This window comes from Vanessa tameamea, chromosome 22, assembly GCF_037043105.1.
Source record: "Vanessa tameamea isolate UH-Manoa-2023 chromosome 22, ilVanTame1 primary haplotype, whole genome shotgun sequence".
In the NCBI taxonomy this organism is placed as follows: domain Eukaryota; kingdom Metazoa; phylum Arthropoda; class Insecta; order Lepidoptera; family Nymphalidae; genus Vanessa; species Vanessa tameamea.
The window spans coordinates 4,917,607-5,159,223 of record NC_087330.1 but is presented as its reverse complement, the minus strand read 5'-3'; the positions used below and the strand labels follow the sequence as shown (position 1 = coordinate 5,159,223).

General features: G+C 33.2%; 8 protein-coding genes, 1 long non-coding RNA gene and 1 other non-coding gene across 22 annotated transcripts; 5 read left to right on the top strand and 5 right to left on the bottom strand.

Moving 5' to 3' along the window:
* The first annotated feature begins 713 nt into the window (after positions 1-713).
* LOC113398137 (uncharacterized) lies at positions 714-21,336 on the top strand. The gene is made up of 8 exons (XM_064218513.1): positions 714-815; positions 1,720-1,807; positions 8,281-8,420; positions 13,282-13,447; positions 14,208-14,338; positions 17,705-17,842; positions 20,612-20,789; positions 20,990-21,336. The coding sequence occupies exons 2-8, from the start codon at positions 1,739-1,741 to the stop codon at positions 21,143-21,145; spliced, it is 978 nt and encodes a 325-aa protein (XP_064074583.1). The 5' UTR covers positions 714-815; positions 1,720-1,738; the 3' UTR covers positions 21,146-21,336.
* A 28-nt stretch (positions 21,337-21,364) lies between these two features.
* On the top strand, positions 21,365-22,573 carry LOC135193936 (uncharacterized). Its single transcript, XR_010309521.1, has 2 exons — positions 21,365-21,401; positions 21,498-22,573. It is a non-coding gene; the product is annotated as an uncharacterized LOC135193936 (long non-coding RNA).
* A 1,218-nt stretch (positions 22,574-23,791) lies between these two features.
* Positions 23,792-29,984, bottom strand: LOC113398131 (uncharacterized protein). Its single transcript, XM_026636728.2, has 11 exons — positions 29,521-29,984; positions 29,273-29,389; positions 28,682-28,948; positions 28,084-28,251; positions 27,372-27,561; positions 26,637-26,814; positions 26,057-26,219; positions 25,582-25,687; positions 25,137-25,298; positions 24,768-24,867; positions 23,792-24,334 (listed from the first exon to the last, which is right to left on the bottom strand). The coding sequence occupies exons 1-11, from the start codon at positions 29,789-29,791 to the stop codon at positions 23,831-23,833; spliced, it is 2,226 nt and encodes a 741-aa protein (XP_026492513.2). The 5' UTR covers positions 29,792-29,984; the 3' UTR covers positions 23,792-23,830.
* Positions 29,985-31,261: 1,277 nt separating this feature from the next.
* LOC113398133 (protein arginine methyltransferase NDUFAF7 homolog, mitochondrial) lies at positions 31,262-36,189 on the top strand. The gene is made up of 6 exons (XM_026636732.2): positions 31,262-31,794; positions 32,344-32,484; positions 32,986-33,105; positions 33,649-33,909; positions 34,687-34,878; positions 35,924-36,189. Exons 1-6 carry the CDS (start codon positions 31,375-31,377, stop codon positions 36,098-36,100), a joined length of 1,311 nt encoding a protein of 436 aa, XP_026492517.2. The 5' UTR covers positions 31,262-31,374; the 3' UTR covers positions 36,101-36,189.
* A 3,620-nt stretch (positions 36,190-39,809) lies between these two features.
* LOC113398132 (E3 ubiquitin-protein ligase UBR1) lies at positions 39,810-75,034 on the top strand. Its single transcript, XM_026636730.2, has 29 exons — positions 39,810-40,115; positions 49,849-49,953; positions 58,711-58,859; positions 59,681-59,845; positions 61,806-61,960; positions 62,416-62,558; positions 62,929-63,025; positions 63,279-63,421; positions 64,035-64,127; positions 64,337-64,587; positions 64,965-65,143; positions 65,404-65,601; positions 65,824-66,010; positions 66,299-66,484; positions 66,605-66,753; positions 66,946-67,111; positions 67,474-67,588; positions 67,973-68,184; positions 68,458-68,624; positions 68,817-68,992; positions 69,069-69,160; positions 69,230-69,357; positions 69,686-69,802; positions 70,220-70,449; positions 70,694-70,886; positions 71,297-71,536; positions 71,627-72,631; positions 72,697-72,876; positions 72,946-75,034. The coding sequence occupies exons 2-29, from the start codon at positions 49,865-49,867 to the stop codon at positions 73,090-73,092; spliced, it is 5,352 nt and encodes a 1,783-aa protein (XP_026492515.2). The 5' UTR covers positions 39,810-40,115; positions 49,849-49,864; the 3' UTR covers positions 73,093-75,034.
* A 578-nt stretch (positions 75,035-75,612) lies between these two features.
* Trnaw-cca (transfer RNA tryptophan (anticodon CCA)) lies at positions 75,613-75,684 on the bottom strand. Its single transcript has one exon. It is a non-coding gene; the product is annotated as a tRNA-Trp (tRNA).
* Positions 75,685-80,868: 5,184 nt separating this feature from the next.
* Positions 80,869-84,071, bottom strand: LOC113398134 (putative Ras-related protein Rab-33). The gene is made up of 5 exons (XM_026636733.2): positions 83,760-84,071; positions 83,456-83,575; positions 82,196-82,345; positions 81,779-81,892; positions 80,869-81,064 (listed from the first exon to the last, which is right to left on the bottom strand). Exons 1-5 carry the CDS (start codon positions 83,955-83,957, stop codon positions 80,984-80,986), a joined length of 663 nt encoding a protein of 220 aa, XP_026492518.1. The 5' UTR covers positions 83,958-84,071; the 3' UTR covers positions 80,869-80,983.
* A 459-nt stretch (positions 84,072-84,530) lies between these two features.
* On the top strand, positions 84,531-143,109 carry LOC113398145 (myotubularin-related protein 13). 2 transcript variants are annotated; one of them, XM_064218510.1, is made up of 40 exons: positions 84,531-84,656; positions 84,801-85,001; positions 93,996-94,081; positions 94,234-94,389; positions 123,990-124,106; positions 124,539-124,758; positions 125,089-125,330; positions 125,713-125,963; positions 126,189-126,380; positions 126,462-126,570; positions 126,715-126,866; positions 126,996-127,107; positions 127,410-127,594; positions 129,879-130,014; positions 130,170-130,291; positions 130,417-130,514; positions 130,702-130,867; positions 131,159-131,264; positions 131,437-131,571; positions 131,658-131,835; positions 131,910-132,049; positions 132,153-132,310; positions 132,439-132,593; positions 132,903-133,074; positions 133,354-133,485; positions 133,721-133,829; positions 133,993-134,144; positions 134,391-134,545; positions 134,629-134,839; positions 134,913-135,048; positions 135,127-135,309; positions 135,518-135,685; positions 135,781-135,927; positions 136,315-136,338; positions 138,627-138,772; positions 138,922-139,069; positions 139,158-139,591; positions 139,687-139,766; positions 139,875-139,957; positions 140,195-143,109. In XM_064218510.1, the coding sequence occupies exons 2-40, from the start codon at positions 84,947-84,949 to the stop codon at positions 140,285-140,287; spliced, it is 5,844 nt and encodes a 1,947-aa protein (XP_064074580.1). In that variant the 5' UTR covers positions 84,531-84,656; positions 84,801-84,946; the 3' UTR covers positions 140,288-143,109. The 2 variants fall into 2 exon arrangements, with proteins under 2 accessions (XP_064074580.1, XP_064074581.1); XM_064218511.1 differs by lacking the exon at positions 136,315-136,338 and having other exon boundaries at positions 84,531-85,001.
* On the bottom strand, positions 127,621-129,044 carry LOC113398135 (uncharacterized). The gene is made up of 4 exons (XM_026636734.2): positions 128,924-129,044; positions 128,472-128,630; positions 128,034-128,195; positions 127,621-127,846 (listed from the first exon to the last, which is right to left on the bottom strand). Exons 1-4 carry the CDS (start codon positions 128,990-128,992, stop codon positions 127,673-127,675), a joined length of 564 nt encoding a protein of 187 aa, XP_026492519.1. The 5' UTR covers positions 128,993-129,044; the 3' UTR covers positions 127,621-127,672.
* A 643-nt stretch (positions 143,110-143,752) lies between the features above and the next one.
* LOC113398140 (protein kinase C and casein kinase substrate in neurons protein 1) lies at positions 143,753-237,095 on the bottom strand. Of its 12 annotated transcripts, none has more exons than XM_064218525.1 (13): positions 236,801-237,095; positions 221,461-221,541; positions 194,477-194,721; positions 187,583-187,731; positions 172,023-172,211; positions 152,967-152,978; positions 151,450-151,676; positions 150,462-150,582; positions 149,234-149,479; positions 147,740-147,841; positions 146,800-146,945; positions 145,970-146,205; positions 143,753-145,891 (listed from the first exon to the last, which is right to left on the bottom strand). In XM_064218525.1, exons 3-13 carry the CDS (start codon positions 194,691-194,693, stop codon positions 145,779-145,781), a joined length of 1,758 nt encoding a protein of 585 aa, XP_064074595.1. In that variant the 5' UTR covers positions 194,694-194,721; positions 221,461-221,541; positions 236,801-237,095; the 3' UTR covers positions 143,753-145,778. The 12 variants fall into 12 exon arrangements, with proteins under 12 accessions (XP_064074595.1, XP_064074596.1, XP_064074594.1 ...); XM_064218526.1 differs by lacking the exon at positions 236,801-237,095 and adding an exon at positions 224,901-225,039; XM_064218524.1 differs by lacking the exons at positions 221,461-221,541; positions 236,801-237,095 and adding an exon at positions 197,980-198,109 and having other exon boundaries at positions 145,970-146,169.
* Positions 237,096-241,617: the final 4,522 nt, after the last annotated feature.

The window sequence follows — 241,617 nt, the reverse complement described above, 5'->3', positions numbered from 1 at the left end:
TCACATTATAAATAAGATGGAAAAAAAGGAGAAGAATATACCCAGCTATGTATTAAAGAACCAATAACAAAAGGTCAATTAGTGACAACTTCTAAATAATGTAAGCAAATGCATGACTATTGTTGGGCCTATATATCATTACGAAGTAAAATTTAGTTAAGCGAACTTTTGGTAACATATATACAGAGGTCGAGATAATAGGCACGTCAGACGTATCACATAATATCTATTTGGAAGTAGGACTTGCGAAAATAAAAATAAAACGCAAACCCATTAAAAAAGAGATTAAATGCAAATAGATACCAAATCGTTATAAATTCCGCTTGTTAAAATATTAAACAGGCTCGTGTAAACACTCCCTTATCGTACATACATATTTTTGTAAGGTTTCCAGAACTGTTTCAGTAGCAGTTGAATAATGAATTGACCTGAAAATTGAAATTTGTTGATTAGTTTTTTTTTGTCATCCGCGTGCGTCGTTCCTCCGGTTTTGCGGCACTAATGCGAAGAGTGATTATACTTTTAGAAAAATTTGAAATTCGTGTAATAAAATAATTACGTTTAAAATAAAGTTGTGTTATGATTATACGTCTTTTGAATGATTGTGGTTTTAAATTACAATAAATTTAATGATTCATTTTGTCATAAAGTTAAATAAAAATCTAAATTTTTTCAAAATACTAATTTTTTTCAAAATACTAAATCTTTTCAAAATACTAATCTAAATCAAAATAGGCCGTTTTAATCAATCTATTACGGAGTAAACGCGTAAAAGGGAATTTAATATCTTACAAGAACTTTATCATTACAAGCGGGTAAGTTGATACTCGAATAAAGCTTAAACTATCTCAGTATGTTTATGTGATTGAATATTTTCATATAATATATAGTTTCGTAATACGTTAAGATAGATCATTAAATATATTTAAGAGATAGAAACAAGGCCAATTACATTTTCCATGGCTATTTGTAGTTTGGCATCAATGAGAAAATTACTGTTGCTTAGCACCGATCTATGCCTACAATAGCCACGATGCATAATGTAGTGCAACAGCACAACAATAAAATAGCACACATTATATGAATATTACATTTTGTTGTATTAAAAACATTAACATATATAATAAAGTTTACGATATTATACAAAATAGATAATATTTTTATGATATTTTAAAGTGATGATTTATGATTATTATCTACATTTATATTATAACAAATTTAAAATAATTCTTAATTGCGAAACTGCATAAATTAATATATACAGCATATTTGATAAATGTAATCACAGTTTCCATTCATATTACTGTTTTATATTATACTTAATATTATGTTATTTAAATGATAATCCTCAATTACATAACAATACTTGTTCCCTATACAAATAAAGAAAAATATTGTATTATTATTCAGCTGATTTTTATGAATACATAAAGTTATATTGGTAGAATTCAGAGTAACCAATTCTCTTAAGTGCTTATCAATTCAATTGCAAAATAGTTATATTACATATTCTTGTGGTCCACTACCAAGAGTGAATGCTTTAATATAGACTCGCAAGGGTAATAATTGTATGAATCGAATGGTTGACAATGTATCAAAGATGTTCATAAAGCAAAGCTAGCTAGCAGCTAGCTTTGCAGTATACTAACAACTCAAATTACTAACCAAATTTGAGTGAATAAAAAAAAGTGAAAATATTTGTTATGTTATTTGTTATAGATTTTAAAAAGGATTCAAGATGAGTCTGTTCAAGACGATGGCAGCTGTCACAATATCTTGTGGAAAGATGGGCATAAGGAATGGAAGTGTAAGTTTTATAACAGTATTTTTTATAAGTCTACTAGTTGTGTAACTGATGCGATTACCCATTGTTACAAACATTATCCAGAAACACAATTAATTTTCTAAAATATTTCAGTTTTTTGGCAATCTGCGTTTTACTATGCAGTATTAAAAATGAGGAATTTGTAAACAAACCTTCGTCACATATATAAAACACATAGAAGAATATTTAAAAAAATAATTCAACCCATATTTTTCAGAAATTCCCTAGCAGAATTTAATCCTTTTCCACCCAGCTGTTTAGGCTGTGTAAACAGTGTGACAATCATTTTAAAAATTATATAAAATAAATCAACTTTATAATGCATGTATCTCATTTTATATTATTAAAATAAATAAACAAAAAAAAAAACATTTTTCAATCTCGAATCTGATTTATTCCTGCTTAGAAGTCTTACATTTTGTTGTTAAATCTTTTATATGTATTCTTTAGATAATAAATATATTAACATGCTAAATAAGGCAAACGTCATGGATCTCATATCCAGGTCTAACAAAGGATACCATTATTGTTGACAATTTAATTTAGGTATGCTCATATTTCATTACTCATATTGCTCTAATCAATGATATACTGTTTTACTTCATATTCAATCACAAACAAATAATTATTATATCAATAAAAAAGTCTGAGTAAGTAATTCTATCTCACTGACCCACTGTGAGGTGTGACTAAATAAAACAAGAGAAAAAAGAAATTAAAGGAATCCTATCCACTGAGTTGGTGTGTTGAGTTCTTGTATGTTCTTACATTAATAGTACAATTTTCATTGTAGTATATTAACGCAGTATAAAAAAAGATAATGTTACGTTTTACAAAACAGTTTTAGGTAATAATTAGTAATTGCTTCTATTCCTGGGTTTTAATATTGCTTATTTTCTGATGTAATATTAACAGCCCATAAATATCCCATTGCTCGGCAAAGAATTCCTCTCGTCTTCAGGAGAGGGTTTTCAGTTTGTTCCACCTCACTAATCCAGACATTGATGGAATTTTCTGCTGACCGAAGTTGTCAACAAGTACCTATGTATATATAGGGATGCATTTTACTTAAAATAGGTTTTGTGCGTCGACAGAAAGTTAAGTAAAATTTTCGTTGAAGTCTAAATTTATGTTGATGTGACTTGGTTTATTCAAAAGCATAAGTAGTATTGCATCGCTGCTGCGTTCATTTTATTATGACGTTATTTACGGGTATCGATAAAATTTTTGCACCTAATACTTCCGAATAAACCAAATATTCGGTCGAATAAATATCCTTATGCCAACACGCTATTTACAACTAAATTCATAGTTGGCTCGTAGCTCACTTGCAACAATTATATACATTGTCTGCTTTTGTTGGCAATGGTATGAATCAGTAACGTCAGTCGCATTGCCAATATCAATATCATCAATAGTAAACATTGCTTCAGTTAGTACTCTCTCCGTCTTTTCAGCGGGCGCCACAGGATCGCTTTCGCATTCTACCGTGAAGTGGTCGATAAGCCCAATTTTATGACATAAAACAATATTTTTTAGTACTGTATTTATCTTAAGACCTTTTGAGTTTTCACGTAGTCAACAGAGATGATAAACGTCGCTACGGAATGGAACGGAGAGGAACGAAAAAGTGTGATGATTATGATTTATGATGTTTAAAATAACAAGTGAGGTAGAATAAACTTTGAATCCTTTTCCATAACACGTCTTATAGAGTCTTTGTTAAAGTCTTTGTCCAGCAGGAATAAGTTAAAGTTATTATTATTAGCGATAAATAATTTGGAAAAACAATTCGTAAATTGCGATACATGAATCTAATCTGGAGTTAATGGTGTCTGCCACCGGCCACCGTTTACATTCAATCTACTTACACGGCATTGAGTAGGTAGTATGTATACACTGGTTTCGCTTAAACAAAAGTATTGTGAAGAGTACACATTATGGTAGCAAAAAGAGCAGTAAATGGACTAAAGGTAAACATTGCACAATAAATTCTTCATTGAATGAACAGTTATGGACCGAGCGAATGAATGGGCAGACATGCTGATATTGTGTGTCCAAAAGAAAATATAATCGTTATATTTTGGCAATATTTCTAATACTTATTACAATCAAAAATTTAGAAAAACTGTCCTACAAGTCTTTAAACTTTAATCACCATCTTCTATGTTTTAAAACCGGATCAAAATCGTTCAAGATATTACTTAACGGAACAACATAATCGTACCTCTTATAAAATAACCGGTATAATTTTTATAGTAGATAAAAAAATGCGCGTTACTAAAGTGTTGTTAGGTTTCACAATTATTAAAGTAGGTTAAATCGACGAGTTGCAGAGATAACTGTAAACTTATACGGTCACAAGCAATACATTTTATGGTTTATATCTATGTAAATAAAACCGTAAATCGTAAGTACGTATCTGTGAACAGTGAAAAACCATCTAATAATTGAACGCAGTATGTTATATTTTAGTGAATGATTTTGCTGGTCTCCTCCAGAGGTAAATTATTTTAAGCAAGATGTATCTAATTATAATGACGTTTGGAATCTTATTTATTTACATATCGAATGTAAATTTCAAATATCCGACTTGAATAAAAATTTAGCATCGATATTAAGATCTTGAAAGTAATATGAAACTACCCTTTAAGTATCTCCTTTCCAATATATTATTTAATTTCGGAAAATATGTTAATAAATATAATTGATATAAAGATAAGAATTTATTAAATAATTATTATATAAGATAAGATTATAATTATTAAATAAAGATTTGAATAAATAATTGTCGATTGTAACGATTTAATTATGCCCGTCTAATTATATTAATTGTTTCCCCGAAATTATATTCACCGTATTCACAGTTACCCTTGTACAAAAACAAGGTTACGAATGCGTAGTGCGTAGTAGTGCTGCGTTGTTACAATTTTATGTTACAACGAGTTCAGATACTCCTGCATATTAGTCAACTGGAAGGATTGCCGAACTAAAAGAGCAAGTAAAAATGAGATTGAGAAAGAGTTTGCAATATATTCCTGTCAAATGTTTAATTAAAAGGCAGAGAAATGAGAGAGGGTGCACGAAATAGAAAATGTAGTATATTTTTTACAATTTTATAAGTCTTCAGTTACTTGTTTTTATCGAGTACTCGTTAATAGGAAGAGAAGTTGGAACGCATTACAGCGTCGTACGTTCATTGTAAGATCCACGTGACATTTCCTACATTTACTGGACTACATCCTTTAAGCCTGTAATTACACAATAACCCTTACGTGTAAGATGGCAATTGTTGGATTGCTGTTTGCCGTCAGAGTATAGAGATTCATACACGAAGGCGTCATTCATAAAAGAGACTCGTCTCATTATATGAGTTTATAATTTATATTGGTATCGCGAAATCAAACGAAGTGACGCATTTTAATTTGCCGTAGATGATGGATTATTATGTCGTGGTATAGAAGTTCTAGTGTGCGATGCTTTTTTATCGGTTATTCATAAAAATTCGAAACGAGTTAGTAACAGCTAGAGATATATGTATCGTATTCAAATAATTATATATTTATATTTAATAGTTAATAAAAAACACCCTGGTTCGAATTATCTTTTAATTACCTCTCTTTTCAAATTCTCATTATGCATTGTGCAGATAATATTATATGATTTGGGAACAACAGGCGCAGAACTAAGGATTACATGTTTTTTTATATATTGTTCCGACCCGGAAGTCGAATCTGGGACACCGGGAACTGCGGTCACAAGGCACTTTAAGCTCTTGATGATTATACAAAATATTTAAAAAGTAAACAATGTAAAAGTTGCAATGAAACATAAATACTTAGTAATTCTACTTAAAATTATTTTTAATAATATGAACTGCGTAGTACCGGTATTGCATAATGTGTGTGTATGTTGTTTTATTATACAATTGGCAACAGTATGTCGCGATGCACGTGAGCGGCGCATGCGCACGTGTTTTGCACTTGAACTTGAAACAGACCGGTAATTATAAATGTTTCATAGCTGTTTTATAGCATATACAGTATGTCGTATTGACTATGTTCTTTGTATACTGTAGAAAGATGAATCGATTTGATATACCGTGTAGGACATTTCGAAAGTGATTAATATGAAGTAGAATTCAACGATTTCTTTGTTCGAAAAATCATTAAGGCTACTCGATATTATATTGATTAAAAAAAATGTACCCGTCTGCCATTTTCGCCAGATTTAAAACTTTAGATCAATCCTGCTGTTTTAAATCATCATTAAAAAAAATTCAAGAAGTTTTAATTAAAAATATTATTGTTATTATTATATGAATACTAGATACCCGACCTACTTTACATTGGTACAATAATTATATATACAACTTTAAGATAAAAAAAAAGACAATTATAAAAACAAGACATGTTCTTTTTCCGGCTACGAAAATTTGAAGATTTTGGATTTTCTGTTCTGTACTGTACGTGTATTACAAATATAAACCTTAATCTTGAATAAATCTGTTTATTGATGAAAACTGAAATCCGTTGCATAGTTAAAAAATCTAAGCGTTCAGACGGTGGGAAGTACTATGTAGAGATACACGTATATCTATCTGTAAGTGTATAATATACGGGCCACCTATATACGAGCCACGTGCTGTTTGCCGTCACGGTGTACGGTCCCGTCGGTAGTCGGTCTTAACCCTGAGTTGCGTCAAAAGGAAATCCTCTTGAAAACAATATATTATTTAATATTTTAAAGGCCATAACGTACTAGTCATAACAAACACATAAATCAAAGCGTAAAGATAAATGCCAAGATATCGTGTTACAATGTATTGAACGTTGTACTGTTGCATCTATAATAAAAAGATAGTTTAATAAAAAATGACCTTGATGATGATGATGATGGCGGTGGTGACCACTTAACATCACCTAGCCTAACTATTACCTACATAAAACAAAAAGTAATCGCGGAGGGCCAAACATGTAAAAATATATACCGAACCGTTACTATCTATTGTAACAGCGTGTATATTTTGAGGGGAAGTTTTCCAGCTTCTTCCAAATAAAATTATTCAGGTTGGTTTATATAAATGTGGCAGATTTACATGCGAAGTATGCAGGTGTCCAGATGTTTTTTCTTCCCCGCTGAGCACGTTATGAATTACAAAAATAAATTACTTGTAAATGCAGTGGGCCTGGAACTCGCAATAATCAGTTAAGATATCAGATTCATATTTAAAGTGAAAGCATGTACAAACTTTAATTTTTCATTTTGCTCATTTTTGTTGTAGAAGCAAATAATGGTATTTAATCAATAGTTTAATTAGCATGTAGTGTTTGCTTTTAAATTATTGTACATGATCTATGGATGTATTGTAATTGTATATGAATTTAAGAATGACCAATGTAAAAATGTAGCAAACCTAATAAATACATAAATAGAGATTCAACCGCTGGACCATTTCGGTTCTACTTGACCGAATAAATATCTTATAGACCTTTTTTGGAATACTATCTGATTACAATACAAAAAAAAAATAGAACGGCCCTTAAAGAAACATAAAGTGTGCCTTGAATTTTGGTATGAATGACCTTTTACTCATTATTCATAGATAATATTTCCGTGAAATAGTTTCGAAGGTGTTTGAACTTTATTCGAGGCCACTCGTTGCTTTAGTTGCTTTTTGTTAAAGTTTTTGTAGGGACTGTTTGTTTAAGGATCTAATTATAGCTTGTAGAATCATGAGAATATTCTTAATATATGCTTTTTTAAATTATTGGACTTCTTTTGAAATTCCAATGATTTTTTATGTCATCGTTTTAATATGAAATGTGACTGTATAAGTACGTTTGGATCAAAGGCCATCGCGACAAAAAGTTCGTACGAATCCAGCTAAGACCCATAGTCGAGTACTTCATTTAATATAGAAGTATGCTATTAAATGATCTAATAAAATAAAAAAAATAGAGTCTTTTAATATCCTACTCCTTTTTCCTTTTTAATAGGAATGTTTTGGATCCTTGAATTGAATGGATGAAGAATTGAATGGATTTGGATCAATTCAGTACCAAAGCAAATTTTCACCCGGCACATTAAAGTTTTCCTTTTCCTTTATTATCGAGAGAAGCACGTGAGGACTCAGCGGTGCTACAATATTTTTAGTTTGATTAATGCAAAAGAACAATATTTATTTATCTAATAATATTAAAATATAAATCATAGAAACCAGAGAATGATTCAATTGATATTAAATGTCTTCTACTCAAAATCAATGTTGATTTAAAATGAATCATTCCTGACAATATCAGAAAATGCTTAATATATGTAACTGACATATATGAATTGAATTACACACTCGTTTAAGTATATAATATATATTATTTGATTATTTGTGTTACTGAAATAATAAAATACATAAATGATTTTATGTAAAATATTTAATTCGATTATTTTTCTGACAGTTGCCCATACGACCTCTACTGACTTGCGCCCCCGTGGCACTGACATGGGACCGTGGTGCGCACACGCAGGACATCACGAAGAATATACAATATATCACCAATGAGAAGATCAAGCTAACGACGGATCCAAAAACTATGAAGTGAGTTAAATTTTAAACGAAATTAAACACGTATTAAAAATAATTGTAAAATCTTAAATTGTGAGATGTAGGTATAAATATATATTGAGATAATTATATACCGTTACATGAAATTACCCGTATAAACCGGGGCCGAGAGGTAATGTACAAAATGGTACGCAAAAACCGCAAGAGACATGTTTCGCTAATAAACATCAGTATTTTATGTCATTTAATAGTCATCCAATCTTATTTGAAACTTGTTTTTTTTTAAATGAAAATTTGTGTTGCGTTTTGAGATCCTCGGTGCTGTTGCTTTTAGGGGCGATAGGGCGCCAGGGTCAAAGGTGAGCGCAAGTACGGCGCGTGACTCACGAATGATACGATTAAAAATTAACAGTGACCTTTTAAGTTGGCACTTCAAAATGCGAACAATTTAAAGAATGAGATACTTAGTATACTGTATTCCAATGGGAATAGGAGAAAAGATAAATAAACAACTTTGACCTTGAATTGACATGACATTTTAGTTACACTAGTGAGGAGAAAATTATTGAGTGAATGGGTAAAGAATGCTAAGGAACGATATATTTTATTGGTTTTACGTAATTTTTTAAATAAATTTTATATCAATTGCAAGAAAGGTACATATTCAAATTTTTAGATAGAAGCATTTTTAGGCTTAAATAAAAATTAGGTCGTTAGTTTTGATTTGGATCGTGGTATTTCGCTAATAGCCTCATTAACTTATAAAGAGGTAGTTATTTTCAGTGATAAGTCATAGAAACACACTCACAGTTTCATTTATATGAATAGATTTTTATTCCATCATTAATAAAAAGAAACATTGAATGTTTCAATAATGAAGTGGCATTTTCAAGACATATGATGTATTGTTTAATACTAAGGTTTTGAATAAAAAAAATTTTATATATCTTTCAAAGAAACTCTTACTTCATCTTATATCTAAAACGACTTTGACCTTGAAATAGGCATTAAATTAAAAAAAAAAAACAAAATGTAATTAAAAATAACATCTTATCTTAATCTTCAAACCGAAAAACTAATGTTCAATCAGCGTAGGCCGTGTTGATGGCAAATCAAAAGTCAGTAGGCAAAAGCAAAAGGTCGTAAATATTAAATCGGTTACAATTACAGTTCGCTTAAACAAAGCCAGGTCGTAAGAAAAAAACTTTTGATAATTCCGAATAAATATATTACTTTTGTATTATTTTCAAAACTATAAATTAAGTGTTGCTTTGCATAAAACTAATCTATATTTTAAGATTTTTTATTTCAGTTTAATGAATTAATTCTTTAAAATTTTTTGTCTATACCTTACTATATAAAATAATAACATTTTTATCGAACAATATGTAACTTTCTATATTATATTATAATCCATATTATAACCAATTAAATAAATATATATTAAAAAAAAAATCTAAATTGTATGTTAAAACTAAAATAATATATTTTTTATCTGTATAAATTTATTCATTCTCCATTCGGTTAGGGAACATCCTTAATGAGGCCTCCATTTTAATTGTTCGTTCATCGAAAAATGGCGTTTTGAATGTCGGCAAAACTGTTTTCGTTACTTTGAAAGTCAAATTTAAGTGGATGTACGTAGTTAAGTGAAATATTGTTATATTAAAAGTGAATATATAGTAATCAAGAACTGTTTGTAGTAAATCATAAAGAGGACTTATCAACAAAACACTCGTGATATTGAAAAGTACGGTTTGTTTTGGTTCTTTCCTGTTCCCATTGGAATAGAGTATAGTTTAAATCCTTTATTGCTTTGCAACTGTGATATTTATGTATAGAATTAAAATATGTAACTTAGATAAATTCGTTGAAACGCCTTAATCAGTCGTCACACTTAGAACGTATAGCCTATTCCAATAAAGAGAAAAGATAAAAGCACCGACTATCATATGCCATGCATTTTTTTTGATATATGTAGCCGAACGCACAAAGGCCACCTTAGTGTACACAGTTTCTCACGTTGGCAATACGCTACCAACCTTGGAAACGAAGATGATATCTATTTTGTACCTGTAGTTACACTGGCTCATTTAAACTTCAAACCGGAACAAAACAATACTAAGTATTGCTGTTTGGTAGAAGAATATCTGATGAGTGGGTGGTAACTACCCAGTCGGACTTGCACAAAGCCACCGCGTAATCATATAGTAGCATAATAAATTAATAGATAGCTCTTTTATATTATGCACTACGAAGAGGTCTTGATTATGATATATTTATATATTATTCAACACTATCCCACTGAACTACTAAAATCCATTTCACTTCCAGTATTTAACTACGTCGATGTTCAAACGCATTTTTGTTCAAGGTTCCATATTTAATAAGTACCATATATTGTTTTAAATTTCGACCAATGACATATCAATTCGAAGTTAAAACGTTATATATAGCCTGTTACTGGCAAATTTATAATGTATGTCAATTTTTTGATCGCTCTAAATGTTAGTTGTGATAGTTTGTTAAATAAGTTTTGAATTAGTACGCCGTTTTGTATATTGTTAGTAAGGTGACCTGTTTCAAAATGTGCCCGCTAAGTGGCTGAACATAATGCCCGGAGCCATATTAATATGTAAAGAGATTCGTTCCAATTACAATACAACTATTGTTGTTCTCATTTCAAATATTTACAATACATAAGTATTTGGTTTATGTATTTACGTCCTTTTGTAATTGAATAAAGACTTTCACTTTACAATTTAAAAAAAAATGTTGACCACTTTATACTGATGTATACGATGCGTGGCCTACCTGTGTGAAACATTATCTATATGTCACTGAACACGACTCCACTTGGTGTAGAGAAGTTATCAGGCCGCAGATCGCAAGGTCCTGAGTCCAGGTCGGCCCAATAAAAAAAATTACGGTTGCCGTGCCTGAACTTCCTGTCGTGTCGGAGTTGCCCGATTGTGGTATTAAAAAGTCCACTATAATATATCATGCACAGTTGCCTCTACTCTCGAGCATAGCCTCAATAACCGAAATGGTTCAATCAAAGCAAAGTCAAAAATCTTTAATCAATATAAAAGTGTTTACACTTGCTTATTGATAGTCAAAAATCTACCACCGGTTCGGAATTTAACACCTCGGACCTGAGAAGAATAAGACATACATTGTCATTATTCCAACAAACCTCAACCCGCAACTACGTCTGCTAAGTTTCTTCTCTCGGCCTAAAATATTTGTTTTATAAGAATATGGTGTTTTCGTAAATGTCAAGTTTTTCTCGGTTCAAACAAAGCGATGTTAATAAAGGTCGTGATGGAAACATCGATTAAGAACTTTACTATTTCCGTCGCCATCTGAATCTACTTGTAATTTTCGTTGAAATATTTCGTTAATATTTACTGATCTATAACTGTTTTGTGGAAATTAATGTCTTAGTCATAAACAGAAGTAAGATTTTCAAGGTCGTGTTTATTCTTAGGCCTTGTTGTGTATATGTACTTGTGATAGTGCATGTGTGCGTGCCGCCGCTTGCATTATTCACGAGCCAATGAGTTGATTAAACATTTATTAAACTTTGCCCGTTCAATTGAGACTATACCCTGTAACTGTAACTACTATTTTATTAAATATATTAATAACTCATTTGTTAAGTTAAACCAATACGAGTAAGATATTATTATTTAAATATATTCAACTTTATTAACATACATTTTCAGACTTTTCTGGTGTTACTTTTAGAATAAATAAACAAGTCATTTTTAATGAAAATAAAGTCCTATTTAATATATGAAATAAATCAAGCACTTTCGTCTAGGTCACAATAAGTAATCTTAATTTTAATGATGATAATAATTGTGTGAAAATTCATATTTGACGATAGCGTTTTTTCGCGTACATCATCCAAGGAAATTTAAAAATATATGTGTCATTAAAATTAAAATAAAAAAATGTACTAAGAGTTTCGTGATGTTAACATAATATGTTTTTTTTTGTTTTTGATTTGATGTAACCGAAGATTGACGGTGTAATAGCCTGGTTTTAGTCAAAATTCGCTTAATCATTTTAAGAGGTTCTTTAGATAACGAAATAAAGATCTCGTAATTTAAAATATATGTTTTACATATTAGACTGTGTTTTGATAGTTACTCAGTCGGGAAGTCAGTGTTTTCAAACACTTATAAGCTTTTATATCGTCCCTTTACAAGATTCATTTCAATTTCAATTTAGTGTTAATATAATATTATTCAATCATTATTTTATAAGCATACATAGTTATGTAAACTTGTTAACATCTTATAAGAATTATTTTTTACTTAGAGGATTCAATGTTCAATCAAAATAAAAAATAGCTACTATAGAAATCATAACCGTGTGTTGGCAATAATTCTGGCATAATTTGCCCGTTCAACCGCAATATGGATTACCTGGACGAAAAACGAAATAGCCCTCCTGTTATGATTAAGACGTTTATACAAATTCGATATTAAATTACATTATTACTCCAACGTCTAAATGTTTCAACTGCAAAAATATACAGAGATATATTTTAGAATTAGAGTTGATAATTTGCGCCGTTTGTTCGTTTCAGTATTTTGTCATGAGACGACCGACATAGGATTTCTTTATGATCGTGATGGTATAACTTTTATCAACGATTCTTAATCCCATTAGTACCTTATTCGAATGGAAGTGATCTTCCTTATTTAAAAGCATGAACATTTGAGGTGTATTTTTAATTTGATACAACAACCGATTAGCGCGATATAATTAATTAACCGTGTTTATCTAGGATGTAAAAATAATATAAATAATATGCTTAGCAATTGGCACTTGTAGTTGCCTCGATCGTAATTCGATCATAATATTTACCTTCTGTCCGTAGATTGGACAAACAACTGAACCGTCCAACATGCGTAATGATCAACTGGCTTCTGGCACGACAGAAACACGTGATGAAATACGCAAATCTATACCTCGAGCAGGGCTTCGACGTCATCTCCGTGTCCTGCACGCCTTGGCAGCTGATTTGGCCGCTCAAGGGTTCTCAGGTTAGTTGCTTAAAATAGACTATATCTCGATCGAATATAATTACAGTATATAGATGAAATTTTATATTTAGTATATGGATAGTTTATTCATAATTGAAAAGCTGACTGGAAGATGAGCCAACTTGACGACGATTGGTCAAAATGTTCGCCCATTGAAATTAGTGTTTTATTAAGCATAAGCAATTTATTGCACCATCTTATGCAGCCAAGTAGGTGTATATATGTCCCTGGTTTCTGTAATGATTTTCGCGCTCGATTTCTGTTTTAAAAGCCATGATTGTTCAGAGGTTAGGACACGAAATACTTAGCTGAAGTTTGCGGCTTCAAATCCGGGCAACCACCGCAGAATTATCACGTGGTTATTTTCTCTCTCCTACCTCAATTGGAGAAGGTGAAATAAACTCTAGCCTTTTCTAGGAAAGCAAACCTTAGTCCAGTATTGGGCTAATTACAAGCTGTTACTTTGCTTACTTAACTCACTCTTTTGACAGCAACAGCAATACAAAGAAGTGATGTTTGGCACGAGAATAACTATTTATCGGATAGTATAAGACATTAGATATTAAGACAAGCCAAATATGCGATATTGTTTATGTAGACATGTCAATAGATAAAATAAATTAATAGTAAAAAACATTTAAAAAATATATTTACAAAATTCTTGTTTAACCTGATAAGAGTTCCATCGTCGGGAGCGAGTCAGGTCATGTTTATCATAACAAAGCAATGTCAGCGGGACTAATTTCTAAATTGTCCTCAGCTGGTAGCGGCTGATCTTATAAAGTTCATGGCGGCCAATGAAAATGACCAACCGACCGTCCTCCACGGGTTCTCGGTGGGCGGTTACATCTGGGGCGAGGTGTGCGTGCATATCATGAATAATAAGGAACAGTGAGTATTATTATATGTATACTATACTTTATGTACTTTTAGATTTTACATAATATAATATAATGATCGATTACTCGGCAGGACCTTTCTTAACCTCTCCTCTCACCTTTAAACCGTGTGTCACGGCTATATTATGCGCAAGCGATCCCCCAAACTAACTGCTGGTATCTACCCAGACGGGTTTCCACAAAGCCCTACCACCAAGTTCAATATCAACACATTCTATCACCAACCAAGCAGCCAGTCTTATACAGGCATAAGGGACATTGCAATACCCAAGGTTGGTAGCGCATTGGCTATAGTAAGGAATGGTTATAAAATTGACAGCGCCAGTGTCTATGGGCGGTGATGACCACTTACCATCAGATGATCCATAACCTATACTATAAAAAAGTTACCTTTAAAGTGTAAATGAAACTCGTATCCTAAATGCATATAAATCGTATAATAAATTATCTACAATATCATACGAGTAATCAACTAATGTTTGTATTCCTATAAAATTACTGTCAAACAAGGTCGGTTTTGAACTGTTAAATTGTTTAAATCAAAATCTCATCTATATTATATAAAGATTAAAATATACTATACGTAAACATAATTTGTTCAGTTTATTCAGTATCCTTGTAATTATAAAATTTAAAGGTCATGATAAATAAGCCATATTATTCGTTACGATCGGACATCATATTAAATATAAAAAAGCGTGGATGTAATATTTATTGATTTTATTGCCCTTTACCGATATACTCTGTAATTTAAATGGTGCAAAAGAGTAACTACTGAGTTTGTTGGCGGTGCTTTATCAACTGTAAAATGAAGATTTAAAGTTCCTTAAAGAACGTACTTGAATAAAGAATATTTTGATTTTTGATTGAATTGATCACAACATAAAATTCATCTCGTGCTCGGCTACGAAGGAAAACATCTTGAGGAAACCTGCATGTGTCTATTTTTAACGAAATTCTACCACATGTGTATTCCGCCAACCCGCATTGGAGCAGCGTGGTGGAATATGCTCCAAACCTTCTCCTCAAAGGGAGAGGAGGCCTTTAGCCCAGCAGTGGGAAATTTACAGGCTGCTAATGCAATATCAACAAGATAACACACCAGGTTCAGGAGTTTATATAGTCTTCAGACCGGGAAATTAGTTCCTAGAATATATGCACGCAATAGTGGACAATGTATAGTTGTAATTATCAATGCAATAGTCGCCGTCAAAGACTTTGATGATACCATTATTGTCAACAATAATCTAAAAATATATATTATAACGAGCTTGCTAGTAAAAACATGCAAGCACAATAAAAAACTCGAAAATTAAAAATAAAGGCACTGACACACAGACGCTTACCTGGAAAAAATATATTGTCATAATAAATTGCTGTTTATAAGTACTTATAGCATTTCATAACATTTCCTTCGTTGAATCGATGCTAGTAGTAGAAACTTAGCAATTGTAGCCATTATATCAATTACACTGTCAGATCATTTAGATAAGATAAGCTCATAAACTCTTGATCACATGCTTCATATTTAAGTCAGAGTCCAGCAAATTTTCATTAATGGCATAAAGTCTTCTGGATCTACGTTAAAAATGGGTTTTCCACAAGGATCAATTTTGGGTCCCTTTCTATTTCTAGTATATATAAATGATCTTCCTCTTTATGTTAAAGGTATTTGTGATATAGTGTTGTTTGCTGACGATACTTCACTGATTTTTAAGGTAGACAGGAAAAAAACTGACTATGACGATGTGAACGGTGCATTATCACAGATACACGATTGGTTTACAGTAAATAATTTAGTTTTGAATACTCAAAAAACAAAAATGTGTAGTTTTTACTCTACCCAATGTTAGAAAGCAAAATTATAATATATCTTTAAATGGTGGCCGTCTTGATGTATCCGATACTATGATTTTTTTGGGAATAGCATTGGATTCCAAACTTCAGTGGAGTCCTCATTTATCATCCCCGACAGGAAGACTCAGCTCCGCAGCATACGCGGTTAGAAAAGTTAGACAACTAACTGATATTGATACCGCTCGTCTAGTATATTTTGGTTATTTTCACAGTATTATGTCATATGGCATATTACTTTGGGGTAATGCGGCAGATATTGAATCTGTCTTTAATTTACAAAAGAGAGCAATCCGGTCTATTTATAATCTTGGAGCTAGAGACTCTCTACGGGATGTTTTTAACAAAGTAGGAATACTCACTGTTGCGTCACAGTATATCTACAACAATATTATGTATATTCACAGTAGCATTGATCACTTTGTTAAAATCAGTGATAATCACTGTATTGTGCACAAGAAGTAAGGATAAGCTTAGAACGCCAAGTTTCCGACTCCGCAAAGTCAATAAATCATTCTTGGGGCAAGGTATCCGCTTCTATAATAAAATTCCGCAGACATTTTTAACTTCATATATTCATAGATTCAAGTCAATTGTAAAAAATACATTGGTAAAGAAGGCATATTATTCGATACAAGAGTATATTGATGATAAAAAAGCGTGGAGTTAATGCTTGTTGACTTCCAGGCAGGAGACATAACATACATATACAATTGTTTTTAACTAACATGACTGTATTTTTAGATATTGAAAAAGAGTAACTACTGAGTTTCTTGCCGGTTCTTCTCGGTAGAATCTACATTCCGAACCGGTGGTAGCTTTATTTTAAATAGTTTGTTAAATGATGATTCAAAAGTGCTTGTAAGAGCCTACTTGAATAAAGTATATTTCGATTTTGATTTTGAAGAAAAAATGTTAACAGTATAATTTAAAAAAACGAGAGGATACGTGTTTCTATTCTATTTTTATAATTCAGAAGGTTTTATTTACCAAAAAAACAATATTTATTAACAAAATAAAAGTAACTATTATAATACATATAACTACGCGTCCCGGCTTCGCACGGGTAGAACAAGGGTCTATATAAATTGTATATATGATAATACGTTGTATGGGTTTATGCAGCGCAACCCATTAATGTTGACGTGATTTTTTCCGATATCTTCGTATTTCAATAAATGAACACAAAACTTAACTAATTATACACCTAAATCTTTCACATAAATCACTTTGTCGATTATTGAAAACCGTATGTAAAGCCATTCGGAAGCTTTTGAGTCTATCACGTTCAGACAGACAGACAGACAGACAGACAGTGACGCGCTGGATTCCGCGAAAAAAGTCATAACTTTAGCTCCAAATATAAAGCCATCATAACATGCATGGAGTCAAACATGTGTCCTTGTGAGAATCTTCATGTTTTGACAACATTGGAGGTAAAAAGCATGACATAAACTACATGAATGAAATTATTAATTATTATAAAAAAATATTCAACTTTCAGATACCAACCAGTAATAGACCGCATAGCGGCTCAAGTGTGGGACTCAGCCGCTGATATCACCGAGATCACCATCGGCGTGCCGGCCGCGGTCTTCCCGAAGAACAAAATCATGCAGAAAACACTAAAGGCGTATATGGAGTGAGTAACTTTAGTATAAATGTTCTATATGGCAGTGATTAATGGTACCAAAACAAACAAGCTAGCAAAATTTCGCCAAAATCTTCTCAGGTATCTGTCTGTTTTCAATACTAGATTTCGGCAATCGAAACACGAAGAAATAGGTATTTCATTAATTGTACTAAAATACGAGACTAACTCTCGACAGACTGAACTTCGTAAATGCCTTATATATGTGTTTTTTTTTAATAATGGTAGTCGTTTTTTTTAGTAGTCCACTAAAAAAAATAATACCTATATATTTATAATGATCGTCTCAGAGTAAATTTGTATTTAGAGTAGATGAGATTGATGACTGTCGCAACAACCCAGACGGCTAAAGATATGGGCCTATATATAACGATAAGATGATAAATATTTGACACAAACGGATATAGGACACGGTATCCCTGATTTCTGAAGCGTGTTACGTCACGTGGCTCATAACGATATGAATATGATGCAATGTAGAAAGTAATTAAAGTAAAATTCCACTCGATATTGATCTTCAAGTGATAAAAACGATCGATTGACTTATCTACTAATAAATGTTTTAAAGTGAAACATTGTACGTTTGTTGTAACGTTGTTGTAACAATTCAACGATATGTGCTTTATAATTCACTAGCGACCCGCCCCGGCTTCGCAAGGGGTGCAATGCTGATACTAAATATACTACAGGAATGTCTTACAACGTTCAGTTTTTTGTTATAGCATCTTGTTTAAAATAAGAGCGTGTATATATAGTGATAAAATAGTGGCAATTTTTTTAATTGAATAGTCTCTATTTGATATGAAATACTAAATATTTTAATTTGATACTTAGTACTAATAGTCTATAATATAAATTAATTCTTTTTTGAAGAGATAAGTAGCCGGATCGGCAAATGGGCCACGTGATGTTAAGTGGTCAACATCGCCCATGGACTTTGGCGCTTTAAGAAATATTAACCATTCCTTACATTGCCAAAGCGCCACCAACCATGGGAATTTAGATGTTATGTCCCTTGTGCCTGTAGTGACACTGGCTCACTCACCTTTCAAACCGGAACATTGCTTACTGCTGTTTGGCGGTATAATACAACACATACTACAAACTAACTAAATAGTCAGAAAACGAAGGTGTTATCTAATGTATTTAAATCGATCAATTAGTTCAAAATTGTTTTTTAAGTGTCTTTAAATAGGCTCGTAAGAGAAGTCTAGCAAAAAGATTCATTTGTTCAGCGAATACCTTTGATTAATTATTATTTAAGATAAAGATAATATCACGTCAATTCAATGTTAAAGTTGTTTATTTTCTTTACTTGGTGATTGGAATAGGTTGGATGTATTATTTCAACAATATTGATACTTTAAGGTAAATAAATGTTCGTGTAAAATATAGCGGATATAATAGATGATTCTTTATCTGATAAGGGCTTATGTATGACCGTGACATTAATTTCCATGTTAAAAATACAATCGTAAAACTAACTTATTGTTTATCTACATGATTTATTTATTAAATACATTTTGTTGTATTACTTTGCTGTTGACGTTAGTTTAAAGTTTTCTGATAAAGTACCAACAACGCTACAACAACGTGAAAAAAGACGTGGCAGTCAGTCTTTTCGATGCATGTCACTTTATAGTAAAAATAACGTAGATGTAATTTGTGCCAACAAATGCTCCTGTTCATAGGCTCCGAGATGTCTGATTAATTTTAAAACAGCGACCAACGATGATATCGATGACTTCCTGAACGGTTTCGACTACGGCAACCTTACTCAGTAGACACTATCTGACTAGCAATTGACTGGACATATTATAGTCGCCATGAGTGTACGGAACATCTGATGGCATGGCAAAGAGCTTAGCGGCAAGACCAACGGGTTTACAGCACGTAAATGTTTCCGGGGCATCAGAGTGTATACACTACCAAACCCTAGGCTGGTATGAATTTCTCGATATTTGATTGGTTTACCCCTGGACCTCTAGCCTTATAAACTAGTCACGTGACCATTTCAGAGGTGATGGCATATAGCATGGTGGGCACACTAATACAGGCTTTTAAATTATTTAATACGTCTTAGGTAAATCGATCAACGCAAAGTTCTTTAAGGCACTTGAATGACATCATTCGAGTCGCATTATTGTATAATGCAATATACATAATATATTATAAATTATTATTATCAGTAAGTCAAATTGAGGGATCAATTTAGACGTGATCGATATTATTACAGGTATTACAATTGTTATCTAAATACCAATCATGTTCTTTTTTTCATATAATTGTGAACACAATAATTATATCTATAATTCTAAATAAGAATAGTGCTCCTGATATTGTAAGTAATAAAAAAATATGCGTGTAGACTAAAATCATTTTAAATTCAAATATGTCACAGTTAGTCTGATAAAATACGCATACATACAAAAAACTATTTATTTTATGTCAATTCTTTATTAATTTATTAAAGATCGTCAATATTTCAAATTAAGTCTTTAAGCCTAATTTATAAGAACTTATAAAATTATTTGTTTCGGAATTTTGAAAATGTTATCTGTAATAATATGATATTCATTGCATTCTCTTGTTAAATATTTTTAAAGTATAAGAAGGTTTCTGCAATCGACCTACCTAAAAAAAGGTGACTGAAGTAAACTCTATTTTTGCGCTTAAAATACGTCCCATTCAAATGCTCCATAAACAGTCTTCGGACTTTTTATAGACAATACCGTTATCGATTACAAATTCGTCCACCAGATACCACCTGAAGACGTTCCACGACGCCGCCACCGTGCACTACATCCGCTCGTCGCAGCTGTTCCACACCAACCTGTGCCGCGCGCCCGCGCTGTTCCTGCTGTCCGCCAGCGACCCCGTGGGCGCCGAGCGCAGCAACCGCAGCGTCTACGACAGCTGGTGCAAGATGGGCATCAAGGTACACCGAAAAACTATAGTTATTCTAATGTTCTCCTGACTGAAATTTAGTCATGTCGTAGGATATGTGCAGGAGATGTTGCGGTGCAGACATGTGTATTGCCCAGGTTCCATCCTAGATTTGGATGCAATCCGAAGAAACTGCCATATCAGTGCTTATTGCCCAAAAATCTAAAACGATAACGTGTAACTTATCCCCAGTGCACGTGGCAATGCTGGGACCGCTCTCCGCACGTGCAGCACTTCAACAAGCACCGCGACGAGTACGTGTCGCTGCTGCGCGCGCACCTGCAGCAGCACGTCGGCGCGCAACACGCGCACGCGCCCGCGGAGCTGTCGCGCGCGCACGCCCGCTGACCCGCTGCGGCCTGCCTCGGACCGTTGGCTATTATTCGTATTTTTTCGTAGTTATTACTTAAGATGAGAGAGAGGAAAAGAATAAACGAAATGTTTGTTCTACCCTATTTATAAATATTAAGGATTTTACACGTGTTACTTCATCTTTTTATATTAGATCACTATAATCCCTGAAATGATGAATCATTGTTTCTTTTAAAAATTATAAAATATAATTATTTATAATTCAAAAGTTGATTGAACCGTTAGCACTTTAGTAAATATTACATTTATATTAAAAAAAAATGTATAACAGTTTTAGGAATTCTAAAAAGTCTAACCTAAATGTGCTTAAGAAATCTAAAAGGAACAGCATATTTTGTCACAAAAATAAGTCAAAACAAACAGTTCAACAAACAAATAAACAGTTCAAAATGACACCAAATGTGTATAAAACTGATTTCCTAATATTTTTTAACTTTTTAGTGTATATTATAGTTTAAACGAATTTATTTATTTTAGAAATTCCCTAAAGTATATAACATTAGGGAATTTCTTTAAATTATTTTATACAAGATTGAAAGTATACATATTCCTCGATACAAGCAATAATGTAAACGTCACCATCATGTACTAAGTATATAATGATAAAGCCTCTCATTTGACATGTGAGTTTCTATATTCCTATATCTATATAGCAAAATGTCTCGACTTGTTTGACTTTAAAAATAAGATTAAATTAATGTTGATACAGAATGTTAACTAACGAAAGGTGTTTCCTCCCAATATACCATAACACTAAATATAGTGTGAGCAAGGTTGTCATCCTAAGAAAATCAATTGCCCAGTTTATTTTATGATTTTTACGTTGTATACATATACTGAAGCTGATGAACTAATTTAACAGTACAAAGGTCTGTTAAATGGGCGGGGGTTAACAATGGCCCAAAATGTGCAATAAGGGCATGTCAAATTCGCGTAATAAATTTAAAAAAAAGTTGTTGATATGAAGTAATCATTCGTTTCAATTTGGACTACATCATTGCTATTATTTATGAATTTACAATATATCGATAATAGCCAATAATAATATCGGTTAGTGTGAACATATTGCGTTAGTTAATATTATATTATATAATCGTAGTTTATTATCAGTTAAATATAGTTACAATATTTTTTTGTGTGACGTCATGTCTCAGGGGTATTTAGTATTATATAAAGTAAACTATATTAACACATGATCGTGCCTTGTGTAGATTTATACGACTATTTAAAAGATGGCTAACTTTTTTTAAATCGTTAAGAATAAGTCTGTAATTGGAGTGTTTAAAATTTTCGAACATTATCACGTATCGATTGAACTGAATTTTTAGTATAAGTTTTTATGTAAAATCCTTGTGAAAACTGTTTTTTCATAACGTCTTTTATATAATAAAAATATTTAAGTAATCATGAGTTTCTTTATATGTATTGTAATAACTTTTAGAATTATTAGTTTATCATTGTTAATGTTTTTTAAAAGTTCTCAAGAGAATCCTTTGTCTAGATTGTACAACTATTTCTTTAAAGTCTGTCAGGGGTGAAGCACTAACTGTCAGCTAATTCAAATTTGGGAGTGAATGCGCGACGTACGACACAACGTGGGCCCGTCAGACAAGAACACATGATACGACGCGCTCACAACCTCTGGTTGGACAGGATCTCTGACCTCTACTTCCATCAATGTTGAAGTTGATTACCTCGAGTTGAATTTAAACCTATAACTAACCTAACTAAAATTTAAGTTACAAACATATTATATTCGATACCTAAAGTGGATCAAAACTGCCGAAACAAAATATCAATATTTATATTTGTTCAGTTCTTTAAAATGAGAATATTAATAGTAAATATTTTTATTTTATATGTTATAAGTAGGTCAACTGGCCAACGGACCACCCGAAGGTAAATAGTCACAACTGCCAAGACATTGATACTGCAAGAAATATTAACCATTCCTCACTAAGATGTTATGACCCTTGTGACACTGGCCACTTACCCTTCTAACCGGAACACAACACTACTAAGTATTGTTTGACGGTAGAATATATTATGAATGGGTAACATAGGCCCACACGGGCTTACACTGAGCGCTGATGATACCTACCTATCAGTAAAAAATATTAATAACACTTATTTTGACTTTTATTTGTTATAAGTAGAAATAACTTCTTAAATGATATTGATATTTGAAATATGCATCTATATACATATAAATAAATATATATTGGATAGTGTATGTGGCAGTGCTAGGCAAATTACTGGTACCCACAATTCGTACGGCGTGTTAGTGGCGACCGTACGCGCAACAGCATCCCAGCACCACGTACAGTGAGCCACCGACAATGAAAAATAACCGGGCGACCGAATACAGTGAAGATAGTTATTTAAATAAATGTTTATAGCGCTGAACAATTATTATTTTGCTAGTATAAGCAGATATGTGAGCTAAATATACATACTCTCTATCTCTTTTTCCTCTCATAATTTCTTTAATCATTTATATAATCACGATATTAAGATATAGGTTTCAAGAGAAATATTTTATATAAAGTATTGACAGCTTGTGTATCGTATATGAGAATACGAGTTTGTATATACCATTTAATTTGAAATAAAACGCAAACGAAATGGTATTAAATATATTTTCCTAACAAAAATAAACATTTAAATGAAACTACGGTCAGAGTTTCTCTTCTTATTTCTTTTTCCTGTTTTATTTTTGTTAACCTTTTGTTTTGGTTGTTTTATCCGTTCGCGAGCCATTTTCTTCAGCCTCATCGCCCGCTGGCTCTTCTTCTTCTCTACCTTGACGTTCTGTCTATGTAAGTCCGCTTGTGTTCTGAGTTTATGATTACTCCGCATTTTGTGCTGACTTCCTTCTTTGGCTGTCAATCCTGAATAATCTTCCGTATTATCTTGTCCGTGTCTTTGCACGAATCTCCCGGCTTCTTGTCTCTGACCATTATTTTGCTCGAATTTTCTCTTCTTCATGTAGCTCTCGTCTGGTGTGTTTTGTTTTCGCTTCTTCCCCCTACGTCTGTCCTTGCTTTGATCGTTATCTTGATTGTCTTTCTTTGCTACGGGATTATTCGCTATGGATTTTTCTAATCTCTTTTTTCTTGCGTTTAAAGCTGTACGGTCCTCTATTGAAAATGATACTATTGGCCTCTGAAATGAGAAGAACGTTTATATTAAAACTGTACTATACACTAGCCAGTTTTAAAACTAATATCGATCTAATGTCAAAAACCTGTTTATTTTCTCTTGCTTTTTATTACATTTCCAAATAACTACATACTCAAAAAATGTTTACGCACTAAACTTATACAGAAATATAAGTAACTTGTAAGTATACAGCAGTTGTTTGTTTCACGATGGCAACATACTAAATAAAACTGCATTTTTATGTATAACAGTATGACTATCAAAAAAGGAATATTATAACATATTACACGTCTATTGCAAATAATCTACATTAGTAACGGACATAAATTTATTTTGTTAGGTATAGATAAATGGTCATATAAATGATATGCGTGCTCTCAGTCATACCAGGATAACCTACTTCTTTCCTATTGACATTTCTAAACAATGTACTTACATTATTCTTGTCGAAAATATCAGGATTGTTGTTGAGTTTCCGCAGACACGCTAATGCGTCCTCATGTCGCATGAACATCACGAAGCCATATCCTTTAGATCTGTAAATATTTTTTTTTTTGTGAACTGTAAGTTAGTCTAAGAAACTGTAATAGTTCAATTTATAGCATGGTTACTCTTGTTTTTTGTGATGTTTTCTTTAATAAAACTAATGAATACTAAAAAATGTTACAGCGATATATAATTATGAAAGAGGTTATACGAGTACAGAGTCAGGTTTCGGTCGAAGTATCGTAACCGTCATACGTTAGTAAGACTGCCCCCCTGTTGGATGTTCAAACGAGTGATGTGCGCGTGCGCGTGTACTCACGGATGGAGGCCGTCCCGCTGCAGCGGCGCGCGCAGGTCGCGCATGACGCGCGCCTCGGTGATGGCGGCGCGCGGCGCGGCGCGGGCGCACGTGCGGCGCAGGCGCGCGTCGTCGCACGAGCTCGGCAGGTTCGACACCACCAGCCGGTAGCGCGACACGAATCTGAGCCCAACCGATTGCGTGAGTCGCTTGAGATACAGAGCGAACGTATGTGCACGGCCTTTTGTTTGAAGACGTCCAGGCGTTTATCTTTACCGCGAGCACACTTTGAGGTATTTCATGAGTTATTATAATATTATCCGTTGATGTGGTGACTGATGAGTATGAAATAGTATGACTAGGTGTAGCAATTATTAGTTTTCAACTTTAACTCATTTTTATCCAGTCAATTTGTCAAAGAGACGCGAGCGATTACTTTTAAATGTCCAATACGATATTATATTACCTGTTCAAATTCTTTAACATCTGCGTCTTACTGCGCTCGAGGGCGAGTCGCTTCGCCATGTCCGACGCGGACACGCCCGCGGCCGCCTTCGTGCCCGCCACGACCACTACGACACAAACAAACGACGTGCAAGCGTCACACGCAATATCGGTAACCTTTGTTTTTTTTTAAACTGACATTCTAGATATATATTATGTTTTACTTTATGTACCATTTTTAGAAGTCTATCGTATTTACAAATTTTCATATGTATCAAGACTATTTGAACTAACCTAACCTAATCCCGTTCGCCATTAATATACAATTACGAAATGAAATTTAGACGAGACAAAATCAAAAACAAACTAGGTTGACAGAACTACTTTCGCATTTATAAAATATATGTGAGTTTATTTCTTAATAAAATAAGTCACTTTTAAGAATATCTTTGCTGGTCTCGTTTCCAATTACCAAAAAGGTTTATATTTCCACCAACCTCCTTCCTTAACCAAGTACAAGTTACGGTTATCCTTGGGTTGCTTCTTGTTCCCCGTGCTGAGGTTGTCTCGTTTCAGCGCAGGCCTTACTTGCATCGCCTGTCCCTCCAGCCGTAGCTCGGCAGCACCTAGAGATAGGAAGCGTTCTGCGTCCTCTTTGTTCTGGAAACAGATTAAATTTGTTTAAATGTTTTTTGCTAAGTTTTGAACTACAAGCTGATACAAAGGACTATCGTCCAGGACTAGATACTTTATTGTTTTCATTGTCTGTGCAGTTATACACAAGTTTTTAGATAAGACACTGTACACACACTTCCATATTGTTAAAAAAGTTTTTTTTTTAATTTTCAATTTTTTCCAGTCAAGATACTAGATGACATAATTTTGATAGTAGTACAATAAGAAGCACTGTATCTTATTTTATAACCGGAATAATCTTATGGAATGACTTTGTAAGGAACTTAAATTAAAAAAATCAGTAAGTGTCGAACCATCCATGCATGATCAACTAAAGGCTTCAGAAAAATCACAAAACTAAATTTCTACAAAAAAATCTAAACACACATCAATAAAACTTACCATAAATTTAACAAATCCAGAACCTTTAGAATGTTCAGTCATCTTATCGACGCAGATAAGAGCGTATTTCACTGGACCAGTCTTCTCGGCAAAGGTTCGTAGCTCATCATTGTCCACGCTAAATGGTATGTTCGTGAGAAACACCGTACAGCCGTCCTCGGCATCATTTAGTTTTATCCTATAAAATACGTCACATTATAAATAAACCGACAAAATGAAAACAACGAGTTATCAACTCTTACCGGTCAAATAAGTCGTAGGTGTTTTTTCATACCGTACTATCTAAAGTATTCAAAATACTTTCCGAAAATATTAAATATTGTTCACAACTTTGTCACTATGTAATTCTATAGAAAAGACGACTTAAAGTCGACTTAATTTTTACATATTTCAAGTCTATAAAACTTTGCGATCTCCAAGGGTTATCTTTCTCCAGCTTAGGAAACGATATCCAATTAATTTGAAATTGTTCCCTTTTATTGAAATCAATAATATATACAAATAATAGTTTACACAAACATGTAAGGGAAGGGGTGCAGGAAGTAGGGTAACTATTCTGACACAAACAAAAAACTAAATAAAGTCTCTGTGCCAAATTTCATCCAGATTCATTCAGCCATCCTGGCTTGATTGAGTAACAACCATCCATCCATCCAGCTAAGCAGTAATTAAAGTTATTAATATCAATGCTAGCTTACATACTTTTTTTTGTATATTATATAGAATATGCATTACCTTTGAAATTCAGGCTGAGTACTCGTTACACTTTTATTATCATCTTCACCATCATCATCTACCTCTTTCTCGGCATCTTCATCGTCCTCTGACTCATCATCTTCATCTTCATTTTCATCATCTTCGTCATCTTCTTCATCTTCAGACTTTACTTCATTTTCTGAATCAGATTCATCATCGTCCGATTCATCTGTAATTATAATAAGAGAATATATAGGAAAGGAAAGGGATGAGGATCTTATAATAATTTTTTTAAGTGGTAATTGAGAACTAAGTATAAATACGACGTTTGATTCTTCTAAGCAGTATATCAAGCTGTTAATAAGATAAAAAAACCATCAAGGAAAATGAGATCAGGTAATCTACCCAATGATGTGTAACTATTTCAAGACAATGCATTGATTTACAAGAATAGTGATGTTTGTTTTATACAAGTACGCATTTGAACCACCTTTCTTTTATATTTATTCTTGAGTTGAAAAATGTTTATTTTTTAAATGACAATTAAATACAAGAGGGCATTTCTGCAAAGTGTATTCATGTTAAGGATTAAAAGATTTTATTTGGTTTAATTTACAAACCCGAATGAATCTCTGAATGAATTTTTATAATGTGACCTGCATTATGGGCATATATAATAATCTAATACTTTATACTATTTAAACTTTCCCAATCTTAAATCTTTTGAAAACTTCTATTTGTATTTACTTACCTTTAATTTCCTGTTTTACATCTTCAGTGGAAACATTCATTTTATTGTCATCATCATCACTATCTGAATCTTCTTTCTTCACATTGTCTTGCATTTCCACCTGCTTGTTGACAACATGCTGCATATATTTATCTTTTGCTATCGCCCAATCTACTGATATTGGTCTACCTAAAAATATATCATTATTATTAAACTATACTTTTGTTTAGGATATAATAGTACAATTTTTGGGAAATATTCTATAAAGGATTTGTTTTAAGGTAATTATTATGTTTGGGATATAAATAAATATAATTTTTTTAATTACAATTATTTCTTAAAATCAAATTATTTCTTGAATATTAATAAGATTATTAGATTTTTTAATATATAAGACCATAAAATCTGTAATTATAAATTTGGTAAATTTTATTATTATTTATTACATTATTTTATAATTATGCTTGTTTATAAGAAAGAAAATTTATAAGTAGGAAATAGAACAACTGTACTTTTGTATCATTCACACAAACAACCCTAGAAGGCATAATATATGAGAAAAAAATCAATGAGAGCAAAATAAACTAACAATTATTTTTTTGCTTAAGTGTTTACTTACCCAAGAATGGTTTCATATTTGTTTGTGATATTGCTTCTGTAGCCATTGGAACATTTTTAAAATGTACAAATGCACACCCGACAAGTTTTCCATCAGGTTTCTTCAATAATTTTACTTCTTGCACCACACCATATGGATCAAAATGCTCTTTTAGCGACTCCTCTGTTGCTTTAAAAGATATATTACGAACTATAAGGCGAGCTCTACGATTAAATCTTGTCTTGTCCTTTTCTTCTTTTGACATTGGTTTATCATCTGTGTTTTCATCTTAAATAAAGGAAAAAAAAATTACTTGAACTGATGTGAATGAATGGATCGAATAAGATCTATCTAGACAGTCATTACTGACTTAAACAGATGCTAACTTGTACTTATTATCAACATCACTATTGTTGTACAAAAACCTGATAAAGAGCAGCATAATTAAATGAACTTCAAACCTTATTCTAAACAAAAGAGGATGTAGTATGCACTTGATATAATTCATAATACACATTAAAACTGCTTAACTGTAGTTTTCATGTTAATTTTGTCACTGACTTAATAATTTTTTTTGAATTTTCTATAAGTATTTATTAACCAATCATATACCTTTAATATCTGGTTTAGAGTTATCTGTTACATTGTTAAATTTCTTTGGACCATTACTCTGAATTTCTTCATTATATTTACGTTGTGGCACCGCCCAAGAAACATATATTGGCCGACCTGAAAATTTAATTTAGTTCAGTAGTTAGTTTAAATACCCAAATACACTTCTTTGAACATATTTATATATTTAAAATGAATAAATGAGGTTCTATTAATTGTTAAATTAAATAAAATATTAAAATGGGTACCAAGAAATGCTTTCTTATTTGTTGCAGCTAAAGCTTTATTGGCCATAGGAACATGAGTGTAGTGCACAAAAGCACACCCAACGAGCCTTCCATCGGGCTTTTTTAATAATTTAACCTCTTCTACGGTGCCGTATTGTGAAAAATATTCTCTGACATTCTCGTCAGTAGCTTTAAACGATATATTTCTCACTATTAAACGAGCATTTTGGTTAACTCCATCTTTATATTTTGTGTTACTTTCAGGGTCCACATTATTATCATCTTCAGTCATTTTTGCAAAGTTAAGTTAACGTACACTTTTATCAATGTTTTAAGGTTTTCATAAAACTTATGCTCATTAAATAAAAGAATACATGTATTTTTAAAATAATTATGCTATTACAGCTATTATTTCATAGAATAATTTTGTTTTCCTTGAAATATAATTTGCGCACGCGATACGCACATTGTTTTCAATATTTGACATTGGCTATAAAACAAAATTGACATTGACAGTTAATGTTAATATTGTACAGAATAAAAAACGCTATAATAATTAGTAAAAAGAAAATTGATTTATGTAACGAACGCCTAAAAACTCCACAAATTAATATTTTTTTATTAAATATATTTGATTATCTATTGTAAGATAAAGTTATAACAACGTATTAGTCTAGTATATACAGCTGTAAACGAAGGCTAACTATTGTCATTTCAAATTAAAATAAATATACATAATGTAAACTACCCAATCATAGCTTCAACCAGGTATCCCATCATGGTACTCGTGGTAGAAATGTAGGTATCATTCAAGTTATCCCATTAGCGGCTAAGTTATTCAAATCTCTTCTCCGTATTTTTACAAAATTAACTAAATAAATTAGACGTGAACGCATTACTCGCATCAAATATGAGTCTTTTTGGATTTCCAAATACTTTTAATATCTTGCTAGGCTCATTGATAACACATTTACTTTCAATACTCTTTAAAGGCGAAATAAAAACGAATTTAGTAAAAGAATCCACTATCAATTATACAAGGTTATTGGTAATTCGACGTATTCCCGTTAGGAGGTGATAGGGGTGATTATTTGCGATAATTTTAACCCCCATATGCATTTAGTCTTTATTTACTAACTTATCATTTGATATTAAGCCAGTGGCGGTAAAATCCTAGATTATATAGCGTGCCCAAGACCTTGTTGCTGGAGGAGGAGTACAACAAAAAACGTTTAATTAGTAAACTAGTCTAAATGACAATTTACACTGTCAAATTCATATCCTTTATCAAATGTAGAAAATATAATATCCATAGTTCCAAATGGATTTAAAAACTTTAATTACTAAAGTCATAATGTACTGCATACTAGTACCCCGCAAACAAACAACTTTTTATCAGCTTTCGGTTATACTAGATAACCCATAACATAATGTACAATCATCTTATGAACATTTGTAAACCTGAAAAAATTAACTGGGGTTTGTAAATTATGCGAATGTAATGAATATTCTTTAGCATAATCAGAAACAGTTAGGGAATAATCGCTACCCGTATTAATAAATGCACGACATTCAAAATTATTTTTAATTTTAATGTTTTTATTTGTTTAGATTCGAACTCAACTTTTTAATCTTTTTCCGGTTTCGTTTTTAAGCTGCATGCATGCCATGCATGCATGCAGCTTAAAAACTTTAAATTTTAAAATTTAATTTTTTTATAGTGTTGCCGACTTCAAATATCATAGTAACAACACTGTACTCAATTTAAGACAAATCTAACTCCCAGCTGATTGTCAAAGTTGACAAAATAAAATATTATTTAGTTAATTAGGTTATAAATTCTACTAAATAATAAATACTCAGAGTCTAAATAAAATGAATACACGTTATATATTTCGCTCTCTGAGCAGACCTGTGATTTTAAATATGTGTAGAAGGCATAAAGGATACAAGATTATAAAGCGTCCGGACCCCAATACTTTAAAAATGCCTAATCTCAGTGACGCACCGAGTATTATGGATATAATTAAAGAAAAAGTTCGATTAAATGGACCGTTAACTGTTGCCGAATATATGAACATTGTTATAACTAATCCTACAGAAGGTTATTATATGAAAAAGGATGTGATTGGTGAGACAGGAGACTTTATAACTTCACCGGAAATTAGTCAACTGTTTGGTGAGATTTTAGCGATCTGGTTCTATGCAGAAACTCAGAAAATGTGTCTTGGCAAGCCACTCCAAATTGTCGAACTAGGACCAGGAAAAGCTACATTGTTGATAGATTTGTTAAGGGTAATTGTATCTTCAATCTCACATTTTTTAAATAAAAATATTCAAGCACTAACACTACCATTCACATCTATCTCTCTTGAGCTTGTTGCTGTATCAGTATATTAGTAGCTAAGATCAAAATGAGTTTAAACTATGATTCACTTTAACCTTACTGGCCACAGTAAATAAAAAAAAATCTGAATTCTCTTTAGAGATATTAATAAAATAATAACAAATTTAATTTATTTTTCTTATTATATAAATTACCAAATAAAATGAAATTAGTATTAGTTTTTTACTATTAATATATTATTTTGTTTAAATTGGTTATCAGTTTAGTTTTATGACTTTTTTTGTAATTATAAATAAAAGTATTCTTCATACTTCAATATATTTAGATATGCATATATCTTCATTTAAAACATCTTAAATTTTGTGATATTCAATTGATAAAATTAGCTCAAAGAAAGTTTAAGAAATAAATACAGTCTAAAGCCAATGCTTTACTGCTTACTATCTTTAGAATAAGTTAATTAATAAATATTCTAATATATTATTAACATTTTTCAGGTATTAAATCGTTATGGATACAAAGCTAATGATCTTAGTCTTCACCTCGTAGAAATATCATCAACAATGCAGCTGTTTCAAGCGAACAGATTGTGTGCTACTCACAGAGAGACTGATTTATTCCTACCATACAATTATGAGGTAAAGTGTACCAGTCTACTTCTAACTATATGTGAATTGAAATTCACATCTATACATCATATTGAATAAAGTAGTTTTAACATAAATAAGAAGAATTAAGATAAAAAATGACTTTACAGAGTTAAAGATTTTTTTAATAATATTTTGTAAGTTCTTAATATTAACTTTGTATGTGTTATGTCTATTAATGTATAACCTAGTATGAATATTACATTTAGTAAAGAAAGTAATAGCCCATAAATATCCCAATGGGGGATAAAGTCTCCTCCCCCTTAAAAGAAAAGGTTACATTTAACACAACACTAAATAAGAATGTTGCAATACTAACTATTAATGTTAAAATTATTATAAATGAATATAAACTATTACAAATTTAAGTGAGCAGTATTTGAAAAATTATAAGAACTCAATTTTTTTTTTAAGTATTCAAGTTTTTATTTTTAAGTATATTTATCCTGAACAAAACAGCCAATAGTATCAATAATGATGTTTACATTTTAGGGGGAAACAGTGAGCGGTATTAAAGTCTATTGGTACAATGATTTAAAAAAAGTACCTAACAATTTTTCATGGTACATTGCCCATGAATTTTTTGATGTCTTACCCATACATAAATTTGAAGTAAGTAAAATGTATTGTATTATACACTACTCTACAATCTACGAAACAAGCATCAAAAGCCGAAAATACCGGCTTGCCGGGTTTGCTTGAAGAAGGAGCTTTTAAAGGTCTCTCGATCTTTTTCTCACCTTAACCTCGTACTTATTACACTACGACTCACTAGAGTAATGTTAATCTTACTTAAATTATAAAAGTGAAAGTTTGTAAGGATGGAAGAGTGGATCTTTGTTACTCTTTAACCCATAAACTACTAAACATATTTGGCTGAAATTTGTGGAATAGGCATACCCTGACTTTACACATACGCATGTCTAACACATACTCCCTCCCCTCTTACGCGGACTAAAGCTACAACAAAAATTACAAAAAATTTTGGTATCGCTATAATAAAACCCAAAAAGCCTTTAGAAGCGAAGTTATTATCATTTGGATTAAGTACTTAAAAATTTCATACAATTATGTAATTATATTTCAAATTAGCAAATGACGTAAATGAAACTGAATTATTATGAAAATGTACATTTAGTAATACTAATTTTATAGAAAACAGAAAATGGATGGCGGGAAATCCTCATAGAACTTGATGAGAATGAAAAATTGCAATACAGAATAGCAGCCAATGAGACACAGCCTGTTAGAACTTTAGTCAGGCCGCCTTTAGATGCTGGAGACAGGATGGAACTCGAAATCAGTCCTAGAGCTTTAGGTATCGCGAGACAACTCGCTACTAGAGTAGACCAGTACGGGGGACTTGCATTAATAGCTGACTATGGACACAACGGAGAGAAAGGAGACACTTTTAGGGTATTTTTTTTTTAAACGCCTTCTTTATTTATGGTTTGCACCATTTAATTACCAAGACAGAAAAGAAATACCATTTAATATTTTGTCGTACTAATTTAATCCTTGTCTTTGATATTATTTACTGAATTCAAACATTAGCGCAGAACTTTTTATAAAATATATACGCGGAAGGGCCATACGGACCATCTGATGGTAAGTGGTCACCATCGCCCATTGATATTGGCAAATCCAATGCGCCGTTGACTTTGGGAACTAAGATGTTAAGTCCATTGTGCTGTAGTTACAACGGTGAGTAATCACCCTTCAAACCGAAACACAAAAAATACGATGAGGTGAGGTTTTTACCTACACAGACTGGCTTGCACAAAGTATAGCTTTGAAAACTATACCTAAGCTTTTACTTTTACTAAGCTTTAGGTTGTAAGCTTAGAAAAAAATCATGTCATTTTTCGTATTCCATTCTTATAAGCATAATCGCTTGTGTGGTAGTTAGGCAATACTCATGAGTTATTATTTATGATTTAATTTATTCAAAAAACTTTTTTTAATAGTTAACGAAGAAGTTCTTAATTTGAAAATATTCTCTTTATACATTATTTTTCAATAAAACAGGTCCTACCAATACTGTTTATATATTCAGAATACCAAAGGGCAATAGTCCAAGGTATCGAGATCAAATCTACAGCTTCCATATCACCTTCTGTACATATCTTTAAAGTTAAGCGACTTTAGGTTTAAATGTTATATAAAATATATTATAATGTCAATTTTTTTAAGGCATTTCACAAACACAAAATTGTAGACCCGCTAGAGAATCCTGGTAATTCAGACCTAACAGCTGATGTGGATTTTAGTCAATTGAGGATATCTGCGTCAATGTCACCAGGAGCGGAAAATTATGCCGTCGTTCTAGGACCGGTCAAACAGATGGAGTTCTTAGAACGAATGCAAGCTAGAGTTCGATTACAGGTAACATAATTAATGTGAAAGATATTGTACCTAGTCTTTATACAACTTGTATACAGGCAAATTTATTGTCTTAAGTTTTTTACCAAATTTTTTAATACTAAATTGGTACCCTACAAAGACTTTAGCCTATCTTTAGAGACTGAATACCAGTGTTTTTTATTGATAATTTTGTATATGTCACCATATTATTATAAATACCGTTAAATTATAATCTATCTCGTAATATTTTAATCTTTCGAGAGATTGTGAACCTAAACTTACTGCTTACAATTTAACGCATTATTTTTAAATAGATTATATTCCACCGAAGCTACTTAAAGTTAAATTATAAAAACTCTAACCTAACCAAAAGATTATTAACTATCGGACTTTCATGCGTTTTATTGTAAGTGATATCACCGTTTACAATCTATCGACGGTTAAAAAAACTCGCGAGATAGATTATAATCTAAAGGTATTTACAATTTTACTGTAATATATACACTAACAGATATTTTTGGTGGTAGGCCATGTAAATTCTCGTCTGAGTCAAGTCAAGCAATAATACTTAGTATCGTTTCGGTTGGAAGGGTGAGTGAGGCACAGAGGACATAACAACTTAGTTCCCAAGGTTGGTAGCGCATTGGCGATGTAAGAATTGACTCAAAATTTTTACCGAGCCAATATCTTTGACCAAGTTTCCCATTTAGTCGTCCACCTACCAATGTAATAAAAAAACTTGTACTAACGGTGAAGTAACAAAATCCGAGATTGTTTTGTATTAATAGAAAACTCGAATATCTCTAGAGATTCTACGTAATAGGCTTTGTATGTATGTACTAAATCTATGTATGCATAAGTAATATAGATTGCAGTAGGAGCAGCTTGATGGATGGAGATTTTAAAATCAATCAAATGTTTTCATTTTGTATATATACGACCACCATTACCACGGTTTTGCGACAATGAAACAAATATTTTGATATTATATAGGTACATACTAATATAACCAAAGTGTGTGTTCTTGTATATTCAAAAGATAAAAAATGTTATTGTTTTGTTTTAGGTATTAATTGATAGTGCTAAAACCGACGAAGATAAAGAGAAAATCAAGGCATCATATGAAATGCTGGTCGATCCAACAAAAATGGGGGAAAGATTTAAATTCATGGCATTTTATCCTTCTGCAATGGCCAGTATATTAGAAAAGATACCCCCTTTGGGATTCTCAACCCCAAAATAGTAATTAAAAATGACATCAATACCAAAATATTCGATCTAAGCCTTTAAGTTTGTATTTATTAGGAAAAACAATTATAATGCTAAATAATTCATTCGTTTTTTTTTTTATTCATCTTTAATCGGTTCATTTTGCCGAAATATTATTTTTGTAGCTTTTTATTAGGAAAAATCAATATTTTGAAGTACTTTTTCAAACATAGTAGAATACCCTATTCTTACCAAACCGTCAGCATGAAATGCCATTCTAGCAATAAAATCAATAGGTACCATGGGTAATACATCAAGTAAATTCAAAAAAAGTAATTCAACAAGTTTAATTTTGATGTAGAAAAATAGCTGAAAAAAACAAATGAATACGAATCCAAATAGTATTGTATCAGTACGCCGTTAGCAACAAGCGCATGCCACAATATTCATCATTTCAAACTATAAATAGTTCTGACAAAAACTATTTAATATGAAACAAGAAGCAGGATGTGGTTTCGTTTGAAACATGAATAAGCTTTGAAAAGAACTGTTTATCTTCAAAGAAAACTATCTTGAATTCTTCACAACGTGTACTACACACACTTCACAATAGCGCGAGAGCGAGACAATCTATTTCACGCGTCTATCAATGGGGCTTACTTTTAATGTAGACGTTTTAATTTGATGTCCGGTACGCATCGAAACCTGGGTGTCGCATTATACGCCATTTGCGAGGTCTAAAGCACAATCTTTACTGCCAGTCCAGGTAGCGTGCACTCCCTCAATTTAGATAGGTTTACTGACGTCAACATACCATCCGATCAAACCGGAACCTTATAACTACAAGTTGAAGAAACTCCCGATGGACCAGGGATACGGAAAAGGCGACGGATCACGCCATGACAATCCACGAATTCCAGGGACTCGGAGACGGGAGATTTCATCAGGGATTCCAGAGCGCGAGGCTCCGAATATACAAAAGTGTTCCTCACGCCATTGTAACGATCATCAACACCAACACCTAATACAACCGAGCAGTCATTAGTCTCAATATATCCATTCACCAACGCGACATCATGGTCGCACAGGTACGCTTTCTATGATCCAGTTTGGAGCAGGGTCCACTTGCCACTACCAAAAATAAATAAAAAGCCAAACTCAATCTAGAAAACATTTAGTAAAGCTTTTAAAAATCCATATAAACATTTATTATATTTCAACTCAAAACTAAAACAATTCACAAATATTTGAAATTTTATGATGGCTATTTATATAATAATGAAGGAATATAGGATAACTAGTACTGGCCCGCGGCTCACTTGCGTCCTAAGGGTTGTTCATAAAAATTAGCCTTGCCCTTCTTTTGAGTTCAAGCTTACTTCATTACATTCGGGTTAAGGGGCTTGACAGTGAAAGTGCGATGGATAGCCTGACAGAGTTATTTAGAACTTACTTTACTACAAATAGTAAAATTCTTATGATATTTATTTCTATTTCATATACTTAATAGTGTAATATTTGAGATCATTTATTATTTTAGTATGATTACTATAATACTTTGGCTTCTTCAATCTACATCATTATCATCATCTAGTACATTAAATTTCACTGTATTTAATCAATAATTATAACATATGCTTCTTCAGGACTGTCTTCATAGTCACTTGCATCCATATTGGTTTCATTAGAATCTTCAGTCACCAGAATATTTGCCACATTTTTCTTAGGAAAAGTATAAATTTCCCTTTTCTTATTTTTCACACCTTTTAAGCATCGGTTTACAGTAGCATTGTGACATTGCAATCTATCTAAAACTTTGTTCTTATTAATGGGATTTATCCCACATTTTTCAAGTCCTTTCGAAATTTTATCAGTTAAATTGTTCTCTTATTGGCGAAAAAGCTTCTTCAGCATTGATGGAAAGAATATTTTAGGTATGGTGGCATGTGTTTTGTCATCTGTTTTTTCCATTGACAAAGTATATTCCTCCATTTGCTTTTCAAGTGACCAAAAACAGCAACATCCAGTGGATGTGTAACATAAAAAAACAAATTAAATATTATATTTCTTACATTCTCTTATTAAATCTATTAATTTTGTTGCCCATTTTATCCTCAGATGTAATGTGGCAATATAATTGACCTTACCCAGTCCTCGAAAGTTACAAACAACAGCCCTTAGGTCCATTTTCCATCCAGGTATCAGAAATATATTGTGCTTTATACAGTACATATGAAGGCAATAAAGTGCCATCTGCTGCAGCAGCAACCATGAGAGAGGTTGATCCCTTTATGTGGTTCATGGTCCTTTCTGGATATTTTACATTTCTCCTTATTAATAACTCTTTTCTAAATGGATCATCCATTAAGTTAGTTTAGTCGCAGATTTCTATATTTGTAAGTGGGACTCCCAGTAATGCTCTGGCTAACACATTAAAACAGTCTTCAATAATTTCTGATGAAGCAATTACTCCGGATCTTGTTACATTTTGACTTAGTCCTATAGATATTCTATTGCTGTCTTTTAACAAAAGATTTTACATAATCAGGACCTGGTACATTGTCATTAAATTTATTTATGTGGCGTCCTAAGCTGTCTAAGTATCCCTTTATTATAAGCCTCAAATCAATAGTTTCTAAGGGATACCCCCATTCAGAACACACATTAATATATTTAATTATATAATCTTCCTCTTCTGGCTTTAATGCTGGTTGTCCTCCTTGTTTTTTTCTTTAAAAATGTCTTATGTTGATATAAAACTGACTTTGTGATTTTGTATTTTTCTGCTATTTCATTCCTTAGAGGAACTTTATAATTCTATGATAATATCAATAGGTATAATTTATAATATAATTTACGTATTAAAAAAAAATAGAAAATATTTTTAAACATTTCACAAATTCGATCCTTTTTCTATGTCTGTTTACTGTTTAGGCAATGAATATATAAAAATTACCACACTTTTAGTAATCGAAGCTTGACAGTCGTCGTTCCTATTCAATAGGAATTCATTCCTATTTTCCCCAAAGTGTACCCCTAAAAATAAACTATTATTGTACCTCGTTTCAATATGTTACTCTTAACGCCATTTCATCAATTAATTAAACTCTTAAATTTATACTCACTCAGTAATCACAAATTAAATCATTAGTATCAGCTGTTTCTGGCGAAAATATATTTTAAAATATTTAAAGATATGTAAAGCATATGGTCTCTAACCAATGCTGTCAGCTCATATAATCCTATTTTCCCACACAAAGAACACAATATATATAATACAATATTTATATATTGTAAATATTCCTTAAGAACAAATAATCAATTTATATAGCATACCGTAATTATTTACGGAATAACAAATAAGTAAATAACTGTCACATTGGAAAATAAATATTTTGAATGTAAACAAATTAAATACTTTTAATTTTTAAAAATGTTTGCCTGTTAAGTTTATTAATTTTTGCAAAACAATACGGTCGGTTATTAAATTCCTCATCATTTTTTTTATACCTAAAACAATCAATAAATATAGTTTTTCCCTACCAACACATGAAAGATGCACTTTGTTCCACTGATAAATCATGAATTTCCGTGTGTCGTGACAGATTACTAAATATTATGTATGATAGTCACAGAGTATAAGAAGTATAATCGCAAATAATCGAACCTGCTGAAAAATTATGTCGTACATAGTAAATGTTCATTCTTAATATAATTTTCAGTCCTTTTCGTTTAGAGTACGGATTAAATAAAGTCTATTTAGGAAATTAAAATATTAAAGAAAAATAAATATACTTAAAGAACAGATAACTTCCGCACGATATATTTAGTAATTTCACGCTGTGATGAAATGTCACAATTTCAGTGGATTTGTGCCAATGATAGAGAAATCTAGCAATGTGAAAAATTGTGATGTTCATGCAATCCGTAATTTGTGATAATAAAAACGTTTTGTGTTTAAACGAATATATTTATAAAACTGTCTGGGGCAGAAAAGTTTGGGCGGAACAAAGAAATCGAGTTGGATGATTTAACAATTTTGATCTGAGGTAAGAGAAAGATTTTCTTTTGTTGCGTTTTGTTTTATTCCGTCGCAGTTTTGCTGATGCGATATAACGCCAGTTTTAATGCTTCTGGGTGCATAAGGATATATTTATTTATATCATTCAAATGGAAAGTTCACCACAGAATAATACTATTATATACATAATGATCTGATTGTATTTGTAACCACCAATTGGAAACTAATTTTCAGATAAATACGAGAATAGATCTCAAATTTCAAATATTGATGATATAATATTCGTATATATATATAAATAAAATAACATATGTGAACTGTCATTAATCACTATAATTATACTAATATTGTACTTGTATTGAAAAAAATATTCAAAACGAAAACTACCAAAATTCTTTTAATTTTGAACAATAATAGATTGCATAAAAAATGAGAATATCAGGGTTATAATTGATATCACCATATGTTATATTAAAATTGTTTAAATGTTTTTACTACTGGTCTTTTTAATTATTTACAAAGTAAAGTGTACTCACAGCTTTTCAAATAATAGATTTTAAAACAATGATTCAAAAGATATAAAATGTTTACCACATTATATAGCATAATTTGTCTAGTATGTTGTCCAGATATTAAATAAAATATCATAATAATTTGAAGTCTAGTACTTTAGAGAACTTTTTATCTATATATATATATAAGGAAATGAGTCAAATGGGCTATGTAGTGAAGAGTGTTCAACTCCATCCAATGAATATGCTGTCTGATTTAATTTTCCAAAGGAATACATAAATACTAATTATAATTTTTTTTGGTGGTAGAATTGGCACTTGTAAAGTGGTAATTTATACCCAGACACAAAGTCTAAATGTTATACTGTTAATCATCTATGAGTGTTAATCAACTGAGGTTGAGAAAGAGTAAATTTCCACACATCGCAACCTCGCAGCTTCAATAGAAAAGCATAATATTGCATTTTATATTAATGAAATTTTATACTTTATTGTAAGTAAAATCTTAATGTTACTAGGGTTAATTACTTACCTTAGTAGAAATTATTATGGTACTAATATTTTGTTATCCTAATACTTGTTATTACTGAATGTTGTTATCTATTTATATATAAGTAGATAACTACACTCAGTAATACACCTTTTTCACCTCTGTCTGTGTATCTTTTTTTTTTGATTGATGAATGTTTAGGGTTATCATTATAAAAGATTATGGTCGAAATTCAAAGATTGGGTGAATTCATTAGTAAATATATAGAGTTTTAGGGGTTGGTTACCAGGTATTAGGCATAAAAAAGTAGCCTAGTATGCCTTTTTTTGAGGTCCAAGTTCAGGTTTAGCCGTGAAAGAGCAACGGATAGACAGACAGATAGTTACTTTTCCATTGTATAATCTTAGTATAGATTAAAAATTTTGTACACAAGCATGTGCAGAGGAGGATACATTTGGCATAAAGACAATGTCAAAATTAAAAAATCTTTATTTAATATGGAAGTGTTACAATTACCTATTGATAGTCAAAAATCTACCACCAGTTTGGAAATTAATACCTCGGATCTGAGGAGAACCGGCGAAAGAAACTCAGTGGGTTTCTTATATAAATAAGTTTCAACACAGTAGATGTGCAAGTTAAATTTATACACATGTGTTAGAAATATATTATATTGAATGAACTATTCCTTGTTTATGTTCATACAGCCAATGTCAACAAACTTAAACTTTTATTAATATATTTTCCGCCATTTCCCATTGGATGAATGGATTGACATGATAAGGCTTTGCCCAGTTTAGCATAATTTTCTTATCATTTGTATCATTATAATAATTCGAAAATTATCAGATAAATAAAATAATTTAAAGCTTTGTACCAAATTAGAATAATAATTTAGTACCTTACTGAATATGAAATGTAATCCATTGGAATTGTAAACAATGTATCTTATACATCTATGATTACAAGTCTCATTTTTCTCTCCAATGAATTATGGCTAAATTTCAAACAGTGACCATTAGTTTTTATTATTCTATGAAGTTAAGAAGTGTATTATGCAATCTGTAAATTCTTAACTTGATTTCTAATAATTTTTTAAAGTCTATTTCTTTCTTTTTTTGCATAACGTTTGTTTTAAAATGATTATATCATAACTTAATTATTTCACTATATAAATAAAAATGCTGATATTTTTTATTATAAAAGTTTTTCAAGCAATAAGATTGTTTTTCATTCTAAAAATTAGTTTTTTTTTTTAAGACGTTTCACGATGCAGAATTTTCGACATAAAAGGTAGCTATTGGTGCCTTAACGTAAATTTTGTCTATCCAGCAGCATAAGGCCGCAACATTCGATAGGAACGAATGAACACAAAATTAAAGTCAAAGCACTCAGAACCTGTGAAATTTATCAATTGATGGCTTAATTCGTCCTGACAACAAACTATAAAAGACTGTCTGAAGCTTGGAACTTCAAGCTCCACAACATGATGCCGCAAAATTGAACATTGCTTTGTGATAATACCAACTTTATATTCAAACCATAATGAATGAAATCATAGCCATATATGGTATCTAGTACTTTGATTAAAAAGTAGTAAGGTCTATTTAAACACATATAAATAATAATTGATAATTAAACGAGAAGATATCCGCCTGATAAAGAAACAGCTATCTGCATTAGTTGGTGTATCAGTGGCCAAAATTGTATGAGGATCCTACACGATAGTCCTATATGACAAAATGTATAACGAAAATGATCATCTGGTCAGATTCAACAGCGATTTATGATTGACGCGTTTAAGCACTTTGAAGCTGTGATGAGGATCTTTACATCGATTTTAAGGTCGATTGTGACTGGTAATGAGAAAGGGGTTAAGTTAGGTTAGAAGACCATCAAATGGCACAAAAAGGACCAAGACCATCCCAAGAAGTATAAGGTATCAAAATCTATGGCAATCGTCTTTAGGACTCTGAAACGATTCTAGTCATTGAATTTAATGAAAATATTACTGCGCTTCCATATAAGCTAGACTGAGACAAGTCACGAAGAAAAATATACCAGAATAATTATGCAAGAGTGTGAAGCTTGTGCAGGCAGACAATGCACCGGTTCACACGAGTAAAGTTGTGATGGTTGCTTTCCATATAAACGCTTTCGTACCGGTTCTTCACCCATCCTTTATTGCGATTATGGCCTATTGTTTGTTTTAATTTTAAAAAAGAGGTGATTTTATACTTTTGCGGTCACTTGTTTTTTTTAGCTACCGTAACCGAAAAAGCAATGGATCTTTATGATTTTTTTAAAAAGTTCATTTACGTTCATCACGACGGATTTTTTTAGTGTTTAAAAATTAACTTAATTCAATATTTCGAATAGGTCCAGATTTTTAAAACCTCGAGTATTGAGTAATCTATTTATGAATAAACCTCTACTTGAAAAAAATTTTGTAACCTCGTAAGAGAAAAATACAATAAAATGCCTAAATGAATAAAGGATGGAATATACAAAAACTTTTATGACATCCACGAAGTAAGGAGCCATTTATTGCGATCAATTAAGAAAGTAAAGAAAATGATCAAGTTTTTGAAATAATCAAATACCTAAATAATAATAATGAGTTAATAAACAAGTTACACTCTACTTATTTACCTATTATATAAACTTGCATAAAAACTTGTTCTTAATTTTATAAGACATTGCATCAATAGCAATACTTACAACAAGCGTAATTAATTAAATCAGCCTAATGAATATGTATCAAATATTAACTTTTTTTTTTTTAAATTAATCCTCCTAGAAATCTGTTACCAGCATCTTTGACGACGTTTGACGAGGTGCTTAATTTTCCTTGCTTTTGCTTTTGAAGAACTTATTATATAAAAGTAGGATGTATTGTTTTTTTTAATTATTAGTATTTTTCCGGATAAAGCTACTCGTAAAATAATGACGTCATATGGTTAAATGTATTTTATAATTTTCTAAGCAGATGTTGCATGCAGAAGTAATAGCTCGATAACACATTTTTTTTTAAATATAATTAATAATCGAATTATCACGATACATTGTAGGTTTGTGTATCGTCATAATTCGTTTACGATTACGAAAAATGGACATTGGTATTCGTGTTAATTTAAGTATTTCTCTATTAAGGCTGGTTAGGATTTTCGGATAGGCGATTAAGATTAACCAACTGCGCAGGTCACGAGAGATATGCATCATCAGATCACGAGTGTGTGTGGAGACACAGGTGCACTTTCTTTTCTCTCACGCTCATAATCTGAACGGCCGGCAATCCGCCACTATCGGAGAGGGATCATGTGTTTTACGTCCTTACTAAAACGCGACAGAGTGTACAGCCAACCTATCTCTCGTCTACTAAAAATAATTTCTACAATAACCCAAGACCTTCGGATTTGTCACGTTTGAATGCGCAAGCGATCCCGTGGCGCCTCAGAAGAGACGGAGAGGGATACGGTACCCTCTTCTTCAGTGGGTTTTCCGCTGCACTCGGCGAAGGTGAGTCGCGTATCCATCTCCGATTCATGCGGGGGCAACGCTTAATGTGCGTTTCCAGCTAAAAAAGGACTACTGGTTTTGTAGCCTTATTAGGTATTAATATAGCATTCTAAACAACGATTTTGTAAATGCTGTATGGCAAGAGAGTACACTGTTTAAATGCGTATAAAAAAAGAGAAAATTATGCTTGACGATAAGAAGTTTACGTATAATGTAACTATACAAAATATTTTTATAAAATAAATATTAATATAAAATGATCTATGTTTATACTTGTATGTATTTTTCTTAAGACTTTGACTATAATGTAGATGTAGATGAAGAAAAATGTATATTTATATCCTTAGGTCACTAATTATGTAACTAAATATTTTCATTATTTTGATAATATCTACCTGATCTATTCGACCAACTTAGAGTTATCTGGGGTCCCGTTTTAGGCCAACATATTTTGGCCCAATATTGATCTCTTCCGTATATCCAGATTCTATTAGGCTTTTACAGTATATGACACTGAGTGAAAAGCAGTTCACGAAGAGTATGGAGAATGAGTAATGCCATTAAAAATATATTCATTATTACAAAAAGTACCTTTTGTAATGTATTAAATAATCGCTTTTAGTATAAAATGTCTTGCTTTAATTATTTCTGAAATCGTCTATCGAAGTCGAGCCCTACTATTAGTTAAATTATTTATTAATAATGATATACAGGTACATTACATTGAATAAATTATTTTATTACAATTCTTTCACATATATTTTTACTTTTTCACTGGAATTCCTTAACTTTGAATTTTTTATTTTGTACGATAACGAGACAACGTCACTTGACCTACTCCCGGGTTCACTAATTAAAAACGTAATAATACTGTATATGTATACTATTTTTTATGGAGTTTGTTAATTTTCTTGCAGTTCACATTATAGTTATAAATTTAAAAAAAAATATCTCATTGATCGGATCATCATACGGCCGCATATTCTGAGCTTCTGGGTTCAAAACTTCGGGTCAAATAAAATTAAAAATTGTAGGGGTTTGCTATCGAGAAATTCTAAGAAGACCAGAGTATGGAAATAGGCAGTGTTTACACTACCGTGCTTCTGGAAGCACGTAAAGCTGTTGGCTACGCGCCTGAACTCTCCGGTCGTGTCGAATTGTCGGTTGCTGTCCATCTAATTATAAGAGTGAGTCAATAGAGAGTTTACTTATGGTGACGCGCACACCTTTGCACTACAATAAGTTCCGCGCAGTCGCTATCTCGTTTCAGATTGACCACTGTAGCCGAAATCGGTCAGAATTAAATATTCATTATATGTATATATACATTAGTGCAATAAGATGTGCGATTAGTTTATGTATTTATACAATTCAATTTCATCGTAACTTTATACGAAACACAACGACAAGTTCCGGGCCGTCCTTAACCACCTAGGGCAACACCTAGGGCTGTAATGTGCATTCGTCGCCCCTTTTATATTCGAGTAGGGTCGCACTGGGCTGCAACCTTTCCGGGGCCTTGGTAGAAATTTTAGGCGATTTTTTTTTTCGTGCGAAGCAAGCTTATTTGCAGCGTGATCGAGTACTGATCCTAACGATATGCACAGCGTTCATTGTATGCTGTACGGGAGGTAGGATACTAAAGAGCTCGGCGCCCCCCCCCCCCAAACTTTACGCCCTGGGGCATCGATCCATCGCATCCAAAAGTAAGGATGTAAAGGGCAAGGAAATTTGCTTTTGCGCAATCAACGATTAGTAGCAAGTGCTTTAAGCGTGATTAAATAAAATATATATCGATATAATGTATTCAACCGAATAATGTGATCATAAAAATACAATAATGACCTTACTGTATCTCGCTCGACATCAATGGATGTTTTTAAATGATGAATATAAATTGTAATAATCTTAACTTAAATAAAATATACAAAATATTATATTTTTAGATAATCCTTAATAATAATAACTAACACTGATGTGCGGAGTTTTATTATCAGTATTTTTTTATATTTCAGATATTAATACGTTTTTAAATCGTATTTTTTTACGTTGCTGTTCCAAGGCCTCTCCTCTAGTCGATAAGGTTTTGGTGCTTATTCCACCACACTACCGATGCGGCATGTAGATACACAAGTGGCAAATTTTCATCCCACACAAGTAGGCCTCCTTACGGTGTTTTTCTTCCCCGCTTAGCATGAGCCCAATTATAAACACATTAAAAGAATATTCGGTTAAGATATACCCGTTCAAACCACCATTTCGCTCAAGTTCAAGTTTTTTTAAGTAAAAATATTGTCTATTTTAAAATTATAATCATAAAGTAAGTATAGTCATAAATAAAACATAAATGTAAAAAAAATACTAAAATATGCAAAGTGTGGATAACATTTCTGCCACGTGCGCACCATCAGCAGGTGTTACAAGCCACGGGGTTAATGGCCTTTGATAAGGAAGCGAAACGATAGTTCGGTATGATCACGAGTTCGATATATATAATCCGTCATAACTCATCCCTGGCCTAGGACAGGCTTAATATATTAAAGTAAGATCTCGAATACTGGCAGATCAACACTTGGATCCACTTTGGCCTATTCATCGTCAAGTCGTAATGATACAAGTACCACATCGTCTTATGTATTTAATTACACAAGTACGAACAGCTTTTACAGGACGGAAATACAGCAAGTATACAGATGGGGCGCAGTTGTACAACTAGCGAAACGTTTTCGTTTTCAGATTATCACGTTTTTTTTGTCAAATATCGTAGAATAGCCGGGCCCAGCATACCGATCGCCACGTGCCTACTGCTTTGCCGCGTGACCGCTTCTTATTTTAAAAGGTCGTCACTTTTACATTAATGCAGATGTTGAGTTGAAGTTTTCTTTGTTTACAATCCCATGTGTCAGAATCTGAGAATAAGGATATAGAGACGCAGCTGTTTGTTTATTTACACATACACATTTATGTGCTGTTATAGTTCCTTCGCTGTCTGTTATTCCTTGATATATTTTGTTCTGGAGGATATCTTCATTGGAATTTGAAACGGTGAATTACTTGGGAAAAATAATGACATATGTACGTATTGACCTAGGAAATTACTTGCTGAGCGTTGTTCAAGTTCAATTAACCATAAATTTAAAATTTTAAAAATTAATACGAACACATTTTTGTCTAGTTCAGACAAAATTGTTATTCACTCACTATACTGAGTTTAAATTTTAATCAACTTAGGAAAATACTTTGTGTTACGATTGTACAGTTGCGCAAAGCTGGCGGTCAAAGTAGCATGCGAAAGCGATCCTGTGTATCCCCGCTGAAAAGACGGAGAGGGTAACGCTGGTTTTTAGTGGGTATTCCGGTGTACTTAGCGCAGTCCTGGGCACCGGCGTGTCGCACATACCGCCCCCCCCCACTTTACTGGCGAAAACGCGTAATGTTTTTCCAGCAAGAAACAAAAAAGTTGCGCAAAGCTTTTGTCTTCATCTATCCGCCTGAAATTGTTATACAAAACATTTAACAGTAACTATTAAACTTATTGTAAAGTAAATAGCATTATGAAATATATATTTAATAGTTATAAATAATCTACCAGCACCTGCAGAAGGCAGTGATGTTCGATACTGGCAAGTTTATTAAAACGTTTCTAAGTATAAGATGGACATCTCCTAATATTAGCATCTCTCATTCAACCTTCTTCTTCTTCAAACCCCGTTTTACCTATTTTCGAAAGGGCTAGCAAATAATTCTCAAGGCAAGTTATAATCGCTGAGGAAAATTAGTATAAATATATAATAATAATAATACGCCTTTATCATTAATAGTAATCCTAATCATATATTTATTGGACTTTTTATGAATTATGAAATCCACGATTATAATTTTATAGTAAATGTTTCATGTTAACACGCCTTTATTCCTATTGTACGTATGTATATAGATGTACAAATAAACGTGTTCATTATTATACTTGAATCACTATATTGAACGTGTATGAAGGCCGAGTGATGAATTTCCTCATTTTCCGACATTAACAGCTATCGGAACGAATAAGATTAGGTTTTGAATGCATTTCCTGAAATAACTACTTTATCTTGAAATACGATATGATATTATATCATGTGTATATAAATACAATTTACTATACTAAAAAAAAAAATCATTTGCATTTATACAAAATTTTTTGGTTTCGCATGGAGTATTGACTGGAGTATAAGATGTCTAATTTTTACGGTCGGCCGTGCGCTGGATGTTAGCCTTCTTTGGGAATGTAAACTTGAAACTCGCTAGTCCTTCTCTATAGAAACTACTTCCTGGAGCGGTGGTAAAAGGACCAAACAAAAGTACACCCAAGTGACTAGTTGAATAAAGTATATCTTTAGTATATAATGCCTGTACAATCGGATATAATCAGAGTGATAGAATACAGAGTGCATCTCTATTTTAATTTAGAGTAGCGTATACACCAACTAACATTGATGAAATAATCTGTGCCCTATTGGCACGAGTGAAAGCCGTTTAAACAGATAATTAAAAATGGATTAGAATGGCCATCCTGTATAAAATATGCCAGGAGGACGTAATAATTGTTATTGTTAATTTATTGTGTGTTATTTATTAATCAACTTCATTATCAAATGGATGGTACAGTGCTACTTACTTTTTATTTTATATATTGAAGTTAGTAGTTTCTTGAATGTTTTTAAAATGCCATTGCATTGGCAAGTTCATAGACTCTCTTTATGTTTTGTGTTTTTAATGTATAAAGGACGACGACAAGGGTGATTCAACTTAGTGTTATTGACGTTTTTGTTTTTCAAAATATATTAATATATGCAATTATATTATATATAAATATATATAGTAAGATATTATATATTTCTCATACTTTTCGTCTTTTTAATCAATACAAGTTAAATAATGGTTTATTACTTTGAATGAAAATACTTGAATGTACTGTAATATAATTTCTTATATATATAAGCTTTCCTTTGTAGTAAAATATTTTATTCAACTATTTTTAAGAACACGATTGAAACATAATTAATAAAATAAATTTACATGCCGATTCGAAGAATCGAAATTAATGAAAATGTCATGTGCCACGATTAATCATATTATCGAGTGTTAAGGATCTTAATTAATAAAATAAATGTAATGCATATTTTATCTAAGTCCGTTGTAATATTATTCACGTTGTAAGTTAAAGATTAGCAATGATTTATTCCCTTGTGTTGTTGCAGTCGGAGATAATTGGAGATGAGCACACCACCGCCGATGCAGTTGGAGGTGGAAGTCGGCGACGAGTCTATGGAAGAAGACGCTGCAGACATGATACCGGCTGATCGGTAACTTTTTTTTTTTTTATATAAAGTTAGTCTAGCAATATATTTCTGAAGATAAGTGAAATCCTGCTTTTACCCTCGCTTTTACTTTTAGCATAACGTTTGAGGGTAAAATTGGTGCTAAGAATGGGGCCGACAACCTACAGTTCAGCGTTTTAACAAGATCGGATTTGTACGATTAGACGTTGAATATGTGGATATGGATTTTATGTAATAAGATAGTCAAATTGACCCGAGACTTAAGTCACGAACTCTGCATACTTTTTTGTTGTTCAAACATCACTGATATTTATTCCATGAAATTGATTAAATTTGATAATTAAGGATAGCCGTTTAAATTTTTTTCTGATCGATTCAATGGTATAGACGTAATAACCACACAGATAGAATTACTTTCGTATCTAAAATATAAGGCTCATGTCAAAATAGTTAACTATAAATATTTAAATATGTTGTACTGGTTGTCGTTCGCTCGGATGTTTCAGGGATTGGTTTGGGTGTTTGGCATAAAAGTAGACTATGTCTGTCTGTAGATTATTCTTGGAGTTCAAGTTTGCTTCGTACAAAATTTCATCAAAGTCGATTCAGTCGTTGGCCTGCAACAGAGCTACAGCCAGACAGACAGAGTTACTTTTGCAGTTATAATATTTTTATTTTCTTTTATGATATCGGTAGGCGGACAAGCAAATGGGCCACCTGATGGTAAGTGGTCACCACCGCCCATAGGCAATGGCGCTGTAAGAAATATTTACCATTCCTTACATCACTAATGCGCCACCAACCTTGGGAACTAAGATGTTACGTCCCTTGTGCCTGCTAGTATGGATTATGAAATTGATTACGTATAATTATTTTGCAACACAAGAGATATTTTTTTTTTTGTATTTCTTGCTCCTGTTCGATTAACATAGGGATTATGTATCAAAGGCACACCAAGTCTAGTCCAGTCTAATCTACACGTTATATCGACTTGTTTTTTCTTCACTCTCACACAATCTTATCAGTATCATTTCCATATTGCGATCGATAATAATATTTATTTTGAATTATTAGTGTTGCAAATCGCTTTTAAAGATCGAGTGCTTTTTATTGATTGTTGTTTAAATAAATAAAGTGTGTTGTTATACGGTATAGGCAATTGTTATTAAAAATATAATCGTTGATTGTTGTACACGCACGTATGTACGTAACGGTGTCGGGCTAACAACATTGAGTTGCAATTTTTTTTTAAATTATTTATATTAAAATCGTAATTTTTTTTTTTGTGTCCGATAATTTAATTCGTGTTTCAATCAATGAATCGCATAGTGGTATGATGTTATTAAAAATATTGCAAAATTTGTGTTGCAAAAGTGATGTTGAGTTGCTAAATGACGTATGTGAGTGTGATTCGAATGATATAAAATATAGGTATGTGAAATATTAAATATTGACATTAATATATATCCTTCAATATTTCTCATTTCCGTATGACTAAATTTTTTTTTACGATACTATAAAATAGCTAAGGATTTTTTTTTTGTATTTCTATAATCAATTTAGTTAATTAGTCAAAGATATGTATTTTATGGATGCTCAAATTTTAAGAATACTTCCCCTATAACCGCCCTTAGCACGAATCAAATTATTGATTTTAGTTTGTATTTCAAATGTCAAGGATGAATTTGCGATTTATATGGTTCAGTCATTGTTAAAGCGGGTAAATGTTTTATTTAGTAATCGATACAGCTTTAATTGTCATAATAATATAAATGATTTTCTAAGTTACAAATTATTTATTTATTTTTGTTGCAAATAAAGTAAATACTTCACGTAAAATGAAAAATAATCATTCATATAAAAATAAATAATGATTCTTTAAATTACACGCAAAGGCGGACTTGTCCCAAGAAGGTATGTAGTTGAACTTGAGTAATCTCTTACGATCCTTAACAATGGTGTAAAACATTTCATAAAACGAATGTAGTGTTGTATATGATTATATCAAAGACCATGGATAAGGAAATATAACAAAGATATATTATTATAACTCTGTCTTCTATATTTAATGACACACACACACATATATATATATATATATATTTAATGGTTTTCAAAATATGTATTAAATAAATAATGTTCCAAAAGTTCAAATAATCTTGAAAATATTACAGTGGTATTCATAACTTATGTTAATTAATTTAATGAAAGAAATATTTTATTTCGAGGAAATACGTTTACCTTCTATCCTTTATATTGTTAAAAAACTTTGTTTCATTTTTTATGATTATATTTTTGATTGCTATCAAAAAATAATGTTGGCAAAAAATTGTTTATAAGTCAACATTCTACACGGCAAATTTAAATTGTATGAAAGTATATTAGTTACCGGTAAGTAAAATCGTACCATTTTACTGAAGTGCTTAAAAAGAAATAATAAATCGCTAGTCCTGCTTTCCAAATAAACCGACAGTAATAATAGTTGTAAGTCGTATATAATACGATTATGACTCATATATTTTCAAACGAGAACATGTCTAAGAGGTTTCGTTTTTATCAATTGCGTATCTAGAAAATAGTGTCGTACGTAGTTACTTTACTACGGCAATAAAATGTCACGCTTTGCCGATAAATATTATTCCTGCAAACATTTTTATTGTTTTAAATAAAACTAGCAGAACATTAGCACGCTTAGCTCAGAGCGTGTTTAAATGTTATTCTAATAAACCTATTATAAAAGGTAGTCGATTTTATTTGAAATCCTATTCGTTTCGAATTGACCTATTCGATTCGAATATTAAGTTATATAAGTTTTATAATAAATATTTACTAATATATTGTAGGTATTTATTATGCAATCGATTTTATGGATTGAATGTAATGATTGATAGGGTTATACTAATTATCACTAATCTTGTCGGAAGGTCGCAGTTGTTGAACTTATCAGTCTAACATCATAAATGCGAAAGTAACTCTGTCTCGCTGAATTATGCTAAAACTGATCGTTTTTATTAGATATAATATATTATAAATATAGTGGTGTTGGTGGCGTATACAAATTTTGTACGGAAGATATATTTATCTATTCCGATCGAAGTAGGAGTACCAACTTTTGAGTCATATATTTCATGCGATTTGCTAATAGCTCTGCTATGTTATGTACTTCAAACAGCTCTTCATTAATATAAAATGATTTATATACCACAATTTTCTCTTTAACCAATCAATTTACTTTAATTTTACTTCTAAAGTTCTGTTATCAATTTTTTTAATGAGTATCAGATTGTTCAATGTCTCGATCATTAATTCGTTGTCAAATGACGTATATTTGATTATATGTTAGTTATGGTATATACGGTATTTACCAAGTCGCACGAGGCGGTTGAAATACATACTAAAAAAAAATTTCTTTTTGGCAGACTCGCCTGCAAGACCGTCTGGGTTGGTACCACCCAATCATCATATATTCTGTATTGCTGTGTTCCGATTTGAAGGATAAATAAGTCAGTGTGTGTATAGTGTATAGGCACAGGGGACACGTCATGTCAATTGTTATGGGCGGTGGTGACCACTTACCATCAGATGGCCCATTTGCACTGACCAAATGTCACCGATTTCATAAAGACAATCACGAGTTCCTGGGCCGATTAAAAGTAATTGGGTTTTTTTATCGAAAAATTCTCAGTGACAGTCAGGACTCTGGAAGTTGGAAGTGTGCACACTGCTGTGCACTGGAAGGCGCGTAAAGCTTTCCGGTCGTGTTGGATTTGCCATTCACTCTTGAATGGAATCTAATTTAAATCGATTTTATCGTTGAATAGGCCATCGATAGAAGCAGGCAGGTAACAGTCCACAGCAGTTTTTATATTATGTAACACATTTGTTGGTTTGGGGCTGTTTGCGTTTCAAATTATTGTTATTTGTCAAATTGTATGCCGTATATTCAACGGTTTATACATAATTTATATATAGACTTGTTCATATTAATAAACACGTCTAGACCTTGATATTTATTGATTTATTCAGTTACTAAGAAATCATCATCTGTTAAGAGCTATAAAATTATAATTCATTCATGTTATTTGCAACTTTAAACAAAAATACAACTTAAATTTAGATATTTAAATTTTTGCATTTTTCTGTATTACAAACAAATATTTTTGTAATATGTTAGGGTGACCAACTTTCCGGTATTTGCCCGGACAATGAGGTACAGAAAAATTAAGAAACAAAACAACACCACGAAGCATCCGGTAATTTCTAAACCATAACAAAATAGCATCTATAGCATAGACAACATTAATTAATATTTTCGTTTCAAATTATTCAAGATTTAATTCTTGAAGGTGAATTTGAACGCTTATTATTATTATAATTAATTAATCGTCCTGTGTCCTATATCGTCACGTCTGGTAGCCCTGTTACAATATAAGCTATCTATCGTTAGTACCTACATAACATCGTGAATGATTTAAACGTGACCAGTACTGGTGCTCGTCTATATACTATGTTATGTATAGATAAACTCCAGTCGGTAACTTAGCTATAGGTAGGTGCTTTATTCTTAGCTATCCGGTCGCAATTGCTTTGTTTGTTCCAACATACAATGATAATTATCTAGGGGGAGTGCATATTCTTTCGACCCGAGATGTTGAAGAAAATAATAATTTTAAATTCCCATTTTAAAATTCGAAAGTGATCGTAACCGATTTATACTAGATCTTTTAATAGCCACTGAACAGAACGACTAAAATATTTATATAATATGAACAGATTTTACAATGCACCGGAGTTTTGAACTCTCCGTTCATCGACACTATAGGATGAGCTTATATAATATTCAGAACTTATCTATTTTTGTTTGAATATTACATTAAGTTTTAGAATATCTGCAACGGACAATGTTTTATTTAGTAGAAAAATATAATCGTATGCCGTATTTTTGCGCTTTGTGGAGAAACATATTCATTATATATGCCGTTTTCTTAAAAGTTTGACAAAATTTTAAAGTATAAAAAATATCTACGGATGTACTTTTTTTTTATTTTTTATTATGAGTTCAAAGGTTTTAGGATTTTATTCGTCTTATAGCAGATATTAATACTTCATATCACTTTTGTCACACACACAACACAAAACGAAGGTATTCGATAGACGAGTGAGCCAGCATCTTAGATCCCTTGGTTAATGTAGTATTGACAGTGACTGGAACAAGGGCCGTTTAGCAGTTCTATTATAGTGCATATAAAACACAATATTACTAATTTTACGAGTTTTCGTTTGCAGATAGTTGTATCTTTATACGTTTATTTTTTATGAGTTCTAGTTTCGGATTTATTAAAATACATTTCACAGTAATACTACAGAAGCGAAAGCGTGGGCGAGCAATAAGATGACTGTATTAATGGGCTTAAGGCTGGCTGGTTACGAGCGGAGAAATTGGCGCGTTACTGATTGTGTTATATTCGTCTATACCTTTCAGTAGGTAAAGAATCCTATGTTATGCTCACAGCGGTCATAGAGTATGCCTTTGGGCAAATTGATCTTGCGGATTATTTACAAGACAAAAATAATACTAATACTAGATATTAGGGCTCGCTTGACCCTTAAAGTCAAAGGGTAATCCTAACAATAAATGCCCAAATTTTTAAGTATCCTATCGTGAGTCTGATTCAAAAACTACGAACACATGTTTTAATTTGTTACTCGAATGAAACACCGAGAAATAACTTGCTTATTAAAAATTCAAGTTGCGTTTGTACGCATCGTTTCGATAGGGTAGTAATAATAAAATGCTATTCTTAAAACAAAAGAACGTCGCTTCGCAAAAATATTTCTCTCCGAGTTTACTTTTTCTCTTTGTAAACGAGGTCGCATTAATGGTTCAGTGTCATCCACAAGGTCTTAGGGAAACAGGTACGCTCCACACTGGGACAGTGCCAGTTTCCTACAATACATACGAACAAAAATAAATTTTATTAATTTGCAATAAGGCTCATACCATAATTATAGTGTCTCAAATGAGAAATGCACATTTAAAGGAAATTTTGCTTTATTGTTTCGTATTAAGGTCGAATTTATATTAAATATATAAGAGCGATTTGACTTTTCTGTCGATCGCTTTTGAAAGGTCATTGATTACTCTACTAGCAAGTCTCAATTATTGCGATTATTGACATTTCAAAATTGAGGAATTTGTTTCAATTTTAAGCAAAAACTTGGCATTGCTTTCATATAATATTAGAATAAGGTCTTAAGGTTCGTAAAAGTCGCGATATATCGGCGATTTTAAAGCTGGTTTTGTTCGATTGGCCAAATTGCTTTAAAAAGTTAACGGCCTTTAATTACATGTTTAAATTTCTTCACAGGTGATTAAAAAACAACTAAATACTTGTAATTCAAATATACCGCTGATTAGTTCAGATTCAGACGAATAATGCATTTTATTTATAAACAAAGGTAGACACGGGAATGACGTTATGCTTTGTGGTAGCGACTGCCAATAAACTCTGGCCATTTTTTATATTGCCAACACAAGTCAAATTCCATTTCCTAGTAGTATTTCATTCATTATATTCCATCTTATCTTATCTTTTCTTAAACCGAAAAACTTTGACAAAAAATGTAAATATAAATACAATTTTTATATACATAGATCTGCTTAATAAAAACCGCCAAATTTGTGTCACCGGTTCTTCTCACGTATGAGGTATTTCCTTCCGAACCTGTGGAAGATATTATACAATAACTACTACTCTAAAGCCTTGAAAATTAATTCTAAATTACTAATGCGCAACTGATAAACTTTTTATTTATAACGGTTCGAAATTCAATTTGTCCTATCTTTCATTTAAAATACAAACAATATAAAACTTATACATTTTAAACCTTATCTCCTTGATATAAGATTTAGTTTTTTTTTTTTTGTTATCTGGTTCGTCTTCACCCGTGTCACTGACCGTACGATGAAAATAGAAATAATTTCATCGTTTCAAGTTTTGTATTTTAAACTTTATTGCAATATCGATAAGATTTATAATGGTATCGTGCAAACGTAATTTATGAGGCTTTATTCCTGAATTTAGGCTGTTGAAATATTATTGAACAAATGGCCTATTCCAAAAAAAAAAAAACATATTTTTATCGTGTTCCATGTCTTCGTAATAAAGGGGTAATGTCTTTGAACTTTCAAAATTACATTTTTTACGACAAGAGATGAATACATTTTTTATACAATGACCTCTTAAATATATTTTTTTCTGTCGGATTGTGTAGAAAGATTACAGAAGTGGGTTTAAATATGTCATGTAGAATAAATATATTTGGGAGTAGAAACATGTTTAACAAATAGAGTTCGATTTTTAAAAATCTAAATTTTGACATAAATAACCCTTACAGGTCCCCAGTGACCCTTCGACATTATTATAGTATAACATGATTGTATTACGCGTGAGTGAATAAAATCGTACCTAGATAATTATTGATTTAATTTAATGGTTAGTATTCTGCTAATAGTATTTTACAAAAGAGATTAGTAACAATAATAAATAATGACTGAGGATTTTTAATTTTAAATCTATCAGCTCCACAATCTTGCGAACCTCTAGAAAGTAATTTAAGCGCATGTATGAGATACTCCTTTACGTCGTCCATGTCTTGGGAAGGGTATTTCTAGCTGAGGACAATGCTTGAAGAAACACAGTTATAATATTAAATATATATATATTTATTGTAACAGTTTGTTTATTTTTTTTTTGTACGAAGTTCTTATACGCGGTATACAGTAAAAACGTCAGAACTTTTACTCTCATTTTTTATTTTGTCTTTTCTTTTTAAACTCACTTTTTGTTATTGTTTTGATTCACTGGGAAATTTAATTAAAGAAAATAAAATCTTCTCACAAACTTTGTTAATTAATTTCATTGTATCTGTTATTTATTACATAATATGTATATATATACCACCATTATACCACCACCACCACCACCGTTCATCGTTTCGGGTGACCCACGACTCCTCGTTTGCGTTTGAAATGTAGATTTTTTTAAGTCTACCTGCTTTATTAAAGCTATTTTATCATAGTGTGGCAATAGAAATAAAGCAAAGGCCGTAGCAGCTAATTGAATAATATCAATTCATTATAATATCGACGCCTGTCTCTCATCACTATATAAATTACAACCACGTTGAACCTAAATAACGTATGTATGTCAGACAAATGTCCAATAAAAAACATCATCAATAATATAATGTCCAATAAAAAACGTCATCAATAATACTCGAATATATTATTAACTCGTGTATAATGTACATTTTTTTTTATATAATTAGAATATAGATCTCTTAGAGTGGCCTCATGCCAAGTTGGGGAGCAGTTTATTGTTTACCGCGCTCCGGAATTATCGTGTTTGCTTATTTTACATGAGATTTTATACGCTCAACGTTTCGTTCGTGTCTAAGTTGGTTTATTGTGTCAATGATCTTGAAAAATAATCAATGTGTTCCCGTGACATAAAATATATGTATATATGAACGTTCCTCTTTTATTATTTTCAGCTACGATAAAGCTGAACTTTTAAATAATTGACGTTTGTTATTTTTGATGATCAATTTAAAAAAAAATGACGATCATCTTAATTTAAGTCTTTGTTTAATGACTCTATGTGGACTGCTGTCAATGAAACATTAGTCTTTAAAAATAATTCCAATATGATCTAATAATCCAAATGATAATCAAACTTAAAGTCCAGTTGGAACTATACCAATGAGTGATATCGACAGATTTACGTTACCCGCACGCGCTGACGCTGTTGTGGAGCTATGGAGGACGAAGATGGCAGAGGGCGTCCTCTCACCGGCGCACTTTCAGGACCACTGGCGTGTGACTGTGCCCAGGATCTATTCGCCACAGCCGAACAGGACATGCTTGGGTAAGTTTAAATTCGACCAAAAGTATAATTAATTAAGGCTATGTGAGGATATGATTTTGATTATAATTTCAGAAATAAAAACAATTTTAACATAAATAGCTTTTTTAATATTATTATAATCATATTACACAAGCGTCTTTTCAGGTTATTAAATAAATTTAAATTCAAACCAAAAAAATATATTATTAAAGTCAGGTTTAATTTCATATATAATTATACATTAGCTTAAAAAGACTCGTAAACAAGTCCGCGACGATCTTTATGTATAGTTCACAAATTGTTAATAGATGACTAACAGATATATGTAATTCAAATTAATTTTATATTATACAGTAAGGTCACGTTTGCCGGTTTATGGTTAAACTAAAACCAATTTTATGATTCAATAAAATAATTACAAATGTATCATTTGTAACAATTAAAACGTTTCACTTGTTATGTTTGTTTTTTAATCTGTTGATTTTCTTCAAAAGAATATTTTTTTCTTCGTTAACTAACTAAAAGGAGGTTATGTCTAAATATAAAAATAGTCAGTTATTTATCTACGTTGCCGTTGAAATAGCGCGTTGATAAAAAATCTGTTACACCAGCGGACGTATTCGTAGCAAAGATGCCTAAACACATTATTTACACTGCTCCTAATACATTGTTTGTCGGTGCAGATGTATGTATGACGCATTTCCAGCAGTCACAACCTACCCGCAAATAAGTTTGTCTAAATAAAAAGGTTAATTAGTAATCAAGTCCAAGTATGTTGATAAGTGATATCCGAAGTATATAAAATTTTATATATTATAACGAGAGTTATGTTTATATCCCAGATTGGTCCTTCGACGAAGAATTAGCAGCCAAGTTACTGATACAACCCCTGGAACAGTTCGTGTGGGGTTCCGCAGAGAGTTCTGAACCACCGCCGCCTCGACGGTCCACGTTATGTGGCCGTGTATTCAAACAGGGAGAGCCGGCATATAGTTGCAGGGAGTGCGGTAAGTGCCCAGTGCCTGGTTTATATATTCTATTTGTAGTCCATTCCAATGGCATGAACATTAAAAATCAACCAACTTTTACTATTATTTATTCACAAATTAACAATGAATCCTGCACATTAATTGTATATATCTGGACAAATGGTCTGTTTTATATATATATAAAGAACCAATACATTTAAATGTTCGATTTTTTTATTATTATTTATCATGTAAATTATTATACATGTAAAATAATATAAATTAAACAAACATCTGACGAAAATGATGGTTATTATCATATATTGTTGTGAAAAAATGTAGCATATAAAGTTCAAAGCTATCTCTAAACTCAATATACAGTAGAACCTCTATAAGTCGAACATCAAGGGAGACGCCAAAAATTCGAGTTATAGAGTTTTCGATTTATAGAGAATTTCGCCTTAGGCAGATTTTGATTCGACATAAAGAGGTTGAGATTCATTCTTATAAATTTCGAGTTAGAGAGGTAAAATAAATAAAAATTAAAGTTGCAGAGGTGACACATATTATTATTTATTATTTGTATATAATCAACAATATATCAAAACATCCTTAAAATACAAAAATATGGCATTAATAAAAGTCGGTAATTTTTTTTTTTTTTGCTTTATATAATTCATTCATTCAAACGAATTCTGACAATATTCACTGCAAATGACTTGTGCTTCGCTAAAATTCAAATGAAATCAAAACTAATAAAATGCAACACCTGACACCAAGCAAGCAAACACGTGTTAACGTTAGTCATAAATTCATGGTTATTCTGTTCATTGTATACTCCTCTAAATTGGTTTCTAAAAACAATTGTGTACTTACACTGTCGGCGAATTCTTAAAGTCGGTAACTTATTTTTTTTTTTCAAACTAAAGAGGTAATAAATCAAATAAGGGTGTTGTAAAGGTTGTAAAATAAAACATTGCTATATTCTAGATATAGAGGTAAAATTTAATTTTTCGAGTTATGGAGGGAAAATATGTACCAAAATGGTTTGGAGGGACTTACTGATTATTTCGACTAATAGAGGGTTGAGATTTCGAGTAAGGTTTTGGTGTTTGGAGGGAAGGGAACAGAACATTTTTTCGAGATTTGCAGGTTTTCAACTTATCGAGGTTTGACTTAACGAGGTTCTACTGTATTAAGTAATTTATTGGATGACATAACAAAAAAATATGATAGAAGTCAGAAGGCTGCTCAACGAGGCGATTGCAGAGATTGATAATCGCATGTGGTCTATTTTCATAGAGCACGTAATAAAACAAGAAAAAAAATTAAACAACTCGACAGTATACTGGATTTATCAAGATCTGACCTTTAAAAAAAAGATAATAAACGTATTAGACAACTCTGAACCAGAATCAAACGAAGGCTATTTATAGAAAACGTGCATAATTGTAATCTTCACCTTAAATCCAAATAAATAAAACTTTTAAAACGAATATATAATTTGTAATAAAAAACAATAACATCAAACATTCAGCGCTCAATCTTTTCATGCTACAATTCGAATATCAAGAGACATGTTAATTCGAGATCAAAGTTTTATTTATCATTACTCCACTTGCCATTGGAATGGACTCGAACTATATTTGTATTGCTTATTATTTTCTTGTTAAGTGTGTGCATTAAAATTAGATGTTAACAATATTCAAAGGCTCACGGAAGAAAAATCTTTGTAAACTGTATGTACAGAGATTGGTGTTATAAGAAATATTAACCATTTCATATATCCCTTGTGCTACTAAAACCAAATTAATACAGAAACTACAGGTGTAGCTACTGTATTAGTTTGGTTTTCATTCCAAAGTCCGTTGAACAGAGTTTGACCATCATGATAATAAAAAAAAATAGACTTAGAACTTAAAGAGTAGGAGAGAGTTAAATGTGAGATTAGAGCATGATGCATCAATAGATATTGTTATGATATTTTTTCATTTTACAGGCATGGACAATACATGCGTTCTCTGTGTGGAGTGTTTCAAGGTGTCTGCGCACAGACATCACAAGTACAAGATGGGTCAGTCCGGGGGCGGCGGGTGCTGCGACTGTGGCGATACCGAGGCCTGGAAGAGGGATCCTTTCTGTGATCTTCACGCGGTAAGGCGTTATTTCCTCCTACATAAGTAAAGTTTAAAGAGAAAAAAAAAAATAGGTTTAAGGACCGGAAGTTGATAATATGCAAAGTAATTTTAACATACTTTGTCGATAAAATGTTTTTTTTTGTAAAATTCCATCTATATATAAATATATGCTCAAATATTTAATGTATTATATTTACTAATTAACATTTAATTTTAAAGAGTATGCAATAAATAATTAATAAAAAACTAAATATAATAATAGTCTAATGAAATGATCTATCCATTATAATAACATGCTGTCCCATAGTTTGTACTATGGCATATGTATGGTATACATCCTATGGCATATATAGATTTACAATGGTACAAGGCCATATGTAATTAAATTTAACATGTTATATTTTTTGATATATTTAATAACAGAAATTTAATAGTATAAATATAATAAATAATATATTATTTCTTACTCAGGCTCCTGATAGCGAAGAGCAGGCCCAAGCCAACATTGGCCCCGAAGTGCTTGAACGAATGAAGATCGTTGCGTCAGTGTGTCTGTCGTATTGCTTTAGACTGCTCACGCTCGACCATGCGCCCGGACTGCCTAATGATTTAATGTAGGTATATTTTTTCATATAATCTAATTTAAGTATTTTTAGTTGAATGCCTACCGGGACCTCTGTATTAGCAAGCTTATAAGGCAGCAGAATCTGAGGTCCTCCGTTCAAATCCTTTTTTAATGTCACACTCTGAGGCTCGGAAAGCTTTAAAAGATATCCCGACCTTAAATTAGAACCGGGTAATGTAAACTAAAATAAAAAGCTAGACTAAAACTATATATATTTATATAACTATATATTATTATATTTTATATAAGATTTCATCTTTGGGTAGACCAACTATACTACGAATAACTTATTATATTAAATAGGTAGAAAGTCAATTGACACCTGTAGACTGTGACTAATTGAAGTTTTTTCTTTACAGATTAAAGGATGCTGAAAAGGATCTGCTACAGATATTAGATCAACCTGATTGCTATTGTACTGTGTTATACAATGATGAAACTCATACTTTTGAACAGGTAACATTTTTTAAAGGTTTTGTCAAACTTATGGATGATGAAAAATATATGCTGCACTGCACTATAACTAAGTTAATACTATGTGTTTTACTGGATTTTAATAGCCAACCATCCTTGGGAATGGTTTTGATAATGGATTGATAACAGATTATGATCAAAATTCACTTAGTTGGCTGTTAAGACATTTACAGCTGGCTCTATTCCACTATGCTTAGGCGTAACAAGTTAAAGTTATTCAGCGACTCGTCCGCAGGTGATAACGACCCTGAACCGCGTGATGAAGTGCAGCCACCGCGACTCGGTGGAGCTCGTGAGCCTCATCGACCGCGAGGGTCGCGCGCTCGTCAAGTGCAACTCCTTCCAGCTCTGCGACAAGCTCAAGACCGACATCGAGATGTGAGCCTCCGTCGTATACTTAGCTCGCTGGACACCCACCTGGCGTGTGGTGGTGAGTGGTCACCTCAGCTGCCGACCGAGGGCCTTAGATTGTTATGTCTCTTGTGCCTTTCATCGTCTCACTCATCTCTCACATAAATATATGACGGATGAGTGATTTCTACAAAAGACTCCACCACCAGTAGGACAGGGATAAATTTGAATTCCAAATGCGTACTTTTCATTTTTAGGCAAGTGAATTCTCCACTAAAATTCGGCACAACTTTTTTAAGTTTCTTATTCTTAAAAACAAGTGCCTTGTGGGTGGAATATGTTTATTTAAGGCAAGCATGTTGCCGATATTCATATTAGCATCAGCATATGCAATTATGAATTGTTATTTTCGACTCTTAATTAAAAAAATATATAATTAGGTACCTCAGAGTTCTCTAACACAACTTAACAACAGCACCTGCAGCGCAGATGTCAACTTTAAAATGACCCACTGTCAAAGACCATGCATTCGCAACACCCCTGATTAAAAGTCGTTAAGATATGAGAACATCCCGACTCGCGTGCGAGTCGCGTGGTGTGTGAGTCCGTTTGCACTCAGCCGGCGTGCGATATTCGAAAGGTTCACGTCGCGGCACGGGCCGGCGCTCAAGGTGCTGGTGATGCACGCGCACGTCGTCGCGCACCAGATCTTCGCCATGAAGCTGCTCACGTGGTGAGTTATATGATTTTTTATACACCTCGTTTATGTATTTTTGAAGACACAATTCCGCGGTTAGATCCGATCGAATTAACTAGATCGATAATGCCGCAAATATATCGAATATTTCGACACAAAGTTAAGTATAAAAGGACATATCCCTAAAAGTTTTCGTAGCACATATTACAAGCCTAAATAACGAGGCCGGCTCTCGCCGTCGGCAGGCTGCAAAACTTCGTGAGCCAGGAGCAGAGCCTGCGGCTGGCGGTGAGCCAGGTGGCGCTGGCGGACGAGTCGGCGCCGGCGGGCTGGGCGCCGGCGGGCGGCGGCGCGGGCGTGGCGGCCGGCGTCATGCAGAACGACTGCCGCATGTGGAAGGCGGCGCGCACGGCCTGGCACCGCCTGCTCATCGCCACCACGCTCATGGACTACTCCACCAAGCGCGCCATGGCCATCCTCTTCACTAAGAACTACGGTCGGTTTGAGATATCTGTACTCATATTATAAGTGCGAAAGTCACTCCGTCTGTCCGTTGCACTTTTCTCATCACATTTTGTCAAACTACTGAACCGAATGTGATGAGATTTGGTATGAAGCAAGCTTGAACTCTAAGGCCTCTCGTCTGGCCAATCCTAATTAAGCGCTGTATCGACCTAGAATGAATGGGATGTGGGCATGAATGATATGCAAATTATGACAATCTTATATTTTCTTTGTGTTACGCATTTGAAGTAATTCTAAGAAATATTTATTAAAAAAAAATCGTCAATATGAGTTCTCATCTTATCGAATTAACTGTATTTAAATGTCAGTCAAGTATCTCAATGGGATTAACCGATCGGTTGTGCACAGGGTCGATCCTGAAGGACTTCATCCGCGACGACCACGACCACTCGTTCTCGATCTCGTCGCTGTCGGTGCAGCTGTACACCACCCCCACGCTGGCGCACCACCTCATCGCCAAGCACGACGCGCTCTTCGTCGTCATGAATACCTTCGTCAGCGAGTGCACGAGACGCTGCAATGCAGAGGTGAGCCACCTCGTGATCTGACTTTACCCCACCTAAATCTGTCTAAACTTTAAACCGCTAGAAAGACGACCACATCATCATACATTTAAATTGAACCGTGTGGACGCGATGTGTTTCACACAAGCAAATGTGCGTACTTTTACAATGATAGCAAGGAAAATTCAGTTGTTATGTTCACCTGTACCATATACCAAAATAGCAAAGCTAAATGGATCAAAGTTGTATCATAGAATTATATTTTGATCGTAATAATTTTTCAGGGTCGCCTGGAATTCGACAGGAACCATATATCTACTGGATTCAAGCGCGCTCAGTTCATACTCTACGACGTAAAGTACCTGTTGGGTTCCGTTCCCACCGTGTTCGATGAAGATTTAAGGAAAGGTTTCCTGCATGGATTGTCGCTGATGCTTAACTTACTCGTGATGATGCAGGGAATGGATTCTGTAGTGAGACAAGTGAGTGCGATATTATTTCCAAAGTTTAGCTGTATGTAAGAAAGCCATCTCGTTGATACATATTTTTTTCCGATGAGACCTTTCATATTAGAGATTTACAAATATTTCGAACATTCATTACATGTGCTAGTTGACTGTCGAAAATCTACCACCGATTCGGAAAGAGAAACCTATGAATTGAGAAGTAGCGATAGATTGTACTAGGGAGGTTTTTGTCGGCAGGTCGGCCAGCACATGGAGTACGAGCCGGAGTGGGAGTCCGCCTTCAACCTGCACGTGAAGCTGGCGCACAGCATCACTTTAGCGCTGGAGTGGTGCAGCGCAGAGCGGACGCTCGCCGCGACCGCCTACCGCATGGCGTTGCGCAGACACGCCGACACCTGCGCCGCGCACGCGCACGAGCTGCGCGGTCAGTACGCACGTGCTCGCTCGACACTCGGACCTTACCGCCGACATATATACATGCGCTCTGAAAGCGATACGGGTGTCCGTATACAAATAAATATTAAGTAAAATTTTTGACATAAAAGTAACACATTACATACAAATGTATCTATTTAACAAAAAATGTTTTACTATTTCAATTTTAATGTACTTTAAAAAGGGACAGATGCGAATATATCTCGATAATGCTTCAATTGTTTTGTTACTAAATGTCTAGTTAGCTGCATATCATAATATGTAAGGGGCGTTACAGAACTGAGCAACCAGAGCGCGTTCGTGATCCCGTACGACGTGTCGAAGGAGCCGGTGTCGGTGCACCGGCCGCTGTCCCGGTTCCTGGCCGGCCTGCATCTGCAACTGCACCGCCACGGGCTCGCCTACCACAGCCGCGAGTTCGATCGACCGGACTCGCCCAAACCGACGCCGGAGGAGCTCATCGGTTAGTTTCCTCTGCTTCGTTTATTTACTCGAATTATATTGACTGTTTTGAATCCCTTTAGGGTTGTCTATTGCGATATAAGTCTTTTGATATATTTAAAATTGGGTATTAATTCATCAGAGCCAGTTCTGCGCACGATGTCGATGATCGCGCAGGTTCACGCTGGTATGTGGCGACGGAACGGATTCGCCTTGCTGAACCAGCTCTACTTCTACCACAACGTCAAGTGCAGAGCGGAGATGTTCGATCGTGATGTCGTTATGTTGCAGGTGAGTGCGTGTTAATTTATGGACAAAACTTAAATGTTTTGATTGAAGAATAACATGATCTCGCGATTTTACTAATTCAAAGACATTTAAAAATATATTCACCAAAATAATTTGTTTACAAATTTTTAGTACAATCCTTATAAGATGTACATACTTATTAGAGTATGGTCTAAAGTATCTTTATTTTTTCAGATTGGTGCTTCCTTAATTGAAAGTAATGAATTTATAATTCACGTTTTAAACAAATTCAACCTGTTGGACTGGGCTGCACCGGATTTCGAACAAAAGTCGATAGAGGATGACACCTTAAGACATACCATCAGTATGGTTGAGGAGTTCCTAAGGCTGCTTATTACAGGTAAGCTATTAAGGATTAATACCACTCATCGTCGTAAGAAGCCAATAAGGATTTTGGTGCTAAAATCATCCATTAATCCACCACCTAAATTATTCCCCAGAAGAGTCGATGTCAACTTGGCATGCATTTATATATCTGCCAAATCGTTTTTTAATCTAATGTTATAAACATTGCGGTGATTTGAAGTGAAAATCTAACAAGAAAAATCGAATAATAATTATGATAAGATATACGATTCAATTATAAAATATTTGAAGGGTGATTTTGTAGCAAATTGTTAAAAAATCCTTTTATTTTTTTCATCTAAGTAATATTATTATTTGTTTATGTGGAACCATTTAATGAATTTTAACTTTTTACAGTGGTCGGTTCCCGCTATATGCCAGGTGTGGGCGAGGTGACCAATGAAGATCGCACCAAGAAAGAGATCATACAAATGCTCTGCGTCAAGCCTATGCCGCACTCAGAACTCAATCGGTATTTGTGTATTTTAATATTTAGGCTATATTCAAAGTCTTAGCACGTTTTGTTGTAAAAATAAAAGAATTGACCAAAAATTATCGACGAATTGCTCATGTTTATTAGTCAGTATCTATGTACGTCTACTCAATAACAATACAATTAATGTTAATTGCACAATATAAATCTGATCTATGTTTTCAACTGTTTCTATTTAATGTTACTGAGCAAATGAACCACTTGACGATACGTACCTTCTAACATAGACAGAAATTTTAACCATTTTTATACTGGCTTACTTACTATTCAAACTGGGACTTCTTATTGCGGTTATAAGATGTATTTTACTTAATGGTAGATAAAAAAGTTCCTATTTCTTGTTACACTTTGTGTTTTATCTAGATCACTTCCCGAGGATCAACTACACGAGACGGGCCTCGAAGCTGTTATACACGAAGTAGCAGACTTTGTGAAACCGACCGGCGGTAACAACCGCGGTGTTTACAAATTAAAACCGCATCTCTACGACGAGTATGATACGTTCTTCTATCACTACACGCGAGAAGAACTTTCTCGAAGCGAGGAAGAACAGAGGAATAGACGGAAAGCCGCAGGTAATAATAATATATGGATAAAAATTTATCAATTCAGTAGGATGATGATATCCGTCGGGATATTCAAATTTAGCCTAGTCACAGCTAAAAGAGAGTCGAATTGCATGCGCACAAGCATAAAAATAAGGAATGGTGATTACAATAAACACTAGTTAATTTTAAAAAATAAACAAAAAATTTTTTCAAGAACTTCAAAATATAATCACGTCATTTGAAAATATTAGTTCATTATTTCTGTATATGTTTAAAATATAATTATTTGTGAAATTCCAGGTCTACCGGAATGCTGCCCGCCTCCGTCGCTGCCCAAGCTGTCGGCGCCCTTCCGCCTGCTCGCCAACCTGCTGCAGAGCGACGCCGCGCTGCACGTTCTGCGCTGCGTGCTGGAGCGAGCCCTCGACCTGCGGGCCAGGTCCTTCTCCGAGCCGCAAGTGCACAAGGTGATCGACAAGTCGGCCATATATATATATATATATAGGCTACACACCCGTCGGACACGGCGAGTCCGATTGTATTTTTAATTAAAGAATAGAATATATTGAATAGTAATGTTTTCCTCGAGTTCCCATCGAGCAGTACGCGTCATGCATAGTCTACAAGATCGAAAGCGACTGACATCGGTACTATCGCAGGCGCTGCACCTGATCGGCTACGCGCTGCGCGACGAGGAGAGCGGCCACTACGAGTTCCTGGCCTTCGCGGAGAGCGCGGCGCGCAGCGGGCTGCTGTCGCTGCTGCAGCGCCTCGCCGGCAGCCCGCGCGTGGACGCGCACCGCGCGCTCGCCCGCTGGCTGCTGCACCGCATGCGGTCCGTGCCCGCCCCCCTGCGCCGCTTGTGCCGGCTGTAACCTTGTCTGACGGTCTCGTTGTGAATGTCGTTTCAGATCCTTACTGGGGCAGGGGGATGAGAACCTGAGAGACATCGAAAACATGGAAACCGACCAGGAGGAGAAGCCGCCGTCCGGTGAAACCGCGGGTACGGCTCGAGACTGATCGGTTCGTCGAAGCGATAGATTTATTTATTGTTATATATTTTTTGATTTAGATGCCGAGAAGGCCCGTCGTGCGAAGCTAGCCGCCGACAGACGCGTCAAGCTAATGGCGCAAATGAAGGCGCAGATGAATAAGTTCATATCTAACAACGCTACGCTTTTCCAGGAAACCACGACTGAGGTGATTCGATTACTATTAACGTGCCTAATGCATATTGTTGAAATTTTGGAGTTATATAGGAAAGACTTAAATATAAGATAGATAGGCCTATAGATAAATATTATGTATGGGCTGTAAATGTATTTACTCCAGTTTCCAGAGTGAATTTAAAATAATGTCTATAAAATACTGTTTCATAGTGTTATATTTTGCCTCTGAAGATTCAAATGAAGCCTTACTTGAAAAGGTATGTTTTCGGATATACAACAAATTCTCAAGTCTAATGCGTAATCAAAATATTATACTATGCGAGTATGTCTAAATATTCTAAATGCTTTTACTATTTAAGGTTACAGAAGAAGAGGAAAAGCAGGACTTGCTGCCGCTGTACCGCGGGGCGGCGCTCGGCGTGTGGGGGGGCGGCGTCAGCGAGCCGCCCCGCGTGTGCATCATGTGTCAGGAGCAGGTAAGCAAGCTTGAATTTTAACAAAAACCTACTTATATTGTTATTTTATATTAATTTCTAACCTATTCCGAATCTATGATATTCACTCATTGGAACCTTGAAATAGTGTTTCATTATAAATAAATATATATTAATCAATCTTTATTAGAGATATTACCAAAATGCATGGAATATGTAAGAGTAAGGTTTGTTGATCTTTACTCTACCTTCGATCGGAATAGGCTACAGATAAAAACTGCTTTTGAATCACAGTAAACGTGAATTAAATTTAATAATATTGCCCCTGATATTAAGTATACCTCGATTTCAACCAAAGCCATCTTTAGCTCCAAACGTCATTCATACAATCATACAGTCAAGCAAACAGGGTTAACGCGTCGGCCTCTCGGCTCCACACTATATTCGAGCGTTGCCCAGGCTCGCGTGGAGGCCATGTCGGAGCCGCTGGTGCTGGTGGCCTTCGCGCAGCACTCGAGCGTCCTCAACCGCAAGGGCGCGGGCGCGGGCGGCGCGGACGCGGCGTGGCGCAGCGCGTGGCCGCCCGCCGGCCTGGGCGCGCAGCCGCACGTGTCGTGCTGCGGCCACGCGCTGCACGCGCGCTGCTGGCGCAAGTACGTCGACGGCGTGCTCGACAAGGAGAAGCTGCGGTGAGTGCCTCCTGCTCCTGTCGGGGTGTGAGTTGCAGTCGAAACTTTCTATAAATTACCATGAAAAAATAATATTGAGGTGCCGTTATGTTCAAATACCAGCAAAAATTATCATGAAAAAATCCTAAGGGTATTCAAATGAGATGACGTCAAATTTTAATCGACGATTTCATTTGTACCATCGACAGTGGAAAATTTATTTATACATTGATTGTTACCTATTCTAAAGTGTTTTCCGCCGCAGACCGTACCGCATCCGACAGCCGGCCGCGTTCGACGTGGAGAAGAAGGAGTACCTGTGCCCGCTGTGCGAGCGGCTGTGCAACACGGCGCTGCCGCTGCTGCCGGCGCCGGCGCTCCCCGCGCGGCCGCCGCCGCCGCTCTGCGAGCACGTATTCAGCGACGCCTCCGAGCTCATCCTCAAACTTAAGCACCAGGTGGGGGCCGTACGACACCAAGTAATTACACATATTGACTTTATGAGTACTTCTAATTAATATAGTATTTGTTGACGTTTTTTGTAATTATATAAAGTTTAAACCAGAGATACCGGTACCTTTTCTTTCGAGTTACGCATAATTATCTTTTATATCGATAAATATCCAATATCCCATTAATAGTCTATTCCTACAACAGACTAACATTGAATATGTCAACATTGGATTATCTGCTTGTTTATGTACGTACAACAAACCTTAAATGGTTAAGGTCCTGTATTGTAGTAAGTTCTTAATCCAAATGTAAGTGGCCTTATAAGCTAGCGATTAGAATAACGGGGCGTCGAACATATATTACGTTAGTCTAACGTCTGTTCGCGTCGAGCTCGTGTAACGCAATGGGCCCGCAGGTGTGCTCCGAATCTGTGCATCTGTGCACGGAGTACTGCGAGGACATGCACTGCACGGCGCGCGCACGCAGCGTGGGCGCCGTGTCGTCCGACATGGAGGACGAGTCCGCCGACGAGACCGAGGTGTACGTGTCCACGCACGCGGAGAACCTGCTGCCCGCCGAGTTCCTCACGCACTTCGACTGCGACCTGCCCGAGTACAACGAAACCACCAAGATGCTCGTCGAGGACTTCGCTAAGGTGACATTCGCGTTCAACTCGTTTCTGCAAATCGACAACGATTTTCTTACAAAAAAAGCAATATGTTCGACTCAACATTTTCGTTTACAGATGCTTCCGGGAATTTGTGGTCTAACAGAATCGGGTGGCATGGTGTCCGTTGCTGCTCTGTACCGAGCCACATCTTATACCATCATGAGCACAGATGCGGTCCTCCAAGCAGAGAGTCGGCCCCTTCTCGGCGATCTGCCTTCGAGACATCGAGATGCTTTACAAGCACTCATACGTCTAGCTGCGGTTGTCCCGACGATTTGGTCTTCGCCTAAGCACATCTCCCACCATGCCTTGAGCACTTTGAGCACTCTAGAAAAAACATCCCCCCTTACACATCAAGTTTTCGGTACTCTAGTCGCCTTAGTCCTCACCGCTCCCTCATTATTCTGCAAAACATCAGGCCCCGCCCGTCCGACACACTTAGCGAGACAAATAACCCTAGAGGCGTTTAGAGCGACACTAACCAGAGCCCTGATAGCTACCGACGTCACTTCCTGCACCAGCGAAACCATGGACGGCACGGAACCGACCAGAAAACCAGACTTAGAAAATTTATTACCATTTATGAAGGAATTGCGGAGAGGGAAACTCGAAATTGAAAAATTAAGTCCGAACGAAGTCTGGGAATGTATAAAGAATCAGTGCCATAACTTCCTGAGATGCTGCTGTCTATTCTACCACTTTTTGAGCGACATCCAACCTCCCTCGGAACTGACCGTAGTGGGCGGAGATACCTGGGAGACAATGTGCGGATACTTAGACCTGCCCAGCACGTTCCGAGACCTAATCGATAATCTTTTAGCCAGAAAGAAGGCCCTCGCCTGGTCGGAGCTATCGACCGACTGGTTCAACGGCGATCTATCTCCAAAAATAGTACTCGAGCCCCAGGAACCTCCGCGACTGATCACGCTGCCCGACGACTTCTCGGAGCTGATGAACGTGGTCTCCGAGTTCTCGTGCCCGAATTCGGAGCGGGAGGACAGCAAGAATCCGACGATGTGCCTCGTCTGCGGCCAGATCCTGTGCTCGCAGAGCTACTGCTGCCAGGTCGAGATACGCAAGGTAACCCGCGGCCCCGCACAGTGCCCGCACTGCGCGAGCGGCCGCTGACGCCCCCGTGTCCACAGAGCGGGCGCGGCAACGGCACGGAGCTGGTGGGCGCGGTGGTGGCGCACGCGCTGTGGTGCGGCGCGGGTGCGGGCGCCTTCCTGCGCGTGCGCGAGTGCGAGCTGCTGCTGCTGGCGGCGCCCGCGCGGGGCGCCATGCTGCCGGCGCCCTACCTCGACACCTACGGCGAGACCGACCAGGTGCTGTGCCGTAGGCCGCTGTCGTGCCGGAGTTTTGGCACCGCTATAACGATCACTTTGATATTGCAGGGCCTCCGTCGCGGGAATCCGCTCCATCTCTGCCCCGAACGCTACGAGCATCTCCGCATGTTGTGGCTGAGTCACGGCATACACGAGAGGATCGCGCGAGGACTCGACACGAACATGCTGGTCACCACCACCTGGCAAAACATGTGAAAATGTGACGCCCACTCGGCATCATGTGCAGTCGCGACGGTAGGCGATAGCGGGTGCGAGCCCGTAGCGTCAAAGGCGTAACTTTAAGATTATGGAGAGAATTGATTTCGACAGATATATCTATTTGATATCTGGGAAAGGCCGGCACCTTGCTTCGAAAGGCGCATCGAATCGGTTTTTCTTCTCTTAATTTTGGACGTAGTTACGGAAATAATAACTAAACATTTTGGTCAAAATGACAAAATGGTTGCAGAATGTATGTAATGTATGTTACAGAATTACTCAAAAAAGTGTCGGTCGCTTTAGCTTTTGTAAGCATATTTGTATTGGCTTACAAATGATTCATTTTATTTTATGTTAGTAAAAAAAAAAATTAACAAGTTTTAATGTTTGGTTTCCGAAACTGCGTCCAGTTTTATCAGAAGTATTACTTTATTTTAACGTTTTTATAGAACATTTTCATTGTGTGGTTTAGTATGGAAATATTACCTTCCAATATAAAACCGCATGTATTGTCCCCAGTTAAAAAATAAACAATATAATATGTATCGTAAAAGATCTCTCATTATTACCAAATAGTTAAATATAAATTTCACGATTACGACTACGATTGAACTGTGATAAGCCGAGATTGGTTTTTAACATATGCACGCACGTGCGTACTCATATTGATAATTTTTCAAAGGGTTAGTTTGTAGATCTTTATAGTAATAATTTATTTTTAAGTCCGGATCTAAATTGTGTTATTAGAAATACGTAATACGACTTCTGGTCTCGTTTCATACTAGCTAAATGTAGAAACAGTGTTTTAAGAACACAGTATAGAATTACATCGGATGATGCTTGAAATTGATTAAAAACATTTCATTTTAAAACTATATATTTTGGTGTAAAACGTAAGATTTTAAAATTCATTCGTTGCCTACTTGTTTAAGATATCGTTGTTGCACAGAGAATAAATAATATTTAGGTATAAAATATTTAATATAGTTTCAAAAATGCTTATAATTCGATATTATACCTTGTCTCGATATGCGATAAGAATTATATCGAAATATGTACAAGGGTCGTTGATCCCTGAGGTCATTACTTAGACAAAAAGCTCTCGAAAAAAATTATGACAAATTAAAATTTTGAACTAACGTATTTATTAAATGTTTGTTAATTGTATAAAAATATTGGTGATGATTTCGATTGATTAATAATACAAAACCCTCTAACCCTTTCAAAATAAATTGTTTTCTTTTAAAGTAAATCTTGTTTGAAATAAATCATATAAAATTGTTGTGTGTCGAGCCCTAGCCCTAGCCGAGGGTTCCCATTCAATTTGTGTATTCGCACAAATTACTTTGTTGGTATAAAAGTCGTGTTTAAAAATGTAACATTGAATTTGTATGTTCGTGTTTGCAAATAAATTAATTGCTTCATTTATTTTTGAATTTGTTTTAAATATATCATGTTATTTCACATCTTGACATTGAATGTATATAAGTTATTTATAATTTCCGAAATTTCTAAATAAAACTAAAAATAATAATTATTTATTTACATTGTTTTATTAATATGAAAAAATATAACAAAATAGGTATCCTGTGAAATGATTATTCCAAAAATCTTTAAATATATTTTGAAAAACACTGGTTGTAAAAACATATGTAGTTTATTATTCGAAAAAAAATATATAAGACATTTCTTTGTCGATATACATATTTTTATAATTATCAAAAAATTTGGTCATTTAATGAAATCTTTTGTTATACTTGATTTTAATTGTATATACATATAATTTTTATTGTGTTCGTGCAATAAAGAACCTAACTTTATTTTTGTGTGATTTCTAATGTAGCTAGTTAAATAGAATAGTCCTTTAAATATAACGTTTATCATCGCTGAACGGTTGTACAAAGATAACACCAATTAAATCTTATTGTCTATTACATAAGTGTAATTTTCTTTTAACTTGCCGTTATTGCCTTGTAGTGAATTATTTGCACGTTAATTAAACTTTTGTATAAAGACTCGGTTACTAAAACTGTAGTCACATTCTGTAATATAATTTCATTATCAATTCACTTGAATTATTAGTTAATTTCCTTTAACAGTTAAATATTTAAAATTTTCAAACACGACAGGTGGCTTTTGCAGGCTAATAAAATTTCTTGTGTAATACATGAAATGAGGAAATATATCCTTTATCATGTAATTAATTTTGAAGACGTTGATTAGTCTTCACATTAAAGTTATTAAATACGTTATAAATAATTTATTTCTATTATCTTATAAAAAATAGGGTACCTAATGAGGTTGATCGTAATATAACTTATGAAGAGTTTGTATTAAAAGGTTAAAAGCCCAAAATGTTTAAATGTCAAACTTATAAAATAAAAATTTCTAAAATCTTACACCGAGTTTATTTTATAAAATCTCCTTTATACCTAAAATTACCAATTTTGTTTTATTTAAATTAAAAGGAAAAATTGGATTCATTTAAAATAATAATAGTGAGAAAAAAAATCGAAATGACCCCGACGTGATTTGAACACGCAACCTTCTGATCTGGAGTCAGACGCGCTACCGTTGCGCCACGGAGTCGATATCATCTGGTTTGAATTTAGTAAATTCATACATTTGAATTTGTGTTTCTTAAATCAAATTTTTAACGAATTTATGATAAACATATTAAATTCACAAAAATATATTTTGTAAATACTAAGACGATAACGAGGATAAATTGTTTGCTTTTTGCGGATTCAGTCTGTAATGTAATGTAATGTAATTTTTACGTAAAGCTGATAAGTACCTATTCTATTTAGCGTAGAACGACCTGTCTACCTACTTACTACATTGACTTTTTTTATAATATGTAGGCGTAGAAGCAAGCAAGTGTCCCATACACCTGATGGTATGTTGTTAACAGAGATAGGTATTGGCGCAAAATATTAACTACTCCTTACATCAAACCAATGCGCCTCCAACCTTGGAAGCTAAGATATCTTTATTATATCTCTTGTATCTTTATATCTCTTTTTTATTATATCTCTTGTGCCAGTTGTTAAGTAGTGCTGCCGGTAAATTACCGTATGGTCAGTAAATTTTGTCTTAGCTCTGTCCATACACATGTAAAAAAAACAGATTCGTCAGGATTGACCCCTTGAACTATTGTCTACCACACCCTACTCAGAAGAGGGGAACACTTACAATCCATTATCAATTTCCTGGATACAGGCATTTCTGATATTGGAATAATTATTCCCTTGAAAACGCTATTCTTACTATTGTCTTTCTTTTTTTAAAAACGCAAGTTTATGTGAAATAAAATACATGCCTATGAGTGTGTCTCGTTGGCGTCAAAAACAAGCCATGCACACAAGCAATCTCCAAGCGCATGAAGCGATTTCTCAATTGTTTTTTTTTACCTAGTGACTTAATGTAAATGTTTGTTAGCTATATCTGTTCAGTTGTTTCAAGATCATATCTTGATCAAAAATCTTTTCTTTGTCGGTGTATAGTGATTATAAATTAATTAATGTAGGAATAAAAGCTTTTGTTTTAATAATCTCAATAATAACATGAATCTTTCTTTTATCTATGGTTAAATTAATATGTTATGGTTGATAATTTTTTTTAAATAATTTATAATTGTAAGGTTGAAAGCTTAAATGTATTATTTTTATGTCCAATACTACTTTAAATTAATATTTCATTAAAGTAGTATCAATTAGCATTAAAAAGGTTTTATATTAAATAAAATTCTTAAATGAAACAAGGATTCGTAACAATTTATTCTTTCAAAATGTAATCTCATAACTTAATTATACTTAAAATAGGTAAGCTGCCTGACTTGAAACAATGGATTCGTTTTAAAAGTAATCACCCACATAGTAAAAGAAATAAACCGAGATCAATACACTAATAGGCATCTATTGAACATCAAAATCTGAGATCGATTTTTTTTTATTAAATAATTTGCTTAACACAAAAATATTTTTATTAGCTTCACACTTATAAAGACCACCTTACATTAAATATAAAATATAATTTAAAACATTATAATATGAAAACTTACTTAATAGTCTTAAATTAAATTAATTTATATTATTATGGAAAATCGTTTTAAAACAAATCAAGTTTATAGATAGAATAATATTTATACCATATGAAGTGAATATTTTCTTACAAAACCAACGTTAAATAATCATTCATTGATTCTAGTCACGTGAAGGATAGCCCATATTTTTAGGCATATCAAAACAAAATGCAATCTAAATCACTTGTTTTTTAATATACATCATAGTATTTATTGTTTTTTTCGTGACGTGACGTTTCGCGTGACGATTCGTTACATTTAGGAACCGGACACAAATTGGCCAGACAGAAATTATCTGGGAGTGTTTGCGCGGGAATTTCTTTGAAACTGAAGTGCGGTCGATAACTTAGGCTAGAGATGTGAAAATAAACAGTTATCAGAGTATAGTATTTTGTAAGCAGGATTTTAAACATCGTTACAATATCTAGAAATGTAAACAATAGTTATAATCGTAAATTTCGATCAAATTGAGTTTTAAAATTTCACCTTTTACAATTATTACCAATTTCGTTAACACAAATTGTCGTTTCATTATATTCTTAAATACTAAAAAATTGTTTACTACAAATGTATAAAATTGGCACATTATCTATAGCGGTACATTTATACGAATATAATAACACATTTAATTTGTTAAAAATTATAATATTGCATAGACGCATTGCATACAATATTTGTCAAAAGCGTCGACAACAAATATTCTGTGAAGAGAAAAAAAATTTAGAGGAGTGAAAACCTATTCAAATCAAAATACAGTTAAATGTAGGCGTATTTCAAACACAAATTTGAAAATAAATTAAAATATGAATGAAAATAGTTGTGATTTTAAAAAAAATATCTAAATATTTTAAATAAATATCTGGATAGTGAAAACGAACAGTGGAAGATTAAATTCCAAGTTCTCCTAAGTCTATCTTATTTTATTTGACACTTCAATATACGTCCTAGACTTTCCTTAATTGTTAATAATTCGTAAGACTTGTATTTCATTTCTTTGTCATGAATACACAAAAAATATCCGACTTTGAAGTAGCAGATACAAGATCAACGTTTATTAATAATAAACAACTGTTCTTTTACACTTCGATACTATATATTCGGATTTTAAGATATCTTAGTCCGACGATTTAAGTTGCAATTGTTTAATAGCCTCGACTGTCTGGATGGTTTAGTGGCTAACTTAGAAATCAGGGCTGTAGATCTCGAGGGATTTAAAATCCGAGTCAGGCCCATAAAATTATATCGGGTTTTTATTCCAAAAAAACAAACAGCAGCCCAAACAGTGGCTATTAGTAAAACCGCATTCATACCAGAACAGAATATATAAAATGGATAAAAATATAACTTCAAATATTTTAATTACTAATTATTATCAGCTATATTGAAAATAATTGAAACTTGAGTTGTGTCCATTAAATTAAATTGCACTGACTTATTTTTTTTAAAAAAAAATGATTAATATAAGGTGTTCAAGTCTTACGTAAGCAGATTTCGGGGGCAAGAAGGTTCATATTTTGCTTACTTGTCATTCACATTAGTAAGGAGGAAATATCTCTTGTAACATAGCATAATTATAAAATATATAACCGTTATAATCAAAGTATATATAAATAATATGACTGCTATCGTAATAAGGAATATCCTTCTTCATTTTTAATTAGGAAATCATGATCGGTCAACAAATTCGGAAATTATAATATTTGCACATTTTACGTTTTAACATTTTTTTAAACATAGACAGGAAGTATAAAATCACCGGTAATTGTGTATATAACATACATTCAGACATTTGAACCACCTATTTCTATTATTATAATAACTACAGTATGATAAAATCAACAAATAAATACTTTATCTAAATAAGGATCTTAAATACATGCTTAAAATAATTATACTAAGCTCCGAATATTAAAACAAATGACATGGGACAAGGCCAAACAAACAACATTTGTTTTTGAATTGACGCGGTATCATTGGTGGGGATCTTGTATGAGATTCATTATGAATTTTGCAAAAAAATGGTGCGAAACTGTTATCGCAAATTTGGAAGTAAAGTTGAAGTGGATCTAAGTTAAGTGATTATTAATCTAAATTTGTTTGTCTGATCTCGTATGCAATACTTTATCTAAGGTTTGTCTTTGCTCATCCCTTTTTTGATTGGAAAAGATTATAATTATAACTTAATAAGTGTTCCAATTGTTCATAAACAATGTTTTTAAGAAATTACAGAAACATACTAATCTGAAATCAGATTAATGTTATATTACGATTGGAACTTAATATCTAATAAAAATAGAGCAATAAATTCTATGACCCGGTGCTAGAAGGGTCAAAGTACATTTTTGAGTAAAATGTAAACTAAATTTTACTATTTGCCAAATAATTAAAAAATATATATCTACGTAAGGATTGACTCTTTCAGTACCGAGCCACAAAATTATAAGTGTAATCTCATGTGTTTAAATAAAGATGGGAATGTGAATTGTTTACAAGTAAATGACGTCAGCATTTGACCCAAGATGGCGTGAAACATTTTAAGATTTTGAAGAAGATAAAATGAATGAGTATATTTTAATATTTTCAGTGCATTTTTTGGATAAATTTGTTTTGGTTTCTTTAGTTTGTTTAATATATGTTTAATTGTGACTTACCCTTTCTTAGGGATTAAAATGATATATATATTTAATATTTACCAAACTATTTTATTCCTAGCAACCTACAGAACGTCACTTTGACGGACTCTCAAAATTTTTTATGCTATTAAAAGGTCTTCAAATCCACAGCCTTTTGTCCATGATACTTAATAATTAAGATGAAATATTGATTATTTAAATAAATTCAACGCTGGAATTTATATTTAAATTTTACAGTGGTTAGTTATAGTAGGTATTATTCAATTTAGGGTTTATTGAGGATGACTGTCGGGTGTCTAACTAGAGATAAATACTAATATATTTTACTCGTACTAAGATGTTTATATAACAAATTAAACCACAAATTCAAAAATAATACTACATAAAGAACCTATGCACGACTTTAAAATTTTTCATGCCTTGTACTTAAAGAAGTTCAATCACTATCAATAGAATATTCTAGTTCTACTGAGTGATACATTCGCATCTAATAATGAATACTGGCAGATATCGACACAGAAACGTTAAAACCAATAGAAGATTTTAATTCTGATGTGGGACACATTTGCATTAAAGAATATGTTGTAATGGACAAGATCTTTGACTAGTTTTATCAAATACTATTGAAACTAGTAAATGATCTTAAACACAACAGGCGCCGATGTGTGTTCTAGCTATATTCCCCTCCAAAAATGATTTATCAGGAACCTTCTGGAGCGCCTCATTGTTGGTCCAAGACCTAATCCAGCCACCCTGCACCCTGGATTAAGACAGGCTTGTAAATAACTCAACAGTCAGCGAGACTTAAACTTCTTAGTTTTATATATTTAGTGAGTTTACTTTTACCGTAAAGGTTCAAATGGAGAGTTCGAACATTTATAATACCTCATGTTTGTTAAACTCGGTATTATATACATGACATCACTGTACCGATCTTGAAAAAATACATTGTGAATGCATACAAGTAATACAAATGTCATCCTCAAACTTGATAAGAGAGAGAGAGAGATACAGTTCTTGTATTGAAAATTATCGTGACGTCTGTTACATCAGTTTCCTAAAATCCATGAATAAAATTTTTATCCCGATCGAAGACAGTAAATTTTAATTTATATGTTTCATATATATATTTAGTTTGCACATGCGCGATTGGCCCGCACTGTTCGTCCCTCTAGCTGCAGAGGCAACTATCATTACTCGAGTTGTTTCGCTTCTGCCTCGATAATGTCACAAGTCTGGGACCACGTTCACCCTGGAATATAATACAATCATATATGAATTCAGTTAAATATTATACTAGATGTCACCCGCGGCTTTGCTAGAGTTTTAGGGGTAGGTTGTCAGGTTAAGTATAAAAAAGTAGCCTATGTCCTTCCTTGGTGTTCAAGCTTCTTACCAAATCAACCGTGACAGAGTAACAGGCAGACAGGGGTACTATCGCATCTAAAATATTCGTATAGAAAAGATTTTATCATAATTTTATGTATATAAAGTTTATAAGATACACAAACACACACATATAGTCTATTCCAATGGAAGTAGGACAAAGATAAACAAACGTTAAATTTACGTATTTCATGCGATTTGTTAATAACTATATTGTGCACTGTGAAGAGTTTATGATAATATATCTTTGTTTATAATACAACACTAGTGGTAGTGTAGTGTAAGTACTTATTTCCAATTTAATTTTACTTCCAAAATTCCTAAAACAGTTTCGTCGACGTTCAAAAGGCCATTTTTTCGCAAATCCATAGTAAATATAGATTAATCAAGTTGTCGACCAATGGTATTTGCTGTCAAATGTTGTTTATTTGGCTTTTCCCTTCTTATGTTTGGAATAGAGTTTATATCTTATATGGTTTGTTTGTTTGCCAGAGTGGGATAGCGTTAGCACTAGCAGATTTTCTCGTCCTAAGAGATGACTGTGATCAAATATTTGGTTGGTTAATTTGGAAATATTTACCTCAACACTGAGGACGCGCAACGGCTGCTTTGAATACAGCTTGTGAGCCAATGTCATGAATATAGATTCCACATTATCACACTCGGAGTCCAAAAGAGCTGATGTTTCGAACAACTGGAAAATATAATAAATATTATAATATTTGTCATTGTCATAAAGTACCTATGTATAAGTATGGCCTATTGCCTCGCGACACCTGCAACTTGCAGCCTGGACGGATGGAGTTCGTTACCTCTCCTTAATATATATTATAATTAGAAAATATATCTTAATTCAAAGATATATTGCATTATACTCCAATTTTTGCTGTTTGCGAAAACAGCAAAAATTGGAGTGGTACATACACAACGTCTGGATCAACAAATAAATCGAATAAATGGATAATATACAAAAATAAAATTCAAGTTTAGTAGTTACCGGCATGCCATGCTTGTCAGCGAGACGTTGGGCGTAGGTGGTGGCCAGCCGCGACTCGGGCGTCCCGCAGTCGCACTTGTTGCCGACCAGTACGCGCGGCGCGCCCGTCAGCCCGTGCGACTCCACTTCCTGCATCCAGTTTGCTATGGACTACAAGATATTATGCTTTTAGATATAATTATAGTGAAATCAAAGATTTAAATTAAAAAATTAGCATTTGTCCAATTCAATATGTTGAATACTTATTTTTTTATTAAGTCAGTATGTGGTTACCATCACTCACAGACCCACACAGGCTTGCAAAACGCCCTACTACCAAATAAACACAATCATTTATACTTAAAAAAAATCTTATTTTGTAATTTCTCTATCTTATTTTCTAATACACTCTTATATATTGATATTAATAAAATAAATAATAAACATAATTTTTTTACATATACCAAGCAAGTTTAATATATGCTGATAAAACTATAGATAAGATATACATTTTAATTATGTTAATACTGAAGAGGGAAGTTTAGCAGTGACTACAGAGAGATAAGTGTTTGGCTTATCAATATCTTTATATGAGTATATCTGTCTGAGTAGGTACCAGCCACTCATTGTATTCTATTGCCAAATACTGCAGACAATCAGTATTGTTATGGTTTGAAGGGTGAGTGAATCAGAGTAATTACAAGCAAAAAAATCATAACATCTTTGTTTCCAAAAAAACATAATGCTGATGATGTATTTAGCTATAGTTAATGCTTTTTATATTTATTATTATTATTTTTATATTATGTCTATGTATGGAGGCAACTGCTTACCACATGGTTGTCCATTTGCTGTTTTGTTTACCAATTACATAAAAAATATGTATATATAGATGAGCATAAGCATTACAAAGATATTAAAGGCAAGGAAAAATATGTTGCGATCATGCAAATATATATTTTTCTCAAATGTGAAATAATGATTATAATATAATGATGTAGCATATGTAGTTGAACAGTATGAACTTTTGTTGATTGTATATAATTATATATCTGTATATAATTATATACAAAAAGCTTGTAAATCCTGAACTATACCCATGCAAGTTGTTAAACTTTTAAACAATTCATTTTAGTTTTAATATTTGAACGTAAAGTAATACTGTTTATTCTTACCTCCAATAAAAGTTATTCAATAATAAAATGCTTAAGATTTTATGTTTCCAATCCAATAATAAAAACATTTGATGTTATAAAAGAATAACAGTAAATATTAACTTACATGAAATGTTTCTGGTTTTGTGACATCATAAACTATTACAACAGCATGCACATTCCTGTAGTAGTGCTGCACCATGGACTTCCGGAACCTTTCTTGACCTGCGGTATCCCATAACTGCAACTACAACAGTAAATAACTCTTGTAAATATAATATAATAATATATATTTTTTTACAAATGACGTAAATACCAGTACTGTATGTAGTTTTTATTTTAAATCACTTGATTCTGTGTCCTTTTTTGTGGACAGTTTAAAAAATATTAAATCATACTAAAGTTGATAGTTTAATACAGCTTAATGTTACCTTTATATCTTCATTGCGTATGCGTACGGTTCTTTCTCTGAAATCGACCCCGATAGTAGCCTCAGATTTATCCAGAAACTGACCTTCACAAAAGCGATAAGTGAGGCATGTTTTACCCACTCCAGAATCTCCAAGAACAATAATTTTAAACACCTTTTTCTGTTTTAATCCAGGTACTGGTTCATTTGGTTCGGACATTGCATATAAATCTTTGTCTAAAAATATTTAAAAATACATATCAAGATTAGAATAAGAGGAAAATATCAATATTTTGTTCCCTGATATTGAATTGATAATAATTGACACTGACATATAAAACTGTCAAAAAGATACTGCGATATTATTACAAAAATATTATGATACCGTAGTAATGTTATTAATTGTCGTAGCCTGAAATGTGTTACCTATTCTTATTTTATATTATCCCAAATAATATAATATATTAATAAGAATAAATTACATAATTTTTACCCATAAATAAAGAATAAATTTAAATCTTCATAGTTAACTACTGAACTGATATGAATAAAGTATGTAGTATTTTAATAAATTCAGGCTTGATTGCCTGAAAATTGAAAAGAAGAACAAGACTAACAAAATATTAAATTTATTTAATCAATAACATAACATCTTCATGAACTATTATTATTATTATTATATTATGTGTAAAGTGTACCTTAACTTGAACGTACCTAGTAGTTTTATTTTAAGTGTACATGGCAACATTAAGTTTATATTAATATTATATTTTTCTATATGGTAGTAGTTTTTCGGAAATGTCGGATGACGAGAGAGGGTTTCTGATTAATTTGTGGCGTTAATTATTCTAAAATTTTGCAAACCTTTCAAACGTTGTTTCGTATCAAAAATATTCAGAAATTTTGGGCTTATAGCTATGTAGGTAGACATATATAGATTAAATAATCCTAAATTTAGCTGCTAAATAACCTCTCGATCTGGGCTATCGTAATTGCTCCTTGTAATTGTAGATAGAATAGTTGAGATCGAGATAAATGAAAGTGTTGTTTATATATTTTGAAGTTCATGGTGCGGTACGCGTCGCGAACTGTCTTGAATGGGGCAGTGGTGCTTGATAATGTGAAATCATCAAAAAATGTGTTTGGTTTTGTGTAATTTAATTACAAAGTGTTTTTGTGCTGTTGATCGGATGTTGCGGTAGGATTGCCATGTCCAGGCTAGTGGACTATTTTGTCATAGTGGGCTTCGACCACGAGAAAGAAAGTAAGTTACTATTACATTGCTACAATATTTTTGAGAATTTCTTTAATTTTTTGTTGCGGTTTGATATTTGAAATAAATATTTTTGACCAATATTCGAATTTTTCTTATAGAAAATAAATAACTTTCGTAATTTAAGTTCGTCATTTTGTTCATTGGTTTAAAATTAAAGAACATACATTTAATTATATCATTTTTAGATTTTTTTTATTAATATTACAAAGTATAAAAAATATTTAATTTGTGACTCAATTCATAAACTCTTATTTAAATTCATTGTTTGATGTATATAAAACTGTTTTGATAACATTTACTATGTTGACATGTTTGTTATCTGTGATATAATCTAAATTACATTTGCATTTTAAGCAACCAACATAAAAAAATATGTGCTGTGTCAACAAGAAATCATTAGGCAACAAATTGGATTGAACAAAGTATATATTGTTTTTATTTTTAATTATATTTGGCTAAGGAATAATACTAAAAAATAACAACTTAAAAAAATATGATTTTTTATACTTTTTTTAAATTATTTAAACTCATGTATTTTTGTTTATTACCCATGCATTTATAATTTACGTGACTCCTAGTTATTCTTAGAAACAATCCAAGTTTCTAAATTGAAGCCTAATTAATTTAGCCTTGAAGTGTAATGCATGTTAATAGCTCACCAGTTGTGAATATTCTAGTGTAAATAAATCAAATACATAATAACCTGCTATATGATCATAAAAAAATCCAATTTTTTTTTATAAATTAGAAAGATTCATGGAACCTTTAATGTCATACCAAATATAACATGATTATGTCTATTTTTACCATGTATTTCTTTGACAATATTTTTTTTTGGTTTTGTGACCATTGCTCTAAATATCAGATACGTAGTGATTTAATAAATAACCAAAAAAAAAGTAGACGTATTGTATAGTTATATGAAAATTCAGTTTTTAAATTTATTACAATTGAATTTTGGAGCATTTTTTTAGCACCTTTTTTTCTTAATGAATAACAAATACCAAACACCAAACAAAGTGGTGTTTCTCCTTGTAATATTCATTACAAACATATAATGGGTAAACATTGGATTAAAATAGGTTTTCCCATTGGTCGAAATTTACAATAAGTTATTTAATATTAATAATTAAAAATATAGAGAAACAAGTCAAGTAACTACAATAAAATAATCATATTGTTTAAATAAGTCTTTATTAGAGTCTAACTTTAACTTCACACTAACAAAAGCCTAATTAGTAATTTGAAAGTATTATTTATTTCTAATACTAAATGTCTGAACAGTTATTACTGTCTAATCGGCGGTTTATAGTTGACCAAACAAATTATTAATGAGTTAACTTTCAGAATTTCTGTTAAACCGTTATTTGTAATTCGACTCACTTTATAGAATAATTGTACATTCTAATTAGAATAATTTTATAAACAAAATTAATTAAATATTCTCTACTCTTAGTATATTATTTCACAGTATATTTATTTTAAATGGTTTTGTTTAACAATGAATATTATAACAGTCAATATGATCTACTGAAAAATGTGGTTCATTCAGATTTTAAGATTCAGTCATTTGTCTACTGCTGGAAAGTATCTCGTTAGATGATCCATTGCTCCCAAATCTTCAGTTTCTGTATCCAGCAGGATCCCATCATCTCATTTCCGGTTGTGGAGTAGTCCCATGTAATGATAACATAGATGTCCATGTTTCGGAACTGCATGTCATAGCAGGTTGGAAATTTACGTCTTCAAGCATGGCGATATAGGTATCGCGAAGACAGCAAAACTATTCGATTTAAATCAGCTTTTTTGATTTCGGTCTTCGGCCACGCTGGAAAGACATATATCTATGCAGTTTTTCAACAGATTGTGCTAGCAACTCCACAATGATGAATGATTATAGGTGATTCGAAAAAATATGATGTACTCGTCATTTACATTGATGCTGTACCCAGTCCAAACCGGTAGGTATTGACGCGTTGTTTAAGTCTGTGCAATATTTCTTACACTCCTGGATTTGGTTATTCCTTGTAGTCAATAGGTTTTACATAGTTTACAAAAGCCATATACAGATATTGATATTTCGGTCGTCGGGACTATCTATCGAACAGGATGCATATAACCTGAATGAAACTGCCTTGCTGGTTGCTATCAATTATAAATTTTATATAATGTACATACATAATTCATATACGTACATACATATTTCATATACGTAGTGTTTAATATATATAAAATAAATGATTTCATTGTTTACGTATTATTTTCGTATTGGCGGGAAATTATTGTTACTGAAAAGGTTTGTTTTTAAATGCCGGTGTTACTCGAATCAATATTATTCTCCTAAAGTGATTAAATTAAAATAAATTTAATTTAAGTACGTTATTATAAGCTCTTTAAATTATCATTTTACAAGATTGGATAATATTACTACTAGCGGTTCCGAATGAAGAAACAGTAAAGTACTCAGTGCTTAAACAATGTCGTGACTTGCAACGCAATAAAAAAAAAAACAACTAAAACCTCATTGAAATATTCTTTTATTCGGCTCATATTTTACATTGTTTTTATAAAGTCATTTGGGGGATCGGTAAGAATAATAAACATTCCTTATACGTCCTTATATGTGCCTGTTACATTCGCTCAGTTACCCTTTAAACTGGAACACAACAATACTAAGCATTGCTGTTTGGCGGTAGCAAGTCCCTACCCAGACCGGCTTGCTCAAAGCCCTACAATGTACAACGTAATACATATAATTTAAGTTTTTAGCCTCTATTTGTTACATTACATTAGCAGCCTGTAAATTGCCCACTGCTGGGATAAAGGCCTCCTCCCCCTTTGAGCAGAAGGTTTGAGCATATTCCATCACGGTGCTACGCGGCTTGGTGGAATACACATGTGGCAAAATTTCGTTGAAATTAGACACATGCAGGTTTCTTCACAATGTTTTCCTTAACCGCCGAGCACGAGATGAATTATAAACACGAAAGAAGCACATGAAAATTCAGTGGTGCTTGCCTGGGTTTGAACCCGAAATCATCGGTTAAGATGCACGCAACCACTGGGCCATCTAGGCTCTATTTGTTATTAATTTTTATTTACGTTTTTACATACATTTAATAAATCTATTTTTATAATTCTAGCTAACGTGAACGACAACATAAAATATAAAAAATAATAATTATACATTAAATCATGTGTCAACACTGGTTTCAAACATGTATGTTTCAGTTATATCTGATTGAAACGAAAATAATCTTTACAAACCATTTGACACATGAATGCATATTTATAAGCTGAATCACGCATTTGTCACGTTAACATTATGAAGCTGCATCTTCGCGAAAGGAGAATTGGCAACTTATGTGCCGTCAACACGCGTCGATGAGAGTATATGTAATCCCCTTTAGTCGTCGGCAGATAAATACACTGTTGTGTGTTTTGATACTGATAATTGTTGCCGGCTTTCTAAAGAACTGTAAACTATTTCAGTTCAAAGATAATATTAACAATAATTGAGTTGGTAATTTTAATTTTTATTAAGTTGTCACAACTACTTTTTGTCGTGGTATTAGGTCGGATTGCATATAAATTTATGTATTTTAAATAATGTTAATTAACATAAGTATTATACTAAACGCACTTGTATATGCTATACTTCGATTGTATTTATATAATATTATTTAATATGATATGTTCAATTAATAAACTATAAAAATATAGTAAATAAAAAAATTATATTTGTTGTCTGTTGTGTTATATATAACATTTTGAACTTTATAAATTAAAAATTCGAATATTATTGAAAAGTGAGTGTACGGACACTGACTGATCGTCTTACTAGATAGATTCGTGATTACAATTCCGGACATAGAATGAGATGTGTTACGTCACTTAGGATGATTGGTGGTTTTGCGGTAGGCGGTGGTTTCCTTGCTCTATTTATCAGATTACATTCATTTGAAAATCGTAACAAAAATGATTTAGAATCGACTTGTTCGCAACCGGTTTATGTTCGTTGGTAATATTTTTTTTTAATAAAAAACAAAAGAAGGAATGCTTTTAGCTGAGGATTATAGGGGTCCCTTACTTATCTGTTAAATTATTCTATTCTTGTTGGGTATGCTGGACAGTCTTTTTAAGAGATAAATATGCATTCTTAATTACTCAATTCTCTTTTGAAAATTTTATTTCTAGTACTTAAAGTTATAATTATATAGATAAATCGTTCGCGTGTCTCTAAATTTGCAAACAATCATTCTAAAAGACATACGCGCCATCGAATGGCTGTATGAAACCTTCACGGAAACTGTGCCAACAACAATTGTATATATTTTTGAGTCAATCGCACAATCGATGCAACATTGATACGCATTCATTGTAAAAACAAAGTTATGAAATAATAATGTCGAATTACTAATAGTCCCACTAATAGTTATTTCAATTAAAAATCGTAGAGTGGTAACTTATTTATTTACTTTACGTTAACAAACGGGAAATCCAATGCATCCATTTTTAATACTCAAAAGAGTATTAACACGGTAAAATAACAATTGATTTTTATTTGGTAAAAAGTCTAGCCCAGCGACTAAAGAGCACTGTCGTTAGTGTGTTTATTCGAAAGGCATATAATCCTACGATAACAATAAAATAATAATATTTGTAATAGGAAAACATTATAGAGCAACGTTATCAATGAATTTTAACAAACAGACCTATGTTTTACTTGGTATTTACATCGACGCAGAGCAACCTGTCGATTTGGCCTCTAAATTCTAACTAAATCTAGTCAGTTCACTTGACGACCTTCAAATTAAAGCTTTTGTAAACTAAGACTCTGTTTTGTGAGAATACTGTATTGTATTGTAAATTTATAATTTATATTCTCAATCATAATAGTACATACAAACAATAATGAATTTACCTTTGATTACTACTGTTTGGTTTATTGATTTGTAACATTATTAAATTCGTTTCTCACTCGTGAAATTATGAAATCCGACTTACGGAGATACGCTATTTCGACGCGTCTATCCTTCAAGTGTTGTAAACAATAATTATGAGTCGCATATCAATTTCCGATATTTCACGATCGTTTTCTACGATAAGTTTTTTTTTGTTACACAATAGCTGTAGATTTTAATTTATTTAATAGAGTTTGTTATTTGTGAAAATAAAATGTATGTATTGATAAAAAAATAAATAATGAAATACTTTCTAGAGACTGGTAGCGTGATTTCAGGCAGTCCAGTTAAAGACAGCTGAAGTAAAAAATACATAATTTAAAGTCATCAATCGTTTATTATATAATTAACTTTATTATATAATTATATACTACAATCGCTTAGTCTTATACCAAAACCCAGGATCTGTTTATGTTTGCATGCTAAACGCTTGTTATCCCAATCATGTCGTTTCAACTGTTTTCTAAACATTTTTTTTTTGTGAAAATTTTAACTTCATGCTACTTACTTTTGATATTTATTTTTGGTTGTTCATTATTTTATTGTATTTATAACAACAATTGTATGCAAAATCAGTATACCTACTTTAGATTATTTGCTCTGTGGTTTCTCTGTGGATCTCTAAGCTTAATATTTTCGCAATAAATATATAATGCCGACACTAAAATTGAAAAAAATCGAAGACCGTTCCCTTCTTTATTTAAAGAGTTATTAATGTTGTATAGGCATTTAAGAGTAGGTCTTCGTTCTTTTTGTGAATTATGAACGTAATTATCTTACTACACATCTTCACTATCGGGTTAACTGAATCAATTTATCGTTTTTTATAGTATTTGAAACAGTATTTTTGTAGCTATCTTCTAGTAAAGAAATAGAATTTCCGTGAACGAAGAAAGAACTGAAATAGAAATTCTTACAAGGTCAATATGAAAATAGATCCAATTTATTTGAAAAGCATAGTATATTGCTATATTTTCTTTTGGTTTTCTCCATAGACGTGTTTATTGTATATTTTTATTATTTATAGTTTTCTAGTTAGGTGTAGACACAGGATTCTTTTTTTTAGTTCTACACAGCATCACAAACAAAATTACAGGATAACATATTTTGTTTATCTTCATGTGTCAGTTGTTTTTAAGTGGGGTTGTGGTTTCCCGAGTTGGTCTGGATGGTATTCGCCCAGCCTGTCCAAGTTGATGTCATATGGATATGAATCGCTATTTTAAGGTTGTAGTCCTTGGTACCTATTCACCGTGTTCCCCATTCTCCGTCACGTCGTTTCTGTCGTTGGTGTATGTGCATAGTTACTTATATTTAGAAAATCAATTTTGTAAAACAATTGTTGCAACATAAGTTTTCTGTTTACAAGTTCTACTGTGTGTCAAAGCCTATTTTATTCTGGGTTGAAGTTCGTTGAAGACGTAAGATATCGTATTTGTGTTTACGACGGGATTATTAAATCACTCCGAAGGGCGAAAACGTAACATTTCTTAGTAATATATTTTTTTTGGCTAAGTCGGATGATTTTTTATCAATCTACGTGACTAGCAGCTATAAAATGGTTTCAACGAATTCTTTGCCTGTTCTGAATATTTGATATTCGTTAAGAAACTTGGTAAAGACATCGTTGAATGTTAACTTAATTTTTTATTTCTATCTCATGATAGATCATGTATTATGTCAAAGCGTTTTTGAAAACAGAAAACATAAATTTGAAACGTTAGTCATTTTTAATGTATGCATTAAATGATTGCAAAATTAGACTGAAGCAAAATTGTTAATTATCAAATCACGACGTATAGTAGATCTAAACTATGCCAGATATCGTACAGTCACAGCCAGTAAGTGCCAATGCCCGTGCCAAAGCCTTTTCTCTTAAGGAAAAGGTTTACGGCTTATTTTACGTCGCCACTGTACTGCGGTTTGGATTCTTTGCCAAGCTCGAAATTCATTATAAACATAAATTAAACCATGTTGTGCAAATAAACCAATATTATGTAATAAAAATAATGTTAGAATTGACTAAGATACCCAGAAAATTATGGTTATATATTAAATATACCTACACATTTAATTTAACGGGGTTACTGTCTATAAAAATAGTTTTCTCTTTTAAATAGTAATAACTTTTATTAGTGCTTTTGTGGGTTTTTGCATAACACTGTCCAATTAAGTATATGAAATAGGTTCTCACATGGATTTGAACCGTGATATTTGGTTTCAACCCACGTGTTTCATATGTTGCGTGTTCCATCTCCGTTCGAAAAAGTAGAGAAATTTAAATATTCGCCTAAACATATTGCAGAATGCCTTGTGTCACGGCCTCTTGCCTTAATATTGTACTGTTTATGTTTTCAATTAATTTATTAATTGGAAGTTTTATGAATTGCAATACAAGTAACGTAAGGTCACGTTTTTGTTTTTTATATATTATGGTGGCGGTTTTAATATCTAAATGATGTGAATGTTGCTTTTATATGTATGCGGTTTAAGGTTGTTTTAGGATTGGATGAATATATACATATTATATATTTGAAGGTTGCTTTTTGAAAGAACTTTATACATTTCTACAAATTTAACATGCTTATGCTGTTTTATGACTTAAAGTAGCTTACAAAGATTAACAACCTGTAAATTTCCCACTGCTGGGCAAAGGCCTCCTCTCCCTTTAAGGAGGATTTGGACCATATTTCACCACGCTGTTTCAATGCGGGTTGGTATATACACGTGTGGTTGAAATTAGACAAATGCAGGTTTCCTCATGATGTTTTCCTTCACCCCCGAGGACGATATTAATTATAAACACAAGTTAAGCACATGAAAATTTCTGTGGTAAGCACCTCTGCATGGGTTTGAACCCGCAATCATCGATTAAGATACACACGTTCTAACCACTGTGTCATCAGGGATCAGCTACCTAGAGGGGAAGCCAGTTGTTGTCAAGCTGGTTTAAATTGACAAATCATTCAGATGAAACTCGATAAGAGTTTACCTTTAAACTATATCAGAGTGTAGCTTACGCGATTTAGACGGATAAAAATTAGCAAACTAACCAATGATTTTAATTTAAAAAGGTGCAATAAATATATTACAATCAGTAGGTATCGAAACAAGCGATTTATTCACCTGAAAGTACTTACGTACGTACTGTAAAAAAAATGTTTCATTCTAATATTAAAACTGAAGGGTTCTACTTCACTAACTAGACGCATGGTAGTTTTGTGACATGTTTACAACATAAACACTGCTTAATAAGAAGCCCCTGTTAGATTTAAACTCTAATGATAAATTATTATTTGTTTTGGGGTCTATCTTCAGCATATTCTAATTCGAAGTATTGAACGTCACTGATCAGTGATAAGCGGCCATAAGTTCCAATTATATATGTATAGGTTCCTTATATGTTATTCTATAGTATTTATTATGCTTTCCGTCTAATTAATTATAGGCTCAATTTGAAATCTTTTGTAATTTGAAATGTTTAAGTCTGCAATTATTTGTTTTGTTAGTTTGCGTGTTGTTGAGTCGTCGTTTTGTACTCTGGGTCAAGGTCGACCGTGGCTATGCTAGGCCGTTAGGTCGTTAACTTTGTCACGAGCAAATGCCGACTGCCGAATGGCATCTGCATAATAAAAGGGGAAACTTGGACACAAATATACTTCTTAACAGGTGTATTTTTTTTTTGTTATAATACTTTGAAGTTTTAATTATGACATTAGGTTAAGAGAATGTTTAAAAAATAATTTTCGTGCAAAATCGATACAAAGTTCTTACGCAAACTAGATTTAGTCAAGATCTTTTTCATTTCAGTGGATGTTTGACGAATAAATAACAAAGCAAAACATTAATGATGATAAATTACTTTGTTTGGTAATTAAAAATAAAAAATATTTAATCGTAGACTTATTGAGTGTAAAATGAGGAGGATTTTTCGATCGAATCGAAATTAATTCATTGGGTGCGTCTTGGTAACAGAGAACCTCTGACAATCTATTATTTAATATATGTATTGTTACAGGAGGCGGCCTCAGTAACGGCATCATCCTTCAGCGATTTCCTGAGATTAACTGGAAGGACACACCCTTCCACGACGGCATAGAATGGGTACAGATCATTATTCTCTCGAATTATTTTTCATTCTAATTCATTTAATTTTTCTGTAATATGGAATGAAATAATCCGAAAAATCAAGTCAGAGCTGTTGCCTTGGTAGGCGGAAGATATCCTAAATATTACCTGTCGTTATTTCTGTACAGTTCTGCCAGCCGCAAGGATGGGCGCTCTCCACAGAGCGTTCAGAGCCCCGCTTCTATGTGTCGGTGCTGACGGACGTGGATGCGAACAGGCACTACTGCGCCTGTCTCTGCTTCAACGAAACTGTAGCCATCACACCCACCAAACCGGCAGACGAGGTAGGATATTCACTTACCGCTTTTGATAATATTAATTGTTTTTATGTGATCATAGTAACTGTCTTCATATAAACAACTAGTGAGGACTGTAAATACAGCCCTATATATATGTATGTGCAAATTATGTGTCTAAGAATCTTGTTCTAGTCTATGTAGATCGCTAACACCTACAAACATACAACGTTTAACTTTACAGAACTTGAAATGATTTGGTATCTTTAATAAAAAAGCAAATGAAGAAGGTTTCGGTATTTTGAACAAGAACAAATACTAATAGAAATTTATTAATATCAATCATATTTTTAATACAAGCGATCATGTAAAAATAAAATCTGGATATAATTGATAATAGTTTGTTATTGGATAGAGAACTTCATATATATATTGAATTGAATAAATGTTAACAATACGTTAAGATATAATAATAACGTAGTATGAACAACACCATGCCCAACTAATCTTAGCAGATAATGTAGCAATTACATAACGTTTCTGGACACGGCTGAATGCTGTCCACGTCGGCCTTTAATATAACCGTTCCACTCTAATAGATGTTTAAACAGCAAAGTTATGACCGATACTTTATAAATTCAAGGTCGTGTTAACAGTTTAGTAAACAATAGCGCCAACAGTTGTCAAGAGTTTGTTAAGAGGGTTTGTGTTTGTTAAGAGTAATATTGATAAATGGGAATCTAGGACTGTATTTAAATACCTATGTCTATTGATCTGAAATTACTGTCAAGCGACAGAGCACTGTTGTGTTATGAGTAATGCGCTGAGTCTTAATACTCTAGTTATTCACATTGGCAATAAGTAATTGTTTAACACATTGATTATTGACAGATTACATTCGAATACACATTTTAAACATATGTGTCGAAGTGACGTTTATTTTTAGGTGTCCATCCTTTGTCTCTTTTTTTGTAATATAGGTTATATGAGATAGCAGATTAAATGAGAATATTGATGATCAGTATAGGTTAATTAATTTTTCTACCTCTACTCAAGAATCATTTGATTGCTGTGTTCGGGATTTAAGGATGAATAACACAGTGTAATCCAGATACAAAATAGTTAACGTATTAGTATCCGTATTTAGTGGCGTGTTGATGATGTATAGAAAAATTAAAGTTTGCTAACGTCTGTGGGCTCTGGTGGTCACTTCCTAATGGCTAACCCATTTGCCTTTTATTATTGCCATTATCTTACTGCACAGCTAAAAACTTCCCTTCTCTGGAGGAAGTTTGCGAACCCGTTACAATCTCCACTGCCGTTTGGTGGATACACATGTGATATAATTTCATCCAATATATATACAAAACATCGTGAGGAAACCTGCATGTGTCTAATTTCAACGAAATTCTGCCACATGTGTATTCCACCAACATTGGAACAGCGTGGTGGAATATGCTCCATACCTTCTCCTCAACGGGAGAGGAGGCCTTAGCCCAGCAGTGGGAAATTTACAGGCTGATTATGTATATACAGATTTCTTTACAAAGTTTATTTTCACTCCCTTGTACAAGATGATTTGGGCGAGGTTATTCAAAATGGAGCCAGTTTTCAAATTAAGCTCATTATAATTCCGTGGTACCTGGGTTTGAAATCGTAATCTCTAGTTAAAATACACGTGAACGAACCACTGGGTAATAATCGGCCGTGCAACTTATATTATTTAATTTGATAAATATTGCAATATACTATTAATAATCTTTATCCAATTATAGTAGTGAGTCGTGCGCGAAATTATTTCATCACTACACAATAAATCTTTTTTATTATTATATTCCATCAGACACAAGTTCACTACAATCATGTGAAGTAGTCTAGTTAAAAACAATAGTTATGGTAGCTGCACTCTCTCACAATGCGGTGCGATATTACCAATGTCAAGAACGGGTTACGATATTTTGTTATTATTGTAATCGTAATCGGAGATCACGCTAACGAAGACCTAATTAAACGTCAAAGTTTAGTTTAGTTTAGTTTGAGTAACGAATAAAGTCGTTTCTGTATACTTGCGATACTCATAAATGTGTCTTCGTTTTTATAAGAACGCCTTTGAATTACGCCTCGTATAGATAATTCTGTCATCCGTAAAGGAAAAGAATCTTTTATCGAACACAGTAGCTTAATATTAATAGTTCCATTAATATTATAAAATATTATGTTTTGTGTATATTTCAAATTACATGAACATATAATCGTTCATCTAAACGAATATAAATGGGGGTCTCTCTGTTGCTCTCTTACGGCCAAATCACTGAACGCAGTTTGAGAAAATTTAATATGAAGCAAGACTGAACACCACGCAAGGACACAGGTTACTTTTTATACCTAATACGTGATTACCATTCCCTTATACGCGAGCGATACCAAAGGCGACAATTAGTTGATTATAAAATATGCCTTATGTACGTTTATTTCAAATTATATGAATATTTTATTGATGGTCATGTAAATGTAAAACAAACGATTTTTTTTATCGTCGTGTTAGTGGAATCAGAACAAAACAGTGACAGTGAATTGTCCCAGTAGCAAATGACACTGAAACGATGTCCGCCACTTCCGACGCGTCACAGGATGTAGCTATCTTTGTCAAGGTTGCTTCGTCCACTAGCTTGACTCCAGATATCACATCTGAGCGATTTGTGTTCGACAAATATCATATTCTTTCATATAAAGCTTTTCTACTAGGAACAGGTATATATTCACTAAGTTCATCCTTAGATTGACGTTGATTCTATAAGCAGAAATAAAGTTGGGATAAATTTATACATTAATGCATTACTATTTTTTTTTGAAATGATATAGTATGTATTTTTTATTAAGTCCATATCTATAGCTGACGTATAAAACGTGTCGGAATCATATCATTCCTAATTATAAAAAATAACAACATTTTCTTTGAAAATCGCTTGGTGCTTATAAAATAAAATCTGCAACAAATGATAACAGACATTTTAAACCATCCGTCTGACGCATACTAAATAGCACAATGGATACTTGATGATTTATTTCGTTCAAATTTGATCCAAAAAAAAATAATTATAACAATCTGTATACGTTACAATTAGTTTCGTACAATTTTCCAGATTGCTTGACGTTAATCGTTATTGCTCAGTTACTTTGAATTCTGAAGTTGTATAGTCTGTTCTTCAATAAACGGCTATCTAACGCTAACATTTATTGAGGCGTTCAACCATAAATATTCCGGCTGTATATAATACAGCCGCCGCCCTATACACGCAAGTTTACGTTTACGTTAAATTTGTACTTGTGTTCATGCACACATTTGTGGACCTGTTCTGTGTGTAATATCCTGTGCAGTTGGCTAGTCACTGAGAATGACCACTGTAATCTTTTTTGGCTTGGAGGAAAACATCGCCAGTTCAAATTCTCGGGCTCGATATAAATATACCCTGATGTTAACGCATTCAATCACACGAACTTCCGCTTTATAATATAAATACAGATTTTACTTGAGAATATACCTGATGATAGGGGTTTGTGCAGGCTCATTGAGTATGTACCACACACTTTTACCGCCAATCAGCAATATTTAGTATTGTTTTGTTCCGGTTCTAAGGGTGTGTGAGCCAGTGTAATTACAGGCACAAGGGACATAACGTCTTAGTTCTAAAAATTCTTAGAATTTAGGTTGGTAGCGCATTGACGATGTAAGGAATATGTTTTTTTTTTACGATGCAGTGGTGACCACTTACCATCATAAGGCCCATTTGCCCGTCCGCCTAGCTATGCCATCAAAAATGTATATATTGTGTACCTCACGACGTGTCGACATTAGTTTACTATTAATGGTAACCTTCACCAAGCACACAGTCATTCTACCGCCAAGCGACAATGAGGAATATATTATGTTGTTTTGTTCCGGTCTGAGGATTAAGTAAGTCAAGCGTAAGGGACAACTTAGGTAGCATGCTTGGTAGCACATTAGTATTAAGGGCTGATAGTTTTAATTTAGTGAGAAGCTTACAGGCCAGCAGTCACGGTTTTCCTATTAACGATTTCACCGTAGCAATCCGGAGTAAAACGTTGCCAATGGTATACATTGTTTCTTCACTAGCAAATACAGCCATTGCTCCTTTATCTGAACTCTTTCAGAACTCGATCGTCGTCTCATCGACTATCGTCATTAATCACCATGATCAAAATTTTCATGTTAGTGAAGGTTTTGATGGGATCAAATCATTTACGAAACAGTGTGCCCATTTTCTAAATAGATTTTATGTTGATAAATAAGTCATATATTGCAAACGGTTAGTGTAGGTAGTAGCTCATGCGACATTATTAGTAAATAGCATCGCATAGGATGTGAATCTCAAATAATCGTGAGTACTAAATCACGACCGAGGTCTATGCCCTGCGATGATCTGGCTAGATAAATATATAACGAAACCTTATCTTTGTCTATGGTATATTATTTGTGTAATCTATCGGTAATTTATATTTATGTTTAATTCAGGGATGACAAGGTTTATTATAGGAGCTTTTTTATTATAACATAGCTAGGCCACCAGGCAAATGCGCCACTTGACAGTACAGTGATCACCACTGCCCATAGACATTGGCGCCGTAAGCTATTTTAACCATTCCTTACATCCCCAGTACGCCACCAACCTTGGGAACTAAGATGTTATGTCCCTTGTGCCTGTATTTACATTGGCTCACTCACCTTCCAAACCGAAACATAACAATACTAAGTATTGCTGCTTGGTGGTAGAATATATGGTGAATGGGTGGTATCTATCCAGATAGGTTTGATCAAAAATGACCACCACGTAGTCTGTAAAGTAATTATTTTATTTAATTGATACCTACATGCTATGTGTTCTTATTTAAGTGAGCATTATTCTCAGATATCACAATCTACCAACAACTCGAATGTTAACATTTTATAAAGTACTTTAGTCAGATCGATCTTGATAAGCTTTCAATAGAAAATTGCGTTCTAAGATCAGAGTGAACGGAGAAGTGATACGATGCAAGTTAACTTGCCCTGAGTTAAATTTGTACTACTATTATAAATGCGAAAGTCATTCTGTCCGTCTTTTTTGCTTTCACGGCCAAATATTGAACCGAATTTGATGAAATATGTTTAATCAAACCAAGGAAAAAAATAAAATAAAAAATAAATGCGTTCTGTTTGCCTAAAGCGCTTCAAAAATTGTCTTTTTCGCTTGTTTAGATCTTTGTATGATTATATCATGTGTTTGTAATTCATCTCGTATTTGATGGTAATGGCAAACATCGTGAGGAAACCTGGATGTGTCGGATGAAAATCTGCCGCACACCCATAAACCTGCATTGTCGCAGCGTGGTGGAATAAGCTCTCTTTTATCCTTCTCAAAAGGTGAGGATACTTTTGCCCAATAATCGAACATTTACTGTATGTTTTACTTTTACTTTAACATTCGAATGCTATATTTAGTGTTGATTAGCTTGAATTTTTATGCAGGCGGTCGGGCAAATGGGCCGCCTGATGGCAAGTGGTCACAACCGCCTGAAGCTGTAAGAATTTTACTAATCCTTACATCGCCAATGCGCCACTGATCTTGGGAGCTAGGATTTTATGTTCCTTGTCTGTAATTACACTGGCTCACTCACGTTTCAAACCGAAACACGTGAAAACTAAGTATTGCTGTTTGGCGGCTGTATATCTGATAAATGGGTGCTACCTACCCAGGCGGGTTTGCGTGGTAGGATCATGAACTGAATAAGTGTCAAAATAACCACAATTGATCTTCAGTTTACATGCTTCATACCATTTTTCTCGTTCTATATTCTGGGCCTCTGGTATAATGGCTTCTCGTTACTATCGAACAAGACGATTCGAGTGCATGAACCCCGGCTTCAATGTGTGCTATGTTTATTTTAATGGCGTTCTTCCGGCGTCTGTGTGTATCGTAATTTATTATTAAATTAACCTTATCTATGTGGTTCTGTATGCTACTAGTGACGAAGTTTGTATTTTAGTTTTCTGTATTAATTGTTCGTTTTATAATTATTATTTAAAATTATATTATGCACTGTTTTCAGATATTGCGTTGAGTTACTACTATTGGTTGAAGTTATTTGTTGTTGAATATTTAATTACGGATTGTAGTTTTGGGATTAGCCTATAAAATCTTATAAAAAAGTGAAGATTATTATTACCTGCCAAATATCTATAATAGTAGACTTACATATAAAGTTTTGTCATACATATCATTCTTGTATCGGGAATTGTATGCAAATTACCATATAATATACATTGCGAGGGGTAGATGTACTCAGCAGTAATGACTCCCGTTTCCTATTCATGAGTCAGAGTCACGGTATGCGTTTATCGTTCCCGCTCCATATCTCTAAATTGCACGAATACTCTGTAAATGATGCGAATAATATTTATTGTTTATGTCACGAATCTCTGTGGGAACGTTTGAGACTATCAACTAGATTTACTTTGTTGGAAATTTTTGATTGTATATTTCTACTAACAAATCGATATCTTAATAGTAGTTTTCATAATAGAAAAGTAAAATTATCATTCGTTAAATGTCTCACTGCTGAATCCCATTTATCTTCCTAAGTAGGTTTCGGAGTTTATTCCATGTGGATACACGTGTGGCGGAATATCCATCCGACACATAGTGGTTTCCTCACGATGCTTTCCTTTACAACCGGGCACGAATTGTAAACACAAGTCAAAAACTGTTCTCATCTGTCAATTTTGCTATCGTAATAAAATGTGTGATAATGAGTAGCTATTTCTGTTTTAAAAGAAGAATATTATTGAGTTTAATTTCATTGAATATATCTCTAGTTTGAAGGAAACTCATTTTATTTTATCAATTATCAATTGCTCAGTTTGCCAAATTAAGTAAAACATGATCAGTTTTATTTTTCAGTACCCTTAGATGTCGCATGTCATGTGTATATATATATAAAATTCATACAAATTTACCCCTTGAAGATGTAATTTTCAAAAATCTTTTCTTAGTGAGTTACTCTACTTCGCGAAAGTCTCAAGTACTAAAGTAAAGTACTCCTAGAATAAATTTCAGAGTCAATCGTACCTATTATTTCTCATGAGATCTCGTGATGTATTTCGTTTATATAATATATATATTCTTGCAGACCAGAAATGAAAAGGACTAAAAATAATAAAGTAATAACTATCTGACTTTATAATAACAAAAACCAACTACAACGACATATTTTTAATGGCTCTTATGATTTCTATGAAATAGTATGTCCGAACTCCGAAGCACCCAAACTTCTCGCCAAAATGTACATATATCTAAGCCTCTGTGATTTGCGATCGCGAGCTCTTTTTAAAGTATCACGCTACAAGGTATTGATGTACTAGGCAGTTAGATTTTTTTTAATTAATATTAGTTCCTACAGAGTTTAATAATATCACTTACTCATAAGAATTAGACTAAACCTATAACTAATACGTAGTTTATATTTACTCTAAAAAACTTATTACGGAGGCACGTAACTTTGCACGTAACGCGACGCGACGCGACGCACTTTGTGCCTACAACAAAATAATGGCATATGTGTTTAGATTTCACAAAAACCCAGGCATAATTTTTTTTCACTCATAAGCCCCTTACTTCCTTCGTAGTTCTAGTCCATGCACCTGTTGATTTGATTGGGCCCTTCCGTCCCGAACTATCTCAACCGTAAACATACAACAACTCTTAAGTTGGCTTACAGTAAAAAATATGTAAGAATTACTTTGCCTTTAAAATAATCTAAGTTACATAGACTTATGTAACACATGTTTATGAATAGCCCCTGACTGGCCTTACAAATCGTGCTTTAAAACTGCGTTTTCTTAAATAAATAAAATAATTAATCTCAAATATCATAGAATTGGATCCGTAATTGCAAAACAATTTTTCTTCCTCCTTATAATACTGTTAAATATGAGTGTTTACTAAATTTATATTTCTTCTTAGTTACATTATGTTTTCTTATTTACAAATAACGGCTTTGATATTTTGTGTCTTTACTTTTAACAGGTCGTTTTTTGTTTCATATATTTTTAAAAAATATATTTTTGGTTAATGTATTTTCGGAAATTTATATTTTTTAGGTATCAACTTTTATTTCATTTCACTTGTTTGTATGGGCGGAGAAAATGATGTAACTACATAGTTAAAACCAGTTCAACCCAAACGATTGATTTGTGGCAAACATTTTTGGTGCTGGTGACAAATTGCCGATCCTATAATATGTTAAAAATACTACAATACTCGTACTCATTTGAACGGTTCCGTATCGATGGAAACAATATATCGATATTAATTTGTTATAACACTTATTTGTCTCAAATAAATTTTTTAAACGCCTTTTTTTTCATATAAATAAAAAATACTTTCGAATATTAGATGAGTTGCTATTAATTATAGATATGAATATTTTACGTCTGCGAACGTTGTGTGATAAATTTGTATGCACGTTGCAGACATCTTTCCGGTGCGAATGTATTGTATCCTCGTCATTCCCGTGCCATTGGAAATAGTCGTATGTTCCGTTGCTTTTGTTAATAAAACATGTCATTATCTTTATGCTTGTCGCGGTCGTCTAACATATATGGCTAAACTTTGACAATAACTGGCCGCACGACGGCATAAGTTAATTAAATAGAATATATTTGAATTTAGAATGATTTAAATGATCTAGAAAATCAAAGGCTACTGAAATCATACGACGACGACAGACGGGAAAACAGGCCAGCAATGCAGATAACCAGTACTTTATTCCCCTTTAACGATGCTATTATTTTCATTATTATCATAATTGTTACTAAACGAACTGAGTTAGTATAATAATATACTATTTCAGTTTCACTTATTAGGTACGATATTTATTGAGGAGTGCTCATTATGCTTCGCAAGAGCCGTATAGGTGTTCCCGTCAATGCCCGTCATCATGGAGCGACATCACGTCGCCGGCTGGTTATTATTTATGACATTCACATGAGATCTTCGTTTTTGCTAACAAATACCGTTTACCTATACAACAAAGTACCGAAATAAATAGCAAGACAAACTGTAAATAATTTTGTTTTATCCTTATTTTCATAATACTCTCTTATTAAACAACAGATTAATAAAAAGTACAAGAAATATACGTTTGTCAATTATATATAATTAAGCCATCTATATGTAGTTTTTCGGTTCGGAACGCGAGCGATGTTTAAATATTAAAACGACGATATATAAAACTGTACCCGAATGAGCAACTCGATACGTGCATAAAACAGCAGAAATTACCGGATATTTAAGAGTAATCGACGTCGATTAAAAATGATTACAGACAGCATTGTCTGATAGAGACATGACTTTATGTGCAAAAAGTAATGTTCCCACAAATGTGACGTGGCTCGAGATGAAAAAACGTAAACACTAATTAACATCGACGACGCGCTTGAAATAGATATATGATGTCATATCGTGTTGAGATGAGATGCAAGACAGCTTTTTTTATTTTTAAGTTTATATTGTATTCGTAAGCAGACTGCTGATGCAATGAATTTAAAAAAAAGATATGACAAGCATACCGCAAAGCAGGTTCGCAAGAAAACATTAATAATGCGTTTAAAATTGGTATCATGAGTAAAAAGGATACAAATAATCAAAATAACAACAAAATAACTAACTAATCAAAATCAAATCAATTATTATCCAATAGTAGTAGTGTACTACTGTGCTGGTAATAGGCACCTTCCGAGGAATGTGAAAGCTCTACCCGCTCTTTGCGTCCGTATTTAGTCGGGACCTGCCACCTTCTTTAGGTCATCGATTTACCTAGCTGGAGGGCGTTTTCTGAACAATATCCACTCTACCAATTGACTGCTCCAACGGCCAGTATTTATGTGACCAGTCAACCATCACTTGAGTGTTAATTTTGTGAGCTATGCCCGTGTATTCTCCGGATCAAAATATTAATAAAGCTATAATATATAAGCTGTAATATAAAGACGGGCATTTTATTTATCTATTCATAATTTATACAACCTATTTCTGTATTTTATTATTTAGCTTTTAATACTATAAATTTTCCTTTTGATTTACGCGCGGAAATAGGCGTCTTTTATTTTAGATCTAAATATGGCCGAATGGGACATAAAAAGCGCCGGAGTTTATCGTCTATGCTATTGATTAAATGGACGTCCTTTTTACATGAAAAATACGAGCATTTCTAAGATATATGTTGTGACATTAAAGACAATCGAGGAGTCTTTACTTTAAGAAAGTAAGCGTTTCCTGATTTAGTACGTTATTCAAATTTATAATATGAATTTCTTGTTTGTGTTAATTTGGTTTGATGTTCAGGTCGAAAGATGTAATACTTTTTATGTTTATTTAAAATAGATATTCAGATTGACAAATAGACCACTTTGTAAGTAGTCATCCCAGCCCATAGACTGTGGCACTGTAAGAAACATTAATCATTCCTTTAACGCCATTATCGCCAATGCGCCACCAACTTTGGGAACTAAGACGTGGTGCCTGTTGGCAACACACACCGAAACACAATAAAACTAAATATTATTGCTTGGCGTTAGAATATAATTAAATACAATTATGTTTAAGCCTTACCATGGTAAAACATCTACTTCATTTTTTTAATTATACTTTGCACAAATGCATCGAAATGTTACGTAAAGTATTAAACAAAATAACTTTTGAAACGAATGGTTTCTACTCTTCGTAGAGCCCTGTATTATTTATTTAGTAATAATATTTGTCCCTATCTCGTTCAACCGCAGACTGCTTGTAATCTGAAACTTCGGATAGTGTTGCGGTTTTTTTTTTTAAATTAATCGACATATAATACTTCGATAAATAATTGAAGTGAGGTGTTTAGTTATATAATAATTAAAATTTGAGAAATACTTAGTTCTGTTGAGTTACGGTTTGAAGGGCGAGAGGGACAGTATAACTACGCCTGAAGGGACAAGGACAAGGGACATAACATCTTAATTCCCAAGGTTTCTGGCGCATTGGAGTTGTAAAAAGAAATCTGGATTTGTCTTTCTTTGACGACATTTTTGTACACAACAGATATTATTATTATTATGTATTTTCAAAAAGGGCATCCAAAACTTTCAAATGAAATATTTATTTCAGAAATCCATTAAGGAAAATACCAATTTGATATGAGAATTATTTTGTAATAAGACGAATTCATATCTATTTAATCTGGATGGGATTCCACGATATAAATGAAAATAAAAACTTTATCGAGGACATTTGTTTTTAAAAAAAGATCGTCCCTTGATACGCGGATGGATGATAGCAGAATCTCCTCTGCAACAAACGATTTATTTGAAAGTTTTCTAGCAAAGTTTTCTGCAGAAGCTGCGCGTAGAACAATACTGGCAGAACGGTATTGTCCTACGAAACAAAGTGGTATCTTACGAAGTTTCAAAAGCCCTCAAAAAGTTGTCCCTTACAATTTGGTTACTTTTAGCTGTCATTAAATCAACCACCGATTGAAGTATATAGGATAAGAAAGTCACAGGTTACATCCTCTAGTTGTACTAACTCCTAACACGAGCGTTACGAGCGAGCGTTTATCTCTCGTCTAAGTAGGATTACGGAAAACTTTGTAGTATTGAAATAGGCTCCATCAACATCGATAACATGTTTAATATTTAAAAATATTCCCGGATATTTTAGGATTGGTGAAATATTTAGTTGTACTAACTCCTAACACGAGCGTTACGAGCGAGCGTTTATCTCTCGTCTAAGTAGGATTACTGAAAACTTTGTAGTATTGAAATAGGCTCCATCAACATCGATAACATGTTTAATATTTAAAAATATTCCCGGATATTTTAGGATTGGTGAAATATTTAGTTGTACTAACTCCTAACACGAGCGTTACGAGCGAGCGTTTATCTCTCGTCTAAGTAGGATTACTGAAAACTTTGTAGTATTGAAATAGGCTCCATCAACATCGATAAGATGTTTAATATTTAAAAATATTCCCGGATATTTTAGGATTGGTGAAATATTTTATGAACTCACAACCGAGTGGTCGTAGGATATAACGATGAGGGTAAAACATTTATTGGTAGATCTCTGACGCACATATTGCTATGATTGATCGACCATACTCGTTGAACATGTAGATCAATTGTTCGTAAATAAAAACATTTTATAGATTTAACCTAAATCTCCAAAATCATATATATTATATACTTGTTGAACCTGCGGTTTTACACGTGCGAAATTTATAAAACTTTAGGCATAGTGCAATTACTCCCTCGAATTAGTCTGTCCTTCCTCGGAACTCGAAACTATCTCAGTATCAAATTTCATCTAAATTCGTTCAGCGGTATAAGCGTTAAGCGGTAACAGACAGATTTACTTTCGCAATTATAATATAAATACAGATTGTTCTGGAGCATTTGTAGTAAATACATGAACCACGGACTTCCTACTTGACCCCTCGAGAACCGACTGTAGGACGGCTTTTGTCTTGACTCCTCTCGGGCGAGACAAAGTCCGATCTAGTCCTATTCAGCCTAGGATTTTTAGGGTCAAGCTTTGACTGAAAGATGTACTATGTACTTCCATAGATTTATATATTAAATATACAGCTAGATTGTCTACAGGTTGACTTAATTTTGTATGCGGAAGTTTACCTTTATAACAGTACTATTACAATAAATCTAAAAAAAAACATATTTTGTCTTATATGGATATTTTTAGATAAAAACTTTAGTAGTACAAAAAACTTTATCATTTTATGTATATGATGTAAGAGTATTAAGAGAATAACATCGTTTATTATTATTAATCTACATCTTACTATAAAAACATCGAACACTTGTTACTTCGGGCACGGGCCGATATTAAATATGAACAGGTCAATGGCCTTGTTCTTAAGCGGTATTGTTGTGAAATGCGAGTACAAAGAGTCATGATGCATTGGATGCGGTAATAAGCTATTATTATTGATGCGTTTGTTAATGTACAATGTACATCTATGAAAATATATTACGTATAGTAATATTATAATGTTGGAGAGTATGTTAGGATGCTTATCTCAGAAACAATCAGTTCCATTTTTAATTATCTCTGATGACGAATTTGTTAACAGTTTTAATGACAGGTGTGGTATTCACAACATAGTTCATTTGTTTTTCTATTATGATTTTGCAGCTGATTTGACATTCGGCTATAACATTTTTTGTTAAACTGTAATCCAACATAGATTAAACTAATCGAATGTTTCTTTGGTTGTGTAGTATACATTCCTAAATCATTCGTCCGTTTGAGTTGGATCTTTGTACATACGTATATTATTATGTCATAGTACTATGCGTCGTCCGATGTACATGATATCTGTTTACAAAAAAAGCAGGCAACATATATTGGGATTAACTATTAACAAAATATGAGGTTTAACAGTCTGAATTCAATATTAACATTGCCTTCTCCATTTTGTAGTACATTAGTGAGCATTCTTATATCAGAAGACATACATTTAATTGAAGTGATCTCAACGAGGCCTACTAATGGTGCCGATTAATGGTGTTTTTAAATCGTTTTTATCCTTTTTAAAGCAACTCTTTCCCTATAGCGGCGGGCAGCTCAACCTATTATACTGAAGATGAGCTGGCGTCATGCAGGCGGTCGCTCGTAAAAGTCTTCAAAATTAATTCCATGCGGTTTACACACTAGGTCGACCTCAAAAGAGGGAAGGGGTGTGAGGGGGTGAGGGCTAGCAAATGATGCTTGTAGAAAGGAATATATAGTAGTAAATTTGTGAGAAAAATTGTTAGTTTGTTTATGTATAACGAAAGTGTAGGTCCAATGCATATAATAAAAGAAAAAAATTCTCTAATATTATTATGTCGTATATATACATACATATAGCCTCGTGTGTTGAAATGGTCCAGTAGATAAACCAAGTGGGCCTTAACCGATGATTGCAGGTTCAAATATTTCAAAAACCACTGTATTTTTATGTGTATCCTGCATGTGTTCTATGAAATGTGTATCCATCAATTTTAGCAGCTGGTAGAGTAAGCTCTATGCTTACTCCTCAACAGAAAAAGCCTTGGATACTGGCTGTTACTTTAATTTTGTTTATTAAGCAGAGAATAGAAGACGCGGATTTAAATAGAGATTCCTTATTCAATTCATATAAGTACTACGGAGTTTGTTTATTTATTTTATTTTTATTTAAATGCTTTATTGACCACCATAAAGTTAATGGGACAAAAGTCGGACTTAATACCTGAAGGCATTCTCTGCCAGTCAACCTTTAGGTCAAACAGAAAACCATGAAGGCGGTAATTAAAAATGAATTACAATATATACCAATATATGCACATACTTATTTATCTATACTGTCTATCGTAAATATATATATATAATATAACAAAAGTTAATTTAATAATAATAGTGCATAACAGAAATCATAAGAGCTAGGGGCTTTCTGACGATATGTGCTCACGTAGATGAGTTTTAAAAGTAAATTTTGAGGTAGCTTTTCTAATATGTTCGGGTACTTTGTTCCATAATCGGACACCTTGAACGGAGTAGGATTTAGAGACGAAACCGGAAGTGTGAGTAGGGACAGAAAGAAGGTAAGAATCCTTAGAACCTAGTTGACGATTGTGGTTATCACAAATAAATTTGAATTTGCCTTTCAAATAATCGGGAGCGAGAGGATCAAAGAGAATAGAGAAAAGAGATGAAAGTAACCGGAAGTCTCTACGTTGTCGAATTGTAAACCATTCTAGTTTGTCACGATACTGAGAGATATGGTCGAACTTACGAAGACAGAAAATGAAGCGCAGAGTTATTCAAGAGACGATCAAGTTTATCCAGTTGATTTTCTTTGAGATCGTAATAACATACGTCTGCATAATCAATTATGGGAAAGACCAAAGCGTACACAAGTATAATCTTAGTCTTGATGGGAAGGAAATTTAGAAGTCGATTCAGACACCTTAACGTGGCTGTAACTGAGCGACTAATATCAGAGCTATGCACAGACCAACTGTATGTGGAATCAATATGAAAACCAAGGTCTTTTACATGATTGCGGTAAGGAATATTGATGTCATTGAACAAAACGGACGGTAAAGATGTTAAGCTCAGATTCGTGATAAGGCGAGAGCTCCCAATAACGTTCGCCTGACAATTTGATGGATTAACCTTTATACCGAATTTTTGAGACAAGGCCAGTATGAAGGTCAAACCAATCGGAGAACGATTGATCAAATCTAACTGCTTGCTGGCGGCCGCGAAGATATGATGAGAACCACTCCAAAACTAATGGCGAAAACTTGAGATGCTCGAGTATAGCAAGGACAATATCATGGTCAACCATGTTAAAAGCATTAGAGAAGTCGATTAAGACTAAAATTGTGACCATTCTATTCTCCATACCATTCCGAACATCCTCCGTGACCTTCAGAAGAGCCGTAGTAGTACTATGACCGAGCCGAAAACCCGACTGAAATGAACTAAGGATATTGTTACTATAAACGAAGGAGATCACTTGTTTGTAAACTGTATGTTCAAGAATTTTGGACATAAAGGGCAGGATCGAGATAGGTTTAAAATCAGTTAACTGGCTAGGGTTAGAGATATTAGGAAGAGGAATGACAAAAGCCTTGCGCCAATTTATAGGGAACATCCCGGATGACATCTGATGATGATCATCCCGGAAAAGTTAACAATGTGAATGATAGCAGGCAGTACTTTATTTACAATAGATGTAATCATGAGACGATTGATACCTTCAAAACCAGAAGCATTTGACTTAATTATAAATAAAATTTTACGAATTTCATCATCTGAATCACTTGAAGCAACGGACATGGACCTGATTTCAGAAATAGTCGTTAATTTAATAGCTGAGCATAAAGGCGTAATTGAGGAAAAATGTTGATTTAAAACATTAGGAGAAAGTGTTGAGACAACAATTTTTCCTTCATGCTTGTTTAAACCCATGGTCTGAAGGAACTTCCATACAGTGGACGTGGAAGCGTTTGAAATGTTACTGTGACAGTAGTGGCGCTTTGTTGTCCACTACTCAGCAATTGTACTTATCGGGCTTTTTATTAAATTAAATATTTTGGTATAAATATAATATACATGTTTTTGTTATTATTTCGTTGACGACGATATTATTTACGCTATGTTATTAAATCTTGATCAGACTTTGCCAATGATGTACATATATTTTTTTTTTACATATTTTACCATTATATAACAGAATTATGTAAATCTATAGTAATTCATGACGTTCAAATTTGTCATACTTCGCTGAAATATTACAAGGAATGACGGAACGGTTCCATTCTCTATTGTCTCCGAATATAACACGTGGTTCCTTTTAATATGTTGTATACATATTTTAAATCTCTAAAAAGCAAAGAAAAAAAGAGATGTCAAAATATGACAATATTTTGCGTACAGTGTGTATTCAACGGTATACGCGAGATATGTTTTCGAATAATATTTCGTTTTTATTATCAATCGCGTGAAACTATCGAACGTTTCCGTATGAGACTATGCTCAATCCACGTTGAATCATCCGTAGACTATTAATTTTTTGAATTCCGTTGAACTTTGCTTTTTTTTAGTTGCCAGTTACGCGGGTGATCAATAAAGAGATTAGTTTGCTTTAATTATCAATTGTAAGCAAAACTAACAGCATTTACAATGTCCCTGTTCAGGGGCAAAGGACTCCTTGAGGGAATTTTGTAGCTCGATCACATTGGAGCAGTGCGGTGGAATACCACAACGTTACTCAAATGTGGGTCGGATACAGGCGAGGCAGAACTCAAGCCGCAACAAAAACATGCAGGTTTTCTTGTTTTTTTTACTTCACCGCCTAACACGAATATAATTTGGAATAAAAATTAATCACTTGATAACTGTCTTGTTTTTGCTTGTCCAGCTACGACCTCAAAATTTTCAGATAATTTAAGGCAATCTTGATTCTCTCTTTAATATTGTAACCAACTGATTTCTTAAAATTACGACGGACTTTATTCCTAGTACTTGATTATATGTATCCGCTTGGTGGTAGAGGTTATGATCTATGTAATTTAAGGTCAGTGTCTTTTTTCGTTACATCTTATTTCATTATAGTTATTTCAGTCGAGTCATTTGCACGTTTGCTTTACCATATAAAATTTTAAAAAGTAAAATTTACTATATCACCGTTTAAATAGCTTACATTCGATCAGCCTGCGTCGAATCAATTCTGTTTATTTAACTGCGCCATTCAAGTAAATAAAGGATTCTAAAATTAAATTATACCGGTTTGTTTTGAACGATTTCCCCTTCCTATTATTCGTTTGTTAATCGATTTACTTGAAACCGTTTCATCAATGAAATATTATATCAGGACTTTTGTCGTGTACTTCATCAATAAGGAACAATATTTACATCTTTTTTTTATTCCAGATGATTTACTCGCGTTGTTTGTCCAACGCAACGTTCCATTCCTGTCACTTGTACAAAATTGTAAGCGAATTGTATTTTGTTTTTGAGCCGAGATGGCACAGGGGTTAGAACACGTGTTAACGGATGATTGCGGGCTGGTTAAAACCAGCCGCTGACAGACAAGCACCGATAAAATTTCACGTGTTTACAATTCATCTCCTTCTCGGTGATCAAATAAAATAACGTGAGGAAACCTGCATGTATTTAATTTCAATGAAATTCTGTCACATGTGTGTCCACCAATCTACATTGGACCAGTGTTGTGGAATACGCTCCAAACCTTATTCCGAAAGCTACAAGGGGCCTTAGCTCAGCAGACATTTACAGACTGTAACATTACATAATGTCTATACGCTATAAATTATAATTGATTATTATGAAGCTTGGAATGAATAATTTATTATGCATTTGTTAAGTCTTTAAATGAAGTATAATTTTAAGAAACGCTCCGTAAAACATGAACAACCTTAAGTACCCTCAGAGAGTACAGTCACATTGAAAATTTTATAATCGAGATTAGTCATTTAAAATGTTGCGCGTTTATTTTGTGGCTAAATATCATAGGCTTTTACGCCTGGGATTTCATACTTACATTAGCGATGACGAACTACTTATTAAAATTATTATTGAAATAACGTCTTTCTGACCAATTTTGGTTACGCTAACCATTTTCAATAAAGACTACTGTGTCGCTCTATTCTATTCCTTCGTTCTATTAACCGGACGGGACGGCTAATCCGACAGGACAGAATTTAGGTACATTAATAAATTATAAATACTTCGGGCTAACATTGAGAATTTTTCGACAGGATAACCCAACCTAAAAAAACATTTGAACCCAGGACCTCGCGATCTGCGGCTTTATAGCTAGCCATTAGATCAGTGAGGCAGTCAGTAGTTAAAAGTACAGTTATACACATGAAATCAGTTACGAAATTAGGATGGATTTTTTAAACGATGTGCTGTGTCCATGAAACGTACTTTAATGCTTACGGTCTTCTTAAATATCCATTTACGTGAAAGAACTCGTTCCGTTCGAAACTGACTTATCGAGATTCGATATCGAGAAAGCTCGTAAAGTGTATTAGGTAATGTAAAGAAATACGAATGAAGGGCGGTAACTCGATAAACTTGTACGGCGTCGAACTATTACGAGTAGTTTCATTTAAAAGTAATATCAACTGGTTCAAAGTATAAAATATTAATAGGTACCCGTCCCGGCTTCGCACGGGTTTATCGAGGGTATACAGATATAGCTCTATTGGTTTTCGGGGACACGCTAGTAGCTCCCAGTTGCAATGACATTTTCCGAGATTTTCAATTGCTTGAAAATTGTATGAAGATCCGTGCGATAGCTTTTGAGATTATCGCGTTCCGATAGTCAGACAGACACGGCAACAGGGACTTTTTATTATAATATGTAGTGATTTCATTTTTAAATATTAATAATTAAAAATGAAATCACTACATATTAATATAAAAATTCCGAATTTCTCTCCGAAAGAGTAAATAGTTGGTTTACTGTTACCTTTTAATTAAAATTCCTGATATCAACGAGCTCTAGCTATTTTTAATTATACGCTTCTTGTGAACTGGCAGTTTAAAATTATAACAGAGGTTCTATAAAGAGTTTATTATACAATTTTAAGTAATTTTGTGTACACGTGATAGTAATATTGTTATCAATTAAGATGTTTAAAAAAGATGTGTACACTTACTGTTAAACTTCGTCAATCTAAGATTAAGGTATATTTTTTTAAAGCGCTTCTTGTATTTCATGTCTTTGTCCATTGTGCTCGTCTGGGTAGGTTCCACCTACTCTAACAGATATTATATCGCAAGCATCATATTGTGTCTTGATGTGTCCGGTTTAAAGGGTGTGTGGTTAAAGAATCGGTGTAACTACAGGAAATATTATATTATATTAGATATCTTTATTGGTATCGCAATTTAAGAATTGGTTGATGTATTTATGATACTAATCTTATGTTAATGGATGGCAACGTTATTCGAGCTAAAAAAAAACATAGATTACGCTCTAATAGCTCAATAACGGTAAGAAAGTTTGACTATAGGCTGTATGTTTGGGCTATTGGTACTTTTCTTGTACAAGTTAACATTTAATTGGCTGTGTAATTAAAGTTACAATAGATATAACAATTTAGACCCCATTTGTAACAGTGTTTACTTCATGGCACTGTTTGGGCTGAGATTAAAAAAAATGCTTTAAATAATCTCTTCACATATTTTTGTATCTCTGGCATATAAGTTGGAAGAGAGCAGTGCAGAGAGATTGTAACAGGTTTCATATAATGCCCATACCTGTTGGCTACCTGGCACCGTTGGAGGTGTTCCCATAAACAAGTTTAAAATTTATCTTAACTGTACCTGATATATGTCTGTCATCCATTGAAGTATAGCGTAACAAGTAACAATTAGTCAAGTAAAATTATTGACTGCTAATTAAAGTTAATTAATTAATTACATTACTAAATATTTTGGTAATTGTTAATAAAACTTCATTATGAGGGTCAGCGGTTAGTATTCTAACTTCAACTACTACTTCGACTATCGTTTGCATATTTTTTTTCTGTAAGTTAAATTGTATTTTATCTTTTGTTGTTAAATCTATCTTCTGTGATCTATGAGATCAATGAATGCAATATTATATTCCATTAGCGGTTCATTAACATTGTCAGGGCGATCTATTGGATCTATCACCTAGATATGTAATCTTACAATCAGTCAGGATTTGCCCATTGGCTAAAAAACATGAAATTTATCGAAAATTAAAGGTTCAACCCCCAGACAAGTATCACTTTCAAGTTCTCATTTGCTTGTTTTATGTTTTAAAATTAATTGCGTGCTCGACGGTAACGGAAAATATTTTAAGGACTTGTTGGATGCGATTCTGCCACATATGCATTATTGAAGCAGGGTGGTGGAATATATTCCAACAGCTTGAATAATAACATTCTCCTCAAAGGAAAAGGAAGCTTACTTTATTTTTTTATAGATAGCATTTCATCATTTTAGTTCACTCTGACACGAGGGAATTTCATTTAGCCCTTCAATGTATGAAATATCAAAGCAAGCTGCAAATACTCTATTTACAAATACCAATGCCGAACTTGATTTTGATTGTAGACGTCCATACACGCTTTTATAACCCTTAGAACAACATAGTTAAAGATTACATTCCATTACATGTATTCTAAGATAAATGTCGTTCTATTTTGAAACGTATCTATATACGTATAGATTCGAAATTTCCGTATATGTTTGGGAAGCATGTTTAGGTAGTAGGAAATACGATACGAAATGGATTTCGAGATGAAATCCTAAAATTCAATTTACGTGTTGATTACCTTTCGCGTCGTGTGAGTTTTCGGTTTCGATATCTTTTTTTCTTCCAACTTTTCTATGTGTATATTGGGTAATTACAGCTCCTATAACCGACTATTTATAGCATACGACTTTGCTTGTAAAAAGGTTAAAAAATATATTAGTCAGTTTTCAGTATGACATAATGATCACATGATATTCATGCCATAAAACGGGTCAATATAATGAAATGAAACATTAAGGGATGCCCCCAATTTTAAGACGTGAACTTAAGGTTTAAGTAGATTTATGTCTATGCTCAATCAATCAATAATGACTGAATTGTAACCTTTATAGAATTGTGCTTTCTTCATTCGTATATAAATTCTCATTCTGGGAAATCGAAGAAAAAATATTCCTTATTTTATAAAAATGTTTTAGAATATACTTTTAATTTTACATGTATGTGCTGTCTATTAACAGTAAGCATAATTGGGTTGTATTTGTATATCGGACAGTCGATAAAAAAAAAAAACATATGTATTAGGTAAAGTTATTATTAAGCAGATACAGTGTAGGGCACTATCGAATATAATCAACTTTGTACAATGCTTAGGAGAACAGATTTTTTTTAAGTTGCACGATCTAGACAGAGAAAGTTGTTAATATATGTATGTATGTATCCTATATACATGTAATGAATTGAAAAAATTATATACAGTAACAGATACTGCAAATAAGGTTTAATATTTTTCTAAAAAGACGATTGCGTAAGAACTATGTTTATAACCTAACGTGACTGCTTTACTTTGATTTGTGAAATGAACGTTGTGTAATAATCAGGTGCACACCATACTTGGCAATACACGAGTAACTGATAACGTACGTTTGATATGCCAGTTGAATTTAAATATATTGAATGTAATAACTGTAACTATCAACTCTATACTCTATTCCAACCATAATAGGAAAAAAGCCAAATAAACAACATTTGATAGCGAATTGACGCGATATCATTGGTCGAGAGCTTGATTAATCTATGATATTCACTATGGATTTGCGATTTTGAAAGTAAAATTAAAGTGGAAATAAGTAGTTAAGGGCAATGGTGTTGTATTATAAATAAATATATATTAATCATAAACTCTTAGTAGTGCACAACATAGCTGAGTTATTAGTAAATCGCAAGAAATACGTAAATCTAAGGTTTGTTTATCCTTTTTCCTACTTCCATTGGAATAGACTATAACTATAATGTTCTTGTGCTGGATGATAAGGTTTTGTACATTTCGATCGAAACGATAGCATTTAATATATGGAGGATTTAAAATAAACAATATTTTACATCAAATTGATGCAATATCAGTTGTACGAGAGCTTGAATAAACTGTGATATTAATTATGCAAATACGAAACAATTGCGTTTTGAACGTCAACGAAGCTGTTATCGGAACTTTGGAAGGGACTATACGTAGTTAAGTGGTATAGTATTGTGTTAAAAAATATATTAATTAAGAACTGTTAGTAATACACACTATAGCTATAGCAAATTGCATGGAATACGTAAATCTAAGGTTTGTTTATCTTCATTGCTTCTTCGATTGGAATAGAATACTGGTGTTGTCGAACACCTGGATTTAAATAAAATCAATCATTGTTTGGAAAATACTGAATACTATGATTAAAAGTATAATCTTACCAATCCAATATTAATTTATTTATAAATATTAGTGATCGTGCACTCTACTATAGTAGCAATCCTAAAGTAATAATTTCTTCGGAATATTTATCATTTAAATGTATATCACAAATGCACGTATTGCTTGTAATTGCGGAATGGACTATTCAATTGCAACTTAATGTATGTAGCTCTTACAGGATGTTTACACGAGTGCTAATGAACCGTTAACAGATTACTACTAACTTATTGAAACACATTTCGAACTTCGTATGTATAAATATTTAAAGCCGGTAACCCACAGCAGAAGGGTTACGCCTGATTAGCTCGGCTTTGTATTTAGTACTATACGTATGTAAGCGGCGAGTACATACCACATGTGTGTGTAACTATGTGCCAGTGTGCGTTCCTAAGTAATAAGTATCTAGCCCATTGTTTAACTTCGCCTTGGATTTAAATATTCAGCTACAATTCGACCTATTGTTTTGTATCCAATATTAGTCTAGATAATAAATATTAAAACAAAATTCGTACAGAACACTTGCAATTTCCTGGAACAACAGTATATTATGAAGTTAAATTAAACACTAACTGTTTAACCTTTAGTTTGGTTACTATTTGACTTGTAAAACTAAACCAGCCAAATATGATAATGATGTGGTTTTAATATGGGCGTATATTAATCAAGTTAGAATTCTGATATGACGAATGCAATAACTGTCAAAGTATATTCGGCTTCTCGGTCAGACATTCGGCTTACTTACCAAACGTTGCAACTTCATATAAATAAATTAAATGCATTATCCTCTTTGATCTCGGCGTAGTCGGTTAATAAAATGCGTGAATTTGATACAAAACGTTGAGAGTCCTTGACGGTTCAAGCACTATTTTAAAACTCAGACGTATATTTCATATTAATAAATTCAAATGGGAGCCTCGTTTTAATTAACTTAAAACTCAGCTAGACATTCGCTTCATTGAATAAACAGTCTAGACAGATTTAGGCTCAGTTCAGACGAGATGAAATTGTTGATGTATTTTATGTTTAAATTCACAAGTATTTAGTATATTATTCTAATTTTTTAAATTATTTTTTGTACTTGTTCTCACTTAACAACAATGTGTAATCTATGTATAATTTCATTGTCTAATTAAAAAAAAAATCACTTAACCATATTTATTATATTACATAAGACTCGTACCAGCTGATATATTGGAAAAGACTTTAGAATATAATTTATGGCAGACATCGTCTGTCGACGGTTTTTCTTGTATATATAAAGCTAAAGAGATTGTGTGTTGTTGAGTTCGAACACGTTAATCACAGAATGTACGTTTGATTTATATATATATATATTTCTGTGTTTAAGAGCTCATTTATTGAGCAAGTACATGTAAAGTATACTGAAGTATATTTAACGTAGGGGGAGGGGGATAACGTGGTAACAATAAACGCTGAAATATAGTTGAGTAGAACACGAGTAGGAGTTAATGTCACATTCGGCGTAAATAAATGCTAACTTAATATAAATGGAAAAATTCGTTTGTTTGTTTGTTACGCTTTCACATCTTAACTACTCGATTTATTATTATTAATGTTATACAGACGTTGTCAGAAGTACAGAACAGGGTACCAAACACCTGACCACTTTCCACGCGTAGCCGAAGCCGCGGGCGGGGACTGGCGTTATATAATTATATCTCATCAACTCAATTGATGTATTGAAGAAAGTAACAAGCTATTACGACGAACCTAGTTCGTGTTACATTAAAATTAATAATTAAAGTACTATTTTGAATTCTATTCCCTTGCATTAAAGATTAATACGTAAGCAGACGTTATAATAAAATTTAATAGATTAAAGACTACAATGGGCGGGTGAACTTTAATTTTTTTTTTATTTGTTCCCAGTACAGTCGGTCCAAAGTCTTAAATGGAGTTGATGTTTTATTATAAATAATAACAATTTATTACAAATAAGAATTTTATCATATCTAAGTGAGAAGATAAATAAATGAAATTGTGATAAATTATTATCATATTTGACAACAGATATCTTTATATTTAAATAAACCATTTATTTTATAGGTACATAAAATAAAACAGTTTGGTTCAAATATTGGCGTTATGAGAATTTACTATCCCTTAAATGTTTGCCGAATCTCTCATCCTTATCCTTACTAATATTGCAAAGGCTCTTTCACGGAAAACCTACCGAATGGATTTTAATAAAACTTTGCAATAATACAGTTTATACATCAGAATAACACATAGAAAAAATATAGATTTTTTGAACAGATTGTGTGAATAATACTTGACAACCAACCTCTAAAACGCGAGCGAAGCCGCAGATGAAAACTAATATGCATATAATTTTACTATTGCACTCTATAGTGGAATGCAATATATTTATTTCGTATTTGCATATTATACAATATTGTGCTGATGGTTAAAAAGTATGGAGACGGATAACGTTGGTTTTTCATATACCATTCATATATTGAAGTATAATGAATTTGTGTATCAGATTATCGGTATTATGAGAAATAATGATTCAAAAGTGCTTGTGTAATTTATATATATGTTACTGTAAAAGCTCGAACTAAGGTAAATCTTAAGATTTTCCAGTAAAACCTAAGATAAATATTAGTATTTAATATAAATGGACGACTTTTTCGGACTTTTACCATTCCAACCTAACCTAACCTCAGTAAATCCTAAGATTTACCAAGTGAATGATGGTAAAAGTTCGAATCCCAAAGTTTTATGGACATTTACCATTCATAATCGGTAAATCTTAGTTTTTACTGGAAAATCTTAAGATTTACCGCAGTTCAAGCTTTTACAGTAACATATATATTTTAATTGTGAATAACTCAAGTGCAGTTGTACTCTGGTTGGTGTTTCATCAAAGACCTTCGCCTTTTTAACAATAAACTTATAGAAGCATTGAAGCATATCTCGATACAATATAAATAATAAATTTACTAGGAATATTGACAGTTATAATTGTATAAATACAATAACTTTTCGCAATTTTTAAATGAAAACCGCAAGCATGAGTCATCGCATCGATCTCGTGCGAGGTAATATATAATATATATTTACAATATTACATTTTGTCACATTGATATTAATTACAGTGTTTAAAATAATAATTTCTTGCAAGTTATAACAAAGGTGCTAAAAGTACAATAAAAATGTATTGGTATTAATTGTCTATAAGTGGTTTCATTCAAAAGGAATTTGAGACTAAAAAGCGTAACCTCTCTAAATATTTCGTTACTAGATAAGGAGTTTGGGGGAGGTATGATACTGGTTTCATTAGCCTATTTGGTTTCCACTGCGAGCATGGATGTATAACTGAATTTTACAATTAGTGACCCGATTACGTAATAAATAAAATTATAAACACATATTAACTATATTAGGAAAACTTGCTCGTATTTGGGCCGTGGATTCAATGTTGGTTATATCTATTATAAAAATATTTCTATGAATATATTCTATAAACAAATGAAGTTGTTTATTTTTATTAGCTAACACCAACATCTTGATATTGTAAGAGGTTTTGAGCATAAACTTTGCACATAATGAATAAACGAAGAGGATAATTTTACTTATTAAATTACTTTTTGTACGAGATTCGAATCGTTTTTATGTTTTTCATTCATAAAGCTTATGAAAAGATTTCATACGAGTATTCATCGCGTCGTAGCCGGCATCGCGCTGAATAAACATGAAACAGCTAACAACTCTTGGCTCTCGGATCTTTGAGAAGTAGGTCCCGTGGGAGACTTGCTCTAGCTCACTCCTTTAACCTTTCAACACGGTATCTGTCAATTTTGTGAATCAAATACCGTATATACAGAGCCTGGTCGATGAAATTATTTCTTATGTTTTAGTGGGCGTTGATAACTAATAAATTTACAGTTTCTAATATCAATAAATATATTATTTATTATAAAAATATGAGCGTTAAAAATATACTTACATTATTAAAGTATGCTTTTACAAGAACATTCGTCATTATACAGAATTGTATGAACATTTAACACAGTACAATTTTAATCATTTTTTTTTACATATGTATATATTGCCCAAAAATCAACAAACACTAATTCCAAGCTTTTTATAATCAATATAATGTTGTGTTGAATATGTTTTATTAATCAATGTTTTCTTAGAAAAGTATTTAAATATATTAATTGGCAATATTAAAAATGGAGCATTTTATGGTTACTATAAAACATTAGCTGCGCAGTCAAGCACGGCATGCGAAGATTGAATGTCCTCTGGTGCCGAAAACACCTCACTCACCATTCAAACCGGTTAACCTTAACCACAGTTACACGAAATATTGCTGTTTGCTAATATAGTAACTAGTTAGTGGATGATCTTGTGCAAATCCCAGCCACCGGTTGTATCGTTTATTTAATTAAATTTATTATAATTTCTAAACGCAATATTTAAATTTAAATATTATATAAAAATTTCGACCATCAAGGTGATCCGCTAAGCGTTCGAAACTTGAAATTCTTCTCGAGATCTTTTCGTATTCGTATAGTAAGACTATAGGACTATATTATGACATACTTTTAAAAATATATGTTTTTAAATAAATATATTGGTTCAATATATTATTATATTTATGGCATGTAGGCAAATGAGATGCCTGATGGGACGTAGTCACCACTGCCCATAGTAACTGATACTTTGAGATATATTAATCATCCCTCAAATGACCAATACGCCACCAACCTTGGAAACTAATATGTTACTTGTGCCTGTAGTTACACTGGCTTACTTACACTTCAAACCGGAACACAACAATACTGAGTGTTGCTTTTTGGTGGTAGAATATGTGATGCTACCCATACGGGCTTGTACAACGCACCATCTAAAACTGATTTATTAGTAGGTATTCGATAAACGTTACAAATCCGGCCATACGCCAGGGACGAATCACATGGGACAAGTTGGCATTGAGCAAACAATGGTACCATTGGGTATACGTACACATAACAGAGGTAACACTGAACCTGTGTTCATCTTTATATCAACAATAATATTTATATAATGAAAAGAATATTTGTATGTCTTCTCTTCCAACTTTCCTTAACTTTTGCTCTGAGTGGTGAACATTTGGTGAGTGGTGCTGTGTGCACCGTACATACCCGTCCCGGTCCCCTGTAAATACATTTCCTTCCCGAAGGAAAGGATGGTCTCGACGAAAAAAAAATCTTGAATTTTTCATTGTATGTCTGAACATCATTGATGTCATCATCAATGTCATTGTTTCCTTGAATATGAACCTTTTTTGTAGTCCGTTATTCATACGCGAAGCCGGGACGGGGAAGCTAATAGTAAATATATAACATAAACTCCTTTATATTAATACCTTTTTAATATAATCGTGTAGTTAGAGAGATGCCGAACAATTATCTATACGGCTTAACCATGTAAGAGCGTATGAAAGAATTTATTAAATTCAATTTAAAGAGTAGCAAATTGAATCGTCTATCGTATTTGTTTATTAGACCTGTGCTCCGTGCCTAGCCCGTTATTCTGTAAAAACAATGAGTTGCCGACCGCAAGACGAGTGACGTCACCGTTCTAATATATGTGCGTATTTTACATATGCCAGCTCGTGAATACGCGAACAGATGTGTACCATATTGTAAACTATGAAACCGTTACCAAGTAATGTAACATACATACATTTCATACATATGTATTATAATGAGTGAGTCTGAGATACGTTTACGTTAAGCATCGGCTATAAAATTTATTTTCTCGTCGTATGCGACAAAGAAATCAATTTCAATTTTTTGCCTTCATTTTTTTACACGAAGCACTCATTCCTCTTGGTTCGGCTCGTAAATAAGTCGACATACTTTGGTACATGAGCTTTTACTCGTTTATGAACTTCTTATACTTAATACGTATAAAATATAGTATACTTTTTTTAAATCTATACGTATATATTGCAATATAACAGAAATGCGAGGCTCGATAATTTATTAGTGAATTTAAACGTCCTTTCATAATTGGAAAGTAAGATATATGGCAGCATATCATGTATCTGCCCTTACTAATTTTATAAAGGCGAAAGTTTGTATGTATGGATGGTTGTTACTCTTTCATGTAAAAACTGCTGAATGGAGTTTAATGAAACTTTACAACAATATAGCTTATACATGAGAATAACACATACATAGGCTATAATTTATTAATATATTGTCTGAATAGTACCTGACAACCAACTTATAAAACGCGAGCAAAGCCGTGGGCTAATATTAGTTTACAATAAAATAATGCTTTACAAAGTTAAGGTGTCAGGTTTTTTAAAATTATATTACCTTCTTGCTGTGTACAATAAAAAAAAAATAGCTTTTTTTAAAAGTCCAGTCTCTTGATCCTTAGATCATAGTTCGAAAATAAATATTCAACATAAGCTATAACCGTAGCTTCTGTCGTCTGCCGTCGACCGACGAAGTCGCTGCAACTTCCGTTGGTTATTTACTTTTTACGAGATTCATAATTATTTCCTTTTTTCTTACTGTAGCTCATATCGTTGGTACGGTTTTACGATAGCCACATATACATATATTTTCACGCATTCTTTAATGATTACAGAAGATAGTCTATTTTTCTTCGGAATATTTTATTTAATGTAATAAATATTGGATATGGAAACTTTTTACAATGAGTAATTCTCAGAATAGCTGCTTAAATTTGTTGTTGTTTGCTCGAACATTACCTACGCATCTATTCATTCATCGTCATCATTTTAGCTATAGATATCCTCAGGAAAAAATATAGGATAAAAATCCTCAGGAATAATAATAGTATCTCAGATCCTCTCCGTCTTTGTAAACATTATATTTCTTATTGTTTAATATTAATATTGTAGTTATGAAAGGAGTTTAAACAAAAATTTGGCTCCAGGCTTGTCTGATGATTTACAATAACCTCATTGTATGAAATTTTAATGCAATTATGTTTAGTTAGTTATTTTATAATTATAAGTTTACTGGTGTACAATAAATTTACATTTTGTAAAACAGTATTTTTTTTTCGTTTGCAGGACGAAGAATCTCTAGACTCGAGCCGGCATGTCTCGAATATCACCCACCACAGCATTATGTACGCACCCAAATGCCTGGTCATAGTGTCACGGCAAGACTACATCGATACATTCCGGGTAATTTCTAGAATATTCTAAGTTTCGTTAGTTACTTCGAAGATTTAAACATATTAAAATGCTTTGAATTGACTGACCAGTTATTTGCCATGGTTTCTGTCGCATTGACGATGTAAGAGATGGATAATATTTCTCATAGTATCGATTTTCTTGGGTGGTGTTGACCACTTACCATCAGTATGGTGGCCGTATTGGCAATTTATTTATCTCTCTTAAAATAAATAATAAAAAGTAATTGAGATGTATGATTCAATGTAAATATTTCTTGTTTTAACATTAAGTCAGTCAGAGCGATACAGTATCTTGTAGATGTAATTCAACTTAATATGTAACTTCTTAATTTAATCATATATAAGAATGACTCCATACAGATGTTGAATGCTTCGTTTTAATTGCCCATGTAATTCGAATTAAACGTTTAATATATTACAGAATTGCCTCGGCATAATCTACACGGTGTGGGTTGAGAACTTGGGCGTACCCTTAGAGACGTTGGTTGGTAACTTGCTGGGTTGCGTGCTGGTGCCACCGGCAGGTGGACCTCAGGTTCGCTTCAGTATAGGTGCAGGAGATCGTCAGGCACTGCAACCACCGGCTGCACCGCCTATGCCCGTCACACACAATGCTGTGTATATGTTATTGAGATTATTAGGTGAGTCAAATTGATTTTCATTATCTCTTAGAGTATAAAGATTTTGGAAGACATTAAAAATTAATTTCTTACTGGATTTATTTCACCCTTTTAAAGGATCAATATTGTTACTCATAAATAATGTGGATCATTTATATGGCCAAGAAAACGTTAGCTTTGATACAACGTTGAACTTGTATTACAGCAAATTAATGGATTACAATGTTCTAAGAAACTTTAATCTTTCAGTCTGTTTATGAAAAAATGAAATAAAAGCAATAAACCACTCGTAGCATAAATGTTTTAAAGAAAAATAAATCTTGATCATCATTTCGAATGTTCAACTTCCAGGTATCCACAATTCAGTAACGCTATGGTGTGCGGTGATGAGCGAACACAAAGTGCTGCTGGTGTCGCTAGCGGGCGCGCGGCTGTCGGCTGCGTGCCGGGCTCTGGCCGCGCTCATGTTCCCCTTTCGCTATGCCCACGTCTACATACCGCTGTTGCCGGCCGGCTTGGCGGAGGTGCTCGCTACACCCACGCCCTTCCTTATAGGCGTGCATTCGAGTTTGAAGGAGGAGGTCTCAGAATTGGTGAGTGCTTAGCCTATTTTAAATAATTTAGCTCCCAAGTATCAAAATACGATGTTGCGATTCGGTTTGGAGGGTAACTGAGCCAGTATAGTTACAGACACGAAGAACGTAAAATCTAATATTCCATAGTCGCAGGTACATTAATAGTCTAAATAAAGTTTTCTATACCTAAAGAAGAATCACTGTCTGTGGGTGCCGGTGACCAAATATAAACAGATACTTATATTAAACATAAAATTATACATAAGTTTTTTCACATATGTCATGACATACTCGGTCAGATCAAACTGCGTCAGTCTTTTGTTTTATTTCAAGTTACCGTTTATTTGATTAATTATAATCTTTAGTTAGAGTTCTATCCGTAACTCTTGTTCGATTACAGTTGGATGTTATAGTAGCGGATCTCGACGTAGGATCACTTCACATCCCGGCAGGAGTAAACATACCACGACCGGAAGGGAAGCTCCTATCCTCTCTCCAAGATGCTTTAGCTCTGGTCTTGCAGCCGGAGTTGAAATCTGCTGACTCCGCGTTCGCTCCACCACCTCCGTCCTCGTCTCCACCACATATGTTGGATAAGGAGATCAGAGCGGTGTTTATGAGGACGTTGGCTAAACTATTACAGGGTTACAGGTAAGTTACAAGCTATTTAATATAAAGGAATGTAGTCTTTATTATATGAAAAAGTTATATATTACTTTAGTTATATTTATGAATTTGTTTATACGCTAACATATTGCTAAAAGTTGTACGCTAATATTTGCTAAAAGCGTGTTTTGTTATATTACTCTTAGGTACGGCTAATCATATTTTTATGGTTGTAATGTAATGTAAATTGTTTACAATATCATTTTTCAGACACTGCCTTACAATCATAAGGATCCATCCATCACCAGTATTAACATTCCACAAGGCCGGCTTCCTCGGAGCCAGAGGTCTGTCACAATGTCCGTTTGCAGTCAGATTATTGGACTCGATGTTCTTTAACGGTCTCGTTGCTGAACGAGGACCTCCGTGGAGACCGACGGATATATGGGATGAATTAGTGCAGTATGTATTATTGTTGTTTCAATTATTAACTTTTTTCATTTAACACGTTCATGTTAAATTTCAAAAATAATTTTATTTCAGAAATCTACCTGAACAACTTAGATTAGAATCATTGAATCCGGAGCTAGAGTTACAGCATATACAGGACTTGGCGATGCAGTTACATCTGAATGAAAATCCCAACCCGCAGGTGAGTTGTGTACTGATGTTATATTAAGTATTGATAACTAAGTAAGTTATAGAAATGGCAAGAGTTGCATTGGTAACTATGATTTGTAAAATAAATCGGAATTAACAAACATTGTTAGTAAAAATATTAATTATATTTTTTTAGGGCGTGTCAACACAGACGTACTCGCAGCGCGTGCTGCGGCCACCCGAAGGCGCTTCGGCTCGGATACACCAACCACCTCTACCACCATTAGATGCGGAAAGAGTACATGCCGTTATAGAAGAAGTCACCGCCAGAAACGCTAACAATCCCAAGTAAATAGGAAATTTTATATTTTATAAACTAATTGAGTATCTTTGTACATTAATAAAAAATAACTATTTAAATTGGTTTATAGTATGTTGCCTATCATTCGTCTTATTCAATTTATGTATCTGTTGTAGATTATCAGCGATCCGGCTGCCGGCCCCGAGGATCATCCCGCCGGGCGCCTCCCCCACCGGCGCCGTCGAACACACGCAGCTCCTACTCACCAACTCGGCCCGACGGCTCGAGGTGAGAATGATCGTTCGTGTTATAGTAAAAACCCGGGAAGGGCCAACTGCCGCGTGCGGGGTCCTCCCTTGGTGGTATACATCAAATATAATTTCACCCGAAACGTACACGTTTCCTCACGATATTTTATTTCACCGTCGAGCACGAAATGAATTCGAATAATACGACTATGGAAAGTGAGCGGTGCTCGTTCGAATTTTAAATTGTGTAAGTTTCAATCGCGAGACCGCGCCGCCCGCACCCCTCGGGAGTGCGGGCGGCGCGGCGGCGCGGCGTGCGACGCTGACCCGCGGCGTGCGCAGGTGCTGCGCGCGTGCGTGGCGGCGACGTTCGAGTGCCGCTACGCGGACGCGCGCAAGTCGTTCCCGGGCGTGGTGCGCGCGCTGCGGGCGCCGGGCGCGCGCGCGGCGCTCGTGCGCGACCTGGCCGCGCGCCTGCCCACCAACAAGCACCTGCTGCAGCACCACCAGTTCGAGCTCGTCGTGCGGTCGGTACCAATCAAACTCTCGAGCGGGCTGGCTTATCTTTATTGCTACCACGACAGCTTGTACATTTTGTGTCGATTTCATTCGTCGCAGTAGTTCTCGTCCTCGAATTTGTCGAATGCTAGGACGCATTTGATGCAGGCGACCTTCTCGTTGTTGAGTATCAGGTAGGATAGGGCCTCGAACTCGCCGTAGATGGCCTCGCGGGGCAGCTTGCAGTAGTCCGTCACGTAGTCGTCCACGTGATATTCTCCCTGAAAATTGCAAATGTGATAGACTACTACTACATATTTACTATGATAGTACAACTTAGGACGTATGACGTATTTTTAATGCCTCAATTGTCAGACCAACAGACAGACGGAGTTACTTTCATATTATTAATACGTAAAGTAGTATATGTAAAGTCAATGACCCTGATTTGAAAAAAAAATTCTTTACCTTGTCGACCGGGAATTCCGGCGGATCAAGTTTGGCTAATGTGAGCGCATTGAACACATTTTCTTTGGCGTATTTGTTTAACATGTTCACGGCACTGTTGTCAGAAAGTATCTGATAAGGCTTGCATCCTCCATCCACGTACTTACAAATTTCTATTAAAGCCTGAAAAACAGTTTTATAAGCGAAAGATAATTTGGAAATTCGCTACTTATACAGTCACAGAAAAAGTGTTGCCAACTTCAAAACATTTTAAGTAGTAATTTCTCAAAAAAATATAATAAGATTAAAATTGCAGACTTAAATAAATGGTGAAACATTTAAATTTTTCATTTTAATTCTTTAAATTTAATTTTGATTTAATTGAAAATTTATTTTTATTTTTGAATAAAATAACAAAAAACTAATAAAAGGATGTGAAATATAAATATTTCTTGTTACCGCGTATTTATCATCAATTGTATCAGTCGCAACGACGTCGGCGGAGATACCGTCGTGCGTGCGGTTCACCTTATGTTTGTCCATGTCAACAATCAATACTTCATCTTTTATTTTCATGGGACATTTGCCTATGCTTATCAGCGACCATATTCCCGGACCCTGGTAGTATATTTATTATTATTTAGAGAATATCGCCTAAAAGCCTCTTTGCTATTGAAGTTTGTTGTATAATACTATTATCTCATAGAAAAAAACACAACATATCTGTAACATACTATATTTAAATATATAAATAATGGTGGGGGGCTAGTGTATAATATTTTATACACATGGGTTATGCCTTTTTATAAAGTTTAATTTTGATGATGAGAGATCTAAAAAGTTTAAAATGAACAATTAATTTTATATTCTTTAAATGGAGCTTAGTTTTTAAATGTTTTAAAATATCTTACCAGCATATCGTTCGCGCTGATCTGAGCCACGTAACACGTTAAAGTGGTTAATGATATTAATTTCAACATATCGACATACAGTTAGGATACAAATGACTAAAGCTCTGCGTGCATTATATATAAATACCCCGTAATTATGTATAGTTACGTGCCCAGAGGTATTTAATTTCACATTGATTCTATCAACTATTCATGTCATGATTGACAGATATGGTATTGTTAAGTGAATATATTCAATTGACATTTAATGTTTTGATGTTTTTAAAATATAAAACAGCTTCAGTTTTATTTGATATTGAATTTATTTTTTGTTCTGCTTTCAATTTGAATATAGACAACCTAAATAAAAATGACCTAAATTAAATTAAACTTTGATCCATTAGGCCCTAACAAGCTTAGTCTAGTTCGTAGATTCTACCGAGAAAACTCGCAGGACTTTTTTATTTATCAAACTATTATAGAATAGATTAAACATAAGTTTTATATAATTACATACATACACTTTATATATAACTTATATATTTTATAAATAAACTTATATTAATCATATCCTACGTATATGTTCGACGGGACGAGAAAATAAATAATTTTTTTTTTATGGTCATAGTCGGTAAATCTTTCGCGTGTCTGCATATCTATACCGTTATTGTTTGTGATGGATTCGACCTTGTATTCCTCAACCCTGTTTCCGGTCATCATAAATAAAAATGAAAATACAAATATGTAACTTTATGTATGTATTCCATGTATGGAATAATTTGGATTTTGAAGTAACCTTGAGAACTTTGATATTACAATTGCTAACAACCGGATATCACAGCCGACTATCACAAAAAAAATACTAATGCTTGATTCTGAATAAGCGTAGCGTAGTAAATTACTTATGTTAGGAGCAGAGACGTCATGAGCTTTAAATGAGGTAGTAACATTAGCTTACGCATGCACATTCGTGTAGGCTCATGAACTGCGCGCTGCAGTCCGCGAGCGCGCTGGACGAGCACTCCGTCGCCGCCGCCGTGCTGCCGCTCGCCACCGCCTACTGCCGCAAGCTGTGCACCGGCGTCATCCAGTACGCGTACATGTGCATACAGGTACGTACCGACATCGTTTCCTTTCGTAGACGAGTTCTAGAGGTCCAATTCAACTTTTACACTGTTCATTATAAGGTTGTACATTAAAACTGACTATATGCTGTAAAATTCACAATTGTTACTCAGATGAAAACGTTCTTTGATTTTATGACCAGGAGCACCAGGTGTGGACGAGTCAGCAGTTCTGGGAGGCGGCCTTTTATCAAGAAGTACAGCGCGACATCAAGGCGCTGTATCTGCCCAGTCCCACGCACCACCACCGCATGCCTAGTCCCAGGTCTCATTAAGCTAACAGTCATAATATTAACGAGTATCCTATTTTAGGAGATGATTAAATATTTTGTTTGACAGTTATGTATAGTTTAATGTAACGAATTTAAAAAAATGTATGCTTTATTTTAGGGAAGACGACGAGTATATATCGTTACTAAAAGCTCAAGAACCGAGCGCGTTGGAAATCGCGGCAGAACAGATGCGGCTCTGGCCCAGCTTACCGCCAGGTAACATAAAGAACTCGTTCGTAGTGTTTCAATTCAAATATCCACAACCCAGAATTGCTTATAGGATTAAAGAATGTATTTGATTGCTGTCATTTTTTGTAAGAAAGGGATCCTAAATTAACGCAATAATTATGTTTAAATAAGTATGTGTATATGTGATTATAAAGATGTTTCTACCGACGCACAGAGAAGCAACGCGAGCTGATAGCGAGCGAGGAGTCGACGCTGTACAGCCAGGCCATCCACTACGCCAACCGCATGGTGTACCTGCTGCTGCCGCTGGAGGGCGCCGGCCGGCGGGCCGACGTGCGCGGAGACGACGCCGACCGCGCCAGCAACAGCATCACCAACAGGTACTCGTGCCTACCTACGTGTGACACACGCACCGGTACCCTCTTATAGGTCTGTCTGGATAAATATTATATCCACCGACAATCGGCTTCCGTGGGAGGGTTATTACAGGACCGTCTGGGTGGGTTAATTTACCGGCAAACTTTGTATTGCCATATTCTGATTTAAATAGTGAGTAATAACAGACGTATGAGAAGTTCTTTATATTTCCAATTAACAAGAAGAGGTACATTTCCCCGTCTGTCTTCTATCTTCATTCAATGACTAAATTTAGTTATTAATAAATATTTAAGTGTTGCGGAGTCAGATAGCGCGGATGCAGAATCAGGTTTCGAAGAGGCAGATCCGGGAGAAGCCGGCAACAATGTGATAAAGATGGTCTCCAGATTTGTCGACAAGGTACTCCAATCTGTGAAATAGATTTTCATATTTATTTTTTTGTTTATTACCTTTGGATAAAATATAAATGTTTGCCCTTTGACTCATTAAACATGTTATTAAGAAAATCAAAACCCATCAATAATCAAATAGAATAAATTTCAACGCCTTCTCAATGTGCGTGCGCGTGCAGGTGTGCACGGAGGGCGGCGTGACGGCAGACCACGTTCGCTGCCTGCACCAGATGGTACCGGGCGTCGTGCACATGCACCTGGAGGCGCTCGACGCAGTCGCGCGGGAGAGCCGCCGACTGCCGCCCGTGCAGAAGGTGAGGGAAATCGATTTTTCTGACATTCATTGTAGTATCCTCATCCGTCTCTTTCCCATATTCAACCTCCGTATGCACTCGGGCAGCCCCGCATCGCGTGGCCCGCGCTGGTGGCGGGCGAGGCGGGCGCGGGCGCGGCGCTGCGCGCGCTGCTGCTGGCCGACGGGCGCGGCTGCGCGCTGCCGCAGCTGCTGCCCGCCGAGGGCGCGCTGTTCCTCACCAACTACCGCCTGCTGTTCAAGGGCGTGCCGCTCGACCCCTACGGTGAGTAGCGCTGCCGGCGTCGCTCTCTCCGATTGGGATTTCTTACCTTTGACACTAAATAACGTTTCCCTCAGCATGCGAAGCGACGGTGGTGCGCTCCTTCCCGCTGAGTGCGTTGACGCGGGAGAAAGGTGTCCGGGCCGCGCACGCGCAGCTGGAACACGCGCTGCACGACGGGCTGCAGCTGCGTGCCGCCACTTTCCAGCTTATCAAGGTGAGTTCTTGTCATGATCACTCCCATGACACGAGTCGGTCCTCATTTACAATATCGAAAATTCATTTTATTGCTTAAAATATATTATCTATTATAATATCAGGTCGCGCTTGACGAGGAGGTGAGTAGCGAGCAGGCGGAGGCGTTCCGCAAGGCCGTAGCTCGCCTGCGTCACCCGTCTCACCCGCTAATGCACTTCGCGCTGGCCCCGCGAGCTCCCCCGCCGGCGGACCTCGCGCAGCCCAAACACCACACGCTCAAGTGGGTACCACTCGACCTCTTAACATTCCTATTAGCGCTTTCACGTTTTGATTCCGTTTCATTTTAAATCCGAAAATGGTATTTAAATGTAATTACTAAAAACAGTCGTTTACGTCTTTGTTTCATAGAGGCTTTGCCAAAAAGACCCTGTTGAAGACGGCTCGACGTGCAGGCTTAAAACCGAAACCCTCGAAGAGACAGAAGTATGTCCTTCCTTCTTCAGACGCGCGGTCACTCACCTCGCCCCCTTTGATGTCTTCGCTTTCGGCTGATACGTTGTCATGTAAGTCCAAAATAGTCGATATCAAAATTTACTATAGACTATTCCAACTGCGCAATTATTACGATCATATTGAATATCATCTTGAAAAATGATATTGATCAAGGATTCGGAAAAAAAATCGTATCTTTAATGTTAGCGAAGCTCCTATCGAAACTTTCGAAGAATAATTACAGTGGACAAAGTAGTAAAGTGAAATATTTTCGTACTACATACAAATATATACTGATCAAGAGCTGCCCGTAGTGCGTAATATAGCAGAATATGTAACTCTAAGGTTCGATTATGTATACGAGTACTCGTGCTGCGCAGTGGAGGAGCTGGAGCTGGGCGGCGGCGCGGCGGAGGGCGCGGAGTGCGCGCACGCGCGCTCGCTGGAGCGCGTGCGCGAGCGCGTGTACGCGCGCGACTGGGCGCGCCTGGGGCTCGCCGCGGCGCCCTTCCGCCTGTCGCACGCCAACGCGCTCTACACGCTCTGCAGGAGGTCGGTCGCGCGCCCTCGTTCTCAGGGCACGACTTCCTAAAGTCTGCTCGTCTTCATTATGACGTATCTACTATGTCTTCATTGTCTAGTATAAAAAGTTTATTTGCTGAATTCTTCAGACTTCTTCGATGTGACCGATGCATTTTAATAATCCTTTTTTGTTTTCACATTCCGTGTCTCTCGGCCCCATTCAAATTTGAAGCTTTGAATAAATTCACTTTCAATTAATTGAATAAATCTTCCTATTGACTGTGCTTGAATGAGTGTTATCGTCGGCAGCTACCCGGCGGTGGTGGCGGTGCCCGAGAGCGTGTCGGACGAGTCCCTGCGGCGCGCGTCGCGCTGCTACCGCCAGGGTCGCGTGCCGGTGCTCACGTGGCGACACCCGCGCACCAAGGCGCTGCTGGCGAGGTACGGCGGCCCGCATTGTGAAGCTATCGAACTTCATTTTGCATGAGACTGCGTAGCCGTAAAGGAATATATACACAATCTCTTGTTGTATTAAATCATTTTGTGCCCGGTTATTTCGGACGAAATAGCTGCCGTCGGTGTCCTCCCAAAAAGAACATTTTAATTCAATTCGTGAAGGTATTATATCAATGTGTTAATACACTTTTAATTCAATACATGTATATGTGTGATCTAGATCAGCTGCATCTCACCATAAAGGCGTGATGGGGATGCTGAAGTCTTCCAGTCATCAAAACCCTGCAACGACACAGAGTGGAACTGAAACTACCTCTAGTATAGAACAAGTGAGCATGTAGCCGACATTTTTGTTATGACAACATTTCCCGTCATATTTCCTTGGAAGGGTTTAACCCAATATTAGTTGTGGTTGTCTAAAAGTTGTCGTAAACCGATTAGTTGCTTTATAGTGCAAATGTATATTAAGTATTAACGTAATGTTTATTTCAGGAAAGATACTTAGCGACATTAGTATCCTTGACACCAGCGTCTCGCGGTGAATTGGACGATTCTAGTCTGAGCCTGGACTCCCTACTATTGTGCTGTGAGGAACAACAACACAACCACACGCCGCTGCTCAGCAAGGCAGCCGGGACTCTGGGGTCAGTTCTACTGCTGCAAAATTCTTGATCAATTTAATAACAAAAAATATATGACATTGTACTTTTGCAACTAAGAAATATAAAGCATATTTCTCATTTTGCTAAGGAAATAATTAAATTATCTTGAACTAAGCCTTTATGCTTAGCAGAAGTGGCTTTCATTTTTAATTTGTTAATGAAAGCTTTAACTATTGGTGTATAGGTGGGTGCGTTTTAACTGACTTATTGTTTTACGGTCGTCGGTAGGGTGCTGGGTCGAGGCAGCGGCGGCAAGAGTGCGGGTGGGGCGGGGGCGACGCGACACTTCGGTCGCTGGGGCTCGCTCAAGGACCGGCGCCAGCCCTCGCATCTCGAGCTCTACACGCCGCGCGCGAGACTCTCCGCAGTGGACCTCGACGCTGGTAGCTTCCCCCTCCACTCGATCTACACATGTTCAATTCGGTCGTGGATGTCTCGCGTACTAAGTCAGTGTGACCGCCCGCAGTGTCGGGCGAGGGCATGGCGCGGCGTGCGGCGCTGTACGTGCTGGCGGAGAAGGGCGCGGGCGGCGCGCAGGCGGGCGTGGAGCCCGTGCCGCTGGACTACCCCGACGCGCGCGCCACCAAGCACGCCTTCAAGAAGTTGCTGCGCGCCGCCGCGCCCTCCGCGCCCGCGCCGCCCGCCGCGCCCGCCGCCGACGAGCCCGGCTTCCTCAGGTACCGCTCGTCGAAGGACCCGCCGTCGGCGACCTCCGTGTTTGTCGACTTGTACCCTCGTATTTACTTTCAGGCTCGTGGAGGAGTCGGGCTGGTTGTGGCAGCTGCGGCAGTTGTTTCAGCTCTCCGGTGCGGTTGTGGATCTTTTGGACGTCCAGGGGTCGTCGGTGCTCCTGTCTCTGGAAGACGGTTGGGATGTAACTGCGCAGGTAATGTGATACGTTTGAATTAATTTCAATTAAAATAGTTCGTGATTTTTTAAATTATTTTATGTTATTTTATTTTAGATATCGTCATTGGCGCAAATTTGCCTCGACCCATACTATAGAACGCTCGAAGGTTTTCGTATTCTCGTCGAAAAGGAGTGGCTCGCCCTGGGCCACAAGTTCCAGCAACGTTCCAATCTGGCCGCTACGCCGCAGCAGGGATTCACGCCAACATTCCTCATGTTCCTCGATGCCGTACACCAGGTACCTATCGTACCTCGATACGAGTCCCTATACCACAAACGTTTCATTATTTGCATCCTTGAACCCAGTTATAAACAAAATTGGATTTTCAACCAATGTTATGTTTTATATTAATCAAAGTGTAGGTTTTGGGACATTCGAGTAAAATTTTTGAAAGTTCGGTCGCTCGGTTTTGTTCGTAATTTTATGTACGTATTATATATTTCAGCTCCAGAAGCAGTTCCCGCTGGCGTTCGAGTTCAACGACTACTACTTGCGGTTCGTCGCGTACCACTGCGTGTCGTGTCGCTTCCGCACCTTCCTGCTGGACAGCGAGGCGCAGCGAGCGGAGCTCGGCCTGACACCCGACGAGCGGCGCGTGGACGTCTCGCGCCTGGTACGCCCGCCGCTCCCCGCCGCTCCCCGCCGCTGCGCGAGTGCGTAAACGGCGGCTACACAGTGGCGGCGGTACAGTGTGTGCGTGTGTCGCAGGGCGTGGAGACGTGCGGCGCGGGCGCAGCGAGCGCGGAGGGCGAGGACGGGCGCGCCGCGCTGGGCCTGTTCGAGTACGTGGAGCGCCTGCACCAGCGGTCGCCGCTCTTCTACAACCTGCTCTACACGCCCGACCTCGATAACCCGGTATGTGCCCACATTCTCGTCGCCTCGTCTCGGTCATTATTACATATTTGTTGACTTAACTCTTTTATTCGTTTTTACATCTAAAATACGTCAGTCATCGGATCAATTAGAGTATTTTTACGTATGATTTTACATTTAAAAGTCCTTTAAAAAGGTGAATTCTGTAGCTAAACTCAGGTGAACTTAAAATCTGGGACACGAAATGATTTAAGAAAAATAGCCCGTAAACATACAGATATATACACTATACAAAGTAATGTCACTAAATATTCAAGAAGAAGTTGTAATGTCACGGACTTCGGACGATCTCGTCACTGTCTCTGCGAGTCTTAAAGCGGATATTGCTGATTATTAATTTTGTTTGTATTATTGCTGCGTTTGCACCAGCGGTCGACGCTCTACTATGACCCAGTGCGTATAACTTGGTAATTATTGCATCACTCATGTAAAGAGGTTTTGAAACCGATATGCCATGTGATGAACATATGTAATTTTTTGATCGTAATCGCTATAAATTAAAAAACCGCTCTGCTAGACTACACACCCATGAAGGTTCCACAAAAATGGTTTTTTTAATTTTTTATTTAGTTAATAGCAATTTGTGGAGAAGGTTTAATTTCCACCCTCGCTGTTTGTTCTGAAATTCGAAATTTAAAAATTATATAAAATAATTCTAAATTTAATAATATTTTTTTAATAAACGCATAGACATTGAATTGAAAATGGCTCACGATTGAATTACGTACAATATACTTGTTCTGAATTTATTACCCGAGCTCTCCGGTAGATCCAGTATGCTAAACATTTGTACAGTCAGGGTAAGAAAAGGTTCGTCACCTTAAGATCTATTTTCGTGTGCTCAGTATGAGCGACAATCTGCTTTACCGATGAGTATGACATATTGCGTCGCGATGTCATTATAAGTCGCATCTAGCAAAGAGTATAATAGCATTTCTATAATAATAATAAGATCGTCCATCGGTATGATAATTACCAACTTTTCACGAAACCTCATAGTCCTTCGTGCATGCTCGTGTAACATCGGAGATTAGGACATTGACTTGTCTCTTATAAAAGAGAGTGCATAGTAGTAATCCTACTTCCTACTAATATTATAAACGCGAAAGTTTGTGTGTATGGATCTGGCTGATTTATCTGAGGTATGGATGGATGTTTGTGACTTTTACGTAAAATTTACTAAACGGATTTGGATAAAATTTTGCACACAGATAGAATACGTACTGGAATAGCATATTGGATTCTTTTAATGCCGGGAAAACAAAATCTTCGGGGAACGCGAGTGAAACCGCAGGACGGAAATAGTAAATAAAATAGTAAAATTAAATTAGTAAAAATAAATAGTAATTATGGTAAAATTTATTCATTTAAACAAATCTTATTTATTTTATTAAAAACGAGTATATCCGCTATTCATATCAATCACAGCTTGTCGTCGCTGTCGCATTGATCCAACAAGGCGAGAGTATATATCGGTTCCTCCGAAGCCCTCCCAGATACATCGCAATGTTCTACGACAGCTGCTTTGGTTCTATCGTTATTATTTATCCACCGTTGCACCTTCAAACCCCATAGATTTTCGATAGGGTATATCCGCCGCTTTTGCAGGCCAAGGAATCACCACCACTTCCCGGTCCCGATAGAACCACTCATCACACGTCACGTCATTACATTAACCGTCACTTAAAATAACGGCCGAATAATATTACAAGCGTTTTTATTCTAAGATTGCAAGATATTGCAAGAAAATATATTACACTGACAGACTTTGACAATTCAATAGAAGATATCATATCTAATTTAAAGCTTGTCATGACTAATTAGGCCATAAAAAAGTTTTTATGTTGATGACACTAGACGTAGTCCAAAGATGTTACACTATTTTGAACCAAGTTACCATATTATTTTAGTTTAATTTTATATGCAGTTGTCTGTATAGTGCTTTAGATTCAAAAGGTACAAAGAGTTTACGACTTGATAAAGGAATGAATTTGAAAACTGACGAAGGTTTTCTTACTTTGACTGTACATTGACTGAGTAATAAATAAATGCTGCATGTATGTAGTTGAAAAATAATCTCATGTTTGAGTTGGACTCAGGTATGCCAAAAGGTGCAAAAGATTATATTTCCTCTGAAATACGAGTACTTCAATTACGTTAGCTTACTTTTGAGAATCTCCAAATATTCGAGAAATTATATTTTTAAGGCGAATATGTTTGGTGGTTTGTTAAATTTTGGCATAACTCTCCAATTTAAGATTATTTACAAAATAGTGATCGATTCAGCCGGTAGTAGAGTTCGATAGCAGGTCGGTAACCGAGTTACGAGAGCAACTCATTCTACATGCTCAATAACTATATAAGTATTTTATTTTTGTGTTTCGGTATAAAGTATGAACGGTGAGTGAACTACTTTAATTATAGGCGACGTATCTTAGATATCACAGTAGCGCCTTGACGGTGAATAATAATGGTACCTGTGTCGTTAATATCACCGAGTGACCACTTTGCTCGTTTGCCTTATTAATTTATAAAATATGAATGTAATTTATACTTATCATGCTTAAAACGAGGCAGTGACCGTGCACGTTACGTAGAGTAATAATGAATTGAAAAACGCATGGGCAGAGATAGTACTGAGGGTCGGCTGCAGGTCGTTCTAACGCTACCGTCTGTCACAGGTTCTGAGACCCGTAAGCGCAGTGAGCAGTCTGGAAGTGTGGGAGTACTACGTGAGCGAGGAGCTCTCGCACGGAGCGCCCTACGAGCCCGACCTGTGGTCCGACGATCGGCCTGCGCCCCTTCAGCGGCGACTCGTCGTGGGCGGGTACGGAGCTCCTTCATATTTGAAAAGATCGAATGTATTGTGCTAGACACTAATGTATCCGTTAGAAACGCTGTAAGAGTTGTGGTAGAAAAAAAAACATCCTGCAAATAAAATATACAGTAAAATAAAAGAATCTATTCGATACACAGATACGACAGTATATCGCGGTGCATGCCGGACGCGTTCACCGGTCTGCTGGAGAGGCTCAGGCAGCTCGAGCTGGAGCTGGGACATCTCCCGCAAAAGTGGCGCGTGCGGTGGGACCAGCTGGAGCTGCCCAACACCCTGGAACTGCAGGTGCCCGGCCCCCGACCGCGTATAGTCGTCGAGACCGACTGGCTCCCCGAGCGGCTAACCGAGAGGCTAACCGAGTGGCTCCCCGCAGCGCAACGCGTCCATGTGCAGCGGGCTGGTGCGCGTGGCCACGCGCGCGGCGCACCGGCGCGGCACGCTGGAGGTGCTGGCGCGCGCGCGCCTGGCCGCCGCGCCGCCGCCCGCCGCGCACCGCTGGGCGCCCGCGCCCGCCGCCGCGCCCGCGCGCTGCGAGCACTGCGCCGACCTGCTGTGGGGGCCGCTGGGCTGCGGCGCGCGCTGCGCCGACTGCGGCGCGCTGTGCCACGAGCGCTGCGCCGACGCGCTGGCGGCGCCGTGCCCGCCGCGCCTGGGCCCGCCGCCGCCGCCCGACCGCCACGCCGAGCGCCCGCCCGCCGCCGTGTCGCAGCAGTACTACGAGCAGTTCTCCTCCAACGTGGCCGAGAACCGCACGCACGAGGGACATCTCTACAAGCGCGGCGCGCTGCTCAAGGGCTGGAAGCAGAGGTGACCGTCGACTGTGTACTGATGTCAAAAATAAAATGTTCTTATAGAGATAGAAATATACCCATTGCTATTACATATTTGAAAATGTGTTTTAGATGGTTCGTCCTCGACTCCATAAAACATCAACTGCGATATTATGACGCGATGGAAGACTCGCATTGTAAAGGATTCATTGGTGAGTAAAAAAATACATATATTAAAATAAATAAAAATTCAGCAGGATTTTTTATGCTAAGAGTTATACGTGTAACTACTTAAAACTTCAACCCCTCGCCGCTCACAGACCTGGCGGAAGTGCTGACAGTGATGCAGGCCCCGCCCGCTCCTGGACCGCCCAAGAAGTGCGACGACAGATCCTTCTTCGACGTATGTATCGCAACATGTGATCGTTCCATATCATAAAAAAATATATATTATGCCAAAAATTAACTACAATTAATTCAGTTTAGAAAAATAGCATTCGTTATTTGAATTTATTAGATTAAGTTTAATTAATTATTTATTTATTAATAATAAATAAAGGTACTTTAAATAGATAACTATAAATATATGACAAAAAAATTGTTTTTGTTTTTATTGATATAAATTCTTTCGATTTAACAGTTAAGGACGAGCAGAAGAACGTATAATTTCTGTGCGAGCGACGCGAACGCTGCGCAAGAGTGGATCGAGAAGCTGCAAGCATGTCTGCAGTAATCACTCCCACATAGATTACTACTTACGATGCACGTGCACGACGAGCGCACGATACTGCTAGACTCTAAAAATATTTAGTGAAATTAAAGAAATTTTAATGATATAACTTAAAGATATTGACTACTTACTGGTATACTGGTAATTCCATATTGTTCGGTCACAAATACTTTCATAAATTTTGTATATTTGTATTTATTTTCTTATTTAATTTATATGTTTATAAAGTTATCACACGAGGGAAAAAAATGATTTCATTTCACTTTCTTTTTAATAATTTAAAACTTGTGAAAAATGTTTTATCGTGACATATCAAATTCGGTATTACTTTGAAGTTGTATATTAAAATTTAATAAACTAGAATTTCGGTTGGGAAGTAATTACTAAACTAGAGCTCTCTGTAATATTTACGAGTGCGTTCCGTTCGTCCGTCCCTGTGTATTGTAGATCATAAACGATTAACACATGATTTACTAATTTTAATATTTACATATTGGGTTTATATGAAATTTACTACTGCATGAAATTGACAAAAAATAACTAAACGAAATCAAGATCTTATGCCTATTGGGCTTTCTAATTCTGAGAGGTATTTAAAATTATAAATGTCTTTAAAGTGATACAAGAGAAAATACTTTATCAGTTACTTGGGTATTATTATTATTATTATATTTATTGGTCAGTTTGTAATAGAAATTCAGCAAAAGTATAGTAAAGAAATAATTATGTTGAAATAGACTGTTAGCACAAGTATTGAACGTTTAAATATTCATAATTTTAAATTATTTAAAAAGTTAAAATCTTTTTCAATTTCCAGTCTGCTGTAAATTGTTTTTAAAGCAGTATACACAATACGAGCCGAACCCAGGTAAACGATATAGTTTTTACTCTATTGCACTTTAATAATGTAAATAATAAGTTGTCGGAATGTATCGACCAAAATCGTTTATTATCTGTGAGACTGTAAAACGTTTCCAATAATAATTCAGTAACACAAAGGCAAGGAAATTTCTGATACGACAATGATTTATATGATGATAAGACAACTACGATTTAAGTGTTACTCGAAATATGACTGAAAGTATTAAACTACCATCAAACTGTTTTAATATATTCAACATTATTGATGGCAAAAACAGCAGGCTGTTACTGTGACACTAGCGATCGCAATGGTATTCATTTAGAAAGCGACTACTCATCGTATTAAGAGATAGGCAATTGGCAGTATTACTCCTATGCCTCGGAATTCGCGTGAGATGACTTGGCCATATTCCTGATCGCTCCCCCTATCAGATTATGAGAGTGAGACGTCGGTATCTGCGTCTGCGCACAGAAGGTGCTCTCTGATGAAGGTGGTCTGAAACTCGTTCATCGATTCTAATGTTAACATAAATCGCTTTCGATTTGAACAATATTGTAATTGCTACCCCCAGCGACTGAACGAGCGTTGACCGATGGCGACAGTCAATGCAAGTATTTATACCGTAGTTTAATTTAGCTATCAATATATAAAATAAATATATCGTTACGTTGGTTATTTGTAAATATTTTATATTAATTATTGTTGTGTAAAGACTTCTGTTCCATTATTATGAATATTTCCGTTTAAATGTTCATTATTATTTTTATACAATTATTACGTTATATGTGTGTGTTGTAAATTGTCTATATCATCACAAGGTACGTCGGTAAAGGAGTGTAGTTTGCTGTTGTAGCCCGTGCGATGTTTGTTCGCAGGGAATATTGTTTAATGGGAATCTCAAATGAGCCCAACTTATTGTTACTCATTGATCGTTTTGTACGTTATTTTGTAAATATACCTGTATTTTGTGTTGACATATCAGTGTTGCCCGCCGTGACGTCCACTATAAAAATGGTTTCGAATAATTGAGTACATGGGTTTAATTTTGCGACTTGATATATTTTATTTTTTAATATATAATTTGTATTTTCGGCATTGCATTTAATTTCGTCACGACGGCGCGCGTGGGTTATGTATGAAATTATGAATGATGCGCGCGCGCAGGATTGTTTGCATTTATTGGTTAATGCAATTATTCCTATCAGATGTCATATTTATAGGCTTTTATAATTATCCATAATTTAATAATAAAATAAATATTAAACAAAAATATTATTTAATCTATGTAGTTGTTATGTTGTAGTAGTTCACGATAAATAATCTGATGACGTCTGATAAGAGTAATTACTACGTGTATCTTAAAAAAAATCTGTGCTACTTATACCTACAACATTTTTGTGTTATATGCTCTCATTTATATATATATATATATATGATTTATTTTTCTTCGCTCAGAGATAGTAATAGTCGGTGCCAAATTCATGACTGCACACCTGGTGTGTATGGTTGCTCAGAATATTCGTACAAAAGTGATGCAGTTTGAACTGACATTTATAAGTCTTGTTTTACTCGATAGGCTTCACCTTATATATCGTATATTTTAATAAGTCAAAGAGGTATTCATCTATAAGATTTTTTTAGTGTTATCTAATATTACCTTTGTATAAAGAGGTTTATCTTTAAAGACCATATCAATGTTACGAAAGTATTTAGAATAATGAATTCTCGTGAAACAAGGCTTATACTTTGGGTAATAAGAGCTCCTGCTTTGGCAAAATTATAATATTTGTAGTGTAGCTTCGCTTAGACAATCTGACCTCCGTACAAAGCCCGACGATGTGCCATTCTCTCGGATAATTTGCGTTTTCTATGTACAGCTTTATTTCTGTAAATGCATTACGTCGGGCTAAATATCTGTAACTGTGCACTGCGTACAATCGAAATAAAGAGATTTTTAAAAGTATACGTCTTTTCATATTAACTTACCTTTAAATCAAATACGTATCAGCTAATTTTGAAGCTATCTGGTGTTTGTGATACATCAACTCGACACAATACAATGTTTAATCCGGATAAATGACTAATATTTTTTTTTACTTTGTACAGTTACTTTAAAATTAAAGCAGATATTCGTAGCATATAGTACTCTTCAATTTAAACTTTTAACTAAATTAATAAAAGGACATTTGTTGAGTTTTATTTCAAAAAGTATATATCAGTCGATGCAACGAGTTTAGTAGATAGCGATGTTAACCCGGTGGATGGCCGTCACATCAGATTACAGGATGAACAAGACCCATCACTATTCCTTGTGTCTGTTATGTTTAGTCTTTGAGGATATCGGTTTGAGATTTAGTATTGTCTAATACAATGCACTGATGGAGTCAGTAGTCAAATAAATAAGATCAAAACTTACATTTTATAGAATTATATAGCCTTGATTTTTTATAAAAACATGTAACTTAGTAACGTTAAGAATATTTTGTATTAAAAACCTTGACCGTTACTTGTTATTAGTTTATACATAAGATGTTTTACAATTATTATACAGGCAAATCAGTTTATCCAGTCTAATATTAAAGAAAATAAATAATAAAACACAAAAATCATATTTAACAATTTTATTTTACCAATATTAATAATATATTAACATATGTGGTCCGTAACCACCCTCTCTCTGATAATAATATAATACAAAGAATTTCACAGAGGTCTCTGAAATCATAACAAAGAAAACAAATAGCGCTACGACTAAGTGAACTACGAGCGGTCACGAGTCAAGTGATAAAACATCAGCCTCCTACAGCCTACTGACTCCGATACGTTACAATATAACAATATCTAAAACGAGGTAAAAAAGGAAAAGAAAAAGGTAAACATCTTCGTAATATATTAATCGTAACCGTTATTAGTCTAAGCGACGGGCGGCGGCCGCTGCAGCACCCGCGACTCCACTTAGGCCGGTCCGGACGCGGACCCGTCGCGCTCACAAATACAGCAATATTATATAATTACACGTTATATACAATGGGAAATAAATATTCTATATGCACGACGAATATATAACTGTGTATGTACAGAAAACGCCTGCAGTGCAGTACAACCACCTATATTATATTTTATATATCACAAATATATAAATTTGTTGCCAGGTAGCGGTCGCTTGCCTACATTATAAATTGGCGTTCAATTTTTTGGCTTAGCTAGGTTTAAAAAGGTAGAAGTACCGACCGTTACCCCCCCCCCTCTCCTCGAGATAGAGTCGGTCGCTCGGTCGTGACTCGCCTCGCGCAAATTATACCTAATTCCGTAAACGTCAAAGACAATTTTTTGGTTTCCACATTGTACAAATATTCTCCAAAAATACTCATCACTTAATTCCGAATCGCATCTCGCTTTATAATCGTTCTAAAATCTTTCAAAAATTGGGCCGCGTCACTTTCAAAGTTGAAGTTAAAAGCGTCAAAAAAAGAAAATATTCCCGAGCCGCGATGATCGGAATTCGTCGTTCAGGAGTCGAACCTTCATAAGAGTGTTTAAAGCTAACGACCGACACGCAGCTTCAGTACAACTTCGTTACTAACCTACTACCAACTCTCATATCGTATAAAACCCATAATCACGAAGAAAGTCTGAAGCGTAAAAATTCTAAAGTTTATACAAATTATCTTAACGCAAGTAAAGATAGTATAACTCGTGCTAGTAAGGAAAATATTTATAATCGGCGACTGATCAGCGGCCATCTCACTCGCAAACTATTCTATCTCTTTTGCACTGTTTACAATTAGAAAAAAGTTTGCGAACACATCAGTAAAAAAATTAATATTTATTCGTAATAAACAATACAACTATAATATAAAATATAATAATTTAAAAGGAAAAAAACTAAACAAAGAAACTAAACTTTGCACAATTAATGATAATTTAGGTAATGACATTTATTCATAGATAAATAAAATTTAAAAGTTTCTGCTAACTGTACTAACATTAGTACTGTAGGCCATTTATAAATGTTTTCGTTATCGGCACGCGTTATAATCGGATCGTAATACTTAGTTTTGCTATTACATAGTTTAATTTTACAATTGGAGATGGCGTTTCGATGGCTGAATCTACTCTTAACAATTGTGCCAAGCGATGTCAAAATCTGTAGAACATCAATCGAATGTAAACTTTTATAATTTCAATGTACTTAAATTATGACTGAGTGACTTTATAGTTATAATCATAATATACATTCCGTCACAAATAAAGAATACAATTTTTCGTTTAAAATACAGCATTAGGCGTTATTGTTCCTTTGGAATAAACATACGACGATCATAGTCCAGTGAAACTGATATTCGTAAACTAGTCGGTGAGGCGAAAATACTCGTCTAAAAACAGACTTTTTACTTTACGTACTGAATTTATATTTTTAATTGGTGGAGGCAAATGAAAAAAGCGATTTTAATTAATATTAATTAAAATTTACCGTGAATTTTAAGTAACAAATCAGTGACATTGGACTAATTAATACCTAAAACCGCATAATGACGCTCCGCACTTGTATGTAATTATAACCTAGCCTCGAGGCGCTGCCCGGTGTGCCGTAGGGCTCCCGGTGCGGAGGGCCGCGGAGTGTTGCGGGGGTTAGTGTCCGACGGGCTCGACGTAGTTAGCGGGGTAGAGTCCCACGCGGCCGTCCTTTCGACCCTTGCACCAACCCTGCTCGTCCTCGTCTTCCAGTTTTTCGAACAGGTCGCCTGAAAGCCAAGAACATCGGTTAGCGGTCCGGCGGCAGGGGCGGGGGCGGGGGGCGGTGCGTGCGGGGCGGCGGGTACCCTGTTGGAAGCTGAGCTCGTCGCTCTCGGCGCCGGTGTAGTCGTAGAGCGCCCGCACGGGCACGCCGGGCTCGCCGGTGTCGGTGAGCGCGCCGGCGGACTCCTCGTCCCAGTCCTCCTCCTCGAACGGGTTGTCCTTGCCCACGCTGTCCTTGGCCGGGGACGTCTTGGCCGACTTCGGACCGGCGGCCGTGCCGTTCCTGAAGTCGTGAGGGGCACTTCCGTTAGAACCGCGTCTGCGATGGCGAATGGAAAGTTACTATAGTAGCGAGTGTGTACAAAATAGGTGAAGATCAAATTATAATATATAACTACTCGCAGGTCTTGCTGACAATCCACTACGTAAATGTAAAGCTAATTAAGATGACTCTATAGATAAAATTAGATTAAATGATTACTACATCATTGTTCTATAGAATGCAAATACTGTGAGTATAACCAAACTAATGTAACCAATTTGCAATATTCTATACGTTCACTGTGTTTAGGGAACTAACGCAAGTTCGAGACAATTCTCATCGCAGAATGTATATCGCGAGTTAGCGCAGTCCGGCAACGCGTGCGCGCACGCAGCGGACCCGCACGTGTATATTTCTATACGCTCTATACTAATACCAGAATATGTTTGAATTCAGATAATAGTTTTGTATAATATAATATTCATCATTAATTTGTATAATCTAAAAAAAATAATGAAAAAATATAATTTTTAAATCTTGTAAGACACTGTACAATTATTTGTAAAAAGCCTACTTTTAATCAATCGTAATTTTGTATTATGGCATTTATATATCAAATGAAATATTAAAATATATTTTAATATGACTTACGTGACAGCGATGGGTGCACTAATGGTTTTCTTATCGATGGTGTTGTTTGCGCTCGTGTTGTTCTGCATTACCGCGTTGTTGGTCAGCGGTTCCGTGTGATTGCTCGTTTTACCCGTCTTGTTGTTAGCCGTGATCGGAGGAAGCTCCTGAATTATAGATTATTAATATACTAAAATTGGTCCTTCGAGCCTGATAACTGATGCAAAAGTAAAACAAACTTTAGTTTTTATAAGTAAATCTTATAGAAATATATTTATATAAATAATTTTATATTTACGTACTTAGATAATGAGATTTATATACTTTATAAAACTGGATAAATATTACTTATAAGGTTAATATTATTAATATTAAAAACGTGCCAATATGCATATCGGAAAAGCGACATCCATCATGCAACATCGATATTTAAAAATAATAAAAAAATATTGAGGTAAAAATAAAGCACATTTAATATAAAGATCAAAATGAGAATGACCCATACACCGGTTACTCAAAACTAAAGAGTTCTCATGCAAACATTCTCTAACATATGCAAGCAAAATACTATATCGAACACTATATGCTCTTCATTCTCATTTAAATCCCAAAACTGGGCCTAACCACACTTCTAAACGACTCTATAACATCATAGTTTAACTTAGGTAAATTGTCAACCTGCCGCTTATATTTCTTACCAACATCACATAAAAATGTGTTTAGCCCCGATTTGACTTAAAATATGACATTGACGCGAACAGGAAATCACATATGAGATGCCATTAAAAACCAAATCTTAAAGAAAACCTTTTAAGTATATAATTTGCTGTTCACGAAAACTTATAGATTATATTAAAAACAACTTTGTGGTCTCGCTTGAAAATCGCTTAGGAAATGTTAGAAATATAAGTTTAAGAGTGAATGTTTCGAGCGAGACCCAAAAGAGTCTCTTGGGACGTACGTCTTCGCTGACTGGTCGCTGGTTGAGGAGCGTGATGGGTCCGGTGGGGAGGCTCTCCTTGGATTTTCCTTTCGCGATGTCCCGAAACTCCTCAGTGTATTCCTGGGTCGAGACACGCGGTCACAAGCGTCCGTGAACGAGCGACACGTCGGGACATACATTAGGCCACTTTAGCAGCTAATATTTCGTTCAACGGGTTGGAACGGTTTGACTGTTTTTGTGACTTATAGAGTGTAACTTAAGTTCGATATTGATTACTTTTGATAAATGTTACAACAGTGTTGAATCAAGTCAATGTTCCTATCGAGGTCACCTCGCAATGTCCCAACGTGTCGGCGCGTTCGTGATGGCAAAATCAAAATAACAAAATAAATGATTAAATAAAAAAAAAACACTTTTCAAACAAAGCCGGTGTTCATTAGAGGGCGACATCAAGCATTACACTCAGGTGTTTGTGACAAGTGACGGATTGCAATCGGCTAGACTTGGAGAATGCTATGAGAAGATGCATGGTATTGGTATATATTGCTAAGTTTATTCAGAATAAGTACTTAAATTAGAGCTGTACTACAGTAGAAAATCCATTGTACCAAGAGTATAAAATAATTATTTAGGTTTATTAATTTTTTTGATTTTTATGGTTCTTTTTAAATTTATTTTATGTACATATGGTATTAATTAAAGATTGTAGTTGTTTCTTTGTTTTTTTATGTATTAATTGCTTTTTTTAGTATGACTGTGTAGCTAGAATTGACAGTTCTTGTATGCTTCTGTAGATTATATGATTAATTAAAACTTATACTAACTATTTCATTTATAGAAAACAATTTTATGAAGTGTCTCGTAATTTTTTATTATTTGTATGGTTTATGAAGCAATTTTTATCTAATTTAATCCTTAAATAATAATTGTTTAAATTTGTTGTTTTCGATACGGCGTTGCGGGTGAACGTCGAGGACATATTACAATACAAGTGCTGGCATAGTGTTCACTAGATAGCGAGATATCTTATATTGTTTTCGTATGATTCGCACAATCTAATCGTTCATGAGTGTCCCTTCCAAACGGAAGTGTATGGGTGCTGACGATCCTTTGCAAATAAACTCCACAAACTATTACACATCATGGTATCACAAGTTGCCCAAGCCAGTGTTCTGTGCAGGGATTTCTTTGGCCGATGTTTGTGGAACTAATGACCAACGAACGGTGAAATTTGGTACATGTTCGATTTTTGTGCATTGAATAATTAAATCTATTAGGCGATTGTCAGAGCTGCATAATTTGATGTATGGGTGGCTGTGTTAAATTTTGTCTGTCGAGTGAACTCTTAACCAATGTTGTTGGAATATGTTTTGATCTTCTATAACGATTAACTAGGAAGTTTAGAATTTGTTGCTTCTAGTGATATCGTGTGGGTGCCCTTTAAGTACCAATTGAGTCTTTATTTTTCTCACAACCATCAGCTCTGCTAACCGTCCCAACACCGTGGCGTACCATGAACGCGACATTATAACAACGGCCGTCGTTATACACGCTAGTCGTGTCCGACGGCGCCACTCTGCTTTCCCTCTCATCTCCGAAGCAGATGGTCGGAAGGGCACGGCGGAATCTCCTCTGAGCTCGTGACCACAGGGCTCTGATGGGTATTGATCGTGGTCGGGTGGTCACGCGCGCTAACACCGCTGTAGCGGCGGCAGGTAGGTATTTGTAACGTGGTTCGGTGGTCTCCGGCGGTTCGTCCTTTCAAGTTTAAGATGGTGGCTAACTTTATGCATATGATTTATTTCAAAAGTAATTCACAAAAAAATAAAAATGAATTATTTTTTTATATATTTTTATAATGTATTGGACAATTTTATGCAAAGCAAGGTTTTGTTTGAAAATACCTAAATATAATAATTTTATGAGCGTTTTAAATGATACATTTTTAAAATAATTATTTTGTTTCTAGATTAAATACTCTGCTCCACAGCGCCGCTGTGCCTACATTACTTAACTAAGGGATGACAATATAATGTCTCGGGACCGGTTTAAGAATTTATTACCTATTTGTAGCGACCGCTGTCAATCCTGGCTACACTTTGGTATCTACAATTCTTTACAAACAAGCGAAATATTACTCGCGCGAAAATTATATTTATATATTTTAAATAAGAAATTTAAATTTTGATACAAAATATTGACGCTTCAATTACGGCAAGATAGTAGATTAAAATTTTTGTATATTACAAATAATTATAACAATTGTTTATTCTTCTGTTATCGTGACTGAAATCTGCATATAAATATTCCAAGTTAAGTCCATTGTTGAGTTTGGCACTTAACGGTCGTATCGTAACGTCTTTAAGCAAACGTTCCGCAATCGCGGGCGCTTCATCAAACATAGTATTGTCAATATTGAAATTAGCGTTGACTCAAGAAAATTCGAAGGTCGCTCAAGCGTCTCTACTGGATCCAATGTTAGAATTTCGTCCGATTTATAAGCAGGCAGTTTCGACCGTGATCTAAATACTTAAACCAATTAGAAGAGGAGATAGACAGAGGATAATCTTAATTTGCATGCTCTAAGGATCTAGACACGTCTAACCTATCTATACTAGATCGAAAGCATTCAGTTAATCATTGCATACATAACGGTATAATTGCATATATAGTTATGCATTGCTGTGTCAGTAAGGGGACCGGGATGGCGGGAGGCAGGCTGGCGGTGTATGGAATTTACCTCGAACTGCGGCCACGCCATAGCCATGTTAACTCCGTGATTATTGGCCCACCATTTCAGGTCCTTCTGGTGGTCCGCGTTGTTTATTGTGTGGTGGAATTCTTCGTAGATTTGTGGTAATCTGTAACAGCGTTATTGATTCTTCTTAAACTTATACGATTTTGACGTAATACGTACCAAATACGACGTCTTAATACGACGAGAATATCATTGGGTCAATAGTAACAGTAACTTACTACGTCGACCAAGAAGAACTGATTTTGGCTTTAGTTAAGTTAACGAAAGGACGTACGTCATGTACGATGGACAAAGCGAAAGAAAGGTTATCAGACTTGACACATACAAGTAAAACTGGAAAAGAGTAATGAAAGAAAAGGCGCGGGGATACATTGTCAGAGACGTTTTATCATATAGACATCAAAGACTTCAATTTTTCAATACTTCAAGTTTCGCCTTACATTCTTTTCGTTTGTAAACAAAATACTACTTTATTTGTACAGTTTGCTCAACAGCGCAAATAGCGTTTGTTAGCCCGACTCTCATGGGCTTACGGACGAGTATTTACGGATTACTTGAATGATGTTTGCGTTTTAATAAAACGCTTCTATTGTTCCTAGATATGAATCTAGTAGCAGATATAAGCAGCAAATTGAAAATTATGAATTGGTACGCAATTTGGAAACGAGATTACCGAATGGTAAGATAGCATGAATTTTGACCGGAGAATCAAGGTTCAAGCCCCCTGGTAGTATATATTGTATGCGTAGTGTGAAGTGCCATACGAATATCTGTATCCATCGCATTGGAGCAGCATGCTGGAATAACGATAAATCTCTTCAAAAGCGGAGGACTTCTTAGAAATTTGAAGACTCTTACTTATTTTACCCTTTATAATATAATATATCAATGTTGAAAAGAAGTGTACGAGTTCTTAGTATGGACAAGTTAGTGTCACCTTCGTGTATCAGATATAAGTAAATCCACTTACGTCGGTTCCTTGCTAATGTCCAAACATTTGTGGAAACTGAAGAGCACGTCCTTGAAGAACGTGAGCCGCTGCGCCTCCATCTGCTGGCAGCGGTCGAAGACTGTCGTCATGTCCTCTATGTAGCGCGGATTGTACGCCGTGATCTCCGCCAGTGCCGCTTGGTATTTATCGCGATTCTTCGAAACGTCATCTCGACATTTGGCAACTCGTTCTGCCATTTTCTTTACCTGAATCAAAAGGTTTAAATCACGATTACGATGGTATGTTAAAATTATTTACATTTTTTATGATATGATAATAAACACTACTTATACAATTTCGGTTATGTACATATATATATCTTACATATATACTTATACTTATTGTAAATAATAAGTATTTTTGATATTTTTTGTAAGTAATGTAAAATTATTTAAATGTTGAAAACTCCCTGAGAGTATTTAACTTATACGAAACGAAATGAATTTTTAAACTCCTGGGAAATCTAGCACTACGTTTTATGTAATACAAAATTTAACCAAACGACTATAAAAACTAAGTGAAGTTGAAAACTGAAACGACGATACTGCGCAAAAAAGTAACTTACTTTACTTTAATATAGTCAGAAGGCACGTTGGCAAACTATAATACTTATATATTCATTCAAAAATATTAACCGTCTTTTTAATTTAATGTTCCATATTTGGGATTATATTTCAAAATTATACCAAAGACTATGCTCGAAATCAATGAACTCAATGCTGTGATAGACAATGTCTATACGTCCGAATATTTGATTTGAAGCGGTTCTTCGCTTTTATAGAATACAAAGGTCGCTTATTATATCACATAAAGCCCAGGTCTATTGTTTGTAAATTCCGATCCAAGTTATAAACACATTTGTATCTGAATTTTAAATTAAACATTACGCTACCACCGTCAGAATGTATGTTGAACCCAAAGGAACTTAGTCTGATGTAACTATTTTATTTATATGGATTATAATAAATACTCTTATTTTAAAATAAAATCAATCAATACTATGAAATAGCTACTGAAAAACTCATAAAATCTCAACATTAACAAACGACTGGCACTACTTTATGATGTAACTACGTCACGAGCGACAGACACACGTGCTGACAAATTACCTTTAGAGTCGTACTACGTGTATTGTATGACTCTTGTCCATTGTATATTTTTTTATCAGCAAACAGTTTAATTGGCAGTAATAATTATTACATATCTATGGAAAATTTATGATATATGTGGAGCGGAGTTCATACTCCGATTGTTATGGTTGCCGTTTATATATATTTTAAATGCGTAACTTGTTGCTAATTTTTAAATATCATATTAAATGGTTCTTTACATAATACATACTACTATTAGTGTAAAAGAGTGTTTTTCCTGAAATAATACTTATATACATGTACCTTATATACTTTATTATATGTCTGTCTGTATCGTCATATCAAACTGGCAGTTCTTTAGAAAGTGCAATGTATAGCTCTACAGGTGTAAACAAACGACCTTACCAGTATATATCGCTGTTGCGAGTGAAAACAGAAAATTAAAACTATAATTTGTTGAAGTTTGCTTTTTTTAAAATTAAAATAGCCTGTAACACATGGCAGATAGAAACAGGAACGATCTCATAAAAGTTACGAAAGTATAAAAAAAATTCTCGAATAAATCGTGTCAGATAAACTTTAATAAGCAAGCGACAATATTTTTTTATTAATGTAAAAACACTTTAAATAAATTGTTTATTTCGTTATTATGTCCGTGTAAGTTAGACGGTATATGGTCGATGGCATCAGTCCGAATATGGCCTCCAAGAGATCGTCAAGCAGTAGTTTTTTGTTTTAGAAAATGTGTTTATCATTTGTAATAACATTACAAATATTTGCTCCGTGCACATGTACACACTCTGTTCCCTAATTTTTATCTTTATGTCGTTTGGGAAGCTGGCCGGCCATGACCCGAGGGAGACTAGACGATCCCACCACTGATCGTCTTAAACACTGACAATTTCTTAATCGCGGGCTAAGACTAAGAATTCTTTGATAGAAAAATTACAAGCTAAAACAAGTTGAAAAGCCAACACAGGAATTGAAATCGTTAGCAAGAACTCTGTCATCGAAACTCAAATCTTAATGATTTTTATAAAGTTTATATATATGACTAGCTGAACCTGCGGCTTCACCCGCACGAAATTTATAAAACACATACTTCCAACACCCGTTATATGTACATCCTATTAGAAACCTACCTGCCAAATTTCAAATTTGTATGTGTTATAGTTTCTGAGATTTCGTGATTATTGTAGATTTTCTTGAAATACAAGTAAGAGAGAAAACAAAAAGCTCAGGAGACGTTAGACGGAGTGACGTCAACACTCAAGTCGAGATTGTTGTCAAGCGTCATTCATACGCCGCCGAGTCAGCCGAGACGCGCTTCAGGGCCCCGAGGGCTATCGCTCCGTAAACAGGCAGGCTTAGTCTGCATTTCTTGGGATCATTTGTGATTCTTACTATGGACCAAACGTTTTTGTACCTTGTACTCACATCGCATTAAACGCATGGCTATATCTCATTTGGGAATGTAAACAGTTTTCGTTTAGCGATCTATTTTACATAATATACTTAATTTAAGAAGAGAAATAGAATACGTGATATTTAATCCATACTGAACTTGGAAGACTGAGCTTTAATATCAAAGAAGCCTTTACTTGGTGCATTATTTACAGATTGCAGCAGACTAGATTCGTTATTTTCGAATATGAAATTGATATACGAGATTTTCTATAATAAATGATTTCATAAATTAGAGCAATATCTGCAAGGATTCAAAATAATTTTAACGACAACCTGTTTATACGAAACTGAAAATCAATAAATTGAAGTTGTGAGCTCGTGGGCGGAGGGGAACGCAGCTCACGTCGGATTTTGATTCAATCACTTAACTGCATTACTTACTAGGGAACAATCTGATGAACTTTGCACATCATTTAAGATAAGTAGTGTTCGTCCAGTGGGCAATACTGTGATACGATGCATGTTTCTTAAATATTTTTATCGTCAATGACTACCAGCCAAAAACATTTTTTTTTTTTTCGAATATTGCAGATTATACAGCCAAGCCGCAAAGTTTTTTCCGACTATCTTAATAGTATAATATAATAAGTTTCTATACAAAATTTGTTACGAATTCAGTACCTATATTAGCTGAAGTATTCAGCCGTTTTGATAATAAAAACAAGGAATATTTACTATGCTCGTCAAATATATATAGCCCGCCGCCGGAGCTATAACAGTTTAAAAGTTCATGTCTAGGTGTAGTCAAGGGCACGGCAGAGGCTTCGTCCGGACTGTGAGCTGATTTTGAGAGACGTGATCCGACAACTAGCCGGGTGACATGTGACTACATAATACGTTCATAAAATACCACATTATTATGTTTTATGTACTCCTTGATAATTCATATACTTCAGTATTTTCCCGTACGTTGATACATACGTTGATTTATTGTTGGCTGAAATAATAACATAAGACTCAAACAAAGCCCCAAAGCTTGGAGCTTCATGGTCCACAAATAAAACAAAATGTATATTATATTGGTCTCGCTACAATTGCTGTTTGCACTGCAAGCATTTTTAAAGTGTATAAAGACAAAGGGTTCATTGATTCTCACTCTAAAATTATAATCTTAACACTCTACACTGATATAATCAAGGGAACGTCGCCCCCTTCATTTCAAACAAACTAATACTATATTACTGAGCTACAACAGATACCAAAACATGTAAACGTTTCAACGCGACCGTTAGATTTCATTTGCAAATGTTAATTGTCTGCGGTTACCGGGGACGACGCCGCGACGCCTCTGTCTACGGTTGACGTTTCATTTCCTGTCCTGACGTTTGTAGGTCAAATGCACTACACAAATCTGCATCCATAGCATTACACGTGAATTATTTAGCTATATTTATATACTCGTAGTATAAACCGATTAGTTTTATTAATCTTGCTGCAGTTCATGTTTCAAGGATACTTATAATAACAGTTTTATAATGAAAATAAATACTATAATTTTTACTTTTAAATTAAAAATAGATTTTAGATTAAAAATAAACGATTACGTAGATTTAATAACATATATAAAAAAAAACCTATTACGGAATAATATTATCTCGTTTATACAATAGAATAAAATCATATATAAAGTATAATACCTTGTATAAGAAAAAACAAAATTACATTACATTTAATATTTTTGACGAAAATTGATAATTTACGCATAAAATACTCATAAAATACCTACTAACCGGTATCAAGGTGTATAAACGATATTCTGACAATTCGAATAAATACTACGTTTCCGACATGTGTTAATTGTTTAATACAATCGTTTTATTATTATATACAAATAGTTGCGCTAACCGTTTACCATTAGTCATTATTCCGACAATGTAGCAATGAATTTGTTCCGCGTGCTAACATTTTCATACTTATCGTTTTTAAACTGAATAAATACAGAATTAAAATTGACAACAGTTTCAATGGAAACGCACCTTTATGTTGCAAATAATTTTAACAGACCTCACGACTGTCGCACAATAGTGCATAAAATACAAAAACACATTCGTATTAATAACAAGAACTTAAACATCGTCGTTGCGCCTGCAAAAGTCGCTATGTGTTTTATTCTTATTTTTATATTGTTATGCCGTTTTAATCGTTATTTCAATACGCACGTACTGTAAAAACTGTTTTGTGATAACTTCAATAATTTAAAAGTTAGCTATGTGACGTTCATAAGTCGAAACTCTACATAAATTGAAATATCAAATATATTTTTTTAAAACTAAGGTCATATAAAAGGCAATTAGACATTTCAAAGGAATATATTATTTCATACAGTGAAACCCTGCATATAAATTAGTTTATTAAGTAAATTAATAAAAAAATGATAACCTCTGCAGTACCCACAAGATGACTTCGAAACAATTGCTTTTTTTCAAAAAACAACAAAGTCTTCACTTTTCGACATATGTGTTAAGACTTAATAATTCATTCGAAGACAGTTTGACATATATTTAAACAACACTCGACACTATTTAATATAACAACATCTATGATTAAAAATATATATTTAACCTCAATATTCTTCTTCTTATTATTTTTTTTTGTTGACTCTTATCATTTCGGCATTGTTTGACGACCAGGTTCGAATACAGAACCTCGGTTTTTACAGCCAATGTGTTAAATACATATTGCGAATTGTGAAGTTTTGCAACGCACGATAGAAAGGAGTAACTAGAATCGAATGTTATAATAAAGCTTAGCGAAGCACCTGTACTATAATTTTCCCTTTTGTTAAGAAATATCTAGACATTTTCATAATCTTGACTCGAGTGAAGCCCTTGCTCATTGGAGCTAGATAAGGCACGTCTTCGTAGGCAACGGCACGACCTCGCAAAACTTAATGAGTGCGTCGGCGATGTGAAATGTTACTACGTTAGCGTCGAGAACTAAACTATTTTTTAACGAATCCTTGTGAGAAACGACCATTAAGTTATTGTAAATGTCTTTTTTCTGAGAGTTGATTATATAAATTAGTTTTCCAATAATAAATTCACTAGTGTTTCTTGTTGGCGTTATATAAAGGGGAGGGGCATGCAATGACACAATTTTTTAAAATGAATATTTTTTTGTTCTTCAATAGTTCTTGTTTAGTTTTTTCGTATGAAATTACCTTCTTTTATAAATGAATAATAATTGAGAAAAAAAATCATCATCATCTTTTTCATTAAAAGTATACTTCTTTGGTCCGTTTACTAAACTGGTTCTTTTATACCACTTCTCCTCTACATAACAACTTAGTCGAATTAATTATTATCCAATCCATTGCAAGGGGACGACAAGGGGGGATGATAATAGTCACTGAAAACTAGTTTCAACTTTTATAGATAATTACAATTTAAATATCGAACACAAATTATTAAGTCTAATCTATCTGTTTTGATATTTTGAAACTTGAATCGCTATTACAAAAATATAAAAAAAACACATTTTTTTCTAGAACATTTTCGATCAGTCTATTGAACATATTACCAAATATTGTGTCAGGATAAATATACTTCGGATACATGTTACCCGTCAATATCTCACCGAATACCTGCCTCGCCCCGGTTAGTTACGTAAACGTAACACGAGAACCGTTCCGCATGTTTGTGGTCGCGTGCGAAGCGGTCAACTCTATGAAAATTGATCTAAAATTTTGAACTCATACACTGAATATTTTAACCTGATTATTTTGTTTTATACGAAATCGCTTTAAGTATAATTTATCGCGTTATAGTAAAGTACTATTTGGTTTTGTATGACGATTACTTAAATTATCTGCTCCGTCGTTTTAGTGGTATAAATTTGGCAGCAGATTGAGGTTCCACTTCCAAGCCGGGCTAATAAGTTGTACGATTGGTTTCAGTCCATTTCTTCACAAAAGCCTAGATTAGCCTTGGTAAATTACTATATTTCTGTGCCTCGGGAATTAGGATAACACGATGGTCCAGTGGACAATGAGAATAATATATATGGACAATAATTAAATAAAATAAATGGACAATAATAAATAAATGGACAGCACAGGTGTGTGTGTGCATATGTTTGTGCACTAATGTCTTAAATTGTTCGATACTTCGTCGCTTACGAAAATACGGTAAAGACAACATATATTACATAAGTATGAATATATTTTTTTATGTAACGAGGTGTTTCGACAATTTATTAATAGGTGTTTATACATTCACATTTTTATCTATAGATCATCCTAACATAGTACACGTACATTGTACATACATGTAGTTAGCAAATAAATGAATCCCTGCGCATTATGTAGTGAAGTGATGACGAGCTCAACACTAGGTGTAACAATATTATTAGATACTGTACGTACCTACTACATCTACTTACGAATATTATGGTTATTATTTTCGTAAAAAAAAAATATTTATTTTTAAATAAACATTCTGTATTCTGTATGTGCTTGATGGGTTTAATGTCACGTAAAAGCCTTTAATACCGACTGACCGCATGTTTCTGTACAAGTTATAACAAAAACCACACACACAAGAACAGATATCAAGTTATTCGAAACTTACTAGAACAAAATGGAATCAATGTATGCATTAGCTATTGAAACCAATAACTGCCTCCTTGTGATTACTTTAAAAGCAATTTATTGCTTTTTATCGAAAAGTATTTTACTATCATTCCGGAGTTAGAGAATTGACTGGGCAGTGAAATTCACGTGCCCTGTAAACCACGTGAAACCAGGCGCAGCTTGACCTCTCACCGTCGTATCGGTGACCTGTGCATAGTTGTGCAAATTTCCTGCGCTATTGGCTAGTTATTAAGATTGCCGGCCGTGGATAAATTCGGCTAGGACTTTATTGGATACATTATGCGTTGACTGCTTTCTGTCGTGCGTTCCGCTCATGTTAAGTAGTAATATGACATTAACCCGAAAAAATAGTATAAGTTAAGGTACAGATCATCACAAAAATATATCTTATACCTCAAAATATAAAATAAAGAATATTATCTTAGTTCTGAACGTTGTATCGGACAACGTATTATAAGTTATAAAAAGTTGAATTTAAAAAATAAAAATATGAATGGAATATAATGGAGTATATTTTATGAAAGAAGCTGTGGAAAACTTTACGACTTTTGAGAGCGCTCGAGTACAGAGGAAAAATCTTGTTACAACAAAACTGTTAGTTTCATTTCATAAATAAACTTGCGCTAATTAAATAAACCTGTTGGCGAATATTCAAAGTTTTTATATAAAGAAAATATATTACGAATATATTATTGAAAGTAATTATAGCAAGAGATTTATATTATTAATATATAATATTAAATTAAAATATATAATTATAGTAAGAGGCAGTAAATGTCCCACTAAAGCTCCTTTACCTTTGAGAACATTTAGATTTTGTGTTAAAATGAATATGTTATAAGTATGATTTTTTTAATATATTATATCATATTAGTAGGCGAACGGACGAAACTTATAAGATTATATATTAACCATACCTTACATCGCAATGCTAAGATGTGCCTTGTGCCTCTTATAACATTGGCTTACCCAACCATCAAACCGGAACACGACAATACTAAGTATACCTATTCAAACGGGCCTGCACAAAGCCCTAGCACAAAGTAAATCTTGCATATTCTATTCATACTACTAACGCTATCTAGTTTGTTAGGATTGAGGCAGTTGTCAGGTTTATAGGGTCTGTCAAGTTACGATTTTATATCCACAACAGAGTGTCGGACAATCGACGGCAATCAGGGTTGAAGTAACCTAACGTGTTCGGAGACAACGAACGACTTATTTCAGCGTCGACTGTCAATAATAAATACTTTACAAAAGTTGATAATAACGTCACCGGCACGTTTCTTATCCAAACTAATAATTTAGGTATTCTACGTTATAAATCGATCATAATAAATAACAGAACACGATAGATTTATAAACGGGTATCAAATTAAGCGACTTATATCATATAGCATTTAAACACGAGGCATGTTATGAACTCGTTTTCAGACGTTGCGTTTTGCAGATACGTTTTTAAAAACAACAGAACGTGGTTGTTTTTCCCTACGTATAAAACAACGTGTCGTCGGGGGCAGTATTATATTTCACTACTGATATCTAGTCTAGTCTATCTTACTAATTTATTTTTTAATGTTAATTATTAACATAATATATTTATGTATATAAGATAAAAAAAAACATCGTTTCCATGTTAAACATTCGTTAAATACAGTTAACAAACTGTTTATATATCAGGGAAAACATCCTTGTAAAGGTGTCCATCGTTAAACGAAAAAAAAAAAATTCAAATGTATACTTAAAGTAGCTACAAAAAAGCCATAAACACAATTCGAATTCCGTAAATCGATTTTAAACTATAAACAATTTAAACGATTAAATTTGGTTTGATTAAAAAAAAAAAAAAGGTATCGAATGCATACGGAAGAAAACAAATCACATTGATATTGAAAGTCGACTAATAAACAACATTAATAACGTCGATGAAACAGCTGTGATATTATGCGTTATCGGCTCGTATTAAATATATAATTGCTTTTCGATTAAATTGTTGCATTACACATTTGTTATTTGTATTTAACAAGTTTTTGATTGGTTGTTATCGATGTAAGCGAAAGGTTAATTACTAATAAGAGATAATTTCATGTAATTGAAAATGTATGAAAACGAAATACATTGATATTTTTAAGCAATACATTTATCTCATTTAGAATTGAAATTATTTATAAAAAATAAAACAAAAGCATACCGAAAAGTACGAAACAACAAAAAAATATTCTTGTTTCAAATTCTTATCAATCAACTATACACTATTTATCATGGAATAAGTAATTTATGTATTACAATTATAATTATGTATAATTACAGCACATTGCAAACAGTTGCATTGTGTTAATCTATACTAATATTAAAAATGGGAAAGTACGGCCAAATCCCTTAGCTAAATCTTATGAAATTTGGTATGAAGCAACTTTAACCTTACCAATCCAAGGAAGGAAATAGCCTACTTTTTATGCCTAACGCCTGACGAGCCACCGCTAAAAACCGAGCAAAGCCGCGTGCGACAACTAGTCTATTATGTTATAACTATTTATTTTATAAGCTGAAGAAATGATTAAAACAGAACTGATATGATTATTAAATCACATACATTTATACGTAAAAATAAATGTATGATGGTACTTTAACTCAAACACACGATCAGACGAACTGTCACGCTGTCACGGGTAACTGATGTTGTTACGATTGTGTCAGTCTTGATGGTTTTATCTGAGTTGCGTGTGTAAATAATCGTATTTGATAGATATTCAAGACATGAGGTCTTGAACAGTTCACATTCCTCTAACACTTGGCAGATTATATTATTATTACAAAAAAAAAACACCTCGTAACTCGCTTTTTGTTACACTCCAATTATATATATTGTAATGATAGCATCCAAATTAATTATTTATGTGTATATAAAATACGGTTAAGCAGAACTGGACGAATGATTTCGACAATCAGCTCGGGCAGCAATAGCAGTCCACTACAAGTAGCTGCCTCCCTATTAAGCGTTCTCTGCTTGAGATACAAAAACCATAAAATCTTTTCAACACAAGATATGATATCAATAAGTTATTTTATTACAGACATAATTTCGTAACGAATATCGTTAGCCAATGATGATCAAATATAGTAAATATGAATTCACGAAAGTATTCATTAAATCTCAGCGTTTAATCAACGGAATATCATACGCAATATTTCGAATTCGATTGATGTTCAACACGCGATGTTGCAATCATTACGCATTGCATCCCGAACTGGTTGATACGCCGCTTCAACCGAATTCCTGAATAACCGCTCGCTAGTGGAACTTGCGAATAATCTTTATTATGTATGTATACTCAGAGTGACCGCGACTTCGTTCGGTTTAATATTATTTACTCAAACTGCCCATCGCTTAATTGCGTGGGTTATACCCAATTTTTTTGTATAAATGAGCTTCAAACATAGTATTGATCCGGCCGTGCCGTGCGCCCTGTGCTAATGCATAATACCGCACACCCCACATCTTTGCATAATCACTCAAGGGTGGATGTATTTAAATATTTTATTAAAAATTTAATTGATTTATTAAAAATAACACAATATTTTTTATGATTTTATAACAAATAATAATATTCAATACTTACTACTTGGGTAGGCCAAGTAGTAAGTATTGAATAGTTATATGTAGTACAAGGTTATTACGATGGCTTAGTACATTATTTGTGAATAAATAAAGTTTAAATCAACAATAAATTTGTTAAAATCTACAAAATTCTTAATATATTTTTCACGTATTCACGTAGGCACAGGCACTTTTGGATCGTCATTTTTCAGAATTGAATGTAGATTCTACCTATAAATATATATAAAATATCCTGACTAAAAGTACTAGCTACACGCTTATACGATCTTGTATCGAGTTATTTGAGATATTTATTGATGTTGGTTTATGAAACGATTACTTCGCCCCAGGAAATATTTATTGGTTTTGCGGAGTCGGAAACTTGGCGTTTGGCGTTAAGATCGACCAATAGACAAATAACACAATATCATCATCATCATCATCATCATCAGCCCGCATTCGTCCACAGCTGAACATAGGCCTCTCCAAATGCACGCCACTGTGGTCTTTCTTCGGCAACTCGCATCCAGCTCCTGCCAGCCGTCTTGCGCAAATCGTCACTCCACCGTGCCTGAGGACGTCCTACACTACGTTTGCCGAGACGCGGTCTCCACTCTAGAACACGTTTTCCCCAACGGTTATCGGTTCTACGACAAATATGGCCGGCCCACTGCCACTTCAGGTTACTAATCCGGTGGCAATGCGATTAATGGTTATTGCGATTAGGTAGAAACAACTTTGAGGACGAGTTGAATAGAAGAATTCAGCTAAGTTGGGCAGCATTTGGGAAGTTACGACGAATCTTCACATCGTCGATCCCACAGTGCCTTAAGACGAAAGTCTTCAATCAGTGCGTCCTACCCGTCATGACATACGGAGCCGAAACGGGAACACTCACGACAAAGCTGGTCCACCGGGTTAAAGTCGCTCTGCGTGCTGTGGAAAGGGCTATGCTCGGAGTATCTCTGAGGGATGCATCAGAAATGAGGTGATCCGTCAGAGAACCAAAGTCATCGACATAACACAATATGTCCACACCATATTTTTTACTTTTCCCATGAACTTAACGACGTTATATGCTACATGGCGGTATTTTTATGAACATCGTTGAATCAAATAAACGATTTATTTCTAATATTTAACTTGTTTGGTAGCGAAATGCTCACTGCGTGTCCGTACGTGATCACTTTGGTAGTGGAACCATGTCATCGAAAGATACGGGACATGTCTACATGTGAATCAAATTGAATTGAATTTCCCACATTTTTGATATTTATGTATTTAATTCTATAACTGAACTGCGGCCGACTTCAGTTCGAAACTTATATAGTGGTATACGATTATTAATTCCATATTAAGATTCTATAATAGAATAACTCCGTATATTTTATGCAACGAAATAATTTGTAAGCATTTTATTGACTATATGTTCTACGAGTACAATAGAAGGTTCTTCTCTAATCATATGAATTTAAAAATTGCAATAAAATGAAATGATAACAATGCCGTTTGTTAAAACATGATCAATGCAATTTTTATGTAAAAAGAATATATTGGCGGTTTTCCAAAACTACTGTTATTATTATCGGTATAGTAAAAAGGGTATGAAATGAATTTAATATTATATTCATAAGGTGTTGTTTTTTAATTTTCCAAAAGTAAAACCTACACATGTTTTGAATTTTGCAAAAATGCAATTTCTAAAATTAGTAACTATTGTTTAATATTAATAACAATATAAATAAATTGGAAAGGAAATCATACAATGGAATATCTAAAAAAAAACAACATATTTACTAAACGAACGACTGTACTTAATTAGTAATGTAGAGTAGCAATGGTACGGCGCCGCCACTAGAGAGACTCATAACAATTGTTCGGATGATAACAGATTATCTACAACGGCTCGGTTCTGGTTACGATGACTCAAGAGAGAACTGAGTAAAAATAAAATGAATTATATATTGCGTAAGTTTATTTTTTGATTATTTCCAAGGGGATTCCTTTACATAGGATAATAAACTTACATAAAACAATGATGGTAACGTAAAATACAACTACTAGTTTTATCAATCAAAGATTAAATCTTAATTTAACAACTCCCCTTATATTTTTCCTATTAAATTTTATTTGATATCATACTAACGATGTCACACTTAGTCGTAACAAATTTGTTTTATATTATCGTAATGGAATTTTTCCTTTTTTAATATTTTACCATGGTCACATTAACTACACATGTGTGCGCGCATATGATTGGCTAATTACGATTGTAGAGACAAACAATAGATAGGGGTGAGGTCACACAATCGTGATAGGGTTTGCTGCGTTTGTTACTTGCTGTTGATTAGATAACTGATAAACCACGGAAGCCATCTTATGTAATTATTAGGCTTTAGAGAGCTATATCGTTTTCTTGTATTGTTTTGTTTTTTTTTTTAGTTTATACATTGTTTTATTGTATTTTGTGTACACGTGTGTGTTTGTAAATAAGTTTAGTTATAATTCTTTAGGTAGATCGGTTTTTATTTATAACCTAACCAGCTCCGACTTTCCGAGTCTTTAACTAGTTATGATAAAATTAGTATAAGTATATATATATATATATGTATGTATGTATATCCTTGTTTTCAGTACTAACTGCTAATATCTACATTTTAGCAAACGACGAATATTGTTTTAGCGTGTTTTTAAAAACGGAATATATGACATTTTCAATCAATATTAATATTCTGAAGTACTTGTCCAAATTGAACTGTATTTATTCAATTTTTTTCATACTTTAATACAAAACATATAAACACACTCCATTCTGTAGTACCTCGATTATCTGAACAATGACTCGAGTTTATCCGAACGTTGGCGCGTAAGATACATTTTTGTTCGCTGCCACCGCCATGAGCAACTATGTACATATATTTGCGAGAATCGTGGGCATGCACGCATGTCGAGCGTGTTGAAATGCGTTTTATTTCAACGAACGTTGTTAATCTACTGACCAAGATTCCTCGCTAAATTTTGATATTTTACTCTCATTTTTCTACCCATAATAACAGTAAAATTATTTCGCAAACCACACTTAGTGTTTTTCATTAGCATAAGAAGCCACAATTGAACTATCTTTCCAAGGTTCGACAGTAGGATTCTGATTTTATAAAAAAACTTTTTTTTATATATTCATAAGTACCGGCTAAGCAGACGGTCGGTCTAAGCAGCTGCCGGCAGATGTTCTATTGGTGTATCCATGTGTACTCATCCGTAAATTCTTTTTAGGGTTGAAACTGGTACCATTCAAAAGTTGATGTATTGTTTTTTTTAAGTTAATGTAACAAGAGCTGTGAGCTATTTACGTTAATTGGTTCGCTTGAATATTGGAGAAGAATGTACTGTCATCCATTAAACAGTACATTATTGTCTCGAGAACGCATTCCAGAAAAAAATGTTGATCTAGAATTATACAAGCAATTACTCCGTCGTTTCATTATAATCGAACGAGCAGATTAGAAGTAGTTCAAAACCTTACCAATGATACGTTTAACTATTCATAAGTGGATGTCATTACCCTTCAGTAAGACGTTAGACGGTGTTTTTGAGAACGTAATTGCCCGTCAATCACATATTAAACAGCATTACTTAAACATATACTTAATAACTACTAGCACGTAGACGTTCTTTGTGATAAAAAAACAGAACTTAAAATGATTGAATATAATCTGCGTATGTATACACCGAAACAAGCCTTGAACCGAAACGAAAATACATATTAACTGGAATTCAAAACAACAAACATTCATGTATGGCAACTGGCAACGTTATAAAACTTTGCATCGTCAAACGTGGAGAGCAATTAACTTGTTTCGACGTCCGCGCTCGCTTCAAAGCTTAAACTTATTTCATTAGATTTCATTTCAAGATCTAAGTTTCGTGCGAATCCCTAACTTATCGATGTGTGTGTACGTAAGTGAATAATATTTATGTCGACACCACTGTCAATTTGTCATAAACAATCTAGACGATAAATTAATTTACCAATATTTTTAGTGCTGTCAAAAATTTCTTCAGGTAGGAAAATATCATCGTCGTCGTCATTGTCCGATGACTGATAAAAATATTACAATGGTTTGATGACATTTAAAAATGGTATGTTATTATTTTGAGGTCGTAATAATGTAATTTGACCAAATATCGGTCAAGCTGTTAATTTCAAAGACTATCTCCGAGTCTTAATGCAGACTCTATAGTCTTTGGCAAGCTTGACTACCCTAATACAATGTATAACACACAAAAAGGCATATAGTTATTCTCGCAAATAACCGACGTCATTAAAATTTCGTCACTAAAGTAGATTGCCTTTTCGCAGAAGACTGCTTAAAGGTTTTTCTCGAAAACAAATTCGTCTTTTATAACCTCGCACTTAATTTATTTATTCTCTCGTTTTTTTTTTGGGTACAAAGTGTATATCTGTATTGCATTATATTGTATGCTAGACGAACATATCAATACAAATATTTTTCATTTTATGATTAAATTTTCTAGACAGTATTAATAAATATTACTGTTACTGTGTCAGGGATGATGTTATCACGCGATCTTAGATCTTAAATAAAGATAATGCATTGATAACGCGAATCGTTTAAAACGACCTCTGCTATGAATTAATTATGTAAATTTATTCCGTAATTACATCAAATTACATGTGATTGGGGTCGCGGTTATTGTTCAACAAATGTTTGTAATAACATTTATCCTGATATGTCTGTATGTTGAGATTTATGTCACTTTTTAAAATTTATTTTTGCTATAGTCAGGATTTAAATATCTCACTTGCACCAGGCGAAGGTGACATAGAGAAGAGTTTTACCGGTGGTAAGGCTTCTCTATGCAGGTCTCTCTGGTACCAGCCCCGAATCAACTATTTTACATCGAAACATGTTTCGGTTTCAAGAACGAGTGCCTCTTTGATCGTTAGACTTCCGAAAATAAATTCTGAACTAGTTTGTAGATAACCTACGTTCCTAGGTAATATCAGTTTACACGGTACACTGTCTAATAAGCAGGAATGTAAATATTGCATCGCTTGTTATTCTCTATTGAGAGGGGACTACTCTTGTATTTTTAAGAACATAGTTAAGTCATATGTTCAACAAATATTTTTTGTTTGCGATAACCCAGTCAGATAATATTTGAATTCTCGTCTTCTCAAATGTCTGTATGTTGAAAACGGTCGAGTGGTGTGACGAAGGTGGTTCGAGATGCCACGTACACGATTTGAAGTTTATACAGCAGATTTAATTACATAAATTGTTATTCGAAAGAGTTCGGGAAAAAAAATCCTCATTTCACTAAAAATCGAATTGTGCTCAAATCATCGATTAAAATATTCAAAGGAATTTCGGATCTTGCTTAGAGATCTCGATCTCGCACGTTTCATTACAATTTTTTATGTATTCTGCGAAACACTTGGACATCGCAAAAACTCTGTTATTTTCCTGTAAGCAGTTGCTTGTTTTTTAAAATACATGTACCTTTGTGCTGTTGATTGGTTTTAATAAACTTTATTTCGTACTCCATAACAAAATTGGACATTTGCAAACATTCACTTTGGCATAAAATAAAACTCTCTTTTAGAAAAGTCAAATAAATAAAATTCATTTTACAAAGAGCGCAAGGCCAGAATATCGTTGATTTTACGTGTCCATAGACCTTAAATGTATGCTTCACATATATCAAATATTCAGTCAATTACACTGTATAAATAAAATTAAAAAAAAAATGTATAAATAAAAAAAAAGAATTCCCATCAAAATGTGAAAACAAGATCCATAATAAACATAGTAACAGTATTGCAAAATATAATCATTAAAATATTATTATTTAAATAAAAATGTTTTTGGTGCTACGCCTAGTAAGGCAAAAAACTCAAGTGTGTGGATCAGATTTGTATCTGCAAACTTTGTTTAAGACCTACGTGCATTTATTATAATTTACTTTCAACATCATTTAAATACCAAAACGTAGCTGCTGCTGCGGCAATCTCTAGTTTGAGCAGAATCATGAAAATATGTAGGTAGCGAAGAGCAGATACACGTCTTTCTGAATTGTAGTACTTACTCTTCAAAACACGGGGTGTATGACGTAAGAGCTTGAAGAGTTCTATCAAATATAGATTAACCTAGATTTATAATGTTTTCTTAATATACGAAACAATTGAATTAATTATGAAATTTCACGTAAATATTACTCTGGATAAGTAACTAAGTTTTGCTGTGCCTGGTGATATGAACTCAAAACATTACCCATACCAACGTCTTTTCCTAGTGTTACGGGCTATTAATATTATTATATCGAAACATTGACAGATTTTTTTTTCGAGAAAATTTAATTTTAATTTTTCTTTTTGTAAAAAAATATCAACTGAAATATTTCGATGGCGTACAAAGACCCGACAGAACCGACGTATACGAGTAAAGGAAATTGCCAGCGGCATTCGCTCGGGTGCTTTAAAAATAGAGATACCAATTTTTTTTTTAAATATTGCAGGACAATTTGTTTCAAAATTGGATGTCTTAACGTATTATTATGATAACACTAATACCTATTTATGATTTATTTAATAACTCTTTATTATTAATATTATTTAATTGTAATCATAATCAATTCTTTGTATGTAATATATTTGATTCACAAAATTTATCGTTCACATTCAATATGTATGATACGAACAATTATAAATTATAATTGTTATTGTATTTTAGTCGCTCTGTACAATTGACAAATAAGAAAGAAACAAATTGAAAATCGAATTATTTCTTCATAAATAGTTTTTTTTAAATATAACAAATGTTATAATTCCAAGGCTCGTGGTTATTAAATGGGGAGGTGTTTTTGAAGCATCGGGATATGTCCGATAATTTCTGAAAATATGGCAGCCGTACCGCACGGAACACATCGCTCGTCTTTACGGTACAATCAGCTTTGTAACCGAGAATAGCGTTTGACGAAAGTGATTAGGGAAAAAAATGTCACGTACTTTTTAAAACGATCTCTTATTCGTATTATGTTAGTAGCTAATATCTTATGCTATTCGTAGATGGACATAATCGAGATGGGTCAAACAGCTATAATAAAACACTTGCTCTATTATAAAACTAAGTGGTAAAGCTTTGTGTTGGCCCGTTTGGGTAAGTACCTTCCACTCATCAGATATTCTACCGTCAAGCAGTAGTACTCAGTTTGTTGTGTTCCCGTTTGCAGGGTGAGTGAGCAAGTGTATTTACAAGCACAAATGACATAACATCTTAGTTTCCAACGTTGGTGGCGAATTGGCGATGTCCTTACATGGTTAATATTTCTTGCAGCGCCATTGTCTATGACCGGCGATGACCACTTATTATCAGGTGACCTATTTGCCTGTAGAGACTTTCACTGGCAGATAGCCGATGTAATAAAGTGTAACTTTGGCTACAACAATAACATTTTGTTAAACTCAAACGCCCACGAAGTCGCAGGCATAGCAAGTTTATTCTAAAGAAGGTACATCGATGTCACCGTATGTTTACATGTCAAATAATTAAAAAAAATAAAATTAAGTTATCAGTCTTATCTTAATTCATTCAATTTGCACGCTAAAGTGAAATGATTCATTAAACATCGCATAGGTGTGGCTCATTGGTAACGATGCGTTATGCATATAAATATCTGCATTATTAATACGAATAAAGCTGTATCGTATTCGATTCGATTACATTTTTCAAAAGAGATTTGTGGTATCTAGTGTTATCCACAAAACCGAATTGGAACAGCGTGGTGGAATAAGCCATCAATCATCTTCTCAAAGGGGAGGAAGAGGTCTTAGCCCAGCATTGGGAAATTTAGCAAGCTGTTACATTAATTTAGTTTAATAATCGTTAAGAATTTTGTTACAGTACAACAAAAAGGAAACATTATGATTCAAGTGAATTTCTTTAAGCATTATAATTTCCTTTTGACACAATTTCAAGTACTAGTCAATTACGCAGGGGCTATTAAAGAACAAGTTTGTACAAAAATACAGGAGCACTCTTAGAATCTGCTTGGGCGGCAACCGACGGGGCCGGTGATAGATCACGCACTGGTCCAAAAGTTTGGTACGCTTTTGAGGCACCGGAGTGTAACACATCCTAACTTCCTAAGTATCTAATCCTCCTTGGATTACAGATTGTCTAATGAGAATTTTTGGACGGAAATACTCGATAAGTTTTTATTGGGTCCTATCACGATTAGGAACCAGGAATTCGGAATTGGCAGCCGCAGCTTATAAGATTATTAACTAGTTCAACGAGGTAATTAAGTATAAATCCTGATACCGATTAACTTCGATTGGAAATCAAGTAAATAATAAAAATAAATCCTATGTAATCAATTTCAAAAATACTATGTTTTTCAAAATCAAATGAGTGTCCATTTAATTATTAAAAGCTACAGTCCTGGAGCAATTTCACCTACTTCAGTAACAAAACTGTTGACGGTTGATATTCAGATTTATTTGTTCACGACATAGTTATGATAATAGACGTTCTTATGTGCAGTAACCGTATCACGAGACATTGATCGACTACTGTTAAATGGAACGAGTGGGCAAAGAACTCTAAAATCAATATTAGTGTCCGGCACTTCAAGACTTATGCCTGCTCTGTTTACTACAAGTGCACTAAGCCGAGTACTGGACTTTGCGTGTTAACTCGGTCTAGTGGCTTCGGGTTTAAGCTCGAGAGGTAGGCTTCAAACTATGGATGAATAAGTTCCACCGCTACGTACTTCTGGGTTTTTGTATTTAGTCTAAGTAGACAAAATAATTGTCTCAAACAAACAAAACACGCAATAATAAAATAAAGATATATTTATAAATGATATACAGATATATTAATAAAGGTATTACTTTTTTACAAGTTTTTTGTTACATCTATGCGATGGTTTAAGCGACTAGTATATTTATATTATTATATGTTCAGAAAAAGTTTATACAAATTTATTGTATGTTACTTGCAAATTTTCTTTTTATTATATATAGGCATTTGTAAGATTTATGTTGATTATTATAGATTTAATAGATTTAAACATTTTACTCAGGTGGCGTTTGTGTCCTTCGCAAGCTAGTTGATTGGAATAATTGACTTCCAAATAGTCGCATAACATAATTCCACAACCGAAATCTTTTTGGATTAAAAAACCGATTTGTGCACTGAGGTACAATAGGATATTCTCAAAATAACACAAGATACGTCATTTGAAAGTGAAGTGTGTGGTATTGACAACTGACTACACCATCGACAAATACTTTGATACATTTTTAAATTGATGTCGATTGTAACGAATACATAAAAGAGGGCGTTGATTCATAAATAAGCAAACAGTTTGTAGCATACGCAGAATCGAACGCCCCAGATAACTTCGAGGTGTACGTCAGACAACAATTTCTCACAAAAAATGCAATAGAAAGGCTATTTCTTTTGCATGTTTTTTGTTTGTGTGGTTTTGCGTTAAACATTTGAAACTTTGCTTCTCTTACATGCAGCTGGTTAAAGAAGGTTTTAAACATCGGTTGTAGTGTCCTTGATAGATGGACACACCTGCGTGGCCGAGCTTCACGGGAATGACCGCAACGAATAATCGTTTGTGCTTTTTAACATTACACCAACACAACAAAAGTGTGATGCAGCCATTGTTGCTTAAATACATTATTACGTTACGTATTGAGACCTCATTTGAGACATTTTTCTTTATGCGAAGATTTAACCTAGTTACTTTAAAGTCAAACATCACTAACCTGGTCTGGACTGAGGGAACTGTCGCCGCTAGCATTCCTCTCCTGGTTTTGCGCGGTCCTCTCTTGTTTGCAAGCTGTGTGATACTCTAGTCGCGTTCTCTCCACCTTCTGTAGAAGTTTCGCCCACGGTTTCTGCGCCTTTTTGAAAGCCTCGTCCATTTCTTTGCGTTCTTTTAGTTGGATCATTGACTGTTAACAAAAAATACTTTTATTTAGTCTATTATCACACTTTTTAGAAACAGTTCCTGCTTTAATTACACGTATATGTACATTAATTATTAATTATCTTGAACAATATAATTTGAATATTTCAACGTCATAATTTCAAAGGCAAAGGCAGGTAGACATAAACTACTAGGTTTAAGTTGGTCTGGCCTATTAAATATTTTGAAATAGAACTATAAATTTACAAACGAATATCTTAAAAACTACGTAGACATTTCTAAGGTATTGGAAATAATTTTATTAAATGTAACGCTAAATTCAAGATGCCAACCTCTAGAAATGGTTGCCAACATCAAAAACCAAATTTTAATATTATTTTTGCTGGTAAAAAAAACCATATTCATGCACTTTAAATAGACAATCATACTATTTTCTTGGCACAGGCGTCCTCCATTACTATCGTAAGGTCTGCTATGCCGCAAAATTTCCACCTGAGGTGCTCGAGATCGTCTTACATAATAACATTTCTTGAAGAAACTATAATTTTAAATGAACCGGTTTGCCGCCTTGCCACTAAATTAACGTTACTTTACATTAAGTTTTTTATGAAGCTGTTATCATATTTTTATTCAATTATCGTGTGTATTGTACATTTATGTATGTAATAGTGTCGCAGGGTTATTACATAGGCTGACGAGTTTTGTCAATTTCTTACAGTATAAGATTAATTTAAATTTTTGTTTAATGCACTTCAATAACATCAAAAGAATATTTTTTTGCCTTCGTGACCACTTTCCAACAAAATTATTGAGAATAATTCTAGTAAAATTATAAATAGTAGCAACTTCACCTTGTTTGAATTACCGATATATTTTGTATATTTAGATATTATTCCCCGCATTTATGGCAATGTTGATGCCATTGCCATAAATGCGGGGAATAATATTAAATTACTTTTTATTTGTCTTTCCCAACAACCTTGAGACGTTTAACATACAACATAGTAGGACATATGTAAATAAGAAAAGTTTCCCAACACGGACATATAATGAGATATATTAAAAGACATATTTTATATTATTTATACCGAAATTAAGTCAAAAAATTAAAACGATTTTATTACAACCAATAATCAAAGAGACTAAGACTTTTATATTGTGACGGTTCAACGAATTTTTATAATGTAAGATCATTAAATTACGAGTGTATTTAACTGTAAAACTTTTATTTGAATTTTTGTCCTGATATTACAATCGCGATCCATACCCGACTACTGGGTCACCTTACAACAGACTATAACTAAACTCGAACACTTTAACGAGCAATTAAATATTCAATAATTAATTCCAATTCTAATCGAGTAACGATTGGGAGATGTATTGAATATCGTACATATTTATAGTGTGTAATGTAGTATTTGTTAACATACAAATATATCAAGATCGAATACATAAGTGTAGTCACTACTTTACATTTAGATTAAATGATTGTATTTAGATTTATTATAATGTATGCGACATCACGCCCGTCGGGAATAAACTAGACGTTGCAAGTTTTAATTAGCGAATATGAACCTTGCCCAGTATGAAATAGGTGTTATGTATATGATGAATGTTTAAAGATTAACTCAAACAAGCTTTAATGTCACTTCCATACGTTTAGGTCCATTTTCACATTTACTACTACGAAACGTTTTGTATGGGCTTATAATTTGTAGGTGCGTATTAATGGGATTAACCTATGAATTAGTTATTAGGTGTTTTGAATTTAACTCATTTATAATATCAGATAGTTTAAATTCAGCTATTGTTTAATGCTTTTTCAACAGTGATACTTTACGTATTGTTTTCTTATCAATATAATTTAGATAGATAATCAATATAAATTTTAAGTATTGATATAATTTTACACATTAAATCCTTTTTGGAATGTATCTATAATAAAAAACTTATGAATCTTGCATACCTACGTGCATCGAGTCCCGTTCAATAAATGTTGGACGATATTTGTCAAATTAAAAAAAAAAACAGACTTAAACATATCACGATAAAATGTGAATATAACTCAATTGAGTTTTGTTTTTAATAATCTGTTTTAAGTTTGAAAATAGAATCACGTATTAACACAAACATATACAACCTTTTTTGTCCTAAAAAGAATATTTCATAAATCGACCTTTCTGATTATATTAAATATAAAGGATAAAGTATAGAAACGCCATACAAATGTTGTAAAAATGACAATGTGTTTGTTATTAGTGAAGCGTTATGTTACTTTCCGTTCAATGAAACACCATACTGACATCCTCTACACGATCGTACCTAATAGTTATTAATCTTCTGCATCCTTCCTTTCATAAAAAAATGCAGTTTAATTCATTTAACACGGTATTATAAGGATGTTTTTTAATTCTTTCAGGATTTTTTATTATAAAAAGCAAGCAGACCAATTATATCCTCTTATATTTCAAGGAATATGTACTTTCCCTATTCGAAATCGTGATAAAATCGTCTGTCTATCAGTTTTGTAATCAGTTAATCAATGATAATAATATTTGTATCAGTGCGCAGAAATATTCGCTGATATGGGGATTGGCATATCCTACTACTGACATTAGATAAGATATTGTGTAAAACATACATATTATGTAGAATTACGTTAATATATTATTTCATTCAAATAGTTTTTATGTATAAAATTTATTTTATATGATTTATTTTTAGTATCTATGTAACCTTCCTTAATTAATTTTATTTATTTAAGTATCGGCTGAATAAAGGAAAGCTGGTGATAATTGTGTTTAGGGGTCATCTTTAACATATTTACACATTTTGAACAGGCGTGATGTAGGCGTGCATGCGTGCATGCGACAGGCACTCGTGGAATTAATATCAATTTCTTTATTTAGTTCAATCAAAATTTAATAACAGCTTCTTGAGGGAGAAATTTACGCTGATTTTAAACTTTGCTTATTTTTTCTTATATAATGTATAATCGTCATGGTTTTCGCGAGGATTTCAAGGTTCTGGTTCTGGGTTTAAACCCCGGGTCGGGTTTTACTGTCGAAAAATTCTCAGTATCAGCCCGGATTCTGGAAGTTGGAATTGTATACACTCCTGTGCCTTGGCAAGCACGTAAAAAAGCTGTTGATCCTGCGTCTGAACTCTTTCCGATCGTATCGGATTTGAAGTCCTATCGGACTATGAGAGAGCAATTGTGTGTGTGTACGCACACACTTCTGCCCTATAATATTTCCTGCATCGTTGGCTGATCTCCCTTGAGTTTGTCTGCCGTGACCGCAATAGAACGTGTATAAACGTGTGTGTGTGTAAAGGACAAATACATATATAAAGAAAAAAATGTTGTATCTTTGGGCTAGGAACCCTCTCGGACTTACGCAGAACAACAACACGAAACTTTCATTAGAATCGGATGAATGATTTAGGAGCGCATAGAGGACAAACATGCAATCGTTTTTATTTATATAGAGGTAGCAGTTTATTACGCGGATGCTCAGGTGGCAAGTGGAGAGTCGAGGAACATAAGAGGGAAGGGGAGAAGTACCACTTAACGTCACGGATAAGGTAGGTGAGGGTCAGACAAAGTATGACGTAATAAAGTGTATTAAATAATTTTGTTGTTGCTCAAAAGTATCGCGTGTTATATATAATAAATAATTTACTTGTATAGATAATAAAATTATTATTTGATGCCGATTCCGTTTTACGAGACGAACCAAACTTCTCATCAAGGTTGTTCTTTAGTTTTATTTTTAAACAAATATTAACTGTATACATATTTTTTGCTGGTTTTTATTATTAATAAGTATCTTCACCGTTTCAGCCGTTAAGTCACCAATGCAATTTTATCATAGGGAACGACATATTGTATAATAAATGTTGAAAACAAACCAACTAGTTGAATATAGTAAGTACAATTAATCGTAAAACAGCGAAATATACTGGAGCCATTTGAAGTACTAATTGGTATCTTGTAACACTAATTGCACAGTACAGTGAGAAAGCAAGGGCGCAGGACAGTAGTCAGCTAATTGTTAACTGGATAACTTTATTGTACAAAATTAATTACATTAAAAGTTGTCTTCGGGATTCGGTGACATAGGGATGAATGGAACACGTGACTCTCAAACGAAGATAGCTGGTTCGAAAATTTCGAAAACCAACGAGCATTACTGAGTTTTCAGCGTTTCCGTTTATAATAATAAATTATTATCAAACTCGTGCTCGACGTCAGGGATCATCGTGAGGAAACCTACATACAGGGTTGGATGTAATTCTATCTTGTGTATACAGGTGTATAATGAGGTTTAAGTATCAGCACACAAACGAATCATGTCATATTTTAATTCAGCTAATTGCCGAATGGTGTTTGTAGAATTGCCGTGTCGTGTTCTTTACTAACTATAATACATTTTGTTTTGTTTTTGTTTTTATAGTATTCTGTGTATCAGAACTTCTCGCAGAATTTTACATTAATTTTTCATATAAATATTAAAATTTAAAAAAAAAACCGTAACATCGCATTACAAATATACAATAATAGCAATTTCGGCTTGATATTTTTAAAAAACACTCACAAAAAATTTGAAATATATAACAGGAAAAAGAATAAGGAATATATGAAATAAATTATCCAAAATTTTCCTTTCAGCGTTGAAGCAAACAACACTTACTAATGCTATTAAATTTATTTGATGACTTTAAAATGTTTGTCTAATATTAATATAAAATTAATGATCTTGAATGTTAACGATCTCTATGAAGCCTTATCATTTGTAAATATTGGGCTAGCCGACGCCAAGTGTTAGCGCTTCATTAGCGGTGTTTACAGAGACCATGATCTTCTAACGCGGTTTCCGCATATTTCTCCTCCTTTATCATCGTATTACGCACGCTCGTTGATATCAGAGCTTTTGAATATCTATTAGTCTATGGTAAACGAAACTACGTGAAGATTTACCGCGGCTCTTCTTGCTATGGGCGTAAACATTCTGAAAATAATTTAACGTAATGAAAGTAAAAATAGTTTCAACCTAAACTGTTTATATTCGAGAGCAGAGTTTCTTAAAACTGAGAACGATACTTTAAAAAAAACTTTCTTAATTTTCTATACAATTATTATGATCATATATTAATCGATTTATAGCGATAGCAATGGCACTTAACAATAATTAGTACCAGACCAATCATATTATAAACGTGTACCGCTCCACGGGACTCCATTCGCGTCAAATTAATTTATCCCGTAATGTATATGCCTATGTCCTTATCTAGGTCCGAGTCAACTTCTGTATTAAATTTCACTGCGATCGGTTCAGTGGTGTTGTCGTGATGAGGCAAGAGACAGGGTTACTTTCGAATTTATAATATTAGTCCGATATAAACCGAGTCCGCAAGGTTACTCGTACAAACGGTACGATAATGTTTGATGATAAATTGCTTTCGGAACAATGTGTCCCTGAATGAAGTAATCCCTCATCAGTCAATGACAAACGCCAATAGTATCCTTACGTAATACGTGCCGGCATACTGCAGATAAACTTGTTATAACAAACGTTGCCAGAGTTGGGGGCCCGTTAACACAAAGGTCAGCCACGAGGTCGAGGTGTTTCCACACTTAGTCGAAATTGGCACACGACCAGCACGTGACAGGTATTGGCTTAATAATATTACACTTTCGATTTTGCTGGAAAGTACTAAAATTTTAAAAAGAGTATTATTATGTACAGGGCCCAAACCCAGGGACTCGGGATATTATATCGCCTTATAAGCCACTAGACCAACGAGACAGTTTCATCTGTAAAATATCATATTTACCTGCTCATCGTAAAAGAGGACATCAACTTTTATGTTCGACTATTGGATTCAATCAAAAAAAAATTATTTTATCGTATCCTTTTACTAAATTTTTATATAAATTCATAAGTGTCAATAATGTAAAAATATAATATATAGAAAATATATTATATTTTTTCATCATAATCGGCATCATTTAATAAAGTCATTATTTTTACTATCATGAAATATATTGCGTTTGTTTTATATAACGTTTATATGTTGCATAAAACAAACATAGCATAGCACCCATAATGAGTACAATACCGTAATTTGAATGTAACCTTTACTTAACAATTTTATGACTTTAATAATTTGAAATATCGAAATTAGTCTACGTCTAATAATATTACGTTGAATAAAAAAGGAAACATAATACAAAGTACGAATACATAAAATACCAAAACGAAATAAATGCCTCTTGCGCGAGATACCGAAAATATTGAAATAAAACTGATGAAGCCATAAAAGAGTATCGTAAAACTCGTGGTTTGTATGACGGTAACCGACTTGAAGAGAACATTTTTACAGCATGTTTTTAAAGTACTACATTTTTATCTCACATAAATGGAAACAACGGTACAATTGAAATATAAAAAAAGTTTTTATAAAAATTAAAGATTTTCTAGTTTCATTAAATGAATCTTTTAATAAAATGTTCACAATTCTATTTACCATAATGATTAATCGAAGCCGGTATCAGTGGAATAAAAACGAGCGAATGAAATCAGTAGGTACTTTTGAAATTCCATAATACCTGTCAAAGTGTCAGTTGCAGTTTACAAATGAAACAAACAATATAGCCATTCTGTTGCTGAAGTACATGCAAAGACAATATTATATAAAAACACTTATATCTATAGGATTGCCATTTTATTGGTCTATGAGAGTGTATTGGTATACACAACTTTGCATTACACCTGAGCATCGAGCTCGGACGTACACATAGTGGATTCGATTCGTGGAATTTAAAAAAGATAAACTCGTAGTTACTACTGTATATTAATTATTATATACATACGCAATATTGTATATATATATATGCACACCTGACGTTAAGCAGTCACCATCTGTAAAGAAGTCCAACAAACGCAGAAGCAAAACATTATAAATCACTCCATAAACGACTTTTAATGGAAGCATTTGACACATTCGTCAGTCGAGATATGTGAATGAAAAAAAAAAATGGAATAATTTTTCAGTACTGTTATTGGCACTGGCAACATTCCAGAGACAGATAAGAGTTTTTATTCTATGTCATTATCGCAGCATGGTTTATTTTCGTAGGCTGACACAATTATACGTGCTAATATAGTTACATCATTCACGCGCTATCTGGTAATAATCGCTGATGGTATCGTAAATAATTTTAATATTGACTTTCGGAATAAGGTTTAGGTTCATATTTATTCGACTTGTGTAACAGTGAAAACTTAATTATGTGGAGAAATATAATAAAATATCGAAAAGTAAAATAAATTAAATTAAAAATATATACATTTACGATATGATTGTAAAAAGGAAGGGGTAACGATCCAATGTTGGTGTAAAAATCTTTCTTCGACGTTTAAAAAAAAAAATCTATGAGAAATAATTGACGTCGAATTATTTTTTTAAATCGTATAGATAAACATAAACAGTGTTATTGGAATAATAATATTTCAATACCCTAGATTGTAAAACCAGCACTAGAATTGAGTGAACATTTTCAGATCACCGATTCGTTGGTTTCTAGATCTGCAAAATTCATTTCCAAGATTTCACTCCAACATATTTACAGAAGATAAATAAATTCACTCCTTAAATTCGTTCTGAGAATTGATTGAATTAGACGTCTCGACTCGACTCGTCTGCTACGTTAACATCACTAAAAGCTTCGTTTGCGTTAAAAAGATCAAAATCGCAACTCACGGCAGAACACGATTTGGAAAGTGCGAAATTGAATGAAACGAATTATAAAATTTATCGAATGAGATATGTATATAAGTTCGAACAGATTAGGACTGCTGGTATTCTGTGACAAATTTAAATATTCTCAAAGTGAGATTATTATTATTTTCCACACAATAACATCATTGAGTCGATCGGTCCAGACAAAGAGGAGTCGCTCCTAAATATAAAACTGGACCAAATTTGTATTCGGTATGCGAGGTATATAAAATACGTACGACGGCTACGTGGTCAAAGCGAGCTATTGTTTCGGACAAATTCGTCTACGATGCAAGACAACTTTTATTGTTTGTTTTTATATAAAACGGTGTATTGTTTATTAAAATCAGTTAAATCGTTAAAACAATTTTAACGATCAATTGTGTTGTTTTACAGAATTTAGAACATATTTTTATTTGGATTTGTTCAAAGAAATGCTATTGATTTAAATTATAAAATAAATTGGTTTGAATTAAAAAACAAAAAAAAAATCATACACTATTATACATAACCCGGTTCTTTTCTTCTCGGACCTTTGCAAGCATGTTTTCGGTCTCTACTCAGAGGCGAAACAAATTAGTGGGTCAGACGCGGACGCCAAAAAAGAAAACCTCCATTCTCAGGGCATTTGAGTCAGACCCTGAATACAATCTCTTGTTCACGTTTCATCCTCGAGCGAGATTCTTCTTCCTTTGGAAGTAGGAGGTTACTCTCCTCTCGCATTTGGATGTCGAAGATACGCGAAAAAGTAATAGATACCTACATATGTGTGGAGGAGGTCTGACTGTTGAGTGTACGCAGTCTCATACTCTCATAGTCGAATACTCTATATTGTCTAAAATCTTATTCTATCATTTCTATCAGGAGAAGGCTACTTGTATACATATATATTATTTGCATGTCAGTAGGCAACTTATATCTTTTCTAAAAATACATTTTAAAGTTTATAAATATAATAATAAAATGAGAAAATTGTTAATAAGAATAACTCAGTTTACTTAAATATGTAATATATTATAAAAATTTCACGCCAGATAGAGCCGCATACATTTTTTATCACATCTTCAACGAGGCCGCTTCGACGATAACGAAAGAATTTTCTATTTTATCTCGAAGGATTGCTATTGACATCAATATACCAAAAAAAGATAAACGAATCCATTCAATTTATGAGAAGCAAATGTAATGATTGTATATAAATTATTTTTAATAAATTATACTGTTATTAGTATATTTTAGAGTACTTAACTCTATACTTAGGCTTGCCTGTAAATTTTCCGCTACTGGAATAAGAACTCTCCTAGTATTATAGGAAAGCACAAAGCAGGTGAATTTGCCCGCAAAATTTGGTTAAAATACACGTGTTTATGTGGGCCTTCTCGGTTCGTATGGCTAGATTCCTACCAGTTGTAAATGAATACGCAGTGTCGAGTCAAAACTAGGACAACATTTTCATTTTGTTTATATAGATGGCAAAAATACTTCGTAAGCACTGATATTTCATCACCAACTAATTCCTGTTACTCATAAATTTATATCTAGTATAAAGATAAACTCCTCTTTATCTCATGTTATGTAAATTTACCCAAAAGATAATAACATTTTTAACGATCGAAAACACTAAAAGATTCAACACAGCATGTGCCTTAGAGAAGCGATCACGAATCGCCTAAAAGTTACATCCGAGCGATGCGCTCATTTTCATCCCGGAGAATGAGAAATTTTGTATGCAAGTTATAGCATGGGTTAGTTATAAGCGGAGACATGAGACTCATGGATGATTGACAGAACACATACTAAAACTATCGGTACTCTCTACGTGAAACGTGATGCATCAACAGGCTGACCTGCCTCTGACTACCGATGCCTTGGAATGTCTTAGACTACCGAGAATCAGCCTCGATAGCTTCTCTTTGGCATGAACTTTTTTACCCGTTAGTATTGCTTCTACCAAGAAGAGCTGTAGCTTTACAAACTATCCATCGCCGATCACTTTCGCTTCGCTTGCTCGAACACGTGTATGCGATCGTTAAACGCGTTAATTTTAAGATCTTCTCATAAATCATGAGCGGTTGTACTCGAGATTACTAGTGAATTCGATCTGACCTAAAAAATCTCTATTCATCTGAATATATACTAAGATAATCTTATTGTATTTTATGTTTATTGAATATGTTATTTTGGTTACAAAATATTATGTTTGCCTATTTTAAAACTACGCAAGGATGATTAACACCAAGTACTGACATATGAAATAGATTTACGATTTAAGATATTATTTCTCAATAAGTAATCATTAAACTAAATATGTGAATTACGAAGTAGGTTATATTTTCCAACGTTTCTTTAAATTCAAATTTCAAAATTAATAAATACGTAATAATGTATATGTAACCGAACTAATATCGAAACCGATAAAATATAATCTTTTTTTATAACATAATTTAGTATTAATCGAAGTATAAGAGTAGAATAGAAAATGAAATATAGAAAATTATCTGTCAATCAAATGTTAATCATTCAAACGAATTTAAAAGACATTTGAACAATATGAGCATTAAGTAAGACGAATGAAATCAATGAGTATATTTAGAATAACAAATGTAATGTAATACAACGTTCTATAACTCTACAATCGAAATTACAAGTCAATTGCAAAGGTCATTCAATTATTAAGTCGCGTTCACAACCGATCAGAATGGCATGCGACTACATGTAATAATGTTCGTTTCTTAATTAATAAGTAGGAATTATCACAGACAAACACTAGAATTTATACTAATGTTGTAAATGCGAAAGCGAAATCTTTCTGTTTGTCTGTTGTTCTTTCTTGGCCAAACTACTGAACCGAATTTGATGAAATTTGAAGCAACGTCAAATTAGGACATAGTCTTTTTATGCTTAACAACTGACCGTCAACCCTTATAGCAGCGAGCCACAACTAGTTTTACATAAAGGATAGCTACGTTTATATTCTAAGCGTGTGAACTCGTAGATGTCATGTCATTACACATCTAAGAAATTTTCAAATGATTTGTAGAAATATTTTACGTACAATTATAAAAAATACTATTGCAGATAGACAATAATCATAAATATAAATGGTTAACAATAATAGTGTACGGGATGTATTTCCATAAATAATTGTGACGCTTCAAATTGCACAAAAACATTGACATTGATTAATAACTTCTTTAGTAACTAATAAGGCAGTGGCAAAAGTCTTGAAGTATAAAGCCTAGTAGTATTTAAAAATCGATTTATAGATACTCAATTCGATATTCCTTGCATATTGATTATTCACTAGGTTTAACGTTTGCATAACATTAATAAAATAGCGATGATTTCATTGTTGACCATCAAGCCGACACTTATTCGCCGAGGTATGCACCTACATACCAAACAATGCTAATACGTACGCTTTTAATATTAAACGTTGCATCCTCGAGTCCTTAATATTAATTACGTGTAGTTAACAATAAGTGTTACATTTGACTATTAAATAAACATGTAGATTGTCACGAGTGGTTCCGTCACGAGAGAATTAGCAACGCCTTTTAGTAAAGTATATGCTAAGAGAGGATAATTTATAAGTAGGTCTCGGAGACAGGATGGAATTAGCTACTTACTGGGCAAAGTAAAATTACAGTTTGTTTCTGCCTCAATACATCACGTTACCACGTCTCTTAGTGGTGTTAAAACATATTATAGAATTTCGTCTAAAATATGCAAATGAGTCTGTTGGAGCTCCACATTATATTTTACCTTACCAGAACATGACTCATGAGACAAGTATTGTGGGTACAGATATATATGACGTCGTATAGCATACCCGGCCTTGATTACGACACCTTCGTTTAAAATTCGCAATTTCTGCAATCCCTCAAATGTTTCCTTATTCGCATCAAATACTAATCACTCCACGATCGAGACTTCGCAAATTCGAACCGCTAATGTAATTTCATAGCATATGAAAATCTGTAAATACGATTAAATTTAATATTTCACGATTTAAATGTTTTAAATATCCATTGTTCACACCTTTAAAGACGTATCACTTTGTATGTTACCCAAGTCAGATATTAATTTTAAGTGCTTAGTGATGATGATTAAGTTGATGGTGTAACTTTTCCAATAAATAAAATAAATAAATAAATAAAAAGGTATTTCAATTGTATTGTTAATGTAAGACAGTAACAATGTATGCGTTGTAGCCGCGTAGATGCACGGATGCTGCGAGTCGCGTGCTAACGGAACGTTGGAGCTGGCTGTCGGCCATCAGCGATCGTGATGATTGCAACTGATTATTTGTCTCTTTGAGCCGAGATGGTCCAGTGGTTAGAACGCGCGCATCTTAATCGATGATTGCGGGTTCAAACCCAGGCAAGCACCGCTGAATTTTCATGTGCTTAATTTGTGTTTATAATTCATCTCGTGCTCGGCGGTGAATAAAAACATCGTGAGGAAACTTGCATGTGTCTAATTTCAACGAAATTCTCCCACACGTGTATCCACCAACCTGCATTGGAGCAGCGTGGTGGAATATGCTCCGAACCTTCTCCTGAAAGGGAGAGGAGCCCTTAGCCCAGCAGTGGGATATTTACAGGCTGTAACTGTACTATACTCTTAGATTTACTTACTAGATTTGTCTCTTAATGTTTATTCCCTTCAACTTGTTTTTCAATGTAAAGCTATACTTAGTCAAGGTTTAAAGTTGTTTGCGTTTTTGTTCTAGCAATAATCCATGTTTGAATATGGGATACCGTAGTGAATCGTAGCACTGTCTTCCAGTGTCTTAAGTCTATTAATACCGGTTTTAAAGCAACATTCTCTGTCTAAAAACGTCAAGTCTAAACAATATTACCGGTTTAGAGATTCCTGCATCACGTTCATATTTAGTAAGGAAACGTCCGTCAGTTCGTATGTTACTCGTTTGAACCTGCCGACAGCAATGTTGTTCCATACTGGCTAAGGTCATAGTGATAACTAAGGAAATGTTTTGATTGACATTTTAAATATTCATAGGGAATATATTTCAAGTAATATTTCCTATTCTATATGCAAAGAAAAACATTTCAATTTGGTATATTAGAATTCACTAGAATTAGACTACTTGGATCGTTCCGTTTTTACGACAAAAAAAAGGTTTTGATAGACTCTTATTGTTTATATTAACATATAAACATAACATATTAACATATAAATAAGAGTCTATCAAGAGTATATCACGATATATATAAAATGTAATAGTCGCAAAGGCAAATTTTTTTTTCTATAAAGATTTCAAGAGATAGATCTTCTTACAGGATGAATAAGAATGGTCTTATTCATCCTTGCACGCAGAACATACATAATATTGCACAAGGTCGCAACCTACGACGGTAATCCAACACGTCCAAGAAAGATGAGGACCTAATTCTCAACGTGCTTAACAAGATCCGTGATAGTAAAACCTTTCAACAACATCCCAACTTTGTTATATAATTGAGAATTTCTTTACAGAAATACACAACCGCCTTTTGCAGGCACCGATTTTCTCCTATAAGCAGGCGGTCGGGCGAATAGTCTACCTGGTGTTACGTCATCAACACCGCTAATATAGGCGCTGTTAATTTTTTATCCATTTTTCCTTACATCGAGAGATTGGGATATCGAGGCTATTTGAACCTAGGACCTCTATATCAACAAGGTAGTCATTATTTATACTTAACAATCCAAAATACTGTTTGACGAACAGGTTTTTAGTATTCACATTAAAAGCCCAGAAAAACTAAAACAAGATATTACATAGAAATCCATCCAACACGTTTCAAACAAGTTATACTAAAAAGAAACGTCAGTTTAACATACGGAGTTTTCTATTTCGTTTAATATTCAAAGTGCATTTTAATTGTTTACTAGAGAGCTTTAAATCAATGTTTACTTTTACTTTCTCATAACATGTGTATCGCAAACATACTGTTATGCAACCGAATTCGTGGAATGAACGTTAATGGCTTTCGGAACACGTTATACTAGTTAAATAAATAATTTATATTGAAATAATCGAATGGAATGACCAGGAGATTGATGTTGAATGTATTGGATTGAAGATAGAGGGATAATAACGATGATATATCGCCAGAATGCGGTTAAAAACAGTTAACGAGTGAGTGTCGAATTCTTGTTACGGCGCAAGCGTCCTCCGCTTTGACCTTTAGGACATTCCAAACACATTAATTGCGTAAAGCATTAAATATAATGCCTTATAAAACTTCGATATGAATAATCTACTTTAAAGATAATTTGCAGTTTTATTTGGAAAGGGTAGAAAGTAGAAATTTTGCGAGACAATAAGACCATGACGAAATTATAAAAATAAAAATGTTACTACAGTTCTCTAAAGGAGATATCAATTTTATAAAAATAAAACTATTTACATTACTAAAAGTTAAATTCTATAAAAATTTAATTGAAATCAAAACTTTCCTCTCAAATATTTTCGCCTGGTGAGATTTGTTTATAATGTTAATGTCTCTGTTAGATTGAAAATTTGATTCACTTTAACGATATGATGTGCAGCTACATAATAAATATTTTAAAAATAAAATTGACTTATAAGCAATCGTGAATAATTATTGATTTACTTTGATGATTGAATGCTGACAGATTTTAGCTGTTATAATTATCAGGATGAGTGAATATAAAGAGACAGCATGTTGAAATTATAAAATCTGTAAATTTCACAATAAAACATAAAAGAACAATCAAAATCAAATAAATATTACTTAATATTTATTTTCGTAATGTCGAGAATCGAGAGAGATGACACTTTAAACGCATAACGCGGATGAATAATGTTATATTTTTTATCAATGAATCAACATTACGGGTAACTGTTAAATTCTATTGACGAAATAATACAATGACGTAACTAATTGTAAACATTCAAAATGATAGCGGTTATGCTAATAAAGATTTGTGGTGGAGCGAGCATGTCACTCGAGTATGTAAGTAGCCATACACGCTACACGCTGAATTAACCGTATAAAGCCATGTTTGCAGAGACCAGGGGTATTTACGTGTTCAAATAGTTTCTTTACGGATTTTAAAAATTAAGTTTTTCAAAGGCCTTTGACTCATTTAAAGGCTACAGATACCAGAACGATATTCATAAATTTAGCAGATACACGAACATTTTAGTCCTACCATCCGGCTACGTATGTCTGTCTGTCTGAACATGACAGACTCAAAAACTATTGAACGGATTTTCATACGATCTTTAAGGGTTGGAGGGATTCAACAGAAATGTGTATGTGTAATTTATTAAGTTTTTGTGTAGATTCGTTAATATCAAAGTTATTGTTGGTGATGATGAACATAAAGGAATGCTGACTATGAGCTCTACAGGCGTACGCCGTGTAAACCACCATTAATATATGTATTATAATATATAAACTTTTGATGTAGACCCGTATTTTACGTGTGCCGGGCGGGCTAACTAGTTATAAATTTATGAATGATAAAATAAGAGAATTATGTTGGAGTTACGGAAGTGCCACAAGGAGCACTGGTGGGTCTTATTTCTTATATTGGCTATACAAGTGACGAAAATAATTATTTGACACTGACCTTATGATAAGTATCCTTTTGCCAATTCTTGATCTGAGCTATAACGTCGTTGACAAGGCGATCGCGCACGCTTAAATGTAGATCGGAGAGACGTTCAGCTTCAACCATACCGCCTTTCCATGCTGCTTCCATTGTTCCGTATTCTGGGCCTATGAATATATTATTATACATATATTATTATAATATTTTATGTAATTAGAAAGCTTAAGACAAAAAAATATTTCATTTGAAACGTTTTTTAATTGTCATGACTGTTCATTTGCCTTGATTTAAGCGTGCCCTTGACCTTGGCACACAACCCTCAGATAGATAAACCAATAATACTTTTAAAAGCTGCTACAGCTAGGTTGTGGCCTACTATCCTAAATGGATTAAGAGTTATCATTAGGTTTTATGCATACCATGTAACGACTGCTTTTTAGATAGGTACCTATACCTTTTTTTTTTAAATATAATAATACACATTATAAATTATGTAATAACAACATTAAATGAAGAATCGAATATAAACGACTAATTACTATAGATTCGCTAGGTTAAATTAATGCAGTTGATAATAATCAATACAAAATATATTTTTTTATTAGTATCAAAAATGTTGGTCATGTCTATACTAATGTTATAAATACGAAAGTAACTCTGCCTGTCGGTCTACGATTTTAGGGCTAAACCACTGAACATAATTTGATAACATAAGCACGAAGCAAGCTTGAACCCTTTTTGTATATCAAATCACAACCTTCTAACACGAGGGCGAAAACTATACCTCAATAGACCTAAACACAGGATACTTAAGATAAGACGATACAATTAAGGTCAAAGGCCTCGAATAGCGCCTCGTATGTACATATTGTTTATTACGGAAACTAGCTAGTAAATACATATATAATCACATGGGTTATATTATAGTTGAAAATGCTTAATTTAGTAGGCGTGCCTATACCAACTAAATCTCTCTGGCATTAAATCCAACGCTAATCGTTCTAACTTAATTACTCCAACATTTCATCGATAAAACAGCTTCTAAACTGTTTTGAGATTTAAATTTAAGCAATTAAGGCTTAAATTTCTATGTCACTCGGCTAATTTCTATGAATAAATTACGATTTACTGTGAGACGTTGCTCCCAAGTTGCAAATTTATGTAGGTATGGCAAAATATTAATAGTGACTTTCTTCTACTATATAAATTGCAAATTCTTTATTTATTTTCACCGAGTTCGTTAAGAAACAAAATACCACACTATTTAATTAATTACTTTTCTTATTTCTTACGGGCGATACCGAAAAAAATTGATCACGCATTTACGCACATTTGAATAATTAAACAAGAGAATGTGAATTAAGAAAGTGAGATTATATGACGTGATTAATAAATACGAAACAACGGTATCTTTAAATTTCCCACTTAAATACCAAAATATAATTACCGCAAATATTATAAGTGCAAACACTAATTATACATATACAACAGATAACTTAGGAAACAATAATAAAAATCGTTTCATAAAATAGTTGTATGAAAAACTTACTCCCTATATATTTGAAAGAAAAAATAAGAACAACTTATTGACAATTCGAACGAGTTTAATATGACCCACTAAATAACTTCCCAGTTACATAACAATTATTCGTCTCGACAATCAGTCGTAAAAACTGGTCTCTGACCAGTCGGTGCTGCAGGTTTCATAACTTTCCCTTCATAATATGCTGACGTAAGGTGCTGTAATAATATGTCGTATGTCATTGCTGCGAAGAAGCGAGTTTTGGTTTTTAATTTTGCAGGTCCCGACAATTTGTAGAAAGTTATCGGGTTTGTATGTCAATAACTTTGTGAGTAATCGGAGTTTGGATTAGGAAAGCAATTAATATCTCACATCATATAAATAAATCCTTTGGCCCTGAACATAAACCTGTCGTGACGGATCCGTGTCTACGGCTTACGAGGGTGAGGGGATAGAGAGAGCACTTGTGTTATCGCACACACTTGAGCACTATACTCGTATCTACGCGTTAACTAATATCTCTTAATAATGAATGAAAGATTGGCGATGTCCGAAATCGGTCAAGTGGACCTTAATGTACAAATAATCTTAAATAATCTTGCTTAGGTAGTAAGTAGTTGTTAAAGTAAACATTTGTTGTATTAGTAAGATAGATCGGTTTACAAAGAAATTAGATAATGATATCGCGTAAAGAGATTCTATTATTTCGTAGGATATTTTTTTTACGATGCGATTACTGTACATAGAGAATATCATACTGAATAAGAAAATATTTTTTCAGGGAAATATATTTCGGACTATAAACACATATATATAAATGTCCCATAGTTGGACTCAGGCCTCGTCCTCCTTTCGAGGATAAGGTTTTGGAGCTTGAAATTAAATCATTTTTAGCAAATATTGTAAAGAAAATTATTCTAGTAGACATTTGTACATAGCATAAAAGTAGAGTTGTAATAATTTAATGAAATTTCTTACTGCTCATTTAAATACATCATACATATGTTTGTATGTATAAACAGCTTGTAAATTTCCCACTGCTGGGCTAAGGCCTCCCCTTCTTTGAGTAGAAGGTTTAGAGCATATTCCACCACGCTGCTCCAATGCGGGTTGGTGAAATACACATGTGGCAGAATTTCGTTGAAATTAGACACATGCAGGTTTCCTCACGATGTTTTTCTTCACCGCTGAATACGAGATGAATTATAAACACAAATTAAGCACATGAAAATTCAGTGGTGTTGCCTGGGTTTGAATCCGAAATCATCGGTTTAAATGCACGCGTTCTAACCACTGGGCCATCTCGGATGCTGATTTAAATACATCAAAGAATATATAAAATTAAATTTAAATAAAACTCGTGATATTATTCATTTGCTTCTTAGCTTTAGAGTTATAATAATATAACCAACTTTGACTCAGTTGAGAGTTCAGTACTTTTATTCGGTTTCTAGAAAAATGCTTTGTTGCATTATATTTACTTTTGTTAAAATAAATTGTTAAACTTTCTTCACAGCATGCTGAAATCTTGCAAAGTAAGGATGTAATTTACTTTCAATTCTCTATAACGCATGTAATACAACACGCTTTCGGCACGTCCCCGACCCGATCTGAATCGTATTGAATTCGACGCGTGCGCAGCATTAACGAGTGACCAAACTCCCAAATAACTTTCCATTTCAGTTTTAATGTTTTATTCGTTCCACAATCGTTTATGCAATGGTGAAAATTTGCGAAAGAAAATACATGTCACTGTGGAATTTAAATACTCTCGTATAATTAAAACCGTTACATAATTCATTAAAAACTTTTTTTTTTTTTTACATTTTTAATGGAATAAAATCTTATCACGTTACGTTATCAAAATACACTAAAAAGCATGTGATAGATTTTTTAGATACTACTAATTATATCAAAAATAAATATCAGCGTTCAATATATTCCTAACTTCACTTAAGAGTTCATACTTGTAAAACGGAGCTCAGAGCAACATTAACGCATACGCGTGATCTCACTAATCGCTGATGGTCTAACTGCTGATAATCGCATTATCGCGTCCACTAACCGCGACATAATAAGCGTGCTGGAGAAGGAACTGCCTGTTAACGATGAGATTGGATGAGATTTGATGGGAGAGGTTATCTTATAATAGGCAGTTGAGTAGATCTCGCTATGCGTACCTTAAACCCGACTAAGGCTACATAGACAATAGAAAAGTGTGGAATTAGTATTCGTTGATTTTCATGCAGGATACGTAATTAAATAATTCTTCCCGATAAGACTTACATTACAAACTGATGATAGCATTGTATTTAATTTTGTACCGTAACGTGACGATTCAAATAAGTTTATAAGCCTAGATTTAAATAGTTACATTTTGATTATAAAACGAAATAACATAGTTGCAAGATCGGGCTTACTAACAAATGACTAGTTTAGTAAAAATCAGTCAGAAACAAGAGATAAATCAATATCAAATAATTCGTTAGGGATATTCTAATTCGTATGTAACATTTTGGAAAAACAAGTATTATTGTTAGTGATGAATCAGTTTAAATTACGACAAAAATATACATAAAAAGTTGAAGGCAATCAGAAAAATATCTCACCGGTATTAAACCTATTGACTGACGATCTTTTGTCTTGTATAATATGTTATATTATTCGTGTTGGTCATTCTACGTGTATTATGCTTTTGTATTGGTAAGACTATTCGTACCAGCATCGGAACGCAATAACGACTAGACCGACATTACTCAGGCCACTTCCTTGTAACATAAGCACATTGAAATTCTTTAACGGATGATTCAAACGAAATTATTTTATTTAAGCAATATTAATAAAATAAGCGAGTCCTATGCATAGTTTAAAAATATATATATTAGCAAGTAAAACGAATGTTGAATAAATTTTGTAAATTTAATCATTTAACTTTGCAAATTGTTTGGTAAAGTGTGGCGTGGTTGAGATAAAACTGTCGGAGCATATTACGACTAAAGTTATCTAAATACAAGAGCTAGCGAGATAACACTAGCTTATCATTAGACACAATTCGAGATTAGTCTAGTCTATCAGAACGTAGGGACCTAACCAGTAAACGATCACGGCCCATATAATTAACACCATTAAATATTTAGGAGGATGAAATTTATTAAATTATGTGAAGCTTTTAACGTTGAATTCGATCGTAAGATGTTTTCCAGAAAATTTACTTTATACCAAATGCAAATTCTATATTATTCTATTTGAACAACGGCAAATACCTAATCACGACGTCTAAAAACAAAAGAGATTCAATTATTCATATAGAAAGTAAAGTTTACATTTGTAAACGAATTACCTTGAAACTCAGAAAATAATTTTATTTCATTTTAATTCGGGGCGTTTAGCAGAAAAAATTACAATAGCTGGTCGTCTTTATTGAAATCCAATTCAACCAGCACCCCGCTTATAATGCTAATGCGGGCACACTGTATTCCGATGTTCTTGCATACCTACTCGAGTTCTCAATTCTTTCGCAATGAAACGTGACATCTGAAAGGCGAACGAGCCATCGATAAACATGATTATGAATGGATTTCCGTCACTAAAAGAGACATCAGCTATCGTTTTACAAATGTTTTCTTTCATGTTTTATAAATAGTTAATTAGACTGTTTTGTCTTTTCGATTATGGCATACGTTTCATTTCATTCGCTTCTAGCGTCATCCTTTATGTTTTTCGTATAAAGTAAAATTGTTTGTTAAGCAAATTCAAATAACGAACAATTCGATTTACGATTCGAAACGCATGTCCATCTTTAATGAACCGACCTATACCTCCATGCTATGTTTAGTGATCACCGGTTATTTAAATGCCAATCTAGATAAAGATGGCTATCGGACTCGCATCATTACCGATACGTGTACCTCTCTCTATCTTGAATTAGTTGCATAAACTTATACAAATTAGCCTTGTGGGCTGTTCGCACTATAGCAATGCAATATGTTAGTAATCATCAAACAATAGCCATCTGAACATAAAGATGGTCAATTAAGAATGACACTAGTCTGTTCTTTGTTTCGTTCTCATATAATTTATTATTATGTATTATTTTAGACAGTGACGAATGATAGCTTAAGGTTATTTAGCTACTGTAGAAGGCATAAGCGTTGTTATTTTTTAAATATAGTAGGTAGGCAAGCTGGCAAATTGTCGGCCTGCTTGTAAGTCACCACCATTAATAATTGTCGGTTTTGATTAAATAAAAATTAACCTTATTTCAACATGACGACCTCCGTGGTCGAATAGTGTGTACAACGGTTTTGACGGGTACGCCACTCCGAGGCCCCGGGTTCGATCCCGGCCGAGTCGATGTAGAAAAAGTTCATTAGTTTTCTATGTTGTCTTGGGTCTGGGTGTTTGTGGTACCCTCGTTACTTCTGATTTTCCATAACACAAGTGCTTTAGCTACTTACATTGGGATCAGAGTAATGCATGTGATGTTGTCCAATATATATATATATATTTTTATTTATTAACATTGCAAATGTGCCACCAATATTAGAAACGAATATATTCGCTTGTGCATGTATTGTGCAATTACACTGGCTTACTCACCCTTCAAGCTGGAACCCAACAATACTAATAAATGTTGTACAGCGGTATAATAAGTGATGAGTACATACCCAGAGAAGTACAAATACACTACACACTACACTACACTACACTACAAAGTAAACTACTACCAAACGAATATGTATTTTAGATTGTTCTGTTTATTTCATATCTGAAGTCAAGCTATCTTTGACTTGCAAATGCATTATTATAAATTTACGCCTTAGCTGAAGGTCACCTTAGTGGCAAAGAACGGCGAAGTAGGATTATACTCATTACAATATTGCTTATATAAGGTGCTTGAATATCAGCGTTATTTTCACTACTAAAATATAAATATACATAATAGAAATCACGCTATCTCTCTATTAGTGTAGGAAGAAGCCATAGATTTATGTGATCTGATCTTGACCCATATTTTTTACCTTCACTCTCACCAATTAACGTAACCGTTGTATGGAATTCGTTAACGGTAAATATATACATCGTTTTGTATAAGTAAAGTACACTAGATGATAAAGTAACCGCCAATCAAAGGTCCCAATGCTGGGCTAAATTCTCACCGCTGAGAGTTTGGATACCCATGTGACGGATTTTCATCCGAAACATGCAGGTTTCAGCAAGAACGAGATGAATTTTAAACGAAAATTAAGCTTTGCTGAAAGTTCTGTAGTGCTTTTTGAGTTTGATCCCGCTATGATCTGTTAAGTTTATCTGTTTTAACCCGTGGGCCACTCGGCTGTTATATATGCGATATGAATCGATTCAATGCAACGAATATGAACGATATTTACCTTTCTCGATAAGGTCGTTCCATTTCTTCGCCCATCCTCTCAGACTTTTCGCATAAGTTTTCTCTATATCCGCTCGCTCCTGTACGAGAGCCTGTAGCTCGCTGCAGAGCCTGTGACCGTCGTCGACGCGGCGTGTCGTCCGCTTGTAATTGCCGGGCTCCCAGAACGAGTCCGATGTGACCGTGAGCAGCGCTTGCTCGTCGCTGTGATGCGACATGGCGGTGCGACACTCACACACCGCCCCTCTGAAACATAAATCATTATTTTAATAAACATTATTATAACGTGATTTAATTATTTGGAATTTAATTAAAAATGTATAATATAATTAATCAATTTATAACTTATAATAACAGTTATTAATCTATACTCTTGTGTATTACTTGTAAATTTTCTTACACATAATATATAAATAAAATTCCTCTGATCACGTGAACAGCTATTGTGAAATCGAGGCGTTTTGCGAATCGCACAGCGATAAACGAAAACAGGTAATGGAAGTGATTTAATACAGACTGTGTAAGACATGACGTAAGTATGTTTCCACTCAAGCGGAGGAAATAATGATAATTATTTTACAATTTGTAAAGGCTTACATACAAGCCACCGGCCTACTGGTATCTACTCAATAGAAAAAAATGCATATTATTGTTACTATTTCTCAGTTTGCTATACATATATACTCGCCTTATCCCCGGTTACTAGATTCAAAAAGCGATCTGTTTTTCTTACGGATAATAGAATAGCCTACGAGTATTTTCGTTTTGTAATATTCGCAGTAACGCAGTTATGCGAATTCGAAAAACGTAAAACGTAAAAACGTATATAAAATTAAAAAACGAAAGGTTATGTGCAATAACGATTCATTTTATATACGGTTACAGAATAACAATTCATTATCGATTTAAATAGATTTTTCTTTGAATGCCATATCACTCAATTGGTCTGTTGATATCAATAGCACATATTCTAAGAAAAATACGATAGAGAACCTATTTGTCGGGAAGCACATGTTAACGTATTAGATGAACGACGTAGTTTTATAGCCATGCGACCTTGATCTTTCGATGAATGAACATGCCTTATACGAAGTTACCCGACAATTTGTATAGGTTTTTTCATCGGTTTCCAACTAAAATGGAGATATCAACGTGTCAAGGCCCAAGGGCGTAGAAAATCTTAGAATAATGTGTCGCAGAAGTGGCGTAAGGGTCGATGTTTTAGTATTGTTCGAAATGTACACGTTTTCTTACAAAATCTCGTTATGAAAAGTGACTTATATTTACTCTATATTTCATAAGTCCTTTCTTCATTTATGCATTGTTAATAAAACAATCGTTCGAAATATTTATATATTTAAAACTAAATATGTTTAGTTGTATTAAAATTTATAAGCGTATTAATATTTTGTCACATTTTTCTTGTCTCTATATAACAGTCGTGTTGCGTATCTAACACTACATATTTCTATCTATTTAACTAAGTACACGATCTACTACTTAGTTGATTTTAATGCAACTTTGTGTTTTAAATGTTGAAAAAGAGTAACTACTTAGTTCCTGGCCGGTTTTTCTCGATAGGAACTACATTCTGAACTGGTGGTAGCTCAACTTAACAAAAGAGAAAAATACTAAAATATATCTATCTCAATCTCCAAAAAATACCCTCATAAAGATTTCTTTAACAACTCCCAAGAAAGAATTTACAAATAAATGTTGGAACATATTGATAAATTAATCAACTACGTTTTCAGGAACAAGCAGATACTATAACTATTGAAAAAATCGATGAATTATATATATATATATATACATAGTGTTGTGTTCAATAATTATGTTTAATCGCATCACGTCTCTCGCTTACGTCACTTACGGATACACATTGCGTCACTCGTGTGAATGAATACCCAATACCCATGTAGTGAGATATCGTTGGAATTTTTTAAATCACTCGACTGCTTACGCATAAAATTATTCCAATCATTTTTTATAACTGTATAATTTCTACAAATCACATATAACTATTGTCTTTTACAATCATTAGATATAAAATATTGATAAATATGTATTTACAAAACGTGACACAGTTGATAGTAATGAGATATTTCGTATTACAAATTATCACTTTAAATCAATCACAAAAAATAAATCTGCCTATGAAACGATAGAATATAATTAACTAGAATTGTCAATTTAATTTAATTAAAATTTGAATTCTAAAAAACGAAAACAGGTGCAATACTTGTATGTAATTTTTATGATATTAACTATTACAATGTTGTTCACACCTTTAAAGACGTATCACTTTGTATGTTACCCAAGTCAGATATTAATTTTAAGTGCTTAGTGATAAGTTGATGGTGTAACTTTTCCAATAAATAAATAAATAAATAAATAAATAAATAAATAAATAAATAAATAAATAAATAAATAAATAAAAATTACACCACGAAATGTCCGTTCAATTAAAATATATTATCCGCTGGTTTTTAAAACATTGATTCGACGTAAATATTAACGACCAATTAATTGTTGATTAATCAAAATTTATTTTCGATACGCTGACCAGCTTTGCCTGTAAATGTTGTTTAAGAACATAAGTAAGGTCGTGATTATTTGATAAGAACTCCGAGCATTTTAAAATCATCATTTTATAAGACTTGTCGATTGATACAAGTTGTTGATTGCACTGAGAAGGTCGGCAGATGATTTGTTTTGTGTATGTATGTGTTCAAACATAACAAAGTGTAAGAGCTGCTAATTAAACCATTCAAGTGAAATTAACATAAGAAAACAGGAAATAAGTAAGTAAAGGCTTCGATGGAACACGCCGATTTGAACCGTTAATCGCAAGTTCAAATCCGAGCAAGCGACAATGAAGCAAGTTATGTATTGTATACTTTAACTTTGTTTATGTGTTTCATAATAAAACTCCTGCCTCGTACGATATAGGAAAACATTGATAGAAATCTAGCATGTGTCGTATGAAATCTATGACATTTATCTTTGCCGCCCCCATTCATTAAGAGAAACATATTCCTTAAGATATATGGACCCTTTTCCCACTTGGGGCAGATTCACTATACCCATAGCACATAACATAACAGAAAAAGTCTACGAGATTGTTGTGTTGATTAACCGGTGTTAGGTGTTTTGCTATTTAATTTTCACTTGAAGGTAGGGCTTTATGCCAGCCCGTTTGGTAGATTACCACCCACCCATGAGATATTCTTCCGCCTAATAGCAGTACCCAGAATTGTTGTGTTCCGGTTTTTAGAATGACTGAGCCTTTGTATCTACAGGCACAAGGGATATAACATCTTAGTCCCCAAGGTTGGTGGCTCATCGGCGATGTAAGTAAAGGTTAATATTTCTTACAGCGCCATTGTCGATGGGTGGTGACCACTTACCATCAGGTGGCCCATTTGCACGTTCACTTACCTATAACATTAAAACAAAATCTAGATACCGAAAGCAAGTATGTTTAAAGGCAACGTTGCTTACCCAAAGAAATGCAACATATGCTGCATTTTGCCCTCGCACTTTCTAGCTCGCCGTCGACTTCTCAACTTAGCCATTATTTAGAAACACGATCACTATTTAATCACTATACAACTTTCTAAACAATTAAATAAGGTAAACTTTAAAGAAAAGCTGAAGCTATCATATTAATAAAAGTCGATCTCAGCGTTACCAAAAATCGTATCACAAATCTGATAACTGACGTAAATAACGAGTGACCGTCATGAGTCATGTGAAGGCAGAAACACCCACAGCTCATACCCAAGTGGTAAACAATGACACATCTACGTACATACATAAATATAAAAATATTTAATTGTGAGAACAATTAAATTTATATAATATGTAAACGTCAAACGGAAATACAATGAAATAAATAAAAATAAAACTTAATAGGATTTAATTACAACCATGTACTTAAAGTAGTAAATAAATACTTGAATGTGTAGTTACCAATACGAGAAGTTTAGCTTAATAGATTGTGTGGAATTAGTTTAAAATTACTTCGAGCCTTACTTCCAGTACCGTCTTCAGACAGTATTCGTCTTATCAATGTCGTTAGGTTATGAAGAGGAATAATATATATTAATAAATGTATTACAATAATATACATAAACATGCTGAGATTATGCATAATGGAAACTTAACAAAAGATTAATACGAATCATGTGGTTATCAATGATGAGCGTGATGTGAATGCGTTCGGGTTTTGTAGTTCTTTTACCGATAAGCTGCGGTGCTTTTAATTTTAATGTTTAAACGTTGCGTTAAAATTTTATAAATTTCTCGCTTGTAAAGCCGCAGGTTCAGCTAGTTATAAAACAAGTATAGTATATAAAAGACTTTCGAAATTATTTAACAGTATGAACAGTCTAACAATACTTTTATCTAAAGATTATATCAGTCTGTATTGTTGAAACTCCACGTGATCTATTCATATATCATTTTTAACTGCATTAGATAATAGAACACGATTTCGGCTGTAAATCAACTGTAATTGGGCGTAAACAGTCTCATAAGGTTTCAAAGCAAGCCAGCCATAAAACTAACTTGTAAGTCTGTTTTGTAAAAAATAATCATACAGATTATTAAAAATACCTCGATAAGGATATGTCTATAGTGTAAAACAAATGAAACTATCCAGACTTAAGTATAAGTAATTAAAAATAGGTTATATTTGGTAGACTAAATAAATATTTATTATGAACTGTTAATACGCTCACGAACATGGAAGGTTTGATCGAATAACTGTTCGAATTAATTGACCAGAAAGAGTCCAAGCGCAGGGCCATCGACTTCAAGTGTTCTCCAAAGCACGAGAGTGTATGTAAATACAGCCAACTGCTGACTCTGGGCTGCTACTGAGATTTTCTCGACGGAAAAAATAACTTTGTAGAAATCCGTACCGTAGTTTTAATTCAAAACCCCCGATATTTGATGATTACGAGCTAGACCGACGAGCCAATCAACTCATAATATTGAACAGGTAACGATGAATCAATTTACTGACGACGCCTCTTATTAAGTATTTCCTTCCGCATTCAAATTCCGCTCGTGTCAAATAACTGTCATAATGATGTAATAGTGTGTCAAAATGAGCAATCAATGTTGTTTAATTATTAATAATTGTTTATTTCAAACTCCGAACCTTGTGGTATTCAATTAGAAGTTTTTATTTGTGAAGCTTGTAATGTTTGAGTGCTAAAATATATGTTTTCGAATCCAAAGCAGATTGTTGCTGCTGTAATATTTTTATGTACTTGTAGGTCACACATATAATTACGGGCAAAATATAATCATTACAATCATAGTAACGTGCCAGTATCAGAAGCCGTGTGTCGCCGCATCGGTAATCGGTATCCAGATTAATACCGTACGGTATATTCAGAAGCAAAACCATATTTTATAAACGTATCTTTTTTGCACCTATCAAAATATAATTCTTAGTCGATTAATAGTTATTTAATATAGTATTTATTTCAGAGAAAAACGTAATATGTGTAGTAAAAGGGGAACACGGGTGGTCTCAGATACTCGGGAGTACGTATGAGAGCGCTCTTAGACTCTCGGAACCGGTTACACTCGTCTAAGTATCGTTTTCATTGGACTTGAATCTCGGTAACCGGAATGAAGTATAAATGTGAATTCTGTTTTGTCTTCGCACTTGTATAATTATTATCGAGCCGAGTTACAGCACATTTAAAACAAAACACATCAAGAAATCGACGAAACCTGTTTAAGTTTAGATGCATCAAGTACAATGTACTTTCAACAATTCAACCATATAATATCGTTGATCGAAACTTGAATTTTTAAAGCCGTTACTAGAAAGCGAAATATAAACGGTTAAATTATGTATAAAATCACACTATTAAAATAACACGTTGACGAATTTTGATAAGCGGAGCGTGTTGAGAACATTTATTTTTAGCACATGACGGTCACTACAAAATTTAGAATCTTCAAGACAAAATAAAATCATTAAGCGTCCTAAGTAATATTTATACACAACGACACCGTTCGGCGCACTTAAGTCGAAAATACTGAGCAAAAACCTATTTAGCAACACGTTCAAGGTCACTCACGACGCGAGATAACTGGATAACATCACTACGTTTACAAAAATATTCGGTATAATTCTCGGCCGAACTTATACGATCCTTCACCGACGCCGAATGACAACTTACTGTCTTGAAATTCTTGTTAAGGGAACGAAAAATTTGACTGAAACGATTCTCATTCGATTTTCGACTCTGTTCCAATCGACGAGAAAAATTTAACGGTTTTTGACGAAGAACACAAGCGACCTTCTATAGAGAGATGAATCACCAAGACTATTTGTTAGCATGTTAGATAGTGTTACGCCATATTGAGATTTCGTCTCACCTGTTAATATTCATTTTATTAAAAATAATATAGAAAATATGTCATTGACCTTAACGTCGGGGCGTGCGCAACTTTTATAGGTATTCTCAATACATCGATACCGAAAAATACAATCATCTTGATAAGGAGTGGTTGTGTATTTATTTCTATAGATACGTTTTTATTTTTGATTGTGGATCGCAATTTTTATTATTTGTGTATCACAAATGAGCTGACTATAATAATCAATAGTCTTTTTGTGGCTACAATAATAACAAAACTGCCTGCATTTACAATTATTGAAATTCGTGAGTAATGATCAGTGAGATTTAAAAGAGTTTTAAAAGGGCAAATCTTGTTGCTTTTTTCAAGTAGAGATACAGACCAATCAGTGAGCGCATATACAAGATAATCAATTTAAATAATATCTGGCAAAAAGCGATTCAACAGACAAATAAACAAAACGATGTTATTGTGTAGTGTATAATTTTTGCATTATTTCGTACGGTGAAAACATGTTCCGGTGCTATTATGCAAATAAACGTCACTTTTTTGTAACAAAACTGTTACTTTCAGATCAAACATAAATACTATATGGCTATAATAAATGCTAAATGACAATAAGCATATCTTAAACATTAAGGACAATTATTAAAAAACAATTATCATGAAGACAATGCTTCAGGGTTTAGACGAACCACCTTACTATAATTTTAAAAAGTAAAGGCTTAATTATTTAGTGTTTGTTAAATAAGACTGATTTCTTAACTAACTACCTTTGTCATTATTGATTTTACATTCAAAAGAATAAACAACAGTATTGAATAACTAATCATAGAAAGTCGTAAGTTATGAATTCAATTGATAATCAAAAAAGGCCCTAACGAGATTAAACTGGGCTCTGAATACGACATCTTCAAGATTCGAAGTGAATTTGTGTAACGTCATTTTTTTATATGTGACTGATATTTCAATTTATTTCAAGAATAATATTAAATGGAGTTATTGCTTTTACACAATCAATAATATACAAATATATTACGTTAAATTAAAATCAACTTCTCGACATAGCCTTTGTAGAACGTTGTTGTAATGGTTTTCTTGTGTCAACAAATACACAAAGAAAAGTAATTCGAATCCATCGATTTTATTTTTGACTAGTTTTTATTATTAGTCGGAAGCAAAAACAATTTACAGTTTTTTTACAAAAACACAGAAATAAAAGTAAGAAAATGTAACGAATATATATTTAAAGAACATTTTTAAGGAGATACTTATTAATATTCATGTTTAAAGAAATCGGACTGTATTAGTATACAATTATTATTATTAAATTATAGGGACTGAGTACCTATAGTGATTTATGATTTTGGGTGAGTGAGCACGGAGGCCGTTGCAACCGGGGCGGGGGAATGAGACGGGGGTAGCTGAGACGTGAAAACAATCTTCTAAGTCATGACCGTGACGCGGGTACATTGTTCGCGACTGTACTCGTGAGGATAGCTCTAATCAGAGATAGGAAGGTGCGTTATTGCGAAGTATTCGCTTGTAAACACTAGCCTAACAATTTAATTATACAAGATGGTGTGGATTGATGAAGTATATCATTAATTATGTGTTTTAATTTTGTGTATAAAATAATGTTGCTTCGTATGTGTATTGAGCTGATAATATTTATGAAGTATATAAAATTCGCACTTGCTTATTTTCGAAATCTACCACCACGAATACGGGACTGAGAAGTTATACAATGGACTCTTTAGTTTGCAATAAAACGAATGATATTTCTATATATTATTTTAATGGCTAGTTATATAATATTATTTATAGCACACAGACTTTCCTTAGGGGATTCTTTTTTTGCAACTGAACATTTTTATAAAAAATTCACAAGAGTTTAACTCTGCATAGTTGAGTAACAGCTTACAACTTCTTTCCGCAAATAACTTAAAACTTCGTATTCTAACTTTACCATTTAGAACGAAAATAATTTAAGTAGGTTCTCTGAGTTACAAAAATAAATCACGCAATTTCAGAAAAATTACTCGAACAAGGTTTCGGATGTAGTTAACCATTTAAAGGTCAAACAAGACATTATACTCTGTGTGAAATTTGCAGACGAAGGCTCAGCGGCATAGCTAACGAGGCATCCTATAATTTAGAGAAACTTACAAGCCAACAAATGTTCACTAAGTAAAGATGCTTACCCAGTTCACATCTGCGGTAAACATCACCGCAAATATTTAAGGTCACGAGAGACGCCAACGCTTATGATAACAGATATTGTCAACGTAACCGTTCCGACGGTCGTGCGGTTTGATATTGGGTCTATAAACTTGAGAGATCGACCATGATATCATCATGTATAACATCCGATACCATCATCATCATCACCTTATCGTAAATGTGTGTTTCCCATGTGTGCTGTTACAAATAAACTTTTCTTCATTTCAATTCAATGACAATCATCTATCACATACTATTTGTATTTTTTACGAATATAGCATATAAATCAACACCTTAACAGTATCTTCAATCCTGTCATTGTCGATTCAAATTTAAACATAAGCTTAACGATTAACTGAAGGGGAAAGAGGAATCTTAGATATTACATGAAAATATCAAAAACGATGTTAGCACTTAAGTTAAAAAAAAACTTCTACGAAAGGTTTTCTGTGTGAGATCATTTAAAGCCACTTTTGCGGACCATTTTTCTTTAAATCCATATCTCATTTGTTCGGTAATCCATCGGGAACTATTGTTTTAGTTATAAAATATGCAAAGTATAAATATATAAAACAATAATAATGCACACACACATACAAGAACATACAAACATGACTAGTAAAACATTATTTACAGTTTTGGAATGCACATGAATATTTTAAAAGACTTTACACTCGTGCCTCCGAAGTAGACGAGAGGAAACGAGTAGGTATGTATGCTTTTCATTATGAATATCATGACTCTTTCTTGTGACGAAGATAGCGCTGCTCCTTTTAATGATCTCTTTACAAGTTATATGAAGTGCTTCTAAAGAAAACTTAAAAAATATATTATCATGATACGAATATTATAACTAAGAAAGTGAAAAGTTGCTACAACATATTTACAAATTTCTCTTGCTTTCTCAGTAAAATTCAGAACATGTCTTTAGGTTATCTTTTATGTTATAATTTATACCAATATTATAATGCGAAAATAACTCTGTCTGTCTGTTAATATTTCACGGTCAAACTACTGAACCGAATTTGATGAAATTTGTTACGAAGCAAGCCGCAACCCAAAGAAACGATATGGGCTCCTTTTTATACCTAAACCTGATGACCAACCACTAAAATGCGAGGGAGACCGCGGCCGACAACTATTACATATGTCTATATATACTAAATAATCAATCTTACGAAATTTCACTTGGTACGACAACTTTTGTAACTGCCAAACAAACAAACCCTTTAGAGATGAGTTAATATTTTTTAGTGTAAGTATTCCCTTCCACTTAAGTGGACCACGCACTGAGCCATCGCGGCTCACTTTTTATATATTTAAGTTTTATTTACGACACCGTACGAGAAAGTCGAGTAACATATATATATAAAACAAAAACGTACGCAAAACAAATAAACCGTTATAAAATCAAATACAGTAACTCACGCTAAAATTAAAAAGTACGAGGAAGATTTAATTATTGTAATAAAGGCAGATTTTAATGTGCACGGCTCGTTCTAGCGGCGGCCGGCAATTAACCTAAAAGCGATTTATAAGCGACTTCCGTAAGTCTATAGTTGCGAAATCATTGCCGATGTGTTTAATTCGCTATAATTACTTTAAACTACTAAAACTTATAATATATACGTGATATAAAACGAATTTCTACTAGTTTGCTAGTAATTAGCATACATTTTTGTGTCGAGTTTTCATGGAATTCGTCTTTTGTTATACATTTATCTGTTTAGTAAAAATGATTTATGTTTTTTGGCTAATTTTGATACTAACTGTTTTAATTTATTTAAAAAAAATATTAAATACAGTTAGATACTTCCCATAAATTCCTACCTTTATTTGCTGTGGGCGACATATCTTTTACCTTCTAAAATATTCAATTTCTAGTCATTGTTACTCTACATCAATACTATGCTATTTTCTATTAATATGGCATTCTATCTATTCAAGACTAGACCATATATTCTTAATTAAAATTCCTACCTATATACTTATATTATTATATATATATATAATATTATTATTATTATAATTGGCTTTATTAATAATTTTTTAGTTAAATATGGAAGCATTTTCTTACTTAGTCAAAGTAAAAACGGCACCGGTTCCTAAAAGCAAATGCCCTGACATATAGAAACCTGCGAAAGAAACACAGCGAGTTTTTTTTTTTTATTGTTGCCAATTTTTAGTATCATAAAGAAGTATCCAGGAGGCGACCGTTACATATCCAAATTGTGCTAGCATCTATGAACTCCCGAATTGAATAATAGACTTTCGTTTAATTTAGTTTTGATATTTTCTGTAATCGTGCTTTGAAAACACATACAATGCCTAAAACTAGATTAACTGACTGTGCAGTCGAGTAAACAGGTTACTATGTCATACAGGTATTAGGTACTATTCATGTCTGACACATACAGGCCTTCCTTTGCCTAACCATTTAAAACGTCATCGCCTTAAATATGTATCATATCATACACGATGCACTAAAATAGAATTGATACAATGAGAATACAATACCAAGCTACGTATGAAGCTGTCGGAGCAAGTGAAAAAGTAATAAATATATCATGTATGTTTATATATTTATTAGGTATAAACCAGCAAGACGAGCATACTTCGCAAAGTCACTGAATTAATTTAAAGATCATTCGACCATAACTAGATCAAGTTTTTATATTCAAATGATTATAAAAACGTTTAAAATGTATCGTAACTCGAATATATATTTCGAAACATAGTAAAAAACTGGGAAACTTTAAACTGGTAATATTTTTACAATTGTGTCATTCTAATGTATGTAGTTTCTAAATGAAGCCAGTTGTTGTATTCTGAATGGGCAAACTCGAAACTCACTGCAAAATTCGATCATGAAATTTGGGAAATGCAATGTTGACTGTAATAATAATTAATTACTAGTGGGTTCTCGCGAAACTTCGCGTTTATTCCTATGACAGGTTTCCTATGACAGTTTTTATTTTGATTTCATTTCATTGTAAACTGCAAGTCACTCATCTACATTTGGCGCCAAAATGATGAAACCATATTTAAATGAAATTTTTAATGTTAAATAGTATACATTAGTTCAGTAGGAATTGGAGTTTCTCGATAACAATTTACTTTAATTTTGATTACGTTTTTAATTTTTTTCTTATACAGTCGTATTACTACTCTCATACCGGCCAGTAACCTTTTCCGCTCTTTAAAATTAATTCTTTGTTAAATTGTAACAATGTCGTAAATTGCAATCACAAATCCTCTTTATTTTTCTGCACATCTACGGCCGGACCTCTTCAAAATGAGACCATAACCGATTATTTATGTGCAGCTACCGTCCCATAATCACTGGGATCAAAATCGGCTTACGCTATAAATATATAAGATGTTACAGTCAACATTGATACGTGTATACTTTGAATGTTAAAAAAACATTCAAACAACGTAACAATTGACGGTCGGTTTTCAATCTACTTAAATTTCACGAATGATACTTAACCTCTGCCAGTAGGTACCGTCAGTACGCCTCGCTCGGTGTTAATGAAATTTTAATATTTTTTTTTTGTAATGAATGATTTAAGTACCCTATATCTTATTAAAAGATATAATCAAGTTGTACACCAAAATTTAATTAAAATCCCTCCAGTCGTTCGAACGAGATTGAGTAACAAACATCCCAACGCACGACCTTTCGCATTTATATTCGTAATTAGTTAATTAATTAGAGAAATTTCTAATGTCACTGTTAATTATGCAACTAATTGAAGTAAATTTCAATTTAGAATAGGAGTAGATCTAGCAAGTGATTCGAGTTTTATACGATAATTTTTAAATTAATCAATAAAATCTATTATCATATATTTTAAGTAATACCAAATATTCGTTAAGCAGATATTTTTTTTTATTAACCTTCTTTTATATACACAGCATACGTATTATTATGATGAGATTGTTAGGAATAATCTTTATTATATGCGGAATAGACGTATGTTGTAGACTAAACCTTATAAAGGCATTTTAATTTATTATGGGCACCCAACGGGCACGAGATGTCGGGAGGACGAATTTATAGCTACGACGTATGGCGACTAAAAAAGATTCCCATCTATCCGCTCGAATATTTTATTAGAATGTTCTACAGCTCCATCTTGGTTTGATGGTTTTTGTGTACAAGGAGACGTACGAGGTTGTTATCATATAAAATTAGTATGTGCAGTAGAATGAAGCTTTAGTAGTAAATATCTAGTCGTTTCTTCGGGAAAATTAAGTATTTGCTATTTTAAATTGGATCATGATATCAGAGCAAATACTAAAATACAATCAGCGATCTATTTGCTCGATCCTTTGGTATAACATCACACATGCTATAACATCAATATGATCCACAGATCACAAGGGGTTTTGTCATGCACTATTTTTATAATATCTCCAACAGAAGTAATAAGTTAAGTAGAAACATTGACATCAAAACAAAAGCAAAAATATAACAAAATGAAAACGGATGATATTTTGTATTTACTATAATAAATTTGAAATATTTGTAAAATAAAGATCATTGGGTAATAATTATATATAATAATAATTATTATTGAAATTAACAATGACATCCAAAAATAGTGTTAAAAGTTAATTACAAATTTATCTTTAGGTATTTATAATTAAGTATCTACATACATGGAGTTTGGGAGCAGCGCGGTGAAATAAGTTCAAAACCTTCTCCTCAAGAGCTCATCTCTTGAAGCATCAGCCCAACAGTGGGACTGCGTTATTTCACTATTTATTAATAGTAGTAATTATAATTTTCTATTGTTTTTATTTATTTGAAAAACTTCTATAAAATATACATAATCATTTATATATATAATAAACAAGTATTGCGTATACTTTTTCGATGAACCTACATATATACTCGTATACGCATTGCAGAATCAGTGGGGAGCCAACCTTTTACGTATTTAATGAAATAAGTCTTTATAAACATTACTCAGTTGAGGTGATTATGTTTTATGCCACGGACAACACGCTGTGATCGACTCGATCGATAATAAATAAAACATTTTAATGTCTTATCTACAATTCTTTTCGTCTAACAATCCCAATTATACATATATATATATATATATTTTAGTTATTATATCTATTTCGTACGCCTTTATTCGTAATAAAAGCACTCAGATATTTAATAGTCTATTTAAAATCGAGTAGTTTTGACCGTTACGAGGATCACGTGACGTCAAACAAACGCTTAGATGAAAACGGATTACTACATATCTGGTGTTAGTAAGGATGTGAAATTTCGATTAAGTTATTGGGACGAAGATTGAAGATCATTCTATCGATGGGTACATATCTAAGATATATCATTTACTGTGGATATGCTTTCTTCGGCAGTCGGATATTATCGTGCAAGAGTTTAGAGCACACCGAACACATTCTAATAGTAGTTTTAAAAGTGAAACTACATTCATTGATTCATTTTTCTATTGTGTAACGAGTCTCATAATAACATCAAATACATTTTTCCTTTGTTTGAATAAACAAACAATATTGTAAGCAAAACCACATCTTAAAGATAAAATTCAACCCAAAATAAATGATACGTTATGTAATCGCGTATTCCATATAAATTATATAACAATTTCTACATCTGACATACAATAAATAATCGTTAACTCGGTACGTATCGCCTTCAATCAGTTAGCAATTTGTAGACAAGTGCGCGCTGCGCTATTGTTCGCTGTCTCATTAAGATGTGGAGTAAACTACGAGATACGGCGAATGAAGTGGGTTTATTATGCTATGAATGTATAAAATTACGAGTAGACATTAAACTTTAAATATTAAACTAGTAACTTTTTTAAATTTTAATTGAAGCTATTTTAATTTAATGGTTGACACACGATCGTTATCTTAAAAAATATATTCTGTAAATTATTATTTTGGTTGTTGATAATTACTTTATTTATTACATTAGGTTTATTTATTCATTTAATAAAAATAAACTTCGACAGAAGATCATATATAAATCCAAAAATACGAGTTTAGTAGAGAGTTTTTAAATTTAGACTCAATTACTGGAGAACTCGGATACTGTCTATAATATTAATCCATAAAACTAAAAACTAACAAATCTAAATTATATACCAAATGAACAATGAGTTGGCATATAATATAACGATGCTAACCATGGTTTATTTTTTTTAAAGATCGTGGCTCTTGTCCAAGGAGGCCTCAACAGCGTCTTCTGGAAGCTTGTACTTATAATGATGCAAAATAAATAATCAAAGTAACTAATTATAAAACTAATTCAAAAAGTTAAACTGCATAATGTTTTATTTTTAAAAACATTGTGTTTTATTTTAATGTTTGAATAAGTCACATGTTAAAATGAAGTCACAATAGCGGATGCAAATTAAAATTATCAAAGGGTTGTTTGCTTCGGATACGCGACCTCGTTTTGTTGAACGGCTTTATTTAGCTTAATTAATACATTCTGCGATAGGAAATAATTAATTCTCTCTTTGCGAGAAAAATAAATGGAATACGTACAGAAAATTGTTATATCTATAAGCGAAATACCACTGATTGACTCTTCACGAACTCTCAGAAACGATAGGTTCGATGGACTTAAAATTTAACATTGTTACTTTTATCGCGAAGTAGACGCTCACTAAGGGAGGGGTAACTTTGTATTAATTTTATAAAGCTTAACTGTAAGATTATACAACAAACAAAACCAATTGTAAAATCTATTTTTATGCAAGATAATGAATTATAGACAATTAAACCAAAGACAATTATTGAATTATATTTATATATAACCAACAATAATCAAAAATCTACAATCACATTTCATATATCTGAGCCATTATATTCCCCTTTCTCGTTTATTATTTACAAAAGAAAATGCATACGCTACAACCTTCCGGATAGAGTTACGAGCTCAGCAACAACACAGCTGCTGCGAATCGAAAATATTTTTTTAAAAGTTATATTTAGAAAATAAAGCTATAATTAGACAAAGACTTAATTGTTTATTGCGTGAAAAATGCCCTTTGACATTGGGGCAGAAGCCGGGAAATTATTAGTTATTTTAAACAAAGACGTTATTGTGTTCCGTCCGAGGCTGGCTTTTGTTCCTTTTAATGTTTATTATATAACACACAATAAGCCGTTTAAAACATAATAGGTATGTTTCTTAATTTTTATTAGATATTTATGTTTATTTCAAAGTCAGCTTCCGTTTGGAAAGATAAGGCGTTAATAAGTTTTGTGTTCATTTTAATTTTGAAATTAGAAACATTTCGAAGCGATTTTGGTCATGCTTTATATTAGTCTTACTTTTATGTTATCAACGTACTGAGTGTAAACAAGTCGTTGTTGTTGATTTTAACCTACAAGTACTTCTATTTATCGTATCGACTGGTGTTTGAATAACTTTGTAAGTACACGTAATTCGGATGTCAATACAAATACTTTATACAACAGAGTTGATGAAAGAGTCAAAGGAGTTTATAGGAACTCGTCAAGGGCTAGTAACTGGCTCAAGTTTGTTGAGAATACATAGAAGTAATTTCATATATTTTGTTTTATTTTTTGAAGAATCTCATCCATAATGTTTGGGTAATCGAATACGACGTCTCGAGTAGAGAATCTATAGTCGATTGCAAACACAAGATAAGTAAAGAAAAATCGAGATTTCCAGTAATCTATGATATTTGCAGAATGAATCGCGAAAAAATGGCGTTTTCTATGTCGGCGTAATTGTTGTTGCATTTATAAGTACATATGTCATTTTTCTTTGGGGTAAGCTTGCTCCATATTAAATGTAAGATTGTACTACATGTAAATACATTTGATATATGACCAAATTCTCGATAAATATGATTACTGCGTCACATTGTGACATTGTTCAATTGTCAAGTACACAGACACACCGGCGTACAGTTATATTGTATAATATTCACTCATATTTGGCATTGAGCGGTCCACCTGAGTACACAATAACAAAACGACACGTGATCGCTTTTATACAACAATACTTGTGTATAAAGTATGAAATATAATATTGAGAGATGAAAGTATACGAATATTATCAGCATTTGGTTTTAGTCCAATTTATTGGAATAATTAAAGTAGACGTGCATGCTGTCAAACAAACACGCTTTAATTGCTGGAAATATTTAAATGATTATTCAAAATGGTACATAACTTAAAAATATACCTTTTAATATAAGTTATTAAATTATATTAAATTACTTTTATATACATTTTAACTCCAAGAAATGTGTCCGTATTATAGTTGATTATGACGAATCCATTTTTTTTGTAAATTCACTACACACAACTAGTACCTATTCAGACCGATTAAAATCACCATACGAATACAATAGGGACATAAAAAAACGAGTAGAGTCCGATTCGATTTTATTTACGCGACACCGAATACTATGCTAAGTTCCTCGATAGTTTTGCGTAAACATGATACAAATACTCCTACAGTTGTAAATAATTTATATTATAAATAGTGTTCTCGGTAACTCGACACTTAGCCGAGTTTTCGGGCGAGTACGAGTAGTGCAAAAATTGCCAAGTACGTACCGATCAGTAAATGAATACTCGTTTCAACGGTAATATGATTTTGATTTGTTATATTATAATTTAACTATTAATTTTAATAATCATTTGAATTAAAGCTAGTTGCTAACATTGTTTGACAATTTTCAACTTTTTATCTATCTTTGTATAAAAAATAATGATATAAAAATTAAATACTTCGAATGTGGTGGTTGAATGCCTTGGGAGCGGTGGGCGTGCGGTAACGGTACACGGTGCGGTTTGCTCAGCTTGATTTGGGATAGGCAAATAGTGATGCGCTCATATCTATCGATATGCGAAAAAATTATCTACCTAACGAAAAACAGTATTCAGATATTACTGAAAGCTTAAAAACATCTTCGTTTAAAATTGATAATCTTTGAATCATAAATAGGTACGCGCAAAACTTTTTTCATTTTGTAATTTCATTTAGTTTCGTTTATAAGAACACGCCAAATGTGGATTTGAATTAAGTTCAGTATAATGAATCTTTTAATTATTAATATTCACAGAACACGTTTAATCTATGTATGTCGGCTCTATAACACACTGGTCACGACAATTATTTCATCGACTATCAACTCTCACAATACGCGTACATCCCTTGCATGAATTCGCAGTTCATCCGTGACCATGTAGGAGTACAAGAAATGTTGGCTAACAATCAAAATACACCTGTTCATTCATATTAAAATATTAAAATTATATCCTACTTAACTAAATACTGTTTTGATGATTTATTATGAAGTATTAATGAGAAAAATTGTTTATCATACATTATCATTGAGAAGGCACATTATGTCGAAAATATATTTCTTTTTCTAGTGATAACCGTGATCTTTAATATTAAGTATAGTAATATTTTCTATACTTTAGATAGAAATTGTATTTCGGATCAATTTGGATAAAAATTTACAGAAGACTGAAATGAAGAGTGCAATCAAAGAATGATCTTAAACATGGCCTTTGCACTGATAGCGAGCTGGATAAATATCAATATAATTACGTACGATTAGAATGCTGTTACATGACAATATGAAAAAATAAAATATTATTTGGGCAGTTTCAATGACATATAATTTATAATTAAAAATGTTATTTAAAGGGAGTCCATATTATTCAAAAGAGTTGTCACACATACTGTGAGATAGTATGGGGAGGACATAATTAAAAATGGACGCGGTGACGTCGCGAATCAGTATCCATACATTTAATAAAATCGTCATAAATAAGTTTATGATGATATGATCACTATAAAATAATTATATTATAAATATTTCCACATTCGGTTTGCCCAATTTAAAAGCACGTATTGTTCCATATTATTATAGAAAAAAACGGTTTAGTTACAGTCTGATTCTTCCGAGGTGTCTATGTTGCATTTGGTATAAACGAATCTATCTATCAATTTGAAATTTATAACGGATACCAATTAAACTTCTCATGAATCTCAGACGTTTTTTTTTAAATTCGCTTCTGAGGTTCAACTTTAACAAACAATAACAATACAACGATGTTTGTTTGTACTGAGTTACGTCACTTTCTCTTCACATGCTATTAATTCGCAATATCGTAAGTCGTAATAGCCTGTCGGTTTAAATTATGCAGTAAAATATTTATCGCTTTCGTTATTCATGAATAATAACAGCTTCTAAACTTTAGAGCGTTTCTGTGCTATTATTTGTTACCAGATACTTCATTCGCTTGAATTATTTTATTACGTGTGATAACACGTTACCTAAAGGCCGGTCACAATACATATAGATCTGAGCATACTATATCTACCTGTATAGGAAGATTTTAGGGAGGCGGTTCAACGTCATGCTCAATATCATTATTATACGTAAATACGAAAATGACAAAGATACCTTTTTATTTCCTGGAATTTCCACAATTTCTTTACAATTTCCTTCAATTTTTGAAACGTTTCTAGTTAAAGTTAGTTTTGTATGCGTGTCCACTGAAATTATTGGCAATTTATTTGTTTGCAATTCTATTGGAAAGTAACCAACACCTATACGATTGAATATTTTTTTGTTGACAATACAAGTCGCCAATTTTCCATTGGACGAAACTTATGATGCTATTTTGTAATCATTATAAATGTAATATTTTGCTGGTGAGATACGGATTTGCGAAACAGCTTAATTGCGAAAGTGGTGCGGTAGTGTGGTCTAGACCCTTAATGGCTTTAATTTTCTGCTAATATTTTACACAAGCTCGTCACGATAAGTAGGTAACCTACAAACTATCGGGTACCATCAGGTTTCGGTAGATACGCTCATCAGTTATTTTAGCACTAAACATGAGCCAGTATATTACGGCCGCTTTACAGCTGTCTAAAATTTCAGCATGTAACTGACTCATTGACAATTTGAGAAATCGTAAATAATTCTTGCAATAAAGGATGGACAGCAGCGACCGCTCACCATACGATGACTCAATTGCTTGTCAGCTTTTGTTTTACAAATTTTAAAACAAAGTTTTTTTCCTAAAAAAATGATTTCATAAATATGCAATACAGTATGAAAAACCTTTTGATGTCACTCGGTGTAATAAGTAACGATACATTTTACTTAATTAATATCCCTATAAAAAACGATAATACAGACGCGTCGTATTATAACGCATTTAAGTCATTCCTTCCTTGATCTATTTAAAGCACCCATAGACAATCTCACAAAAGATCGTAAAGCTAAACAAGCGAAACGCGTACAAAAATAACTAAACACAACAATCGATACAACATCCAACGAGTAATTTCAATAATACCTTCACATCATTCTAGCACTTATTGAGAAAGCAACAAAGGCCGTTAAAGCGCGCCGTATCGTGCATGTGTTACGCATCGTATGGCACACTTACACTTCATCGGTGCGCGCGAGTGCGACGCGAACTCACGTAATCACGGCGCATGCGTAACACTCCATACACGATCGTGCGATAATGGGTGCACGAAGCGACAATTACAAGGTAGCATAATTATAACAGTAGAAGGTAACAGATTGGGTTGAAAGCCCTTAATGAAAATAATGGGAAGACATGAAAAAAAATCTTTGCTTTATCTATATTCCACGTATACTTTTAACATTTTTTTTTTACGTAACGTGTTTGGTTGTATTATTGTAATCATGTTACTGTAGTGCATTTTGCAATTTTGATAGTTAATAATTTAAGAAATACCTTATGCGATGGTTGCCAAATATGGAATGCCAAATATGTACATATAGAGAAATAATCCATTGAATATTTGTTGATTGTCATAGAATAGATGACGTTCAGTCGGCCATTTGAACTTTTTTTTTTTTTTGTATTCATACTACAGTATAATATCATAAATTCGTATTTCACTTACAATAATATTCTTTTTTTTTTTAATTAAGAAATTCGATTGTGACTGAGCGAATGATGAGTATCTCGTGTACTTTGAAGTTATATTTTGGAAAGAAGGTACCAAGAATAATCATCACAAAGAATTAGATTAAATAGACTAGATGGACATTGGAATTTGAACGATTAAAAAATGACTTATTGAATGAAAACTTTTGCAATAAACATATATAGTATTGCAATTTTCACCAACATTAAAAATTACTGATGTTATGTACTTTGAGAAAGTAATTTTCTCAATAAATGACCAATCTATCTAAAGCAAAAGTCTTTATTTAAATGAGACTGGTGGATCGTTTCAAACAAACAAAGTTTTAATCTATATAATTTTTATATAAATGATTATTTTTCATTTTATGTTTTTCTTTTAATGTTAAGAAATCACGAATGTTTGTTTCTGTTAAGACAGACGTCCTGTCCATTTATTTTCTAAATGACTGTAATTACGCATCGTGGATGTACTCAACATTTCGATGGTTTTCGGAGCGAAAAATATGTTAATATATCTAAAAAAACTTGAACAACGGTTATTTTTACCGATGTTCTCGGCCCCTTCCATAAATTAGAGATCTCGAGGGACGCGTTATAAATAAGCGTTTACGTTCCTGCCCAATGAATGCGGTGAAAAGTGTTTATTTATATTAGCGATTATTTAATTTAAGAACCGCCTTCAGTGTATCTTTTAACAGCTGTAAAGGGTTGTTTATAAATCTTTGTTATCAGAGAACAAAGATGGATCTGTGATTCATAAACTTCAAAGCGGTTTTTAGTATAAAAATGTGTTTTTATTCTAATATAAAGACATATATTCTTTTAAGGAAAACCATTGTATATGTAAACAAAAAACGACTCTACATTCTTTAAATGGCTCGTGTTTATTTTAATACAATTTATGAATATAAATATTTCTTGATATATACAAACCTAACCATTATCAATCATATTAATAATATTTACAAAATATAATACGTTCACAATATTCTTTTGATTTAGTGATTTAAAAAATATATATTAACAACAACGTATTTAAAAAAATTAGAGTAGTTTTATTGATTATGAATAAAATATAAATTGTTCCTGCGTGACTGCGTGTTCGTGTAATAGAGGTTGGTCCTACTCTGGAGACCAGTAAGGGACCACTTACAAAATGGTGGCATATTAGCATAAGCATAGATTATAAAGCAAAACAACATCCAAACAATGAGGAATATCTCACGACTGTGAGTGATCGTGACTGCTGAACTATCAATGGGTTTGTAACGCCGTGATTTTATGGTCGAGATGTGGGTAATAAGACGGCGCCAGCAAATTACAGTCTTAGGTATTTTAGACTTGGAATATTCTTTGAATTTTTGAAACTTATAATTGCTATGCTTAAAAATAATAATGTAAATTAAGCGCCATGATAGACCAGTGGATAGAACCTGAGTATTATAACGGAAAGAAAACGCGTTTAAATCCGGACAACCTCTATTAAATTTTCATGTGCTTAATTTTATTAATCTCAGGGTCAGTCAATAAGCGTTATTCTTTAGTGCAGCGTGGTGGCTCCAACTCTTCATAAGAGGAGACAAGGCCTTTATCCAGCCGTCACACATTTGTTACGGCGGTTACTCATTCCACCATATAAACATTAATTTAAATTGTGTTCACTTATCAATTTCAATACTTAAGTATTATAATAAAATATTCATTATTCACTTAAAAGATTCTTAGTTAAATAAAAACTTTTTCTCATGCATTTAAACCAATGCGAAACGATATAATATAAAATATTTTGCAAGAGGACATCCAGACATTCCTCAGTATCAGGGACATGTAGACGGAGCGCTAGAGACATACTAATTGTGTTTAAGCGTCGTATAAGGAGCACAATTGAACACAAACATTTACTAACAGAAACATATGCCAAACGAATAATTGATGTAGAAGTCATTGTTCTAAAGATGGCTCAGGGACCCTTGGACCCTTTGTCAGACCCATGTGACAGGAAACTTTACAGTACAGTGTTATCAAATAAAAATAATGATATATTATTCTTTAGTTATCTGTTTATGATTTAGTGATTAGTGCAGCGATCGTATGCTAATTTTTGCGATGTTTAATAAAATAATACGAATTATATGTTTTTAATTTCTTGAGAAAAACAAGCACAACGACAACCGAGCCGTTATTATGGCGCGATTTAATTATTGACAGAGTAATAAATAATTTCCTTTGATGCAATATGTATTGAAAGTTTAGTTTTTTATTAGATTTTTCACACAAGTTGTCTTAATTTAGAACGACTAGATCGTCACTAAGCTTAGCAAACTTTATAAAAAACTCTGTCACCAAAATTCCTTCAACTTTATCACTTATACTTTTTTATCGAAGAAATAAATTAATATAATGTTTCAACTTTAACCCTTATCACAACAAATTTTGTTCAGTATGTTATCACAATTACATTAACTCTAGATGCCCCTAGGGTCGGCTCAGATCTATCGAAACGTAGCTAACATTGATTTCCAATTAATTACCAACTACACACCGAAACAGAACATAAAATAATTTTAGAACGAGTTTATCTATATTTTTATTTATATTTAGAATATTTTAATTAGGTACTTTCATCTTTCTATATAATCTATTTTATAAGTTTATAGGTCAAGTTTTTATCATTCTATCGAGCTTTTATAAATAATAAAATATGCTTACATGAAGTACGTTTGTATATTTTATTTATTGTATAATATAATACAATAAAACTTTTGTAAATGTATTGTGTAGACATACTTTTTTATTTTATTGCAATTACGATGCAATTTTGTTTACTGGCCATAATAAATATTATAATAATACTTTCGACGTAAAAAAGAGTTTACTTACTATAGGATATCTCAGTTAGGCCCTGTTCACCTATCACGTCTGTCTAAAAACCCGACATCCGCCGCTTGTGCGCCTCCGACCATCCGAGACGGACGAACAAACCACACCAATAGAAAAGTGTAGTTCATTCAAAAAGTTACAATACAACTAAATTCAATAATACTCTTACCACTATTTGCATTATGAGTAATCGTATAAGTTTAAATATTACTAGTTGAATGTCAAGTGCGTTTACTATTACAGAAAACTGAAACTGCATTATTTATTAAAAAAAACGTCAATAAAATTGGCATTTACGACATATCGACTAATCATCAATCTCTTCATGTTAGCTATTCATAAGATCATTTTATAAATTGTTTGAAACAGACTTGTCTGGAAAACCTAAATCAGTTATTCTATGACCACATAGTCATTCCTTGCATGCAGTGTTATATTTCAGAATATAATAAGGAACGAGAAATGAGCCGAGATGACCCAGTGTTTAAAATCCGTGCACATTGACCGATGATTGTGGGTTCAAACGCAGATAAGAACCAATCTAATAAAACAATAAAAAAATAAATACAAATAAGCGCAAATATAAGTAATATAAGTAGTACATGCATTCTCGCGCTGCTCTTTACGCTGGTAATTTATTAATTGTAATAAGGTAGACTGGGTGCATTTAACTACTTCTCATCAGGTTGTCAATACTATCTTACAAATTCAAATAAAAATTAAAAAAAAAACATTTTTTTATTAATTTCAATAAAGAAAAAACATAAGTTGGTTCTTTCGCAGATTTTTTTTACGTTTTATATTTTTGGTTAATTTTAGTATCAGAGCGTCAAAGTATTCATAGTTAATTGTTAAAGTGTTGTTGAGTGCAACGACCTCCTTTTATGAGATAATCGAGGCTTATTCTTGGACGTGATCGTTCAATTCACAGGTTCCTCTGACAGACACTTATCTTTTTGACATATTATGCTTATATATCATTCTGAATCATAAAATCAATCTATACATACATTTAAACTGTGATGGATATGTGTATGGACTTTTACATCAAAATATTTTGTACAATTTAGGAATTCAAAATTAAAATAAATTAATATATATTTGGATACATTTCCGGTTTTGGAAACATAATTTCACAATTATATTTTAAATCAATTTATTCATCAGAGCTAATTCACTGTTATTGCTTTTAAACTAACAATAACATTAATTGGCCCGATCCAGTATTTGAATCCAAGACCTTGCCTTACCTTATAAGCTAGCTAAAAGATCAACGGGGAAACTTAAAGTATATCTTGATAAAACATGCGATAGTTTATGTATGTAAACAATAAAAAAAAAAATACCTTAAGATTCAAAGATCAGGTTGCGTTACTCTAGTCACAAGTCTAAATGTAACCAGTGTAATGTGTTACATCTAAATAATGTTACTATTACCCAATGATGTTATACCGATTAAACTGAAATTATATCGTCTTTATTATATACTGGTTTCATTCGATCGTTGTTACATGTTTCGATCCACTTAAAATGCATGCCGTAATATCTGTACGAATATTATGAATGAGCAAATAACTGTCTGTTACCTCTTTGTACTGAACCGATTTAGATGACATTTGATATGAAGATAGTGTTAGCCTCGGACAAGGATATAGGCTTCTTTTTTAAATCGTCCCTTGGTTGAAATGGTGGGTGACACGGTTTGTGTGCTATACGTAAAGTTTTATAAATTTCGTCCGGGTAAAGATGCAGGTTCGGCTAGTACTATAATGATCCAGAGAAAGAATTGACGTTTATAGTTAAGATCAGACGTAATATATTACTTAACATAATACATAATATGATGCTTGTATTTGTCATACTTTCAAAGATTCAGTTTATTTTGTTAACGCAATCGATTGAAAATTGCCGATCCAGGCGCTTTCCAAGCGAACGATGCCAAAACTATTAAATACCTATACACGAAAAGTTTTACTGCAGAATTTCTATAACATATAAGCAAATGTTATCGTCAGCATACATTAGCTTTTAGAATTCAATTGAATACAATTTGAATTTTTAGTATAATAATTATTAGTTTCTGTGAATATATAATATTTCACAAATTATATTTATATTTATATATACGCACAACAAATAAATACGTGAGTCACGTGTAAGACGTATCAACAGTTAGCACATACGAATCGTTTGGCTGGACGCTGATTGTATTTGTTATATTTGCATGAAACTCATCTATACTAATATTATAAAGCTAAATAGTTTGTTTGTTTGAGCGCGCTAATTTCAGGAACTATCGGTCCGTTTCAAAAATATCTTTTCAGTGTTATATAATATAGCCAAAAGGAGCGGAAATTAAAAATGTTGCAAAAAAATGTTTTTTTTTATGTCTTTTAAGATCTAAGAGATCCGTTGCGTGCGCTGCGTAAACCGTTACAATTTCGCAAAAATAATATATTACAGAATTTGTAATATAGCCGAGTGAAGACGGGACGACCAGCTAGTTTAAAAATAAAAGAAATAATTTTGGAATCCTGCAATATAAATCTGAACGCCGGCGAGGCAAATCTCGAGAGTATAAATATAAAATAAACGATTCATTCTACATAGTATGTGACAATTTCAGTACGTACCTTCAACCGGTATAGGTTTCCGGGCATTGTTTAAAGTTATTGGGAAGTGGATGTAAGTCCAGAAATGCTTAACTGGGTTCTAACATACAACTAACTTTGTTTCTCGACTTTCAAATAGTCACGACTTGACTGTTAGGCCAAAACTTTATACATAATTATTGTGTGCAAGTATGTTTATAGTTAGGCTTCGTATTATTCAAATCACCGTCGCTATATTTAACGAATGCACTAAAAATCACGTAACAAAATAAAATAAAAAGTACAAACCACTGCTACTCTATGTGACAAAGAACATTTCTATAAAAAAACTGTCGTTAAGACATCGATATGACGAAAATGTTTATTTCGTTTAGTATTTTAAGGAATTAAGCTTTATTAAATGACTATTATCAAACTTATTCTTATAACAAAGACCTTTTTGCACTATTTGAATCGTTTTTTGATCTATGAGAAATGGATCATATGAAATGTAATACCTACTAAAATTTTAAAATGACAAATGAAATTCTATATTTGAATTTCTACTGGAATGTTGATGTAGATGTAGTATTAAGAAAGCATTTTTAAGGGGTTTAATGTAATTAATATTTGTAGGCAAGTTCTTGATTATTGAAAGTAAAAAATATGCAAAATATCATATTCAATCTTTTGTTTGAGTTAATGCCATCTGTTGTGAAATTTTTGCAAACTCTGCACTCAAGATGGTCAATTTGGGGGAGCTATGTAAAGTAAGCGAGGTAAACTATTACCTATTTCAGAAAATTCGGTGGACATTTGAATAATATTTCCATAACAAACAATGCATAATTTCGACGTAGAACTGACACAGATCTAGAACAATGCTAAAGCTCCAGATAATTAGTTAGCTAATAACAGATATACTCACAAGTATGTAAACCACGCAGCGTGGCGACGCTCCCTCGGCTAGTTCTAGCGACGTCTCATCGATGCACTTTGCACTATTATTCTGTTGACAAAAGAATATACAATCAAAAACTTTGGCATACAGCCAATCTATATATGTGTATTATAGAATATTATTAATTATTATTTTGAGTATTCTTAAATACAACTATAAAATCCGCTAAAATATGCTTTAAGAGACATACATATACCTATTATTTCAATAATAAATGTATACAATATCGAAAGCTTCAATATCTACTACTTACTATAATATTGATACAAGTTGATCTTTAAAAGGGAATAAAAGGTTTCATTTATTTTTCAAACATCTGCCTCTACATATAAGTTAACTTACATAACAACTAATTTATACTGCTAACCGAGCTGGGTTCGCGCTACCGGATCTTAACAATGAACGACCTTGGTCAACCCTCATCTCTGCAGTTCATTCTCGACGAAACTAAGTATTTAGATCAGTTATACGAATTTCAAATGTAAAACTAGAGCAATAAGGCACCTTTTCACATTAAAATATATCGTGATTAAGTACACCGGTTTTAGTGATTAGGGGGAAGAACACGACGGTCGTTTCATTTTGAGGATTAATCCTAGTTGAGGTAACAATATAAGACTCGGTACATCTGTGGCATAAAATTTAAGTGTTGTAATTCAAATTACTACGGCTACAGTAAATGGTGAGGAATATACTTTTCTTTCGACGTCATCAAGTCTTTCAACAATTACTCCGCTACTTATATTTGAATAATATTCGATATCTATTTGATTTCATTATAAGTCGATATAATGGAAAATTAGCTAAACTTAATTTTTTTCTCAAACGATATTACAAGTAAAATTTTTATTATCGTATTTGAATATCGAATTTCGCTTTTGCACGTGCAAAGTGTTAATTTTTTTAAAATTCAATCTCTGTCGAACGTAGTTTGGAGTCGATCTTCGGTCCTCGGTTGCAAAATGACAATAGAGCGTATAAAGGTTATTGAAACTTTTCTTATTAAAGTTTACTAGTATGAAGAAAAACACATCATCCAAGTAAAATCTTCGTTTGACTTAATTAATAAATAGTAACACACGTTTAATAGTATTGTGAATTATAATTTGGCTACAAAGCGCTGATGATTTTAATCTCGTTTGCTAAGATAAGTATCGAGTTTACGTAATTTTATTGTTTCGTGTATTTTTACAAGTTCCCAAACAAAGATGATTAATGTTTTCTCGTGGACAGTTTTGTGATAAATGTGTCCAGTGCCGGCTACATTCAATATTATGTGTATAAGAAGCAATTTAGCGAACACATAACACGAATGAACATGTTTTTATCACAAAACACTCACTAATAAACATTATAAAGATATAATTGTTTATTTATTACGGATTCACGTGAAAAGTACAAATTTATTTGATTTGGAACTTTCATATTACGATAATACACAGTTTCCGGATCGAAGTGGGCTATATAGTATGATTATATGTTAGAGCACACTGTTCAGATATAATTTAGTATGTCAACGTAGTCGAAGAGAAAATTATCGGTCCGTGCCTTTTTTAAAAACTATAACAGATATCGAAAACTTTGTATGTAAGATTTGTTAATCTCAAAAAATACTACACAAAAGCAAACGAAGCTATATCACTTTATAATAAAGAACAAAAATAATATTTTGAGATATATAATTTTTGACACAATATTTTTTAATCCCAATCATATAAATAAATAAGTTTTATATATATCCACTTTTAGCAGATATTTTAAAGAAAGCATAATAAAAATAATAAATCAGATTCATGTGAAGCGATAGACTGCTTGATACAAGTTTGTAATAATTATTAATATTTAACAGTAGAATAAGACATAAGTACTAGTTAAACATTAGACTGGTCAGAATAACAGTGTCTAGTGAACATTTTTACCATTACCTACTTTTTATGGCGGTTTTTTAAAGTAAAAGTGACATACATGTGCAGTTAATAGCAATAAATTGTTTATATCTTCCCTTCTCTTCAAAACGACATTCGTCGAAACTAATGATCATTGTGCGAAGGCACGCGATCTCGCTTCACAGTTATGCGACGTTTTAACTAAATGTGACATTTCACACTAAAACTTTTATTGTGTTTATTAAATATATAAAAACATTTGTTAATTGCTAAAATCATAATTAATTTTAATAAAAAAAAACATTTTTGGAAAAATATAAAAAAATTAAATCAATACTAATATCAAAAATGCGAGTCTGTCTGTCTGTTACGCTTTAACAGTTTAACTACTGAACCGATTTTGATGAAATTTGTTATGAACCTGGCCTGAACCCCAAGGAAGGATCCCACTACCACCCGTCCGTCTACTACCCGTCCTACCGTATGTTAGCGAAGACTAATTTAAAATATATTTTCTTATTTCACTCCAAAATAATGTAATTAACATACAACGTGTAATCACAACTAATGACACAACACATTGTCTTCAATTGGATATACAATATCCTCAAAAGGATATCGTCCCTGGTGATATACTGAAAACGACCTTAAGCACACAATTGTTCTCTAGGGATTCTAATGACATAACCTAGAATTACTCACATATCCACAAGGGAATGACTATCTTTTGTAACTACATATGAAAATATTCTCCCTTAACAATCTTATAAAAATCTTAAATAAGTCACGTTTATATCTTCATAGTATTTTTTTTTTACTTTAAAGTTCAATTCGATATTTAAAAACGAATAATGTTGCATTTTTTTAAATACGTTTGAATAAGTTGCCATCTCTACATAAAAATAAACTTCATGATTCATTAAAATATGAAACGTACAGATACAAAATTAATTTATTTACTTAAACACTTTCCGGAAAGTTACAATTTTATTTGATTTTCTTTTCCATTAATTCTTCAATTAATCGTCGGCTTGCGTAACAAGATTATTGGATTAGGGTCAAGTCCCCCAGATGGTACACTTGGGGAGTATCGACAAGTCTATCCAACTTTGTTTCTGGGACCGGTCGCACGATCAATGCTAAGATTGGTCTAGCGGTGTCCGATGTTGACTTGAGTTAGAGTAAAGTTATTTTAACTGTCTTATAGGAATTTTCGTCCCTTTTGTATAAATTTAAAAAATATATGGATAATTAAAAGTAATTGTTATTAACTTACTATTTAACTGTATTTTTTTAATATTGCCACTAATCCAAAAACTTGATTAATTATAATCATTGGTTGGTAATTTTTCAAGACCATTAACACTTTCAATAACATTCTTAGCATTAATGTATACACTCACAGTCACACAGTATAAAAAGTACACTAAATCACTAATCATCGACTTGAACTTTCTCAAGGATGTCCAAGGTCTCCACTGACACCACTATAATACCATACACCAATCGATAAATTCATACCTGTTACGGTCGGAATATTATGGTGTGCGAAGCAGACAACGAGCGAAAGTAGACTCTTCTCCTATGACTTTAAAACTTATAATCGGTTGAAAATATCTGGTGCGTGGGCAAGAGGTATTTTAATGGGCTTGCGGCCGGTCCGAGCAAACTTGTTATGCAGCGGCAACAACTATTTCGATGATAAAACGCAATGATCAAGTGGGAAAGAGAATTAGACTGTGTTTCCGGTACACTGTCCGTCGAACGCAACTTTTCATTCCAACCTTGTATCCAGTACTCAATGCATATGGAACAGGTTTTCTCTTCCTATCGTTTAAAACATTACAACATACGGTTGTCTATAAAAAACTGCGCTTCATCAATAACCATTTATATCTGTTGCAAATTTCCGAATAATAAAATGTAAAAGCAATATATGTTTAAAAAAAAATATATTTGTATTGTTATTAAGATTTTTAACGTTAAATATATTTAATTCACTATCAACTCAAGAACCTTCTTGGTGGTAGAGTTTTGTGCGAATGCGTCTGGGTAGATACCACCAACTCATATATTCTACCACCAAGCAGCAATAGTTTGTACTGTTGTGTGGTTTGATGGATGATTGAGCCAGTGTAACTACAGGCATTAGTTCCCAAGGTTGGTGGCGCATTGAAGATGTTGATTGATAAATTAAAATTTCTTACGCCGCTATTGTATATAGGTGATAACCACTTTCCATCAGATGGACCATTTTTGCCCGTTAGCCTACCTATTTCATTAAAAAAAGGTTAAATATATTTATCTTTAAAGCTCATGCTTATGTTGTTAGAACTTCGTCCTTGAAATCATTGTATTATGAATTATTGATTAACACAATTTTTCATGTGACAGTTCACATATGATTATATACAACCAGTAGTAAACGGAACCATCGCAATGGCGAAGAATAAGATCTTTAATAAAACTAAAGACATATTAACAGAATTAAATTTAATATCTAAACACAAACTGAAACTCTGAAATCTGACCAAATCCAGCATTGGAATGAATTTCACAAGCGTTCGAAGACTATAAATGGTTTGCAGAAAGCAAGACCGCATTAACTGGCGGTCAATTCATCATCAATGCGGCTTTTCCTTTCGACCACATTCCACATTGTCAACTATTGGTTTAGACTTGTAAATACTAAGTTGCCTTTAAGCAATGTTGGAATTTTGTTTTAATAGCTCTTGAATAATATACAAGAGCTTAGATTAACATTAAATCTTTAGATAAATCGTACTATAGTGCCGGTATGTTTTATATGAATAGCACAGAAGTTTTTAAAGATTATAATAAAATGTATTATGAAATTATATACCTTTACTTTCATATAGGAATTGGAACTAATTATTAAATAAACGCAATAATAATGTGACAAATAGATATCTGATTTATGTTTTAAAATACCAGTCTCATCTTTGTTTGTCTAAATAACATATAACATATATACATGTACATATAACACACTCAAAACAATAAGTGGGAGTGAATGATACTGTATCTGAAATAAGACGTCCTGCAAACTTGAAATCTAAAGGTATCCAAGATTACAGAAAAAGGAGGAGGTAAACGAGTGGATTGAGGAGCTGAGTGGATGATATACGCCTGTAGTGGATATATACATTATAAGTTAACATTGAAGAAAGAAAAAGGTTCTCTTGAAAATATTCTTGAAAGTCGTGAAGTATAAAGGAACGAAGACAATTGACGGAACAGCTAATAATCCATCGTGTTGAATTGCACCTAAGAAGGATTATGTCTAGACTTCCTGTATAGGTATGCTCCGTAGTCAGGCTACGACCTAGAATGTTATTTTAATAGAAGTATTGTAATACGCCTTAAATCACTATTACTAGCCATTTTGTAACCAATCCAAATTACAGACCGGATTGTCGATCATATCATTGCAATGATCGCTTAGAAGAGAAGCTTTTAGATAGAGGACATTCTTCGCATTAAAACAGTCAAAGAGTGCAGATAATGTATAACTGCGTTTTAATAATACATTATTTTAATAAAACTTGTTGATATTTATGTACTTAAATAATAGGTATGTTTAAATACGTACACGTTTCAAATATACGAGTACATGTGCTTCAATTATCTTGTACACGGCGGTGACATACAAGTTAGGGCTTCGTCCAAGTCTAAGGGTAGGTACCACCCACTAATGATATATTCTACCGGCAAGCAGTAATACTTAGGACTATTGCCTTCCTGTTTGAAGAATGAACCAGTGTGACAGGCACGAGGGATATAAAATCCTAGTCCCCTAGTTTTGTGACACATTGGCGATGTAAGGAATGTTTCAATTTTTTTACGGGTCGAACGTGTATGCGTGGTGACTACTTACCATAAGGTGTCGCAACACTACTTCATAAAAATAAAATAAAAAGTTAAATCAAATATTGATGTAATGATATTTGATTGTTTTTAATAATACGTATAATTCCCGACATTATCTTCTTAATAAAAAAAACTAGATAACTTATGGATTACTAATAAACGATATAACAACGACGTGAATTAATATTAATTAAAAATATATATCTGACTCATTTTTGTTATATTAAAATTTTACTTTAAAACTACTATTTTTAATTCCAAATGTTTTAAAATTACTTCTTTATCATTATCTTGATCATTTAACGTATTTTAACTCGATGCATTTATAATTTAAAGTTATAAGTGCATTGCACATTAAAAAATCCCCGTTTATCAATTGAGAGAACAATCGTTGAGTGTAGTTTACGAGATATCACAATCTGTAGGTATATACTCGTAATTTATACGTGAACGTTGAAAATTGTCGTACTATTTTTAGTATATATAACAAACGACGGAGTTTTATGCTGACATCGTATAAGCTAGCGAAATGTCCAAGTGAGATTTAAAAAAATCAACTAATTTCGACCACACGCGATACCACTTAGTATATAAGAACAAAAATATTAGTCGAAATTATATAGAATATATTTAGTTTTAAGCTAACATCTTAGTTTTACACACGGTTGCAAAACATATGCTTAGGCTTTGAAATAACGGACACTGTCAAGGTTATTTAAATAACTGTCGGATTTTATAAATTAATTCATTATTCTCGTATGGTATCCGTTTCGCATACCGGCTGATTATCGAACGAGGTCGCTGCGTTGATTTCAAAATAAAAATAATAATAAAAACACAAAAAAAATCCATCGTTGTTTTATGTACCGGTAAACGTTTTTAACGATAAATGTAATTTTCGTTACTAACGGATGTAGAAATGAAAGGATATGAATTTAAAAAAATATACGAAGTTTATATTTGTGCAACAACGTTTGCGTTATCTTTAAAAAACATTTAATTATTTGTTTTCGTTTGTCGGAAATTTGATAATCAATAAATGAAACATTTATTAAAGGTTACAGTTTCACTTTAAATCGCTTCAATTTCGATCAAAATTAGATCCTGAAAAACGTGAATTTAGTACTAACATTTCATTTAAGTCTAATAATTAATTTTCATCCATTATTCATATAAATCATTACACACCATAAAGAAATGTAAGTTTTTTATTAAAATTGTACTTGGAAAAATATGTCTAAGGTATTATTAAGTTAATAATCTACTCGAATGTGTTTGTCAAACATATTTAGTAAACATCGCAGCTCAATATACGTTAACGTTTTTGCAAGTCAACATGTCTAGTCGTTTAATGGCTAGATTACAATATTTTATACATGAATTTAAAGCTACATATACACTGGGGCAATATGGATATTTGACAGTGCTCCTGGATTAGCGTTTATAATATAACAACTAGTAAATATGTTCCTAATACTATTTATTTATGTTTAGATATGTATATATTTTTATATATTAATTCGCACTTAAATTAAATTATACTGTAATGCTCTGTGTCCAATGGTTCTCTGGAACAGATTATTCTTTAAGTGATAAGATCGCTTATCGATTTATTAAATTGTGATGATTATGACCAAAGATTTCAAAACATTTAAATTTATAATTATATAATAATCTTTAACTGCTTTATTTATGTTAACAATGTATTTAATATTTGGTATTGTATTACTTGTAAATGTGAACTTTTAAATACATAAGTAGATAAAAAGTAAGCCAAGCTATGATTGCTTATGACCCAACTGCATACTATTACTGCTATAGCATAGAATATCTTACGAGATCGTTGGATGATCAGCATTAAACCTACAGTTATAGATGGTTGACTTCCTGAACTCGTCTCGGGTAAACGACAAACTTGTTATTTCTATACTATCATTACATAAACCAGTTCAATGACCGACTTTATAATTAATAGCTTGAAAATTCAATATATTAAAATAATTATACATTAAAATTAGTATTGTAAAAATTATATATTTTTTTTAATAAAACATGATTACAAAATTTTTGTATGTGTTTGTGGTTAAGGGAGTGCAATAATACTGACATCATATTTAAATATATCGTTAATAAGTAATAGTAAATATAACAAAAATAGTAATAATAATTAATAACGGACCGTTTTTATAAAACTTATATAAAGTACAAAAATGTTATAAAAATATTTACATCGGGGACTTACATATACTCTATTCCGATCATAAGAGGAAAAAAGGCAAATAAACAAAATTTGACAGCAAATTGACGCGATATCATTGGTCGAAAGCTTGATTAATCTATGATATTCACTACGGATTTGCGAAAAAATGGCGTATTAAACGTCGACGAAACTGTTATCGGAATCTTCGAAGTAAAATTAAAGTGGAAATATCTGGTTAATTGCAATGGTGTTGTATTATAAATAAAGATATATTAATCATAAACTCTTAGTAGTGCAGAACAGCTGAGTTATTAGCAAATCGTATGAAATATGTAAATCTAAGATTTGTTTATCTTTTTTCTTACTTTCATTGGAATAGGCTATATGTAGACATATATGATAAATAATTTATTATATTCTTATATCCACAAATTGATCTTACATTCTTTTTTTTAATAAAGCGATCTATGAGTGATGCGTGTCTACTCAAAATATTTTTGACATGAAAATTGTACCATTATATTAATCGTGTTTCAGAGAAGATTTATGACTAAACATTATCATACTATATATATAACTCAACGTGTAACGTGGCAACAACAACGCGGGTCGAGTCGGGTCATAGCATCTCGATGCATAACTTTTCAAATCCCTAAGTGAAAATTTGAGGGAACTGTATTATATAGTATATTTAAAAAACTGTCAAATCTATACATTTTTAGTCCTAAGAGGCCGTTCAAAGACCTCGTTATTTGCGACACTACAAGCCGTCACGCGTTTAATCCGACAATTCAGGTTGACATATAATCCATGGTTATAAAACTAATACGTACTTACTCTACTAATATAAGAAGGATACCCGAATTAAATTTGCTTGATGTACGGGAATTAATTGATAACTAAATAACTATAAACAAGTTTTTTTGTATTAAGTACCTTTAGTGAAAAATTCTAAACCAACATACGTAAAACTAATACTTAGCTCTACAAATGTTTTAATTATAACAACGAAATGGAGGAAAATTGTACTAGTTTATTTATAGAAGATTTTATATTTAGTTTAAATTAAACGGTTGCTCTAACGTTGTATTTCGATATAAGACTCGTAAATTTTTTTTTGCAATTTTACAAGTAAAAAACTAAATTTCGAAAATATAATCAAAAATTCTTTCAAAAAGAATAGATGTGCTAAAATGTGCTCAGTATGAGGTATGATGTGCCGATTGAAAAAAAAAATTACTCAAAAAATACAATTTTTATGAGGAGGTCCTTTTTATGTCCGGTTGGCTCCGCTACTTTACTTTATCGAACTTATTAAAACTGTGCCGTAATGTGCTCGACATGTGCTGCCATGTGGAAATGTTGAAAAAAAAAAGATTTTTTTTACAATATCACAAAGAAAAAACAAAATTGATATTATTATAGCATATTGGACATGGTTATAATGACGATTCTGATGTCCTCTTGGCCGAATAAACTTGAACAATCTATTTTGAGCCGCTCAACCACTTCTAATGTCGATTGGTAAATAGAGCATATCTTTTTTTGGAAGGTATACTTTCCAGTCACCATACATTGTAATGGAACAACACTAGCTGATAATGTCCATTATTTTGTCACGTTTTACTAACTTCAAATTAAATATAGCCGACATTTTTTAGTATATTCAATTTTTTATAGAGCGTGAGTTATGACAAAAAATATAATGTATGAAATTCAGGAAAACTTATTTTATACAGGCACATATTCGAATGTTATTTCAAATAATTATAAAAGTCCGCTAGACTGGTGCCTAGTTCGTAAGTCCTTTTAATGCTTCCTTACGTTTAATGATACTCATAAAAGTCAATAAATGGATTACGAGGTAATTTTCAAACTCTTTGTACTCGAACTCTAGTCTATGTTACTTGTCAGACGCCGTTATCGTTTACATTTCGAGTCACATGAAACGGTTGCAACTGTATTTATTAACAATTGATTAACTCGTTATAATGCACTAGTCGTTTGCGGCATCGCTCTTTTTAGGGGGGGGGGGGTCTCTGTTTTAAGGGTTGGTCGTCGGGTGTTAGACATAAATAAGTAGCCTAAGTCCTTTCATTGTTAACGAGCTTGCATTCATACTAAATTTCATTAAATTCGGTTCAGTGGTATGGCCGTGAAAGAGTAACTTTCGCTTTTTTAATATCAGTATAGATTACTGAGCTTTCTTTATATTTTGAAAAACTTTTACCGGAACAGAATATGTTTATACATTTTTTTATATTAATGGATGTTTTCCGTTGGAAGAGGAATAAGTTCTAATCGAGTGGCTTGTATAATGTTATAATAACAATACCGCACATAGCGAGCGTGCAGTTTGAACAATCGACCTCGTTTTAATGATGACTAATGATCCCATTAAGTAAATTTAGTATTTGCGTAATTTCAAAATCACTGTATCTGCGATATATTCCATATTATGGAATGAGGCCGGCGTAGAAACACATTTTTGTATCGTATCAATACCGAGTAATTTATGGAACGTTTTAAGGTCTAAGATACATTAGTATTACGTAAATCTTTTGACATCTAAAAAAATATGAGTAGATGATAATCAATGATAGAAATATAGTAAATAATCCGCGTAAATAGGCAACTACTAAGTTTCTCGTCGTTTCGATTTGGTAGAAGTTGCATTGCGGTTGCAACTTTATGCCATACAGCTGTAACAGGTATATAGTATCAACGAGAACATTTCACTCGAATTTTTTTTCCAGTTCGAACATTTTATAGTAAAAAATTAAATCATTCAGCAGAACTTCTTGTTTTAGAAGATTTATTGACCTGTTTTTTATGTACTTTCTTATTTTTTCAATCCTCAAGACACAAGAAACTAGAAGACGAAGGTGGTTTAGCTGACTTGTAATTCTAATTCTAATAAATAAAGGTGTAAATTAAATATATATTTTTTGTAAACACTTCATTGTGTCCCTTGTAAACGTGACTTTTATTTAGAACAAGCAATCAAACTAAACCTAGCCGGTATAATGACGATTCAATAAATGTAGAACTATATTTGTATAATTTTATATTAATACGATTCAAAATTAACAACACATTTGTATAAATTAAGAATGAAATGTCGTGTTAATAAATCAAGTCAGTATTTAATAAAGTTTAACATCAAAATTATTGAAATCATTCTAAAACTATCTTAAATGCTTTAAGGTATGTATGTAACTTATTAAGTTATACAAAAACACATGAACAAAGACCTAATAAATTTTCGGTAAATCACAAAGGTCCAGTGACCGGATCAAACCAGTTATTTCTACACGCTTCCGGAACCAGCAGCTTGCAACGCGGCCGCAGCGGAGCGTACTTCCATTAGTTTTTACTATTTTGCCTTTTAACAGGATTCGATACCATTCGACTTCCCTAGAACGTAATCCGCGGGGCCATCGCTACGCGGTCCTTGGATCGATATTTCGCAATTATTAATTAAATAACCAATCTTTTTAGATTTCTAATCGATTCAGATTCGATTATTGATATTTCGTAATCATCGAAGGCATCGTACTTTAAATTTTATTAGTCGAATTATTCTTTTTCGTGACACTCAAAGAGAAATATCTATTAATTAATCCGTTCATTACTAAGTAGCGTTAAAAATATTACCTTAAATGTGCAATGGAATGTTAATACAACAAAAATAATAAGTTTAATCTATCTCTTACATAGATAAAGAAGAGTAGTATAACATCAGGTAAATGTCCCACGCCTGGGTGAAGGCTTCCTATCCAGTAGGAGGGTAGAGCTCAGAGCTCGTTTTACTAATCTGCTAAGTGCAAGTTTGTGATACGTTAAAGATCTCTCTTTCGTGCCGATTAGCTTCAAACGTAACTTCGTATAATAAAGCCTGCTTGGATTTTAATCAGCAACTGAAAGTGTTTACGTTTTCGGCTTAATGTCTTATTAAAGAAAAAAACAATTTCAAAACATATTCCTTAGTGATGAAATTGTACAACAACACAATAAGTACGATACTTGCTTCTGCTAGTGATAAGTGGTATGTGAGCGGCGAATTATGATTGACGAGCGGATTACAGCTTGCCTTGAAGAGATAAAACTGTAAAGCGTACTTAAAGCGCACACTTGCCGCTGTAACATTTATGTGTTCGTACATAGAATAAAAAACTCTCAACAAAAATATAGTTTGAAAATTAAAAAAAAAATATATGTTTAGAATTTTTTAAATATATCAATGATTATTTCTGATGTATTAATTGATGTCTTTAAATATAAATTTTTACGTGGCAGTTTCAATTTACTTTAGATTTTAAGTACTCCTACCTTTTTATGTACTATCACTGAAAGATACTACGTATATAATATATATAATTTTGTAAATACTTACTAAGAAAAGTTATATGCGCCATTTATATTATTTAGATGGAACTAGATCCGTTAACGGTAAAATTGAAAGCTTCGTCATTGTATTGCAATCGACCTTTTATCAATACCGAGCAGATTTAGTAATTTCAATTAATTACACTTAATAAACATATAATACACGAACTGTTTAAGTACAGTTTCAATATAACAAATTACATTTTAATAATGGTTTAGGTTTATTGTGCTCGGTTCAATCAGGTAGACAGGGCGCAGTCGGCCTTGCCTCGGTTATGGCGTGGCCAATTCCCAAATACCGTAATACCATTATCTGGGGCATACCATTGTTTGCCGCCTTGACCGCGGCTCAGCTAGATTATATTATCTATGCCTGTTATCTTTATCAGTTAAGGATTTAAATTGATTTAATGAAGAATTCATGTAATTAAACCTTAAATACAAACAACCAGAAAACTTTGTAGAATTTGTGTTGCAATTAAAATAAAAATCAAACCGTCATAATTGTATTATGATGGTGATTGTAAAAGTAACAGTCTGTTAATACCCCACAGCTGGGCAAAGGGCTTCTCTCTTTTTGATAAAAAGGTTTTTATATTTCATTTATTTTATTTTATATTTCTACAGTCCATTTCATTCATGGAATGAGAATGATTGTAAAAACAAATTAAGCACATACTTACTATTACTACTACTACTAATACTTAGTGTTGCTTGCCTTGTCTGGGCTAGAACATGCAATCCTCAATTCTCCTTGTGTTCTAACTACTAAGCCATAGAGGCTCACAAACTACTCCACTACAATAGAATAATTATAAGCATGTTTTAAATAAGTGTTATTTTATATACTATAAATATATCTGTCTGTATTATTTTTTGTAATCAACAACACCAACAATCAACCTTAAAAAAATATAGTGATACCACACTTTTGCTGCATTCATAAACACAATATCTTGATATCAGATATTCTAAAGGTCATCAAATTTCTTGATAGTTTGATAATTGTTTAATAATTTTATCTAACTTTTAATACAATACATAGTTAATGTGTTAATAAAACAAACCTAAATATTCAAATAGTATTTCAGGTCTGCTTTACAAAATGAAAATGCGTAGGTATTTTCTTCCTGTCCCCTTTTGTCACACTAACTATTAACACAAGCCCATCAAAGTGAGTAATAAAAAAGAAAAAAAAAATCCTCCAAATTACTAAAACATTCATGATAACTATATAATGGTTTTTATGACATACTATTTAGTTTATTCTATACTGAGTGTTCTAATGTGTAATCTGCTAATTTATTTAATTAGTAATCCAATGATTAGCAGATAAATTAAATGAAGCCCTAGTGATCTAAGCAAAAATAGGTTAATGACCCAAAATAATAAACATAACAGCATCATTGGATGTGATATAATAATTTGAATAAATAATATTTTGATACATTTACTTATATATCATATTATTAATCTTACGCAATAAAGATATTCATGGAAATCTGACAAATTTCGGGTGACATTGTACTGACTAATACACTTCAAAGGTACGACGGGGTACTGTAAATTGTTCCGATAATGCAGTTAATGATCATATAATAAATATTTTCTTGCTGGGGATTATTGTTCCTATATCTTTACAAAACAGCTTATGCCATGTGATAAGGAATTTCATTCATATTTATTAAAATTAATTGACTGGTATATATTTTTATGTAAGCATACAAATACTATATTAATTTCCATTTAATAAAGTATTTGTTAATACATATTACAAAATAATGCACTTTTGTAATAGGGTATAAATATAAATTCATATTTTATAAGTCATTTAAACAAATTGATAAATATATTTTTAGTTTGGATGTATAAAATTATTGTGTTAATCAGAAAAGTACAATATAATAATTAATATATGAAATATTTTGTATACAAAATATAAAAAAAACAAGAAGTTTTTATTCATTTTTTTATGTAATATAAATAAATAAAATCCTAAATCACAATAAAAAAAAAAACAAAATATCCTATTCTAGTAGGACTTTTGCATTTTGAATTATCACATTATAACATTTATACCAAAAGCAATTATTATGAATTATGTTATACATACATACAATATAGTATTATATATATATAGAAGTATAGTACAGGTATATTAATTATTCATAGAAATAAAAATTCTATTACACAATTAACTAAGAAACCTCATGTATGATCTCACTATTCAATAATGCCAAGGTTAATAATTAAAGATTTTCCTTCATTGGTACTTATTTTCCATATTTTTATACCCATCATGGGTTCATCATCATTTTTTTATACCCATTTATAAAATGTATCATTATTTAATAGCTCAATCTTAGTCTCACTAATAATATGTTTAGATATTCTTAGATTAAGCTGATTAATTAAAGTGAGTAATAAAAGAAAAGATTATTTAAGAAGAAATTAAAAGTTTCTGTGATATTTATTATTAGTATAGGAAGTTAATGTTTTTTGTGAATAAAATAATGTAGTCGAAACTCCGACTGTACACATTATATAAGATTATCGAAAAATGTATATACACATGATTTATTTGGATTGTGTATTATATGAAATGACTAATTCGGCTACACCGCTCACTTTATATAAATCTCAATATAAATTTAACTTTCAGCGGGAAATGGAGCATAAAATTCAACAAACTTGCACTAAAGCAAAATAAATTGTGTTTATTTATTGAACGTATGCTTAATTATATAAGTGTTCCATTATAAAACAGGTACGAGTGTAAGTAGTATTAGAATGTTATCAGAATCAACGCAATCTGCCAAATCGCCCGTTATCTCCCGGCTGCAACCGAAGACATCACGCGTCTCGCGTTCGTGGCAAAATTAATCCAACGTAAATTTAAACGACTCATTCATTAATTATCTAGTGTCATTAAAAAGCTCACCTGTCTAGTATATTCGTTGTACAAACTGGAAACTGTAATCCAATAATATAAATGATCACTGATCCGATCCTATTACTTTAAGGACACAATAAACATTCTTTAAGGTAATTCACGATTAATTAAGTCACAATGTAAATGCACAAACTATCACAAGTTGTTTAAAATTTAATTCAATTCTCACTAAATCACGATTTACAAGCAACTTGATAATTTCAGCGCAAAAATTCGACAACTATCGCTTGCCTCCATTCCAACTGACTGACGGCCATAACTGAAAATGTTGCCACCGGTATTAGTCACGTTATTTCTGCATTCAAGAGAAAGTTGCCATACTTAGAAAAAAATTACCTATATATTGTCTAAGTGCATATTTTTATGAATAAGTTAAATTTTTCTAAACTTAAAATGCCTAATAAAGACGTTAGTTTTTAAGATTAAATATATATTACAGTAAACAGAAGTAATTTATCGATACTGTGTGTAGACATCATTAACATGTAGTTAATAAATTATTTTCGTTAATGTATTTTACTACAATACTTGGAATCAATGATGAGTAGGCAACACTAAATATTGTTGACAGTGTTGCTGCTATAAGATTATTTCTACTATTACTCTTGAATTCTTTATAAATATATATATTTTTCTATATAAGCATATGATACACAATAACATAAAATAAAAGACTAATACATAGAATATTAAATTTAATTTTAACAATTCCTTTTATAACTAAACATATTGCAACAACCATTTTCTTACATATTGTATTGTAAACACTTTTATAGTAGGCATTTATGTAGTGAGACTTTGATCTGATTATTCAACAGTACTTCTAAATTTGAAAAAAATAATTTCATTTTATTTTAAAATGTTGCAAACATTGAAGTGAAAAATATAAATGTAGATTGTGTTAAAAAATAGAAAAAAAAAAAATTATGTTAAATATGGAGTACAGAATCTCAAAATCAAATTATAAGGCAGGATTAGAGTTCCTTTCGTTTTTTAACCCTAGATGCAAGAGATAGCAATTTTTAAACTTGTGAAATAAGTTTAGCTTAAGATTGGATACAATAGAATCGATATTACCTGTAGTATGGAATGAGTTCACGATTTACTTTATATATGAATAAACTTCATGGAGAATACATAGCTATACATTTTGACAACTTACAAATTATATAACCAATACATAGGCATAGATATTTGATATTCACGTAGCAAAGCACAATATTCTTATTCTTTATTTTTTTATAACAGAATGAAATAATGCTACATACAAAATCTAGTTGATTATTTATTTTATGTACAAACTAGTGATGCCAATTAATAATTATACATATCTTATTATAAAACTGGATACAATAACTATAGTTCCAGATAAATTACATTTCATATATAGAGAAGGACAAAATATGTATGATAAAAAATTCTTAGATATTTACTAATCTTTAATATTTCAAATGACATATATATATATATATATAAGTTAAATACGATTAAATTTCATTACAATGAAGCGAATTGCATGATACACAGGCACGATTTTTTATAATTACTATATTAAAACATTTACCTATAACAAATATTTAATGGAATATACAAGACTTTGTCACACTTAGCATTAACAACAACAAATACTTACTTATGCAAGTAGTTTAAAAAATGGTTATTTATTAAATGGGCAGTGATTATCAGTCGATTTCTATATGAAACGTTAACCCAACAGATGTGTCAAGCTTCTACTTCGGCTTTCTGAGTGTGACAAAACCTTCAAATATATGTAAATTGTATTCCTAACAAGTGACACATGCAATATCAAAATTTTATTAGTAATAAAAACATCTAAAAAATTCCTTAACAATTTGATGAAAAACTTTAAAATTAATTCATAGTTTTTTTTTTAAAGGATTGATATAAACTTTGATGTAACAAAAACAAGGATTGATATAAGCAATCTGATTATTAAAAAATAATATACAAATATGAATTCAAGACGCGCCAAATAAGTAACGAATGTACAAATTCATACACATTATGTAAACACATAGGATATTATTTTACTTGTAAACAAAATTGATTTTTGTATTGAAATTCATCATAGCTTAAAAAACCAATAAAAATTTTTTGTTATTAGATTTATTGATGTAAAAGATTAGTCAACGTAATGAGGCTGAAATCGTGGTATCCACTATTTTCGGTTTCATCATCAAATTAAATCGATGGTACCAAATTATTCAATTAGCAACCGTATTTTTTTCAAATCTATACAACAATTGGACGTGTAAAAGATAAAGATCTACATCCTAGACTTGTTTACATACTGACTTTGTTAGTTACACACATGTGAAGTTGATATAGTCCGCGAAAAAAAGAACAAAAATCTTATTATATTGAAAAAATATATTATGCACAAAGAAAATCAACTTCCTTTGTAAAAATGACGACGTATCCCAATGAATTATTATTAAGTGTATATTAGTAAAGTATAAATGATCTTCTTTTTCTTCTTCTTCGACACATACATGTACATATGTCGAACGCAACCTTATTTGTATATTCTAAATTACATTGCGTTTCCAAATAGTTGGTATCTTTTGTGTTTACAACTTTTGATTTTCGTCAGAAAGTCACCGACAATTATACAACATTGTCGTGAAAATGGAATTAGTTTTCATTGATCATCAAAAAAGAAAATACAATTTATTTTGGTCGACACACGTTCACGAATCAAAATTTAACATTATTCGAAGCTTTGAATTCTACTTTAAATCCCTTATTATTTATGAACTTGATAGTTCTTTATAATATTTATCCACCTATTAAAATTCTATTGTGAATGTCTAATTCTTTATGTTGATATTTGAATTAAGTTTCGATTTGGAAAACTAAATACAAAAATATTTATCACACGATTATTTTATTTTATTGGTACAAAAATATATTACATTGGACATGACTGGTAGCCCTTTGCACTTTTTTGTTTTGAAAGTTTTTCGTGACAATAATGGGAACACGTTTGCAACATATGGAAGTTTACTAAATATTTAATATAAAATCAAATATAAAATATTACAAATTACTTTATTTTTATTATAGATATGATGAAACCTTTTAATTTAGGAACAAAAATCAAACTATTTTAGTGTTAATTTCAAAAGCAATTACCATTACTATTTTATAACTGCTTTGTACAGTCAGTTACAAAAATACAGATCAAAATAAATTATTAATAAGCTGCATACCTTGTTATGGGTTATACAAACTAATTGATATAATAAATGCTATTTTAAGTACCACATTTTCATTTGTTGGACATTTATTTACACTATAATAATATAATGTATAAGAATGAATTATGAATAAATGAAAGTTTTTAAAAGAAATGGATGCTAAGAATTTATTAAATTCTGTTTTAAACAATGCGAATATTTTATTTTATATAAACTTATGGAAGAAACGGTTCTTGTTTCTTTTATCGTAATATTTTTTTTTAAATCATAAATAAATTATGTGATTAATTTTCCAACTTTTTATATAATTATGTGGTTTAAAGTAGAAATATTAAAATATTTTCAAAAAACTTTATGTATTTTTTTCTTGCAACACTTTGATTTAACTGGAATATATTATTACCATAAAAAAAAGAAAACGATTCAAATTAATTAAAATTCAGAAGCACACTTTTTGTAATCGAATTGTAGTACTTATTTTGTTTCTCGGTTTAATAAAATAAAAGATATAAATAAAATAAAAATATCTTTTATACGATACATGAAAAATATATAGAAATTACATACTATAGAAACTCTTATTTAATATTAAACTTGAATGAAAGATGATATTTCATTAGCAGCCTATAAATGAACGAAGTTGCGATATAGTAAATATAAAAAACAATCTACAAAGTTGTCCTAAAAACCATTGTTAGTTGTTCTACATGAAGAATAACTATGAAATTATCTGTGATATTTGAAAGGTTCACTGAAAGACTACTATTCCTTTTGGAATCATTTGTTATTACAATACAATGTAGAACCATGAAAAATGAGATCTCGATATGTTATTAATTTCTACAAAACTATTATATGGCCATTTTAAAAGACCCGTTCGCAGTAACAAAAATTATTCTCTCCTGGAAGCTCTCGTATTTATCAGTATAATTGGGGCTGAATTATACAGGGTTATTGGTAATTCGACGTATTCCCGTTAGGAGGTGATAGGGGTGACTATTTGCGATAATTTTAATCCCCATATGCATAATGCAAAATTTAAGTTAACCATTTTTGAGTTATCACGTTTTTTAGATTTTTTCAAAATAAGTCAAAAATGCAACTTCAAAAATGTATTTAAAAAAAAGTGTCAATTAAAATCAATTTTTTTCTTTTGATTTATAAAAACGAATAAACACTGGTTATTTATTAATATGAAAGCAATAATTATTGATCCAAATTTAAAAATACGAGACGGAAAACGATATTATTTCAATATTTTTTTGACGTTTTTTCCACAAAAATGCTTTAAAAACAAAAAAAATCGTTATGAAACTTGTCCTGCATATTATTTTAAAAACCTAACCTACTTCTTAGCTTTCTAAAAATGTGTAACAACTAGGAACTTATTTAAAAAACAACCGAAATAAAATGTCCACAAAGGACGCTGAGGGAAATTCGTATTTGAACAAAACTTAAATTCGCTCTTTGAATGTCTCGCAAATAGGTTCCATACATACCTAACCAATGCAAAGGTTATTTGCGTCGGTTTCCTTATCACTGGCTACCCAATGTATCAGTTTTTAATAAGCGAATGCGGGAAAC

Coding starts and splice junctions, on each gene's coding strand:
- LOC113398132 (XM_026636730.2), top strand. CDS start 49,865: ATGAGCACACCACCGCCGATGCAGTTGGAGGTGGAAGTCGGCGACGAG. Junction 65,602..65,823: donor TGGATTCTGTAGTGAGACAA/GTGAGTGCGATA, acceptor TTTTGTCGGCAG/GTCGGCCAGCACATGGAGTA. Junction 68,625..68,816: donor CCGAGCCGCAAGTGCACAAG/GTGATCGACAAG, acceptor GTACTATCGCAG/GCGCTGCACCTGATCGGCTA.
- LOC113398133 (XM_026636732.2), top strand. CDS start 31,375: ATGAATACACGTTATATATTTCGCTCTCTGAGCAGACCTGTGATTTTA. Junction 31,795..32,343: donor TGTTGATAGATTTGTTAAGG/GTAATTGTATCT, acceptor AACATTTTTCAG/GTATTAAATCGTTATGGATA. Junction 33,910..34,686: donor AGAAAGGAGACACTTTTAGG/GTATTTTTTTTT, acceptor AATTTTTTTAAG/GCATTTCACAAACACAAAAT.
- LOC113398140 (XM_064218521.1), bottom strand. CDS start 198,053: ATGGCTAAGTTGAGAAGTCGACGGCGAGCTAGAAAGTGCGAGGGCAAA. Junction 187,732..194,476: donor GAACGACCTTATCGAGAAAG/GTAAATATCGTT, acceptor ATATATTCATAG/GCCCAGAATACGGAACAATG. Junction 146,946..147,739: donor AGCGACCAGTCAGCGAAGAC/GTACGTCCCAAG, acceptor TCTATAATTCAG/GAGCTTCCTCCGATCACGGC.
- LOC113398131 (XM_026636728.2), bottom strand. CDS start 29,791: ATGACTGAAGATGATAATAATGTGGACCCTGAAAGTAACACAAAATAT. Junction 26,220..26,636: donor CTGGATTTGTTAAATTTATG/GTAAGTTTTATT, acceptor ATCTGTTTCCAG/AACAAAGAGGACGCAGAACG. Junction 25,688..26,056: donor GTACTTGGTTAAGGAAGGAG/GTTGGTGGAAAT, acceptor TTTGTGTCGTAG/TGGTCGTGGCGGGCACGAAG.
- LOC113398145 (XM_064218510.1), top strand. CDS start 84,947: ATGTCCAGGCTAGTGGACTATTTTGTCATAGTGGGCTTCGACCACGAG. Junction 139,767..139,874: donor GCATTGTAAAGGATTCATTG/GTGAGTAAAAAA, acceptor CGCCGCTCACAG/ACCTGGCGGAAGTGCTGACA. Junction 139,958..140,194: donor ACGACAGATCCTTCTTCGAC/GTATGTATCGCA, acceptor TCGATTTAACAG/TTAAGGACGAGCAGAAGAAC.
- LOC113398135 (XM_026636734.2), bottom strand. CDS start 128,992: ATGTTGAAATTAATATCATTAACCACTTTAACGTGTTACGTGGCTCAG. Junction 128,631..128,923: donor TCAGCGCGAACGATATGCTG/GTAAGATATTTT, acceptor ATATACTACCAG/GGTCCGGGAATATGGTCGCT. Junction 127,847..128,033: donor CGGAATTCCCGGTCGACAAG/GTAAAGAATTTT, acceptor TGCAATTTTCAG/GGAGAATATCACGTGGACGA.
- LOC113398137 (XM_064218513.1), top strand. CDS start 1,739: ATGAGTCTGTTCAAGACGATGGCAGCTGTCACAATATCTTGTGGAAAG. Junction 1,808..8,280: donor TGGGCATAAGGAATGGAAGT/GTAAGTTTTATA, acceptor TTTTTCTGACAG/TTGCCCATACGACCTCTACT. Junction 17,843..20,611: donor ACACTAAAGGCGTATATGGA/GTGAGTAACTTT, acceptor TTCGTCCACCAG/ATACCACCTGAAGACGTTCC.
- LOC113398134 (XM_026636733.2), bottom strand. CDS start 83,957: ATGTCCGAACCAAATGAACCAGTACCTGGATTAAAACAGAAAAAGGTG. Junction 83,576..83,759: donor TACGCAATGAAGATATAAAG/GTAACATTAAGC, acceptor TTACTGTTGTAG/TTGCAGTTATGGGATACCGC. Junction 81,065..81,778: donor TGCGCGTCCTCAGTGTTGAG/GTAAATATTTCC, acceptor ATTATATTCCAG/GGTGAACGTGGTCCCAGACT.